The sequence below is a fragment of the Hermetia illucens genome, chromosome 2 (genome assembly GCF_905115235.1).
Source record: "Hermetia illucens chromosome 2, iHerIll2.2.curated.20191125, whole genome shotgun sequence".
In the NCBI taxonomy this organism is placed as follows: Eukaryota; Metazoa; Arthropoda; class Insecta; order Diptera; family Stratiomyidae; genus Hermetia; species Hermetia illucens.
In genome coordinates, this window is record NC_051850.1 from 165,724,963 (window position 1) to 165,965,500 (window position 240,538).

The 240,538-nt window shown below is 41.1% G+C and overlaps 11 protein-coding genes across 19 annotated transcripts; 6 read left to right on the plus strand and 5 right to left on the minus strand.

The window, feature by feature from the left end:
- The first annotated feature begins 1,015 nt into the window (after positions 1-1,015).
- LOC119648398 (ribosomal protein S6 kinase alpha-5) lies at positions 1,016-76,537 on the plus strand. Of its 4 annotated transcripts, none has more exons than XM_038050139.1 (10): positions 1,016-1,567; positions 24,759-26,459; positions 62,188-62,256; positions 62,346-62,479; positions 71,274-71,358; positions 71,422-71,691; positions 71,754-71,993; positions 72,062-72,274; positions 72,346-72,464; positions 72,523-76,537. In XM_038050139.1, exons 2-10 carry the CDS (start codon positions 25,589-25,591, stop codon positions 74,374-74,376), a joined length of 3,855 nt encoding a protein of 1,284 aa, XP_037906067.1. In that variant the 5' UTR covers positions 1,016-1,567; positions 24,759-25,588; the 3' UTR covers positions 74,377-76,537. The 4 variants fall into 4 exon arrangements, with proteins under 4 accessions (XP_037906067.1, XP_037906070.1, XP_037906069.1 ...); XM_038050142.1 differs by lacking the exon at positions 1,016-1,567 and adding an exon at positions 11,803-11,821; XM_038050141.1 differs by lacking the exon at positions 1,016-1,567 and adding an exon at positions 24,133-24,535.
- Positions 76,538-81,955: 5,418 nt separating this feature from the next.
- Positions 81,956-83,382, plus strand: LOC119648294 (EARP-interacting protein homolog). The gene is made up of 5 exons (XM_038049954.1): positions 81,956-82,036; positions 82,094-82,225; positions 82,293-82,496; positions 82,550-83,100; positions 83,163-83,382. The coding sequence occupies exons 1-5, from the start codon at positions 81,995-81,997 to the stop codon at positions 83,323-83,325; spliced, it is 1,092 nt and encodes a 363-aa protein (XP_037905882.1). The 5' UTR covers positions 81,956-81,994; the 3' UTR covers positions 83,326-83,382.
- Positions 83,383-89,150: 5,768 nt separating this feature from the next.
- LOC119649773 (E3 ubiquitin-protein ligase parkin) lies at positions 89,151-91,475 on the minus strand. The gene is made up of 8 exons (XM_038052074.1): positions 91,109-91,475; positions 90,859-91,048; positions 90,603-90,799; positions 90,332-90,480; positions 89,914-90,250; positions 89,750-89,857; positions 89,594-89,690; positions 89,151-89,532 (listed from the first exon to the last, which is right to left on the minus strand). The coding sequence occupies exons 1-8, from the start codon at positions 91,364-91,366 to the stop codon at positions 89,423-89,425; spliced, it is 1,446 nt and encodes a 481-aa protein (XP_037908002.1). The 5' UTR covers positions 91,367-91,475; the 3' UTR covers positions 89,151-89,422.
- Positions 91,476-100,951: 9,476 nt separating this feature from the next.
- On the minus strand, positions 100,952-141,152 carry LOC119650427. Of its 2 annotated transcripts, XM_038053242.1 has the most exons (6): positions 140,225-141,152; positions 117,791-118,984; positions 112,549-112,661; positions 103,223-103,552; positions 101,805-102,139; positions 100,952-100,977 (listed from the first exon to the last, which is right to left on the minus strand). In XM_038053242.1, the coding sequence occupies exons 2-5, from the start codon at positions 118,824-118,826 to the stop codon at positions 101,849-101,851; spliced, it is 1,770 nt and encodes a 589-aa protein (XP_037909170.1). In that variant the 5' UTR covers positions 118,827-118,984; positions 140,225-141,152; the 3' UTR covers positions 100,952-100,977; positions 101,805-101,848. The 2 variants fall into 2 exon arrangements, with proteins under 2 accessions (XP_037909170.1, XP_037909169.1); XM_038053241.1 differs by lacking the exon at positions 100,952-100,977 and having other exon boundaries at positions 101,571-102,139.
- A 12,410-nt stretch (positions 141,153-153,562) lies between these two features.
- On the plus strand, positions 153,563-154,407 carry LOC119648309 (ADP-ribose glycohydrolase OARD1-like). The gene is made up of 2 exons (XM_038049988.1): positions 153,563-154,005; positions 154,074-154,407. The coding sequence occupies exons 1-2, from the start codon at positions 153,643-153,645 to the stop codon at positions 154,218-154,220; spliced, it is 510 nt and encodes a 169-aa protein (XP_037905916.1). The 5' UTR covers positions 153,563-153,642; the 3' UTR covers positions 154,221-154,407.
- Positions 154,408-160,096: 5,689 nt separating this feature from the next.
- Positions 160,097-160,916, minus strand: LOC119649383 (ADP-ribose glycohydrolase OARD1). The gene is made up of 3 exons (XM_038051501.1): positions 160,606-160,916; positions 160,372-160,546; positions 160,097-160,320 (listed from the first exon to the last, which is right to left on the minus strand). The coding sequence occupies exons 1-3, from the start codon at positions 160,794-160,796 to the stop codon at positions 160,171-160,173; spliced, it is 516 nt and encodes a 171-aa protein (XP_037907429.1). The 5' UTR covers positions 160,797-160,916; the 3' UTR covers positions 160,097-160,170.
- Positions 160,917-165,496: 4,580 nt separating this feature from the next.
- On the minus strand, positions 165,497-188,995 carry LOC119647984 (dnaJ homolog subfamily B member 13-like). The gene is made up of 5 exons (XM_038049367.1): positions 188,564-188,995; positions 167,050-167,250; positions 166,644-166,992; positions 166,016-166,374; positions 165,497-165,961 (listed from the first exon to the last, which is right to left on the minus strand). Exons 1-5 carry the CDS (start codon positions 188,619-188,621, stop codon positions 165,786-165,788), a joined length of 1,143 nt encoding a protein of 380 aa, XP_037905295.1. The 5' UTR covers positions 188,622-188,995; the 3' UTR covers positions 165,497-165,785.
- Positions 178,962-197,603, plus strand: LOC119647983 (uncharacterized oxidoreductase YjmC). The gene is made up of 4 exons (XM_038049366.1): positions 178,962-179,383; positions 195,910-195,957; positions 196,027-196,949; positions 197,009-197,603. Exons 1-4 carry the CDS (start codon positions 179,173-179,175, stop codon positions 197,165-197,167), a joined length of 1,341 nt encoding a protein of 446 aa, XP_037905294.1. The 5' UTR covers positions 178,962-179,172; the 3' UTR covers positions 197,168-197,603.
- Positions 197,604-205,815: 8,212 nt separating this feature from the next.
- LOC119649005 (multifunctional methyltransferase subunit TRM112-like protein) lies at positions 205,816-206,486 on the plus strand. The gene is made up of 3 exons (XM_038050948.1): positions 205,816-206,020; positions 206,089-206,190; positions 206,253-206,486. The coding sequence occupies exons 1-3, from the start codon at positions 205,943-205,945 to the stop codon at positions 206,445-206,447; spliced, it is 375 nt and encodes a 124-aa protein (XP_037906876.1). The 5' UTR covers positions 205,816-205,942; the 3' UTR covers positions 206,448-206,486.
- Positions 206,487-211,811: 5,325 nt separating this feature from the next.
- Positions 211,812-232,357, minus strand: LOC119648092. Of its 5 annotated transcripts, XM_038049588.1 has the most exons (10): positions 225,721-225,825; positions 225,403-225,646; positions 221,182-221,287; positions 220,878-221,012; positions 220,586-220,767; positions 220,109-220,384; positions 219,582-219,826; positions 219,298-219,514; positions 213,081-213,209; positions 211,812-213,018 (listed from the first exon to the last, which is right to left on the minus strand). In XM_038049588.1, exons 2-10 carry the CDS (start codon positions 225,477-225,479, stop codon positions 212,799-212,801), a joined length of 1,587 nt encoding a protein of 528 aa, XP_037905516.1. In that variant the 5' UTR covers positions 225,480-225,646; positions 225,721-225,825; the 3' UTR covers positions 211,812-212,798. The 5 variants fall into 5 exon arrangements, with proteins under 5 accessions (XP_037905516.1, XP_037905514.1, XP_037905513.1 ...); XM_038049586.1 differs by lacking the exons at positions 211,812-213,018; positions 213,081-213,209; positions 225,721-225,825 and adding exons at positions 218,525-219,045; positions 232,223-232,357 and having other exon boundaries at positions 225,403-225,525; XM_038049585.1 differs by lacking the exons at positions 211,812-213,018; positions 213,081-213,209 and adding an exon at positions 218,525-219,045 and having other exon boundaries at positions 225,721-225,836.
- Positions 232,077-238,525, plus strand: LOC119648093 (integrin-linked protein kinase homolog pat-4). Its single transcript, XM_038049591.1, has 7 exons — positions 232,077-232,345; positions 236,138-236,303; positions 236,360-236,544; positions 236,613-236,829; positions 236,893-237,036; positions 237,172-237,339; positions 237,401-238,525. Exons 1-7 carry the CDS (start codon positions 232,257-232,259, stop codon positions 237,776-237,778), a joined length of 1,347 nt encoding a protein of 448 aa, XP_037905519.1. The 5' UTR covers positions 232,077-232,256; the 3' UTR covers positions 237,779-238,525.
- The last annotated feature ends 2,013 nt before the right edge of the window (positions 238,526-240,538 follow it).

The window sequence follows — 240,538 nt, forward strand, 5'->3', positions numbered from 1 at the left end:
AGGAGGTGAAACAAAAATCGCTGAAAGGCTTAAAGGACATCCCGATGAGTGAATTTAAAAAATGTTTCGAACAATGGAAGAATCGTTTGGAGAAGTGCGTTGTAGTCAAAGGCGAATATTTTGAAGGTGATCAAAATTTGGTGTAAACATATTGAGAAATAAAGAAGTTATGACGAAATTCCCGTTTTTTTCGGGTCCCCCTCGTAGCAACGTCCATGTCCTCATTCCCAGATCTATTTTCACATACCGGCGTTAGACCAGTTGCGTCCACATTACCAGCTTCCCTTTCTTCCGTTTTTCGGGTACAGGCGGAGGAGAAGGTTTTGACAGGCAGGCCTCTAGTTCCTTCTCCTCTGCGGCTGAAGTTTCCTTCTGCCAAGCCTTCCTCCCCCGTATTTTAGAAGAGTAACAGTGTCGCCCACCGACCGGCCGTAGTCAAATTTCTAGTTCTTCTCCACACTGGGTGTAGGTTTCCCACTGAAGTGGAGAGCCTGTCTTCCACAGATTTCTCCGTGAGCATGAATTAGTTGAGGCCTCGGCCACGACCTGATTTCTCAGAGTCGCGGATGGATTCGAAGTCTATGACTTCTTACCACTTGGGGAGTTACAATCCTTTGTTTCCATTTTCATGTGTTTTTGGACACTCTTAGTGTAGTAGTAAACTACCACAAGCTTCCCAACCACGACAAGGTGGTGTCAGAGGGGGAGTCCAGAGGAAGCAGTAAAAAGAAAAATGTTAGTCATTGAATTTTTAAAAATGAGCTAAAGACTTGATGATACTCAATTTCACATTTACAATAATTTATCCATTAACATGCATTACTTCCGAAAATACGTTGTTATCCATTTGCAAGCCTAGGCAAATAGCCCCATCCAATGGCTTGTATGCGGCCGTTAAGACTTTCAAAATTCAAAGTTGAGTCCTGTTCCTCTTCCATTGTTCCATTAATTCCACTGTCCAAGGATACATTTCCACCTGGCAATGCCAAGATTCAGTGTTTGTCACCGTCCATGTTTATTCTGGTTTTGAGTTGTGATACGCGCTAGGTCGCGATACGTATCACGGGAGGTTATTTACGCTCAAAACGGAGTCGGAGTGGTGTATTGCAGTGTCATATTCGCGATCTACAGATTTTCGAGTGTGATACTAACGTTGCTCTGGAATTCGCGCAAGACGGAGGATTTGTTTTGTCGGGAATTGGGACTCGCGGGTGCAAAGTACAAACTAGCCAAGGTGCGTAATTTGTTGGTTTGCGGAGCAGCTGTCAGCAGTGAGTTTTGAAAGACATAACCTCGAAATTATTGTTGTCATTTCGAAGTTGATTGGAAAGCGACAGCCTAGAGTGAACGGGTCTCGGAAGGGCATTTCTTATTGCGAATTTATACTGTGTGTTGTGCACGAAAAACTAAATCAATAGCAAATCGACAAGTCCAAAGTGCCAGTTTCGTGAATATTTACATTCGGTGGAGTCGGGAACTGATTAAGTGGAGATATTTATGTTTTTTCTGGGCGAGAAGTGAAACTGTGACGTCTTGACTTTTCAACTGAAATGGTGTCCGTGAAATGGTGAGTAATGCGTCCGTTTGCAATGTTTCGAGGCGTTCTAGAGGTTGTAATTAGATAATGCAATGGGAAGGAGTAATCCGACCCCGATCCTGTCTGCAGAGGCGGTCCCAACATCACCTATTCGCGTGAAATTGGATAGGCCTTGAAAGGCACAGACTTGACAGCTGGCCGACTGCAGCCTTTTGGTGGCTCTTGTGTGTGGCTGAACGGAGCGACCACAGGAAGAAGTCAGTCGGACCAGCGAGACCCCCGACCAACTGTTCTTCTGTTTTCCACTTTGATTTTTCGGCTACTCTAAAGTTTATTGACATTGGGAGATGTTCTCGTTCACGACGGTCCGTGGCCGTGCGAGGTCAATTGACTCGAAATGGAGTATTTTAATTTGGTAGCGAAATTTTCTAGGCTGCGAAAAAATTCTTTGAGGTTAGGTGTTGCGAGTTATTTTTATATATTTTGTGGCTGTTTTAATTACCTTGAATATTCTCCGCTCGGTTTCTCATTGAGGTAATAATGGTGGTCGCAGGTTTTGTGGTTTGGTAACGATTTGACTGTTATCAGGTTCTGTCGCGCTAGTCTTGTCTGGGAATACAAATTTTCCTAGCAGATAACACCGGAATGAAAGTGGTTCTTGTTAGGCAAGATTTGGGCTTTGCAATAAGTTTAAATTATTATACAAACAGCAATGCAACAACGGCATTCCGATGCTTTCCATATTCAAGGGGCTCGATATCGACGGATCATTAGTAGCGATTTCATGTTTTATGAAATTGCCGTTGCAATCTCCCAATAGGATGATGGAATTTTTGAATTTCGCCTTTACGTGAAGTTATTCCAAGACTCCTTCACTCTCTTTGCAAGAAATATGAATTCCTGAATTTGAAATTCAAATCACTCCCGAGCTTATTTCTGATCTTGTGCAGTTCATCTTAGAAGTCTGAAAAGTTCGCCTCAGATGTATCAAACATTTATAAGTTTTTCAAGGTTTTCGTTGAGCTTGAACTTCATCGAGGGTCGATAGCTTTTAACAGGTTGTGGGGTTCCCAACAAAAAACTTGTTATTTTTCCTGAGAATTTGACCACAGGCAATGGACTTGCTCAACATTTATTGATTCAGTTCCCGACAGGTGAACAAGGCTAACATGTCTTTGAATGAATTTAATATATTGTAATCAATTTTTAAGTTTTTCTGTGAAACAAAACCTTATAAGAATCGATTCAAAGCCTCTGTTTGTCACACACGGTTTATTCGAAAATGGCTGAACTAATTTTCACGAAATTTGGCGGGCACGTATGGTCTGAATCCCTTTACATACAATGCGTGGCGTCGTTCTGCACTGGGTTCAAGGGGAGGGGCCTCCCCATACGTGCGAATGGAGGGAGGAGGGGAAATGTGGTCATATGAGATATTAAATGAAAGGACTCGATTAATACTTTTTGAAAATGGTCCTATTTTGGATACTGGATGATAAATATCGGAGTCATCAACGGCGCAACAACCGCTATCCGTGTTAGGCCTGCCTTAATAAGGAATTCCAGCCGCCACGGATTTGAGCCCTGATATCCCGAAAATTTGTCTGGCATCCTGACCTACACCATCGTTCCATCTCAGGTAGGGTCTGCCTCGTCTTCTTTTTCTACCATAGATATTGCCCTTATAGACTTTCCGGGCTTGATCATCCTCATCCATACGGATTAAGTGACCCGGCCACCGCAACCTGTTGAGCCGGATTTTATCCACAACAAGACGGTCGTGGTATCGCCGTCCATCCTCGTGTAGAGGCCAAAAATTCTTCGAAGGATCCTTCTCTCGAACGCGGCCAAGAGTTCGCAATTTTTCTTGCTAAGAACCCAAGTCTCCGAGGAATACATGAGGACTAGCAAGATCATTGTCTTGTACAGTAAGAGCTTTGAGACTATGGTAAGACGTTTGGAGCGGAACAGTTTTTGTAAGCTGAAATAGGTTCTGTTCGCTGCCAACAACCGTGCGCGGATTTCATGGTCGTAGCTGTTATCGGTTGCGGTTTTCGACCCTAGATAGGACAAATTATCAACGGTCTTAAAATTGTAGTCTCGCTTGACCAATGCGGTTTGATGTTGTTGCTTCGTTGGTTTTCGGTGCTGACGTTGCCACCATATATTTTGTCTTGCCTTCATGGATGTGCAGCGCCGCCTGCTCGACCTGGATGAAGACAGTTTGTACGTCTCGGGTTGTTCTTCCATTGATGTCGATATCGTGAGCATAGGCCAGTAGTTGTGTGGAGTTGAAGAGGATCGTACCCCTCGCCTTTACCTCAGCATCACGGATCATTTTCTCCAGGGCCGGGTTAAAGAGGACGCATGATAGAGCATCCCCTTGTCGAAGGCTGTTGTCGATATCTAATTTTCTTGAGAGTGATCCTCCTGCTGCTTTCATCTGGCCTCGCATATTGGTCACGGTCAGTCTATGCTATCATAGTCGGCTTTAAAGTCGATGAAAAGATGGTGCAACTGATGTCCATATTCCAACAGGTTTTCCATCGCTTGTCGCACAGAGCAAATCTGATCTGTTGCTGATTTGCCTGGAGTGAAGCCTCTTCGGTATGGGCCAATGATGTTCTAGGCGTATGGGGCTATCCGACCTAGCAAGATAGCGCAAAATATGTTATAGATGGTACTCAGCAACGTGATACCTCTATAAATGCTGCACTGTGTGATATCTCCCTTTTTATGTATGAGACAGATAATGCCTCGTTGCCAATCGTCAGGCATTGATTCACTGTCCCATACCTTGAGTACAAGTTGATGAACCACTTGGTGTAACTGGTCGCCTCCATATTTAACCAATTCTGCTGTAATTCCATCGGCTCCTGGCGACTTATGATTTTTTAGCCGATGAATTGCACGGACTGTTTCTCCTAAACTTGGTAGTGGCAGTATTTGTCCGTCGTTTTCAGTTGGCGTGACCTCCAACCCGTCGATGTTCTGGTTGTTCAGTAGTTCATTAAAGTACTCAACTCATCGCTCCAATATGCCGATTCTGTCGGAAATCAGATTTCCCTCTTTGTCTCGGCAGGATGAGCATCGAGATGTGCAAGGCTTCATTCTGCTGGCTTGGCAATTTATGCAGCTTTCTCCTTTTGGGAACGCCAGGAGAGTATTCTTATTGGAATTTTGAATTAGATTCGTTAGTTCACCGTCTCTTCAATTAATTCCTAAATAAATAAATCTAGTTTTAAGATTTTTGAAATTTCATAAATGCCTAGCTTTTGATGTCCCTGACTTCATTCAGTACAGCTAGGTCGCTTTTAGAGATATGGTGGGCTTCTTCTAGGATCTACTTTGCCGCCGCCAATTTTATCATATTTCTGCCTTTCCTCCCCTGGTGGCCGCCTCTACCTCTTTCATTTTTTTTTCCATTTTCGTATTTAGTAACCTTTTCGTTTGTACTATGTAGGACTTATCACAAACAGAAAAGATATTTGTTAGACCCCTCTTTTTCGTCAAAGGTAAAGACCTTTGTCTTGTCTATATTTTGTGCCTTCTAGCTGCTGACACAATTAGCCCAATAGTGGTGTTTCCGAAAGCGCATGCTATATGCTTTAAGGCAACGATAGCCGTTTACTTGTTGTTTACGACGGTCCTTATCTTCGATATTAGCTAACGTAGTACTGGTTCATATCGCTCTATTTCTTAATTTCAAAAAATTTTCTAGCGCTATCAGTAAAATTTGTTATGCAAGTCATTTTCAGAATTTTCATTTTCAAATTCAGTCTTTTCCATTCCCAATTGAGGATATTTTCAACATTTTATTATAAAGTTTTCTACAGACTTTTACCTTTTTGAAATCAAAACAGTTGTGGGGGTTTTTTGAAATCAAAATAGCGCTCCTGTTTGCAGAGTCTGCCGCGACTTTTTTTATGGCCTCTCGCAGGCTTCTCAGTTGGTCTGCGCAGTAAAAGTCCGTAATAGTGATTTTTTTCCCAAATAGTCCAGCGTTTTAGATGAAAATGATGAACCCGAAATCACGAAACGTGATAAAAAGTTGAAATAATAAAAACTTGCTTCTTTTTCGTTGGGGTGGATATTTATTCTTGCAAATACCGATATTTCGGGAACCACTTGTTCCCTTCATCAGTGCTAACAAGTTCTTTGCAAGAATAAATATCCACACCAATGAAAAAGAAACAAGTTTTTATTATTTCAATTAATTAATCGTTGGAAACACCGCATAATTTCACTCGTAATAAAAAAATTTGCTAATCCGCTTGGGACTTTACAGATTCTTATTCGAAATGCTGATTTATTTGTTTTTCTGCCTCTCGGCTAACATTTCCGGTACCCAACGTGTGTGACTTCAGCTACATAACTGCGCACTCTTCGATCTGCGTCCTTCGCGAACTTTATCTTTAGTGGATGTTCTGCTCAACTTAAACATCTTAGTCCAGCGTGCAACGGTCTAATATGGAGGAGCAGAGCTTCTCAATGTCTCCACAAAGTTGATGTGTATATTTTGGTAGAGCTTTTGATGAATGCTCTAGTTTTACAATTTAATTTAACATTAGTAGGGTTAAGCTGCAGCACTCACCACAAATATGGATCTCCGATGGTTATGGTGAAGAAAGTAAATACAATTATAAATATCGTTTCTGTCCGGACTAATACTTCGAGAGCAACTTGTTCTCGGAATACTAGTATTTGCGAAGTAACAAAATAGCGATGAAAACGGTGTTTAGAATTTCATTTGCAAATTGAGTACTGAATCCATTTTTTTCAATGCAACCATCCTGGTCTCGGCCGTTGAATACTCAATTTTTGGTGCATTTCCTCGAGTTGAGAGAGAGAGAGGCTCCGTTTCGGCATATGCTTCGGTGCTTCATTAGCATCTAGTCATTGTGCTTGTCGGCGACGATTATCACTTTTCATCACATGTCACTATTCTGTGCAAAAAGGGATTGCTTCTGTTCCCGGAGAGTAAAGAACTGCAAATTTTCATTCGGAGCGCCATATTTTGCTCTGTAAGGGCTTGCGGAACCCATTTGTCGAGCTTTTTCACCTTTCCAATTCGATTCGACTAACAAACGCAGCTCGTCGTTGTCAATCGATGGTCCGGAATTTTTGGAACCACCGCCGTGTGGTTCGTTCAGTTACCGTATCAGCTCCAAATGCGCTGTTAATGTTCCTGGTCGCCTCCGCTGCTTTATGACCGAGTTTGAATTCATACAGAAAAAGTATACGTTCTTGGCTCTTTTCGATCCTTTTTAAGGTTTTGTTTGCAAAACAAAACCTTATTAAAATCGGTTCAACGTCTATCGTCTTACACACGCATTTTTCTCAGAAACGGCTATACCAATTGACACGAAATTTGGTGAGAAGATGGGAACTGTGAACGCCCAGACATGCAGTGAATGCAATCTTTCTCCCCCCCATACATCTAAAAGGAGGGTAAAATTTTTTTTCACCGAGTATAGTCATGTTGGGTATCAAATGAAAGGTATTAATTAGTACTTTTTGAATCCGGTCTTAGTTTTGAGATTTGCTAGAAACGCGGGGAGAGGGAGGGGTGGAAAGTGATAATTTCTTCAACGGACCTATTCTCAGAAACTACCAAATCGAAAAATCTGAAAAAATCACGAAGCTGCCACTATACGGTGTCCTGGCCTCAAAATACTCTCCATATCGATATCTTCTTAAATTAAGTTAATAATAGTATATTACCATATATTTGGGGAAATTGGGTAAAAACCCCCCTTAAGTTTATCCCAGAGTTATAAAAGTTGGTACCAGTATAGAATATAATATGAAGCATATTATTCCCAAGGATCAAAGTCATACTATTACTAACAAAGTTACAGTAGTTCAAAGTTGACTTTACCTGTAAATTTACTCCAACGAAATATCAATATCACACTAAAGTGAGTAGTCTGACATGCTAAATGCATATACATAACGGGCTACGTACAAATGGGATAGTTCCGCATTCAAATATGCTCACAGAAGAAACAAACAAAACCTTTCATACTTTCAAGTGCCGAGCTTCCGGTTTCCTGGCTTGTTTCCTTTTTATTCACTGTTATCACAACCATGGTCAAAACTGAAATGACTCCTTGATTAAATGTGGGGGTATTTATACTTCATTATCCGACAACAAAAGCGCCAACTGGTGGTGGTTTGATACAGCAAAATCGCAACTAACTTCACTTCATTGCCAAATCGGCCATTTCATATGCAACAACCTAATATTTCCTATGGCAGTGGAACATCGATTGTAATAAGGAGGCTGACAAGCTGGCTCGTCAAAGGTCGGGAACTACAATGAAGGAAAAAGAGCAAGGATTTGGCTTTAAGTCACTCATTATCAAGTCTTCTTCTGGAAGTTACTAGGGTTCAGACTTTCAAGACCTTTAGAGCGGCACTTTTATTGTTTCTTAAGAATAGGGATGTTAGAGCCCTAGTGAGACTTTTAACGCGCAGATTAAAATAAATATACATTAGTGAAAAAGAAAAAATTGTCTAATTGGGACACTGTTTTTTAAGCGACCACTTAGGGGAAAAACACATTGTTGGTCTTAGCTGTATGTTATCAAAGTAAGGAAAAGGAGGAGACTACCATGTATTCAATACGCAGGTTTCCCCAGGTCTTAGATGAAGAAATCTCGGAAAGGTTTCATTTATGAAGAACTCCGCAGATACAAAGTCGTTGAATAGACCATTTTAAGGAATAATATGTGTATAATCCAATCATCATCATCAACGACACAACAACCGGTATCCGGTCTAGGCCTGCCTTATTAAGGAACTCCAGACATCCCGGTTTTGCGCCGAGGTCCACCAATTCGATATCCCTAAAACCTGTCTGGCGTCCTGACCTACGCCATCGCTTCATCTCAGACAGAGTCTGCCTCGTCTTCTTTTCCTACCATAGATATTATTGACTTTTCGGGCTGGATCATCCTCATCCATACGGATTAAGTGACCCGCCCACCGTAGCCTATTGAGACGGATTTTATCCTCAACTTGACGGTCATGGTATCGCTCATAGATTTCTCTCGAACGCGGCCAAGTGATCGCAGTTTTTCTTGCTAGAAGCCAAGTTTCCGAGGAATACATGAGGACTGGCAAGATCATTGTCTTGTACAGTAAGAGCTTTGACCCTATGGTAAGACATTTGGAGCGGAACAGTTTTTGTAAGCTGAAATAGGCTCTGTTGGCTGACAACCGTGCGCGGATTTCAACATCGTAGCTGTTATCGCTTAGGATTTTCTACCCTAGATAGGAGAAATTATCAACGGTCTCAAGTTGTAGTCTCCTATTTTTATTTTTCCCGTTTGACCAGTGTGGTTTGATGTTGTTGGTTCGTTGGTTTTTGGTGCTGACGTTATCATCATATACTTTGTCTTGCCTTCCTTGATGTGGATGAAGGCAGTTTGTACGTCTCGGGTTGTTCTTCCCATGATGTCGATATCGTCAGCATAGGCCAGTAGTTGGGTGGAGTTAAAGAGGATCGTACTTCTTGCATTTACCTCAACATCTCGGATCATTTTCTTGAGGGCATCCCCTTGTCGTAGATCGTTGTTGATGTCGAATGGTCTTGAGAGGGATTCTGCTGCTTTTATGTGGCCTCGCACATTGGTCAGGGTCAGCCTAGTCAGTCTTATCAATTTCATCGGGATACCGGATTCTCTCATGGCCGTGTACAGTTTTACCCTGGCTATGCTATCATAGGCAGCTTTAAAGTCGATGAAGAGATGCTGCAACTGATGTCCATATTCCAACAGTTTTTCCATCGCTTGCCGCAAAGAGAAAATCTGATCTGTTGCTGATTTGTCTGGAGTCAAGCCTCTTTGGTATGGGCCAACGATGTAATCCAATAGGCTTGGTTAAATCCTAAGTTTGACGATTCCTCTCCATCTCTCAATTTAGCCTATGATCGTGAAATCATATAATAACTTTTACTTTTGGTGTCAACACGAGCCGTGTTACTTCAGCTTCCCCCTTTTCATACATAGATTATAAGTTTTAATGCGCCCCTTGACTTCATCCCGTTTCATGGTCATCCGATTACACGAGTGATGAAAACATGGATTGATTATCCGTAACAAAAGCTTTATCAGCCCCTTTTGTTTGATTATTTTGTAACAGCTCCACAATATGACCACATTTTGAAAATTCAATGATAACACGTGTATTCTGCTGCTTTTATTCCTCAAACGACAATGGGTTGTCATACAAAATTTCCATTTAATCAGCTGCGTATTTACAGCTATTGTTCGTAGTAAATAGATATCAGAACTAAAGTGCTGAATGTATTGTGATTTAATTTTTCCAAGAAAATATCTATCAGAACAGTGAACGGCGTTCAAATGTGGATTTTGGACTCCCTTTCAGCAGTTTTTGGAACTCTTTTCCTAAAAATCCAATCAGAGAGTTATAAAATTTCTTCAGAAAGTAGTGATGAATCTGGGAAATAAATTTTCCGGTCAATTTCTCATTTTCTTCCCAAGATTTTCATGTTTCCTAGAATTTCAAGTATTGGATTTCATTTGAATTGGGAGCCAATGTTACCACAGTGATATCTGCATTCATTCTCTAAAGCTTCAAGTGCACCTTGAACAGATGCAGCACCGAAGTATAGCGCGGGGCACCTATATGCGCGTAAATGCCTCAACCGAAGAAATAATTTTCCCAAGTAATCGCACGATTTTCTGCGAAATTTTTCCTCGGCTCAAAGCTTTGCTTGCTGCTGTGTTGTCTAATTTTTATTTATAAACCACATGAAATACGGCAACATACCCACCACATTATCAATTTAATGATATATATATAATTAATGCATTTCGGTCGTTTGCCACGGTGATGAGTGGTGAAGCCACAGTGCTTTGACTTGTTATCTATTACTTGAATTCCGTAGAATTCCCGTAGTATCCAAGAGGAATGTCTGCTTCCGAACTTTTTAGCAATTTGAGGCGATGTCAACTTACATCGGTTGATTGTTGTTTTCGTTGTTTTTCTGCGTAAAATTGTTTACTGTGTGGAAGTATAGTGAGAGCAACAGCTGTGTCCCCTTTAATTGAACCTTGAACTAAAAATATTTGGAAAACTTTGAACTGAATTGAGTTGTTTGATTAATTTATTATTAACTGGGATTCGTTATTAGAGGCTAGGTATTCCTTTCTATTGTTATTCTTAGGAATATTAGCTTCTGGATGAATTGACCAATTGAATCCAGTACCCAACGCTCTTCCTTTTTTAGGAACATCTATGACATTACAATTCCTAGAAAGGGTTCCAAGCACCCTACACAGTACACTTCCCCGAAGATCCTTGATAAGAAAAGAATTTATCCCTCTTGCATGACGCATGCATCAATGCACAATACACCAAGGAAAATCTAAATATTCAATTTATTGCGATGCACAGATGCTCATAAAGTCCCTTGCACTGAGCTCCGAGGTAAACAGCACTGAAATACACGCGAATCAATTAAGAACCCAATGTCATAAACATGAGTATCCACAAGCAAATCTCTCTGTTAAATTGTAAATCACAAAGAGCTGCCATATCCACACATAGTCAAGATTGTTTCATAAACATTTTGGCTAGGCCGTACTAGTTTATCTGCTGCTTATCACTGCAATAACAACAATTCACTAAGTGATTTCTCTAATGACTTTCAACAAGATTTGGTATTTAGGATGGCCTCTTTCAACACCCGCTTGCCAGACTCAACTAGACGTTTCTCGGTTCTTTTTCCCCAAAAAGGTAATTAGGTTTTCCTTGTTATCGTCTATCTTGTCGGTGACTAATTTCGAGGTAGCTTAGATTTCTGATTTTTTTTCTAAGTTTCTGTGAAATAATCGAAAGTTCACGATAGGTTGCGAAAACACACTACACAAGTTACACGGAATGTTGGTGTGAGCGAAAACAACAACATTCTACAAAGCTGGATTGGAATTCGTCGAGTCGATGTTCCATCATAGCGCGTTGATAAAGTTGACATCAGCCCGTTCTCGTGAGTGTGACTTTCGAATTTAATATTCAAACATTTGTTTGCTCGGGAAACCGCGTAATCTCCGCGATGATTCGTGTCAAGTGTCCGAGTACGTACTTGAGTTTTAACAGACCTTCACGATTATCAATTTATTGTGTAAAGCACTATTTTGTGAAGAAGCTCATTTAGGGGTTGATCAGTGCGTGAAAACTTGTTATATGCGGGACGTTGAGATTATCTAATGATTGCTAACATAAGACTTCAGATACGCCAGAAGGTCGCGAAAGGTGATATTTTTATCCATAAAAATTCGGTCACATTGAACAAGAAAAGAGAGAGAGGGACGTTATAGAAAGGCGATGAGACAAATTTTGATTTACCAAACGTGTTATTTCTACTAAACGACAATATTATCCTTTTTAACTTTGTTCTTTGGGACAGCTTTACATCGGCGCAGTCATTGTCCATAGCCTTGATGGCAGTGTTAGACGGCGCGTAATTCTATGGGCTTTAGTATGTCTGTGGCATTCTTTTGAAATTGAGGTCTGATGACTGGTGTGGTCAAATCAAGACCTCAATAGTATTTTTTTTCAAACCAGTTCAATATAACCTGTTGGGAATAGGTACCACCAAAGGCGTTCATAGTCTCAATATATTGTCGGCTCTCACATATGATCATTTTTCCCATCCGTAATGCATATGGTTGGCGGTGATTTTAATGCCAGGGCTCTTGAATGAGGCATGCCTCAATCAGACTCCAGAGGGAAACGGATTCTGGAAATGGCGGCGAGAACCGGGGTCGTAATTTTAAACATCGGATCCACGCCAACTTTTCGGCGCCCAGGTTGTGAAGGAAGCGTTCCCGACATCACTTTTGCGTCGGAATCTCTGGCATCATCGGTGGATGGGTGGCGAGTCCTAGAAGACTTCTCAGCAAGTGATCATCAGTACATTGCGTTCGAAGTGTTTGACGCTACTTCCCGGCGAGCACCAACACGACGTTCCCCCTGCGTGTGGAATGTCGCGAGGGTGAACATCGGAAGGTTCGTCGAAGCTCTTGGAGCAGGTAGGGCCGCGCTGGGGGGCACTACGGGGGGTGGTGGTGTCGCAGCTGACACCGTCGTAAATTCAGTGATGAATCTGATAACGACGGCGTGTGAGGCTTCCATGCCCCGGAGAGGCCCCAGGCGCGACAAGCCTTCTATGTACTGGTGGACGGCGGAAATTGCCGACCTACGGCTCCGCCGTTTGGCACAACGTTTGTACGCCAACGAGGAGGCATGTGCCATAAAGGCACAATATAGATCAGCAAAAAGGAGACTCCGCAGCGCTTTAAATAAAAGCAAAGCTCGCGGCTGGCAAAATCTTGTTAATGAGGTGAATGATGACCCGTGGGGACTTGGCTATAAGCTTGTCACTCGGAAAATCGGTGCTCTGCGGAAGCCCTGCATATTGAGCACCGACCAGATGGACCGCATTGTGCGGGCATTGTTCCCCAGACACCCTGTACGGGTTGATGTAAATAGCGCGGAAAGCGTCGTGGATTGCCCCTTTTCACAATGGGAGAACTCGAAGTAGCGGTTCTCACTAGGAAAAACAGGAAGGCGCCAGGTCCTGATGGCATCCCGGTGGAAGTTTACAAACTGATGTTCCACCAACGGCCAGAATTGCTGCTCGAAGCGTTCAACGCGTGCTTGAAGGAGGGCATTTTTCCTTGTCGCTGGAAAGTGGCCAGACTCGCGTTGATCAGTAAGGGTAAAGGAGACCCGGAGCTCCCGTCTGCATACCGACCGCTGTGTATGCTTGACACGGCCGGAAAAGTGCTCGAGAAGCTCATCAGGGGTAGACTCGCTGAAGCGATCCGTGCTGCCGGGGACTTATCCGCAAGGCAGTTCGGGTTTAGAACAGGGAAATCTACAGTGGATGCTGTTATGGAGGTCGTAGATGCGTTTAATCGAGCCGGGGCACACAGCCGCCGATCTCGACGGATAGTGCTCCTCATAACGCTTGATGTCAGAAATGCCTTCAATCCCGTAGGATGGACAGATATGCTAAGCACACTAGAGAACTCCTTTCACGTGCCAAGCTATCTCTTGCGGATATTGAGGGATTATCTGAAAGACCGCTCCCTGTTCTATGAGACGCTAGAGGGCCAGAGGAGGATGGAAATCACGTCGGGAGTAGCGCAGGGATCCATCCTAGGGCCGGACCTCTGGAACGCTTCCTACGATAGTCTGCTGAGACTCGATATGCCTGAAGAGTCGCGCCTAGTCGGTTATTCAGACGATGTTGCGGCACTTGTTGCCGGACGCACTGTTGAACAGGCGCAAAGCAGACTTGGCATATTGATGCGACGGGTAAGCGGATGGATGACTGCTCACGGTTTCAACCTTGCGCTGGAAAAAACCGAAGTAGTCATTCTGACCAGAAGGAGAATCCCGACCTTGCGTTCCATATCGATCGGCGAGTTGGCTATAGAGTCAAAACCAGCGATTAAATACCTTGGTTTAATGCTCGACTCGAAGATGAGGTTCTTCGAGCAAATCAAAGCAGCCGCGGACAGGGCTGCAGCAGGAGTCGCGGCCTTGAGTCGGCTAATGGCGAATGTCGGCGGCCCTATATCAACTAGGAGACGTCTCCTCATGGGAGCAACGCAGTCCGTTCTTCTCTATGGTGCGGAGGTATGGGCTGATGCCCTTGACAAGGAGGTGCATCGTAAACGCCTCGCTCAAGTGCAGAGGCGGGGAGCTTTGCGAGTGGCGTCTGCTTATCGCACCGTCTCCGAACCGGGTTTGATGGTGATTGCGGGAGTGATCTCCGTTACCCTCCTTGCCAAGGAGCGCAAAGCTATCTATCGCCGTAAGAGCGAAAACTTAAGAGAAGTGGTTGCCCGTGAAGAACGTCAACGCACCCTTAACGAGTGGCAATTTTCTTGGCAAAATGAGCCAAGGGGCAAGTGGACTGCGCGGCTCATCGACAAATTAGACCCATGGTTGAACAGAACGCACGGTGAGATTGATTACTTCCTTACCCAACTTCTAAGTGGGCATGTAGGTTTTCAGCCTTACCTGCACAGGGTTGGGAAGGCGCGATCTCCTGATTGTGTGTTTTGCAATAGAGTGGCGGATGACGCTGAACACACCTTTTTCTCTTGCGAGAGGTGGGACGGCCTCCGCCAGCAGCTTTATGCAGACACAGGGGAGCTCTCTCCAGACAGCATTGTCAGAGAGATGCTGAAGAGCGCTGGCAGCTGGAATCGTATTGCGCATTATGTTCGGGCGCTTCTTACTACGAAGAAGATTGAACTCGACCGGCAGAGGGATCGGACGGTAAGGGGTTCCCTGAACTAACAACTCCGTTCCTCCCCTCCCCTCCCGTTGGTGAAAGGAATTCCCTGTCTTGAAGGCTCCCAAAGCCGGGAGAGCGGGAGGGCTAGCCCAAAGTAATGTGTTAAACGGTTCCAGGCTAGTTCTCTGATGACAGGGAGGTGTTTAGTTGGTAGTCCGCCACCGTGCTGTTGCGGGAGTCCAACACTCTGTGCGTAAACGCATGCACCTACCCTACTCCCAAAGAAAAAAAATGCTCAATGCAATGCCCAAATCATAATACAGCCTCCTCCATGCTTTATATGTAGTCGTGTGTGTTTGAGGGGAGATGCAAAGCCTCTGAGCACTCAGACCTTAGTGGTTCATTATACTCGATTCCCTCGTCTAACGGAATATCCCGGATTCGTTTATGTATCACAGGATTTTCGTTAGGGGATGTGATTCTATCCACTGCAGTTGGAGCACATCAGCACCAAAAATCTGATGTTTGATGCGTCCGTAAACGTGGCACTCACATAGAAAATGTTCTGTGGATTCCGCTTCTTCATTACATGACGGACATGTATCATCATGCCCAACTAGCGAATTATGGCTAGTCAGAATGCCCACGATACTTCTGCAAGTCTTCCTGCTTTTCGACAAGATAAACTTTGTAGTATTTTTGTTTGGTTCTGACAGGAAGAGTTTGGTCTGTCTAACAGCATTAAGGCTCCGCCACCTGTTATTATGGGAAACTTGTTCCCAGTTTTTGATAGCAGCATCAGCCAATGCCACCGACACCCCAATTACTGGTTCCGGTCCAGGCATGGAGAAAGTTGAAGCCTCTTTTGCTAAAGCATCCGAGATTTTATTTCCCTCTACACCACAATGACCAGGTACCCAGAGTAGATCCGCCGTATTGAATTTAGAAACAGAATTCAATCGATTTCTACATTCCTGAACGATTTTTGTAGTGATTAAATTACTACTTAACGCCCTCAATGCAGCTTGAGTATCGCTACAGATTGCGATGCGCCTACACTTCAACCGCTCTTCAATCATCCAAGTTGCCTCCCTTAGGATCGCGTACACTTCAGTTCGAAACACCATTTTGTACGTCTCAAAGCACACTTATCGTTTTTATTTAAGAGGTATACTCCTGCTCCAGAACCATTTTCTGTTTTTGAGCCATCGGTATAGAAGACGTCAGTATATCCTGACACATATTCTTCTGGTTGGTCCCAACTTTCTCTTCGTTTCAAGATAGCATCATGTCTTCTACCAAACAGATGTATGGGGATCTGAGAATCGGAAGGCATTGCGAAAACTGGATTCAGTTCTCCCAATGACTCTTCCAATATTTTGTGCCTCCCAAATCCTTTGTTTTCTCATAGATCTAATCGAATTAGTGTACGAGCTGCTTTCATTGCAGCGCTCTGAATAAACAAATCCAAGGGCTGCAAATGGAGTAATGCATTCAAAGCTGCGCCGGATGTGGTGCTCATGGCACCATTGATACCCAGGCACAGTTCTTTGCAATGTGGCTAGTTTACAGCGAAAACTCTTGTTTCACCTTAACCCACCACACTACGGATGCATAACCGAATATCGTCCTAATGATAGCAACATATTATATCCACATTACTACCTGAGGCCTAAGTCCCCATGCCGAGGCAAAGGTCCGTCTACACAGCCCATAAGCTGTGAGAGCTCTTTGTTGCAAAGAAGCTTCTTGTCTAGGATAACTCCCAGATATTTCACTTCGGAGAGTTGAAGAGTTGTACCCCTCATTTTTGGAAGGCAAAGACATAGCGGAAGTATGCACCGATGTCTTCGTTAGGTCGAAAAATGCAGGAATTGTAGAGGGCTATATATTCAAGCAGTCAATGTATTTAGGAGATCTTTGAACGAAATGAAAAATGAATTTGACAAAAATCAGCGCTAACCATTGCTGGAGAGTATATAGCCTATTCTCGCGAACCATCTGTGACAAGAATATTGATGTAGGGTAGGTAGGTATCAGTGGCCGCTCCGAGGAGCCCAATTAGCGCTTTGGTGCGCCGTTTTGATGCCACAAACTCCTAAGACCGTGACTGTTGTTATAGAAACAGGGAAGCGGAGTCCAGCTGGCTCGGATCTTCAGAGCCAGCCCGTAGCATTCACGAAGGAAAGCAGCTCTCCGACCCTGTAACTAGAAATCTCACTGAGGTCCCCAAAGAATGGTTTACCCAGTGTCCGCAGCCTGACTCGAGCCAGAGCCGGGCAATCGCAGAGAAAGTGCATGAAGGTTTCCCTTCCTTCTCCGCAACTGCGGCAATGCGAGTTGTAGGGTAAGCCGAGCCTAGCGGCATGGTCCCCTATGGGCCAGTGCCCCGTGCAGACCGCCGTAATCTTGAATGCATTTGCATGCGTCTGGCACAGGAGCTCTCGTGATCGGACTATGTTATAAGCGGGCCAAATTCTCCTTGATTTGGCACAGCTTGTAAGCCTTTGCCATCTCAGGCCCGCGGCTGCTAGGTAGTGCGAGTAGACTCGGCCCCCGACAGCCGCCAGCGGAACACCGACTGTGTTCCCCGAGGGACTGCCAAGAGCAGAGCCTTGCCTGGCCAATCCGTCAGCCCGCTCATTTCCTTCTATGTTCCTATGCCCGGGAAGAATATTGATGTAGTATTATAATAATCTGTGGGCATTACGACAACAAGAGCAGTGGAGTCTGGAACAAAGAAGTAGCTGATAAGACGGTAAAATCAACATTGCCAAGGATAATTTCCTGCTGATTAGAAGAACACTATTCTACTTCATAACGAAAGTGTTCGAAGATGAGCTCACAGAGGTGCTCTCAAAGGACCCTAACCAAACGCATTACGGAGGCATGTGACATTGTCATGCCGAAACAATGAGTACTGACAAATAGGCGATGAAACTATCGGTACAAGAATGAAACCATAGACTTGGAGACTACTAACTACTTTCGAATTAGAATACTCTGCCAGCGGATTAGAGGGAGATTGGGTTTCAGGGAGAAGCAGGAAGTAAACATAAACCTTCGGAGTAGGCGTAAACAGAATATATGCACCAGCAAATTGGAATGCATTAAAAAACTTTGCTCGGAAAATGTAAAGTAACGCTGAATGTTTCCTACCTACCTGCGTGAGGAAAAACTTGCACCGATTTGGTAATCTGTTTTATGAACGATTTGCTGTGGTTGAAGCGAAACAACTTGAAGAGTCGAAATGTACGCTAACGGAATCATAAACTTAATAAAAATGTAGCGGGATATGGTCGAACTTTAGCAGAACCTAGCCATCAACAACCGTAGTAAAAGGAATGTAGTTAGTGTTCTGGTTGGTAGCTACACCATCAATTTTAAGGAATACTTGGATGATGACTGCGGAAAAGAGGCAGATAGTTAGTGTCTGTGATACCCACCATCGCAAATTACTTGGGACCGAAGTGGTTCTCTTTATCCCTTTATACACCCTGGTCTAATAGGAAGTGCTAGTGTGTGAGAGCAACTGATGGAAGGTAAACCTGACGTTGCGCTTTGTGGCGCTAATGTCGCACGACACTTACAGGACAACTTTAGAAGAAGCAGCGTATATTATTGGAGGAGTGGTCAAGATGAAGAGTTACTGAAATATTTGCAACATACGTGGAATGATACACAAAGGAATACATACATTGATACCCGGGAAAGGGAACGGTAGCGTAGTAGGTGAAAAAATATCAGTACCGATTCAGAGTGAAAAATTCCCCCTTTTTGTCGCGTATGTGCCAGCATATCTGAAGACCCAAATCATGCCTTGTTCAATAGCCTAACAATGAAAAATTACAACATTGAATAACAAATAATACCTAAAAACATCAATGCCAACGTTGAATACCTCGTCACATACTTGTCCAGTGCAAGATGCACCAAATTGGGGAATCCAGGATAACTATGAGCAGTAAAGCATCTATTTTGGCCCAGCTATAGTCGTTATAATAAAATTGCTCATACTACAATGGGCTGGCCATTGTAAAGCACATAAACACACGATAATTTCCAAGCGGATACTGACGGAAAAGCTCAAGAAAGCGACTACCAGAATCACAGCAATGAAAGAGTTGAAGGGCCAAATTGGCGCAGACAGTAGAGCAATTATAAGATGTGGAAACTGAAGAACGAGATTGTTGGATCTATCTGTTAGGAACTACGTATTTTGGAAGCCACAGTGCGACTTGGCCCAGAATGCCATTAAAAAAGATTTCGCACCCATTCCGTGTTTTCGAATACAGATTTGAGGCATGGTCTGAAGAATTACGACCGCCTTCGATTGAAACTGGCTTATGATACTCTGATCGGAAGGCTATAATGGCAGTACATAGGTCACACATTAAAGAGGGGCGACAATTGCATTGTTAGCTACCCCATGCAGTGGAATCCACTCCCATAAGATGGTCGACGGGTGGGTCGCCCCAAGGGTACTTGGCGCAAAACAGTAGAGGAGTGCACGAGTCTCATATATATATATATATATGACCTAGATGAAGTAGTCGGCCTTCAGGAGGATGGACTCCTCATCCAGGCCCACAATTCTGTAATTAAATTTTGTCGCGTCCGGTGTGATTCCGGACATCTGGAATTGCGCCTCCAGATGGACGAACCACAGCTCCGGATTCCTTCGCCAAAAGCGAGGAACGCGTACAGCGAGGGTGGTCACCGGAGGGTCCGATGGGCCTGCCGCGTCTTTGTTGTCTAGCGACATTACAAAAGCTAAGTTTAACGCCCTGAGTCGAGGACGCGGCTGTTACGAATTTTAAAAGACCCTATTATGACGACGGCAGACCGCACCCCCTAATGCCCGTACGAAGGAAAAAAAGGAAGAAACCACCGACGCACCCCGGAGTGGACGCTTGAAGTGCAGACCAAAATAAAAAAACTGGCCAAGGGAGTGGAACTCCAACGATGAATTTCTTTTAAAAGAATATCGATGCCGTCTCCTGCGGCTCTGCCTGGGCGCTGATACGGGGCGTCTTCGGCAACATTTAACTACGTGGCGACGATGTTCACGAAATGAATTACTTGCGATCGCTCAATCGCCACCGCGTTCGCTGTGTCTGGCTCCTTCTGGCGCACGATTTAGCCACCATACGCCGTCTTCGCAAGGAGCGGCACACAAAAAACAACCTGAAACTGACCCTGCGACGATGTCGGCTGTCGCGCAAGTCCTGGCTGCGCTGCCCCGATCTACCTGGGCGCAATGGCGGAGGTGTCGTTGTACGAGCACTCAACGCCCCCGATGAGTTTGCCGTCGCTTTTGTCGGTTTATCCTCTATTTCCGTGCGGCGTTTCTCCGCGGAATTTTTACTTCGCACGGCTGATTACACGACTCCTCCTTGCACCCAGGCACTTAACCTTTTCGGAAAACATAGGTCGTTCGGAAACACGGCACAGGAAAACGAATAAAAATTTGGTAGAAATGAACCGACCAAAAAAGCCTAAGACAATTTCACCCCAACAAGTCCATTCAATCAACACGTGTACACGGACTCAAACTGCTCCAATCTAAAACAAATTACCACATCCACATGATCTATCTCCGATCCAAAACGTTAACCCTTGGACAAAACTTTAATGGACATAAAACTACCTTAAAACCGTCGAACAGTGTCTGTCAGTCATAGGTTCATCAACTTTTGCCTGAAGGATGAGTTCTTTGGCCTTAGACATCAGTTATATGAGGGCGTGTTGATAATTAAACAAACGTGTCAGAAGATGAGTCACATCTTAATAATAATAATAATAGCATTGGTGGGTATGCTATGCAATGAAACCCTACAAAGTAACTAGTTCGCCCAAAGGCTGCATGAAAGCAATCATAAACCGTTTTCGATAGCCTAAGGTTTTTATTTTTTTTTTATCTCATATGAGCAGCCATGATAGCCTCCCTGCGGAAGTGTTCCGTGCAACTTCTGTAGTCTCTACAGGGGTGATACTTCCAGAAGATGATCGTTAAAATTTCGAGGTCATTTCCCTGCTTTCTGTTATCTCCTAGAAGCTTCAATAATCCTGGAACGCATCAAGGAATACCTCTAAAGTTTGATCGCTAAATGACAAGCTGGATTTCTCTCCAGATCTTCCAAATGCTGACCACATTAACGTCCTTCGAATCATTGCGGAGTAATGGGGGGGGGGACTAGATCTTCGTTTCAACTGTTCTTCTGTTACTATATCACACTACTCTCCCTTTAAGGCACTGTAACTTTTTGAACGAAGAAAGGGTGTTGTAGAAAAGGGGACTTTTTGCTTCTTTTACTCTGTCCAAATCTCGCAATTTTTAACTAAATTTACTTTGAGATATTTTTATATCCCAACTCATCCAGAAAATAATGTTCTCCTTGGTGATATTAGTGCTGCTAATGGATAACAGCTACGATGATGAAATCCGCGCACGGTTGTTGTCAGCCAACAGAGCCTATTTCAGCTTACAAAGACTGTTCCGCTCGAAACGTCTCACCATAGGGTCAAAGCTCTTACTGTACAAGACTATGATCTTGCCAGTCCTCATGTATTCCTCGGAAACTTGGGTTCTTAGCAAGAAAAATTGCGGACTCTTGGCCGCGTTCGAGAGAAGAATCCTCCGAAGAATTTTTGGCCCCCTACATAAGGATGGACGATTCCGTAGCCTACACAATGACGAAATCTATGAGTGATACCATGACCGTCCGGTTGTGGATAAAATCAGGCTCAATAGGTTACGGTGGGCGGGTCACTTAATCCGTATGGATGAGAATAATCCCACCCGGAAAGTCTATAAGGGCAATATCTATGGTAGAAAAAGAAGACGAGGCAGACCCTGCCTAAGATGGAGCGATGGTGTAGGTCAGGACGTCAGACACCTTTTAGGGATATCGAATTGGTGGACCTCTGCGTAAAACCGGGATGTCTGGAGTTCCTTATTAAGGCAGGCCTAGACCGGATACCGGTTGTTGCGCCGTTGATGATAATGATGAGAAGCACCTCTGCTCATTAAAATTAATAATCTTATCCTTGCCCTTGTCAAATTCATCACCTTTTTAGGTAGGGAGATAACGAGGACGTGTTCGATCAGGACCACTTGAATTCGATTCTTTCTAAAACCATAAAGACAGGCAGGTTGATTAATTTCTTAGCTGCCTTTTCCTGGGGTTTCACACTCCGTAAGGCCATCAATCTCTATAGATCTGTGGTAAGACCCATTATAGAATATGCCGCTGCGTCCACTATGAATCCGCCACAATACTTTGAAAACAAGCTCAACTAAGTATCTGCTTGTATCCTGAGAATATGCTTGGGACTGACTAGACCACCCCATTGCATCAGATTTCTGGTTTCGTCGTTTCCGTTTTAGAAGGCTCCTACCGGCAGCCAAAGAACTTTTTAAATTAAAGGAAAAACCTATCATTTGGTGGTGCAGAACCCGGATGCTAAAAGTCGTCTCTCCTACGTGTGGCAGGGTTTCCTGGTCTTGGCGTCTGATGCTGCGTTCATGCGTGGTGGGTCTGCCTGTGCGGTGGTTGGTCCGGGTGGGACGCAAGTCTCATATTTTTCCTTGGATGTCAATTGGGTTTTGTCGGCTGAACTTTTTGCCATGTTTAAGTCATCAAGGTGGCTTTCAGCATGGGTGAGGAGAAAGTAGCTATCATTACAGACTTTTCCCAGACTTCTAAAATACTCAAACAAACTACACCGTCGCATCATCTAGTGGGCAAAATACATGCCCTTGCTTCTGACTCCCTTTTTAAGTCTTTAAAAGTTCTAACTCGTCCCACAAGTTTAGTCGAACCCTCTCCTGTAGATGTTCTGAAGGCAATTTAGGAACACTTCTATAGAAAGTGGGAGAATGACTTTGACAATATCACATGTAATTCAACCGAAGGCTACGCGTACGTAATAAATTTGGGTTTGACTATTTTTGGCCATAAACGATAGTGTGTTTCTGGAAACATAGGTTAAGTGCTTGCCATCAGTTCTATTGGTGTACTCCGTGAGTAGTATCAGGTTTTCTTTTGACTGTTACCTCGTCGGGTCCAACAACGAGTTTCTCTTCTCGCGGAACCTTGCCTCTAGTCAGATTCAGAGGACTGGTTTCACGTTCAATGTGTCTGTTCAGCGTTCTGTGACATCCGCAATCCTAGACGGCAGGGTGTTCATGCAGTGAACAGTATCTTTGCTTTAAATGCTGGTTCCAGTCAAGCCGTTGGAGAGTACCATTCCCACATACTCGAGGAGACCGATTAGACCCGAGTCTACCAGGGACTCATCTGCCACAAAGCCTCACCGGAGGTTATCTGGAACTACGGGGATCCAGATGGCTCTCTGAGATCGTATGTTTCACGAAAATTCCTGGGAGATTTATTCTCTGCCTAATTAGCAGTTGGCCCCCGCTTGGGAGTTGTATGGTGATTGTGCCCTTATCACGGGTAGAGCTTCTTGTTGGCTCAAACGTGGAGTTGCGCTGTACAACTCGGGCTCCTTTATTGCGGCAGAGGTATTAAATAGGCCTCGCATCCACTGGTATGAATGGTGAGGCTGCACAGGATCAGGACTCTAGGGTGAGTCCTTACCCGAGGCGGCGTTGTTGACGTTTCAATAACAGTAAAACTTCGAAATTTGGTTGATAGCCAACAAATTCGTATCCCTTTTAGTCGCTTTTTACGACAAGCATGAAATACTTTGAGTACATTTTCATATTCCAAATCACAGGGACTCCCCCAGAGAATACGAAAGCGATACAGATTCTGTTCATAGTTCTCCTTTGTGATATTAGTACTGCTAATGGATGTCATTGGAGATTACGGCGGGCTTGCTTTGCTTTTTTGAGTCTTGGGGATATTGCCTCCATTGTAATGATTGCAAATTTTTCTGAGATCCTGCTGAGGCAAACATTTTCAGCTGGAATAATCTAACAGTTCGATAATGGTCAAGTATTTCCTCGGCCAAGTTTTGCATATTAAAAATCAAACAAACGGGCCTGTTACCTAGTTTAGCAAAATAAGGTGCTTTCTTCACAGAAGAATTACTCATTAACTATCTTCAGCTTGTAACCTGATCTATCATGCCTTGGAAACTCCCAGCAACTCTAGCGTATCTGAACTACCGACGCAGTGACTTCTGTTCCTTCCCTCGAAGTGCTCGTGGTGCATTGGTTGAGAATCTTGATTGGAGCCAATCGCGCAGTCGGAGACATGGGCATTGGAACAACAGCTCGTGTTGGAGCTTTTGGCACATTTCACATTGAAACGTCTACGTATCGCACATATCATCATAAGTTTCGTTTGAAGATCATCGTGTGTTGGTTCCGTTGTACATAAAGCGGGGGCTCTACAGGCCTTCGCACTACCTCCATCATTATAAAGTTTTGGTGTTTTCCCGTGCTCTCGTGCTTTTCTTCGTCTCGTGTGGTGTACTTGCCGCTGCCACTTGAAAGAAATTCAAAATGAAAATGAAAGAAATGGAATAAGACAAATAAGAAAATAACAATAAGCAACGCAACTTGCTAGTCGTGAGTGGAGTGTGGAATATAGGAGAATAGTTAACTGTACCGTCGCCGTTGCGCGATCCCCATTGCCGACTACTATCGTTGCCGTGCTTAGCCATTTGTGAGCACTCTGGTGTGTCCTAAATAAAAATATGCGCTACCACTTTATGACTCCGTGGCTCCCGTGCCGTTTGTACGTATACAAAAAGTTACTTAATTTATCGTGGTGAAATTTTTCCATTCGGCAATGTTAGTTAGGTCGGGTGTTGTGGGCTTTTTTGGTAGTTGATGAAGAAAGTAACAGTAAAAAACATCTTTGGCAGCGTTAGACTTCCCCTGATAGTTTGTACGAGAAGTTTTCAATACAAAAAATCTTTTAAATTGTTAATAATGATGTATCTTTTCTTGTTTTTTAGATGGCGCTCAGTTGATCCATTGCTTGAACCGGGTCAGTGATAGATAGTACGGTAAACAATTTACGAAACTGCGTGCCGGATCAACCTCTTCTGTTGCAGTAACAGGACATGATCTAGTGGACCATTTCACAGACTTTCTCCGCGGATACGTCATGATTGCGGTGCTTATCCCTAGCCATTACCATCATCTAACTTACGATTCCTCCGACCTTCTCTTTGCTGGCGAATTTCTTCAGTAAGTTTTCTACGGGCAGAACATTATTTACATGTGGAAATGTAAAAGGTGAAGCCTATAGCGTTCGCGAACTCGATCACACGTCTCCGTGAGTGCGCACTACAATCGCGATCGCTGTCCCCGTTGGTGGTGAAGTGCCCCTGCAAGTGAAAGGAGTTTCTCCAGAAGACGAAAGCGAGCTCAAGAAAAAAGAAGCTGCCGCGGTGATTTTGCAGGGTCGTTGCACACCGTCATCATTGTCATAATCATACTAGCTTTGATCCGGAGAAACGCATGATCTGCAACATTTTTAACCGTTTTGCCTTCATATGAAAAAATCGTTGCCTAATTTTTCGATTTGTGAAAAGTCCGAAGTGGTGGTATGATAGCAAATCGTGTAACCTGCAGTGCTGTGATGTAATTTTTACAAAAAAAAAATTATACAATTTAATTGTATTATTGTTTCTAGAAGTTATCGGAAATTTAGAAAGTTCATTTCAAAGTGTGGTTGGTGGAATTCGTATCGAGAATGATCAGTTTCGCCCATGTTTGTGCCTAGAGAAATATTACTCGCCGTTATCCTTGCATTGTTTCGAATGAAGAAGTTATAGAAAAGATGAAAATGAGTCGTCAATTGTGTACGCAGATGTTACCAACGAAAGGATTTCACACTACTAGTACCACGTCAGCTAGTAGTAATAATAACACTGCGGTGTTGGGAAGCAATTCGAAAATGGGGACCGCCTCGCTTAAAGAACCTGATCACGAAAGTGGCTACTACGAAGATGGTCCGTTTGTGGAATTCAATCGCGGTAATAGCTATCGTCATCCTAACTGCATCTATGAGACACAACCGCAGACGAATCGTCGACGTTGTGAAAACCCAAATAATTCGGCACCGTATCAAAATTCTAAACGTCCGCGACTAGATTCGGATGGTGAAGTTGCTCCTGCACCGAAATCGTACCGCGGCGGTCGTGAAGTTCGCTCGAATAAACTGAACTGCGTATCCTCCGGCAATGACGCAATAAGTTCATCACCAAAACACGATAGTAGTGCGGTGAATACAAAACGACCGCCCAATAGTAGTTCACAACAGAAGCATCCATTACAAAAGAATTACTGTGATGATAGTAGTAAAGTTTGCAATTCTAGTGGTGGTTCAAATTGTTTCTCATCGAATAATGTAACAAAATCCAGTGGTAGTAGTAAGGGTGAAAGTAGTGCGATACCGTCTAATAGTACGTGCAATAGTACGACGGCAAACAATAATAATGTTCATGTGGTTCTGGTCGATAATAATACCCCAACTACCGGTGATAAACGACCATTATCCGATGATCCGGCTGTTACGAAACGTGAAAGTAGTGGCGAAACATCAGAAGCGGCACGAATGCGTACCGAAAAAAGTGATTCGGTCGTGTGTACCGGCGTGTACAATCCATTGGAATTGGAAATTGAGGAAATCTCAAGAATTAGAACTGCTGGTAAGTTTCAGCTCTTAGTACTGTCCTTTACCTGTAAATTTTGTATTTTTAAGCTGGGAGTTGATACCTTGGTAGGGTTCCTTTCTCAAGGAGTAGACCTTCCAGGTTAGCAAACATTCATTTTCAATAAAGAACAGAATTTTGACACGTTCAGTTGTCTTAATGCCAAAATAGAAAAGTTCCCTTGACACTATCCAGACTTCACTTCAGAATTTCATATCAGCCAAGTGAAGGCTTACGACCTCTCGGAGCACCGTTTCTATTCTTCCTTTGCATTTCCAGTGTGAAACTTTAGAAGAGAATATCATCATCATCACCAACGGCGCAACAACCGGTATCCGATCTCGGCCTGCCTTAATAAGGAACTCGAGACATCCCGGTTTAAAAAAGCTCCCTGGCGTCCTGACCTACACCATCGCTCCATCTTAGGCAGTCTGCTTCGTCTTCTTTTTCTACCATAGATATTGCCCTCATAGACTTTCCGGGCTGGATCATCCTCATCCATACGGATTAAGTGCCCGCCCACCGTAATCTATTGAGCCGGATTTTATCCACAACCTGACGGTCATAGTATCGCTCATAGATTTCGTCATTGTGTAGGCTACGGAATCGTCCATCCTCATGTAGGGGGCGAAAAATTCTTCGGAGGATTCTTCTCTCGAACGCGGCCAAGAGTTCGAAATTCTTCTAGCTAAGAACCGAGGAATACATGAGGACTGGCAAGATCATTGTCTTGTACAGTAAGAGCTTTGACCCTATGGTGAGACGTGTCGAGCGGAACAGTTTTTGTAAGCTGAAATAGTCTCTGTTGGCTGACAACAATCGTGCGCGGATTTCATCGTCATAGCTGTTATCGGTTAAGGGGAGAAATTATCAACGGTCTCAAAATTGTAGTCTCCTATCTTTATTCTTCCCGTTTGACCAGTGCGGTTTGACGTCACCAAAAACCAACCAGGTTTTTGGACGTTATCACCATATATTTTGTCTTGTCTTCATTGATGTGCATCCCAAGATCTCGCGCCGCCTGCTCGATCTGGATGAAGGCAGTTTGTGCGCCTCAGGTCGTTCTTCCCATGATGTCGATATCGTCAGCATAGGCCAGTAGTTGGGTGGACTTAAAGAGGATCGTATCTCTTGCATTTACCTCAGCATCATGAATCACTTTCTCGAGGGCCAAATTAAAGAGGATGCATGATAGCGCATCCCCTTGTCGTAGACTGTTGTTGATGTTGAATGGTCTTGAGAGTGATCCAGTTGCTTTTATGTGGCCTCGCACATTGGTCAGGGTCAGCCTAGTCCGTCTTTATAAGTTTCGTCGGGATACCGAATTCTGTCATGGCCGTGTACAGTTTTACCCTGGCTATGCTATTATAGGCGGCTTTAAAGTCGATGAATAGATGGTGCAACTGTTGTCCATATTCCAACAGTTTTTCCATCGTTTGCCGCACAGAGAAAATCTGATCTGTTGCTGATTTGCCTTGAGTGAAGCCTCTTTGGTATGGGCCAATGATGTTCTGAGCGTATGGGGCTATCCGGCCTAGCAAGATAGCGGAGAATATCTTATAGATGGTATTCACCAAAGTGGTACCTCTATAATTGCTGCACTGTGTGATATCTCCCTTTTTATGTATGAGACAGATAATGCCTCGTTAGCAATCGGCAGGCATTGATTCGCTGCCCCATACCTTGAGCATCAGTTGATGAACCACTTGGTGTAATTGCTCGCCTCCATATTTAACCAATTCGGCTGTAATTTCATCGGCTCCTGGCGACTTATGATTTTTTAGCCGATGAATTGCACGAACTGTTTCTCCTATACTTGGTGGTGGCAGTATTTGTCCGCCGTCTTCAGTTGACGGGACCTCAAACTCGCTGATGTTCTGGTTGTTCAGTAGCTCATCAAAGTACTCAGCCCATCGCTCCAATATGCCCATTCTGTCGCAAATCAGATTTCCCTCTTTGTCTCGGATGAGTATTCTTGCCATAGATGGCAATAGTAAGCCCAACAATTTAGTCCTACGTTGATTTTTTTTTCTAATTTCACGGAAGAAATAGCAAATTAAATTTCATTGTAGAGGCTTTTCTCGAATATCGTTTTTCACCGAATCGACATTTTTATTGGGATTGGTCCATCCATCCCTCAATTCGCCCGCTCTGAATTGCTGTCATATGTTTAAATTGCGAGAACTTTCTTCATTGGTGACAGTTTCCTTGTCTTCCATATCTTTTCTGAGGTACATAGACTTCCATTCTGCAGCATGAAGGATTATCAGAATAACTGTCTATCACAGTGGGGTAGGGGGGCAATATTTACAAAGTCCCACGGCGTTGAAGCGCAGAGATGGACTAATTGTGGTTTTGCTTACTAACAAACGGCGCCTATCGGACAAGGAACCTCAAACCAGCTAGTTCCAAAAATTCCTGGTCCAGTTTTTTTTATGGTGCTCCAAATTTTGCTTAAAGATACTTATCTTCCATCGTATCATAATATCGAGGTTTGAATTTGACTGTAATCGGCATAAAGCATAAGAGAATCCGCACTCGTGACCTTTATTCTCTGTTGTCCGTCCAGGGTCTCCTAGACTAGGACATATTCCGTTAAGTAGTCCCCCTATTTCCGTTAATGGTACCCTGCAATGTGAAAATAATTTTCCAAAGCCTTAAGCATCTCGGCTCAAATCAGCGAATTGAAGGCGTTCACTACATCCTAGGTTACGAGAAATATCACATGGCGACACTGGCGGCTGTGTGCCTCAGCTCGTCTGGCCGCTTGTCCCACTTCCCAACCATATCAAGCGTGAATTGTTCCGCTTAAAAGTGAAATTGTTTTTGCCACAGGTCTTCCACAGCACGCATCCTGGCAATCATTAATGAGCTTGTTGAATAACTTTCCCACCTACAAACTGAGAGGACTCTATGCTGCGCTGAACTCAGTGTGCTTTTTGCTGTTACTTCTTACTAAGAACTTTGCAATCTTTCCATGAGAAGGAAAAACCACCGCTTCCAAACATGCATTCCATGTACTGAGCAGTAAGTCGGTTAATATCTAAATACAAGCTCCAACATTTTACAGGGGATATCATCTAGTTTTGGGCACTTTATTGTCCTTCATGCACAAGAATATCTCTTTTGGTCCTTTTACAATCAAGTGTGAGCAGTCTTCAGTATCTCCCTCTTCGTCGGTATTATCGCTTCAGACAGGGTGAGCAGGGAAAAGCTCCGTACTCGATTTGTTCTATTTGAGTTGCTTCCATGAAACGGAGTTATAGATTAGCTCGGATTAACGGGTAACCAGTTCCTATTGATATTTCTGATTAGCTTCTGCTGGTAGTGTGCTTTTTGATTACTGATTACTTGGCGGAGTTGCTCCTTCGTGTTCTCGGCGGTTTCAGGTGATCTCCGCGACACGATCTCCTTAATTTGCGTTGCAACATCGCATGCGCAATGGTGAGTTCAGTGACGATCTTTTTTATTCGCGTCCGGGCTCATTTACCCCTTTTGAAAGAGTTTCGGTAAATTTTCATTCATTTTCTCGATATTCCACTTGATCGAAATTTGCCAGATATCAGGACTCACTTACTTCGAAGAAAATGTATTGGACATTTCTGGCTGAGTGGTCTTCAAATTGCCTTTTACTGATGCACGCACCTACGGAATTGAAATGTTACCGATACATAAAACAATGAGTTTCGTCCCAATAGCAACTTCTACAACTCGGATCCCATATGAGTCTGACTTAAGCATGTCCGCTGAAAAGCTCTGGCAATGAAGGGTGACTTTTCCTCTACACTGCTGACCTTTTTCCGAAAAGTGGGCAAAGGCATGTGGTTTTTGTTGATGTTGTTAACATTGTTTTATAGGTCCCAGCTACGATACGCTGTCTCCGCTAGAATGCATATCTTACGTGAGTTTACGTTCAGAGCCAACGCCAGGCGCTAGTCAGAAGTCAGTTTTAACTGAGCCCGCATTACATATTTAATAGTGTCATAGCTGTCAACTTGCTAGTAAGTTGACAGCTATGACCCCTGTAAAACTTATTTTCGGCGTATAGGTAGCTATCACATTAATCTGAGAGCCATTCCTGCGAGATATCATTCTGGTGATACTAAGGTAACAGAATATCACAGCTGCCAGCTTATAAGCAACCTATTTCTAATGACTTGTCAAATCTAAAGCCAGTCATGTGTTAGTTTACCACCCCACTGGCTGATGGTTTTCCGGAATCGCGAACTGGGAGACGTGAGTCGACTTGGTTCGAAAATAAACAAGGATCGTTGCCAACTAGCGATTTTACCCTTTATGTCCAATAACAAAAGTGATCTCTCCCCAAAAATGAAACATGCACAATCACCGTCAATGACAGTGACTTGCCCAGAACTGAGCGATTTAAATATCTCGGGTTAATGCTCTCAGCCAATGAGGAACTGCGTTATGAAATTGCTTCACGCATTCCGCAACTGGTGTCCTTTGTGATCGACGTATCAACGAACGTCTCAAATCTGAAATTTATGGCAATGTCGTCCGCTCTGTCCCCCTGGTTTTGAGTATCAACCGACTATAAAAGACATTAAACGTCATCTTGCCGTAATGGAGACGCAGATTTTGCGTTGGACTAGTGGCGTGACACTTTCTGATCACATCCGAAATGAGAATATCCGCGATCGATATGGAGTTACACCGAACGTGGAAAAGTTGCGAGAGAGGCGTCTTCGATGGTATGGTCACGAGAATTCACTCGCCAAGATTGGTCTGAACATCGAAGTCAATGGTAAACAACCCAAAGGCCGCCCGAAGCAACAGGCTTTTGATAAAACAAAATGGCGGAACCGATCACGGCGAGCCAAGCCCACTTGTGAACAGAACAAAGGCTGAAGGAGAAATAGAATTAGATTTTCCGTTTTATGGTTGATATTCTTGCTGTCTAACATAATGACTGGTAGAATACCAGACGAGAATTGCTTTTCGTTGTGAAGGATTTCTAGGAATGTATTGTCCTGATATTGAATCATTTGGCATTTTTTCTCCCAGGGGAAATGCCCTAATGATCTTTTTTTTGGTCAGCGAAAAAAAAATCAGTGTTGATTTTTCAGGTTGAAGGTGCTTCAATAGTTTGGATTGGATGAAAGCTCGTCCCATAAATTTGCTATTTTTTTCTATAAGACTCAGATGACCTACTTCTGTGATCTTTACGGGGAGATATAGTATTGAAACTTTATATCTCGTCGGACGATTATTTAATTAGCGTGCAAGAAGATGATCAGTAATGTTAACTATTTCCTTTGTAAAGGGTTGTGATTAGATCGTTTCGAGGGGCACGTGTTGACTATTCCGTACGTTGAGAAGTAGTTTGCTGCAAGTTGGTTTTAAAGATTTTATATAGCATATCATTTTATAAAAATCGGTTTACTGCCTGTTTGTAACACGCGATTTATTCGGAAATGGTTATTCCTATTGACACGAAATTTACTAATGTTGGAAGTGTGAACTCCCACATATGAAGGGAAGAAGGTTTAAGGGACATCTACGGCTCGTTTTGGTCGGTTGCGCCATTTTGTTCATTCAGATGCCTGATTTGGATGGTCTCGTGGTTTAGTTCCACCACTTTTGCGATGTAAAGGTCGAACATTATTTTAAGATGTTCAAATTTAATTATGTAAAAGTGTAGTGACTAATTTTAAAGACCTAGTTAGAATACAGACTCAACGAGTAGGAGTGATAAACACGAGACGTTACGCTGGACTCAGGAATAATGCTGCCGCTCTTGATGCGGGATCGTATTCCTCGGCCCAGTCCTGATTTCCAACCGGCCTCGTGGCCGCTCGCGCTCTTTCCGGCCGATGATACGTCCGACGAGCCCGCCGTACCTTTGTCTAGTTGCAAACTCGTCCAGCGGGCGCACATATCACTCGTCTCAAGCAGGGTTGTGAAGTATCGGGCTCTCAAATCACCATCTATCCTATCTTGCAATTTCTCTTCGGGCGGTGCATCCCCATATCGATCGCGGATGTCCTCATCTCAAATGTGATTAGTGTAGGTTTTGCCATTGATCCAATGCAAGATTTTCGCCTCCATTACCGCGAGGCACCGTTCATTATCTTTTATGGTCGACCAATACTAGAACCACAGATTGGACGATATGGTAGTCTTTGACCCAAGAAAGAAACGCAACGGATTGAGATGATCCGACCCCGGTACTGAATGGGACAAGACTAGTAAGCCCACTGCACTGTCATCTATCCTCTTAGAAATATCGACTGCAATGGACCACTGCGGAATGAGTGCTTAGGGAATATGCCTCTTTCTCACCTATATACCCATTCTGTTTAGACAATTGCAAACATCCATGGCGGAGATTCGAACCTCGAGATCTCCTCAATCGCGACCATCGACTCATCCTAATTCTGCTTGTAGACTTAAATACCTTATGCCTCAACTAAGAACACTCTGTTCTCACGTGTCTGGGTTGGGGACTAACTAGTTCGTGCGATAATTTGATTTGTCTTTTATGGTATAACAAACCGATTCCTGTCCTCCTGCTTTGTTAGTATGCCTGTATCGCAATATCCCACTGGCAGTGGTATCATGGGGAATATATTTTCTGTAAGCTGCCACTCTAATGGTTCGATAGGTGCTAACTGCTGAGGGGTATTCATTATCGATTAACCGATGTGTAGCCTGGTAAGGACAGAGTCGCACTGATAGTAAGTCCTAAGGGCCATTCATGTGCAAAGATATCGGACAGCCTGACAGCCTAGAATCATCTTCGTAACCTCCCTCACCCTTTTAACCTAGTTTTGCGAAACCTTCAAACCTACATACTAATTATTTCTACTGTACGTTGCTGCGTGCAAACTTGGCCTATAAACCTAACCCCAATATCCACTTAAATTCCTAAATAACGTCAGAATTTGTCTATGTATTGAACACTTCTCCGCTCGAATTACTTTCTAGTAATAATGAAGTTCATAACTGGAAAGAAAATACAATTTTCCCACTTATAAAACCGTTGCTTATTCTCAATTTAATGTTGAACTCACGTGTGCTGGCAATTTGCATACATCATTGAATTACGTGCGGCCACGATTAAATTTCCACAGTGTCTTCTTCGAGAGAAAGAAGGGAGAAAAGTCAACGATAACGTTTTGTTTTGTGTTATTTTTAGATTTTCTTGTATACAATATCGAATGGATTCATACTAAAATAGAAAATGTTCAGTCGATTAGTGAAGATACAAATTTGTTGCCTCATTTTCCACGGTGTTCTGCTTTTTATATAGAGACTTGAAAGGATAGGATTTGTGTTGTTGTGGCGCTCTGGGGAGAATTTTAAAGTCTTTTTCCAGAGACATGACAAAATTGTATTCATCGCAGACATTAATTCAATGATGGGCCCTTTGATATGCGAATTCTTTATTAGGAACGAATGAATGTCACGATTATCTGAGGTTGCGTGCTGATATCTCAAAAATTTGTAAATTGGAATAATAAACGATGGTGATCCAGCAAAAATCTGAGTTTTTTCTAGTTCTTTCTAGTTTTCGATCTAGGTCTTTCTTAATAAGGAACTCCAGACATCCCCCCCCCCTGCTATGAGCATGCCATATTTTTTTTTAAATACGACATTTATCAACATTTGTCAGTGCATATCATCAGACCCTGCCTCATCTCTGCCCTGGGAGCAGTGTGACCGAAAGTAACGACAGATGGTAATCACTCCACTTAAATATATTTGCAAACACGTAATGGGTACGAATTATATTCAAGTGAAATCCGTCATAAGTCCAGACCTAAACCAGGCCGAAGTAAATTTTTTGTTGAGGATGCTGGGAGTCCTGGGTCCGCATCCACTTGGTGACGGACCGGACCACTTGGGAAGCAACTTATTTCCTCTTTTTGTAGTCCATGAACTCCTCTTTTTTGGGTTAAACGCCTAAATTTTCAAAAAAAAAGGGGTTGGGCGTTTAGCCCAAAAAAGAGGAGTCCATGGACTACAAAAAAAGGAAGTAAGTTGCTTCCCAAGTGGTCCGGTCCGTCACCAAGTGGGTGCCGACTCAGGACTCTCACCATCAACAAAAAATAATTAGAAACGCTCAACTGGGGAATACTACCACCAGACCTGGCTCCATTCCTCCATCATCTGTTTTCATCGATGGGCAACTCGCTCGCTGAGCAGCACTTAGTTCCTTACGCAGACGTCCGAAAATGGGTTGATGAGTGGTTTGCCTCGAAAATCAACCATTTTATTGGCATGGTATCCATAAATTACCCGAGAGATAGAAAAAATGTTTAGATAGCAAGGGCCAGTACATTAAATAAAGTTTTTTTTTTGGTTCCTATAAAAAAATGTGTTTTTCTTGAAAGGAAAGGAATTCTCTTCATCAGGGTTCTTAACCGTATTACATCCGGTGAGATTCCTCTTCTTGTGAAATGGTCTTGTCATCGTAATAAGCGGATACAGACTGTTCCTCCAAGCATAAAGGAAATCATTTCTGCCAACAATGGACTCAAACGGAGTAATAGATTTCGTCGTTATGTAGGCTACGGAATCTTCCATCCTCATGTAGGGGACCAACAATTCTTCGGAGGATTCTTCTCTCGAACGCGGTCAAGAATTCGCAATTCTTCTTGCTAAGAACCCAAGTATCCGAGGAATACATGAGGACTGGCAAGATCATTGTCTTGTAGAGTAAGAGCTTTGACCCTATGGTGAGACGTTTCGAGCGAAACAGTTTTTGTAAGCTGAAATAGGCTCTGTTGGCTGCCAACAACCGTGGGCGGATTTCATCATCGTAGCTGTTATCGGTTGTGATTTTCAAGCCTAAGTAGGAGAAATTATCAACGGTCTTAAAATTGTAGTCTCCTATCCTTATTCTTCCAGTTTGACCAGTGTCGTTTGATGTTGCTGGTTGGTTGGTTTTCGGTGCTGACGTTGCAATCATATATTTTGTCTTGCCTTCATTGATGTGCAGCCCAAGATCTCGCGCCGCCGGCTTGATCTGGATGAAAGTAGTTTGTACGTCTCTGGTCGTTCTTCCCATGATGTCGATATCGTCAGCATAGACCAGCAGCTGGGTGGACTTAAAGAAGATCGTACCTCTCGCATTTACCTCAGCATCACGGGTCACTTTCTCCAGGGCCAGGTTAAAGAGGACGCATGATAGGGCATCCCCTTGTAGACCGTTGTTGATGTCGAATGGTCTTGAGAGTGAACCTGCTGCTTTTATCTGGCCTCGCACATTGGTCAGGGTCAGCCTAGTCAGTCTTATCAATTTCGTCGAGATTCCGAATACTCCCATGGCCGTTTACAGTTTTACCCTAGTTATACTATCATAGGCGGTTTTAAAGTTGATGAAAAGATGGCACAATTGATGTCCATATTCCAACAGTTTTTCCATCGCTTGCCGCAGAGAGAAAATTTAATCTGTTGCTGATTTGCCTTGAGTGAAGCCTCTTTGGTATGGACCAATGATGTTCTGGGTGTATGGGGCTATCCGTCCTGGCAAGATAGTGGATGATTCTCAGCAACGTGATACCTCTATAATTGCTGCACTATGTGATATCTCCCTTTTTATGTATGAGACAGATAATTCCTCTCTGTCAGTCGTCAGGCATTGATTCGCTGTCTCACACTTTGAGCACAAGTTGATGGACCACTTGTTGTAATTGTTCGCCTCCATATCTAACCAATTCGGCTGTAATTCCATCGACTCCTGGCGACTTGTGGTTTTTATGCCGATGAATTGCACGGACTGTTTCTTCTATACTTGGTGGTGGCAGTATTTGTCCATTGTCTTCAGTTGGCGGGACCTCCAACTCGCCCATGTTCTGGTTGTTCAGTAGTTATATTACGTGCTACATACTAATGGGACAAATGCACACTCAACTCTCTTTATAAAAGAAATACACAAAATCTTTCATACCTGAACCGTCTAGCTTCCGGTTTTCCGACTTGTTTGTTGTTTATGTTATTTTGTATTCAGGGATAATGTTTTCAAGTTGAAGATGTCGGGGATTCAAGGGTCCTTCAAATATGAGCTAATTTTAAATTGTTTTTTGCAGCAGTTATTGGTATGGCGGTAAAAAAAATAAACTGTCGAAATTTATACTTTTATCATGTCGGCCTACTTTTCCCATTGAAAATTTAAGTGATATCTCGCAAGTTCTAAATTGGAGAGGATTTTATCTGTCTCTCTAGTTGATGTTTGGAGGACATTATATTTTTGACCATTCAACAATCGAAGCTGTAGTCAAACTTATGAGATCATATTATTCGTACGCTACATTATTTTTATTTCTGCATTTTTCGCATTCTGTCTTATCTCTGACCATGCTATATATCATGTTTAGCTGTTAACGCTACCTTAAATTTAAGCCATTTCTATTTTAATGTCTATTGAAAACGGATGGCTATTACAATTGTTTGGCCAACCTGACCTTCTCTGTATCCCTCTGTGTCCATGCGTTTAAGATTTACATATCCTGCCATTGAATGATTTGAGAATCTTGACAAATGAATTCAGCTCTTTTTAGCAATATTCAGCATCGTTTCAGCGTTGCCATATATATAAATATAATAAAAATTAAGAATTCAAGGCTTTTTAACGAGAAGCGAAGAAACTACTCACAAATATCAAAATGTTTAGAGAAGGGGACAAAGTAGGTCATATCCAAACATTCAATTGAAATCAAATCTGCATTTATTTATTAAGGTTGTTTTTGCGACAAAGGCAAATGATAATCCCAATTTAGGGTGTCTTGAAATTATGACGTAAAATCAATGCTTCTGTCTATATTTCGGCATCAAATTCCCAAGCACTTATTCTTATTTACCGTGACGTATTTCCCTCATGTTTTCAATTTTCTTGAAACACGCGCTCTGTAGGTGACACCATTCCGTGGCATTGCAACTAAACAGCAGCGGTAGCAAGAGCCAGAGGCGCTACGAACTTGAGGCCAGACTTGAACGTTCGATTTCTGTATTTTGTACATTTTGTTATGTGTTGCACTTCGTTCTACCGTTAGACGAAGTTCTATTTTCCACCTGTTGCATGGGACATGCTGACGGTGCCACTTGAGAGCTGGTGTCCGGGTCGCTATCCCTCTCTCTCTCTGTTTAGCTAACAAACAACCCAAGCCAAGTACAGTTATTGTGGGGAGTTTCCATGTTTCTCTTCGACATCATCACTGATCCGCTTTTGTAACTATTCTATATACCATACATTTCCTCATGGTCGTATTGTAGTTTTGCGATATTAAATTTAGGGCTCGATGGTCGCTACATTGATGCGGCAAAGTGTTTGGAAGGTATCAAAGGAAAGGGGTCTGTTAGTATTTAGGCCCTTTGACCTAAAAAATGGGGTTTAAAATGCATGCTTCATGAAGACAAGTTAAAGTTTTATGGAATTCTAGTGGTATTAACAAAATTATAGACAATCAAACGGTAACAAAATTTAAGTTGAAAAGTGCCTAATATAGAAAATACACAAAGCCTTTCATACCTAAAGCATCTAGCCTCTGATTTCTCGATTTGTTTTATAATTTTTTGTTGTACTTCATATGTTTACAGTTTTTTCGGTTTGAATAGGTATGCTTCTGGTACCCGCTTTGTAGTCCGGGAAGATGATGGACTCCGAATGGTTAACGATCATTACAACACTAATGCAAGATTTTTGGAATTTTTCACCTTTTACCACCACCCACCGGCACATTATTCGAAATAATTTCCTCCAGGACAGTTATTAGACCCATTAGTATCCTTATTTCAAATATACTTATTTGTATAGGTGTGAAACATCACATACTCGGCATCTTCCGGTGTGCTGCTGCACTCAGCAGACAAGACAAGTCGGCGAGTCATCCAGCCTAAAGCGGCGCAAATTCTGGGTCTCTCCGTGTTTCCGTTCAGGCCCTAATGTTCGGAATGTCCTTCGACCATTCGAAAACTCATCCCATGTAACTCTGACCTTCCGCAATTCTGTATTCTGTGTGCCCTCCATACGTCTTGCATGGTACAGCACACTCAGTTCTTTCGTCAGATTGTTGACTGGGATCATGCTCGCCACGGCCAGTACTATCTCAACTAATGTGGTTCTAAAAGGGGTACAACCCTCCGAACCATCAGCCATTTTATAACCCGCTTAGAGACGACATTTACAGTGTTTTTTTTTTGTAAGACCACTTTCGTTTTCTTATCCGCCAGGATCAACCCGGTCTTCAACCAAGCCTTTGCTCTTCTCGCCATCTCCATCGCGTAGATTTCTACTTCATTTGGGAGCTTTACTGCAACAATTACAGCCAACTCGTCGACAAAGCAGACGATCGTAGACGTCCTCTGGGACATAAAGCATAAGCACTCCACTGTGTGACGATGAATTGTTTGGGACGCTCATCCATCCTGCGCCAAAGACTTCTCTCTAAGAAGTGATTCTTGACTAGAATCATCAGATATCCACTAATGTCGCCCAATGTGCCTTAAGTCGGTTCCAGTTGGCGGCATTGAAGGCATTTTTGACATCGTCGTTCGTATGTATTTTGCTCTCCCACCGCCTCACGGTCTTCCTCGTAGTCTACCTCCGTCGACACATCGTCCGCTCATAACATTTTGAGCATGCGATCGACGCTCATTCGTTGGACATGCCCTGTCCACTGAACGCGTTGTAGTTTAACGAATTTCGAGACTTCTAGCTCATCGTACACCTCATACAACTTATGTTGTATGTATGGTTGTACCGGATGCGCCATCCCTCATGGTCGCCGAAGGACTTTCCTTTGGAACAAACAGTCAGTGTGGACATTTAATGCACAACGTGGGTGTTGAAAATTGGGCATTTCTTTCACGGAGCTATTCTGAGAACCTAGCCAACCGAAAGTCCGAAAAATATCACGAAGCTACCACAATACGGGACCTCCGAAATACCCTCTATATCGATACCTGTTCAAATAAAGCTAATAATAGTATATTATTTTAGTTTTTAGTAATTGACTACAAAACCCTCTTTAAGTTCATTCTAGAATCATGAAATCGCAGCAATTTAAGCTATAGTATAGAGGCGAGTTTGGTGGAAATCGCACTATTACCAGCAAAGTTATGAGGGTGGTCTGAAAAGTTTCTGATCTAACAATGATAGAAGACATTTTTTCTTCAAATTTTTTTTTATTTCTATACATAGTCTCCTTCCATGCACTTCTCCCAGCGATGCTCCAATCTCTTTAACCCGTCCAAATTGTACTCAACGTCTTTCTCTGCAAAATAATTGTTTACGAAGGTGATGACCTCCTCATTTGACGAAAATCTTTGTCCTCCGAGCGCAAGTTTTGGGTAACAAAAAGAAGTCACTTGGGGCTAGACCTGGCGAATAAGGAGGGTGGTCAGGCAGTTTAAACCTTAATTCGTGGGTTTTCGTGACGGCAACCACAGAAGTGTGAGACGACCCACTGTCTTGACGAAACAGAATTTATTTTTTTTCAAATGTGGCCGGTTTTCCACAATTTTTGCCTTTAGCTTGTCGAGTAATGATACGTAGTATGCCTCTGTAATGATTTTTCCTGTTGGAAGATAATCGATTAAGATAACTGCATGACTATCCCAAAAAATAGTCCTCATTACTTTCCTAGCCGAACAAATAGTTTTTGCTTTTTTGGAGCCGATTTCCCCTTCGCAGTCCACTGTTTTGACTGTATTTTCATTTCGGGCGTCAAATGTTGTATCCAAGTTTCATCTGCAGTAATTAATCTTCATCAAAACTAATTTATTGCGCTTAAACTTCCACAGAGCGTTGGAAATGTTCATTCTAATACGTTTTTGTTATAAAGTGAGCCACACGCGGCACTCAACGCGTGGACATCTTTCTCATGCCTAAATCTTCATTCAATATGTGACGTTCACGTCCTTTGACATATTCTTCTATCTCTCTCACTTTAATTCGACGATCGTTTATGACCATTTGGTGAACTTTAGCGATGTTTTCGCCAGTGGTTGCAGTTTTTGGACGTCCCGAACGTTCATCGTCTGCCAAGCTTGTACGGCCACGTTTGAATTCAGCTGCCTAAAATTTCACGGCGTCCAAATCTTCATTGATATGCATAAGCATATTGCCTTTCAAAAACGAATATTTAATTACAGCTCGATACTCGGTTTTTCCATTTTCACAAAAACACTCACATCGGCACAACAGCCGGTATCCGGTCTAGGCCTACCTTAATAAGGAACTCCAGACATCCCGGTTTTGCGCCGAGATCCACCAATTGGATATCCATAAAAGCTGTCTGGCGTCCTGACGTACGCCATCGCTCCATCGCAGGTAGGGTCTGCCTCGTCTTCTTTTTCTACCACAGATATTGCCCTTATAGACTTTCAGGGCTGAATCATCCTCATCCATACGAAATAAGTGACCCGCCCACCGTAACCTATTGAGTTGGATTTTATCCACAACCTCACGATCATGGTATCGCTCATAGATTTCGTCGTTATGTAGGTCTCGAGGGTCAGGTTAAAGAGGGGGCATGATAGGGCATCCCCTTGTCGTAGACCGTTGTTGATGTCGAATGGTCTTGAGAGTGATCCTGCTGCTTTTATCTGGCCTCGCACATTGGTCAGGGTCAACCTAGTCAGTCTTACCAATTTCGTTGGGATACCGAATTCTCTCATGGTCGTGTATAGTTTCACCCTGGCTATGCTATCATAGGCGGTTTTAAAGTTGATGAAAAGATGGTGCAATTGATGTCCATATTTTTTCCAACAGTTTTTCCATCGCTTGCCGCAGAGAGAAAATCTGATCTGTTGCTGATTTGCCTGGAGTGAAGCCTCTTTGGTATGGGCAAATGATGTTCTGGGCGTATGGGGCTATCCGGCCTAGCAAGCTAGAGGAGAATATCTTATAGATGGTACTCAGCAACATGATACCTCTATAATTGCTGCACTGTGTGATATCTCCCTTTTTGTGTATGAGACAGATAATGCCTCGTTGCCAATCGTCAGGCATTGATTCGCTGTCCCATACCTTGAGCACAAGTTGATGAATCACTTGGTGTAACTTTCCGCCTCCATATTTAACCAATTAGGCTGTAATTCCATCGACTCCTGGCGACTTATGATTTTTAAGCCGATGAATTGCACGGAGAGTTTCTTCTATACTTATTTATCCATCGTCTTCAGTTGGCGGGACCTCCAACTCGCCGATGTTCTGCTTGTTCAGTAGTTCATCAATGTACTTAACCCATCGCTCCAATATGCCCATTCTGTCGGAAATCGGATTTCCCTCTTTGCCTCGGCAGGATGAACATTGAGGTGTATAAGGCTTCATCCTGCTGACTTGTTGGTAAAACTTGCGCACCTTTAAGAAAGCAACATTACTCGGTATGCGGCATTCTTCCGTTCCGTTGCTAGCTTACATTCATCGTCAAACCAGCCGTTCCGACTCTTTTTGCGGCTGGGGCCAAGTATATTTGTGGCCGTATTTATGATAACGTTCTTTAGGTAGTTGAAGATCATTTGTTAATGCTTCATCTCCAGGATATCTGTTGACTGCGGTTATTGCGGCATCCATTTCCCTCTTATAGGTGTCGCGGAGGGCTGTGTTGCGGATGGCTTCAGTGTTAACTCTCACCTGACTGTCAGAGTGGATTCTGGGTGGTGTTGTTATTCGAGCTCGGAGCACCACGCCAATAAGATAGTGATCCGAGTCTATACTGCCCCCCCTTTTATGTTCTGACGTCAAGGCTGAGAGTTGTCGGCGTTCGATCAGCACGTGATCAATTTGGTTGAAAGTTGTCCCGTCTGGAGAGGTCCATGTATGTTTGTGGACCGCTTTCTGGGCAAACCGGGTACTTCCAACAACTATTTCGTGTGACACTGCTAATAGAATAATCCGCAATTCGTTATCATTTGTATTTTGATGTAAGCTATGGGAGCCAACGTATCGCCTGAATACGGGCTCCGTCCCTACTTGGCTGTTAAAATCCCCAAGTATGATTTTGATATTATATCTGGGACAGGCTTCGAAGGTTCGTTCTACTGCCTCGTAGAAGGTATCCTTCTCCGACTCTGCAGTCTCCTCTGTAGGGGCCTGAACGTTAATGAGGCTTATATTTCTAAATCTTACACTTATCTTTTCAAAGCCGATAACAGCAGCTTCCATTTTTTGGCTGACTAAGAAACCTACTCCGAGCACATGGTTCACTCGATGGCCGCTATAATATACAGTGTAGCGACTCTTCTCCAGGAAACCGGACCCTGTCCAACGCATCTCTTGTAACGCTGTTACATCACCCTTATATTGGAACAGGGTATCGGTTAGCTGCTTGGCAGCTTCATGTCTGTACAGGGAGCGTACATTTCATGAGAAAAAAGGGCGCAAATCGTTATTCCTTTGTCGTTGTGTTATCCGTCCAGTCCGAGGCTCCTGTTGTGGCTTAGTAACAAGTTGTTTTCCGTGTAGGATTGTCAGCCCTACTCGACACCCAACCTGGAGGATCAGTTCGTACAATTTTTCCCGTTTTTAAGCGCGGGAGACTCGCCTTGATCTTTCTCCGTCGCAGTTTTTCGTTAAGAAAGCAGCCATCGGTCACCACGTAGAGGTGGAGATAGGGGTTTGGTAGTAGAGCTGTTGGTGTTGATTCAGCAGGCGTTTCCCAGTTTTTATGCTCCATCGTGGGTACCAATCCACGTTTCGCCCTGGGACCTATAGTACCCTTTGACCACTCAAACAACAACTGCGCGTCCAAAATGGTTGAAATTTTGGTTAGTATCTGTCAAAAGGTCTGCAACCATATTTCCTAGCTTTTAGTGGCGTGTGCTGCTATCTTCATGTTGGGGTCGGAAATTTTTCAGACCACCCTCGTGTAATAGGTCAAATTTGTCGCTTCGGTGCAAATTCTAGGACTTTGAATGTCAGAAACACGCGAAAGTGGATGCATACATTGCGTGTAATGGGACAAACGTCCACTCAAATGTTTTATGTAAGAAATACACAAAACCTTTCATACCTGCTTCCGGTTTCCCGACTTGTTATCCATCTGTATGTTCATTGTAACTTTCGATGGAAGGATGGAAGCGTCCATAAGAAAAGTCAATTATTGTGGGTTGGGTCGTATATTAAGTTGGGCACTGATTCTGATGACAGTTTAAAGGCTTTCCGTTGACGCCTTATGATGCGTCTATTATCGAATCAATATTTGTTGTTTAGATGCTTAGAATATACCGATGTAAGATTTGGCGTGATGCAGTTCCTACTACATGTTGCCTTTTTTACATTTTTCAGGAAAGAAATTGGTTGCTAAATAGATGACATTGAGTTCTCGCGTCAAGGATGCTTTGCACTTGAATTGTAGTATTGGGATGGGTGGAGTATACATAGTTGCTTGATACCCAATCTATCATTGCAAAAGCGATAAACTAAGGTGGGATTCGAAGATGACACTGGTTTAGTTCACTGAAACGATTTATAACCAACTATCCATCCGTAAACTTAAGACGGAGCTTTGAATGCTACAATCGTGCAACAAGTTGGAGCTGTCTCAGAGTCGTATCTTGTTTGCTATACTATCGAGCATTGTTTATTTACTTAATTCCAATAGTACGGCGACATGATGGTTGCAGTAATCGTCGTTCTCCATCGGGTCTATTTGGTGTATGGTTGGTAGTTGTGAATTCTACACGGACCAGCGATTGTACCCAAACGCTCTCTGCAAGTAACACTTTTGTTGCCACTTTGATACCAGTTCGAAGCTTAACGTCGCGGCTATCTTGGAGACCGCGAAGCTGGGGGAGGCGCGCGGTATTGGACAATTCGGCATCGGTATTAGAACAACCCAGTATGGCACAAAGCTGATAGTAAAACTCAACCAGACGATCCACTTCTCCATGTGCACAGAGAATATTGAGTGGCATCCCGACGAGCCTCCGATCTCGCACCCCCACTGCATACATAGAAGGTAGAAGTAAGTGCAAATTCAGTTCAAGGTCATTGGTAATACATTTTGCTTTGTGCCTTTGTACTACCCCATTGTTGCCATTTATTGGGAATTTGCACGTGCATTTTTAATCATAACACACTTTTGTTTGTGAGATTGTTTGAATGTACTGCCCCGGGAGGTGGTACAGGGGCGAGCAGGCGAAGGTAGTTGTGTTTTATCTGTTCCTAACTGGCTTGCATTGAGACTTTCCTCAGTAAGCACATTGATATGGGTATATTGACAATGCTATAGTTGGGGGAGTTTGGGAGATGTGCGCTTACGAGGCGCAGACGAAAAGAAATAGGGGGAGGCATGGGTGGTGGAGAGCAGTCGAAAAGCTCACGATTTGTTTCTGTTTTGGAAGGATTCACCTGAAAGGCGGTCAATATGTCAAGGGCAATTTGTAAGGTATTTTTGTGGGGCATTTGTTCGCTGTCCGACATTTGAATCATGATTTATGAAACATGCAGGAGAGTGTATTGGAGTTAGAGTATTTACTTGGTTTGTTATTTGTCATGTGTATGAGATACGCGGTGGAGCTTTGATTTAGATGTATCGATACTTTCATAGATTGTGACACAAGATGTAAGTGAAATTAGTCTTCAGGAAATATGGAGAACATATTTAGCCTCCAAATCGCTGATAAGGGGAAAGTAACATAATGTGGAGTTTCTAAAATTTCAAATTTTCCAAAGCGATGTTCACTGTATATGCAATTATGGATTGAAATTTAGAGATCGGACATCTTGATCCTTTTAGGGAATAAAATGGATTTAAGCAAAAAAATAAGACCTTATATCAAAATTTGGAATTCAGAAACACACTTGAAGGATGCTAAATTAGGTTGATCTTTGTTTTGCTTAAGGGGGTCATCTCGTTTTTTGCCTTTTTTGAAAAATTATTTTGGAGGACTGGATAAAGATAGAAACGTGATTTTCTCACCGCATGTTTATTGATATCTCTAGTATATGTGATAAATTCTTCAACTTGATATCGTAGCTAGTTTTCGGAATACGTGTCAATTTATGCACCCATTTCCAAAAAAAAGGTGTTTTTCTGCTGCCACGCTGGAGGGCGCTGTGTTCATCTTAGGAAAAAAAACTAAACGGCATTAAATGGTGGCGATTTGGTGAGAAGAAAGAAGAAACGGTCTCACTCATACGATTGCCAACCATTACGAATGTGGAAGAATCATGGAACCAAATGAAAGACACGATCCACAAAGCGGCCTCTGCAACCCCCGGGGTCACCAAGCCGGGTAAGCGGTACATCAACCGAGATACTTGGCTTTGGAATGATGATGTTGAAATGAAGGTCCGTGAAAAGAAACGCCTCTACCACAAATTTCTCGACGATAAAACACCTGCTAATTGGCAAATTTATAAGAATGCCAACCGGGAAGCAAAGAAAGCGGTCGCTGTCACCCGAGCGAACCATTTCAAAAATCTTTGCGATAAACTGGACACTCGGGATGGCGAGAGAGATATGTATCGACTTGCTAAAAGCCGTTACGAACGTACACAGGATATCGAACACTTCTGTTGTGTTAATGACAAGAACGGTACTTTGCGTACCAACCGTCGAGCCGCAACGGATAGATGGCGAGAATACTTCGAGCAGATTTCAACTGAAGAATTTGCTCATCCTCCACTTCCACAATCATTGCCGACATTTGGAGCAGTTCCACCAGTCAGCGCAACTGAAGTCGAGGAGGCAATAAAACAAATGAAACCGGGGAAAGCAACAGGACCTGACGCCATCGCATCTGAGCTCTGGAAAGCGAAGAGCTGGGACCCAACACTGTGGCTCAGTGAATTCTTTAACCGGGTTATTCAGGAAGGAAGAACACCATCTGACTGGCAAGAAAGTACCACTGTTCCAATATGGAAAAAGAAAGGTAGCCCAGCAGAATGTTCAAACTACCGTCCAATCCGGTTACTTTCCCATACCATGAAGATTTTTGAACGCATTCTTGACAACCGTATACGCGAAATCGTTGAAATAACCGTGAATCAAGCCGGATTTGTCAAGAACTGCGGAAATACTGACGCAATACACGCTGCGAGGTTACTCATGGAGAAACACCGTGAGAAGCATCGCCCTCTTTACATTGCCTTTCTGGATCTAGAGAGAGCGTTTGACCGTGTACCACACGAACTCATCTGGTATGCTTTACGACAACACTTCGTGCCAGAAGAACTCGTGCGCTGGGTTCAATTGCTTTACCACGATCCGAAAAGTAAAGTTCGAAGTATGGCGGGTGTATCAAAACCCCTTCGTGTCTCTGTTGGAGTTCATCAAGGAAGTGTCCTCTCACCACTCCTCTTTGTCCTTGTTATGGACACCGTCACACACGGGATATCCAACGTCCAGCGCCCTACACACTGCTTTATGCAGATGATGTTTTCCTAGCATCTGATAGCAAAAATGATCTCGAGCAACTTGTTCAAAAATGGAATGATCGCCTCATGCAACACGGTCTCAGATTGAATTTAAACAAAACTGAATTTTTGACGACCGATCCCCATGAAACAGGCACAATCACTGTCAGCGGCAGTGATCTGCCCAGAACTGAGCGTTTTAAATACCTCGGGTCAACGCTATCAGCCAATGGAGAGCTGCGTTATGAAATTGCTTCACGCATTAACGCAACCTGGATGAAGTGGCGTTCCACAACTGGTGTCCTTTATGATCGACGTATCAACGAACGTCTCAAATCTAAAATTTACCGCAATGTCGTCCGTCCAGTCGCTCTCTATGGTTCTGAGTGTTGGCCGACCATAAAAGACAATGAACGGCGTCTTGCGGTAATGGAGACGAAGATGCTACGTTGGACTAGTGGCGTCACACGTTTAGATCACATCCGAAATGGGGATATCCGCGATCGTTATCGGGTTGCACCGATCGTGGAAAAGTTGCGAGAGAGGCGTCTTCGATGGTATGGTCACGCAATTCGTGCAAACGAGAATTCACTTGCCAAGATTGGTCTGAACATCGAAGTCGTTGGTAAACGACCAAAAGGCAGACCCAAGCAACGGTGGCTTGATACGCTGGATGGGGATTTGAAAGCCTCGAGATTGCACCCAGATCAGGCATTCGATCGAGCCAAATGGCGAAGCCGATTACGACGAGCCGACCCCGCTTGTGAACGGGACAAAGGCTGAAGAAAAAGAAGAAGAAATATGTCTACACCAGCGAAAAGGGAAAAACTAGTTTTTTATTATTTCAAATAATTAATCGCTGGATACGCCGCATAATTATACTCAGGTCCAAATTCAAATTCCCATTAGTCCGAGTCTTGCAATGCGACCCGAATTGATGCATTAAAACAATGGTGTCGGCTAAACTTTTTTACAGGGAGGCGGGTCACATCTAGTTGTGAATTCTTCCGAAAAAATTCCAAGCAATTTGGAGAGAAAAACCGGCTTTCGTTCCCTAAAGTTTTACATAAAATGTCGCAAAACCTGAAACGCGCCCTCTTTCATTTCTAGAATGTGCGGAATTTGTCTACTTTTAAGTGTGATAAAACGAAGTTTTTTATGTCTTTTATATGAATCCACAATTCAAAAATGATCATACGACCGTTGGTGATGTTCAAAAAATGCAAAAACAGCGATTCCGTTGAAAGGGTCTCCTTAAATCCTAAATAAAATGATAGAACAAACTGCCAGTCCCAACCTTTCCAGAGAATTTTGCGCCAATACGTAACCGCTTGTCTAAAACCCTAAAGAGGCCTAATGTGTTTTTCGGTACGATAAAAATTTATGGTATTTTTGAAAAAAAGTATTAAAGGATGTCCATTAATTCTTTACAGAATGGATTTTCATATTCCCCAAGAATTCAAAATCCTTATATTGAAAATTAGTTGCAAAACTTCCTCCATTGAAGCATTTTCGGTATACTAAGTTTATCATAGGATATTTAAGGAGTGTTGAATAGTTTAGAAATACATGTATAATCATTCAAAAATTATGATAGGAGTTTCTGATCAATAGACTTTAGACTTAACCAAGTCTTAACCATTGAAATTAATGGAAAAAACCCCGTAATTTATCATATAATATAATAAAAAGGGTATAAAATTTTATGGCCTGGTTGAAAACGTTTAAGCATTGTTACAAGCCTAAAATATTTTTATCGTAGCTGAGACCTGAGTCCTTGTTAGCTATAAAATGAATAACTTTTAACACAAAACAATAAAATTAACCGAGAAACAAATAACACAGGTGCAGAGTAAGTGTTTCTAGGCCAAAACTAATTAGCTGCCTATTATACTGTCATTAGACAGGTTAGGGATAACTAGGGCCAAGTAGAGGTAATTCAAAATTTCTTAAATATTCCATAACAAATTGGTAAACTCCACTTTGGAAAGGTTCAGTCAGATTCAAGACGTATTTGCAAAGTGTACGAACTAACCATGAGGATGTTCCGGAGAACGAGGCGTGCTGGTGAGTTATTTAAAGAGTCAACATTTGAAATAAAATTAGCATTTTCGCTCAATTATTTGAAATGCGTCAGGTTTTTCATCCTTTTTAGTGAAGTGAAATGTAGGAAGTATTATAAACCCTGGCTTTGATTAATTTCTGATAATATTTTCTATTACATTTGAAATTTAAAGCTTTAAATAAAATATTGGGGTTTGTACAGAATTATCAGTGCAAAGTCGTCGAAATATCCAGACTCACAAATAATTCCTATCAAAAGTAAATTGAAGGAAGTCTAGTTATGTAGACGGAAAAGTGCATCATCAATTCTAATGCTACATCTTCGGATGTGAGGGCTTCTGGGACTTGTTCGGCCCCATAGGTTATATTTCTGCATGGTTTGAACCAGATTGTGAGAGAGTCCCAGGATATCAAGGGAAGCTGTGACGGATTTAGGTATAATATCTGTAGCTCTACCATCTTTTAAACGCATCGCCAAAAATTGTGCGTTCTTGTGTAAAAGGATGGGAATCTGTTGTCGAGTGAAGTTCGCATTTGCACATGCAACATGAGGCCTAGGGTTGTCGTGAAGTAGTATGGTTTGACCTTATCAGTCTTTTGTCAAAATGGTTCGTGGTTTTCTATATTGAGTTTTTCAAAATGCGTAAGTTCGCTCGAGAAATTGGTGAAATGATGAGTGCCCTTTCTGTATATAGTACGATCCGATGTATCCTTCCGCTCTCGGTTTTATTCAGATTGAGTCCGTGGCGAGTGCAGTTGCCCACCAGACGACTTGTCACAATGGGTTTACGTTCCCACGGGCCCTTATCTATTTATCAATTCTTCTCCGTAGTAACTTAGTTAATTTAGATATACTGTGTTAATATCTGTATGATTCATGCGCCGGGTGCTTTGCTTCCGGTCAGAATTTGAATTGATTTTTGATAGTAACGATAGTCGTCACCTTGGATACAATCTAAATAGTCGAATCTTAAAGCAACATAGAGGGACCCTACAGCAATTCATGGTACTTGCTAACCACTTTGTTCAACATTCTGCAGACATTTGCCAGGATTCAAGCGGAGGTGGCGTTTTGAGTTGTTTTTTAGCTAATGTGCAACGACATGGCATTTGTATCCACGTTTTTTACCCCGATAACTTCAAACAAAACCTTATTAAACATTGGCCTGCCACTTTTCTCAGACACAACTATATCGATTGACGCGAAATTTGGTGCGAATCATATTGGTGCGGCATGTATTAATTTTGATATTAGTTGCAAAGGGTAGGAATGTGGGGGTCCGAATGGGACAATTAGTTCAAGGACTCGACACCCCCTACCCAAGCGAAAAATTTGAAAAAAAATTGCGGTGGTCCGTACACAAAATATCCACGACTCAAAATACTCTCCGTTACTAATCTGTACAAATATTTACAAATAAATAAATAAATAATAGTATATTTTGAAAATTTACTGTGAATCCCCCTTAAGTTTATTCTAGAACTAAAATTTTGCAATAAGATAATGGGAAGCATCATAATGGAAAGTCTGGTTTAGAACTGACTATTATTAACAAAGTTAGAGTAGATCAAAGTTACTCCTTTCACATCAAATAAATACTCGCTAAGAGATAAAATTCTTGAAATTCACCTTCACCCATTTCTTTCGCTGCTTTGAATCTGGGAACTATCTTTTCTTTGTGGAAAAGGAAAATCCTATTATGCATTTTTTTCTAGAATAATCCATCTGCGTTGAACACCTGCTGGGAGATATTCTCCTTCAATCATCTGTTTCAGTTCTTCGAAAATTTTTTTGGCTGCTTCAAATTATGCCGGTTTTTAAATTTTTCGAACTTCATTTTATGCTTCTGGAAGTTAATTCAAAAAATTTGTTGATGTGATTAAATGTTAGCTCTTATAAGAGCAGAGACTGATGGGCACACATTTTTGAGCCATTTCTCACAGTCAAACATATTGTCAGTCGTTTCTAATGCTTCGTTTGGTACTTGTGAAACGTTTTTCGCACTTATGGGAGCTCTAGATCATTCTGATTGATTCTTGGTTTTTTAATGGAACGCGTTGTCGACTTGTTATTGTTAAAAACTCTCTCGACAGATGAAATACTTACCTCAGCACGTAACGTATCTAGGGACTTAATTTCCTCGAAAGTGGCATTACTATATTTTTACGTTTGGGAAAATATGCCTTGATGTTTTGTTTAACCGAGGTCAAGACAAAAACTGAGCTATTCGGTTGTCAAAACACAGAGGGGTCGCCCTGTTCTCGGAAAATCATTTCGAGTCTCAAAACAACTGGAGGATTCACACTAAATGCGACGCATTTCTTTCTTTTGCGAATAACCAAGTATATAATTCGCGAATGTACAAGTTTTTATATCTGCATTTCGATTTTTTGGGCAAAAGAGCGAATTGGACGATTGGGTAGTTTCAAAATTTTGATATTATCATTGGTTCATACAAGGATTCTACAAGGAGCGGGACCCTTTTCTGCCATGTACCCTAATAACCCTACAGTCTTCTGTTTTTCCAGCGCATTGTTCTGTGGCAGATCACAGCAATTTTTGACACAGTGGTTTTGTTGCGATGGTGAAAACTCTCTGTAGGTAATGTAGAATTTTGAGGAGGTGGAATAAGTATTACAATGCAAACAATTCTGGGTCTTTTCCGCAACGCCCTCGTGTGAATTTAGATGATTTCCCTCAGCATCAAATCTGCCATTATTTGCGAATTCTTGAATTTTTCCCCCCCTTTTAGGCGCAGAAAGAACGAAACCTACCTTTTTTACAAAGAGTTTTGACAGCTTTTACAATAGGTACTAAACTATGCGGAACTATCCATGTCTATTATTACAAATATTTTATCACTATCAAAATTGTCATAATCTTCCAAGGCGAATTTTGAGATTTAAATTAATATAATTCTAATTAATGTAATCCGATCAACTTTTTTTCATAACGCCTAAAAAGATTAGATTAGATGAATGAACCAAGAGAAGATACTACAAATTTTAGTCTCTCTTTGCGAGTCATTTTCCTCAAAAACTATAGTGGCTATCGTTTTCTTATATTATTCTGTTTTGGTCGTAATATCCTAGATATGCCATTGAGCAATTAAATGCCCGATGATGTGACGCTGAACATGTGGGCATGAGTTAAGCGCAGAAAAATTATCATTGAATTTTCAACACGCTATAAAAGATATCTCACTTAAAATGGACAGGGATGACAGAAAATCCCATTTCCTTTTCATTTTAAAATAAGGCTTTACTAGGGCCTTATAGAGGCAAAACACGGTGTGGTTTTATTGAGTAATCTTCTTGGCCTAATTTAGACACGTCCGGCGTTATTATTTTCTTAAGCTATACTAAGGCCTTATAGTGGCGAAACACGATATATTTTTTGGCCAAATTCAGAGACGTTCGGCTTTATTTTTATCTTCACTTTCCAAACTTTAACAAGCTTTCTAACTTGCATCACGGCAATTGTTATTTGGGGGTGTAGAATTATATAATATATCCTTATTAATAGATCGTATTCGTAATAAGCAAATTTTAGTTTCCATTGCCGTTAAAAAAATTTTTTGAAATATTAATTTTCAAAATATCTTGTCAATATAAACGGTGAATAATTATGATTTAACCCGATATTGCAGAGAGTTTTTCCTTGAAAGCCCCAGTTAAAGTACGGGAAAGATACGAGGTACTTTCGAAGCCAGTCGAAATTTTGTTAGCGCAAGTTCTATGTTTAACTTGTCCAATTTTGATAGCCGGTTGAGCGGTTTTTTTTCACAATAATGATTCGCGATCACATTAATTTCAAATGTCAATCTGAACCCTGTCAAATTTGGCCAAAATGCACTTTGAATGTTTATCACATCTTGAAGTAATCTTAGTCCTTCGTTGGGTATGGGTGTCAGATCGCGGTTCAATGCTTTATTTTGTTCTTGCTCCCGTAGCAACATGCAACAACTAAACATGTAACATTCTCGCAAATTCATAAACATCAAAAGGGAACAGAAAAAGATCTTTGTTGATTATTTTTTACCGACGACAAGTAGGGATATGTATTTCTGTCTGGTATCTGCACTGTTACAGAATGGATTTTGTTATATTTATTATATTCAACAATGGAGCACTTAAACAGGGGAATCCCAAGAAAATATGATATCAGAGTATGTTTATTTAGAGCAGCACCACCGAGGTGGCTTTAATTGGTCAGCCGACATGGTCGAAAGAACTTACGATTGTCAAAAATTCTACGTTTAAAGTACAGCTCAATCCATTATCTATTCAAATAGTTTTTGATCATATTTTGAATATTTTGTGGGGGAATACTCGATAAGGAGTGCGAAATGTTGAAGAAATGTGATGTATCAGTTATAATCTGGAAAGTTTGGAGTAAATCCTATTATTATTAACAGAATTATAGTTGATCGGAATTGTATTTTCCATGTGGATTAACTGCTCCCGGACGTACATCCGTTAGATACACAAACAAAACCCTTTTATACCTGGAGGGTTCGGGTTCCAGTTTTGAATCTACTGTTTTAATTATGGTTGATACACAATATGGAGTCAAATCCTACGGTTCATCTATTTCTTTGGTCAAGGGTAGGGTAGGGGTAGGTATCAGTGGCCACTCCGAGGAGCCCAATTAGCGCTTTGGTGCGCCGTTTTGATGCCACAAACTCCTAAGACCGTGACTGTTGTTATGGGAGCAGGGAGGCAGAGTCCAGCCGGCTCGGATTTTCAGAGCCAGCCCGTAGCATTCACGAAAGAAAGTAGCTCTCCCACCCTGCAACTAGAAATCTCCCGACAGCCGCCAGCGGAACACCGACTGTATTCGCCGAAGGACTGCCAAGAACAGAGCGTTGCCTGGCCAAATCGCCAGCCCGGTCCTTCCTCTCTATGTTCCTATGCCCAGGAACCCAGAGGAGAGTGACTTTGAGCGTGCCGCCCAGACGGTTCAGCGTGTCTCTGCACTGCCCCACCAGCCTGAAAAATGTCGTCGCTGAGTACAAGGCCTTGATGGCTGCTTGACTGTCGGTCAGAATGGCTATGTTACGCTTGGTGCTCGAATCTCGCTCCAGCCATCGACAGACTTCCAATATGGCCAGTACTTCCGCCTGGAATACATTGGCGAAACCTGGGAGACCATACGACTTGGATACACTATGTGTATTCGAGAAAATCCCCGCGCTGACTCCACAGGCCATTTTTGATCCGTCCGTAAAGAATACTGTGTCATAATCTTGCAACACGCCGCCGGTCTTCCACTTTGCCCTGGTTGGAAGGTCCACAGCAAAATTTTTCGTGAAGTTCAGCTTGCGTGTGGCATAGTCTGTGGGGGATGCCCAGATTTCCCGAGGCATTTCATCAAGGATGTTGTTGTGGCCGTAGGACTTCGCTGCCCGGCATCCGGACTCACGTAGTCTGACGGTACTGCACGCTGCAACATATTAAATGTGGGGGTCTAGGGGGAGAAGATGCAGGAGTAAATTGAGAGCATCTGCCGGGCACGACTGCAGAGCCCCAGTAGCCCATTTCGCACTCCTGTTGAACCAGCAGCTCTAAGGTTTCGCTAGAAGATTCGGTCCAGGAGCCTTCCAAGATTTTAAGAAAGGATGGGCTCTTATGCTTCTTCGCAAATTCACTGGTGGTTTCGATGTTCTGGCAATAGTCCTTTAAGGTAGGTATATTGGAACTTAGAGAAAGGCCAAGCCGCGGCACAACCCTTTCCTGCTACTTCTGTAGCATGACTGGCATTATGCAATCTGGGCCTGGAGATTTGTATACGGAGAACCTGTTTATAGCCCAGGCGATCCTATCCTCAGAAATTACCGATTTGATAGTCTCGCACAGCGGGGGTTGCCGCAAACCCTCCAAGCAAGGTTCTGACTCACAGTCCTCCTCGTTGGCGGGAAAGTGCGTTTGAATCAGCAGCTCCTTGTATGGCTGCCAGTATTTTTGACTGTAGCAGATGTTGAAGATTTCTCTGGTCAACGTCCTGAGGCTAGAGAGATTTTTATTTCACCACGGTGGCAGGATCTTTTTGCTGTACTGAGTAGGACATAAGACTTTCGAATGCCTTTTCCAGAGACTTTGACTCCAGTTCGTCTGATGTGCCAATCTTACCAATTTGCGCAATTTGGTCGAATCACCCAGTTTCTTATATTTTGAGGAACTTTAACGACACCTGTCAACTTGAAGATCTGAAGGTTTAACGTGAATACCTGCCGTGTAGACATAATCCTATTGGCCTCTTCAGACACGGATTGATTTGGAGATAACAACAGATTTCTCCTGGAGCATATGCTCAGAGGGCCATCCCGGTTTCCATGGTACCAAACAATCGATGAAGCTTGGTGGCAAGAGCGACTCCTCGAGTATGTGCTGCCGTCCCGCCAACGGGTGACAGCTGTCAACAGGCTTTTTTACCAATCCTTGTATAAATATCATGACATTCCGGAAGATGCTCAAAATTTTCCCTTGAACTTATAATTGCTAAATGCTGAGTAAATTTCTACCTTGCATTGTAATTGATACCATAATCGAATCCATGCATGCAATGATTTCTCAACTTAACACTCACCTGACTAAAGTCGCAATACGATAAATCCAGATAATTAAATTTTCACATCAGATTCAATGTTTGTTTGCATAGAAAATTCAAGTTCAAATTGCGAGGCAGTAGAAGAGAAAGCAACTTTAGACAGAAGAATTTATTTTGAACTTCCAAACCATTTTTGAAGGACTCATTATCTAGTTATATGCGATTTTCATCTAAACATACTTTACGTAAGCTTTTCATTACAACAGATTCTCACAAGTGGAGTACATACTCACTTACCTTGCATACAAACTTATGTAATTATTTAGACTGACCTTTCCATTTCTTATCAAACAGTTTTCACCAATTACGGGCATTCCTAGAAAAACATTTATTTAAAAATTCATCAAGTGTCGACATTGCACAATCCAACAATTTCCGCTTGAAATTGCAGCACGATCAGTGCCGTGAATTCAGTACCTGGATAACAAGACATTACCTGTGACATGCACAGGTATGGGTTATATTGGCACACCAGACGTATGCCTCGGGTAATTATCGGTGTTGCGTCGCCTACTGTAGACATGTTTTGCGCAAAAACTGCATGATCAGCCACATTGGATTTATCTGTGGGGGTCTGACATGTACAGAAGCATAGCTTTCTTCGTATTCGTACCCAGGTATGTCTGAAGTATGCGTACGTTTTGTATGATAGATGGGAAATGAGCACACGAGCTTTTGAGACATCTCAGCACTGTAGCGTTCAGTTCGGAATTTTCAAAGTCATTTGGCGAATAGCGAACCGTATAAACTAGGTCATACGTCTACCGAACAAGTGTGTTTGTTATGCTTGTTTAGCACGTTTTTGATTTGGACAGTGGGCTTTGGGACTGGATATAGGACACCTCTCTACTGGTACTGATTTCGTCAAATATCCCATCGAGAAGGGTTTAAAAAATCACTAGTCTTAAATACTCACTACAATGCGCATCAATGTCTCCCGCACTCCTTGGCATTCTACAATTATTTTCTTACATAGGATAATTACGATAATTTCCACTCGCAATTTTCACTGTTGTCCACGTGTTAGCAAACACTAGTGATTGCATCATTTGCTCTACAAAATATTCATATCTAGAAAATTTATCAACAACCTTGACCCAATCAAGCATGCCTCATTTGAACTGTTTGTGCAATTTCAGATGCAGGTGTGAAGTTTCGCTATGTTTAGTGCTGCTCTTGATCATGGTCAAGCAAATTCATGGTGCATACTTTTGTTTTTATAATGAAACTATCTGTGCGAAGTAATTAGAAGAAATCGCATCCTTTTTTCCACTAATAGACTATTGCTCGAGCCTTCTTGATATTACCCCATCCTTAAATAGATCCTTCCGATGAACATGTAGAGCTCTTCAAAACGTTCCTGTAATAGATCAAGGCTCACTAATTAAGCACTAGAGATGAGCATGTAGAGCTGTTAATAATATACTTCGCACTTGCGTATTACTAGCGCCGGGCCTTAAAGGCCCTGGAATAAACTCGACTATGGTACTACCATCAGCACCTAGCTGTAGATGCATAATAGTTTGTTAATGTACAAGCAGAGAGCAGATAGTTTCTGTATCCTTCTCCGCTCATTTATTGAGGGAGGATATTTCACCTTCATTTCGCAGATCAAAGGATTAGAGTGTGGATTTATTGATTCCTTTGACATCCAAAGCTGCTATTCGATTTTTTTTCCGGCTTTTTCACACGTGACCTAATTTCTTCATGAGATATTCTTTTAGGAATCCTTCGGTTGGTTTCGTAGATTAATAATTTTTGTCAATTATATTGTAAATGGTAGAACCAACTATCTAAATCTGGGGTTATTTGTGGTCTTATTTTAGTTCTGAATATTGACCATTTTTATGTGTCCAGATAGCTGAGTGGTTAGAGCACAAGGCTGTCGTACGGAAGGTCACGGTTCAAATCTCACTGGTGGCAGTGGTATTTGCATCGTGATTTGACGTCGGACGCAAGTCGACTCAGCTGTGAATGAGAACCTGAGTCAAATCAGGCTAATAATCTCGGGTGAGCGCCATGCTGGCCACATTGCCTCCTACAGGCTATCGTGTAGTGTACCGTTACTATCTTGAATGAAGTGGTCTAACACACTTCGCCAACGATTATTTTTTTTCTATACGATACGATAAATTTTTCATAAAAAACAACAATATTTCCTGTTGCTAATTAAATATAAATCTGCTAGTTTCTATTTGACAAAAAACCTTTTGAATTTATCCGAAAATGTCACAGTCTCATACAGTGACGATAAAAAAACAGCAGGGCCATCTTCTTGAACTGTGAAAGGGCAAAAAATGAACTTCAAAGGGGTTAAAACTAGAGTATAGTGATAAAGTGAAGCCAATATGTATAGGAAAGGAAAAAAAGTGAAGCAAAAACCTTCACATAAGGCAAGTTAAGTTATTACTACAGAATAGAATTGAAAAGCAATTAGTCCAAGCCCTGGCCCCCAGGCTGGTGTTATTCGCTTCAAACTGCTGTGCACTTTGCGCTTGCGAGCAAAACATCAGCCTTATTAGCATTTACGCCCTTACAGAGGAGAGTGTAGAATTTTAGAATGCCTTCTACGAGAAAGTGGAACGAACACTCAAAGTCTACCCCAGGTATGCTATCGAAGTCATACTTGAAATTTTAACAGCCAACTGCGAACGAAGCTGTATTCGGATTACTACTCATTGGCATGGTGCTCCGATCCTAAATAACATACAAGTAAGCCCTGCAGGGTACAAATGAGACGTCTTGACTAGTACTTTACGAAATTGGTCTTGAATGGTTTAGAAATTTAAATACCACAAAGTGAGACATGGCTCATGCTCAGAAAACTAAAGCAAAGAATCTGGGAAAAATCCTGTGGACTTCAAAGTACATTCCATACTAATATCTGCTCAAATAAAGTTAGTAATAGCATATCACTATATTTTCGAAGATTACTTAAAAACTCCTCCTATGACCTATATTATACGACATTTGAGGGAAATCCTATTATCATTAACAAAGTTAAAACAAAAAAATAAAGTAGAAGTTGTCATTTTCGTGGGATTTTACTGCACACTTAGCTGTTATAGGCCTTCACTATCGAATTGAAGTGACAAATTTAAGCACTACTTTCCCAATCTCTGGAAAGGGCCCCTCATCATCCTTGTCCTTAAGAGCGGAAACTCTTCTCTAGCCGGGAACTATTGTTCCATCTTTTTTCCCCCCGCTCCGAAATCCTCGAGATTCCTCAACGACTGACGGACGCACTTCGATCGCTCATTATCAAAGAACAGCATGGGTTCTTGAAACATCAAACTACTGCTTCAAACTTTCTGGTCTTTACCAACTTCGTTGCTAAATGCTTTAATGCACGATACGTCTTTTTTTTCCTCTCTGGTGTTCACCATTGCTCTATACTTGTCCCATACTATTCCTGTTTTTATTCAATGACCTCACCTACTTCCTCATCTATCCGTGATCGCTTTACGCGGACGACCTTAAATTATTTGCTCTGTTTCGCTCCACTGGATTGTGCTCTCTTGCAGTCCAACTTTGATACTTTGTTCCGTTGGTGCTCGGTTAACAAGCCGGTACCAGATAGCAGCAAATGCCATTAGATGTGCTCTTCGCTTAAATCCTTTTTCTACTTTTTTGGTAGACAACCCCTTTCACTACTTCCCTTCTTTCAATACCTAGATGTAATATTCGATGACAAACTTCGAAACTTCAAACTAATTGCAATTGATTGAGCAATGACTTTAGCAAAATTTATTAATCAAGCAATGTTAAAATTATAAAACTAACGAGGAGAGGCTTCCCATAAATGGCATTATGATCGTGATGGGTGGTTTGAATGGAAAGGTAGGCTTTGGCAGCACCTTGGTCGGGCATGCAATGGCGGCATGGTGTTGATGACAGTAACAAAAACGGTAAAACGTTTGTTAACTGCTGCAACTTTCATCACCTTATTATCGGCAGCACACTGATCGAGCACAATATAAGGTATAATAATGGCAGCAGTACAATATTTCGTTCAACAATAAACCAAACGAAGTAATGCTTAGGTATTAAAGTATTAACAAAGAAAAGTTCAATATTTGGTTGTGAACCCTTTGCGGTTTTGTCGAGGTTTATAAAAATTTCCTTAGTTCATGTGAAAGATCTCACCATGAATTTTATATCGTCCGGATATACGTTTATTTTGCAGGACTATAACAACCTTCCAGTATCCGGTTAAACAGTAGAGGTGCTAGCGCGCCTCCTTGCTTTAACCCGATCCATCTGTTAAATAATTATTGATACTGATCAAACATTACTTTATACAATACATTTCAGCATTCAGCCCTAATTCTTCTTGAAGTCAACGAATGTTTGATAAACGTCTTTGAATTGGATCAGGGCCTTAAAGTTAGAGCACTTTTTTCATTCAAGACCGCAACGGTATATTACAGGATTACAGGATGTAGAAGGCAATGTGGTCCGTATCGCGCTCACCCGTGATTACCCTGTTTTGACTCAACTGAGTCGACTGGTATCCGACGTCAAGTCACGATACAAACCCCACTGCTACCAGGAGATTTAAACTGCGACCTTCAGTACAGTATAGTACAGCCTAGTGCTCTAACCACTGAGCTATCCGAGCCATAATTCTTATAAGTTGTGGTAAATGAGTTGTGCGCGGGTAGTTGAGGATTTTTTAAAAATAAGATCTCTCCCGTGTTTGCTTGGACAAAGAGTAGTTTTGGATTGATACATACGCCTCAAGCTCTTAACTGGCTAGATGTCGCCCCATATAATTCACACGATTTGACGGAGAAGTTTTGTTCTTGATAACTTTCAATGATTTACGGTCATCAGCATGTTTGAAGCAGTTTGGATTTCGATCACAATACCTTTGCGTGTGGTTGAATTCTTGGCATCTGTTTCCATTTTAATCTTCATATTTAAGGATGCTGTAGGATGTAAATTTTCACGTTTGTGAAACGTGAACAGTTTCTTCCTTTTCGGTAGATTTTTGCTTATTTTTTCCCTACATCTACAATTTTCAATCCTTTTCCACTACTCTAATTTATTTTTTATTGAATTTTCAAACTCTATTCTATTCTATTCTATTATCTATTGTTTTAATTTTCGTACGTGAACCATTGGATTTTTTCTATGTTCACCCTTCATCATTCCTTCTCTGCGACTTCAGTGTGTATTGCTTGTTACTTTTAGCGGTTTTCATCAACTCCGTTGGTATTAATTGGTACTTTCACTTCTGTTGCGTTTATTAGTTTTCACTTGGTTTTGGATAATAATAAGCTCTTCTTTTTTGCATGATTCAGTTAGTCTTTGCAGCCAGTTTTTCCCCAACTGTGCAATCCTATCCTGGCGGAGCGGCTGGACTTCGCCTGGAGTAAACTAACTTGAGCTTTCTTTTGAGGAAACAGCTGGAAAACGATCGAAGCTCATCAATTTGGGAGAGAAAAAGGTTAATTTAGTTTCTCTAGCCCTTGGAACTTTTCCCGAAGTTCCTCATTTGCCTTTCTGTTTTATAGCTTTGGGTTTTCTTTCCTTTGTTGTTAATAAGATTATCGATGATGGCGAACTTTTACCATTCGACCTCCTACTAAAAGGATAGATCAAATGAAATTAAAGGTTATTCTTGAAATAAAACGTGAGGCGCATTCTGAGAGGGTGGGCTTTCCATTGCAACTGGTCTACTAAAATTTATTATTGCATATGGGGGGGAGGGTGAAATTTACCTCTTTTGGTGGCAGGATTTGCGACAGGCTGACTAAGAAAATGCATTAAATGTTGTTAAAAACAAAAATGATGATGTTGAGATGTTCAAAACCTCAGGAAAATGTTAGGGCGCTCACCTCAGTCGAGACGAAATGAGCAAAGGTTCTTGACACATGGATGGCGTCAGGAAGCACGTAAATTAGTACAAGTACAAGAAAATGAAATATGTCTATAACAACGGACGTTGTCAAACAGGATATCCAACGTCCAGCGCCCTATAGCCCGCTCTATGCAGTTGATGTTTTCCTAGCGTTCTTTGTAATTGACGTATCAACGAACGTGTCGAATGGGAAATTTACCTTAGTGTCGTACGCTCTGTCACCTATAGTTCTGAGTGTTGGTCGACTATAAAAGACAATGAGCGACGTCTCACGGTAAAGACGGAGACGAAGATATGATTACGTCTGAAATGAGGATATCCGCGATCAATCGAAAAATTGGGAGAGTGTTTGATGGTAAGGTTACGTACGTCACGCTAACGAGAATTCACTTGCCAAGATTGTTCTGAACAAGTCGATGGGAAAAGGCCGGCCTAAATAACAATGGCTTGATACGCTGGATATTAATTTGAAAGCCCCACGACTGCATCCAGAACAAGCCTTTGACAGAGCAAAATGGGGCAACCGATCAAGAAAAGATGACCCCTTTTGTGAACGGGACAAAGGCTGAACAAGAAAAAGATGGGTTGCAATTTATGCCATGACACCGCCTACGTTTGTTCACCACACGACGGTTTTCTATTGTTTATCCCACTGCGGGATGTGAGTCGACTTGATTGAATACCAATGAATAATTTATTTGATTGCTGGAAAAACAACCAATGTTCGTTTCTATTAAAATCTTTATTGCCCTTTCAAGTCGCATATAAATTTTAGAAATATCGAAAAAACTATTATTTTTATTATTCTTCGAGATTCAGTAAATAACAGCCCTCAATCTATAATTTTTCATTCTAGTTCAACTCGCTAATGAAGAAAAAGTCGACATGACACACTTTGACCCACTTAAAGTACTTGGAACAGGCGGTAAGTTACAGCATTTATCTAAACGATCATTAATTTCACAACCAACAAACGAGTGAAAGATCAGTTCTAACAAGAAACTATAATTTCAGCATACGGTAAAGTCTATCTAGTACGCAAAAAAGGTGGAAGCGATCATGGGAAGCTTTATGCAATGAAAGTGTTAAAGAAAGCAACAATTGTGCAAAAGAAGAAGACAGCAGAGCATACACGCACAGAAAGACAGGTAAGTTCAGTATTCATGCACTTAAAAAACTCTCAGGTATCTTATATGTTTCAGTTTCCAAATACCGTATAATTCGCGGATTCTTAAAAGAAGGTTGCTCCCCTACCAGTATCCCCAAAACACAATGAGACTGGAACAACTTTTACTGTAGAAGCATGAAAGTACCCAGTTACCGTAACATGCCATGCCCACAGTTTCGAGAGATTTTATGCTAGAAGGGTCATGGAAGTAAATAATGAAGAGAAGAAGAATGCTAAAACAGGAAGACACGCAGCACACTTGGACGCTGCTTGGAATTCATGTGCATGTATATGCAGACATTCCTATCTTTTGCTATAAGTTCTGAAACGTGATTCAGTTATTCAACTCCCGTTATTCTCGTTAGGTTGTGGGATTCCAGTAAGCATTCGGCGCATCGTAGTGCCAGCCCACGAGAAAGAGTGAGATGAGACAGTTTGGAGTGAGATAGACTGAGAAGATACAATCTATTGAGAAAAGATAGCATTGTTAGATATTGTTTTGCGAAGAAAGTTTTTCTCCTGTCGCCCGGTCTATTGCTTTTCCAAATTCAATTCCTAGTATTTTTTTATTGAGGCTTATGTACTTCCAAAAATCCTATTGAAAATTGGTCAGATTTGGCGTTATTTGTGCAAGAGGGTTGCGTCAATTTTGATTTTCGCAATAGATTGAAAAGTCTTGAAAGGCTTAAGTTTCGTAGTTGCCTAGCTCTGAAGAGTAGGGTTAATACAAACGCACATTAATTTAAATTTTGAACTCAGGCCAGGTGTCCATGTGGTTGAACGTTCATCAGTGATAATGATTGACAGACGGAGGAGATAGTTGGTTGCCGAAATTCAACTATCTCAATCTATCAATAGAAATTTTCGCCATAAATGGAAGTTTTCTTTAATTTTTCTATTTGTTCATAATAAGTGATTGCGGTATCAGAAAACGTGGCCAGTATTTACTTAATAGAAGCAATTACAAAACTTTCAAAACGCGGACTGATATAACATTGAATCTATGGTCCCTCCATGCTTTACCTCACGATCCAACAATTGTGCTGAAATATATTTAAGCGCTCTTTCACCTTCTTTTTGCCTCCAATACGCATACTTCATTCCACATAACTAGTTCGATTTGAATCTGTCATATAATCACATAATTCCAAAAACATCTATGCCATCGTTACGTTGCAGATTGTACTATCGCTAATGCCAAAAAAGTATGCATCATGCTAGATCTTGCTCGCATCGGTAGACTCGTGTTACAGAATGGTCAGTGCTACGTTGCCGAAGACTTGTTTTGAAATGCCTTTCGCGCAACCTACTTTACCCACTTGCCACGCTTGTCTTCAATCGCCACTTGGCCAGCGCCGCCGTTTCTTTCCACATGACTTGCCAATATAAGTCTTTTCATTTTTTTTTATTTCACTTTCTTTCTCAATGCCAGATACCAGAGTGAAATTACTGTTGACGGTATTCTTGGTGTAGCGAAGCAGTTTATAAGGGGGCGTAGCCACATTAACTAGACATTGTTGTAGGAATGCTGTCGGAAAATTGATGACATCAGTGTATATTTTTCAGTTTTTTTCGTATCTGGTTGCCGTTATATTAGAGCAAACTTACCATGGTAAGTCTTTGAGCTCTAGGTCAAATCAGATGAGATTTGTGGTAAGAGCTATTGCAATGATGGTAACTTTGGAGCGAGTTATTCGTTAACGAGATCCTTCTGCAAGATCCTCCTTCATGGAGACTGGCATCTTGTTTCGATTTATGGGTAGAGATGTTGCCAATGCTTGTACACCATATCTGGGTTGCATAGATTCAAATTGGTTTTAGTAACATTTTGCATCACACGTTGTTTGTTTTGAGGTTCAATTTGGAGCGTTTGTTAAGTAACGAGGGCTACTAGTTGAAAGTTATTTGTTGTTGCCTTTTGGCGTTGATACTTTCGATTTAATCATGATCTGTGCGAAAATTGAAGTATCCAGATATTCCACTTTGGAATTCAGGTCTCGTTTTTAGGGGCTCTAGTTTTTTATTTATTTGCAACTATGATTTGCTATTGATTCAACCATGTTGGGTAGCTTTCGTACTTTAAGTATTGGAAATATCTAGATAGTCGAAGTGAAGTTTCTGTGTGATTTGTTGGATGCGGTTGATACAAAAAAAACTTGAAACTGGAGTAGTTTTTTGTCTATCCACGTAATCATTTCGTTTCTGCCTATCTTTTTTGGGAATGTGTGCCCTAGTCCGATGTGAGGTATAAAGTCTTTTTAAAATGCAGTTTCTTTTTGAAAGCCTATTGCTTGTAGAGTTAAATCTTCTTTCAAATTCATATATTTCGTCATACGAGAAAGTTCAAAATGAAGATAGCTTCTGTATTTCAGCTAACTGTGGTGTTAAATACGCCTCGCTTCTTAACAGTAAAATTACGGATACAATAAACTTTTATAAAATCAAGCGTCAGATCAAATAGTTTAAAAGGAATTACTCCGTGAATTAATAAAATTTAAGCGACCACTATTCAATTATTTATACAATTTTTTAAAATGTCAATTCAGTTGACAAGGCCTACTCCACACGACCACTATTATTCCGTGTGAAGTAGTGCTATTGTTTTGAATCGGTCTCGTGGCGAGTTCTAATACGCCATGGAGAGCACCGGTGGTGGCATCTATCTGTCGCATTAACAACATTCGAAATGAATTTCGAATGTTGTTAATCCTGCTGCGCTACTACCCCACACGACCACTATTACTCCGTGTAAAGTGGTTCAACTCTTTTGAATCGGCCCCGTGGCGTGTCCTAATACGCCACGGAGAGCACCGGTGGTGGCATCTGTTTTTCGCATTAACAACATTCGAAATAAATTTAGTGAGTTTTGCAGCTCCACCGAGCAATTATCGGGGCTGATGATTGATTTTTCGGTCTTGGGTTAGCCGAATTTCTTGTCAGGCAGTGAACCATTTACCAAAAATCCCTTTTAACGGCTCTGAATTCCTGCTTGAGAATATCCCAGATTTCCAAGAACGCGGACGCATGGAAGGGTATTTTTGGCATTTTTAATTATCATATCGATATCTTTGTGCGTGCTGTTGCTTTGCCATGATTGAAAATGTATTCAATTTATGAGAAGTGTCCCCTTAAACAGGATGTCGTTGATTATAATTAGAAACCAGAAGAATGCATGTCGGGGTATACTGACGTCTTCTACACCGATGGCTCAAAAACGAGAAATAGGCTTTTCTCTTAGGACAATATGCAACGGGTTTTTAGGTTGAAGTGTATGCGATACTAAGGGCTGGGACCTGGATGATTGATGAGGGGTTGGAGGGCAATCGCATCGCAATTTGTAACGATAGCCAACCTGCATTTTGAGAGCGTTGATCACTTGATCACGTTGTAAATGCGATCTGTTACTGAAAACATTGATATTTTGTTAAAACATTTGTTTAATTCGAACTACTAACTAGAAAGGAACAAAAGCAGGAACATAATTTAATTAAAGTCTTTCAGTCAAAAAAAAAGTTAAATAATTTTGTAATACTCCAACGTGATCTATTTTGTAACTTTACACGACTATGTAAATGAGAGCTTCTACATCCGGTACGGCTTCTCTTAGTCATACTGCAAACTAGGTTTTTATAAGTTTCTTGCGGTATTACATTCTACTCATTGGCCACAATGCGATTAGTGTCCTCGACTTGCATCCGACCGGCCGTTTTAAAGCAGTCCAGAGGTTGACTTTGCTGTGTGCTTCTGATTATTGTCCTGTTGAAAGAAAATGTCTAAAGCATTAACTCTTAAATTTTCCATGGTGCCAAAAGAATCATCCGGTAGTATCTTAATGCTGTCATGCCCCTTCTCTAACCTCTCAGTTCCGTTTTTTGTCATACGATTTCATACCATAATTGTGTCTCCTTCTCTTCAGTGCGAGCTTTGTATGGTGCAGTTGTACTTTTCTTCCATGGCTCTCAGTTTCTTTTGCTTTTCGATTAGCTCGGGGTTTCTTAGCTTCACGCGTCCTCCAAGCCTAGTGTTTCGCAATGTTCACCGAACAGTTTCCGAGGAAATTTCCATTTGTCGGTGTGTTGAAGGCTGTGAAGTGTTACTACTGCGTTTTGATTTTTACCCCTTCGAAGCTGGAGTTCTCTAAGAATGCACTTGCAGCCTACCTTATTTTTTACAGGCAAATTCGGATTTTGCTTACTATGCAAACAAAAACTCCTACTTGCATTGAAATCGAATGTTGACGCTTAAGGTCCTATTCTTTTTTCCCATGTCTTCTTCCGGCGATACCAAGCACGTTGATGATTAATTTTGGATTTTATTTGTATGTCTTACATTTATAAAAATGTAATATTTTTAATTTGACACCTTTCCACAAAGCTGTTATCCACATGTCTTTACCCCACGCGGGGAACTCCAAAAATTGATCACGCAACCATTTGCCTTACAAACCATAATCAATACACCATTGGTTCTGACGTTCTCACGAACACGAATATGTTGAAAACAGAAATTCAAACACTAGACGACAAAATTGTAAACTACGATTTGTAGATTTGTGCCCATTTAAGCTATAAGATTGAATAAAAAGTGTAATTAATTCGAGCGTGATCAATTTTATGAGTCGCTATATTACCACTAATCTGCCAGCCGAGTTATTGGGATGAATTTAGCACACTCTAAGAAATAGCGTGGGTTTTAGATTTCCTTTGAATCGTTTTATTGTCTATTGTCACTTTTTTCTCTTACGAAATTCAATAAGGATTTGGTTTCTAATTTCCTATCACTCAAATTTAAGCTTGGTTGTCTTGCATACATTTGAACGTCAAGGTTAGCTTTGCTTGAAAAGGAGCAGTTAGATACGATCGACGCCCATGCTTAATATATGCACCATTCTTCAGTCAATGTTATCAATTTTATGACAGAATCTAAGAGTAAGGGAAAATTGAATAGAATGCCCGTTTGGAACCATACATTTGCAAGTTCCTTTTAATTTAATGTTACCATAGCCTAGGGTGTCATCGATGGATATCAAGTTTTATATTCAAGAATATTAATTTTACGAGTTCATATGCTAATCATACATTATTTTTGTGATAAGAATGCATGCCAAAAGGTTTATTGTTCATAATGCATTTGTTCTATCATGATCAATAGATAATAAAAGATTGATAGTTGATTGGGCCATAAATTTCTTCAATTTTTATCTTCAGTAATCAAAATGAATACACTGAAATGAGACAATACTCGATAGAATATAGTGGTTACTATGAATGACCTTCGATTTCTCATGTATTGAACAAATTCTATCAGTATAAAATTAAGATGGTCTTGAATAATAGTTATAATCGTGAACTGGTTACATTTAGTGACTAGGGCCATTTTATATATACCTAAAAATCAGATATGCCGCCTATTAGTAATTTTCCTTATTTTATGCCGCCAATAGGTAATTTTCCTTATTTTGATCATTGACAGGCGTGCTCAAATCGTTTGGTTTACATGTGGAAAAATACGATTTTTATCAACTCTATTGATTGGTTTGAAATTTAATATGTTCGTTTGCTTTGCGAAAACATGTTTTTCAAAGAAGCTCAGCCAAGTGATCACTTCTGTTTTTATTAAAAATTTTCGTTCTTCTGATGAAGTCATCTTCATTATTTAATGAAAATTCACGCTTCATGAAAATAAGAGAAACTTAAAACGGCAGAAATAGGACAACGTGGAGATTTTCGGTTTCCATGACTACTGTTTTGTCGGATGTTTTCAGTCCGAACCTTTGTAATGACTATGATGGTTGGGGATGGTCAACGATGATCCGGATTGACTGTCGTAAACCATGGAATGGAACTCTTCGAAAACCCGGAGTAAAAGCGAAAGTGGATCCCGTGCAGTGATTGAATTCCACTGAAATGTCCCGGCATGCTTTTGTGCTAGCCAGGCTGGAGAGATTGATCGGGTCTGTTGGAAACTTCAATCCTCCCTCAGTCATATGGATCTTAAAATAATTAAAAAACATATACCAAATCTGAGTGAAATTATGCGGTGTTTCCAACGATTAATTATTTGTAATAATAAAAACTTGTTGTTTCTTTTTCGTTGGTGTGAATATTTATTCTTGCAAATTCCGATATTTCGGGAACCACTTGTTCCCTTCATCAGTGCTAACAAGTTATTAACAAGAACTTGTTACTGGGCTTTCGGATACGCCATTTTGACATTGGGGCTTATGCTTATCGGGCAGTCCACAACCGTAGTTGAAGACTCGGCGGTCACCCAAGGCGTTTTTGCACAGCAAGTTAAACCAGACCTGAACTCTAGATCCTCAGGCTGAGAGCGTCCTGGGGTGGATTGGCTGCCGATTTAGTAAAAAGCTATGAAATGATTAAAAATGCCTCCTATATACAGGTCTCTCTAAATTTTTGCTCAGCTAAACCAACTTCCATAGCCCACGAGATGGCCCAAAAAAGAGAGGTTGCCTCTGCACTACTTCGGGCGTATCGTAAGATATCAATTCCATAATCATTTTTTCGATAAGGAATTTCCTAATCAATAGCCTAGCAAACATACAGCTTTATGAGAACAATTTTTGGGAAGAAGCTCCCAGTCATGTAATAGATCCTTAAACTTCGGGCGAAGGTGCTATTGATGAGGAGGTTTTGCGCCGAGGTCCACCAATTCTATATCCCTAAAAGCTGTCTGGCGACTTGGCCTGCGCCATCGTTCCATCTCAGATAGGGGCTGCCTCGTCTTCTTCTTCTACCATAGATATTGCCCTTATAGACTTTCTGGGTGGGATCATCCTCATCCATACGGATTAAGTGACCCCACCGTAATCTATTGAGCCGGATTTTATCCACAACCGGACGGACATGGTATTACTCATAGATTTCGTCATTGTGTAGGCTCACCCTTTAATGCATCTCCAAATCTGAATGATTTACTTCTTGCATCCGCATTGGCTTCGAATTATTGATCACGTGGATGTGTAATTTCCGCAACAGTCATTTTCCTACTATATTCATTTGAGCGCCGGAATGTAAAACCGCTTGGTAGCTAATTGCATTTCTATTCTGTTCTTTCAAGTTAACCAACAGCGTGCTGAGGAACACGTAACTCTTTTGCTTGATGTTATCATTGTTAACAGCGGTCACGATGCTCCTCCTCCCGAGAGGCTGAGTTGCGTTGATCGACGATGATTCTCCCGAGAGGTGACATCAACTAATATGTGGTGTTGCCGGCGGATTTCATATAAATTCTTGATGAAGATGGAGAAGCAAAATGGCCCTTTTCGGGCAGTTGAAGCAGAGCTTATGTTTCCAATATTATGAAAACGATGCATCCAAAGAGTTGATGCATCTCTTTACAGACTGTTCAAATTAAACTGACCGCGCTGAGTTGGTATTTCAGCGGCCCAGATTTTCTAGTCACTGAAATTAGGTTTCTAAGAACTGGACTAATTCCGCCAACGATTACAATTGCTTCGGATTTCTCAACTATTCCTTGTACAGAGTAAGGTCTTATCCGGTTTTTGCATTAGTGTATCTAAAAGTAAGGGATCCCAGCTATTCGTCGAAAATCCCAGATTTTTCAAAGCATGAAGACGTTCTTGTCTATTATCCAGCAATGATGAAAGAGCTGCCATTGAAGCCACGCCCGATAACTTTAATGGCTGCGATAATACTTTATTAAGGAAGACCGACAGTAAAAGCCACGCGTAACTGTACCTGCCTTGCAAAAACTTCCAAGCAGTTTCATGATTTGAATCCGATAAGGTCGGTTATCGCTTCTAAGATTCGTTTTTAAATGCTGCATTTTTTTACACGATGCCATTTGTTGATTATCAGTTCACCGAATTGTCGATTTTTACACGATATCATTTGCTGATGATCAATTCAAATCATGGAATTGTCGGATAGACTTTCCAGAGGCGCATTTTGCAGTACTCTTTTCAACCCACTTATCGCGGTTATTGTTGTCCAAACTTCTTTTGCTCTTTAGCGTCCTCGTAGGATATAATAACTTCTTCAACCGCCTTGTGCTCCAGTTGACTTTGCAACTCTTGAATACTTTCAGCGCACCTTGGTTTACTTCCTATGGGTGATTCAGATGCTCGCCGAAGCATTGGTGAATCTTGGTGAAGCCTTGTTCAAAAAACCCCCTTAATTAGAGCTTTTGTTGGCACTCTAAGTAAATATTGAGCGTTTTTGACGCTTCACCCTTGTAGTTGGTTCAATACAATAGTGGATGTGGGGAGTTGATGCTGGCTGCAATGGCCCAAAGTGAATGTTCACTTTTAGAACATTGAACTCAACTGCGTTGTTTTCGAACGTTGACAGAATCATTGCTAAATGTTTTACTTTGTTCTGCAGCATAGTTTAATTTGCTAAATTTTTTTGCCGACCGAGTGACACCCTATCATAGCCGAAACAATGGTGTCAATCTGCTCAAGCAAGTGGCACACGTTCGACTCTTGTTGCTCCAATAACTGACAAAAAAATATTCGGTCAGGCTACGTCAATTGTTCAACCTCAGTTGTACATGACATCTTTTATTATTTAAGCAAAAACAAAAGTGAAAACACCCCAGTCTTTTATCCCTTCAGCAATCCCTGCGCGAGAGAGGGCGTGCATCTTCTATGTTAAAAAATTCATTTTTTAGTCACAACACCTAACAATCCTTCCGCATTGTTTTTCATTACATCAATTTTGAACTTTCACTTTGAACAGACTCATTGATTTAAACAACAATTTACAATTCTTCTGATTATCTCATTCCAGGTGTTAGAGGCTATACGCCAGAGTCCCTTCCTTGTTGGAATGCATTACGCCTTTCAGACCGAGACCAGACTGTATTTAGTATTGGGTAAATATTCCGCTTGAATTTGCATAAGATCCCCAAGTAATTTTCCGAGTTTTATATTTACAGATTACGTTAGCGGCGGTGAATTGTTCACCCATTTATATAAAAATGAACATTTCACGGAAGATGAAGTTCGAATTTATATCGCAGAAGTTGTATTGGCCTTAGAACAATTACATAAGTTAGGAATAATCTACAGGGATATTAAGCTAGAGAATATATTATTGGATGCCAATGGGCATATAGTATTGACTGATTTTGGATTATCCAAAGAATTACATGGGTCCAATGAACGAGCCTACAGTTTTTGCGGCACTCTGGAGTATATGGCACCAGGTAATTTGTGAATTTTAGCGAGGAGTTGTATGTATTCTTAAATGGGTCGGTTTGTATTGCAGAGGTTGTTCGCGGTGGTAGCGCTGGACATGATACAGCTGTTGACTGGTGGTCGGTTGGCGTGCTGACCTATGAGCTATTAACTGGTGCCTCCCCATTTACCGTAGTCGACGAGAGGAATACTCAACATGACATATCGAGACGTATATTGAAAACGGAACCGCCTATCCCCGATGAATTAGGGTCTGAGGTGAAAGATTTCATTTCGAAATTGCTCGTCAAGGATCCAAAGAAGCGACTGGGTAAGTTCGAAACTTCTTAACTAAAGTAACCAGCATCATTTGAAGTTGTATTTGAATTTATTTCGCAGGTGGTAGTAAAGCCGATGCATCTCAAATCAAATCGCATCCGTTCTTCCGAAAGGTCGATTGGACCAAGTTATCCAGAAAACAAATACCTGCGCCATTTAAACCTAAAATTGAAAGTGAATTGGATACAAGTAATTTTAGTGATGAATTTACTAGGCTTCCATTGAACGACTCGCCGGCTGCAGTTCCTCCCAACTCAGATCGATTGTTTCGGGGTAATTTTGTGTTTCCAAAAAAAAATTGGGACTTTTGTTTATTTTTTTGGTTTTTTTTCTTCACATTACAGGCTACTCGTTCGTAGCTAGCAGACATCTTAACAAAAACTACAGTTTTGAATACACATTCTCCGATAGCAATGATAGTGATAATAAATCATTTAACCAAATAACCTTTGATTATAATAAGGTAAGTGGTAATCTTGGGATTTATACAATGCAGTGGGTAATTCTTGATTGATTTACAGAACTCGCCTTTCTTCGCTAAATATGAGCCTGTATCGAAGCCAATCGGCCATGGATCGTTTTCCGTTTGCATGGAGTGTATTAATCGAACTACCCGTCAAAGCTATGCTGTGAAAATTATGAAAAACTCGAAAGAAATCGACTATGAAATCGAGACATTGAAAATCTGCCAAGGATGTCCTAATATTGTAAAACTGATTGAAGTTCTGAGAGACAATGAGAACACATACATTGTGATGGAGTATCTTTCAGGAGGCGAGCTTCTGGACAGGATACGAGAGTCAAGTCGGTTTACCGAAGATGAAGCAGGACATTACTTCTGCCAGATTGTTAAAGCTGTGAGTACAATGCATGCTCAGAATATCGTACACCGCGATCTGAAGCCAGAAAACATCCTATTCACGGAATCTGGTTCGCGAACATTGAAAATTGTTGATTTTGGATTTGCAAGGCAACGTAAAGCCGATCAGATTATGTCACCCCCTTGCTTTACGTTGGACTATGCGGCGCCGGAAGTTTTGACAACTTCGGAAGAAAATGCTTGTTACAATGATGCCTGTGATATTTGGTCGCTAGGAGTGATCCTGTATACAATGCTCTGTGGGCATGCACCTTTCAGAAAAAGAGAAACAGCTTCGTCGCGAACTAATGCCAACAGCATTGAAGAAATTGTTAAGCGGATTAAACGGGGATCATTCGACACAGAGTCAAATGCTTGGCAGTTTGTAAGTCGTCAAGCTAAGGATTTAGTGCAGGGATTGCTTACGGTGGATGCGAGAAATCGATTAAAAATCGATCAAGTATTACAACACGAATGGTTTAGAAAAGTTCCTACAACGGCATTGTATTGCCCAAATCGCCGTGTTAGTTTCGATCAGGTCGCAGATGAAGTTCGTGACACGTTTGACGCCTTCACTCAGGCCCGCGAGCAAGGCTTCCGGCTACAAGACGTAGAAGCGGCAAATCTTGCAAAACGTCGTCGACAGAAAAAGTCAAGCTCAGCATCAGCTGTGAGTTACGGAGCGGAAAGCATCACAAGTGGCCTGGGTCGGAGTAAGAGTTCTAGTGGGATCGTTGCGTCAGATCCAAATAATCGTTCCAGTAGTGTAGCTACCTCAAATTCATCTTCAACTGAAATAATTCTGGACGAGCAGGATAACAATAATGGCAATGGAAAACTTGTAGGCAGTAAGGGACAGATCGAGCGTTGCAACGAAAGCAAAGATAGTTGTGAGACGAACTCTACGGATAAACCTGAATATAAGCCAACGTCTCTAGCTCATAGTGTTGAAATGGTACAACGTCCAAAGTCAGATCCGAGTCAGTTCACTTTCAGCGATAAGCATGTGAAAGGATATCTGTCGAAAACCTGCCTTGATAACGACCAAGCGAATTTCTTCGGTTTCAGTGCTAGCGAAATGAAATACGGTAAAACCTCTTTAAGTCAATTGGACCTGGTAATCAAGGCCCTGAAAAAGCGAGTGGTGAAACGTGATCGTAACGTCATTTCCAATACAAGAATGCCAAATAAGAAAATTCAGTCAACGCGACGCGATGCGCTTCGGAAAAAAGCCGCCGACACGAAAAGAGTAACTGCCTCGACATGCACCACCTCTCAACGAACCACCCGCAGTCGAGTCGCAACGAAAGATTCTAATCCGATCGGTGGAAACGCTGTAAATTTCTCAACGGGCGTGCCAACTAAGTCCGAGGTGTCGAATCCTGCATCTAAAACAGTACCTGATCGACCAATGACACGACTTGCACGGCGAATGGGTCGCCGCGAGGCAATCTCCGATCGTTTCGATCTATTATCTGAGACTCTGACAAAACGTCGCGGTCGAAAGCAACAATGATTAATAGTAATTGATAAGGGTAGATTGAGTTTTGTGAAGATTTCGAATCTACTATGTAGGCCATGTGCTAAAAGTGTTTATGTACATTGTCATATTTATGGTTGCTGGATGATAGGAAAGAATTTGGAGTTAATTTTACATAGAATATCAATTGAATACGATTATTGTAATTTTTCTCATTACTACAATAACATGAAGTGTCTATTTTGTTTTGAGTCGTATTATATTGATTATTATTATTATTCGGAGGCAATCATTTTTTTTGTTGATTTTATTTTTAGCTCATGTTTTTAAGTTTAGTGAAATAAACGTTTTTGTATTTATTCCTCCATAAAGACAAAAATCTGTATCCTCATAAAATTTAAGGTTATTTATATCATTGCTAAGGAGGATCCTACCAGCAAATATCTGTTTGAATTTCTTTATCTCGGAATTGTGCGACTTCTGTTCAGGTTTCGGATTGGGATGGGAATGGAGAGCTGGTCTCTGATTAGTTTTGTTATGGCATTAGGTTGCGCATGGGAAAACGGCGCTGATTTCAAAGGAAACAACGAAGAAGTAGAAAGTGTTTGAATAGTAACTTTTAAAAATATTGGAAAATTGACTTCTTTGTGGAGTAAGGGCTCATATGCAGCGGAATCTCAATGTTGCTTATCTAATTGGTCCTCTAGAAGGGAGTGGTTTCTGTCCCGTTCTTGTCACTATCATATCTCGCTTGGTTTACATGAGTGCCCGGCCATCATTCAAACGTTACTTTCGCAGCTTTTGATTATCCAGGATCTAACAGAAACCTAATAATTCTGCAATGTTTAATTAGTCAACCACAAAATACCAAATGGATCCGCTTAGATTACTATAGATGAAGTCAGTTTTCTTTGAGTTCAGTGAAGTATAGATTTACAGCACGTTACCCTTTTCGCATGCTTTTGTTGACATAATGTGAGACAGACCTGCTTTTCGTACAATTGATGATTTAGTTCAGTGTCGACTACGTGAAATTAGTCGTGAAGGCCAACAAGCGCAAATCTCAATCCTGGTTGCAATTTGTACTTAAGGCATTCGAAAGAGGTTCCAGTTTGGTTGTACAAAGCTGCTGACAAAGTTATTCTAATTTCGCTCAATAGCTGATAAATCCTAGCATGTGATACTCAAAAGGAATAAAAGCTATAAAGTCGGCAATAATAATTAAGTGAAAGCTGGGAGTTTACAATATTAAGGAGCCGCAACTTGGAACTCGAAGCTCTCGTAGGGTCCAATTTCACATAATATCACCATCACCAATTCTACACTCTAGGCTTCTTCCAATCTAATGACAAGAAGAATGAAATTCAAGTGCATTTCAAAGATAAATTCGACCGGCGCATTAACATTATGAAGACAAAACATTTACCTGGGTCAACACTGATACGAGAATCAACATTAGATTAGGTAGAAGTGAATGTAATTTAAGGGAGTCAGAAAATATTTTAGATAAGAGTTAAATTATGTATAACCTTATGGAAATTTTATTAGACGGTAGTCATATAGAAGAGAAAAATTGGAAAAAAAGCCAAAAATATTTTTATAGTCAGAACAGAGATATAGACACGTAAATATGTTTTAATTAAAAATTTAATTCTTCAGCAGCACTTGCGAACTAATCAAGAAACTTATTACCTACATCTATTTCCTATTAAGCGTTTCATCCTTTGGATATTGTTCATTCTTTTAATTTCTCGTTAGGATAATGAAAGCGGCAAATAAGAATAAATAACGAAAGAGTAAGTTGAAATATTGTTAATTTATTTAAAACGAAATGAAACTATAGGTGATAAACGCTATATATTTATATCCAATGTGGAATGGATTACAAAATTCATTGTTCTTATTATATCATATTTTTTTGAAGTTTTGCTGTTTCTTTGTTGCTTTTATTTAACTATATCAACACTACCAATTTACAAATGATCAAAAGTGAGACAACTTGTTTAGTTATTTACACTGAATCTGTAAAAAAAAAAACTGAGAAAAAAGATAGAATTGATGGTTTCACACATATAAAATACATGCCTTGATGAGAGAAGTAGTTTGAAATATTTATTATTAATATTATGATAACATTATTATAAGAATGAGGAGAACAAAGAAGAAAATAAATTGTTTAATGAAAAATCAAAAAGAACAAAGTGTAATTTTATTATGCGACCAAAATTGGCTATTGACGTGGATTGCGTTGAATCTGAACGTATCACTAGTTCCATGCAGCAAGGGCGAGTTTTAGGTTCTCTTCCCTTATTTATTTACTAACTTGCTCATTTCGCAAATTGTTTCGAAGTTATCTTGTGTAGCGATTTCATATAAACTCAACTTCGAACTTGGCCGGCATCAATTATGAACCTGATAACGACGGCCTGCGGAGCTTCCATGCCTAGGCGGGCATCAAGACGTGGCAAGGCTTCTTTGCAGAGCTCCGGAAGGAGTGTCACAGACTCCGCCGCTTGACACAACTTCTAAGCGACCGGAAAGAGGCATGCACGATAATGACAGAGAACAGATCAATCAAAATGAGGTTGGTATTAGTGGGAGCTCCCGGGAGCCCAATTAGCGCTGTGGTGCGCCGGTTTGATGCCACAAACTCCTAAGACCGTGACTGCTGTTATGGGAGCAGGGAGGCAGAGTCTAGCCGGCTCGGATCGTCAGAGGCAGCCCGTAGCATTCACGAAGGAAAGCAGCTCTCCCACCCTGCAGCTAGAAATGTCTTTGAGGTCCACAAAGAATGGTTTACCCAGTGTCCGTAGCCTGACTCTAGCTAGAGCTGGACAATCGCAGCGAAAGTGCATGAGGGTTTCTCTTCCTTCTCCGCAGCTTCGGCAATGCGAATTGTAGGGTATACCGAACCTGGCGGCATGGTCCCCTATGGGCCAATACCCCGTGCAGACCGCCGTAATCTTGAATGCATTTGCACGCGTCTGGCCGGCCAAATTTTCCTTGACTTGGCACAGCTTGTAGCCTTCGCCATCTTAGGGCCGCGGTTGCTAGGTAGTGTGAATAGACTCTGCCCCCGACAGCCGCCAACGAAACACCGACTGTATTCACCGAAGGGCTACCAAGAGCAGAGCCTCGCCTGGCATCTCTGTCAGCCCGCTCATTCCCCTCTATGTTCCTATGCCCGGGAATCCAGAGGAGGGTGACCTTGAGTGTGCCACCCAGACGGTTCAGCGCGTCTCTGCACTGCCCCACCAGCTTGGAAGATGTCGTCGCTAAGTGCAAGGCCTTGGTGGCCGCCTGGATAATGGTTAGAATCGCTATGTTACGCTTGGGGCTCGAATCTCGCTCCAGCCATCGACAGACTTCTAATATAGCCAGTACTTCCGCTTGGAATACACTGGCGAAACCTGGGAGACCATACGACTTGGATAGAATGTGTGTATTCGAGAAAACCCCCGCGCCGACTCCACCCACACCTCGATAAAGAATACTGAGTCATAACCTTGCAACACGCTGTCGGTCTTCCACTTTGCCCTGGTTGGAAAGTGCTTAGCAAATTTTCTCGTAAAGTTCAGCTTGCGTGTGGCATAGTCCGTGGGGAATGCCTAGATTTCCCGAGGTACTTCGTCTAGGATGTTGCTGTGGCCGTAGGACTTCGCTACCCAGCACACGGCCCACAGGCACACCTTTCGCAACGCTCCTTCCATGATGTTGCCCATAAGGGGCAGAAACATCCCTGATACTAATATCACCAAGTTTTCGGCATACGCCACCACCTTCGCCCCGCTGCTGTTCAATGTTCGTAAAATTTCGGGCACTACTATTAACCAGAGCACCGGTGAGATGGCGCCACCCTGGGGCGTGCCTCTGTTCACAGCCCTGGTCAAGTGGTTGCCTCCGAGATCCGACTGGATTATCTTGGTATGGATATAATCCAATGCGTAAGATACCCCTTCAATCCAATACCGGTCAAGGCTTCCTTGATGGCGTTGGTACTAATGTTGCTAAAAGCTCCCTCTATATTCAAGAAGGCAGCTAGAGTATACTGCTTGTACTGCAGCGACCGCTCAACCGTGCCAATTACCTCGTGGAGGGTGGTTTCTGTGGATTTTCCTATAAGGTAAGCATGCTGAGAAAGGCGTTCTCTCCATAATCGTCCTTAAGTGAATGTCCAGGACGCGCTCTCTAGGTCTTCAGCACGAAAGAGGTCGGGCTGATTGGTCGAAAGTCGTTCGCAGACTGCCCGCTTTCGGTACGAAAACCACTCGTGCGCGTCTCCAGGACTATGGTACGTATCCTAAAGAGATGCAGCTCTGGTAAATCTCAACAAGCCACGGCACAACCCTTCCCTGCTGCTTCTGTAGCATGACTGACATGATGACATCTGGGCGTGGAGATTTATATGCGGAGAAGCTGTTTGTAGCCCAGCCGATCTTATCCTCGCTAATTACCAATTTGATAGCCACGCACAGCTGGGGTGGCCGCAAATCCTCCAAGCAAGGTTCTGACTCACAGTCCTCCGGGGTTCGACTGCAAGAAAAGGAGGTTTATCATTTTCTGCTTATAGCATTCAAAAGAGACTAATTACTATTATCGGAAAGTGACTACGCAAAATATTACCTGTCAGGTGCTAAACCGAGGTAAGCGGTCTAAAGCGGAGTCCGTCATTGTTGAATTTAGTCGTCGACATTTTTTCGTATCATTATCGGTGATATCCTTCATGTGGCCTTGCCTGGAAGATGAAGAGGGCTTCAATGAATTGTGATATCTTTCCCCAAACACCTTGATTACATCGGTTGCCTCCCACCGAGTCATAAAATTTGGTCAAATGGCTCTGGATTTGGAGAAGGAGGCAAGTAGAGTCGGATTGAAGATAAACATCAACCTAAACAAAGTTTTGGTCGTACTCTGTCTTACTGAATTGATGAGTAAAATATCAAGGGCATCGAACATCGAACAGTAGAAAGCATTGCTTTTGCCGACGATGGCACCGAAGTCGTTGTTAGTGGATACAGTGCTAAATCCGCTTTCACTGTTTTATCTAAATCTGGAAATGAAACTATCTCACCACGAACATCAAGTTAAGATTGGCAATGTGTTTTCTGTGCTATATGGGAGCAGCATATGGAAAACAACCGCTACTGTTATTTAAAGGCCCCAAGCCCAAGCCAAATACCGGTTGATGAGAAAGTGGAAGGAGTAGCGAGTACGCCAGGCATTAAAGATGGCTAACCACTCCGTTAGTGATTACAAAATACAATAGTATCCTAAGATGGCTAGCGAATTGGTCACTCTAGAAACACATCCGGCAGAACAGTTGTAAAGAAGCGCATGCTTCTCGGGAAATGCTGGAGGGAATTAAAATACATTTCAGCATACCGCCAGTGATAGCGCATAGTTGTGGTTGATGCATTGAAGCCCATATATAGGTAAATGTTAAAGTTAAGCGAAACAAAGTAAGGAAATCATCAAATTGCATTTTGGCTTGTTTCTTTTAAGAGAGTTGCTACTGATTTAGTGTAGCAACCACATCTCTTGCGCTTGTGAAAAGTTTTGCGATTATTAGCAGAGAGGGCAACGCGTCCGGGATCATGTGTCGCGATTCTTCTAGAATGTCGAATCTTAGCATAAATACGAACGAGGGGAAAAATGTCCGCAGAATTGAATCCACTTGTTCAAGTTTCGCTGGGCCTCGATTTTTCGGGTTTATAACCGAGTGTCCACAGATCTTCATTCACCTCCACCAGCGAGCTTTGCTGTTTGTTCATCGCGTTATGGTGTCTCCTTTTAGCTTATATGTACTCTGCCATTGTGATGCATGCCCCCTCTCGGTCGTTTTTGCATCAAAGGATGGAGTTTATCCTGTCATAGCTGAATTTACCCTGCTCGAAAATGTCCTTCAGGACGGCCCTGCTTGACCTTAGATTATTCTCCATATCCCCACCATTGCGACATTCTACGCGCAGGGAAAGCTTCGGGATGGTGCACGCCGAAAACGTAATGTATTGGAGGAAGTCTTCCAGTACGACAGCACTGATTCCAAAGCGAAAGTTGGTGTAATGCTTGAAACTTCGACTCTTGGTATTACCCCTGTGTTGAGTTCCTACCCGTAAAGTTACGCTATTTTTAAAGTCCGCCTGGGATTGTGTTTCTCAGACTCTACATTTTTTTGACATCAACTGTGTCTAGATATAGTGTAGAATATTTGGGCAACGTGATTTTTCAATATTCCGAGTCGTTTGAAAATTACAGTGTTTGATAGGCAAAATGTCATTTGTCAGGTTTATATCGTTGAATCCTTCATTGAAAATAATTACAGCCAGAAAAGTGGCTATTTCTACGACCTTGGCCCCAGAAGAAGGTGTTTAGGAGCGAAAGTCCAGACCAATGCATTTAACGACTGATTGTTATTCTGTGTCTCTGCTCTTAAACATCTGTTCAAGAGATCAAATCTTCGTAGATTGGTTTGATGACTGTTTGAACTTCTTCAGTCAAAGGTGCCTTCTCGTGGTGGAAACTATCGAGTTCTCCTTTAGCTTCCGCTTTGCGCCATTTGCACCAACTGTCCTCGCCTGCTGGACAATTTTGATGCTGAGGATTTTCGTCTGTAGAACATTTATGGAAGAAAGTTGCCCAAATTTCTTGCTTCATTCCTTCTATGGAATTCGCATGTCGACGAATAGCTAGCCCAAAAAATGTAGTGAGGTCGTTAATAACCTTATCAGTAAGTTTTCTAGCCCCTTTCCCACCAAAGCCTTTGTGATTCTTCTTTGCATTTCTAAGTCGCGTTCCCATTTCTTTCTCGACATGTCCTACGCATTCCTTTTTTACTACTACGTATATTTTATTATTTGCAGAAATACCGGAGAAAACTCCAGCAAAATCCAATATACAATATACAAGACTTGTCGCAATTGGAACATCCATGTTCATGCTTGCTAAAAGTTTCTTTGCTGATGTTGATACGAAGTCCTTTTTCTTCTCTGATAAGTATCGATTCCCATGAAATACTCGTTTTTTAGTGCAAGCATGACGTTGAATGTTAAAGCGATCTCCCTTCGTACGATCCATTTAAAAAAATCACTGAACACACAAACAGCACAATACTTACAACAAAATATAACTAAGTATAGCTTGAAAGCCTTTTAGTGCTCACTCTAGACTGGATTATCCTTTTTATTCCAAACAGTAAATAAGTTTAGACAATTGATTGGTTTTCCATCTTTTTGTATTTATACCTGTGTTCGAATTTATAAGGCTCAGGTAAAAAACTAACAGGTAAAAGAAGATTCGATGCTCTTTCCCATCGAGTACTCTAGCCGCGGCTGCAAACTCCTTACTTGTTTAACACTGTAATTTCTGAACGACTGGGAATATCGGAAAATCCCTTTGCCCACATATTCTCCACTATATATAGATACAATCCATGCAAAAAAAATCGATTTCTCCAACCCGACAAATGGGATCACCCCCTTAAGGCAACCCCTTATTATTCTATTGGCAATTAGCATAGCCCCCAAAAATGGACTAAGACTTTCAATGGTTAAAATTGAATTCCGTCGTATTCCAACGTGTTCAAACGGATGTCGCCTGCTTGCATTTGACAATCAGCTGTGATTATAAACAATCCGAGGAATTACACTACCTTGGAATGGATGAATTAAACTCGGCTATCTATGGCTTGGAGTTTCAGGTATTAGTTCTGTTTCTGGTAGTTAGACGGTAACTTTACTAATTTCCCATATTTTAGGCTCGAGCACTGGCTGCGCAACAGGCTGAGAGCAACGAAATTCGCTTTTTCATTGCCACGCAATCGCTCAAGCCAAACAACCAAATTCACTTAATTGAATTCAACGAGGAAACTTCAGCTTTAAGTGCTAAGGTAAGTCACTTTGTATTGAACTCTAGAATTATGTTAATCTGTGTACATTTCAAATAACTTGCTCCAGATTTTCGCCCATCATATGGGAGAGGTGTGGAAGCTGAACAGCAGCCCACATGATTCCCGAACCCTCCTGTCTTGCTTCAGTACATTCAAAGGCACTCAACTAACCACTCAGACGGCAATCCTCAACATTCCTGAATCTCTTGATGAACAGCAAAACGTGTCGGATTTTCTCCAATTCGACAACATTGAAATTCTGCCGACAGAGGTAAGACGCAGTTTTCTCTCGATTGAAAATTTCATGTTTCCACATTCGTCCAGGAATACGGAGCTGAAGTCCGCACTACAGAGTTCCACCCAACCGACAGTCGAGTCCTCGCAACAGTTGTCGACGGGAAGATTATTCTCTCCAATCGAACTGAGTCTCAAACGCGAGTTGCTGCCGAGATCAGTGCAAAGAACACCCCAAAATTTTCTACGGGAAAATGGTCGCAACACTACCAAGGCAACAATTTTATTGCCCTTCAAGATTGCAATGTTCGTTCGTTCGATATAAGGGACTCAAACCACTGCGCCTGGATGATTGAGGACGCACATGGGCAAATGGTGCGTGATTTAGATTGTAATCCGAATAAACAATGTCATATTGTAACCGGAGGGGATGACGGTTGCATAAAAGTTTGGGACTGTCGATCAACGAAGCAACCAGTGTTCTGTAGAAGTGACCACTCACACTGGGTGTGGAGCGTTCGCTTTAATACATTCCATGACCAATTGATTCTATCAAGTAGCAGCGATTGTAAGGTTTTGCTGACTTGTGCTGGGAGTGTGAGCTCTGAAACAGTCGAAGAAGATGCTGAGCAAAAGAAAAGGTAAATGGTACATGTTTTTGTTTGGGGACGTGAGTGATTCGTGATTTTGGTTTGAATTCTAGAATTCCAGATGGACTTTTGCAGACATTCGATCAGCACGAAGACTCGGTTTATTGTGTCGAATGGAGCAGTGTGGACCCTTGGATATTTGCATCTTTGAGCTATGATGGAAGAGTGATTGTATCTAAGGTTCCAAAACAATATAAATATCAAATATTATTCTAGTTGTATAAAATATCTTGAACTTTTTGTCTTGGAGTTCAATAAATTATTTTGAATGTACTTTTGGAGTATTTAAATCAAATCGACAATCTTTGGCAGATGGCGGTTCTGTTTGATAGCTAAAGGAATGGTAATTTCCACCTCATTACTAGGTATGTTCTACTGAGACGCATTAATGGACAACTCGAAAGCTCTGTTGAGCGAGAACCTGCTGGGTTCTGCTCTTGATCCTCTTGCGCTGACCACATCAACGCCCTTCCGATCATTTTGGCTGAGTGTTCGGAGTTTAGAATTCCGTTTCATCTACTCTTCATCGATTTCGAGAAGGCTTTAACGGTAACGTCAAGAGGGACATTCCGGTAAAACTGATATCTACAATCAGAGCGATTAATTATGGCGTAAAATTCTACGTGTCGCGGGAGAGTAAATTTCAGATGAATTTGAAGTATGAAGCGAGGTCCAACAAGGTTACATTCTGTCACCGATACAATTACTTCTTGTAGTTCATGCTGCCTTGTCCATAGGACTACAATGAACCATGACATCTTTTTCCAAAGAAATGGTTCTTGATTTGGAAAGAGAGACAAGGAGATGATGGACTGGTCATCACCATCTTCCTTATCTGTGTTCACGCGGAGAACATCCAAATCGTCGATCAATTTGTCTATTTTGGAGGCGGCGATTTTCCCAACGTTTCAGCAAGACTTCGTTAACACCTAACTCCGCCGTGTTATCGGTCTACTCTGGCCTAAGGAAATCTCGAACGAAGAGCTGAGTCGACGTACAGGCCAGGCACCAGTGAATGTGTTAATTAGAGGAGGAGTGTATGCTTCTCGAGAAGACCTGAACCTGAATACTTCGGCGAGCCGGCAACGACGCTGTGTAGCGGCAGTGGACGCGCCATGGTCTAATTAGGAGATATATATTTCAAATATATACATATATATATATAATACTATGGGAGGGGGTCAATTGGAAGAAAACTTTCTTCCATTTTTTTGTTTAAATATTGAGGGTCCTAAGTCCGCATCCACTTGATGTCGGACCGCACCAAATGGAACTTGTTCCCATTTTTGTTGTCAACGGATCCCAGTTTTTAGGTTTAGCAACCCAAGCTTTCAGAAAAGCAAAAAAAAAAAAACACTAACGGTTTTTTTCCAGGGCGAATTATAAAAAGAAGCGTGTAAATGTGTGCAATCGCTTCGGACATGCTTCTAACGATAGTACCCAATTTGTACGTAGCCCGAAATATATATGCATTTAGTATATGAGGTTACATACCTTAGTGTGACATTTATTTTAAGTATTTACGGCTACAGTAAGTTTCCCCGGAAGAGATAACGTTTGTTAGTAGTGGTACGATTTTGACCAATCTTGAAGATATGCTGTTCCATACTATAGTTTATATTATGACTCGGATACCTAGTCACATCAGTGAGCGAGCTTGAAATCACCGTGCTACGGAAGCCTATGGCACGGCAGACCCCCAAATCCCCAAACTCATGGAAATTATATGAGTGCTACAGTAACAAAATTAAACAACAAATAAGTGGGAGCTCCTCTACACTGAGAGTCAGGTGATTACATCCAAGAATGGAGAAACTGGGAAGTGCAGCAATGAAGTCAAGGTTAACATTGCCTACTGCGAAAAGAGCAATTGAGAAAGGTTACTTGTTAAAAGCAGGGACGAGCGAGGGAAGCACAGGGGGGAAATTGGCCTTAATGGTGCAGGCGCTAAATGGTATTTGCCCTATCTGAAGGAAGGCCTGAAACTAGAAGAAGCATTTTGGAATGCTCAGGACAGACTTAAGCCTTCAGCATCAGAGCCAAGAAAGCGGGGAGTAGTGGAGCTTAATCAAGAAGATGCGAATGGCCCCATCAAGCCTACCCCGAGCCCAAGAGAGCGAAAATTCTGTGGAGGTTAGGGGTATTAGGGTACTAATACAGTAAAGAGGATTCGACTGTTCATACTGCCGAAAATTTTTCCGAAACAAATACTCATTCGTAAGGAGCAATAAACAATTGAGGACCTCATCATCACGGAAATGTCTGAGAGAGGGAATAAGGAGCTCGTCTTCACTGGCATATGCTCACGAACTGGTCTTATACTGGTAGACTGTGCGATGGAGGACACGTGTTTCACACGAAATCCTGAAAAAAAAACAGACTACTGTCCGTTTCTTTGAGGGCGGATGTTGCTTCACCTCTGTCGTGGGAGCAACCGGCTTAGGTTTAAACTATTAGGTGTCAATATGATCTAGACCCCTGTTGTGTTTGGGGGTCTACATATATAAGGGAGCACCCAGAGGCCACTTCGGTCCCCGGGTAGAGGAAGAGCAAATTCAAAAGAATTGCCTCTATCTTGGATGAGACTGATAGACTTCAGTTTTTTTTTAATTGGGTATTAGCTTAAAAGAGAGGTTCGCGAACCTAAAGGGCAGAAGGAAGAAATTAAAAGACGATGTCGGCTAACCATTTCGTCCAGGGCGAAGGCGACTTATTAGAGAGTGCCTCACCCCTGTCCTGGGAGCAGCGTGATCGAAACGATTAGCATGTAGTATACTTTATAAATCGTCGTCTGTTGCTTTTTTAAATAAGAAAGTCAGAGGTGAATAACTCTAGCAAATAAGAGTTTTTATTCAGTTGTTCCGATTCTGAAAACAAAAAAAAAAAAAACACAGTAAAAGCAAACATTGGATATACAGGACTATTATCAGACCTATGTTACTGTTTGACTGTGAAATTTAGACCATGATAACGTTTTCTCTTTGAGCGCGAGTCCTTCGACGCATACTTGGCCCCATACGGGAGGGACCAGACAGAATCTACGAAATCTTTGACCTCAAAAAATGGGAAAACACGATGTATGAATACACCAAGCCGCTGTCAGGATTTTCGTAAATGGAAGACGCGATTGGCGAAGCAAGATTTTAGAGGCCAAGGTTCCCTTTGGGCAGTCGTTTGTTTGGGATATGAGGGACTCTAAGTCCACATCCATTTGATGTTGTGCCGGACCAAACGAAGGGCAATTTACGTCCAGTTTTTTTGGTTCACGGACACCTTGTTTGGGGCATAGCCCCCAAACATACAAAAAGAAAAAAGACTAAAGCCTGAAATATAACAGCGGAATGACTGCGTGCGTGCAAAGTGAGAGAGCTGTCAAATGAAGTTCATTACACGGACTTGTATGAAAGAATACACAAGTCTGATGGGGAATGCAGCACGCAAAAAAATTCGGAAAATTGAACTTTTGTGATGCGTGACAAATAAGGACAGTTCACGTCATGTTGTAATGTTGCAATGTGGCGGCGCTTCATGTTTTCGGATGTTACTTTCGAATGTAATGAATTTGTTTTGAAAATTGCGGAAGGTATTGTTTACGTTGCAAATGCTAATTATTAATGTCACTTGCATTAGTCCCGTCGCTTCTATTCATAAAAATTGAATTTAAACCGGAGGTATATGCATTCTTAGTGGCACAACACGCTGTGTGCATTTCCAAACGAAACGGATTTGAGCGCTTTGCGAACATTCAACTGTCAAAACGGAATTTTAAGGAGCTAATTATTTAGGAGTGTTTGGATAGCTGAGTGGTTAGAGCACAAGGCTATCGTATGGAAGGTCGCGGTTCAAATCTCACTGGTGACAGTGAGATTTGTATCGTGATTTGACGTCGGATACCAGTCGACTCAGCTGTGAATGAGTACCTGAGTGTGAAATGAAGTGCTCTAACACACTTCAAGGCCTTGATCCAATATGGATTGTTGCGCTAAAAATTATTAGTATTAATTATTTACGAAATACATTTGTATTCACTTAGTATGTCAGGTAATTTAATAATCTCGCCCTCTTGGTTTGACATTTCGTCTCAATATGTTTGAACTAACGACCCACCAACGGACATGCTAAAATTGGCTCGACTAATTACCTTAGGCTCGAACGACATTGCACCCCATGTTTGCTTAATTGATAATACCTTCATTATCATACAACAAAATGTAAGTAAAATTTTTAAAAAATTCGAGAGATATTTATTATTAATATATTTTCAAAACCACCCGATATTTTTTTAAAAAAGGAGAGCTGAGCATTATTGCAAAATAGTAAATGCAACGACTCGAATTTGCACATTGGAGTTATTTGGAAGCCATGGAATGATTAACTGCAAAATGACACCTGCACAACTTTCAGCATATCATCAGCCCAGTGAGAGTGATACAACATTTGAATATTCATCAGTCTGCCTCATAAGCTCAGACGATCAGCAGGCGGCAATCGTGGCGAAATCTTGGGCTGCACATCAATGAAGGCAAGATAAAGTATATGGTGGCAACGTCAGGACCGAAAACCAACCAACCAACAACATCAAACCGCATTGGTCAAACGGGAAGAATAAAGATAGGAGAATACAACTTTGAGACCGTTGATAATTTCTCATATCTAGGGTCAAAAATCTACGATGATGAAATCCGCGTATGGTTGTTGGCAGGCAACACAGCCTATTTCAGCTTACAAAAACTGTTCCGCTCGAAACGTCTCACCATAAGGTCAAAGCTCTTACTGTACAAGACAATGATCTTGCCAGTTCTCATGTATTCCTCGGAAACTTGGCAAGAAAAATTGCGAACTCTTAACCACGTTCGAGAAAAGAATCCTCCGGAGAATTTTTGGCCCTCTTCATGAGGATGGTCGATTCCGTAGCCTACATAGCGACGAAATCTATGAGCGATACCATGACCGTCCGGTTGTGGATAAAATCGGGCTCAATTGGTGACGGTGGGCGGGTCACTTAATTTGTATGGATGAGGATGGCCCAGCCCGGAAAGTTTATAAGGGCAATATCTATGGTAGAAAAAGAATACGGGACAGACCCTGCTTGAGATTGAGCGATGGCGTAGGTCAGGACGCCAGACAGCTTTTAGGGATATCGAATTGGTGGACCTCGGCGCAAAACCGGGATGTCTAGAGTTCCTTACTAAGGCAGGCCTAGACCGGATACCGATTGTTGCGCCGTTGATGATGATGATGACACAGGTTGAGAAGATTATTTGCTTTACTGGCTAAAAATTTGGCGAAAAATAAAGTATTTCGGAGACTCCCCGGTCCCCGAAATACTGTATTTGTTTTTTTTTCATCAAATTCTTAGCCAGTAAAGGAAATAATCTTGTCAACCCGTTTGCTCATTTTTACTCAAAATTTGAATGAGAATTCGATGCTACTAAAGCTAATTGTTGAAAAGTAGTCATAATACTGGATCGCTCAGAAAATATTGTTTTGTGTGTGACAATGCCATATTGCTGATTGCCGCGAAAATCGAGCGATCTCTGGTCGTTGCGATAGATCGCTCTCTGTGTGCCAAAGGCTTAAGTCGGTTGCAGTTTGTAACGGCCCGTCATCTAATATAATATAATTGGTTGAAGAGCAGATACTATGCGTCTTACGGTTGACCCGATTTTTTTTTCATTCTAATTGCTCGGGGGTTCTTCGACATTCCAGTTTATGTTTTATTTTATGTTTTATTATTTATTTATTGTTATATGGGAACTGAACATGGTAAGTGACTTACTGTTTCTCTGCACAAACACATACCAGTACCAGTATTGTGTGAAATATCAAATATAGACTCTTGCACAAGAACCATTTCATAGGTGTACCCGGCCTTCCATCAACAAATATCCAGCTCACCAGTGACCTTCCGGAGCGGCAAATTGGGGCTTTCCCGATTCAGAAACAAACCTCCCCTTACCACTTCCAAGAGTGAGAAAGTGGTTTAGCTTCCTTACACATTGCATAGAGAGTTGCACAATTGAAAACAAAATAAATGCGGTCTAAAGAATTATAATTTATTTACGTTTATTTGCTATGTACACGACTAAGGCACAGCATCAATACATTACAAATGGTAATTGTAAATGTCCTTCTGAGTATCAAAATAGACACAAATAAGTTTGTGCTGGTTATCACAAATTATAAAAATATACAGACTACAAAATAAAATAAGGAAGACGGGAAAGAAGGAAATCAGGTAAGAACGGAAAGTGATCACTGCATTCTCGTAACGGTATCGACCTTCGCGAAGTACCTTAATTTCCAGTAAGAACTAGCCGAACCAATGAGCCCCCATGCAGTCCCGTGTCCAACCAGTTTGGCAAACCCAGCACCACTCAAATCCACAACCTGCGCGTGTGCACACCATGTGCATGCAGCCACCTTGAAAGAATAAATTATATATGCTTAGGAAGTAGGCTAAAATAGTGGCGAATAATATTACCATCACGTTCAGTAGGCGTTCTGCACTTTGGGCAAGGCTTCGTCAGGACCTTTATAGTAACCGTTGATGCTTCGTCCCATCTCGCTTCAGCTGCGCGCTATATTATTAGGATTATGTTTTTATACTTATGAGAGTTGGATTGAAAATAGGACTTACCGTCGGGTCCACCGAATATTCACATGACCCCGCCGAGTTTGTAGTGTCTGCATCTTGAAGACAAGCACCCAGATGATATCCTTGACGACAATTTCGACAGAAGACATACTAACAAAAGGAATTACAAGTGAAAGGTCATAGAAATGAATTTCATTGGAGCTTACACCACAACCATTTTGACACTGAACCCTTCGGCACTCTGGGTCGACGATTAGTCCCATTCCGCACCCTGGCTGTGGACACAGAACTCCTCCTACTTGCAGTACATACTCTTCCGTTGCGAACCTCTGATATCGTTCATATTGCTCCTTCGTGAGCAACTTGAAATGGTGAATTTCTTCAATGAAGGAGTTTTCACAGCCCGCCGGGCATGGGAGAGTGTAGCCAATGTCTGGGTGAGGGATGAACTGCCGATCCATTAGGCGAGACGAGCAATAGTGGCGAAAGCAATCGATACAGGTAACGTGTTTTGAGGCGCATGGGAACAGGAGGACTATTTCGCTATAAGGACAGTTTTTTTGAGTAGGGGTCATTGGCCTCCAATTATCTGATGAAGGACAGTTTCAAAGAAAAATTCTTTACCTAACATCAGTACAAGCCAAACATGGAACTTTCCTAATATTCATATTGACTAGGTTCAGTGGAGCAGCGAAGTCTTTTTCGCCGCCTGAGGGATGCTCCGCGCATTTGAAGTAGAATTCCGTAAACGGCGGATCTCCTGCTTCGTTATCCTACACACCAAAGTCAAGTAGACAAATATTATTGCTTGTTATTGCATCAGACAAAATTCAAATCAATTTATCTGTTGACATTTTCAGATAACATAACTTAGCAAGTGAAAGATAACACTTACTACGCAGGGAGTTTCACTGCTTTCGCAATGCCCAGTAATTCTTCGCGGTTTGAGGACATCATCCCAGCATTCCGGGTCGCGGTGGACTGTGAATGCTCCACCCTTGCAAAGGGAACATCTGACCCGCAATTTTCCCTTGCAAAGTTTGGCGCATTGTGAGCAATGTACGAAGAAATGAGCTCTTGTCTTCTCTCGTTCTGGAATTCGAGAAGGATTTGTTGTGAGTTTTGATTTGGGGGAAAGTTTGCCGCTTTACCCTCTTCGGATATGTTCTCCCGCTCCTCATTTTGCAGTTCCAAATCAACTAGAGTTTCGCACAATGGCTTCGATGGCTCCTCCAATTGCTCTTCGGGCAGGTCCAATTCGAGAGGTTTCCTTGCAAGTCCGGTCTGTCGAGAGCGAGCCTTTACTGCATGTAAAATGCTCCTTTGACCTAAGTCGCATTCCTAAAGTGATAAATATTGAAATTGAATCGATGTTGCGATGAGCAGTTTCTCCCTACTCACCTCGATAATAGTTGAATCACATAATTCCTTTCCAGCAAAGATTATTTTCATCTCATCGGGCTGTAGTCCTAGTTGTGGGGCGACGATCTCCTTTACGTTTTTAATGTCCCATTTCGGATCCAGATCCACCGAAAGAGTGTTCCCCGTGTTTGTTTTGATGTAGATACTGAGCGAATTGGAAATTGTTTTGCGTCCAAACGAGAGTATTTGCAACATATTGTGAACCAGTGCCCGCAAAAAGTTCAGCAGGAAACTCATGACTCCTGCGAGAGGCCGTCTTTTAATGGATTTCTCTCGTTTTCCGCCGTATCAAAATAAAAGTGACTATTCTTATCGTATAAAGTTTTTCTGCGGTGTTGACAATTAACATCTGATAATCATCTGTTCATGTTTGTTACAGCGGTTGCTAGAGGATTCTGTATAATAAGCGTTTAAAAAGTGATATGTATTGAATTTTTCATTTGGAGGCTGGAATTAAATAGGATATAATTTGATAAAATAGTAAAGCTCATGGATTTTGGGGATTTAAAACTTTTTGGGACGCAAAGCTTGTAAATGCGGAGATTTTTCTCAAAATCTAGTCTCGAATAACCACTTCCAATCGAGTCCCCTCTGACAATCAGGTGAAACTGAATACTGAGGCCATCTATAACAAAGTCCTCCGTAATACTTATAAGGGGGAAATGGATGACACAATAACCGCAGCTACCAGATGTCATGGAGCAGGGACTTTACAGATAGAAAAAGGAAGCCTCGGAGAGCCAGTAGGTGTATGAACTGAGGATGGTGAACTACACAATAACCAGAATATCGGCAGTTTGGAGATGCCCCCAACTAAAGACGAGGGTCAAATGATGCCACCACCAAGTACGGAGAAAATAGTTCGTACAATTTATCGGCTTAAGAATCATAAGTCACCAGGAGCCGATGGAATTACAGCCGAACTGGTTTAATATTGAGGCGACCAACTGCATCCAGGGATTCATCAAAGTTTGGAACAGCGAAAGCTAGCAATAAGGTATTATCTACCCCATTAATGAATAATTCTTACGTGAGGAATTCTCTATGCACGCTCCTTAAAAGAGCGCACCCACTGGACCGGAACGGCACGACAGTTTTGTTAGTGTCCACTAAGAACGGCAGCCAAAGGGTAGTATAGGTTCCAGGGCGAAACGTGGGTTGGTACCCACGATGGAGCATAAAACCTAGGAAACGGCTGCTGAACCAACACCAACAGCTCTACTACCAAACCCTATCTCCACCTCCACGTGGTGATCGCTGCCAGTTCTTTCTTAATGAGAAACTGCAGATGGAGAAGCCTCTTGCGCCTAAATACGGGACAAATTGAACCAATGGGTTCCAGGTTGGGGGTTGGGTAGGGCTGACAACGTAAAACCGATGTTACGACGCCAAGGAAGGAGCTTTGGATAGGGTGAATTTTACAACGACGGACCCGATAATGACAACGGATTAACAAACGACGTAGGGACGGAGCCCGTATTCAGGCGATACGTCGGCTCTCATAGCTTACATACTAATGATAACGGACTGCGGATTATTCAGTTAGCAGTATCGTACGAAATGGTTGTTGGAAGTACCTGGTTTGCGCGGAAAACGGTCCACAAACTTACGTGGGCCTCTCCAGATGGAACCACTTTCCAGCAAATTGACCACGTGCTGATTGAACGCTGCCACCTCTTAGCCTTTAGCCTTGATGAATGTCAGAACATATAGTGAGGCCAATATAGACTCGGACCACTATCTCGTTGGCATAGTGCCCCGAGCTCGAATTACGACACCACCTACAATCCCCTCTGACAATCATGTGAGTGAATACCGAAGCTATTCACAGCACACCGCTCCGCAACACCTATAAGGGCGACATGGATGCCGCAATAATCCCAGTCAACAGAGATCTTGGAGATGAAGCATCAACAAATGATCTTCACAACCACCGGAAGAACGTTATCATTGATACGGCTACAACAATACTTGGACTGAGCCGCAAGAAAAGTGGGAGAACCAACAAGTTTGTGAACTCGAAAAGTACAGGGAGCAACCGCACCAGGCGCGGAAATTTTACCAACAAGTCAGCAGGATGAAGTCTTGCACACCTCGATGCTCATCCTGCCGAGACAAAGAGAGAAATCTGATTTCCGACAGGCAAGCGATAGAAAAACTGTTGAAATATGGATATCAGTTGCACCATCTCTCACCATCTCGACTTTAAAGCCGCCTATGATAGCATAGCCAGGGTAAAACTGTACACGGCCATGAGAGAATTCGGTATCCCGACGAAATTGATAAGACTGTCTAGGCTGACCCTGACCAATGTGCGAGGTCAGATAAAAGCAGCAGGAATACAAGACCATTCCACATCAACAACGCCCTACGACAAGGGGATGCCCTATGATGCATGCTCTTCAACCTGGCCCTCGAGAAAATGATCCGTGATGCTGAGGTAAATGCAAGTAGTACGATCCTCTTTAAGTTCACCCAGCTGCTGGCCTATTCTGACGATATCGACACCATGGGAAGAACCACCTGAGACGTACAAACTGCCTTCATCCAGATCGAGCAGGCGGCGATTGGCGCGAGATTTTGGGCTGCACATCAATGAAAGCAAGACAAAGTATATGGTACAACATCAAACCGTACTGATCAAACGGGAAGAATAGAGATAGGAAACTACAACTTAGAGACCGTTGATAATTTCTCCTATCTGGGGTGGAAAATCACAACCGATAACAGTTACGATGATGAAATCCGCGCACGGTTGTTGTCACCCAACAGAGCCTATTTCAGCTTACAAAAACTGTTACGCTCGAAACGTCTTACCACCGATGATCTTACCAGTCGTCATGTATTCCTCGGAAACTTGGATTCTTAGCAAGAAGAATTGCGAACTCTTGGCCACATTCGAGAGAAAAATCCTCCGAAGAATTTTTGGTCCCCTACATGAAGATGAACGATTCCGTAGCCTATATAACGACGAAATCTATGAGCGATACCATGACCGTCAGGTTGTGGATAAAATCCCGCTCAATAGGTTATGGTGGGCGGGTCACTTAACCCGTATGGATGAGGATGATCCAACCGGAGAGTCTATAAGGGCAATATCTATGGTAGAAAAAGAAGACGAAGCAGACCCTGCCTGAGATGGAGCGATGGCATATGTCATGACGCCAGACAGCTTTTAGGGATATCGAATTGGTGGACCTCGGGGGGGGGGGGGGGGTATGTCTGGAGTTCCTTATTAAGGCAGGCCTAGACCGGATACCGGTTGTTGTGCCGTTGATGATGATGATGATCAAAATGAGATGAGAATCGATCAAAAAGCCGATTGGAGCAACGAAGATTCTAGATGCAAGTTGTTAGTTTGTGAGCTTGTGAATTGAATTGAATGGACAAAGGCTAAAGAAAAAGGAGAAAAGATGGATATGTATTATATTTGCGACGAGTCACCGATGTACACAGTCATCAAGTTGAGGAAGCTATTATACAATGACGGAAGTCAACAAACAACAATCAAATATTTAAAGGTAGACAGGTAGACAGACGTAGGAAAATCCTAGACAAGACGAAACAAAGAGCTTAAAGGTTAAGATTGACTCAGACAATTCTAGCATTTCTGGATTTCGCCACTCTAGAGAGGCGATTGGTAGAGCATTCTACTGGAGACCAAGGCTCGATGTGGAGTGTTATGCTATTTATCATAAACAGTCTCCCCTTGCCAACAATCACTCAAAAGACGGAAATAATCTTGAAATCTTTTTTTTTCGATTATCCTTCAGGTTTCATGAGTTCGGTATTTCCAATTTTAATCAGTACAGAATAGACCCTGATCCTTACTCATACTACAGCTACATATCCTTTTTTCGTGAAAATTGCTTGCCCTTCTGAAAGTTGACCAATGAAACTAGCGAAAATTTACTTCATCAAATCTTATTTACTCATATTCTTCTCTATCAATAGCTCATTAGCTACAATTTTTCTATTGAAATTAGTAGGTATGACCAGTTTTTTGATTGATCTCACATGAAACCTCAAATTTTGATTACTGTTTATAACTAACTTGAAAAATGCTCATTTATTTGAATATTGTTGAATGTTTTTTTTCGGCTCATAAAACATTATTTTATTTCGGGTTGTTGAGTAATTTATTTTGTTTTTGTTAAAATTATGCTAATTTTGCTACTATGGTCACTATTGTGAAATCATCCATTTGTATTTAGATTGTTATTGAATCGCAAAGACTGAAAAATATGGAATAGGATTCAAGTAAAAGTAGTTTTGAATGTTTGAATTTTGAGTTGCAATTTCTGTTGGTGTAAACGAATATTTCACCGTTTGATCAGGTTTGAATTATCAAAATTTAAAAACCGTGGTGTTCATTACCGTCCGAAGTTATAAAAATATAATATTCTATTGTTGCGGTGGATTGCTATTAATATATTAATAATACGGTTTCATATCCGCGAAACAATTACCACCTGTTTATGTTTTAATCCAAAAGTTTTTAAAAAAATTAACTTTGAATTATGATTTTAGATTGAAAACAAAAATATTAAATTTATATTTTCAATAATATGAAAGATAAAGTATACTTTCAAGATTGTTTGTATACAGAAGGCTGCATCCCAGCAGACTAGACCACTTATTACAAATATACTGTGAAAACTCCAAAACAAAGGTATTGAATCACTTCTCTGTTAGTAACACTGGTATTTTATGAGTCCGGTATTATTTTAAGACTGGCTTCACAGTCTATTCTAAATATTTCCTAAAAAAATTAATGATAATTTTCTTAAAACTTACAAGTATTTTATATGATGGTGTTTAATTTATATTGTTTTAATGTCATTATTAATCTTAATTCTTGTTTAATACAAATTGTGACAGAAACAACAAAGAATGAACCTCACATACATACATTGAGAATTTTCATCGATAAGGCACTTAAAATTACATACATACATATTTTCAAAATTCGATATTTAGTAAAATTAGATTTTGTTATAAATTTTACAAAAATTAGTAATGATTAAAAAATCGGTCGAAGTATGTTTTTCTTACTGTGAAATTGTATTTTAAATGTGATCAATGCACATAAAATTAGTGACATTTTGTACGCAAACACTTAGAGTGATGTAAATGATTGGTTTTTCATTATTCATTTCTTTGATTCAACATTATTTTTGTAAATATTTAATAAAAGTAATATTTGTTGGACAAAAATATGGCACAGTTTAAACTTTGTTCATAGTATAAAATCAAAAAATCTAAAATCACGAATTGTATAAAATGGAGTTAGACTTAAAATAAATTAATTTATGTTGTTTATATTATGGTTATGTATGGTATTTTTCTAATATTTATAAATTGTCTACCTAATATAGTACAGATTTGGAATTATTTGTATATAGATGTGCTTTAGTTTTATATTAATGATTTATACTTGCAATGTTAGCTTGTGGATTCATTATTAACAATACTAGTTCATTAATTTTTAATTATTTAAAAAGTGTTCATTTAATTAATTTGTGGTTATTTGGCATTTTTCTTTCTAAATTATTTACTCTGCTCAAGTAGATAAATATGAGTTAAATAAAATTAATTTGTTTCCGTATCCTTTGGTTTATAAAATCTCATATAATTTGGTCTTTTCTCATCTAATTTTCAGAGTTTAATTGATTCCTTTCACATAAAGCACTGTAACTAACTTTTCTGCGTCAAAAATTCATATTATATTAGAAAAATAATAATTATGTGACCATATACACAGAGGAAATATTTCCAATGATTTTAGAGTAATTTGTAGTTTTCTTAATTGTTATGATTATAATTTTGATTATTATGAACTTAATGAATCTAATTTTGGCAGATATATGTAACTATTTAGTGCTATTAATTTTTATCTAATGAAATATGTGAATTTTTCAAGTTTTCATTTTGATTTCTTTACAAACTTATTTTATCTTTGCTTTTGATTTTTTCTATATAATTTTGTATAGTTTTTGTATAATATGAAAAACGAGTATATACCATATGTACAATGCTAATTTAACTAACTTGTACTTTATTCCTTATAATGCAAGATGGTTTTTACGCATATCATCTGAAATTTTGTTAAAAGTTCACTTTCTACATTCTTTTATTTTTAAGTTCTAAATTCTATTTGAATTGGAAGAGGATGTTGTTTGCAAATCAATATCTGGTGACAACGATAATAAATACATGACGAATTGATGGTGCAGTCGGCGAGAGATACCATTAAGACGAACTAGTTTCCGAACTGGCACCCTCGGTCAGGGTGTGAATTACTTGGTCATCGATATCTTCGACCCTAGTGCCTCGATGGTGGATTACTTGGCCGTCGTTACATATAATGCTACAAGTAATCTACGATAGTCCGCTGAGACTCGATATGACCGAAGAGTCGCGCCTGGTCGGTTATGCAGACGACGTTGCGGCACTTGTTGCCGGACGCATTGTTGAACAGGCGCAAAGTAAACTTGGCATATTGATGCGACGGGTATGCGGATGGATGACTGCTCACGGTTTCAATCTTGCGCTGGAAAAAACCGAAGTAGTCATCCTGACCAGAAGGAGAATCCCGATCCTGCGTTCCATATCGATCAGCGAGTTGACTATAGAGTCAAAACCAGCGGTTAAATACCTTCGTTTAATGCTCGACTCGAAGATGAGCTTCTTCGAGCAAATCAAAGTAGGAGCGGACTGGGCTGCAGCTGGAGTCGCGGCCTTGATTCGGCTAATGGCGAATGTCGGGGGCCCTATATCAACTAACTATAGGCAACTAACTACTTATGGGAGCAACGCAGACGGTTCTTCTCTATGGCACGGAGGTATGGGCTGATGCCCTTGACAAGGAGGTGCATCGTAAACGCCTCGCTCAAGTGCAGAGGCGAGGAGCTTTGCGAGTGGCGTCTGCTTATCGCACCGTCTCCGAACCGGCTGTGACGGTGATCGCGGGAGTGATCACCGTTTCCCTCCTTGCCAAGGAGCGCAAAGCTATCTACCGTCGTAAGGGCGAAAACTTAAGAGAGGTGGTTGCCCGTGAAGAACGTCAACGCACCCTTACCGAGTGGCAACTTTCTTGGCAAAATGAGCCAAGGGGCAGATGGACTGCGCGGCTCGTCGACAAATTAGACCCGTGGTTGAACAGAACGCACGGTGAGATTGATTACTTCCTTACCCAACTTCTAAGTGGGCATGGAGGATTTCAATCTCAAAGCACAGGATTGGGAAGGCGCGATCTTCTGATTTTGTGTTCTGCAATGGAGTGGCAGACGATGCTGAACACACTTTTTTCCCTTGCGAGAGGTGGGACGGCTTTCGCCAGCAGCTCTATGCAGACACAGGGGAGCTCACTCCAGAGAACATTGTCAGAGAGATGCTGAAGAGCGCTGGCAGCTGGAATCGTATTGGGCATTATGTTCGGGCGCTTCTCATTGTGAAGAAGATTGAAATCGACCGGCAGAGGGATCGGAAGGAGGGAACTAACAGCAACTCCCCTCCCTCCCGTTGGTGAAAGGAATTCCCTGACTTGACGGTTCCCAAAGCCGGGAGAGCGGGGGGTTAGCCCGAAGCAATGTGTCAAACGGTTCCAGGCTAGTTCTCTGATGACAGGGAGGTGTTTAGTTGGTAGTCCGCCAGCATGCTACTGCGAGAGTTCAACACTCCGTGCGTAAACGCATTCACCTACCCTACTCTAAAAAAAAAACAACAAGTACTCTGGAAGAGATGCCTCAAGGCCCGCTATTGTAGGATATAGGCATGGCGTAACGGAATGACGGATTGGTTTCCCACACATTCATCTTATAATGGTCGCAATAGACTAGCTAGTTTGAAATGGAGTTTTACTGAGTTATAAGCCTAACGTGACGGGGCTAACTATGGTCGAAGGAGGCGGTATTGATTACTGACAGTAAGAAAGGAGCACGGATAATATTCAGGTGAGTGACTACACGATTACTTCAAAACCGATTACTAAATACCCAGCACCGGTCATGAAGGATATCGGAGGTCCTAAATAAAGCTTCAGAGTATTTGCTGAACTTCTTCATACATGGCACTGGCCTGCGGGGGAGAATTAGGATGTGAGAGAAATAGGAGCATCTCTTGGTGACGATAAGGGCATGTATCCCAATTATTGTAGGGATGGTCCTGTGAGGCCCAATGATAAGTGAGCCATGTTGTCTACACGTGAAAAGGAGAATGAATCAGAAGAAAGAACAAAGAACCGAAGAATAGAAAGCCAAGAATCACTGGAGTAATCACAACAATTGTAGAATGATTCCTAGGAACCAAACATTGATCTTTCGTGTTATTTAGTGGGTTTAGTGATGGCACCACATTACACAATTTCTGACAGAGCTGCGGCTCCTAAAAAGCCAGTTAAAAACACGCCTTGAACCAGCAATCCAGAATGGAGGCCAGTCGCCTAGATATCACAGTTTCAGGTCAGCAAGATTAAGTGCTTAAGTCCAAGGCTAGATTTTAGACAGACTGGTAGAGCAGCCGATGCCCTCAGGAGAGTAATGAATCGTGTATGCAACTCCACACAATATAAAAAAAAGAAAGGGCGATGTCATACCCACCATACTAAGCAAAAATTTAGCAGCATTAAAGCATTATGTAGAATGTAGCGGCATTGAAGCATACAAGTGGAAACTCAAAATAGAACCCTAGAGAACCCTCAGCGGTCTCTGTTACAAGTTCATTCGTCCCAAAATCACTAGAATATAGTGTTATCCTTTATGGCGTTGATGATGAGCCTAGTTAGCCATAATCACTTCTGCAAAGACTATCCAGAACACAAGATTCGAGAGCTTTGTAGTTTATGTTTGAATGCAGTTGAGTAGAGAGTTATTTTATTTTATATTAAGCAGCGTATCACCAGTTCCCATCATAATCAACTGCGCAACAACCAGTATCCGGTCTAGGTCTGCCTTAATAAGGAACTCGAGACATCCCCGCTGTGCGCCGAGGTCCACCAATTCGATATCCCTAAAAACTGTCTGGCGACTTGGCCTACGCCATCGTTCCATCTCAGGTAGGGTCTGTCTCGTCTAAATAGATATTGCCCTTATAGACTTTTCGGGCTTGATCATCCTGATCTATACGGATTAAGTGACCCGCCCACCATAACTTATTAAATCGGATTTTACCCACAACTTGACAGTCATGGTTCCCCTATTGGCAGTTCATAATTTCATAACTAAAGTACGTCCCGGAGCGCCGGTCCTTGGCGCGTATACAGATATATATGAGACGTAAAAAAGCTGCTCTCAGAAGGCGAGACTCAAAACGAATCTGGGCCCTACAATAAAATATAGCACAAAAATCCGCCGACCCGCTTAAGACAACTGCCTAGTCCGCCTACTGGTAAATCCACTACTGTTTCCTTCAAATGAAACTTGACTATATCCCGTGTTAATCTGTTTGGTTCTACTATTAGGTACCAGTGTAAGCAACCTAAAAACTATGAGTAGTATTCCTGAAAGACTGTAGGTCGTCAAAAAAGTGGATTGGGATTATTTCCAAAATATAACGACTGTAATTTCCCTTTTATAATAGTGAACTCTCAAGGAAAGGAAATGAGTTTCACTTATTGAATGGTAACCAACTGGTCAGTAGTCTTAGCCGTGGGAATTTACATTTGTTCCTATTCCATTAATGTTCTATATTTGCTATTTATTTTTTTTTCATTCCTCTTCAAAATAGAAATATAAATTGCATATGCTTACTATTTCTACTTTGTATGTACATAATATTTTCAAATGTAAGAAACTAACAGTTTGTTCGATGTTTCATATTCGAAAAAAGGGAAGTATTAAAGTTGGTCCCTAAGGAAAAAATCAATAAAATATTTAGTTTCATTTTTTTCTTCGAAAGATATGCTAGAATGACATGTTAACATATAAAAAATAAAAAAGGTACAAAAAGACTTTAGTGTAAATGTATCTAAAAAGGGACATTCGAAAGTTCCAGCAATTGTAAACATAAATTTAAGGAAGAATATTCTGCTTTCCTTGCCATTTTTAAGGTTTTTTGAAAACGAAACCTCATTTTAATTTAGCTATTTATCCTAAGTTTTTGATCTGTGTTTGTTCATCGGAAAGGCACAAATAATTTAACTCTTTTTTGTTGATAAATTTAATAATTCTTCCGCTTAAAATTTGGTTATATTAATTAAAATAATTTTCAAAAGAGAATTTATAAGCAATTTGCCAAACGTGTCTATGGGAGGAAATTAAACAATGAATGACATATATATATATCAATTTAAATTATAAATTTTTTAAAAAAAAGAAAAAAAATCGTTAGAGATTCAGCTTATTATTATTGAAAAAGAATTTTTTATTTTTATCGTTCTTCGTTTTGCTTTAGTTTGATGAGTATTTGGAATAAAATGAATAAAAAACAATTTAGTTTCTTTTAATTTTTTGAACTATGGGATAGCATATAAAAGTAATAGGAAATTATTATTTAAAATATAAAAAACAAACAAAAAAATTAGTCTTCATATTTCCTATTCATTTTATACATTATTTTACATTTGTTATATTTTACTTAAAAAATCTTTTATAAATCATTTTAGTTTTTCATATTTGATTTTACATTTTTTTTTTGTATTTTATCTTTTATATTTGGAAAAATCCGAAACACTTACCTATATGACTATTTGTAGTATAATAGAGTCATTTTGAATTTTATTCAATAATCACTACATTGTATTTCATTGAAATAATTAGTTTCTATAGGCGAATCGGTTGAACTATGATTTTCAGAGTATACGTCAGGTTGTACGACTGTAGCTCCTATGTGGAGATTATAGTGTGGACCTTCTAAAGAGTCTCCAGCTTCCCATGGTTGGGGACTGAATGTGTCCGGTTCTGATTCGCAAAAGTAATCAACCCTTTCGGGAGTATTTAGAAATATTTCCGAAAATCGGCCGATTTCTGTGGAACCGAAAGCTTGTTGGAAGCCTGGTAATGGTGTTATGTCCTGTGAATGAAAAATTTTACTCAAGTTACTCATTGGAATTTGTTTAAAATTGAACTTTCAATTTCTTGAAATAATAAATAATTTTAAGCATCAAATGCAATTTAATCCATTTAAGGTAAAACAAGGAGTCAAGCAGTAGACTGTAGGATAGACTGATGTGGAATAGAACCTTCTGGTAGCCAACCTATCTCTCTCTAGGGTTAATGTGCGACTCCCCAGGAGCCAAGCCCCTCATCTACCAAGACCGTTAGTGGGTCCTGATAGTCACACCCTGTACGTAGTGACCCTACTATTAACAAAATGCTACGAATCTAGACCGAAGAGTCTAAAAACACCTTCCCCAAACTAGGATGTTATGCAGACGGTGCCCATTGGATAGTTTGTAGTCGAGGGTAACCGCCTGTATTTGAACGGAGCCTCACTAATACCTGGTCGCCTTAGTGAGTAAGCCTGACTTTACCATGCTAAGGGGGCCTATGGCACGGTGGACCGCCTAACCGCACACAAACTGGCCCATCAGCTGAAAGCACATCGCCGTAACACCGAGAGCCAGGTAGCCATACCCAAGAAGGGAGGAGTTGGGAGGTTAAACTGTGGAGTCAAAGTCAACATTGGCCTACTGCGAAGACCACAACCAACAAAGGTCCCCGCTCAAAAAGCAAGCACAAGCAGGTCCATAGCACGGAAAAAATGGGGTTGCACCCGAAAATGCTGCACTAGATATACACTGCAATAGCAAAGCCAATGATGACCTATAGGACGGTAATCTGGGCAGAAACAACTGAATTTAGCACAATAGCAAACTTTAAAGCCTGGCCTGCGTGTGTATCAGTGGGGCAATGAAAACTTGCTCAACGGTATCCCTAGAGGTCCTTTTCAGGTTAGTAATGCTAGTATGAATCAATGTTCTGTCCGGGGCGAGGAAATATCCTTATTTCACTAAGACGTGTTTTTTCCGCTAATGCCTTATAACTAACTCAGTTACGACTCGGAACATAAATTAGCCAACAAGATTTGAAATTCATGGTGGGCGTTGAGAGATACTGACCCACATATTAATTTTATATTTAAGTTGAATTTTACCTTAATTTCTTCACGCATTTCTGGTGAATATTCACTATCTTCTGTTGTGATTTTTTTCCGTGATTTTTTACTAGGTATGAAGTCACATTCGAGCACTCGATTTTTATTAACAAAATTTGAAGGAGATGCTGGTGCATCAGGTAATCGCCGCCTAACTGATTTGGGGCTGTATTGTTCATTCCAACTGTAGGGTGAACAATTTGAATATGGAGACTGTTGACTACATGTTGTCTGGCTTCCGGTAAAATAATTGGTTTGATTGTTTGACATGCCTGGAAATTCAACTGGAAAAGGCGTTTCCGCTCGATTTGACGGTGGTGCTGGTGATCCCTGAAAATAAATGAAATAAACAAAATTTCAGTTATTCAATCATCAAAGTATTTATTTTGGATTGATTGATTGGAATGTACTCGTATATGGAAGTTAATGATTTTTATATCGACGGTCTCCAATTCAGGAGGGCGGAACGACCATTGCCACCATTTGGAGGCTCTCCTTAGCTACTTGGTATTGACTTAGCCGACAGGGTTGATGCCCCGTTTGTCTCCTCGTCACAGCAGAGCACCAATTTCCATCAAGGAGTGCATATTTGCCACAGCATCTCTTATCTTTACAAAAAACCCTGTCCCTGAACAACATGTGGATTGAGACTGACGTTTTGCCCACTACCTTCCCAACCTACTCTAGCATGGATTGAAGCGCTGATAAGACGGGGATGGAAATGACTGAACCAATATGTTTCTAGAAATACTAATGTGTTACTTTGTTAAAAAGGACACATAGGAGGAGTAAATTAAGTTTCTGGGGGACACGGAATGTACGAAGTAGCTAGCTAACCTTTAGCCCTTGTATTGATTGGATTGGTCTGTCAGTGCGTCGACAGCAAATAGATGGTTTTCTTTTGTGTGTTTCCCATTCCATGAGGCAAGTTCTAAACAATTGTGCTCGCAGTCATGTGCTGGCAACCATGTGACTCTACACTAATGCACTGCATCACATACGTAGCACTAATACCAAAGTAACGCGCAAGTGATCGAAGAGCATCGAACATATGTAATGATTTTCTTCCACCATACAAATTCAAGCAATACGCCGGGAGACGAACCTACTGTGCGTAGTCTTCCTAATTTCACCCTTGGGAATTGTTTTGCGTTGTAGCAGGTGTGATCAAAGCGTGTATAAAGTAGTGGTCAAAACTTTGGAAACTTTCATTTAAAATGAATCAAATATTTGCCAAATTTTTATTTTTGGGTTTTCTTATACATTTTTTTTTATAGTGGGCCTTTATTTTATTTATATTATTACCGTTAATTCGTTAATTTAAAATACAAACAAAAAACTTTCGTGTGTGGTGGTCATTTTTTCAACCCGTCAAAACTTTGGAATCTTTTGTCTTAGAAACAATAACAATATGAAAAAAGGAATATTTTTTGGCAACATCTTGTTGAATAGGCTCTAGTCTTTCTTACTGCTTCACATCTTCGTGGAATAGATTCAACTAAGTTCATTATTATATCAACTAGGGTTGGGAACTATGTGTTGGAGAGCAGCCATTAGTTTAACTGTTTTAGAAAAGTTTTGATCTGAAACACGTCAATCTAACTCTTTTCAATAATGCTCAATAAGATTCCGGTCAGGACTTTGAGAAGGCCAGGTTATTTTTGCAACTTGGTTGTCGTTTGGCCAATTCTGAACAAACAAGGACGTGTGCTTAGGAACGCCATTCTCTGAGAAGACCCAGTATTTTCCCATTTTGTCATGAGCATATAATAACATGTGCTTTCCCAAAAAGTCACAATACATTGGAGATCTCATAACTACTTCAATTTGAATCAATGGACCAACACCATCGAAAGAGTTGCGACCACATGCAAGCTCTTCAGTGATGCGGTATACATTCCTGAAATCATTGTAATCTGCGGTATCGTCCGCTCCCTGACCAGTGTAATAGCAAATTCTCTTTTATCACGGCATACACTACGCTGAACTTCTCGGGACTTTGCTCGGTGTCGGAGTTCGAGCGCGTTCAGTAGAACCTTCAACGCCTCCCGTTCATCGATCCGCTTCCATGATTCCGCAGTCAGCCAGATCTGATGAAGCTCCTTCGGGACGTCGCCGACTGCTTGTGTACCAGCCGGGAAAAGAGCGCTTTTGATGGCGGCCAATGCTTATTCTCATCATTCTCTCTCTTAGGCGGGTTAGTCATTATATCTGCGGTTAAATCAGCAAGATAGCTCCCCAACTGTCGGGCGACAGCTGGGTCATACAAGCGGTCGATGTTGAACTTAGAGTGTCGCAGCTCTCCAACTCTGTGAGAAGTGGCGGACGCAACATGCAAGTGAACGTAAGCGAAAATCAGATGGTGATTCCTTTTGAGGCCAACGTCAGCGCTTCTCTTGTAACGCACATCCAATAGACAACTACTAAATCCACTGCTGATCACGAAGTGGTCGATATGATAGCTTGTACGGCATCGGTCAGTTGAAACCCAACTGACTTTATGGTAGGCTCTGAGCTCGAACAATGACGAGGCGGCGGAAGTTGCAGAAATCCGCGAACCTTTCACCACTACCGTTGCGGTTGCCAATACCGTGTTTCCCCATCACATGTCCGAACAAAATGTTGTCAGATCCCACCTTGGCATTCAGATCACCCATCAGGATCACAATGTCACTTTTAGGAAGCCTCCCCTGAACTGCGTTTCATTACTCGTAGAGAGCATCCTTGTCCACTATAGCAGAAGTCTCCGTTGGTGCGTACCATTGTACAAATGCGATGCTCCTTAACCTGGACCGAAATCTTGCATCTTCTGACTTCTCTTGACCTGGCAGCCGGTTTCTGACAGTCTTAACAGACTGTCAAGAGAAGTCAGAAGCAACCTGACACCGCTTTTGCGTCTGCTACCACTTGGCTCTCCAGAGTACAAAAGCACATTGCTGCAAGAAGGAGAGGAGTACTCTCCAAAGTCTCACAATCTTACCTCGGGAAAGCGAGTATTCTGAGGACCCTCGCTACTGTTATCGAGGAGCGTGCGCACATTCCAGAAACCAATCATAGACCGTTTTCGATAGCCAAAGGTCGTTGCCGTGAGGTCAGTCCCTATCCCAGGCGTGTGAGTGTACTCTTAACTTACAGGGCGAAGAAGTTACTAAGAGGTAGGATTTACCTTTACCTACACGAATCGAAAGATAAAATTTTGCCACGATTTTTTCAATTCTGAAAAAAGGTCCATGAACCAAAATTACCCCAGTTTACGGATCGTTGAATTGTGGTCTGAATAAGCCATTAACATTTCAAAGGAATTCATTAAATAGATTTTGAGGTATCGTAGCACTAGATCTTGAAAATACAGTTTTGAGGAAATTGCGTTTAGAAGTCATTCTGTGTTCGAGTGAATGCTGTAACATTTTACCTATTCAACGGTGCAACGCTCCGAACGATTCCGAATATCAGAAAATCTCTTTTCCAAGATATTCCACACTATATTTGGCTACAATTGATGCAATAAAAAAATCGATTTCTCAGATACGACACACGGGATGGTCCCCTTAAATGACTCAGTCCAGTGTGTACATACATATGTATACTACACTATTGCAATTATAAATGAAGGACTATATTTGCAGTTGACCTAGTAGACATGCCTAGACACCTCATACTTTCAGAGTCCCTTGTGGGACAGTGTATGCTATCTGGCGTGTGCGTAATAATTGCTTACATCCTGTTTTGTAAGTAGAGCTGGAAGAAGAGATAACTTTAACACTGAACCATGCAGCACAACTAACATCCCCGCTGATATGGAGACTTGTTGATGACAGTGGTCGTTACAAAGTCACCCTTGCCTGATGAAAAATTTAAATCCTTACGCTAGATTTTATTGAAATTCGTTAGTCTGTGCTGACAATATCCTTCAATTCAACGGATGTCCTTGCTTTTCCGAAATCTTTCTAAACTTAAATTCTTTGTACGAAATTCATATATCAAATGACGAAAGACTTAATTGTCCCATTTAACTGACGTGCATAAGTCAACTTGGACATTGCATCCCTGGAGGTCAAGTGGAAAATATACTAGAATATTAGCCACTAACAGCAGTGCTTATATCTTATTTTGCAAACTCCCCGATGAATGGAATATAAGCCGCATTGTTTGTGAAAGCTTTTCCAATGCTAATGGCCCTTAATATCGAATAAATATTACGCATGTGCTCTAGTAAATAGGACATAAGCCGGCGAAACGGCAGCTTCCCTCGCTTTCCGTATCCTTCGTGTGCATGTACATGTTCATCTGTTTTACGTTGTGAGGAGCTTTTCCTTGGAAAACGGCTCCATCAGTCGTAGTCGGCTTCAGTTGTACAACGGACTCTACATCATTTATATGAAAACTGTCTTGTGGGGGCGTTCAGTTTCAGGAAGGACAACGAGCACTCCTTTCGTCTGAATTTATTGAGCGATTTCATTTCGTTTGCTCTGTTGGTGTTTCGAAATGAGCGCAGGTTTCAGCTGAATCCGGTCAAATGGAATGTAGATTTTTTTCCGTACTCGTACCATCACAAATAAAAATTCAATAAGTTTCCAAGATAATGTCAACATATCAACAGTCCTCAATAGGATTGCCGATTACATAGGCTCACAGGAGAGAAATAGCGGAAAGGATTTTGTATAATGTGTTTGCAGGAGAACCATTGGATGTATCCATGTACATATGTGTCTTTGAGAGTAACCTTTGAATGATCCTTAGAATTATTGATCCAAACTACAGGGATATAAGCTAAAAATATAGCAGATCTAAAGAGTTGGAGTGATCATCATCTGTTTATATATAAACGTCCTTCATCACCCAATCATATTATTTCCTTCACACGATTTTTTGCTCTTAAGCACTCTCGATGGCTTCAGTTCTTATTTCATTAATGATGTGAGATGCGTTTGTAACGTAAATATATTCTTGAAGATTTGAGAATAAGTTACTACTACTACCTAAAAGTCTTTTCTCACCAAACGTTCGAATGCTTCTAAATAGAGCTTTTGTAAAGTATCTATGTATCTCAAGCCTATGTTATTGCTTGGAAAGATGACCTTATTACCACACGCTAGGCTAATTAAGTGAGATTCGGTCAATAATTAGTTTGTAGGAAGTAATGATTTTTTGGGTCAAGGGTCAAATGAAGCGAATACGTTGAGAATAGATTGCATTCTAACTATCTACTCGTGTATCTATCTGAATTTGAATGTGATTTGTTCGAAGTGAGGCAGTTGGTATAATATCAAACTTTGTATGCAATGAGTAGAACGATTTTGGATTGAGTTTAAGGGAAGGGGCTTCCTATATATTAGAGATGCACAAAACATGTCTTAGTAGGTAATATGATATCATACCACTTTTTGAAAAAGGTGATATCACAAAGTAATATCACATATTACAAAGTAATATCACGTATTGCAAAATAATATCACATATTACAAAGTAATATCACAAACATCACCTTTCATTACTTTAACCATATGTACATATGTATGATGTTCGGTAGCTTCTAGTACCAAATATTACTTATGATTAGAATAATTTGGTATGCATTTAACATATTCAAAACGTAAAGTATACGACAGTACCAAATAAGTGTCATTGAAGAAGTAATGAACCTTTCATGCAAGCGGAGAAAAAAAGCTGAAGATCCCATAAGACTATTAGATAATAGATAGTACAATATTGATTTGTGACTGATAGTGATTTTTTCATACCAGCATTACTTTACTTAAAGCCGAGAATCTGCATTCCCATACGCACATACACTCGGAATCATTTTCTAGCCCAAAGGCAGCCCGAAACCAGCCCAAAGCTAATCTAAAGCAAGCCCAAAGCCAACCGAAAAACAATCCAAAAGCCAGCCCAAAGGCAGCCCGAAACCAGCCCAAAGCTAATCTAAAGCAAGCCCAAAGCCAACCGAAGAACAATCCAAAAACCAGCCCAAAACCGCCCGAAGCCAACTTAAAGTAAATTCAAAATAAGCCCGAAATCAATCTAAAACCAGTCCAAAAGTCAGCCTGATGCCAGCCCAAAATCAGTCCAAAACCCGCCCGAAGTCAACTTAAAGCAAATCCAAAGTCAGCCTGAAACCAGGCCAAAAGTCAACCCGAAATCAGCTGAAAGTCCTCTCGGTGCCAAGCTAAAGGAAGCCCAAAGCTTCGGCGTCGACAATGTCCGCCGCAACTTATACTACGAAGGGCGCTAATGTTAAGTGATTCTATATTACAACATCACTTTTGTAATTGGATGACGCTAGGTAACGAGATGATGATTGGTAATGTGATGATGGTAGGTAATGGGATGATGCTTGGTAATGCGGTGAAGCTAGGTAATGGGATGATGCTTGATAATGCGGTGATGCTCGATAATGCGGTGCTGCTTGGTAATGCGGTGATGCTTCGTGATGTGGTAATGTTGTAATGTTTGGATCGCACTCGGTAAACACTTTTGTAATATTATATACATCACATCACCTACCAATTTTTACTATACATGCAAAAGGGAAATGAATTGCTTTTCTCAGAATATGGTCAGGGCAAGTATCAAATATAAGAATTCAATTAGTAATTTTCGGAACTTTAATGTCGGCTGAAAAATGGAGAGGTTAGGACACAATATCACATTATTGAAGTAATTCTCGTTCTTAGGAGCGATCCAATTGAAAAAGTCAAAAAACTTCATGATGAACCTATGCAGAAGTCAGCCTGCAAAAGACATCCCATCACTATATCTGCACAAATAAAGTTAATAATAAGTATATTATAGCCGTAGCCAGTCCCAAGCCCCCTACTACGAAATAATGGCGAGGCCAACATTTTACCGTCCCTTGTTCCACCAGAGATTCGTCGAGCGTTTCCGCACTTTGCGCACGTGACTGTGCAGCGAGTCGCAGACCAGTACTGTTTTAGTACTTGCAACGATAGAATCCGGACTATCATCAGGGAACGTGTTCGACTTGAGGTCATTTTGGAAATTAATGACCAAGAGTCGAAGGGGGCGGCGCATCAACAACACCGCGCCGCACTGCAGGCAACAATTTCAGTACTCGCCGAAGCACTCTTCTCCGCCGTCCAACTGAGTTTACCGCTGAGGTTCGGGATAAATTTCAAAGAGCATGTGTAGAATTCTCGGAAATGGATCCTTTGCATAGACCAGGTATTCCCAGGCTTTATGCATCTGCAGCAACTCCGAGAATTCTATCTTAAATCAACGATGAGATTTTATCTCGGCTGTGTGCTGATATGTCGCTGCTGCAAATACAATCACTTGTGTATTGTGGTGCAGTTATGCCTGTCAGATTGCACGGTCAGAAGATTCGCTTTCGCGTTGTTGGTGAGATGGCTGAGAAATAAAGTGCAGAGGGTTTACAGGAATTTTGCCATCCCCAGTGAAACACTCTTAGTTGAAATTCTGGATATACTAAGGCAGAAACTTTTTGCCATATGCTGTCGGCCTTGGTCCGAATCGGGTGCAGAATTTCTGATATAAGAAATTTACCAGAATACATAGTTGGTTAGAACATAGCATAAACCAGGTGATCAGTCGGTCGGAGGAATTTCCAGCCTTCCCAACTGCGGAAATTGCCTGCCTTGCCCCTAAAAAGGACACGGTGCAGGACCCCGCGGACACAAGACCGATTACTTGCTTACCAACCTTCTATAAATTCATAACGTCCATTATTAGTGGAAAGGTGAATGCACACCTTGAGAACAACAAAATTCTGTCTAAGGAGCAGAAGGGTTGCCGAGTTAGGTCAAAGGGTTGCAAGGAGCATCTCATTATCGACTCGGTAGTTGAAGGACAAGCAACTAGGAGCCAAAGAAACCTCCTTAGTTGCTATATGGATTATGCTAAGGCTTTCGGCAGCGTCTTGCATACCTGGCTAATCGATGTTCTACATCTGTATCGCATTAATCCGAAACTAATAAAATTTTTTGCTACAGCCATGGAAGGATGGCATAGCACTTTATCAGTGCGTACTTCTAAGGGTGATAATACTTAAGAGCCTTTCCATATACGGAGGGGCATCCTCCAAGAGGATTCATTGAGTCCCCTTTGGTTTCGCCTGAGACGGAATCCCCTTTCATGGCTACTGAATGAAGGAGGAAGAATAAAATAAGCGCATTGAATGTATTCGCTATCCCTTCAATGGATTATGCATTCGGAACATTGCCGTGGACGAAAACCGATTTAAAAAACGTCCAGTGGCGGATACGGACTACTATGTTAAAATTCTGAATACATCATCCAAATTCTGCCGTGGAGCGGATAAACCTGCCTGTTGACATCGGAGGCAGGGGCGTGGTTGACGTGGCGGCACAATATCACCGCCAAGTCGACTCGCCGCGCGCTCATTTTTACAGCAAAGAGCAGGCGAGTCCCTTGCATGCGGCTGTTTATAAGGCAGACTGTGGGCTGACTCCACTTAGCTTGAAGGATCGATCTTTCAATCCTCTGAGTGGGATGAAGTCAGACCAAGAGCGGATTGATGAATGGAAGCCGAAGGCGATGCGCCACCCGAGCTTATAAAAAGCTCATAATGAATGAGCGGGTGGAGAACGACCAGTGCAGAATGTGTGGTTCGGCGTTAGAGACTTTGGACCATCTCATGTCGGTTGCACTGTTATGGCACCGGTGCAATACACCATCAGGCATAATGTTGCATATAAGCATGGGCTGATCACGGGAACATGTCCGGTTTACCGATATGAGCCGCAAGTAGTACTTGATAGTTCTGTTTACAGCATGTATTGGGACCGGCAAGTTCTAACTGATCGCCATATTCCACACAACAAGCCCGACGTTGCGGGGAGTTTTCGACGGATTCCTCCATCAACCTACCACTGGTTACCACCACCAGCGCCCTTTGTCTTTTAAGTAGGTAGGATCATCCGAGTCTAAATGCTTGGCACTTAGTGCTAGTATTAGGTAAAATCCAGCATCTGCCGAGTTTGTGACAACTTGAAAAATAATAGGAAATATAGAGGGACCTCTATCCACACTGGCCCCGGATTTTCTCTCTACGATCCTGGTTATACATAATATAATATATTTGTAACTAAGTCCTTCTAGCAGAGACAATCTAATCACATCACAATTGCTGATGACACATGGCTTTTCTTCATTGAGAAAACAGCCACAAATATTGCATTTCCAATTGGTCTTTAGTTTTGATCTAACACATTTTTTTCGCTATATCAGCTTCGTGAATAATTTCGGATCAATAATTAGGGGTTATTCGACATTATAAGAATTCTTTATTTTCAGTTTCTTTTTATTATTACTAATTATTAACTTACCAGCGGGGACGAGCATGATGGAGTTTTTCCTTCTGCTTGCCGTTTCGGATATCTATCTCTATCTTTGAACTTTCTTGCTTTTTCCTCTTTCGTGTCAAATGCACTTTGACCGTCTGAAAACAATAAAGAAAAAGTATGTTTTGATGATTTTATAAATTTATCAACATTTTTTTTTTGTTATTTAATTTGTGGCCTTTTTATCGGTATATGCAGAGTTCGGCAATCATGTTTAATAGTTTAGATAGGTTGGAGGTTATAAATAGGGTGGACAGAAAGAGAAGAAGTTGGCTTCTCTCTATTCGTCAATCATTACAATTTTATTAGCTACGAAACGAGGGTCGCAGAGAAAATCCGGACCCAGGGTGAACATTTTGCTTTTTCTGCATTGAAATTTCGCCCGTTTTCCAGCCTGTCTAGTCAGGCTTCTATGGGATATACTCACGTTTCCGTTGAAATCACACGTATAATTTAAATATTCTGGCAAGACTGGAGATGAGAACAAAAAAGCCTTCGTAAAGCTCGACAAGATAAAATAAACAAGGATAAGACCCATCATACTAACTAAGAAAAGAAAACTAAGATTCACTGAAAAAGAGGAGAGCTATTTTATGCAACAAATTAGTCAGTTTTTGATTCAAAAAAGGACTCCAATTAGACAAAATGTGATACTAAACGTGTTCAACTTGGAGCAAGTGGAGAGCTTTATATACTTATATATGGTTGGCCTTCATCCTTTAGTGGGGTATAGCGCGTCAACCACAAATGTGTTTCAGCTCCCCCCACGACTTCCCGAGACACTCGCACTTGTCCTCTACTGTCCTACGACAAATTCCTTTAGGGCGACCAACTCATCGGCCATCTTGGGAGAGTGAATTCCAATGCATGGCCAAGCCCGCAATGCAATTGCCGCTCCTCCTCAATGTGTGACCTATCCATTGTCACTTCTGTCTTCCTGTCATACCACATACTGGTGCCAAGCCTGTGCGCTGACCAAGTTGTTCGTTTGAAATAGTGTCAGGCCAGCTCACTCCGATGATACGAGGCAGATAGGCATTGATGAAAGCTTGGAGCTTTTGAGTAACACTAGAGTTCATTGTTCATGTGCTACTGCCACATACCAATACGGAAAGAACACTAGTACAGAACAGTCTCAACTTGATCTTAGTGTTAAGATAACCATGTTTCTAGATTTTTTGACAGGGCAGCGAAAGCGGAGCTAGAGCCATTAAAGCGTCGGGCAACATCTAGTTCGGTGCCCTAGTCGGCAGAAACCCCGCTTCCTAGATGAACAAATTGATCGATGCTTTCGATGCTCTACCCATTAATGCAGATAAGGAGAGTGTAATGACTCGTCAGACTGAGAACCTTGGTTTTGTTGGTGTTTATCTTCAGTCCCACTCTATTTGCTTCTTTTTCTAGATCCAGAGCCATTTGGTCAAGGTCCATGACCGGGTGAGAGAGCAAATAGATGTCATCAACGTAGTCGAGGTGTTTGAGGAAAGATGTCATAGTCCATTGAACTCCTCCACGTCTTCCGGACAAGGCAGCATGAAGAACGTCACCGATAACAACAAGAAATAATATCCGTGACAGGATGCAACCCTGGCGGACTTCACTTTGGACTTCAAAATCCTCCCAGATTTTACCTCGACGGAACACATGACATTTTGCGCCATAATATGTCTCTTGCGTAGAGCACTCTAGATACACTTCCTATTCACGCTATCGAAAGTTTTCTCGAAGCTCATGAAGAGCAGTTGTAGTGAAGATATATATTCCGCGGATTGTTCCAAAATGATCCGTAGGGTGTTGATGTGGTCAATGCAGGAGGATTCGGAGCGGAAATCAACCTGCTCTATGTCCATCAAGCTTTCGAGATGTTCTTTGATGCGTTCCAGGAGTATTTTAGCTATCATCTTTTTTGCAACGGTAGGGAGCACGTAGACACTCCTCTAATTGTCACACTCATAATGTGTGCCCTTTTTTGGAATCTTAACAATCATCACTCTCTGGGAAAGCTCTCGGATTCTTGCGGTTAAGAACCTTGGCGAAGTGTTCTTTCCACCTTTTCAGTCCATCATCGTGGATGTGAAGTCGATCGTTGATGTGCTTCATAGGACCATCGAAAGATATGCGACCACATGCAAGCTCTTTCATGATGCGGAATAGATTCCTGAAATCATTCCGATATACGGCATCTTCCGCTTCCCCGACTAGCACAATAACAAATTCTTTCATGTCACGGCGTAGACAAGGCTGAACTTCTCGGGATTTCGCTCGGTATCCAAGTTCGAGTTCATCATGTTCACCATCACTCGCAGCGGTCATTACAGCCCTCAACCCCTTCCATTCATCGATCCGCCTTCACGACTCCGCAGTCAGCCAGATCTTATGACGCCCGGGACGTGTTCGACGACCTGTGCAGCACCCGAGAAAACAGCATATTTGATAGCGGCTCAATGCTCGATATTCAGAGGCGCGTTATTCAGCAGATCTGCTGTTCGATCAGCAAGATAGCTCTCTTATTGTCAAGCGACAGCTGGGTCGTACAAGCAGTCGATGTTAAAGTTAGGGGGTCACAACTCCCCCATCCTGCAAGATAGTGATCCCTTTGAAGGCTGATATCAGTGCATCTACTGCTGATCGCGAAGTGGTCAATCTGCTCGTAGAAAAGCACCCTTCTCCATTACATCGGAAGTTTCCGTTGATGAGTAGTATTGTACAATTGTAATGCTCCTTAACTTGGACTGAAATCTTGCAGTTAGAAATCTGTCCGAAACCGGCTCCTAGGTCAGGAGAGCACCTAGAGAGTCCCACCATTTTATTTCGCTTAAGCTCAGTTTATATCGCTGAAATTCCGGCTTAAATTGGAGAAAACATGCATTCTGAGGACCCTCGCTACCGTTGTCGAGGAGCGTGCGCACATTCCAGAAACCAATCATAGTCCATTTTCGCTAGCCAAAGGTCGTTGTCGTGAGGCCAGTCCCTATTCGAGGCGTTGTTGACGTTTCGGTTGCAATAAAGATTCAAAATTTGCAGGTTGCTAGCCAACAAATTTTTATCCCTTCTAGTGGCCTCTTACGACAAGCAGGGAAGACTTTGAATGTATAATAGTTTTTAGCCCCAACTTACAGGGCGTAATTATTAAGGACAATAATAAAATGGACGAAGTAGAAAGACAGATCATGCTTCCTAATCTATCTTATTACATTATGCTACTGATATTAGAAAATGACATTGATTCGGTCAATCTAATATTGAGATAGATCAGGAGAATGAATCTGATTGGTATGCAAACAATGAATGCCTTTCAGTGGAATCCTTAGGAGAATTTTAGACCTAACAAGGGAAAATTGCCGATGGCCAGCCGGAGACCTTCACTCATATCAAAATTTGGAAACTGCAGTGGGCTGGCTATGTAGAGTGGATAAACAACAAAAGACCTGCTGGTCACGAACTTAGGCCCGCTTTGAAGGCTTCGATACAGATGAGAGGACTTTTAATAATAAATTATTATTAATCTTTTTTTCTATGTTCTAGCAATATAATGCTATGTATATTTCTTTGTTGGTACACAATTAGATGCACTTCGCTTAAGCAAGGGCTGGTTCAGGCAATGTAGAAATATCTATGTTCAGAATATTATGTGCGTTGCGCTAATCGAGTACAGGGGAGTAAAGCCTTGGCCTTTTGTTCTTGCGCGTGGTAGCCAAGATGTTAAATGCCTTGTTCGAAGGTAGATTGAAATCGTCCCCCCGGAATGCTTGAGCAATCACAAGTTTATATGGGTGGAGCATAGGTGGGGTGCAAGTGAAAGGTTCTGCAATGCGATCGGTTAGATATTCGAAACAGCCGTACGCGATAAAGTTTTGCATGCAGCTTGGGAAGAATGCAACGGAAACTTATGAAATACTTCAAGAGGTGTTTAAGGAGATGCATGATCCAGAATCCCAAGTGGTACACACAATCTTCTCCCAAGCCAAAAAAGCGCGCAACAGCAAGTCTCGCATCAAAACAATGCTGATCGTCTTCTAAGATGCCAGAGGAATCGTCCCTTTTGAGTTTGTACGGTAAGAACAAACAGTCAACGCAGCCTTTTACCTGAAAGTGCTCAAGAGACTGAAACGACGGGTCACACGCGTCAGGCCTGATATCAAAGGCACCACGCCACTGGCCTCAGCTACACGACCTTCGTCGTTATCAACTTCCTGACCTAGTACAAGGCCTTCGTGGTGTCCCAGCCCTGACTTAGCTCCATCTGATTTTTTTTTGTACCCTCGACTGACAAAAGGGCTGGGAGTCGGTGAAGAACTTTCAAGCTCAAGTTACAAGGTTCCTGAGGAGCATTCCAGTCGAGGAGTTTCAGGGTGCTTTACAGGCGTGGCAAAATCGTCTCCGCAGGTGTATCGATGCAGAAGGAGACTATTTTGAAGAATTTTAACCGTCTATACCAATGGGAAAAATAGATCTATTTTTCCCGGTAAATGCGCTTTACTTGTATAATTCACCTTGTATAGATAAAAGCCTCTGCGTTGTCGTAATCAGAATAATGTTTTTGACTCAGAGTTGTAGGGAGCAAAACCGGATCCGGGGTGAAAATTATGCAGGCCCCCGGGAATGGCATAATTATTCTAATTTTGATAAAGTTTCTCTATTCCAGGCTCCGGAGAACACTTCAAGCTGGCGAATTATCCCCTTCCTCCACTCTCGACGGTCCTGCTCTGACCATACTATTCAGTGAAGCCTATTTGAAAACAAGGTTGACCGCAAGGATAACCCTAAATACATAGCGATGAGCGGTTGAAGGCCTGCGGAGGAATGATTCAACTAACCGAGAATTGATAGCGACACATATATATTCTACGTAGTGTTTCGCAGCTACATACATTGATGGTTTTTGAAAAGTTCCATTTTCCATAAAGGGCAAGTCTTGGATTTCATCGAAGAAGATATTTCCGTATAGGTTGAATGATATCAAGTAATCCCTAAAATAATATTATATCCATATCCTCCGAATATCAAAGTTCAAATGCTGATTGCTGATACGTAACATATCCTGGTTCAATTTCATGGAAAATACTCTAATATTCCTAAATCGTCTTCATTAGCATAGTTAACTACCTTTCACTGCTTAATTCATAGTAAATTCATTCGCTCTGTACAATTATATGTAAATGGCTATCTAATGGAGTCCCTATTAAAGACCATCCTAGTAAATGTAATAGCTTAGAAAATAATTTACCTGTTGCATGTTGCTGCTGGTGTGACGTTCTATGAGGCGATACAGGACGCATACTACACTGAACTCCGCTTGCAGAAGACAAATTCCGTAGATGAGATATTGTATTGTTGGTTGAGTCGTCATTCCTATTCTCAGTGCCGGTGGGAAGTGGTGAAGAAGTCGATGCAATTTCACCAGGGCAAAATGAAGTCCTTCTACTTTGGCTTCCATATGTGCTACTTTCAGTCCCACTCCCTGCACCGATATCGGACACTGCAGGTATTGCATACGGACTGTTGGAAGAACCGTTCACCTGAGGATGCTCCAGAGGCAGGGTACCCCGATTGAGAGTATGTGGAAGATGCATATAGTTGTAGGGATGAGTATCGTAGGATCCATTACGTCCGTAGTGATAATAGTGATGCCGCCCATGGCCTGGACCTGGACTTGGTCCTGGTCCTGGTCTAAGCTCAGGATACACCGGATGCCCATAGAGACTACTGTAATTCATATGGCTAGGCCGATTGCTGAGCATTTCGCAATCTGAGGGAGCATTTCGATATGCAAAGTTAGCTGCGAATCGATTGTAACTATCGTACGGCCGACCATAGTAGCAATTTATGTCTAATCGATGATTTAAATTTGCATAGTTGAAATTGTTCCCTGCAGCTTCTCCGTCCCTGTGCCCGTAGCCATATGCTGGAAAATTTCCGTAATTTCCATATCGTTCGTACGTGGGGTGCAGATTAGGGGATGCTGGCGACTGTGACGATGGCGAAACGGAAGAATTTGAGGACACCGACGACGCCGAAGATAGGGACGATGGAACCGGTGGAGGTGGCCCAATTACATTATATCCAACACCGCCACCGGGAGCTGTTAATCGATACATGGAATGCGGATATCTCATTGATGTTGGATGAAGATGATTGTAGAAGGCGCCGGGAATTGGTACACTATTATTTGCCCGACCCATAGCATGGGGCAGTCGCCCTGACGCGAACATTGTGGAATGTAGTCGATAGTCGGTCGGGGGGTATTTACTACAGCAATCCATTTTGATTTAATTGTAGTCGTGTAATGGCTTGATGTTTCGTTTAAGATAATATGAATTTAATTTTATTAAACGTCGATTTGCATTTCAAATTGAAAACATTTTCGGTAGCGATTTACAATCTGAATTGTTCCTAGTGAAGTCCTTCATGTAGCGCACATCTGAAAGGGATGAAAAACATAGTGTTAGTAACTATGGAAATTAATAGTCATTTCTTATCTGATAATGAATGTATAGAAACCCACAGGTCCAGGTCCAGTGTGTGTCTTAATTTTGAAGGCGCTCTAGGGTATAATTTAGCTAGTAAGTCCATGTTAAGTGGCACTATGTGTCTTTAGCTTATAGGATGTGCAATTTCGATAAAGTAAAGACAACATTTTCTTAGGATCTGGATATGTCGAATTTCAGCTTGAAGAAAACGTAATTGGCTTTGTTTGTGCTAAAAGTGAAAAAGGTAGACAAACAAACAAAGATAGAAGTGAATGCTGAATTAGGACCTTTAAGACAAAGGGAAGAGAAAGCGGCAAAATGGACTTCCTGCCTTGTTTTCTGTAATGATGAAAATCATTTCTGTAGACCAATTTAACAACACCAATAATGACAATAAAGATAGCTGTCGTTTTCAAATTATAAGCATTTAAAATCTAATTCCGATTCAAACGCGCTTAAAAGCGCGCCCATGGTGAGTTACGCCACAAGTCACGATGAAAAACGATAAGAAATCTATTGCTTGCGTTTAACATTCATTAATTGCACTCTTCCTACTGTATCGTCTCCATAGTTTTCACGTTTGGATCTGTTCCCTGACCCTTGCCTAGATCAGGTATTCCCAGGCTCTATGCACCTCCATCAACTCCGGGAACTCTACCTCAAATCAATGATGAGATTGCATCTCGACTGTGTGCTGATATGTCGCTATTGCAACTATAGTCACTTGGGTATTGTGGTGCAGTTACGGCTGTCAGATTGCACGGTCAGAAGATTCGTTTTCGTGTTATTGGTTTGAGTGACCAAAGAGATCCACCATGGAAAATTCGTCTGGAACGTCGGCGGAAATCACTCAGGCAGGACATTGCAGCAGCACTGGCAATGCCAGCAGACGGGTGAGAAATAAAGTGCAGATGGTTTACAGAAACTAGGCCATCCCCAGTGAGACACCCTTAGTTGAAATTCTGGACACAATCAAGCAGAAACTTTCTGTCATATGCAGTCGGTCACGATGGTATGGCGAAAGTCACTCCAAACGTGTCCAGAATGTAACATACGCGAGGAACCAGTGGAGCTTTTCCAGATCTCTCAACGAATCCCAAAAGAGCGTTCAGACAATACAGTTTGCGGTAACGGAAGCGAAAGAAAATTGGGGTGGACTCTGGGGGTTACCCGTCCAGCATGCTGAGCATGCTGAGTGGATCACCGCCGAAGGCACCCGCCATGCCAATTATGCTTGGCATGAATTTTGCGGATGTTACCGAAGGGGAAGTTCGACGAGCCATAAACAGCTCGAACAACTGGAGGGGCCCAGGTCTGGATCAGGTGCAGAATTTCTGGTATAAGAAGTTTACCAGCGTACACAGTCGGCTGCGTACAGCATAAATCAGGGCACGAGTCGGCGGGAGGAATTTCCACCCATTCTCACTGCAGGGATTACCTATCTTATCCCTAACAAGAACACAGTGCAGGATCCCGCAGACACAAGACCTATTACTTGCTTACCAACCCTCTACAAATTCATTCCGTCGATTATTAGTGGAAGGGTCAATACGTACCTCGAGAGCAACAACATTCTGTCCAAGGTGCAGAAGGGCTGCCGAGTTAGGTCAAGGGGTTGCAAAGAGCAACTCATCATCGACTCGGTAGCTGTAGGACAAGCAACTAGAGGCCAAAGAAACCTTTTTAGTTGCTATATCTATTATGTCAAGGCTTTCGATAGCGTCGCGCGTACCTGGCTGATCGATGTCCTACATCTCTATGGCATCTTCCAGGGGGATTTGTTGAGTCCCCTTTGGTTTTTCATGGCACTGGACCCCCATTAATGGGTACTGAATGATGCTAGAGGACATGGTTTTGGAATTAAATATGACTTACGTGCTAAGTGCATGCCGGGCATAGCACTGGTGACCTCCACATCCAAGCTATCGCCGAGACAGACTTCTACAAATACCTAGGAATTCTGCAAGGAACCCATGCTCGAGTTGGTGATCTGAAGGATGTTCTGCTATCCGAATTCCTGCGACGTGTAAAGCTGGTACTGAAATCGCATCTCACGGGGAAGAATAAAATAAGCACATTGAATGAATTCGCTATTCCTTCACTGGCTTATGCATTCGGAGTATTGTCGTCGACGAAGACCGCGGATGAACCTGCTTCGTGACATCGGAGGTAGGGCCGTGCTTGACGTGGCAGCACAACATCATCGTCAAGTCGACTCGTTGCGCGCTTATTTTTGCAGCAAAAAGCAGGCGAGTGCCTTGTATGCGGTTGTCTGTAAGGCAAACTGTGGACTGAATTCATTTAACTTGAAGGATCAATCTTTCAATCCTCTGAGTGGGGTGAAGTCGGACCAAGAGTGGGTCAATGAATGGAAGTCGAAGGCAATGCACGGTAAACACGTGAATTTTCTTTGGCAGTCATTTGTCGATTTGCATTTGTCGAATAGATGGCTGTGTGCTGGGGAGCTCTTTGCTGAGACGGAGGCCGGTCAGCGTGGTTGCCACCTGAGCTTATAAAAAGTTTATAATGAAAGAGCGGGTGGAGAACGACTAGTGCAGGGCGTTAGAGACGTTGGACTATCTAATTTCTGGTTGCACTGTTATGGCACCGGTGCAATACATCACCAGGCATAATGCTGTATATAAGATGATCCGAAGTGATAAATGGCTTTTCTTCGGCACATTTGGCAGCCCATCCCAGTCCTGGATAATATGTTGCTCTAAATAAAAATGTGCCATGATATATTTCCCGTCGATGCTGTTAGAAATCTCGAAATCGATGAAGAGCACTTGCGGCACGGATCCAAACTGCGCGGGTTCGTCCATAACGATGTGTAAAGTATTGGTTTGGTCATTGCAGGAGCTTGGTATTTCTTCTTCATTTTTCTTCATACTTTCCGAGAATATTTTATTATTATTGTTTTTCCGTGAATAAAGCGCTCTCCCCAATTACCGTAAACAAGACAATGGGGACTTTGTGATCCTAATGTTCATCGCTGGGAAAGGTCTCAATTTCCCATAAGTGACATTTGGCGAAAAAGCAGTTCTGTACAGACTGTGCTGGGTCCAGAAAGAGTTCTTGGAAGATACTGTTTAGATGATACGCTTAAGCTCTTTGATGGTAGCAGTGATTTCACTTTGCTCGTATCCGCATGTTGCGATGGTTTATCAACTGCGCAACGTCATCTAGTGTTATATGCTTGAGAACTGTCGCAAAATGCTTCTTCCACTTCTCAAATTTTTCGTTGCGGTGAACGAGATGCCTTCTGTTACTGTTTTTCACAAGACGATTGAAATATTTTCTACCGTCTGCAAGATCTTTCCTAATGTGGTACATGGTGTCGAAATTTTTTTTATATGCAGGCAGCTTCTTCTTGATCAGTACTATATCAAATTTCCTTCTCACTTGGTCTATGCTATGGGGCTTTATCGGAGTTTTATCACATTGTGTTTGCCACTACAGGCAAAGATTATCAGAGCTCTCAGCAGTCAGCCAAGGAGTGGCTGGAGTTTTAGCATGGGAAAGCAAATTCAATAGCGGCCCCCAGAGCTCAACAGCATTCTTTAGCAGATTATTCAAGAGTTATACTGCCCGCGAAGTATGAAAGATTTTCCATGTGAACCGGCAACAGCATCTCGAAGGCGACACATGTTGAATTAAGGGTCTCTACCGTTGCGTGATGAGGAGGACCCTAAATGATGTTAACGTTATTTGTTGCGCATGTCTAGAAGACCTCGTGAATTTACCACTGACCGCTGAAATCCAATGGTCCATAAACTTTTCACTTTTCCGCAACAGTCACGAAGGCTATGGCTTTCCGTTGTTTACAGGAAGCATCATTCTCCTTTATATCGGAAGTCCTCGTTAGTTCATAGTAGTTAAGTCCTAGCGGTTTAACGTGAGTCTCCACGATTGAGCCCACAAGAGGGCCAAACGCAAATATTCGGGTCGAACACACATTTTAAAGGAATTCTCTTAAGACATATTCTCTCAGAGGACTATCCCGGGTCCCATAGTACCAGGTAACTTCTGATGACACTGCGTCGCAAGAGCCACTTTAGATGAGTCCCGGGCAGATTCAGGTTTGATCGCCTCACTAGGTCTCAGAGCATCACAACCAGCAAACCGAGCGTTTCTCAGCGCCACTACTAGGAGGTTCTCTTTGGCCATTTGGCGTTGACTTAGCCGATAGGGTTGCTACCACATCTGCTCCCTCGTCACTTTTGGCAACCTGGTTCATAGTAGTGCGCTATTGTAATGCATCTTGCCCTGGATCGGAGTTTCGTAGTCAACATCCCCATTCATGCTAAACATCAACCCGACACCGGGTTAGCCAGCATACGAAAGCATAGTGCCTCAAAAGGGAGAGGAGTGTTGTTCAGCAAGCCATTGGTTTTAGGGATAAGAAGGACGTGTTCGACGAGTTACTTGATCGGCTGATGAACCGGGAGAAGAGGATTTTTGTTTTTTTAATGGAATTTACGACGGTTTTGGGCTTGACGAAGTTGTTTGGATAAACCGAGAGAGTCTGATTGGGAAGAGTGGGTGCTGGAAAAACTCAGTTTGGCTAGTTGTTTGGGAGCATGATGGAGTGGATTTGAGGGAGGCAACTTATGTATTGATTTCGCATAGCATGGTAGTATGGAGTGGCGTGCTTTGAGAAATTGGCAGGGTTTGGATCTAAAGGATGGCTTAATGAATCGCCAGTTGTTATTCTTGGAGTCTTCAACTGTTAGGGGCGGTGGGCTCAATGTGGTCAGCACTTACTCACAGCCGAGTCGACTGGTATTCGACATCCAGTCACTTGAGCCATCTGGACAACAGCTGGTAGTGCCGGGATAAAGCGGTAAATATTTTGTGCAGCGGGGCTTTTTGCTAGCCATTGTTGTTAACATAGGAATGAAACGAGGAGGTATACCTGATATATAAGCCGCCTTAAAATTAGGGACCACTTTTATTCCTAGCTGGTTGGTATGCGCAGAAGGATCTGCTGGTGGAGAGGACTAGTTCAAGTGAAGGTGTGTTGGGAATGAAGCTGAAGGTGGTTTCGTTTGAGACGATGGTCGCCTAGAAGAATTTAAAGACATTGCCTGGATAGTTCCTGTGGGTTCGTACGAGTTTGAAGCTAGGAAACGGGTAGCAGTATAATCTGGTTTCATATAGAAACACTATTTGCGGGTTGTGTTCACATCATCATAAATTGCCGGGATTACTGGTCGAACGAAGATCCAGAATGATTTGATTTGCTTTTTTTAGGAGTCGGTGTACTTTAGGGGGGGGGGGGGTTTAAGAAGTGCGTCGGTATCTTTGATGGAAGGGCTTGCGTTTGGGCGTTCCTCGTTGCCATAAAGTTTGCAAAGTTAGGGCAATTGCGATAGTTGGTAAAGTGGTCGTTAGGGTTGGAGGACCCACCACGCAAGAGAGTGCTGTAACGTTTGACCCAGCGAGACTGAGGGTGCTAATTCCGCACCACATATCCGAACAGCTGGTGATTTTTGGACTGCAAAATTAGCTCATCGAGGATCTGTTCGAAGTAAACCAAGGTGTGGTCTATCACAATCACCTTTATAGGGGCGAGATGAAAAACTACAGGTTTATTCGACAGCCTTTTTGCTTTGCTTTCGTTGTGACGATATTTTTACTGAAAGAGAGTGTGAAGAACTTTGTCTGGTTATTCCCGAGAAAATCCTCGGTCGTGGAGTAGTTTTCTTTGTTTTTGAGGAGAATTTGATGATTAAATTTTCAAGCTTTTTTAACCAGGAAGTCGTGCCTTCTTCCTAGGAGGCTTTTGTTGATCTTTGAACTCTTTGATTACCCCTTTGTTGCCTTGGCTGGGGCGGCAGGCATGATACCCATGTTCAATGGTAGCTATGCTTAGTGAAGTTGTGGATGCTGGCAAGATTATAGCGACGGTGAACTGTTGGTTTCCTGCAGGCTCGATTTCTCCAAAGTAGTTCGGGTCACACTCTCCAGTTTAGGAATAAGGGTCACGTTTTGCTTTTTCAGTACGCAATTTCTCGAATTTTGCCGAAGCGGATTTGCGCAGGTTCGTCCTTGTCATCGAAGTCGTGCCCCTATGTCAGATATCGCTGCTGGCTCAGTTGCAGGTTCATCTTCGGTTTATGATTTCATTTCTTGTGGAGGCATACTACTGCTGTTCTTATTCATGCGCTATTCTTCATTTAGAGTTGAATGGCAACCATATGGTTACCACATGAGCTTAAAATGTGTATTACTACCCTGAGTGGACTTTGATGACTAAAAGAAGAGCTGATTTTAAGACTAACGTAGATGTGCTCGCGCTGCGGTTTCCGTAGCCTACATAACAACGAAATCTATGAGGCGATACCATGACCGTCTGTTTGTGAATAAAATCCGGTTCAACAGGTTGCGGTGGGCGGGTCACCTAATCTGTATGGATGAGGACGATCCAGCCCGGAAAGTTTATAAGGATAATATCTATGGTATAAAAGCAAGACGAGGCAGACCTTGCCTGAGATGGAGCGATGGCGTAGGTCAGGACGCCAGACAGCTGTTAGGAATATCGAATTGGCGGACCTCAGCGCAAAACCGGGGTGTCTGGAGTTCCTTTTTAAGGCAGGCCTAGACCGGATACCGGTTGTTGCGCCGTTGATGACGATGGTAGATGTGCTCATAAAACTTTTCGATGATACGTTAGGATTTAATTTTTTTATCTCGACCCTTTATTCTGTTTGGTACCGGAATCAGCACGGATAGGGTTTAGCAAATCTTTTACTGCCACAAGCATGGTCTGAATGGAGTGGGCAAATTTTTAAATCATTGATAGTGTACAACACCAAGCCATCGAAATTTGAAACAGTATTTTGATTGCTTTTGCTTCATTCTTTCCAGTATTATCTAATAGATTAACTGTGACCATTAAAAAAAAACGACTAATAGTTTCACCTAAGGCAGTGGCAGACGCTGACTCACCTTTGCCCTGGAAGCAATGCGACCGAAAGTGGTTCCCAGATGGGTGATTTACATCTTATATACATTTGGAACCATATCAGTGAGAATTATACCTAGGATGAAAGCTGCCCTGTTGATGCTTGCTGAAGCAAATTTTTGTTCGTTTAGGGATTATAATTCAATTTATTTCGCAGAGAAATATTATATCCTGTAAGAATTGAACTTTTGAATGTAGAGATTGAAACTAGCCTCTTCTTACATGTACCGGCATATCCAATACCTGAGCTAAACTTATAAATTGTCAAATCATACACTTCTGACTACGACAATAGAATTTCATAAACGTGATAAATGAGGAGACTCACCGGCCAGACACATTCCTTACACATCATGTTTACATAGGTACAGTGAATTCTTTCTGAGTAACATCCACTCAATAAACCAACTTTAAAATCTATGTACATAAATGAAGGAGGAGTGATACTTGTTGCTTCCACACCGGAGCTTTCCCCATCCTCATTTGATTCGTGCACGTGGTTGCCGCTGCAAAAAGTTTACTCACAACATTTTCTGCTTTATGTATCCTTCAGATTTGTGATACCATCTCTTATCACCCCCAGTACATACTGGTAAGTATGTAAGTTCCACCCCACGGCTGAATTCTACCATCTGTGTGTTGGTCTCACCTCCTATAACTCATTTGTATTAGAACTGCCTCCAGCTATTCTACTCAACCACGTGTAGAGAGCGTTTTCCAGCTCGTCTGTTTATAGTCTCTTGCACTAGTGTGGAAGTCTAGTGACTCTAATTTCACTACTTAGTTCATTGGTGTCATGATACTGGTGTTCCTACGAAAAGAGACATTGATTTTCTTGCCCCTTAACAGTAGGGAGGTGTACTATCGATTACGCAGTCGGAGCTGAAATTACAGCATGGAAGTCATATAAATGCCTCCCGAAGCCTAATCCTTCACTAGACTCCTGCTGTTGACTTTCCGGTCATTACTTAGATGGGACGACAGAAAGCTCTCTGGGCCGGTGTACGTAGGGTGCCAAAAAGTTGAGAAGTTGCCTGGAATCAATAGAAGGGATAGAACGCTGCAAGTGTTCGTAGCGACTAGCGAAAGCGCGCCTTCTTCATATTTTCATCATTCATGGAATACATAGCGAGCTTCGTTTGACCCGTCTCTGAATTTGGCGCGTATTAAAATCGATTTCTTCTAAGCTGGTATGACGCAATGAGGCTTTTCCTTTCACTTTTGGCGGGTATTCTTGATATACTCCTCTCAGTTGCGCTCGCATTTCCTTAGCTCTGTTGCGCTGTCTTGTACCCAACTGTCTTAAACTGAAATTCGCGAATATGCAATGGGGTGGAAAATCGAACATCGTACCCAATACTAGTCTAATTTTAGAAAAATATCGCGGGGCGGAATGTTTAAGTTTTTTTTTCTGCACAACTCTCGTTTCCAAGTCTTACGTTCTGGATATACATATTATTTCAAGGGGGTTGATGGAAACCAGACGGGTTGTTATCGTGGGCGCAAATTCAAATTTGGTGTTTGCACACCTTCAAGGACTACTGTCCAAGTTCCTAAAAGGTTATTAAAAAAATCCTCTTGAAGCACCGCATGAGACAAAGTTTGGTGTAAAAATTATAAATGAGGCCGACTCCTGCCCCTAAACGTTACTGGAGCTGTTGTTCTTGGTTTCGACAGCTCTATACATTCGTGGAAAGCTGAGGGATGGAGCATACTGATTGAATGCAACTGAAGGACGATTATGTTCTATCTTCCACCTATTATTATTTATTTATCAACAACCGGTCAGATTTTTTAAATTTTGTAAAATGTTCTTTGTACGCTGGATAAATACTAGATAGCTAGCTACATTTTTCTTTGATATGTGTGTGTATAGATGATGTCTATGTACATTTTCTCCCTATGAAATAAATGAATTAATTAGTCTGCACAATTATTGTACAATCGTTGGTGATCTAAAATTATTTATGAAACCGATAATAAACCAGAGGTCAATACTCCTTAAATCAATCGAAGGTGGAGCTGAGAAGTAAAACCAAAACTGACGAGAGGGGGAGGGATAACTTTAACGAAATTAGAAAAATATTTTGATAATCCAGAAGCGCTCCCTTATTTACACTGGGTTAGAATTTTTTATTTGACATTATTATTTTTAATGGCCAACAAGCAGAGTAAACTCCAATTGCTTATTGCCCTCAGGAGGAGCACAAAGCAATAACCTTAACCTATGCTCAGAACTACTTAAAGAAGGGAAGTTTAAAGGACCAAGCTGCTGTGCGTTGTAACTTCGAGAAAGCCTAGGAATGGGGGAGAGTAGACTTCGAGCTCCGCGTTATGAAATTCATACAATAAAATGCCACTAAAAGTACACATACCTCACATACAAGTGACAATAATAATTAGCACTTGCAACGCATATAGTGCCTTCCGCAGTTCTCAAAACGAATTCATTCAAATTAATTACATTCAAAAGTAACAGGCGAAATGAAAAGCGGCGCCATATTGCAATGACGTGAAGTGTTATCAAACTGTTATCTGTCACGCATCACAAAAGTTCAATTTTCCGAACTTTTTTGCGTGCCGCGTTGCGCATCTGACTTGTTGTAAATTGCCTCATACAAGTCCGTGTAATGAACTTCATTTGACAACTCTCTCAACCAGCAAAGTTTAAGAGATGTGCATAAATCAGATAAGATCTACGTTGTTGTCGGAAGAGGAGGTTCAGAAAGCGGCAACGGGATGGGTAAGGCAAGCACAGTTACGGGAGATGACCAGATCACGGAGAAGTTCCCGAGAGTACTCCTCACGAGGGAATTGAAGAGAGCTAAGGGGGGTTGGATGGAGTTAAAATCAGAGGATGAGCGAAATATAAAGCCTGACAATTTTGCTGCTCGAAGTGAAAGAGATCTTGAGTGGAATTTAGGTATGATTAGGGATGTCCGTTACGAGAGTAGGAGAAGGAAATGGTTGAAGATTTAACTGAGTAGCACATAGAGTGACACTTTTGACGTTTAGCACTAAACCATTAGCAGGGCACCAATGAACCAGAGTGTCTACGTTAGATTGAAGGGAAACACACTCCATAGGCGACGATATAGCGAAAAACTGTTTAAGGACGTCGGCATCGAGCAAACAGGGACAATTAAGGAGGGGGGAAGGTCGTTGATAAAAAATAAAAAGAATGAAATACCCAGAATAGATGCCTGGAGAACGCCAGAGGAGGCGGAGAAGGAGCGGGATGTGCAGCCATCAAAAGAGGCGCGACATTATCGGCTGGAAAAATAAGAGGCAAGCTATAAAACCAATGGCATGGCAACGCTTAGAGACGAGAGTTTGGATAGAAATATCTTGTGATTTACAGTGTCGAAGGCTTTAGCAAAGCCAGTGTAAATAGTATGCACTTCGAGGCTTTTGTTGAAAATCAGGGGAAGGGAGATGAATTGAACAGTTTTAAGCAAAAAGAGGTTTAGAAGACTGTTCTAGCCAGGACGGACATTGGCATCACTTTTGCCAAGGAGTTACTCGACAAGGAGGGAGGTAAGGAGGGGAATGGTAGGCGATACGAGCAGACTACATCAACTAGCGAGAGGGAAGAGGAGGAAGGAGAGGAAACATAGACTGAGGAAAAGTAGCGGCAGAGTAAATCACAAGATAGTTGGGGAGAATTAGCTGTGGAGTCAGTGAATTTAATTAACGGAGATATAAGCGTTTGAAGTTTTTCCCAAGATTCCTCCAAAAATCAGCAATTTTCCTGGCACTCACACCCCCCCAACCTATATACCATTTTGAAGCTCAGACCTTCACCCGGTAGTAGTGATCACGAATTAACCTCTTTTTGTTGTGCTGGACAGGACAGCGGGAGTTGCGAATGTGGGACCAGCAGGTTTTGAATTTTCCGCGTCTCAGTGAGTCTTCAGCACTGACCAGATATTCGTTTCTGGACTTTCGTATTAAGGATTTGACAGAAGAACGTAGTTTTGAAAAAAAAACTAAGTCAGCATAGGTTCTAGAGAACAAGAGCTTCTTCCTCGCAGTATGCTTTTAACTTCAGTAGTGAACCAGACAGGATAAAAGCGTAAACACTTAGGAAAGGAATTGATGTAATAGGCAAGAAGATCGGATAAAATAGTATAGAAGGTCTTGGTTGGTTGGTTGGTAACTCGTTAATGGAGAGAGGAGGAGAACTCAGTGGATTGTCGCCAGAGCTGAGTTCAGATCGTCGAAGTTCATCTTAGGAAAGTCAAACTTGGTAGGCTTGTGCGCGACAAATAGTTCTAAAAACTCATAGCACAGAATGATTGAGGAAGAGCACAAGCTTCTCGGAAAGACCTGGAGGAATCTGAAGCAAATTTCGGTAAAACGGCAGCAATGAAGTGTCGGGGTAGTTGATGCGTTATGCTCGATTCTAACTTTTGAGCAATTGGATATGATACTACCCAACGAGAATGATTGGAGTACGTACCGAAAGCAAGAATCTGGTTTAGTTTTGGGATATTTATTAAGACTTCCTCGCATTATGGGAATGTCAGAAATTTGTACCCAAAGCCCGTAAACCTTCAGGCGAGATAACTTCTTATTGTCCCGTACACCTTTTAAATGCTATCGGGAAACTGTTGGTTTAGACTATCGTTGATCGAACTCTCTCACTCTGGCTATCTATCATAAGCAGCCTTGAAGTCGATGACGGAAAAATTATGCAACTGATGGGCATATTCTAAACGCTTTTCCAGCTGTTGCTGATTTGCCTAGAGTAAAGCTGATGATGTCCTGGGTGTATGGGGCTATGCGGACTAGTAAGGTAGCGGAGAATGTCTTATAAGTGATACTCGCCAACGTGGTACCTCTATAATTTTTGCACTGCATTATATCTTACTTTTTATATATGGGGCAGAGAACACATCTTTGGCAGTCATCAGGCATTCAATCACTGTCCCAATCTTTGAGCTTAAGTTGATGAACTGCTGGTTATAGGTTAACCAGTTTAACCCTCCTTGCCATTGTTAAGCCGATAAATTGCAAGAACTACTTTTTCCATGCCTGGTAGTGACAACATTCTTCCATCGTTGTCAGTTGGCCTCCAACTTGTCTAAATTTAGAGTTGATCAAAATATTCAACCCAATGGTTCGAAATCAGATTTGCCTTTTTGTCTTGACAGGCAGAGTGTCGAGGTATATATGGCTTCATCCTGCTAACTTATTGGTAAAAAATCCATCTCTGGTGCGATTACTCTCTTTACTGCTCGAGTTCACAGACCTGTTGGTTCTCCCAGGCTTCCGTTTTCCGTTTGTGAAGTGGCTTCACTGCTCCGCAGAGTCCATTATAGGTCTCCATGCGTGCCCGCGTTCGTTGAAAGTCATTGCCCCGGTATGTGGCATTCTTCGGTTCCGTGGCTAGCTTATATTCATCGTCGAACAACTTTTTCCGAATTACGATAGGAGTTGTGGTGGTTGCGAAGATCATTTGTCGATGCTTCATTTCCAGAACGGCGTCCATTTCCCTCTTATAGTGTTCATTCTCACCTGATTATCAAAGAGGATTTGGAGTGCTATTGTAGGATTGCCAACTCTAACCAACTTCTAGCCTGGAGGGTCCTTTAGTGCAATTTGCATTGGTTTAGGCGCGGGCGACTCGCTTTTACTCTTCTTCTTGTTCAGTTTTTTATAAAAGAACTCACAGTGATCATCGCGCGGAGGTGCATGCCAGGGTCCATGTTCCACTGTAGGTACCAGGGATATCAAGTTGCTAATAAAACTGGGAGTCATATCGTCCGCTTTTGGGCTGACTATCAAAGTCAGTGCAGGTACCCTGAATACACAACTATTTCAGAAAGACCATGCAGCTATCGAGTCTATGGGACTGATTTTTTCTAGTGTTTGGTATGTAAGCAGTATAAAGGGGGGAACTGGCGAAATAAGACTTTTTGCGGGGTACAGGGATAGCAGGAAGCGAAAACCTGGGAATTGGTGCGGTTGAGGTTCGTGAACGCGAATCTGCAAAATGCAATATTCACTGTCTAGGTCCATGCAGACGGACGTAAGACCAATCAATGATAATGGCTTCTCTACTGGTCACAGCAAGAAAGAATAATACTGAAGGTAGAAAACTGCCCGAAAGAGGTGGGTAATACCCTGAATACGCTTTACGAGTTCGTCGACATGAACTACAACACTCACCACTATATCAAGGTTGCAGTCCGTTTCGAATCGTGTAAAGAGGCCATGTGTAACCGCTTTGTAACAAGTGTCCATTGTTAAGAAAAAATATGGAGCAAGTCACTGTAGAAACCCAAAATGGGAAGCAACAGAGCGTATAAAAAAAGTTATAAATTTCAACACCGAAAAAGTTACAGAGGATATTGAAACATCAAAAAAATATACAGTTGCTTCGAAAAGAGAGCGTTATGGATAACACAACGTTTGGAGCCTATAACAGGTGCGCAAAGGATATCCCAAAAATCATGTCAGTAGAAAGAGTAGGTAGGTAGGTAAAGAGTAGTAATCCTTTGCACGTTCAAATTCTGTGGAAAGTTAAAGAAAAAGCGGGGTTGAGCGACCTGGATGACAATGTCACGAGAATTAGGAGAATATAGAAAGGGGAATTCCTCAAATTTCAAAAGGTAGCTCCTCCAAAAAAAAGGTCAGCTAACCCACAAGATATTAATGGTGTACAAATTGTTGGAAGTTGACAAAGTTAAGATTGGTTGAACAAAGCAGTGGAATCCGATGTGTTGGAGTCCAAGCCACAAACCGAATTTCAAGAGACATATCACCTATGTGAGCCAAAAAGCTTAGGAAGTTGTAGAGTGTTAACTGGCATGAATACCCAATACTGGAGACCCCAAATCACAGAGGAGGTGCAGGTGAATTGGGCCATTTCGTTACACACAGTACCAGGTTAGACAAAGCTCCTTACGGTTAAGGCCTTTAATAGGGGTGTGCTAAACGTTATTAGTGCATTTTGAACGTCAGACGAAACAGCATTTGAGGTTGCATCTATTCATTGATATTTTGGCTGCAAAGATGTGAAGGCTATCTGATTCCAAGGTATCGATACAATCAGGATAAGGTGAAAATTCCAAGATAATGGCAACAAGAAGAGGTAGACGGTGAAAATTGCAAAGCCATAGAGATGCTCATTACGCCTTGATTTAGTTTTTGATCGGGCATGGTAGATACCGTCGGTATATGATGTTAGATATAACCAATACGAGTGGAGAATAATTACTTCACGAATTCTCAATTCCCAAGGAGTGTTTATAAGTGACACCATAAATTATATTCAGTGAGGGGTTCGAATGATAAAGCGGCTATGAAGGAACGTATGTCCAAGCTGACATGGCTGCAATCTGCTAAATAATGCAGAAAGCTAAGATACATCCATAGATTTAACTAGCTGGACATGGTCTACGAAAAAAGAAATATTGTTGACATGCCTGAAAGACGTTAAATTTGCCGACACTTTTCATCTGTTTTTTTTTTTATCGAAAATGTTAATTTTTCGCTAAATATGCAAAGTAATACCATCGAGGCAATTATCTTAAGCTCCTTCTACTTGTTTCCCTCCTTGCACTTTAATTCGTATCCTGACAGACGTTTGTAGACTTTGTTTGATCCCTTCTTTCGTGTATTCTTCGGTGTCGTTTGTGAATAACTTGTCAAGTACAAAAGATAATACGCATCCTTATACTACATGAAGCGCGGCAATCACCAATGTACTTTAGAGTTTCCCGTTTTTTTCCTGCTCCACAAAAAAGGATGTAGATCATAGAGTCAGAGCCTATTTTATGCTCTATATCATCTCGTACGTGATTTTTCCCGAGTTTTATCACAATGGGAAACGGTAGAAGTGATTCTTCTTCCTTTTTGTCCTTTATCTTGACATAGTATTTCTAATAAACATCCTTTCACTGTAATTTTTGCAGAGTCTACGGGAATTCTAGGATGCAAGGATGAAAGTTGAGTTGCTATGTTGTATACCGTTCGGTGGCAATTATAGACCTATGAACATGCATTTGTGTTTCCTTGGATGCACCCGTGCTAAGCGTGGTTTTTCATTCTAGGGGTTGACAAGGTAGGGAATGTCAGTGGGGATGATAGGAATTGCTGCTGCGACGACTATACTAATTTCCATTAAATAAAAAGGAACTGAAGGCTGGAATGATAATATTCTTGTTTAAAAAATGGGAGTTTTACGTTGAAGTAATTCCTACTTCAAATCTGCAGACCTCAAATTCGAAACCTTGAGATGAAAAATTTTATGAATGTCATTTACCTTAGGGTGGAAGCTTTCTTAATAGATTTATTGTCTTAGTTCATGTTGCTAAACGAGTTGTTATGATCTGAAGAAAATACACTATCACTATAAAAAATAAGCGTAAATGTTGATGGCACTCCTTTATGCAAGGGCATTTTTATAGAAACTATTGAAATTGTGGTGTACAGACATAATTCTGAATCCATGACGCAACAACCGGTGTCCGACCTGGGCCTGCTTTTGTAGGAAATTCCCAACATCCTGGTTTTAGGGCGAGGTAAACCACCACTCCTATACACTTTTCTGGCTCGAAATCGACTGAACCGGATTTTACCGACAATCTATAGTAGTTTACTACTACAATTACGGTGTCCAAAAACACATGAAGATGGAAGGAAAGGATTGTAAACGGAAGAAAGGGAAGCTGATAATACGGACGCAACTGGTCTACCGCCGGTATGTGAAAACAGATCCATGCAGCCCGGATTCCGTGAACCTGGGAGGACTTCTAGCCGACGACAACGAAAGGCACTGCGAAAGAAGGCGAAGTTTCTTGGGAATGAAGACATGGACGTTGCTACACAACCAAGTGTTGGGATACTCAGAGTAATCGGACGCAAGAAAGGGGAACTTTCGGCGGAAGGTGAGCACAATACTATATGTTGCTGTCATTAGACCGATTTTCGCTTATGCATCCGTAGTGTGATGCGTTAAGGTGATTCAAATAAGTTTTCGCTGTAAACTAGCTACGCTGCAAAGACTGTGTCCGGGTATCACGGGTGCCATGAGTACGACATCCGCCGCAACTCTAAATGCATTACATTATTCAGAGCACTGCAATGAGAGCAGCTCATAGACTAATAGACAATGAATGTGAGGGGCACAGAGCATTGGAAGAGCTATTGGGAGAGCTGAAACCAGTTTTCCCAGTGCTGTCTGATTCTCGGATTTCCATACAATTGTTTGACAGGAGATATGAAGTTACCTTGAAACGAAGAGAAAACTGGGCAGAAACAGAGGAATGCGCGTCAGGATATACTAACGCCTTCTACACCGATGGCTCAAGCTGCATTGAAGTCGTTGAGTAGTCCTTTGATAACTTGAAAAATCGTTCAGGAATGTAGAAATTGATTGAACTCTGTTTCTAGATTCAATACGTTAAAACTACTCTGGTCATTGTGGAATAGAGGGACATGGAATCTCGGATGCTTTAGCAAAAGAGGATTTAATTTCCCCCAGATCCGGATTGGTCAGTAGCATTGGCTAATGCTGCTATCAAAAACTGGGTACAAGCTTCCCATGATGACAGGTGGCTGAGTCTTAATGTTGCTAAACACACCAAACTTTTCCTGTCAAAACCAAACAAACATACTGCAAACTTTATCCTGTCGAAAACGAAGAAGACTTGGACATTCTGATAGGCCATAATTCAGTAGCCAGGTATATGTTCAGAGTAGGAATTCTCCAAGATGATACGTGTTCATCCTGTAATGAGGAAGCGGAATCCATGGAACATTTTCTATGTGAGTGTCCCGCCTATGGCCGCATTAGACGTCAGATGGTTGGTGCTGATGTGCTAAAACTGCAGCGGGTAGCATCATATCCACTAACGGAAATCTTGCGATATATAAACGAATCCGAGATATTCCGTTAGACGGGGGAATCGAGTACAATGGACCACTAGGATCCAAGTGCTCAGAAGCTTTGCCTCTTCCCCGCCTGAAATACACACAGCTATCGATTGCCATATAATATCAGGTCTAATTGACTTTCATGTACCTCTAAAGGTATCTCCAAGTTAGGTGTCAGCAGGATTTCATTTTGACCTGAGCTTCGATCATTCACTAGTGTTAATGTCATTCTCACCTCCCTAAGGTAGTTAAACCAAACAAATTGGCTTAATATTGTGAATATGCCCGCATTGAATTTTATGGGTATTTTTGATAAATGCTCACACGCAAATTATTTCAAATTCTCGTCCCAAAGCATTCACGTCCAGAGTTGAACTAATGATGTTGCGGCTTGTCCGTACGTGGATGGTGCATTCAGTTTAACTGGTGGGCGGGTGCATTGTGGGGTATTCCGACGTAACTGATAGGCCGAACTGGACGTAGATTAGGTATCCAATATGATTCGAAAATGCATTAACGCTAAAAATCACGCGAATACCTCTAGATCAAAAGATACAAATGGGCTGTTTGGGTAACATATGACTTTCTACAAATCCATAAGTTTACTGCCTGGAAATAACTGCTTCTACGGTGAGTTTAAGGGTGGGGAAGGGGGTGATGTAGTCATGTGGGGCATCAAATGAAAGGCCTTGATTAGTGCTTTCAGCTAGCATTGATCGTGATATGTGATGCAAAACGGGGCAGTGCGGAGGTGGAAAATCATCATTTTTTTCACGGATCTATTCTCAGAAACTACTCAACTCATCAGAAAACAAGTCGGGAAAAAAGAAATCGGACACTTCAGGTATGGCAGGTTTTGTGTATTGCTTCCATAGGCACATTTGAGTGGGCAGTCGTTCCATTTGTACCTAACTCGTAACGTTTATGGGTTTAGTTTGTCAGATTGTTCACTTTAGTATGATACTAACTTCAGAAGTCTTAGAATGCACGAAATTTACACAAAAGTAATCATTTTGATCTGTTATAACTTACTTAGTAATAGTGCGATTTCCAGCAAAGTTAGCAGAATCACACTCTATAGTATAGCCTAATTACTGCAAGTTAATGATTCCAAGATAAACTTAAGAGGGCTTCTCAGTCAATTTCTAATAAATCTACTTATAATAAATGTAGTAATACGCTATTATTAACTTTATTGAAACCAGTATCGATATGGAAAGAATTTTGAGGCCTAGATACTATGTGCATGGTACATGCATGCATGCCACCATATTTTTTTCAGATATTTGGATTGGTTAGTTTCTGAGAATGGGTCATTGAAGTAATTGACCTTTTTCGGACTTCGACAAGTCTCCCCTTTGCAACCAATGTCAAAACTAATATCGGCTTCGTAAAGTACTAATTGAGGCCTTTCAATTCATATCCCACACGACTCGGTAAAATATTTTACACTCCCCCTTGAGTTCTCTCTTGAGCTCCTACAATGGGAGTCCCAGCTTTCGACCGAATTTCATATCGATAGAAGTAACCGTTTATGAGATATAAGGTGTCACAGACAGACAGACCTATGAGGAGTTGCTAGATCTCCCATCATACTCGCCGGATGCGTATGAATATGCATTTAATAATAATAGGGTAGGAGGGAGAAAAACGCCCACCCGTAGACAAAAATGACTATGGGAAAGCCACCCAAAATAATAAACCAATATAGATGAAGAGAGGGTGTATAAACTTAGAGCTCGGCGTCAAGGAACCCCAGTACCGGTGGCTTTTGGGAGTGGGCAAGGAAGTTCCCGGTTGTCGATATCGCTCGACTGCAGTGTGGTGGCTGGTAGACACATTGGTTACCGTGGAATGTAATGCCACAAGTAGCTTAGACAAGGAGGTATTTAAACCGAGCACACCGCTGCCGAAAACACCCATAACAAAAGCGCAGAAGAATGTGCCCAAGGGAGGACGGTCGTCGTCAAAAACCGCAGTGACACCAACCGCATCCGAGCGTAAAGGGTAAGGGCAGGCGCTTACAAGTTTGTAATGGCGAAATTTAGATGTCAGGCAGCTCCATAAATTACATGTTCCGATCTCCTACTGGAAATAGTTCAGGGTTTATTCCCTCAAGATAGCATAAGCGGTTACAGTCTATAGATATTTTTAGATGTGGCTAGTGTTGTTGCCTAAACCTGGTAAAACTCCTGGTGAACCACCTTCCTGTTGGAGAGAATAATTTACCGCACCCGGCTGTAGAGAGTCTGGGAGGCTTATCAGGCCGACACTGCTTCCGTATGGCCAGATCAACCGTGGACGCCATCAAACTGGTCACTGGCTTAGCTGAAAATGCCATGCACACGGCTAGTTAGAACCTTATAGGAGTCATTGGCGGCAATTGGTGTACCAAGCTACTCAACTGGCCTCGTCGAAAGTTATGGTACGCCACAGATAATACAACCAAAGAATACATTGTCCACGTGGGTATTCCACAGGGCTCTGTTCTGGGACCGATATTGTGAAACATAATGTACATATAATGATGTCCCCAACGTCGCAGTTTCTAGCGTGGCATCACTAGTGGGTTACGCCGATGACATAGCGGTGATTGTTGTTCCAGAAGATCTGGCGGTTGTGGAATTATATTCATTCAAAGAAATTACTGCTATAAAGAAGTGGCTGAAAGATTCAAATTTTGCACACGCCGAGGATAAAACAGAGGTGGTGTTTACCACGAAGCGGCGTAAGGAAACCATTGCCCGTATCAGAATGAAGAAGCATATCATCGCTTCAAAACCAGCAATTAAATACCTTGAAGTGATGATAGATGCGAGGCTGAATTTAAAGCAACACTTACAACATATACGCACCAAGGCATTCAATGTTACCATGCCCCTGGCAAGGATGATGAGAAATGTTGGGGACCTGTGATGCACTTATAGCCTGACTAGAGTGGTGAGATTTATACTGCTCTACGCAGCGCCAATTTGGTCAACTGCATTGCATACCGCATGCAATGCTCAAAAGATGGACGTGGTTTATAGAAACACCGCCTTAAGGGTGTGCTATTGTTATGGAACCATCTCAGACGTAGCGGCCTACCCGGAATGTTGCGATCGACATTTTGGTCGGTGCGATGATACGCATCTATGATGGGCCCGATTTTTCCTCCGATCGGGAGGTGAAAAACGCCGAAAGGATGGGAACAGGCGGAAAAGGGTCGATGGACCCACAGATTGATTTCCAGCATCAAGGTGTGGACAGATGGTGAGGTGAGATAACCTATGATCTCACGCAGTTTCTCAGGGGATATGGCGATTACTGTAAATACCTCTATAGGTTTAATTAAACTGGACAGCTCACCCAACTATCCTGGTTCCGTAGTATGTTTTTTTTTATAGATTCGCAGAGGTAAGGAAGAGTCTAGAGGAGACATTGGGAGGAATAGTAGCACCGGAAAATAGAATTGGGAAAATGCTTGCGTGCCAGTAGAACTGGGATGCGGAGTCAGTGCAGGTTGAGAGAGGCAGAAGAGGCGAGAAAGGCGCGTTTGCGAATGTAATTGATGGGCGAAAGAAGAGGCTAGAGTTATGTCCAGTCCGAGACGAAATACTTTGTGTTGGTTCCGCGGGAAAGAGGACAGGAGTTAGGGGGTGGTCTTAGTGAGTAAAAATCCTACATACTGGCACATGTGTATCAGTGTCTCTGAAAGATTTCCACCTGCTGAAAAAAAGACGGACAGACAGATAGACGAATGGAGAGACAGATAGTAAACCGTTTTGGATAAGGTCTTACTTTACACAAAACCTTAAAAATCACAAGGCACTATGCGGTGCCTAGGCCCCAGAATACCTTTTATGTTTTACTGTAGTGTACCGTTACGGTCTTGAATGAAGTGCTCTAACACACTTGAAGACCCTGATTCAATATGGATTGTTGCGCCAACGATTATAATTGTACCTCTCAGGAATTAGCTGGGAATTCCCCTAATTTTTTTTCGAGAATCATCAAGTTGCAGTAGAATAAGTTATACTATAGAGCATAATACTACCAAGTTTGATGGAAATCGCACTGTTATTAACAAAGGTATAATAGGTCAAAGTTGTCACTTTTGTGCAAATTTTCTGCATTCTAAGAATTGGAATACATATTGAACTATAGATATTATGTAAAAGGGAAAATGATGGAAATGTAGTTTCAAAATCAGCTGCGGGATCTAAATTTAGACTGACAGAAAAATTTCGTAATCTAAGTTGATATAAGAAAATGGATATAAATTAATATAAATAGGAAAAATTAGAATTACGTATGTTTAAAAGTTTAATGCTTTAAACGCTAATATTTCACTGACCTCTCCTAGGTACTCCTGCCGTAATCTGATGAATAGGTTATCCAATTATTCAATATTTTTTAGAGCAAGTCAATTCATCACCTCCCCGATATTTTTCAAAAAATAGCCTTACATTTTTCAATTAAGCGGCATGTTGACATTGTGGTTGTTGTCATTATTATCAACTACAGTCACAAAACTTATGTAATTTCTGTAACATTTTAACATGCGTCGTCTTCATCACTACAAGTAGGTTCTCATAGAAAAAGAGTAAAAAAAGCTCGGTCATGCTCCCACTAGTACATCTGCACGTATTCACTTATTTTCTATATACACTCCATGAATGTTTTGCAGAAAGTTCACATACGGAATCAATAAAAAAATCAAGTTGCAATTAAGTCGTTGTTGTTGTTCTTGTTATTGGCCCGTTACAAATTTCAATGAGTGCACTGTACACTATCGCGTCAGGGGAATCCCCCGCGATCAACATATCTATTTAATTGTCCAACATATCATTGTGTATTAGATTTTCGTGTTTTTCCCAGATGTCATGTTAAAAATATGCATTGCACACGGAAAAACCGTTTCCGTTTAACTGACACTGATTGAAAGATACCTTGAGTTCGCCCATTTCTTTCGAAAAATTGAATTCCGTGGCGGTTATATTTTTTGAATGGGTCAAAGTTCACAGAAACACGTGTTTTTCAAATAAATCAGGACAGACGACCCGCACTATTCGTTAAACTTTTAACACATATTGCACGGCGAGTCATACTATCAACGAACATTTCGTATTTGATTTTACAGACGAATATGCAAATTACCAAGTAAAAGAAAATTTTCCAAAAATCATCAAATTCAATTGGAAGATTATTTTCCGAGAGAAAATAAAATGTTACCAGGAAGCGCCCGTTTCGATTTTATCGACGTGATAAACTCTAGAAGTCGTTTTGCGAAGACTGACAACGGAACTGCAAAAATAACGAAGCTCCTCTGGCTGGAGGTTCCCTCCAGTAGAATTTCAGATACTCGAATACATACCCGCACACATTCGCATCAAGTGGGTGGAGGGTGTTTGCATCCCCAGTAGAAAAGCTTTCGGGAAACAAAATACCGGAACTTGAGGAACTCTTCAGCTGGCTCGCTTGCCTCGCTCCAGGACGAGAAGGCAACACAAGCATCCCTAAGGAGAGGAAATAATACCACATGTGAAATTTCTAAAACCGCCTGAGGAAAAAAAGAAAGGCGAAAAGAGTTGTGTTTGCACGCGAGAATTATAGGGTGGCATGTAGAGGGTACAGTTCGATAGTAAAGCTTTTTTGCTGTTGCAGAAATTGCGAAATGAGAGGGGCGCGCGCGTTCCCGCAAGCACTTGTAGTTTACCGCGTCGATCGAAATTCCTCTTCATCCTTGAGCGTACCCTCAATGCTTTGTCGCCCACCGAAAAATCATCTTCGACGATGTCTTGAGATTGGACAGTGAGAATAGCTCAAGGGGATGTGAAAATGCTGATGATTTACTTACTACATAGGAAATATGGAGAGTTATGGATTTAGATGAAACGGAAAATGTGAGAATCCTTTTTGAAGCAAACTTATATAGAAATTTCGTTTCTGATTTATAATAATAAGTCCTTATTCCCTCCTACATTTGTTCAGCTTTCCATCCTGCCCAGTTGCAGAAGAATAATCACATTTTCTCCCCTACAGAAGGTTGTGTTTTTTTGCCAGTTTCAAAAATTTCACTTCTAAACAAACCGGGGATTTCCCAAGTATAATTAATCTAAATGAGACAGGTATATAGGTTTTACGGTTCTCTAATGTAAACAGCTGTAGACTGCAGGATGGACTGACGACGAGCCAGCTTATCGCTCTCCATGGTGTTGACATGATTCTCCAGAAGCCAAGCAATATCCCGACGCGATGTCCTTACTATTAACAAAACGCTACACATCTCTCATAATTCGTGATATGCGAACCCTACCAAGGTGCTAATCTGTAAGACTTTGGTTGCATATGAATTGACCTTCACTGATATTTGGATACCTCAGTGTGTAAGCCCGTCCTTAAAGTGTTACTGGAGCTATGGCAAGGCGGGAGAAAACCGCTTCAGTGACGCAGGTCACGTCTCCACTCTGTGGAGAAGCTCTGCAATGGAAGGAAAAACTCAACAGGGCTCAGGACAGGTTTAAATCTTCAACGACGAAATCCAAGGAAAAGGGGGCAGCAGAGATTAGTCCATATGTGGGAAGGGCTCCCAAGGAACCTAAATCCGCACCCAAGAAGGAGGAAAGCTTGAGCAAATCAGGGATGAAGGAAAAACTCTTAAAACCCGCCTTTATCTATGCTAGCGTAAAACTAGCCATTCTACCTACTTATATAATTTCTGGACTAAATACTCAATCGTGAGAAGCGGGAAATTATCGAGAATTATATCGTTGGCTAGATGTGTGAAGGGTGAAGTACCAAGCTACCGTTTAGCTGTCTACGCTTCACTGTAGATATTTACTGAGGACATATTACCTTTTCAAAGTAGCTACAATGCAGATGGAGATATTTTTGCATTGTGTAATTGGCCAATAATGGTCTTCACGCTAGACTATGGAAAATATTCAGAAGCACAACAGAGGCAATGCATGTGACGAGATTATGGAAAGCAGTAACACTACTGGACAAGTTGACCACTTTCTTGAAATTACCTTTTTTTTGGTTCGTACACGGGGGGAGTAAAAATCGAAAAATCGTAGAAAGACACGTCCGCTCCGTGATAGCAACTATCGAGCTTTTCCCTAAACCTCTGATAAGGTCTCCTTACCCGGAAATATGGGTTGCTTACCCATGGGTAGCCTGATGGTCACTGTAGGTTTAGTCTTTACTAGCTTACCAAGCAATTTTTCAGACTAAAGCGGTGCTCACGTATGTCAGATCCACTACGGGCCGCAGATTTGCAAGTCTAGCTCCACGAATACTTCAAACAACGTCATTTGGAAGATGGTTTGCGGGAGTCCTGTGTTGGCTATCAGTGGTTGATACAAATCAATCTAATGCGCCATTTCCGTTGATAGTTCTCCTGTGTTCCGGGAACCTGCTACTGCCTGCAATGAACCGATGGTCCATACGCTCCTTCCCTTTGCATAGCGTGTAATTTGGATAATTTCCCCCCTTCTTGCCACTCTCCACTCCGCATCTTCTTTCATGCTTTGAATTGTCATGCCTTCGCGAGGCACTGTTTCAGTGCCACGTGATCCCTAAGCCTACACAGAACCCTGTTCTTACTTTCCATGCTCCCAACAGTTTGAATGTTGCCTCCACTGGTAAGTTGATGATGGCAATTTTTGTCCGAACCTAGATTTTCCATCTCATCGCTGGAGACCTCGTTCACGATGGGGTTGGGAGCGGGATGAGAGAAGGAATGGAGTGAAGGGTTCGGTCTCCGAGAAGTTCCAAACCTTCCCATCCATCGTTCTTCACTATCCACGAACTCCAGTTCTCCAGCTGCCTGGCGAAGATACTACGGTGCTTAGACGCTGTCTGGGCAGAGCTCTCCAAAGCGGAATGCTCATCCCTGCTCGCAGCACATCGAGAAATCCGTCGTTGATAAGAGGCGCGGATATGCGATCCCCCAGCTGTAGAATGGCCTGGAAATACTCATCGAAAGGTTCGCCCTCTCCCTGAAACCATGAGCCTCCGGATATCTCCATCGGAGGCACGCTGACCGAATCGCTCTAGTAATAGTAATATACTATTATTAACTTTATTTGAACAGATATCTGTATGAATGGTATTTCGGAGCCAAGGTACAATATAGTGGGAGATTCTTGATTTTTTTTCAGATTTTCCGGTTGGGTAGTTTCTGAGAATGGACCTGCTAAAGAAATGATCACTTTCTACCCCCCACATTCCCCACCTTTCCAACAAGCTAATCGAGACCTTTGATTTTATACCCCGCATTCAACTCGGCCAATTGGAATCTTACACGAAAGTCTCTGGCGACGATTGGTGCTCCCACCTACCTTGCCGCTATTATCGATTGCTATTTGCAAGAGCGGACACTCTGGTATAATACCGATGATGGACCCAAGGAGTACATTGCCTACGCGGGTGTCCCACAGGGCTCTGTACTGGGTTCACTGTACTGTGGAACATCATGTATAATGATGTACTTAACCGTCCGTTTCTGAAGGAGGCCACGATGGTGGGTTACGCCGAAAATATAGTACTGGTTGTGGTCGCAAAGCATCTCGAAAAAGCGAAGCAATCAGTGTTGTTAAGGCTTGGTTAGAGAGTGCTGGACTAGAGCTCGCGGGGGAAAATACGGAAGCGGGCCTAGTCACTAAGCGCCGCAAAAGAAATTATACCTGCATTCGAATTGGGGATAATATCATTACTTCCAAGTTGGCCATCAAATACTTGGGGGTCATAATAGACGGAAAACTCAATTTTAAGCAGCACATAGAGCATACTCGCTAAAAAGCATCCACCACGAGCATGGGTCTGGCAAGGATGATATCGAACGTAGGAGTACCGCGGCATACTTGCAGGCAACTCATAGTCAAGGTGGTGAGTTCTATCATGCTGTATGCAGTCCTAGTTTGAGGAAAAGCGCTGCATGTTTTGCGCAATGCATATAAACTGAGTACAGTTTGCTGAAGAACAGTCTTAAGGGTGTGTTCTGCCTTCAGGACCGTCTCAGATGATGCAGTGGTCTTCATCTCGGAAATGATGCCGATTGGCATCCTGGCAACCGAAATGATGAACAATTATAACACCAGGCCCATCTCTCCCTTATCGCAAGAGAAAAAAGCCAAAAAGGAGAGATCCATAAGCAGATGATAACAGTGATGGAACCAGTCAGAAAAGGGTCGTTGGACTTACAGGTTGATCCCTTCCATCGGGAAGTGGCTGCAGAGAAAGCATGGGGGATCAATTATAATCTCACCCAGTTTCTCACCGACCATGGAGGATACCGTCAATACCTGTATAGGTTTAAATTGGACATCTCACCTAATTGTCCAACGGCACACGTATTTTTTCAATGTCCTAGGTTCGTGGAGAATGGTAGCTTGCCAGGAGAACTGGGATACGATCAGTTTCATGATCGCAGTAATTCAGGATAAACTGCGAAAATCAGAAGAAGTAAGGAAGGCGCGATTAGGAACCTCGCAGGTAGACGGCAGGAGATCTAGTTAAAGTAAACTAACTCCGCCCAGTGATGTTATACCTAAAGGTGGCTCCACGGGGTAGGGGGGAGTTGGGGGTGGTTTTAGTGGGTAAAAATCCCACACTCTAGCGTGCCCAGGCCAGAATCTTTTGAAGTTTTCCACCTTCTCAAAAAAAAAGGACAGACAGACAGTATACCGATTTTAATAAGGTTTTGTTTTACAAAAAATCTTTAAAAGTGTTAAGGTACTGGTGAGCTCCAAAAAGTACTAAATTTAATATCCTTGGTACTAAAAAGTCAACACTGTTTCCTCCTTTTTGTAGAAGCAAATAATGAAAATGCCACTAGTCCCCTTGTTTAGAAGATATGGAAATGGGTATGGCAGCAACATTCCAGCTATTTTTAAAAATAATATAAAGTTAACCAATCGAGAACCAAGTAATTCATCGAGTGTCGCTTTGAAATTAGGACATCACAAGTACTTGAAAAACGATTCCGCAGACTTTATCTGTTGCTTTGCTTTCACCCAACCAATCAGCCAGCCATAGAGTCCTGGGAAACTTCATATTGACTCTCTCGGTATTCGGTTGTATCCCAGGCACCTTGCTCGCTATTTAAGTGCCCAAATTATTCATTCATACTTATCATTTCCTTAGGACATCTACATAGCCCGGTACCAGCAACGAATTTTTAATTCAACGCTGTAAAACATTTTGAATAATTAGTGTCCGCACGCCTAATATCTCAACTTTCCTTCTTTGTTTGCAGTTCCCTGAACCAAACATCTCCGGTAAGACAACAGTGTGTAAGTCTCCACAGCAAAGGAGCTGATTTTCTTATGTTTCGAAAAGTATGAGAGGAAAGTAGCGGAAATTTCAACCTGCATATTACATTAAAAGCTATCATACAATGTCCGGACATGGAACACGTGGCACCCTCAGAGCTTTCCCCAATGAAAATCAGCGGAAAAGGACGAGAAAGGAGAGTGAGCAATGACATGCGTGATGGAAAATTCACTTCCGGTTGTTATTTAACGGACATTTAAACATGCACCGGGCGCGCTTTTGTTTTAATCCGATTCCCACTTGGTACGCTGTACAGGATCTCGGATGCATAGGCATACAGGGGCGAAGGTATTCCTTTAGAATATTGACTGTACCTGGCCTCGGTGGTCGGGTTCGGTGTGAAAGCTTAAATAGCTTCGAACAGAAAGGGTTCCAGTGCACTTCAGAGTGCGCTGAATGTGCGAGCTTACTTGACTGTAAAATTACACAACCAACACACATTCAGGCTCAACTCCTCTGGTGTCTGCCTGCTTGCCTATTCTTCGTAGGAATTCTTCCAGATCAATATGTGAAGTGGATGGATGAATAGGAAAGTTGGCCCGAACTGAGGCAAAAAAAAGTAAACATTTGCCGAAAGGATTGAATTTACTGATGATGTCAGGAAGTTGTAGGTGGTACTGCTGGTTTCCCGGTGATGGTATATAGGCTGGGAACCTACATCCTGCTTGCGCTCTGCGTTACTTTGTCAATCGATGAGGCTAGTTAGCCAAGTCCCAGTGCTAATTGGCTTTTTATGATGAAGTCATGTTGACTTGACCAGAAGTTATAATTGGAGAAACTTTATCTGCGGAACATTTAAGCGAAGCATTTGAAAATGTTAATCAATATTAATTTTCTTTATGGCTTCTATTCTTCATGCGGAATTGGAGCGCCAGTCGTAGCAAAGTTCTGGAGAAGCAACGAAATTCAAACCGCATTAGGACCAACTTTTGTTAGCAGAGATGATAATTGTTTTCTTGCTTTTGCTATCGGCAGCTTGGTGAGACTTGGTCCTTGGCTGAGAAAATACAGAATTATGTTATTCCCATACCTCCTTAAGCCATTAATACACACGGTGGTTCGAATTTACTTATCGTCCATGTCCGTTATAAAATTTGAGTGAGTGTTTATAATTTCAAGGACTTGAAGTATCATAAGGTTATGCCATGTGGTTGTACGGAGACTTGATCCCTTTGTACTTTCTCCTCTAGGAGATGTGAAAAAATAGTCAATCATCTTTCCTACATATTTGAATTGAAGTACCAAGTTATAAGGGCATTGAAAAATCAACACAGATAAAATCTAAAAGTAAACCTTCTCCGGCCCCAGTATCAAGTCAATGTTAGTCTTTAACCTTTTTTAAAGCGGGGTATGAAGAACGAACGAGTTTGTCAGTTAAATCTGCTATAGTTTTTCACATTTTTATTTACACTCCATTTGGATAAGGTAACTCAGAGCTTATTGGAGTCTAAGGAACATATCGGACGCACAATATTACCTAAACATCACAGAATTATGTTACCTAGTAGCCCGTTGGAAAGTATAGCGGACTTGGGATGTACTTTTGTGAAGCTTAAAATAAACTTTATTTTCCAAAGTTGCCCATACTTCTTGGTCTTTTCAATTCAGATGCAGATAGTAGGGTGGGCTAGTGTAATGAAACTTGGAAAATGGTCCTTACATCACCCCTGGGTTCTTTTTGGGATGAAAGTCTGATCCCTGGAAAGTCCATTCTGTATTGCCGAAATGCTGCTAGTTCTAGGAAGCACCGCATTCTCGATCACCTTGAACAAGGGAATTGGGAGCTAATTTTCCACTAAAATGAATTCCTTTCCATACCATAAGAGACTGTGGATTTTAACGGGACTTAACTATTGAGAAGAGAAGCGGCTTTTGTGATCCTGATCCTGTCATTTTGGTGGTCGTACATTTGTTGCATAGTGAATTATTGGCCATCGTGGAAACGTTCGGATTATGTTTACGGTGTGTCTCCTTACTCTTTCAGAACCGCCGCTTCGTGGTTTATATACTCACTGAGAAACATACTGTAATCAGGCCAGTATTCGAATGCTATCCGAATAGGAATATCTACACGTAAGGAACTCTGTTTGTATTTAGATAAAAGTTTAATTATGCGCTAATTCCAAGACTCTTTTGGACGATGAATTCATCGCGAAGAGCACTGTATCTAGAATAGCAGAATGCTATCTATTATCTGTCCTCACAATATTCAAATTTAAACCGCCAATGGTTTGAGCTTGAGCTAGGCCAGAACTGGATTTTTGTAACTTTGTCGTGTTTTTGCGATTATATAAAGGAGCGTTTTCCACCTGTTGTCACTTTCGATTATGCTGCTCTCAGGGCAGAGGTGAGACAGCACCTGATGAGTTGCCTCTACTCTGGACGAAACCGTTAATCGTCTTTTTTGTATTTTTGTATGCCCTAATCCAGGAGTCCGTGGACCATAAAAGATGATAATAAGTTGCTCTCCATTTTGTCAGGTCCAACATCAAGTAAATGTAGACTTGGGATCTCTCATATCCCAAACAAAAATCTATCTTTAGTCTAGCTTAGGCTCAAATTATTGGCAGTTTAAAATTGAATATAATTCGCACTTTTGCCGTGTTTTTGCGATTATACAATATAAAGGAGCGTTTTTCACCTATTGTTACTTTCGGTCACGCTGCTCCTAGGGCAGAGATGATGAGTTGTCTCTATCCAGGACGAAACCGTTAGTCCTTTTTTTTCTAAGTGTGTAATAGCTTGAAGTGATATCATTTTTAGACGTTTGAAATGTCAGCAAACCGGGAGTAGTTGAACGTAGAAATTGAAAACATTCTAGAATGTAGTGGTAATGAATTGATGCTAGATGATGACTCGGATAGTGATTTAGAGGATGTGTCAGATGAAGAGCACAATCTGGAAGAAGAGGATGAAACCGATGATGACCGTCCTGGTAATGGATGGGGCGGAGAATTGTCACTAGCAAAACTGAAGATCCTCCGAAAATATCGTTCAAACCGGAGCGTATGAGCTTCTTAATGGCGACCGCAAATTGCAAAACTGAGCGGAATTTTTACGATCGTCTTTTTGACAATGCTGTCTTGCCTGAAATTGTATCTGAGACTAATCATTACACAAAGGGAAAAATACAAGTCGCATCGCCAATAACTCGAAAGAGTCAGCGGTACGAATGGGGCTGGAGTTGAAGAAATAAGATTTTCTCTCAACTTCGATTATTTTTCCTAGGATCTTCTCACAGAGCAAGAATTTTTTACGTCCATTTTCTCTCGTCGCCGTTTTTCCAACTTTTTCGCGGACTTTATCCCGTACCACAAGCTCCTCCGAATCAAGGGGACGATTCACGGAAAATGCGCGGCCAGAAAATTAATAAACTAGTAGAACCTATCGACCGGTAATATCGAGCAGTGTTCATAGATGAGTCAACAATTGACTTGAAAGGAAGAATGATTCAAGTGCTATAATTTCAAAAAAACTCAAGAAATGGGGGATATGGGCATACTTTGTGGTCGATTCAGCGACAAGGTACGTGTCTAGTAAAGTTCTGTACTTCGGAAACCCGATGACGGATAGTTTATTCCGTCCTGATGTACCCTTCACTTCACGCATCGTACTATATCTGCTGGATTGTCCCGCGGAAGGCAGCCACGTCTACACTGGTCGCAGTTACACGGGAGTCGACATAGCGGGAGAGTTGCTCGCGCAAAATACGTATATGACTGGAACAATAATGCCAACCGCTTGTGAACGGGACAAAGGCTGAAGAAAAAGAAGAATAATGCGAACCTGCATAGATCGCTTAGACCACTTAAGGGCGTCTAGCATATTACTTTCTTTGGTACGTATATGTATATACATATCATATAATATATTATATGCACCCATAGTTAAGGGGGTCATCCCGTGTAAAGGCCGTTTTTTCGCTTTTTTAAGGAATTTTTGGTGAAGAACTGGATGTAGGTATAAATGAAGATTTTTCACCATATATTTATCAAAATCTTGAGCATGCGTAGTAATTTTTCCAGCCCGATAGCATAGTTCGTTATTGAAATACAGAGTAACTTATATACTCATCTCCAAAAAGGTGTTTTTCTGCTACCACGCCAGAGGGCGTTGTGATCACCTTAAAGAAAAAATGTAAAAGTTTTTTGTCAATTTTGGCGTTTTTTCAAGGCTTCTTTAATGAACAAATAAAACTACTGAATGAATCGCAATTATCCTAGTTTGCGGATGTTGTGAATAAATCAAAGATTTTCGTTGGATAGACATTGGGCTATGGTGGCAGCAGATTTTCAACATGCGGTTTCGAGAAAAACGTATTTAAAAAGTAGAACGCGATTTTTAACCATAAAATCTTAACTGACCGTAATCTGCTATACCTAGTCCATAAACCTTAGGTTTCTTTAAAAAACACATGTAAAGCCTTGGTTTCAATTCTTATGATTTTAGCGAAGTCATGTTTTTATTACGGCGATCGACGTAAACTTGACATGTGACAATTTACCTGTTTTACACTGTAATTTCCGAACGACTTCGAGTATCATCAAATTACCTTGCCCATATATTCTACAATATATCTATAATAGATTTGATGCCAAAAAAAATCGATTCTTCGGATCCGACACACCGGATTACTCCCTTAAGCACGTCGTACAATTTATTTATATTATATTTATTTATTTATATGAATATATATAAAGCCAATATTAGGTAAAATTATAGCACAAAAATAGAGACCGAGCATATTGAATTCGGAAGAAACCTAATCAGACAACTTGTCGGCGATTGACGCGTTATACCTAAACGAAAATTTGGACATTCTGCCGATGGCGATATCGAAAGGATGAACGGCCTATTCCATGAAAGAGCCAAAGGAAAGTCAAAAGAATGCATAGTCTGCAAAGATAAAAGCAATCCAAAGGGTCGCAAGACAACAAACTATTAACTTGAACAGTGATTTCGAAGATACTATAAATTGAGAGTATTCCAACTAAGGTCTGACCCTGTAGCATAAACTACAGACTTTATGGGTTTTATATTAATTTAAGCTATTTTATAGATTTTATGTTAATGTAATTTCTTTTGCTCTTATCAGAGTACCATAAAAATGAATACAATGACTAAAATTACATTTATATCTCACCATCATCAATAGAGGTGACCAGTTACACCAAGGGGCTCTTCAACTTGTGCTCAAGGCATGGGACAGCGAATCAATGCCTAACGATTGGCAACGAGGCATTATCTGTCTCATACATAAAAAGGGAGATATCACACAGTGGAGCAATTATAGAGGTGTCACGTTGCTGAGTACCATCTATAAGATATTATCCACTATCTTGCTAGGCTGGAAGTCCCATACGCTCAGAACATCATTGGCCCAAACCAAAGAGGCTTCACTCCAGGCAAATCAGCAACAGATCAGACTTTCTCTGTGCGGCAAGTGATGGAAAAACTGTTGGAATATGGACATCAGTTGCACCATCTATTCATCGACTTCAAAGTCGCCTATGATAGCATAGGTCGCGGTTCAAATCTCACTGGTGGCAGTGGAATTTGTATCGTGATTTGACGTCGGATACCAGTCGACTCAGCTGTGAATGAGTACCTGAGTCAAAGCAGAGTAATAATCTCGGGCGAGCGCAATGCTGACCACATTGTCTCCTACATGGTACTGTAATATCCTGTAGTGTACCGTTACGGGCTTGAATGAAATGCTCTAACACATTTCAAGGCCCTGATCCAATTGGATTGTTGCGCTAACGATTATTATTATTATGATAGCATACCCGGGGTAAAACTGTACACGGCCATGAGAGAATTCGATATCCCGACGCAATTGGTAAGACTGACTAGGCTGACCCTGACCAATATGCGATGCCAGATAAAAGCAGCAGGATCACTCTCAAGACCATTCGACGTCAACAACGGTCTACGACAAGGGGATGCCCTATTATGCGTCCTCTTTTACCTGGCCCTGGAGAAAGTGAAACGTGATGCTGAGGTAAATGCAAGGGGTACGATCCTCTTTAAGTCCACCCAACTACTGGCCTATGCTGACGATATCGACATCATGGGAAGAACGATTCGAGACGTACAAACTGCCTTCATCCAGATCGAGCAGGCAGCAATCGGGGCGAGATCTTGGTTTCCACATCAATGAAGGCAAGATAAAGTATATGGTGGCAACGTCAGCACCGAAGACCAACCAACCAACAACATCAAACCGCACTGGTCAAACAGGAAGAATAAGGATACAAAAATACAACTTTGAGACCGTTGACAATTTCTCCTATCTAGAGTCGAAAATCATAACCGATAACAGCTACGATGATGAAATCCGCGCACGGTTGTTGTTAGCCAACAGAGCCAATTTTAGCTTACAAAAACTGTTCCGCTCGAAACGTCTCACCATAGGGTCAAAGCTTTTACTGTACAAGACAATGATCTTGCCAGTCCTCATGTAGTCCTTGGGAACTTGGGTTCTTAGCAAGAAAAATTGTGAACTCTTGGCCACGTTCGAGAGAAGAACCCTCCGAGGAATTTTTGGCTCCCTTCATGAGGATAGACGATTTCGTAGCCTACATAACGACGAAATCTATGAGCGATACCATGGCCGGTTGTAGATAAAATCCGGCTCAATAGGTTACGGTGGGCGGGTCACTTAATCCGTATGGATGAGGATGATTCAGCCCGGAAAGTCTATAAGGGCAATATCTATGGTAGAAAAAGAAGACGCGGCAGACCGTGCCTAAGATGGGGCGATGGCGTAGGCCAGGACGCCAGACAGCTTTTAGGTATATCGAATTGGTGGACCACGGCGCAAAACCGGGATATCTGGAGTTCCTTATTAAGGCAGGCCTAGACCGGATACCGGTGGTTGCGCCGTTGATGATGATGATGATGAATAAATGTGTTCAACGAAATCTGGAAATATTTTATTTTGTATTGGTTTTTTAACAGTTCGATTTTATTGAAAGCAAGTGTACGCAGACTTTTTCTGCTAAGTGTGGCTGATCTTCGTCAAATGTGAACGTAGACTACATACACCGCACAGTAGCCAGAATAAAACTATTTTGGCCGTTAAAACTCTTCGATGAAGGAGGCACGGTGCATAGCGGTCTTTAGTAGAATTATTTAAAGAAGCTTCTGAAAATATTCTGCACTCATTACAGAAAGCATTCATTTTAGCCTCAAGATGCCAAATACAAAATAAGAAATGCTCCTCGTATTATCATTTACTTCAAATATGCATAATCCTCTTGGCACGCTAAAGAAAACGTTACAAATGTGATTCCCAAAGCGCAATAACTTTCTGAGTTTTCTTATCAGCATCTCATTGTGAATATGCCAAGTTTGCGGAGTGACATTATCAATAGTCTGTTTACATAACACACTTTTGATAGTTTGTTTTTTCCGATAACTGACCGGTAAATGCGGCAAATATCTTTTCTCAAATTATTTTCAAACTTAGTTATAGTAACGAGAATGGCTAGTACTGATGCGAAACTGGTTCTAAAAGAAATCGAAGGTGATTTGTTTTCGGCTCCGAAATCAACTTCTCTTGCACATTGTGTTGGTGGTGATATGGGGATGGGTGGCGGAATCGCTGTGGTATTCAAGAAAGTTTTCGGAAGGGTTGATGAACTGTTGGCTCAAAATATTGGTACCGGAGGAGTGGCTGTTCTGAAAGACAATGATCGGTATATCTACTATTTGGTGACAAAGGATTATAGCTACCAAAAGCCCACTTATGAGAGTCTTCGGGCTTCGCTGGACTCTATGAGGAAGCATATGGTATTCTCGATATGAAATTGAGGTATCTGTATTCTTTGTACGCTAAATAATTATCTTCTATCTCTTAGGTAGCCAATAAAGTGAATAACTTGGCCATTCCACGCATAGGATGTGGAATTGACGGTTTGGAATGGGATAAGGTGAAGCACGAGCTGGAGACTGTGTTCGGTCCTGAAGAAATCAATATTACCGTCTACAATTTTGTTCCCAAATGAAGTGACTGATATGGATTCAATCCCCACAATACTGCCCTTGGTCATCTATGGATATCGTTATTTGAAGTTTTGTTACTATTAATTTTACGAAAAAACGTTAAAATACTCCAAACTGAATCTTATACGACGGTTTGCTTTTGAATGTGATGCAATTTGTAAATTTTCATTAAAGTTTTGTAAACCCACATCAGAATATTTTGTCTTACTAGTTGTTGTCTTGTTTATACTAAACAAAAAATGTAAATTTTAAGAAAGTACTTCATTCAAATACTTCCATTTATGCCTGCAAAATGCCGGAGACACTATCGTGTTTGTGTGTTCGGCGTTGCAACAAGATTGACTAAATGTCAGTAACTTGACGGCGGGTATCTTTCTTCATATTCGAGGGCAGGTTCCTATCGACTGGAATGAAATTATATCAGCGCTTGATCCAATGCATTTTATATGTTATGCCCATCAGAGTCATCTTCGGTTTTTCGTTTACCTTCTCTCGGCTGTTGAAACATTTTTTGATTCAATTGAACAAAAAGAAGTCACGTCAGTTAAATTTGTTTGATTGATTAATTAATTTATTTATTAAAATTCATGATTTGCTTGATGCATGAACATAGTATAGAGGTACAGTAACTTAGCCTACTTTTCAATTATAGTAACATTGGGTGTTTCTTCGGTCGTGTGTGTCGTTTTCCCGGCTGATTTTATAATGAGACAAGGCTTGGCGATTCAGGTATAAAAAGGCTTTGTGTTTCTCTATGTGAGGAGCATAACGCATTTTTCCATTGGCTGATAGCAATGGCAATGGCAGTAACCTGTTCAGAACTGAGCGATTTAAATATCTCGAGTGAGGCGCTCTGGATGGTGGGGTCACGTTATTCGCGCTAACGAGAATTCACTTACCAATATTGGTCTGAACATCGAAGCCAATGGTAAGTGACCAAAAGGCCGGCACAAACAACGGTGGCTTGATACTGGGGAGAAGTAGATTCGTCATGAATGGAATTTTAATATTTCACTCGAATGTCAATTATTCTCGTTAATTAGGACGCCAGCATCTTATTTGTGTGGCTTAGGATGCTGTTAATTCGCACGAAATTGATAAGTTTGAACATCTATAACTTTGACACTAATAGTTGGATTTTCATGAAACTTGGTTTAGTACTCCTAGGATGAACTTAAGGGGAGTTTTTCAGTCAATTTCTAAAAGTTGGTAATATACTATTAGTAAGTTTATTTGAGCAAATATCGGAATAGGACATATTTTGAGGCCTAGATTTCACCTAAGTGCACCACCTTGATTTTTTTCGGGATTTTTGGGTTGGGTAGTTTTCGAAAATGAGTCCTGTCTCACTTCAAGTGCGTACGTTTTGAATCCTTACTCCCGCAATTTGCAATTCACGCCAAAACTAATATCAGTTTCGGAAAGTACTTGTTTTTCATTTGATACCCTACACGACTATAACTGGTGAAAATTTTTTTAAATCCCCCCTTTGCATGTATGGGAAGCCCCCTTTAAACTTCACCTAAATTAATGTCACTCACTGTATGCGTGGGATTTCATAGTTCCCGTCTATCTACCAAATTTCGTTCGGATCGGTTCAGCCGTTTTGGAGAAAAGTGCGTATGACAGAGAGACAGTGAATTGATTTTAATAAGGTTTTGTTTTACACAAAAGGAAGTCGTTAACCTCTTTCATTACCCTCACATTATCTTCCGTCATTGTATGTTTCTACTCGATGATGTGTCTGGCTACCAATGATTTGAGAGTATATGTTGGTCTGCTTTTTGCTTTCGCCAGATTTGCTTGCCTTATATGTTCGTTGAACCTGGTTGTTATTAATCTTCTAGTTTGCCATATATATGATTTTTCACAATCAGTGCAGGTTATCTGGTAGATTCCGCTTTTCTCGCTATCTTCCTTGGAGTCCTTGGCGCTTCCTAATCGTGTCTTCAGTTAATGTGGTCTGCTGGTAGATATTTCCTCGATGACACGTTTTCTAATGATGCTTTTCACCTGGTAGCTGATTTGGGAATGGATGATAGGAGCTCGAGGTTTTTTAGATGGTCCCGCTTGTGTAAAAAGTGTCGTCAGGCTATTCCTTTCCATTTTCGTCATTTTTTTACTGATTATTCCTTCTATGGTCTTCCTGTTGAACCCATTCTTTTCCGCCGTTTTAATGATGTGGCGTTTCTCATTGTTTAAACGTTCCTCTGTTAAGGGCGTGCGATGGGGCATTGCGTTGTACGGTGCCATTTTTTGTGAAAAGGAATGTTGTGATTTTGCTGGGATGACTCTCTGCGTGGATGTTGGTTTTCGGTAAATGTCGAATTCGATTTTTCCTCTGTTGTTGATGATGAGTAAGTCCAAGGGTAAGGTGGTTGTTTTCGACTTCCATGGTGAATGTAACACTCTTGTGGCTTCGTTTCCCAATTGCAAAAATGTCATCAACATATGTGGCCCAGAATCTTGGTAAGATAACAAGTTGTTCTAACCGTTCCTCTATTCGCTCCATAAAGATGTCGCTGATAAATGGTGATAGCGGATTACCAATGTTGACGCCCCTATGGTTTTGAAATATCGATTCCTGAACATAATATATTGTCGTACGTCCTGAACATTTATATATTGTCGTACTTTCCTTCTCCATTCCCACGATGATTCGTCGAAATTAATTAGTTTTTCCTCTAAGTATGCCAGTGCTTCCTTTACTGGTATACTAGGGAAGAGGACTTTAATGTCAAATGAAACCATACCTTCCTCATCCAAAAGTGCTTCCGTGTTTGGAAATTTTCCAACGAGCTCTTCCCTGTCCCTTATAGTTCGTATTCCCGTCGATATCCCTAGTTCGTTGAATCTTTGCAATTGCCATCGTGCTATCTTCTGTGTTGGAGAATTTGTAGCCGCTATGATTTCACGCATCTCATTACCTCATTTGAGGATGAGGATGAGGATATTCGTTTTTTAAAACTTTGCGTTAAATACCAGGTTACTCCAAAAAACCACCAAACCAAAGTAAACCCGCAACTATCCGGGTCTAATCGTCAAAAACTGATACAAGAAAAAGTTCTTCTAAGGAAGAGCATCAATAATTGCTATAAAAAATATTCACCTCCTACTAGGTAAAGAAGCTTCAGGACAGAAAGGAACCATAGACGACACCATCGGCAAAGTCCAGCCGGCATTCAAATGTGAAAAACGAAGAAAATGAGCAATCCTGACGAAAAAACTGAAGCTTTTAAGATGCAAAAAGCCATTAGAAATCAAGGCCAAAGTAGAAAGCATCCCGAATCTTGTCGTCAATAAATCAGCTTGTTAATTATGGACTCAACTACGCGATCCCCAACAATAAAATTCCAAGGGAAGAAATCATCATTGACATTGAAACTGCGATAAAATACGAAAAGGAAAAGGAGGAGATACGAAAACCAATAGCGAGAATAATAGAAAAAGCAGTAGAAATGAAGGAAAGGAGCATGGAAGAAACGATCGTGAAAGAATTTAAGAGCAAACCTGTTTATTATCTCCAAGCCCACAAAGCAAACAAAATAGTGATCATGAACAGAAATGATTATGACAAAGCAGTCATGGAAAAGCTGGAAAACGGAAACTTCCACGAATTAAGAACAAACCCACTTCCGGATTCCATAAAACGAATTGAAAAGACGCTAAAAGAATGCTCAAATGTAATAGAGAACCCAGCAGCGCTCAGGACAACAAACCCGTCTCTCCCTCGGATAAAAAAAAATTGGCATTAAAAAATAAAATTTGTTTTTTTTCATTCATGGGTAGCTTAGCTATTTGGTTTGTTTTTCTTGTGCAAGATGGTGTGGAATCCGTTAGCAACTTAATGCAGACACTAGAAAGGGGGCACACTCCGGACGACATTGTCAGAGAGGTGCTAGATGGAGCGACACTGCACAGTAATTTCGGGTTCTTATAGGTGGAAGGACTGCGTTAGAACAGTGTCTTCAAACTAACGATTCTCTTCGTCCTCTCCCTGCCTTTGGTGGAAGGAATTCTCTGAGTTAAAGGTTTCCTAGGGGTAGAGTATGGAAGGGCTAGCCTGGGAAATTTGTCAAACGGTTCCAGGTTAGTTCTCTAATAAAGGAGAGGTGTTTAGTTGGTAATCTGACGGCTTAACGTTGCAGGAGTCCAACACTGAGTGCGTAGACATAATTATTCAAAAAAGAAAACGCAGGAATATGGCCATATATGGAGCAAATGGAAAATAAAACATAAGAAAATACCTTGTAAACAGAAAACGAAATTCTCAGTTCCGAAATTAGAATCACTTATTCTAATATCAGAACGGCATAAGTAAATAAATTGTTTGCTCTAATTTTTACGAAGTTCTAATTTTCGAGCGACTACTGTATATGGAAGTGGCATACCCTGTGAAATCCCAGCGGTCACCAAGTCAGATAAGCGGTTCATCAACCGAGACACCTGGCTTTGGAATGACAATGTCCAAATGAAGGTCCGTGAAAAGAAACGCTTCTACCACAAGTTTCTCGACCGTAAAACCTTGGCCAATTGGCGAATTTACAAGAATGCCAATCAGGAAGCGAATAAGGCGATCACTGTCACCCGAACGGTTACAAACATCTCTACGATAAACTTGACACTCGGGATGACGAGGGAGATCTCCATCGATTGGTGAAAAGGCAACACAAACGCACACAGGATATCGAATACTTCTGTTGCATTAATAACAAAACCCCTAATTTTTTAACCGACCGACGAGCCGCGACGAATAGATGGTGAGAATATTCCGAGCAGATTTCAACAGAAGAATTTGTTCATTCAGGACTTTCACCAGGACTGCCGACATTTGGAGCGATTCCACCTGTCAGCGCCACTGAAGTGGATGAAGCAATAAAACGAATGAAATCGCTGGAAGCGTCCGACTCGGTTGTTGTCTCATACCATAAGGATTTTTGGACACATTCTTCGCAACCGTATTCGCGACATCGTTCAAATCATCGTAAATCAAGCCGGTTTTGTCAAGAACTACGGAACTACTGACTTTATATTACATTTCGAGATCTGGAGTAAGCATTTGACCGTGTGCCACACGAACTCATCTGGTATGCTCTGCGACAACACCTAGTACCAGAAAAACTCGTTGGGCCAAATTGCTGTCCCAGATTGAATCTGATTAAAACTGAATTTCTGTCGACCGATCCCATTGAAACACACATCTGATCGATTTAAATATCTCGGGTCAGTGCTATCAGCCAATGGAAAACTGCATTATGAAATCACTTCACGAATCGGCAAAACATGGATGAATTGGGGTTCCACAACTTGTGTTCTGTGATCGACATATCAACGAACGCCTCAAATCTAAAATTTACTGCAATGTCGCCCGCACTGAAGTTCTCTATGGTTTTGAGTGTTGGCTGACTATAAAAGCCAATGAACGGCGTCTTGCGGTAATGGAGACGAAGATGTTGCGTTGGACTAGTGGCGTGATACGCTTTGATCACATTTGAAGATGATATCTTCGATCGATATGGGGTTACCCCGATCGTGGGAAAATTGCGAGATGCTATATACATGTAATTCGCGCTAACGAGAATTCACTTGGCAAAGTTGGCCTCAATACCGAAGTCGACGGTAAGCGACCAAAAGGCCGGCCGAAACAACGGTGGCTTTGAAAGCTTCGTGAAGGCCCCAGAACGAGCCTTTGATAAAATAAAATGGCGCAATCGATCACTACGAGCCGACCCAGCTGGAAAAGTTATGGTAATCTCTACAACATCTGCTTAGAATAGACAAACAACAATTGTTTTGAAAAAAGAAAATGATCTACCCGTTTGGAGTTCGTCGCCTTTTCTTACGACTAGTTGAATTAAAAATATATTCTCCTAAACAAACTAAATATAATTTAATAGAAAAATAACGTACATTTCACAAATGAGTAACATATGAAAACACTGGACACCAGCTTCACTTTTTTGGAACAAAATTATATACGACAATTTCAATATCATCGTCTTGGAAAACTTGTTCAACTTCAGTTTTGACTTTACTCCAAATAAGCCCGTCTAATCCGCATCCGATCCTAGGAATCGCGAGTTTTTTGATACCGTTTTTAGCCTGCAAAGGATGGAACTGAAAATTTGAGCTATATCCCATCATTCGGCTTACCATATGATTTCTCATTGCAGTGAGGGAAGCAACTAGCGTAATGTATGTGGGCTTTTGATAAACTTTCTGCTTCGTTATCAAGTAGTAGATGTACCTGCTTCCATCCTTCAGCATGACAACACCGCCCGGTTTAGGATTTTGCTGTTTGAGCTTTGAAATCTGACTGAATTTGTCCCTGGAAGACAGACCCAAGTTCATCAAATTTTACCTTTAACTTTACGGACAGGTCATCACCGAAACTTTAGTGCAATCCCTTTACCCATTCGCAAGTCCGCCGATACGCAATGGGCTAATGAGTATTCACGAGATGCGGAGAACAGATCCCCGGAAATTTCAGAAATTCTACACATCTTTAAGGAGTTCGCACTTGAATAGAACCGACGGTGGACTAGTCCCAGCAGCTGTATAATTGACATCCCGCGCATATTTGAAGACGCGGTTCATCCTGAAATTCACAATAGTCAGTCTGTCCGCGATTCGTCTAACACTTGGCTAATGAGAAGTATATTTGTTATATTGTATAAAAGTTGCAATTGCGGGGAATCACCAGTGGTTGAAAACGTTGAGAGATGGTTTTATACTAAATGTTAATCGTTGAATATTGACTTGTTTCGCTATTTAGTTGAAAAGTGGTTCCCAAAATAAATCATTCTGGAGAAGGACATCAGGTTTTGCCAAATTATTTTTATGCTTAAATGATGGATGTGGTCAAAAGCATCTATTAACAAATTGAAAAAAGTTAGTCTTCTTTTCTAATGCAATATGTGCAACTCGTCATAATGTCAATGTGGATTTTTAGCTTAGTGTAGTGCGACTAAGCGTGTAAGTCGTTATTCCAATAATAAAAACATGCAGAATAACTTCAAAATTCTGACAATTTTTTTCAACATTCTTTATTTTTCTTATGTTTTATATATGTTATAAACAAATGTTTTGCATTATATGCATTTTATTTTTAGTATAGTCGCAGCGAAAACAGTGGGGATAGCTAGACGTCCGGCGCCATAGACCGCGAGCACGAGCCGTTTGATTTAAACGTACCTAGGCTTGGTATTGTTTTGATGTTTTTTTTCAGTAGCGATGTTTCGCGTGGAAGATTTATTTGTTTGCACTGTGCGAGCGGCGTAGGTGTAAATGGAGTTGGCAGAATAGCCACTTCTCCAAAAACTTTCACACTTAGAGAAGGGGCGAATGACTGATTTTTGTTTGATTGGGAAGTGGTGATTGTGGTATTGTGCATATAGTATTGATATACTCCGGTATTCGTTAGCTTTACAGCGTCAGTACAGATATTTTCGTTGAAAAATTCTTCAGGGATTCTGATTCATTTAACATATATTATCTCTGCAGAAGAGGTTTTGATGCATCGTTGAACAACTGCGCACAGATCCAGTTTGACTATTAGAAGAAGAACTGTCCAAGGATACGTTGATACATATAAGCGCTATTTTTATTGAACGATGTTAAGGTTCGATGATTCCATTGCTTTGTGGTTAGGATAATGTAGGGTGTATCTTTTATAGTGAATCGATTTAGCCAAAAATGAAATAAGCGGTGAGTTTAAGTCCATGTCACTGTCCATCGTTATAGTCAGGGGATGTCGATAATGCGCCGTCTAGTTACCTATGAACCCGATATTGAATTCGCTCGGATTTCGGCTAATGGGTCGTCTATGATGAACCTGTCAATCAGTGGTTACCCTTCCTTAAAGGGGGTGGGGGCATCTCCATATATTGTAACCACGTGTGCGAAGATAGCATAGGAACCTCCTAGACCGTAATTCATAGTCATTCAAGGCTTTAAGGAGAATAAGGTGTAGGGTTCACAAAAGTCGACTAGTCGAAAATAGCCTACTTCGTGTGCTTGTTGCGCAAGTGATACGCTTGCGGTTGGAGGACAGATTCAAGATGAACATAAACATTCATGACGATTGGGGTTCGCAGCTTGGTAACGAGAGTGAATGGCTAATGCTCACTTTACTTAATTGCCGTGTCATGAATATATCACAAAGGCAGTGGAGTCGATCCGCTCATCTGACGGCTTGTACCCGTGTTGGTTGATTCGTTTACTTAAGTATGTTATTTTCCTTGAGTATTAGTGCTCTCAGAGAATTTGGTATACCACTCTGAGAAAGTGTTCCGCATAATTTTTAGACGCTTTGGCGATATCATCGAGTTAATAGCAGACAGAAAAGTTAATCGGAAATGTTATTCATAAATCTTTGATATGCTGCAATAATAATACGGAATCTAGGGAGAATGCCAATATCGATTTAATTGTATTAGATAGATCGTGAAAATTATTTTTTTGCTATGACCAACATTGCGCTCGCCCGTGATTAATGCCCTGATATGACTTAGGTACACATTCATAGCTGACTCTACTCACGATTCAGTTTCCTCTACCAATAGTAAGATTTGAACCGCCAAATAATTATTGTGGCTTCACAGCTCTCTACTCCACGTCCATGTGTTGCAAATGTTCAGAAAAGTAATACAGCGCACAGTATACTATAGCTGGTTCATGTAGAACGCAGATTGAGGCAGCCTGCGGCGTATACAAATTTTTATGCATTTGCGACCTTCAGATTCTTCTTTAAAGAAAATATTTCCGAGGTATCCTGGTTCAAAGTCTGCGGAGGTTAGGTAGCTGCTATTTTTCCCGTGTAGTAGTTTGAAGAACAGTGTCCCTGTAAAAATCATACTATGGTTTCAGCCGCCTCCTTTCTTGAGAGGTAGTAAAAGTGGCGTTCTGGCTCTGGTTCTTTCAAAAAGATTTTATCTGCGGGCAGGAATTCATATTTCTCTATTGGGCGGAATGAGTTCATAGTAAATTTACCAACGTCAAATATTAGTTATAGTCCCATCACTGCCACACTTTTAGCGTGCTGGCAGTCTCCCTATTGTCCGCGATGATCAAATGCCCTCCAACATATAGTTATGTTTCGTTCAATCGGTTAAGTTTTGAGTAGCAACTAGTGGCAGCTCCACAACTGGCTTCGTATGGTGTTACTTTTTAACGTTTATAACGTGACGTCATTTTTGTCGCAAACATTCTTTTGTTCTCAATAAAATGGCACTTATCACGGTCTGGAATATGGATGTCATTATTCCAATAGAGAGGCCAGTTCAATAATTATGTTTTCTTAGCAAGATCTGTCTTCAGCCCTGCACTGTGATTTTGGATGCTGCATGGGAAGTTTACTTCTAAGAAATTATTTCCCGTTTCCTCATCGTTTTCTCTTTACTTCCTGTTCTAGCAATTTCAGTCTCATTTGAGAAGAACCGTTATCATTTTCTTTCGTTTTGCCAAACCTCGAATCGTTGTTTGGCGTACTAACTGGGCCGCTCTCTCCTAAAGCCCTTATTATACTGGAGTCATCTGGGTTGTTTTCCGTATTCTGGCAGCGTATTTGTCATTATTCAGGTGCTCAGCGTTAACTTGGTTCTACCTTGATCTATCTCTCTAAATGGAGTATTTGGAAGTGATTCCATGCCCAGTACAAAATCAACACGCTTGAGATATGAGAGCATGATATCGTTCGATCCTCGACAAGAGTCGCGATGCCAGGGATGAAATCGTAATTTTTCCTCGTCTGACCATATTGAAGAAAGTGTGTTCGGATCCAAGTTGAGGATCTGCAATTGAGTCCTTAATAAATATTATAATAGTTTGGATTCCACTGTGTTTATGTTAGAACCTTCTATGCCCCCAATCTTGGCAGCTGGGGCGGGCGGGGCTAATGCTTCTGTTAGCATAAAGTAGGTCAACACGTCGAGGGTTTAATCCCTTGAATTTCGATATTAGTAAGTAACATCAGAAGCATCACCTTTCGTTGCCTTAACCGTACATATGAAAATATTACTTATTACTAGAATAATTTGGCATGTATTTATTACACTCACGACGTAAAGGATACGACAGCACCAAATAAGTATCATTGAAGAAAGAATGAACCTTTGATGCATGAGTAGAAAAAAAAAACAATAGATCCCATATGGATAAAAGATAATAGATAGTGCATTATTATTACATGCAAAGGACAGGAAATCATGATTTTTGCGAATGAACATTACTTTATTTAGATTTTATCTTTACTTGGCATAATTAAAGTTTGCCTATCACACTAAAAATCAAAATCACCTTTTCAGATCAAAGCTGACTGAGGGAACAGATTCATAACTGCTAGTCTATATCAACACTCGATAGTTGCCTCGCCGCTTGTATTAGGAAATATTATGTGGACCAATGTCTTACAGCAGCCGCCAATTATTCTAATCCGTAACATTACAATCTATAACTAAAAGCCAAGAGGCAGCATTCCCATATGTGCATGCACAATAAATCATTTTCTAGCCCAAAGGCAGCCCGAAACTTCTCCAAAAGTCAGTCCTAAGTCAACCTAAAGCAAACCCAAGCCACCCAGAAAACAATCCAAAAAGCAGACCAAAGCCAACATAAAGTAAACCTAAAGCCAACCCGAAATCAATCCAAAAGTCAACCCGAAGCCAGACCAAAGCCAGTCTAAAGCAGGCCCAAAGCCAATCCGAAAACAGCCCAAAAGTCAGCCCGAAACCAACCCAGCGGCCCGAAGCCAATCTACATAAAGCAAGCTCAAAGTCAACCGGAAAACAGTCCAAAAGCCAGCCCGAAGCTAGGCCAAAACCCGACAATAGCTCGTCTCGATTTGTCCCAGACACTCCTTTTGCTCTGATATTGTTAAAACCCGAGAGTTCGTGGTTTGCTCAAAAGCGTTATTTTAACTGAAGGCGCCCTTTACCAATGGATAAGGTTTTGACCAAAGCAGGTGGCGTCGATCGCAGTAGAGGGTCAGGAGTGCTGATAGAAGGAACCTGCTTTGGTTCCTCCATTAAAAATTGGATCCCAATTGAAAAAGTATGGACTTTGAATCTAGAGACAGATTCTCCATCGACGAGCCTAGAGTTCCTCCCTCATCCAGAGATTGATCGTTACAATCAAAGTCGAGTTTTTGTTCAAAATTTTATAATCGGCTGTCACTGTGTTTGTTTTATCAAGGAAAAAAGATCGACCTTGGCAAAGCCACGTTGAGGAAGCTTAAACGCTGATTACGCTGTCATAGACGATTCCGTGAAGAGGATCGCTTCTTTTGATGGTAAATCATCATAAATTCAAAAGAAATTTATTGAACAATACTTTTTCTAATTTGAATCTGATCATAACATATAACTTAAACTGGGAGAGGACCGACTTGGTATGTCGGGCCATTAATGAGGTAGAGATAATTCATAGCAAATAAAATCAGAAGGGCAAAAAATATGTTTAAAATAGGAGGAGACATTCTAAACCTAACATTCTTTTCTAATATTTCAATTTCAATCATAAAAAGTTTAACAGCTAAGAAGTTTCTTCACATCAAGTGATAAGGACTTTGCTTAAACATTTCTGTATTCCTCCTTTTCGTCGAAGGCCAAAGACTGCTTTTTCAATGATCCAAGCATACGTCGATTAGCCATTACCGCATTATCCTTTTTTTCCTCTTCACGAATTTGTAAGAATAACTTCGCAACATCAGCTTTCATAGTTTTTGGAACGAGTGTTGGAAATTTAACTAGGAGGAAACTGTGTTAATTATCTATTTTAAAAAAACATCCCTTACACTCACTATCGAACCGAATGTACAAATTGCCTTTCTTCTCATTGGCAGTGGGTTTGGGGAGTCCTTCACCCTTCATTTCGCGGATGTATTGAGGATGTATTACATCTGATATTGAGATGAACAGCTTCCTCTCGTCAATTGTATTGATTAGCAGGTTTGTACCGCATAATGCATCCTTAAGTTCGATTTCGTAATCCATGTACAAATCTGACCCACGCCTATAGAATATGTCATGAGGCCTATCGGCTATTATAAATATTATATCGGCGGGAATTCGACCTGGTCCTTGATCACCTTCTTCTGGAAATGTAATTTTCGTTCCAGGTAGAATGCCAGGAGCAATAGGAATGACTAAAAATTTCTCTCTGAAATCGTGTTAGGAAAAAGGATATTGCTGATTAACAAAACTTATATCAGGGGTTTGAGTAAAGCCATGATAATTTAAAATTAATAATTCGAAACCTTTTCCTTTTGTCTTACTAAAAAATGTGAATATTTACTAAGAATAAAATTTATTACCGAAAAGGATACTTAATTTTTAATGGCTGTAGCTGCTTTTTTCATGGTCGTGTTCGGTGGAGGATTCTAGTCAAATTGAATTGGCTAAACCGAAGACCGCTCGTGATGTACTTACCTAATTTTAGTTATCGTTTTAGCAGCGTCAACAAATTCATGTCGCAGAATTTGCATACGTTTTACTCCACCAAAGAAAACCTCCTTTAAATCTAAGTAAAGCAGCTTCTCAACCGGTGGATCCTTTTTCTTAACTCCGATACCATGATCGGTAGAGTAAAGAGGGGGTGGATTAACGGCGGCTTCTATGACGTCTGCGTAAGGAGAATATGAACCAAAAACTTCATAATATGTCTTGAAGTAATCGCCGTGATACTCGTATGGTTGGAAGAAGCCGTGAGGAAGAGGGACGCCATTTTGTAATCCTGCTTCACCGTAGCGATCGTAGATTTCACGTCGTAAAGGATTTGCTTTAAAAATTACATTTAAAAATTACATACAATTTCCAAAATTTATATAAAGCTTACATAGCACATCATATGCACGATTAACATAGGCCCACTGGACACATGGCGGTAAAGCTGGTAAATGATTAATTTCGCTTATTCCTTCAGGGGGATTATAGATATTATCTGAATCCTTCTCCCGGTGAGGATGATATGTTATTGCCATTTTTCTGTAAGCAATCCCTATTTCTTCAGGCGTTGCATCCCGTGGTATGTTGAGTACTGCATAGAAATCTGTTTCTTTATTTTCGATCATTTTTGAGAGAATTTTATTTGATTAAGGTTTTTGATCTGTTTTTCAAAATTCAAAAATTTTTGACACTGGCAAATCCAAGTGTTCTATTATTATAAGTAAATATATTTTCGGGTTCTCCTTAAAATTGCAGCAAATTGAGTATTTCTGAAACGACAATGTTGAAATTTTTTGTCTTGTAATGCAGTCTTTCATTTTAGAAGGGAATAAGTGAGTCGAAACCCGTAGCTAGACTTACCCACGGGAAAAGGGCGCCAAATACATTTATGCGCCTTTAATATCCTGGTCTTATGATTTTCCAAGAAATTTGCACTTCTCATACACTCTCCTGTAGTTGTAGAGCGAACTACTCGTTGGTTATTCTGGGATAGTTGCTCATTCCATTGCATAGTCCGCAATGATGGTATTGCCCTCTTTCACTGTTGTGTTCCCACTTTCTCCTTCTCATCAGTATCTAACGTTATTAGGTATTTTCTCAAGCGAGTAATAGCGACGGTCACTAGCTAGCTCAGTTCTGTTAGCGGTAATGATTTGCCCAGAACTGAGGGTTTTAAATATCCCGGGTCAATGCTATCACATAATGGGGAACTGCGTAATGAAATTGCTTCACGCATTAACGCAACCTGGATGAAGTGGCATGAAATGAGAGGTCTCGGCTAGTACTTTCCGAAGCCGGTCTTAGTTTTGACATTTGTTAGAGAGGTGGGGAGTGTGCGGGGTTGAACGTGATAATTTCTTTAACGGGCCTGTTCTCACAAACTACCCAACCGGTAACTAGGCTCCAAAAAAAGTCAATATCACCCGAAAGTGGATACTCCCACATAATATATGCATATATTACGTGCTACGTACTAAAGGGGAGAATGCACAATCAAATGTCTTTATATAAGAAATACACAAAACCTTTCATATCTGAAGCGTCCTACTTCCAGTTTCCCGACTTGTTTAGTCTATTAACTCAATCATTTAGGCAATGACCTATGATTTTCACATCAGATAGCAGGCATAACCAAGCCAAGAACACTATACACAAGAGGTAAAACTGCTTAGGCAAGCCTTGAATTTTTACAAGACAAACGGGGCTTTTCAGCCAAGATGGCAGTTGCGTTCTGCGCATCCTTATTGGTATTGGATCCAATTTGTGTGATGCGTGCGTTTTTTATAGAAATTTTCCAGCTTGGTGCCTAAATCCATCGTAGAAGTTGGTGAAGCGAATAATATCGCAATGTCACTTCATCAATTTCCTATTGTATTTATGTATGCATGAGTTGTTTGTTTATTGATTACTGATTGCTTGGTACACTGTCGAATCTTCCACAGTAGAGGAAGCGGGTGCTGTGTTATTGGTCCAAGGAAAATGTACTTGGAGCCACTGGGCAAGCATACTAGCATATTCCAGGCGGAAATATACGCGATAGACAGATGTGCCTCCTTTAATATTCAAAGGAACTACAGGGGACAGAACATTGCTATTCCGACTGACAGCCAAGCGGCGATCAAGGCATTTAGGTTCAACCAGGTGAACTCTAAACTGGTATGGAAACGCTGTAAGAGACTAAATACGCATAATAAGGTTTGGAAACTGTGGCTTCCAGGCCATATTGGTTGGAAGGCAATGAGGTACTGGACGCAGTAGCCAAGAGCGAAGCACGGGCGCGTTTACACGGGTCAGAACCCTTCTGTGGAATCGAAAACGGGTTTCAGGCCATGACATTAAAAAATGAAGAAGAACGGTTGGGGAAACTATACTGGGCGAGCCTACCAGGAATGGAGCAGTTCAGGGTGCTTATTGGGGGATATGAACCCAAGCGCCAAAGGATTGTTTAAGCCTCATCAAGAAGATCCCTTGAATCATAGCAGGAATTCTCACCGGTCATTGCCGACTAATATCACCTAGGGAAGCTAGGGATATCTACGGACACTGCCTGCAGATTCTGCGCGGAGTGTGATGAAACCTACGTTCTGGGACAGTATCCCGCACTTGTGCAAAATAGGTTAAGGCACCTGGGAGAACACTTAATACCAGATGCACAGTCCAAAGAGTTGGAAGTAGGAAGTATACTAAAATTCCCCAGCGGTTATAGACTTGCTTGGGATACTATAGTTAATAGATACAATATAACCAGTAAAAGAGGCACAATAGCTCTTTAAGTACGCAGTATGACTTCCCTTCCACAGAATAATAAGAATAATTGGTTGTTTGCAAGGGTTGCCTAAGTACTTGGATTCGCACACAGAGAAGTCCTATAAAAACATGACACACAATGCATTAAAAGAGAAGCTAACAAAATTCACCACAACCAACACCTCAGTCAAGCCATCGGAATCGCAACATTTTCTGAGTTTACCTCAACTCACCGACTTAACCAAAAACCTCAATGGTAAAAGGTCAGTCGGGCCTGATGAAATCCCGAACTTTGTAATAAAGAACCTCCCAAGAGCCTCATTGAAATTTTTATTAGCAATTTTCAACAATTGCATTAATAATGGCTACTTTCTGTCCACGTGGAAAGTTGCAAAAATTATTGCGATCCGGAAAAAAGGCACCTGCAGCGAGTCAAGCAATTTCAGGCCCATTTTCCTATTATCCAATCTTGGCAAACTGTTTGAGAAAACTTGGGCTAGTCCAGCATTGTAATCGCAACAAAATTATCCCTGACCACCAGTTCGGATTCCGCTCCAAACACGGAATCCACCACGCACTGAGCTACCTACGCGACACTTCGTCTCAAGACTTAACGTCAATTGTAAACCTACAGCACGTGTGTTAGACTTGGAAAAAGCCTTCGACTCCGTGTGGGTAAACGGATTTATATATAAATTAATCGATAATGAGTTCCCAGAACCGATAATTAGAATTGTGTTAAGTTTCTTCGCAGATAGGCACTTTTTTGTCAGCGTGGGGAATGCATTCTTCCATCTCTTGCGGGTAACGTCGGGAGTACCGCAAGGATCCATTTCTGGGCCAACCTTCTATAATATCTTCACGGCTGACGTTCCGATCCCCGATGACGGCGTTGAACTGATCCAATTCGCTGATGACATACTTATCTTCGCTTCGAACCTCCACCCCAACAGGGTAGCCAAAGCGGTTGAGAACTACATTGTAGATCTCTGCAGGTACTACCGTAATTGGGGAATCAAGATAAATGAGGGAAAAACGCAAATCTGCACTTTTAGGAGAAAATCTAGATACTTAGGATTTAGAGGAATCCACAGGAAAGCTAAACGCTTGAAAATGAGAATCGGGAACAGTGAGCAGATCTAGTTCGATCAAATACTTGAGAGTAACTCTGCATGAACTCCTCAAGTTCAAACCCCACCTTCAGCTCGCTATCAGCAAGGCACGCGGTGCAGTCAGTAGCATCTAGTATCTTCTTCGCAAGACAGTAGGTCTCAGCACCAAAACCAAACTGACTTCGTATAAGATCCTGATAAGACCCGTTATCTGTTACGGAGCACCAACTTGGATCTCATGCTCCAACCAAACCATGGCAAAATGCGAGTCATTCGAACGCCGAATCCTTAGGCACTGCACAGGTTTGTCATACAACTGGAAAACTAAAAAGATCGGCAAAAACGCCGAAGTGTATAGGCAAGCCAAAGTGAAACCACTTCGAGAATACGTTTTCACACTAATGGAAAAGTTCTTCGGAAGAACGGAGGACCACCGCAACCCATTTATTCGGCTTCTCTACCAACAGGGTAAAATCTCCCCATTGGCCGCATTCTTAAGGCCCTGCCAAATCGTGAGTTCATCCCTCAGACCCAACATCCTCACCCTTTTTGACACTCTTTGCCTGGTAGGGGTGGATAGAGATTTTTTCAACTTATATACCAACTGTAAAAAAAAAACATGGACATTAATTTCAACTTAGGTTAAGTTACTTTTAACTAGGTTAAGTAAGTAAATTTCAACGTTCTCGCGCCTTTAGTGCGGGCGCAGTTTTTGAAAAAGCCAAGTTCAGTTATAAAATTGTCCAGATCGATGTATATAAAGAATAATATACACAGTAACGTAGAGTTACAGAGAAGGTCGGGTTGGCCAAACTATGTAATAGTCACCCGTTTGCTAGAGTTAAGATCAATTAGCCGTTACTTAAGACAGCAGTAAGTAATCATTGTCTAGTTGTAAGTCATTATTGGAATAATAAAATGAAAATGAATGCATTAAAAGATGTGCAGAACGCACTACGCTCTTGACTCGGCCTCAAACCGAATGATCCATTTTTTGTCCTGCTTTTTGACTAGTTTCAACTCCTGTATATACTGTTTTTGGACCAAATCATGACTAATTCTCCTCTTAGTTGACGACAATTCCACGACTAATTCTTCTCTTCGTGAACGGCAATTCCGATTCATATTAGATTCTTTATCTATCTAAGGGCATTAACTATTTAATCCGTCTACATGAAATTTCTTCTGATTTGAAAAACAGTGTTTTTCAGTAAACATGCGTGTATGGCCCACTTTCGACCATGTTTCCTCCCTTTATTTCATGCTATTTCGACACATCGACAGGAGTATCTTCTCATTTTATCTTTAACATTTTAACTAATTTTCTTACTACTAATGCCATCACAGGTAATTGATAAGTTGTTTAAAAATAATAGTGCTATGATCGATGCGTAAATAATTATACCAACATGAAGTAAAATACAAACAATATGCTCCCCCCATTAGAAAATGACTATATGTTTTTTTACGCCGAAATAGTAGTATCTGTTAAAAACAAGTCGGAATACCGGAAGCTCGCGCTTCGGGTATAAAGGTTTTGTGTTATGTAAGAGACGCACATTTCTCTGTCCGTATATAGCTACAAATCCAACATAATCCTTCATATTTTTCCAAACTACGAGACATACGTACATATTAGAGCCATAGATATCATGCTCACCCTAAACAAACAAACTGCCTATTACCTGCTGTACACATATATGCACATATCTAAATTTATCGTACCCATATTTCCGATTTACGTCTTATATCTATCTGAATTAGGCACTAGCCGCAAAGTTCATTAGCACGCATATATTATATACCTACATATACACATGTCTGGTTGACAAATAACTAAAAAACTAAAACAAAATAATTGTCTGCGACCCAATTCATAAAAATTCATTTCGTTGTGGTATTGACGAATTGATATGTGATGATGACGTCATGCGGGTTGTAGAGTGCACGAAATTCACAAAAAATTGTAAAGTTTCACCCCCAATAACTTTGTTAATAATAGTTGGATTTTCCTCAAACTTGACCAAACTGTGCATTATATTCTTCGTTACACTCATGCCAAATTTTGTATTTCTGAGATGAACATAAGGGGGGGTGCCGGGTAAATTTCTAAAATGTGGAAATATACTATTATTAACTTTATTTGTGCAGATATCGGAACCGGATATATTTTGAGGCCTAGATTTCGTAGAGATGCACCACTGTGATTTTTTCCAGATTTTTCGGTTGGATAGGTTCTGAGAACGAGACCTGTTACACTTTTTGTGGGTCATATTTTCAACCCTGACTCCCCTATGTTTCATCTAATATCAAATATTGAACCAGATTCGAAAAGTACTAATTGAGACCTTTCATTTGATACCCTACTTGGCTACATTCTGTGAAAAAAAAATTTGCACCCTCCATTCACATGTACGGGGAGCCCCCCTTAAACTTAACGCTAGATGGCGCCACTTACTGCATGTAAAGGGATCACCAGATTACATACTCTCACCAATTTTCGCGACAATCGGTCTAGCCGTTTCCGAATAAATCGGGTGTGACAGACAGACAGACAGACAGACAGACAGACAGACAGACAGACAGACGGACAGACGGACAGACAGACACCGTCACCATTCTAATAAGGTTTTGTTTCACACAAAACCTTAAAAAGGCAATTCGGAACGCTCATTTGTTAATTATAATGGTTTGAAAATTGAATTCTCACAAGGTGGAAAAGAAAACGGGGCGAGCATTTTGAAGGCATCCGGTTTAGTGTTTGCCACTTGTTACTTTTCAAGTAATGAATCAGTTTTTAACAGGTAAGTGGGAAATCGGTGCGTGAATGGACAATCCTTCAAACTACTTTACATTTCGGCAGCAATGGTAACAAGCTATATAGCAAATTCTGACATTTTTCACTGACGGCAAAAAAATGGATTTACACTCAAAAAAAACCTTGGGCACGTTGAATATTCTGCGGTATCTTTTCTCTTGTGACTTGATTTGAATAATAGTGACACAAAATTCTAGCGCAATGCTATATTATCAATCAAGGTTCGAGTTAAAGTTTAAATAATATTAACTCACATTGAAATGATCCTCACAATTTAAACCTGACTCCAAAGAAACTGGATTCCGCCGGCCGATGGTGATCTACTTCTTCCGAGAATCTCGTTTCGGGACAGCAAAAAAAAACCTTCTGCGGGGTTTTTGTAGAGTTTTTTGTGCAGTAAGGCACGAAACAATACTTTATGGTCCTCCTTGAAATTTCACGCGAGAAATTAATTTTGACAATTTTATACTTTCATGAGTAACTGCCAGTTGCCGGGGTATTGAAGTTTCGGGGGTCGAGTGATGATGTCACAAAACATGGCGCGTGCTTTTCAGTCTGTTTGAATTTCAAATGTTGATAATTTCAAACACACAGTTTTTTTTTAAAACCGGTCTTTGAGAGTTTTATTAGATTGCATCATAGAAGTGGACCCTCTTCCCGCCCAACCGGACCGAGGGGCGACCAACCTAAGGATGGGCTGAAGGCAACATCCAAAGGCCCGCATCACAGCGATGATGCGTTTTAACGCAAAGTGTGTGCGACCATGCGAAAATGTATTACTACATCCCGATTGTCGCAAACACTTCAGCCAATGACGCGGAGGTTCTACACTATAGAGACATGGATCTTATATCGAAGACAGTGCGGATCAAGACTGAAACCCATTAGGTCAGATTGTTACCGGACAGGACTCTTCGGACTATAGCACAGGTTGCAAGGATAACCGCTTTTTGCATCTTCATGTATAGTCCACCCCTAAGATCGAGCGTTTTCAGCGCTTTATGTAAGTTCTGCGGGACTAATCCCGTCGCTGAAATTACTATTGGGACTACTTCGATCTTTTGTAGTCTCCAAGTCAGCTTCATATCGTCTGCCAAGTGACCGTAGTTCCGGATTTTTTCGTGCTGTTTTTCAACAGTGTTCCGATCCAACGGTATGGCTACATCGATTATAAAGCACGCTCGTTCTTCCTTCAGAAGCAGAACTAGAACGGGTCTGTTATGATTAACACTGTGGTCAGTGGCAATAGTGTGATCCCACAGTAGTTTGACCCGATCATTTTCCAAGATTCTCTGCGGAGTATACTTATAGTAAGGATGGTAGGTTGCCACTAAGTTATACTTCAACGAAAGGTTTTGATGGAGAATCTTGCAGACGGAGATATGACGATTGGTGTACTCGGTACTGCTCAACATCCTGCACGCAGATGTTATGTGCTGGATGGTCTCCTCTTCACAGCTGCATAACCTACAACTGGAGTTGGTGATTGAGGAGTCGTTAAGAATGTACCGTTTATAATTTTTTCTTGGGAGCGAAGCATCCTGAATTGAAGTTAGGAATGCTTCGGTCACATAGAAAAGTACACCATTTGTCAACCATTTGTTTGAGGCTTCGATGTCAATGCCTGACAACAACAAATTTTTTATATGACCTCCGTGAATGGGTTTCTCTTTCCACATGTCGATCTTCTGTTGGACTGAAGTAACATTCGACATGGGATCCCATTCTTTGCTTTTCAAGTTCAAAGGAGATAATTTATTATCTGCCATGACGGTAGCCTGATGTATTTGGCTAGAGGATTGTTTCTCATAGAAAAACTCACGAAGAGAATGCACTTGATTGTAGTGCAACGTTTTTAAATCAAGTACCCCCCTTCCTCCCTGATGACGTGGGATAGTGATCCTCAATTTTTCGGCAGCTCTATTGTGCATGTTGTTGTTTGCAAGAACTACCCTTACCCGTTTATTGACAGATTCTAAATCAGTATTACTCCACTGTATCACACCGAAAGTGTATAGAAGGACGGGAATGGCGAAGGTGTTGATTGCCACGATTTTATTTTTCCCGTACAGCTCAGTTTTAAGGACAAGATCCAGACGCCGTTCAAATTCCCCCAGCAACTTAGATTTGATTATTGCCACAGCAGGAGGTGTTGCTTGCAATATGCCGAGGTATTTGTAGACGTCGTTCGAATCCATACCCTCAATTCGGATGTTATTTTGGCTGTATCCTTCGTTGTCGGTGTGTTTTCCCCGAACAATTGTTTTCATGCGACATTTTTCCAAACCCAACTGCATGCCGATATCCCTGCTGAACTGGATGGTGATGTCCAGCAAGGAGCGAAGTTGGTTCTCGTCTTTGGCATACAATTTAATGTCGTCAATGTACATCAAATGGCTTAATGTACATTTCGACAATATGCTATGCTTGACTTGGAACCCGTATTTGCTTTCATGCAAAAGATGCGATAGCGGATTCAAAGCCAAACAAAACCACAGTGGGCTTAGAGAGTCGCCTTGGAAAATGCCACGCCTGATTGGTATCTCTCCTGATGTTTATAGCTACGTGCTCCAATTCTTCATTACTGTTCTTAAAGGAAGAACGACATTCGGGTTGATTTTATACAAGCGTAACACTTGTAGTAACCACGAATGTGATATGGAGTCAAAGGCTGGTTTATAATCGATGTAGGCTGTCGAGATATTTCGTTTCTGATGGACAGCCTGCTTTACAGCTATCGTATCGATTATAAGCTGTTCTTTGCAGCCTCGGGAGCCTTTTGCGCATCCTTTTTGCTCCTCAGCTATCAATTTATGAACATCAAGATGCTTTGAGATGTTCGCGCACAGAACTGATGTGAAGACCTTGTAGATGGTAGGAAGGCAAGTAATTGGTCGACATTTTGAAGGGCAAGAGGCACCCTGTTCCTTGGGGATGAGGAAAGTTATCCCCTTGGTGAAAAATGGTGGAACTAAATCAGGATCGGCAATCATCTGATTAAATTGATTTGCCAATATCCTGTGAGTGCTCTTGAACCGCTTCAGCCAGAAGTTGTGAATCTTGTCAACTCCTGGCGCCTTCCAGTTACCTGCCTTGTCAAGGGCTGCTTCAACGTCGACTTCAGTTACGTCAGGCATGGTCATTTCGGGGAGGGCCTCACATGAACGCATAAGGTGTGGGTGCCACGCTGCTTCTAAATTGCAACGGCTGTATTCGCTCCAAACACTTCTCCAGAAGTCTTCTGCCTGATCCAGATCGAGGTTACTTTCCCTATCTGAGTTGGTGAGATTTTTGTAGAATCCCCGTTGGTTCTGGAAGAACAAGGTGTTGTCTGTCCTTCGCTGAAAGCTTTTCTGATACCTACGGATGCGATTGGAGCATACCGCAAGTTTCTGCTTCAGCACCTCGAGGATTTCTTCGATTGGCATATCATTGGACAGATGGTAGTTTCCAATGATGTTCGCAACGCATCTGTGCACTCTTGGTGATGGATTTCCAAGGAGTGGTTGCGTGACACGACCAACCTCCTTTCTAAACTTTTCGACTTTTTTGTTGAGTCAAAACCCTCCTTCTGCGCATACCTCTGTTATTCGCTCTAAGATGTTGATTATGGAGACGAATAACCGTGGCAGCTGCAACGTAGATCAGACTGTGAACCTCTGTAGTAGTAATATCGCTAGCCAAACGATCAGCCAAAATTCTGTCAACGGCAGCAATGATGTTAGTAGTTGCCGAAGTAAACTTCAGTTTTCGGATCTTTGGCCTAGCGTCTGGGAGAATCTCAGCATACTCTGTGAATGCGACCTGGAATGCGGTCAAAGCCTCATTATAAATTGGGTCGACATCCCCAGTTACTAAGCTTCTCCTGACTACTGGATTCATGGAGTGCCTTACAGGTGGAGTACTTGTGTTACTCCTTTGACTAGTCCGGTAATTTGATGACTCCAGCCCGAGCTCAAGTCAAACCTTTTGGAAGATTTCTTGCATAGTTGGTAAGGCAACTCGGTTGTTATTCACTATCACCCGGTATTGATTGACAACGTTCTGCTCCGGAACATGACTTAGTTCCGGGAAGCGGGTCATGAATGCGTCATGGAGTCGATGTCTGTAGCCTGATGGATTCCGTTCCAAATCTGTGACACGGTAATAGATGCGGACGATAAATTCGTTAAGTTGGTTCGTCCAAACCATACGACGCCTAGGTCTCCCGTCCTTGGTGGTTGACGGCATAACCGCCAAAACATCCAAGGGCGAAGATCCGCTCTGGTGTTGTTGAACGACCCTTAACCGTGTTGGGTACTGTCTTCGTGTCCCTGGGGTCCCATTAAAAGAATTTGAAATATTTTCCCCAATTCTGTTCCGACGAGTGTTGGGGAGGCAGTCAACCCTGCAACAGAGCCCGAATGTTGCAATGTCCCATGGTTACCTCCAAAGGTAGGGAAGATATTTGGAGGGGAGCCGCTGAAATACAGTGTAACGTCACTGCAATTCATCCGATAGGCGCGTCGATTCCTTCACCCCGGATTACGGATTTGTTAAGGAGGTTTACTCCCCCTGAACGGGAAGAATCGGTAAGGGAGGACGAACACAAAGGGAAACGTTCTGCTTGTCCGCGGCTATTTATTTACAAGATTAACTTGCGATATTCGTAGCTGACCCGGTGGGTCATGTCATTATCCGCAACCCATGACACGCGCTTGGTCGCATGCAGCTCTGCGTTTGCAAATCAGGTGAGGATAAACCTGGTACGCCAGGATATTATATATATATATATATATATTATATTACTATTAGCCACCTATTGAAATAAAATTAAGTTAGAGCTAAATATAAGCTTGTATAGCCATGATTACTATTTAAATGTAAGTCACAATCAAAAATAAAATCAAATCAAATCTGATTTACATTTTTCCATTCTGTATTTTTCCAGTAAGCGAAAGACGGCCATCGTTCGCACATAAAAAACTCAAACAGATATCCAATCCGAGTCAAACATAATTGAGCTTCTTAAACGTCTTTATTGAGCGATGAACTCCAGGTTCATTGATTCTCCATACCCAAACAAAAAACAAGTCATACCTACAACTGTGTATATATATGAGTCCACATTTGCTTTCAGTAGTACCACAGAAATTTATATGCTCTCCAAACAACAAGATTAAGCCGCCCCCTCGCGACATTGAAAAGCACATGGCATTCGAATATCATACGTTTTTTCAAGGTGGTCTATAAATAATCGGTTAAACCGGTCGCCTAGATCCTATGCTTAGGAGCTTGCACACTATATAGTGAATCCGTCGCAAATTTCGCGCTTTCCCACAAGCAAATTAGTGACTGCATCGAAGCTTTCTGTAATCCGTTGAATTCCGTGCTGAACTTATGTTTATGAGTTTCTTCCCTTCCCAAGATATTTCCAGCTAGTTCTAGATACGTTAGTTACTACCTTCACTGGAGTAGTTACTGCTTCCAGAGTGAGGCACTAACCCATGTTGCCTACCGTCTTCGGGCGTATTGAAAGCACTTTCGAGTCGGTTCAAGAACTCTTTGCAGATACACAAGTACACTTATCTTCAGTTGCTGTATTTCGGACGCTCTCGTCATTTCCACTTTGCTGCGGAGGGTTGGCGCTAAATGTTTGATTTTTGAAATTCAGTTGAACGTGTCTTATATTCACGGCTATTACTTGCCGGTTAAAGTGATGCTTTTAGTCATAAGTGCGTGCTAATTGAGCGTTGCTGCGTCCTAAGCGCACTATCGAAACGAAGTCTTCCACTAGAAATTAAAGTTTCAAGAGAGTTTATAGTGTAATAATTGAGTTTGTCAGCTGATCGGCGATATGGCCTTGCGGTGCAAAGTAATTTTACAATCGATGAAGCGGGGAGCAGTTACATCACCCTCCGTCTGTTGTTCGACAACCACCCATCCGAGGAATTCCCAATGGGCCACATTTACCAACTCGGCTCACCCCACAGTGACGACCTCGAAAGGAACATCTAACCCATCCTCGAACATAGTCCCAAGAACATCTGGCGCTGGTTACTCCTGCTGTAAGTGATTGTGCGGTGTTTTCGGAAATGATTGTAATATAGCCCTGAAAATGAATAATATATAAAAGCACATAGGCACGCTCTCGAACACAATAAAGAGAGCACGTCGTTGTTGGAGAACATATTCCCGACATATAAATTAACGATTATTAAATTGTCGGTCAATGGTAATTAATAGTACCGACCCGGGTCAACCTCTTATGTTCTAGTTAGTTATTAATGCTTTGAAAAATTAGGTAATAGTTGACCTTCATTATGAACTATGTTTCGACTTATGAAACTACGCGTAGTGGTAATCCAGTCAGTGATAGGAATTATCTCCGAACTAATCGACCCAAAAATTTTGGCTTATCTAAACAATGTCGCCGCCTTTATCATTAAACGCACTTAAACACTTTCCAGAAAATCCAACTCAGAAGTAGATTCTGTTTGGCGAGTCACAGCTCATGCCGTCAGAAGATAGGTATTTTTAATAAAGCGAATTTTCTTTGAAACTGTCGGGAAATTCTCAGCCAGATCGTTATTACTGGGAAATGCTGAGCCGGCGAGAGTATGAGCGAATGAGAGATGTTACCTCATGGGAAAGCGGTCACACTTGAGAGAATATAGATTTGATTAAAAACTGAAAGGCAACCTATAGTATACGCGTGTGTATAGACAGTCTTGGGAGAAAGCTTTCTTTAGGTGGTTTAGAAGTTCTACATTCTATGGAAGTATGTACGGTGTCGAATCAGTTCAAATGATTGATTGATCCATTACGTACAAATCTGAAGGGAACCCTCATTGAACTTGTCATTGAAACTCCAAAAACATGAAATGTAATATTGATCAATTTATTAATTGAATTCTATTGCTTATACTCATAGATATATGTACGGATATGTACGCTATAAAATGACGATATCCTTGGTATATATATAGAAGTTAATAGATTAATTCGAGTAATATGAAGATATCAGAGTATAGAATGCGCTTAGGAAAAATAAAAGATAAGTAACATACATAATATATTTGCTAGAGCAAGTATATAAAAACTTGGTCGATACTCAAAATTGCGTCAAACTTCTTAGTATCGTGGCTAATAAGGTTTTTATTGTTGTCGTTTTGTACTCCCATCAGGTGACTTTAGTAAGTAGAAACAACCTTTTTTTAAGGTTTTGTTTGCAAAACAAAAACTTATTAAAATCGGTTCAAGGTCCGTCTGTCCGTCTGTCTGTCTGTCTGTCTTTTTTTCGTTTTTTTTTTGAGCAGGTGGAAATCTTAAAAAGACACTGGCCTAGACACGCCAGCGTGTGGGATTCTTACCCACTAAAACCATCCCCGACTCCCCAAGCCGCGTGGAACTACCGTACGGTGTTACATCACGGGGCGGAGTCAGCTCATTTTAGCTTGGTCCTCTTTTCTAGTCTCCTCTGCCTTTCCCAGTTTGCTCTGGATAGATACGACTATGGGGTTGATTGCAACCCAGTCTTCCTGACATGCTAACATTCTTCACACCAGATTTACTAGTACGAGCACCTTTCCTAGAGTCTTCTCTAGGTTTTTGCTTTCCTCCACACATCCACACTCTTGGACAGTGGAAGAATACATGCTCTGGGTCCTCTGGGACTCCATCGCAGTTTGGACAATCGGGTGAGGTATCTAGTTTAAGCCTGAACAGGTACTGGCGATATCCTCCATACCCCGTGAAAAACTGAGTAAGATTATGATTAATCTCACCGTGCCGTCTCTCCAACCACTCCTTGATGGCAGGAATGAGCCTGTGTGTTGCCATCTATTTAGAGATCTCTCCCTTTCGGCGTTCTTCGTCTGCGATAAAGGAGAGATAGATTTCGCATTATATATATTCGTCATCTCATCTGCCAAGATGTCTGTCAATGGGCATCTTTTCAGAGATGACGAATGCTGCATCATCTGAGACAGTCCTGAATGCCGAGCATATCCTTAGGGCTGTTCTTCTGTAGACTGAACTCAGTTTGTTAGCGTTAAATGTAGCCTGCAATGCCTTTCCCCAAACTGGAGCTGCATAGAGCAGGATCGAACTCACTATCCTAGCTATAAGCAACCTGGAAGCATGCCGTGGCCCTCCCACGTTCTGCATCATCCTTGTCAGGGCCACACCTGCAGTGGATGCTTTGTCATAAATATACTGCACGTGTGGCTTATAGCTAAGCTTCCCATCTATCATCACCCCAAGTATTTGATTGCAGGCTTAGAAGTGATGATATGATTCCCAATTTGAATACGGGCAAAATTTCTTTTACGGCGCTTGGTGATGAGGACCGCTTCCGTTTTTTCCTCCGTGTCAGACCAGAACTCTCTAGCCAACCCTTAACAGCACTGATCGCTTCGCATGAATATAACTCAGCATCTTAGAGATGCTTTGTGATAACAACTAGCGCTATATCATCGGCGTAGCCCACCACCGTGGCTTCCTCCGGAAGGGGAAGATTAAGAACATCATTGTACATGATGTTCTACAGCAGTGGACCCAGTACGGAGCCCTGTGGGACACCCGCGGAGACAACGTACTCCTGGGGTCCATGATCAGTGTCATACCAAAGCATCCGTTCTTGTAAATAGCTGTTGACAATAGCTGCAAGGTAAGCGGGAATACCAATCTTCGCCAGGGATTCCCGTATTAGGTTCCAATTGGCCGAATTGAATGCATTTCTCACATCCAGGGTCACTAGTATGCATATATATAAAAGTTGGGTATAAAATTTTTTTCACTGAATATACTCATGTTGGATATCAAATGAAAGGTTTCGATTAGTACTTTTTGACGCCGGTCTTAGTTTTGAGATTTGTTAAAAAGGCGGGGAGTGTGAGGGGTGGAAAGTGATGATTTCTTTAACGGACCCATTCTCAGAAACTACCCAACCGAAAAATCTGAAAAAAAATTTGTGAAGCTGCCTCTATATGGTGTCCAGGCTCAAAATACTCTCCATGTCGATATCTGCTCAAATTAAGTTAATAATAGTACATTACCATTTTTTGGGGGAAATTGAGTAAAACCCCCTTTAAGTTTATCTCAGAGTTATAAAAGTTGGTAGTAGTATAAAATATAATATGAAGCATATTATCCCCAAGCTTGATCAAAATCATACTATTAGTAACAAAGTTACAGTAGTTCAAGTTAACTTTACCATGTAAATTTACTGCAACTAAATATCAATATCACACTGAAATGGGTAGTCAGACATGCTAAACGCATATACATAACGGGCTACATGGGATAGTTCTACACTCAAATATACTCACAGAAGAAGCAAACAAAACCTTTCATACCTGAAGCGCCCAGCTTTCCGGTTTCCCGACTTGTTTTTTTTTATACGTTGGAAGGTGGAAAGGTTGAAAACCTTATGCCATACGGTTATGGCAGGAGCCAGCGGTAGGTTGTGTGTGTGTGAGACTTTTACTCCCTAAAAGCACCTCCTTCTCCTTCGCTTACCCCACGGGACTGCCATTTCAGTATTACATCGCGGGGCAGGATCAGTTATGAACTGCGGCTTCTGTCGTTATTTGTAACTTTCCTCCGAAGCTCCTCCCTCCTCAGCAGATTGTTAATTGCCTTCATTAATTTTTTGCATTTACCTCAGCATCACGGATCACTTTCTCGAGGGCCAGGTTATAGAGGACATATGATAGGGCGTCCCCTTGTCGTAGACCGTTGTTGATGTGGAATGGTCTTGAGAGTGATCCTGCTGCTTTTATCTGGCCTCGCACATTGGTTAGGGTGAGCCTAGTCAGTCTTATCAATTTCGTCGGCATACCGAATTCTTTCATGGCCATGTACAGTTTTACCCTGGCTATGCTATCATAGGCGGCTTAAGGACTGTAAAAAGTATGCTGTCGAAGCCCGGTATTTTGCTGCTACTGTGAGTATAACTGCCTCATCGCTTTCGATTTGCTTACTTTTCTGAAAGAATAACTACTGAATTATCTTTATCAGACAATTGTTCAAAACAATAGGGAAAAAATTGGCCTTTTGGAAATGTCCGGCCAATGTAACATCTGACGCGCATATTTCACTTATCGAGTTCATTTTCGTTACAGATAACAAAACAATACACAATAAGATAATGGGGTCATAGTGCCGATCAAGTATCAATTGCTGTAATAAATGAATGAACTAAATGTTACAATATATGTATGTACTATCTACAAGTGTAAATGGTACTTGAACATTGAATCAAGTACTTAATTGAAGCAAATATCTACCCACACTAGCCCATGCTATGATAAGTATAATACTTTGATTGATGTATGTATGGATGTCAGTCTTATTAGAAAATCACTAATAATAATGCAAACATTTAGCAATGCAGAAAGCTTCAGAAGCTAGACTGCTGTGATATTCTGGAGCTCGCTTCTGTAGCAATAAAAGGGTATGATAGTCACTATTCAACGGCTCTTTGTTGCACCTAAGTGCTAATCATCGTACATATGTATGTACCTCATGTTTTTATTTCAAACAGTTTTAGCCGTATATAGTAATATATCGAAATTTATGGACATTAAGGTGAATGTTTCGAATGATGCACATCCTAGGTTTCGTAACTAAATTTCCCGGATACTAGGAATTTGATGCGTTTCCTCTTGAACTGGATGTTGAATTATACCACTCGCCACAAAAAAAACGATGATTAACGTTTCTCTCTCTAATGTGGTATTTATTTAGTAAATACCGATATTTCGGGAACAAATTGTTCTCTTCTCCAGAGCGAGGCGTCGGTAATGAGCCTCAAATTACCCGAAAATCTGGATTCCGCTTCGTTGTAGATACTTATGTATGTTTATCTCTGTGCTGCTCCGCTGCTGCAAATTTTTTACTGCGCAGGTTAAATGAAGTTGAAGCACCTTCTATATAAAGAAGGATAACAATACGGACGTCCTGTACTGGACAAAGCAGTGAACAAGATATATATCGGATTAAAGGTAATTGCAACTATTACCGCGGTCTATTTGCGCTCGCGGTATCCTCTATCGTGACCGCGATAATTACTGCTCCATTTGATTTTGTAGTTTTTAAATGAAATAGCACTCTGTTCCGGTCGGAATTCCCTTTTTAGTCAGAATAACTATTCTCTTTTTTTCCCAAGGAAGACCATGAGCAGTCATCCATCCATTTACCTGACGGAGCAATATGCTAGGTCTGTTTTGCACCTGTACAACAGTGCGTGCGATTAGGCGCCACTCTTCTAGCATGTCGAATCCTAGCAGACTATCGTAAGAAGCTTCCTAGAAGTCTGACTCTAGAATGGATCCTTGTCCTACCGCCGACGGGACCTCTATCCTCCTCTGACTTTTTTCTCATAAAGCAGGGAGCGGTTTCTCAGATAACCCCTCAATATCCGCAAGGAATACCTCGGTGCGTGGAATGAATTATCTAGTGTCTAGTCTATCTAGTCTTTTCATTTCACGGAATCCAAGACATTTTTAACATCAACTGTTACGAACTGTTATTGATATCATCAACTACGTCCTGCCAGCGGCGAAATTGGCTTTTAATTATTGTGCTGCGGAGTGTCCTTTTGCCTGAATTCTGTCATTGTGCTGCATGCTTCCTTCCGGAGCTCGTCAATTTCTACTGTCCACCAATACATAGAATGTTTGCCACGTCTTCATACTCTCCTGGGAATAGAAGCTCCGCACGCTGTCGCTATCAAGTTCATAATTGCATTTACGTTTCTTCCGGAGTGCCTTCCACCTGTTCGACAAGCTTCAAAGGATCTGCTGGTTTTTACTATCCTAAAGTTCGATGCACAGGAACAAACCAAGAGGTGACGCAACCTCTTCAAATGCGATATATTGATGGTCGCTGGACGAGAAGTCTCCCAGAACTCGCCAACTGTCCATCAGCGACACTAGTAATTCCACGTGAATGTTGCGTCCGAATTGCTGCCTTCGCAACCTGGGTGCCGAAACATCGCCATGGATCCGATGTTTAAATGGAACCTGGGCGCATGTAGTGTCCTAGCATTGAAGTCAAACATGAACATCAAGCCTACGCTACCCTTAAGCACCGAATCCAGGCAAAGTCATTCCCTCGACTTTGGACAAGAATCTTAAGGCGGGCGTTTATCAATAAATGAGCTTTCAACTCCGCAGTGAACGCGCTAGCAACTTATGAGCGATTATACTTTGGTACATATTGAACTGTATGATGCGGATCATGTTAACCGCGTCCTAGCTCTTTCCAATTCTGCTCTGAAAGCTGGACAGTATGTGGACCGCGGAGTCAGCAATATATGTAACCTTCTCACCAGACGCGTCACAATCACTGCAGAGAACGCAACTCTCTTTTCATTGTAGGTTTTGGCTTTATGACCAACCTGGCCGCACCTGCAACATGCTGCCCTTTTATCTGGTCTAAGGCAGGTTGCAGACATGTGTCCATAATCTAAGCATCTATAACAACTGGTGGAGCAACCAAATTCGTCTCCCACATACTACCCAACCAATTTTGATTTCCCGGCCGTTAAGCTCGGCGCTTCAGGTATAAAGATTTTGTGTTCATCTTATGTAAGTAGCTCTCTATGCTGTTTTTCCTTTCGTAGAGAGCTAAGAATGCAAAATATTCCGTCAAATATTGCCAAACAAAATATGCATATATACATACTAAATTAAAGGCATAAATATTGTGCTTAAAATTGGTCTAACGTATCTTCACGTATTCCAACTTTACTCTGTGCACAAAAGTATACATATGTACACACATATTCATCTTGCTGAACACCTCCCGATAAAAAAGAAAAGCGAAAGCGTCTCCATTCATATAAGTTACTTTATACATATGGCGATGACCTCATACATGTCCTAGAGTGGAATAAATTGACATGAAATGCAATATTTTGACTTTCAATGAATTCGTTAACAATAGTTAGATGGCTTTCAAACTTTCCAGAATTATATCCTGCATTATTGCTAATGATGCTAAATTTCGTACTTCTAGGATGTTTTCCTGTAAATTTCCAAAATATGGTAACATTTATTATTAACTTTATTTGTGCAGATATTGGAACGGGATCTATTTTGAGACCTAGATTTCGAATAGATGCATCATTGTAATTTCTTTCAGATTTTTCGGTTAGATAGGCTCTGAGAACGAAACCTGTTTCACTTTTTTGGGGCACACCTTTTGAGTCCTCACTCTCCTTTATTTCACCTTATATCATAAACAATCAGCCCTTTCATTCGATACCCCACATGACCATACTCTATGAAAAAAAATTACACCGTCCAACCGCATCTTTTCAAACTCAATACAAAATGGCACCACTCGCTGCATGCAAAAGGGACCCACAGACCACATGTTCTCACCAAATTTTGGGGGAAATCCATTCAGTTGTTTCCGAGTAGATCGGGTGTGAAAGATAGACAGACAGACGGACAAACACACATTGAACCGATTTTAATAAGGTTTTATTTCACACAAAACCTTAAATAGAAAAAAAGATGGCTAACGGTTCATCCAGGGCAGAGGCAACTCATCAGAGGCTACTTCACCTTTGCCTTGGGAGCAGCGTGACCGAAAATGGCAACAGATGGAAATTATATTTATATAATCGCAAACACGACGAGGATGCGAATTAAAATTAAAGCCGTCAGTACTTCAAGCCAGGCTAAAGCTATTTGTTTGTTTTCCCCATCTTTAGCAAAAAAAAAATACCCTTGTTGGTTTTCCTCGAATCCAATTCGACGAAAACTGCACTACCCTTCATTTACCAAATGGAAGACACTTCTACTGTTCTGTCGTTGAGCTTGATATTATAGCAGACCTTACTGATAACTTCAGCAAAGGTGTTGCCTTTCGAAGGTTTAATAAGGAGAGCTGGTGGTATAGTCTTCTTTCGTCTTGCCACTTTTTCTTTTGGTGCTCCACCATTTGTGCTCCTCTTGACTTTAGGCAGACCTTGTTGCCTCTTCTCCTCTTCGCTTTCTTCTTTTGAGCCCAGGAGACTACCTGGGTGAAATCTCGTTCAGATCCCCCTTTCTCCTTTCTCTTTCCCCCCCTTTGCACTGTAATGGACTATTTCCGTTCCGTTTGGCACTAATGTATTGTAACTCTCAAGGGGGATTGCAGTTACTCCTGCTTTTTGCTGATCGTCTTTTCCTTTTCGTGTTCGCCTGTAGGAAGAAATATGAACCAGGAGTTCCTTCAGTTACATCAGCCTTTTCTTCAAGCCTTTCCTGACGTTTTTTGCAGAAACGTTGCAGACTGCTTGTGCTCCACAATTGCCACCCATTTCCTGTTAAGTCTCTCCTCTTTGGCTTTCGTGAGACCAGTCGACTGCACTTCTATTTAACTTATATGAAAAGCAATCTGCCCAGTTTCGGCGATTTCCTCTGGGCTAGCAATGCAGGGCACTGGAGTTTCCCGCTCGTAACAAAGAACTCACGGACAACTACAGTATTGGCACGGGGTACAATGTAAAAATTTATTTTCTGTTATTTTTGTAAATAAAGCAGGCTATGTATATGTTTATACTGCATGTGACTTTAGCACTGACAACTATTCCCGGTATTGAAAAATTGTTAAAGTATTATTCAATATTTCCGCTGTTTGACCAATGAAAAAAGTTAAGTACTTGCAGCAGATGCAGCTCTAGCATTCTGTTAAACAAAAGTGAGATTCAAGTATTTAAACACGATATCGGTCAAGGTATGTATATACATATAAAACTGAAAACACCAAGAACCTTCCAGTAAGTTACACACTTTTGGTCATCGAATTAATTCTAGAACAACTTTAACGTCTCGAGAATCTTCATAATAGTGTAATATTGCTCTTCTCTTTAATCTACATTTAGAGCTTGAATGACAAAGTTGTCTTCTCATTGATATGATATGTATGATGCTATTTCGCGAGGTAGATGCTCCCTAATTTTGTTAAGGCTCTGCTGGCCTCTTCCTTCCGAGAAAGCCCCAAGATCGGTGGAATTACTCCCTCCCCACCTCCTTCACGACGGGTCTCTGTAAAACACTAAAACCGGGAGCATTTGGCTCCCAGAATATCGATATATGCGGAGAATCTACCCCTCGAAATAGAGAAAATTTTCAAATTTTACTTTGTAATTGTTGAAAAGTACACCAATGAAACCATATTAAAACAAATAATTTTTTAAATCTTAAATTTATGACAAATCTGTGGATAATTGGTTACAGATATAATAACTTTATCAATTGAAAGTTTCAGTCGTTTTTGTTGTTCAAGATACTGGACATAACCCATGTTTAGTCCATAAAAACGGGAGTCGTTGGTTGACTATGATATGCCTTTGATTATTTTTTAGTTTATATATTTTTCCGCTCGCACATTCACACCAATATATAATGTAAGCAACCGGACTCATGTGATTATCATAAAAAATTGTTTTCAATGAACTATATTAATCCGATAATGTTGTCTTCAACTTGACAATAACATGCCGAAAATATCGCAGATCGTAAAATTGTGAGAGCGATAGGACGCTTGCCAACAAAATGCGAGGTGAAATTGGCTTCCTCGCTTATTTAATAATATACTCGTGTTCAATTTGATAATGGAAAAGTCTGTATACGAAACGATAAAAATAAATTTAGCACATATAGACACTTATATGTGATTTAAAGACTACAAAGTCAGCCGTTCTAGGGGGCCCGACAATAATTATGGTGAGAGCAACTATCTGGCTAGTTGCGAGCTTTAAGCGAGATAAGACTTATAATCTCATCAGAGCATACGAGCATGTATATTGCGAAATGTGTGGCATTTATTCCACAGTTTGTAACAGAATGCTAATTGGAATGCTTACTTTTTCTTAATTGATGATGAAAGTGAAGATAAGGAAACCATCCCATCCTTATCTTCACTACAACGCCTTGAAAGCAGCAAAGACCCCCAACTTCTATAAAAACTGAGAAATCCCAAACTTCAAATTTAATATATTTTACCCTTAATTCATACTTACGTACATAATCAACATGTTGTGGTGTTTATCATCATTAATTAGCAGCAGCTGCTGAAAAGACTCGAAAATAAACAAATATCTGACCAGTCAACAGGTTTTGTAAAAAACATTGAGTCAGTGGCAAACTTCCTATTTATTTTCGTAGATGCCTTAGCTGACCACGAGTTACTGAGCTTGTGATGGAAGTCTATTGATTGTTGTATTTTAAAATTTCTTGAAATTAATTTTAATATCAAGGAAATATCAAGGAAACCATAAAGACAGAATCACCGACCAGAGTCAAGGAAACTCCATTGACAGAGAATCTAAATAAGAGGATTGGACTAAAAATATGGAGAAAATTGAGAATTAATAAAACCCCACAATGGGCGGGTACGGGAGTCACAATTGAACTAACGTACATTTCTCTGTTGACATTAAATTGAAATTTTATTCTAAGGATTACAACTCACGCTGCCTTGCAGGGAGAAAACTATCTGCTTTACGAAGCGTGAAGCGAGTGTCACGACAGCGATAACTTACGACTCTCCAAAACGTTCGTAAATGTCATAAAAATGATAAATTGAGAAAAATTTACATTAACACGACAAATAACTTCCTAAGATTTCGTCAGAGTATAATAATTCTAAATTCATAGTAATGAAAGGAATGTATTCGGTGCTATGAGAAAAGGTGAATACACTGCAGATGGGGAATTACAATTAATTAAAGTGGGAAAAGAAGTCTATGAGATTACGATGGCAGGTAATGGAAGTTAATGTCCTCCATGTCTTCTTGTAAATGCCACAGACAGAGCATATTTTTTTGCTAACGAAATCGGTTGTCATTGGTAGTTTCATGGTGGCTATTGTACAATATCCCGACGTGCTTCCTCTTATTGGATCTCGGCATTAAAATCTCCTGAAACTAGTTTTATGACTTTGGAAAATAGTTAGTTATACTTTAATTGTAAAGGGGCAGAGCGACGGAATTGAGACGTTAGAAGAGAATTCTCAGAAACTACCCAGCTGAAAAAAAATCATGATGACATCTCTGTATAATATCTAGGCTTAAAGTATCCTCATACCGATATTTGCTCAAATAAAGTTAAAAATAGTACATTATTGCATTTTATGAATTTACTAGAAATATCCTCATGATCAATATAGTATACAGCATAGAGAAGTTTGGTGGAAATCTTACTATTGTTAGATCAAAGTGACACTTTTCTCGTAAATATACTGCTGACAAAAATGTCATATCTAGAAATCAGTATCACATTAAAGTGAATAGTGTGAGATATTTTACCGTCTTGCACCCAAAGTTTCCTACATCAACCTTTCATACTTCAAGCACCGAGCTTCCAAGGTTTCTGATTTGTTTAAATTTGCTATCAACAATAAATGTCATGCCAAATTTTCTGTTACTGGATTTCCTTCCCCTTGCAGCGCCATGTGGGAGCATACATTACCTTCTGTCATCTTATTTCCTAGGCTGTCAGGATTTCTGATTTACGATGTTTTGAAAATTCTAATGTCGAATAATCCGATTAGATTAAATATGTCATTGTTGTGTGAGGAGCTAGAAATTTGCGGAAGAATATGAAATATGTAAAAATAAGTATGTGTTAATGATACGCCTTGCTGTGAAGAAAATGGGAAACGTTTGTAAAAGGCAGAAATTATTTTTATTATATTGTTTGTTTTCTGAAAGGGAAAAAATAAAAACATAGCTGACTCACTTTCCATGTGATTAATGGAGGAAAACATATAGACAGCTAAAGGAAGTAACATGGCTATAATGGTCAAAACCGAATACGACCAGGCTTTGACCACAAAGGTCCCAATGGCCGATTCAATCAAATCCGTAAACCGGAAGCCTTAAAGAAGCGAGTAAAATTTTCAAGTACATAATCATACTAAGCATGTCAAACCCAACGCTACTAAGGATCAGATGCCAACCTAAGATACATAAAATAATCGCGAACTTAAAATTCCCCTCATACTCGAGGAAGGAGATCAGACCCGAGTCTGCAATGGAACTCATCTGAAGGGGTTTTTGCCACGAAGATTACCTGAGACCTAAGTAGAAGCTCTGATCCGGTCATATTTTCGGTGTAGATCTTATTCTTCTCATATTTCAGCAGTTCATAAAGGAGCGGCTCTGATTCGGTCTATTTCCAGTCCAGTCACATATTTCAGCAGCTTTACTAGCTGGCAGTTGCCATGCATGTGTGCTTATTCTTCCAAAGTCCGATTTTTTGGGTAGCAGTTTGAATAATTTTCAGATTTTAATGCCTTACCAATCAACATTCGTGTCCGGATAACTGAGTGGTTAAAGCATAAGACTGTCGTACTTAAGGCCGCGATTCAAATTTCACTGGTGGCAGTGGAATTTGTATCATGATTTGACGTCGGATACCAGTCGACTTAGCTGGGAACGAGTATCTGAGTCAAATCAGGATAATAATCTCGGGCGAGCGTAACACTGACGACGTTGCCCCGTATTGGGAACTGTGATCCTGTAGTGTAGGGTTACGGTATTGAATGAAGAGCTCTAACAAACTTCAAGGCCCTGATCCAATTGGGTTGTTGCGTCAACGATTATTATTATTATTATCATCAACAGCCATTATTTTTCATAACGACTAGTTGAAAGTTGTATAAGTTAAGTCCATTGTAGCATACAAAAACATGGAAAGCACCAAAATATTTTTCATGAAATGCCACATATATATACCGATTTTCATGGCGATCGGGTGAATAGTGTAGAAGTTGATCTGTTGCAGCGTCTTCTAGTAGCGAGCTACAACAATGTGGATGGGACCACAAAATTTAGCATGGTAAAATATATATATATATGTATATGCAGCAATTTTCATGGCGATCAGTTGAACGTTTTCGGAGTCTATCGATTACACACAAAAGGATATATGTATATAAAAACAACCCTGTAACCTACTACGGCGATCACTGGCCTACCAATAGGCTTATTAATGTTACGGAAATAGCCTCTTTTCGAGGCGCGGTAACCTTTTAACAGTTGATGACCGCCACAATATTTCAACAATGCTAGGAGGAAGGGGAGATCTTATTGTTCCTCGTCTTTATTCCCTCCCTCTCCAGGGGGAGCGTTGACAAATCTAACTTTACCTTGACAATGTCAAAATACCTCGCATTTTAAACGCCATTAGTTTTTAAGGGGGGTGGAAGCTGCAATTTTTAACGGGTTTTGATAGAGAAGATGTCTTGTTTTTCCATTTTTTCCAATTTTTAACGGGTTTTGATAGAGAAGATGTCTTGTTTTTCCATTATACTCTCGCTTCTGCCTGGGAGATAAGGTTCAAAGTCATACCCTACCGTTTTGACATGAAAAAAGCCAATTTGGGGCACCATCACGTTTTAAGAGGGATTATAAGCGGACCTTTCTCTTGCATACCCCTCTATTTTCTCTCCTTGACGCAATATGATTGAAAATTAAAACATTACCATGAAGACATAACAAAAACCCACTTTGAAGGGCCATGACTTTTCAAGGGGCTGACCACCACGAGTTCTCATTAGAAATAGAGGGGACCGCTTCCATTCTTAAGATTTTGTGTAAAACAAAACCTTATTCAAATCGGTTTACTGTTTGTCACGCGCATTTTTTCGCATGCAAAAGGGGGGTGTACATTTTTTTTCACAAATTTGTAGTCATGTGGAGTATTAAATGAAAGGTCTTGGTTAAAACTTTCCGAAGACGGTCTTAGTTTTGACATTTGTTGGAAAGGTGGGTAGTGGGGGGAGGGTCGAAACTGAACATTTCTTGCACGGACCCATTCTCGGAAACCACTCAACCGAAAAATCTGAAAAAATCCAAAGGCTATATGGTGTCTAGATCCCGAAATACCCTCCATGCCGATACTTAAATTCATCCTAGAATCATGAAATTTTGCAGTGATATATATCAATAATAATAATAATAATCGTTGGCGCAACAATCCATGTTGGATCAGGGCCTTGAAGTGTGTTAGAGCACTTCATTCAAGACCGTAACGGTACACTAGGAGGCAATGTGGTCAGCGTTGCGCTCGCCCGAGATTATTACCCTGATTTGACTCAGGTACTCATTCACAGCTGAGTCGACTGGCATCCGACGTCAAATCACGATACAAATTCCACTGCCACCAGTGAGATTTGAACCGCGACCTTCCGTACGACAGCCTTGCGCTCTAACCACTCAGCTATCCGGACAATATCAAGTTTGGTGGAAATCGCACCATTATTAACAAACTTCTAATAGGTCAAAATTGTCGCTTCTGTGCAAATCCAAAGCTTTGAATGTCAGTATCACGCAAAAGTGGACATACTCACCTAATATATGCATTACGTGCTAGGTACTAATAGGAAAAATGTCCACTCAAATGTCTTTATAAAAGAAATGCACAAAGCACTTCATACCTCAAGCGTCCAGCTTCCAGTTTCGCGACTTGTTATATAATAGATTTCTGCTACTTGCAAAGTCAATAGATTGTCGTTTTCTGTAGTATGTGTCCCTTGATTTACTAGAAAATTCACAACTAGCCTAAATGAGAAGTTTTGATAGGATAAAGCACACCCACATAATTTTAAGTTAGTAAAATCACTTAATGAAAATATCATGAACGGTGGGTAAGCCATTATGGGATAGTATTATACAATATCCTCCAAGATCACTCAATTGAAGTCCACTAGACTATTTGCTGTGGGGATATTTGAAAGAACAGGTCTACATATAAGGATACTCCATACTAGCAGAATTGCGAAATTCAGTATGGTTTTCAAATAGTATTTATGAATCACATTTCCAGGTCTGCAACTGCAATTAATTGAGGTCCTAATTATGTAATGACATTAGCATAGTGTGAATTAGAAGGTGATTAGTTAGCCAGACTTGATTTGGAAGATAGTTTCCTTTATTGGCTAATAGTAAATAAAAATATATACAAATATGTATTTCGAGGACCAACTGTCCCCTTCTTCAGTGTTTTATCTTCTTTTACGTATAAAAAAACAAAACACCGAAGAAGGGGATAGTTGGTCCCCGAAAAAATTTATATATTTTAAATTACTATTAGTCCACAAAGGAAACTATCTTCCAAATCAATCTTTTTCTTTGATATTGACATAATTTTATCACAGAAAACTAAGAAAATTTTTTGTAAGAAAATTAGTATATTGTTGAAATTTAAAAAAATAGATATATATGTTATATGGATGAAAATGTATGTTATGAAGATGAAAATCTATCTTTTAAGAGCTACTACTCCCAAAGAAATTACTTTATTTTCGTAGGTTCTTATATTTTAGACTGAAGCCTTAGCTACGATCAACGGTTTTTTTCAATGACCCAGCTATCTTAATTTTTGAGTTATTAATATTTTATTATTGCAAAGGTGGTGATTTTTTTAGAATCCAAAAAATTTACATAACATTTTTTTGCTTGGAATTGTATGAGGAATCGCCTGGCATATAGTACAGTTTGTCCGGTTGTGTTGAAACACGCTGCATATAGAAAACATTGGATATAGAAATAGTTACCGTTGGCTTAGGCGCTAAGAATAATGGAATTATGTTTTCTGTCCGATATTAGATTAGACCTAGAATAATAGAGGTCATATTTCGGAGGATGGTTGAGAAAATATTTCTAAATTAATTGTAGGTTTAATTGTGGAAAGTTTAGTGTGAACCATTCTAAAGGAAGCTATTATAGGTAATGCGTATACAAATTAACTGCATATTAGAATATCTGGCACATATCTCATTAAAGTACATAATTCGGCATGTCTACCTAAAAATGACATGTAGTTGTACATGTGAATACGTGCATAACAAAAATGTATGTCCGCAAAGTATGTCTGATCGAACGAAGACCGAGAGAACGAGAATTGACCTTGTTCATACATTTTATCAGTGCAAAAGGAAGTTCATTTTTTGTATAAGAAGAACAGTTTTATTTCACATCCGATTTTTGTTGGTCATCCAGACATTTACGCAAACAAGAACGAATTCCATAATTTTATTTTTCTTATGTAGAATTGCGGTTGAAATGCACCCAGTGTCAATGAATTTATACATAGTCAATGAACAAAACTGAATTTAAAAAAATGCAAAAATAGCCACAACCACTTTCTAACCACAGACTGTCTGCAATCGGATTTTAAAAATATTCTTTAGTACAAATCCAGGGTTAAACGGTCATTGGGAGCTGCCTTGCCCAGCTGATAGCCGAGCGTGTATCTCGTCTGATTGGCGTTTTGATATTTTTGTCAAGCCAATTAGGAATTCAGAATATTTTATTATGTATTCCAAACGCGAAACATACATAAAATTAAAATAAAGAAAAAAATACGGAAACCTATATAATATGCGTGAATGTCGGGTGACGCTAAAATTTGTAATCGCTGAGCGATTAAACATAGCCAGCGGATGCTTTCATACTTCATTCAATCGCAGTTGACCGTTCGCTTATCATTGCATTTCTCGTTGATTATAAATAAAGTCACGATCGTCAAGCATTGAACTTTGCTGAACGGCTCTCTAAAGATAACATTCTTTTCGTATTACACAGACGTTCCAGCCAGGCATATATCCCAAAGCTCCACAAGAATGGCCCCAGGTAAGATCCGTATTTTTCTATCGCTAGAACTACCCTGATTTAAGTCTGTTCTTATTGTCAATGTTTCAGGAACCACTACAAAACCGAAATTGGTGGCCGTAGAGGAATCGCGAAGATTCATGATCGATTGCTTCACTGCCGCTAATACTCCCAAGGAAAATGCAGTAGCCATGGCTGACCTTCTTATCGCCGCTGACCAACGAGGCCACTTTAGTCATGGAATGAATCGTCTGGAAATGTACATCAACGACCTTTTGAAGAATTCAACTGACGGATATGCAGTGCCTAAGATACTCAAGGAAACTCCCGCTACAGCCTGGGTTGATGGATTGAACGGATTAGGTGCAGTTGTAGGAAACTTTTGCATGGATCTAGCCATCCAGAAGGCGAAACAAGTGGGTGTTGGTTGGGTGTGTGCAAAAGGCTCGAACCATTACGGCATAGCTGGATGGTATTCTCTGCAAGCGATGAAAGAAGGACTAATCGGAATTTCAATGACAAACACATCTCCATTAATGGCTCCGACTCGCAGCAAAGAAGCCGCATTAGGAACAAACCCCATTGCTGTTGGTGCACCTGCTGAGACCGAAGGCTTCCTGCTCGATATGGCTACCACCGCGGTGGCTGTTGGTAAAATTGAAATTCAACGTCGCAAAGGAGAACCTCTTCCACACGGCTGGGCACAAGATCCAGAGGGAAATGAAACCACAGATCCAGAATTAGCATTCAAAACTGGCTGTCTGTGTCCATTAGGCGGTAGTGAAATCACATCTGGATATAAGGGTTATGGCCTGGGAGCTGTTGTTGATATTCTGTCTGGTGTACTGGCAGGAGCTAACTATTCAACGAAAGTTCGAAAATGGACCCATGCCGGCGCTGATACACATGCCGACTTAGGCCAAGTGTTTATTGCAGTGAATCCTGATTGTTTCGCTCCTGGTTTTGAGGGTCGTTTGGAAGATTTGCATGCCCGGTTACATGGTTTGGCACCGGTGAGTAATCAGCACTCAATTTTTTCTTTAATATATTCGTTTCTACTATATAATTCCAGACTGATCCTAAGAAACCTGTGTTGATTCCGGGAGAAAAAGAACGTCTGAATATAGAAGCTGTGAAAAAGGCAGGTGGTATCCAATATTTAGAAAATCAATTGAATACCTGTGCATCGTTAGCAGAAAGATTGAAAATCCAGCCGATGAGGTTCCTGTAATAAATCCTACAACCGTTGTGATCAGTGCGCATTTGTTTAAGTAAAGTGCATTTAAACCATTAAATATACATATTTGTTGATTTTTTCTAAGATGTTGTTATCGCTATTGTTGAACGGAAATACACAAGTTTTGCCTTAATCTCATCTCAATGAGATATTTTGTATGTAATTCTCGCAATCTTAGATGAGAAAATGTATTGTTTCTATAATACATTACTCGGATAAGCTATAGTAATTCTACTGGAGCGAGCACTATAGTTTTATGTGACGTGACTAATAATATCTATTCGAAAAACTACGAAACAATACACTTTATGATACATTAAGCCGGTCTAATACCATATTTTATGTGTTACATTTCTATCAAGAAATGTATTGCTCTCTGATAAGAATGTGTACTCACTTATTGACAATAAAGCTGTTGTACAATAAAATACAGCCCATCTAATTATTTCACTCATATGTTACTACGAGATTAAGCTCAGTGACAAAATTTTCGCTTCGAAACAAATATGCCCGCATTGACGTGAAACCCATAAATCGTAGAGTCATTGATTGTATTAATTTATTCATGTATCGCGAGTTATCTGTAAGGTCCAAAAACCAGAAATTCCACGCGCTTAAAACAAGAATTCAGTGTATTTAGGAGATTGTCGCCATGGACTAATGGAAATTTACTAATTTTTGCCAGATTGTGTGGGTTACGTTTTACGATCAAATAAATTTGAACAACAAAAGGTTAAAACTTATCTGCAAAGTGTATTGTGTACTTATCAACACACTCTATGAGAAGGCTATCATCAAAGGACAAAACAATATGGAAGATCGACACTTTTTGAAGAGGATAAAAGGCTCTTGATACGATATCCAATAACCATAGTGTCTTACTAAGGATGACACTAGGCTACCGTGATTTCTAATGTTACAGGAAGCAATGGAACGATAAATCTCAAATCTACGACGGATTCATTCAAATTAAGTTCTAGACACTCAAGTTCACCCCTAATCAGAATGATGTCTTTCGACAGTTAAAACTCGTTGCGCCACTCTGAAAAGAATATGAACATTTATCGGATCTATAGAAACGTATTTAATCCAGTGCCTGGAGGAAGGAAGCAGCAAGCAAAACCACTTGGTGTGCTAATTAACTAAATAAAATTAGTTCGCAAAAGAAACTTTAGAACCTGTTTACCGGTTCACACCAAATCTACTACCATCCACCGGTCTGCTCCGTAGTCTACGTGAATGAACTTCTATATGACTTCGGCCACGTAATTTCCTATAGTTAGCTATATGGACAAAATTCGGTTCGGAAATATAACATTTAGAGGTGCACCAGAAACCTTGAGAAGGTCATCTGCTTTAGGGGTTTCAAGAGGTATATAGAACCTAAAACATAATCATATCCGACCTTTTCGAACGACTTACCGGCGTACGGCTTTTTCAGGTATAAATCCTTCCCCAGAAGGATTTGACCTTAAATGACAAGCTAAAACCAACTCTGTGATGAAGAAAGAAGGAAAAAGGAGTAACTTGGGGAAAAAACTGGAGACCCTTGAGGTCGAAAAAAGAGATAGTATCACACCGGAAAAACCGAAGGTGGAAATAATACGAAATTTGGAGGAGGAAGGTAAAACTCTATAAGAAACTAACAAACCGCGTCAATGGGAAACCGCATTTCACCACTCTTGTACGAAGTGTTCATGGACTAATTGGAAAGGAAACTCAAGGAGAGGAGTGCACTATCTAGATTTTGTGTGAGGTGTGTGGACGATGGTTTTGCGATAACAAAAGAAGGGACATGGAAACCCTTCTGGATAGATTAAACCGAAACATAACTTTCACTATGGAATCTAGCAAGGTGCCTTTCTTGGATCTCGAGACCATCAGGAAAGAGGGGAAATTCCAATATGAAGCCTATCGAAAAACAACACATTCGGAACGGACCATTCCTTTTAATTGGAATCATGAAAATGGCAGCATACAATGCCATAATAAGGAGGATAGAGATGATCACAGTATCGATCAGCAAAGACAGCAAAAAACAAGGAAGAACGGTGCATACTGGACACGGTGTAACAAATTTCTTTCTATCTACAGCAGAGAATGAAAAAGAAGGCACGAAGAAAATAAAAGGAAGAACTTTCTATAATATTTGGAACCGAATAAAAGTCATCCTTTTGAAAATTTGAATATTTGAGTGTCCGTGGACCACAAAAATAGAATAAAGTTTCTTCTCAATTGGTCCGATCCGACATCAACTGGGTACGGACTGGGATTCTCTCAATCACCAAAAAAAAAATTTTGCTATAGCATAGTTTGGTTCTGCATATAAGGCCGTTTCTACTTAAATACACTTCGCAATTATGTCGTGTTTGCGATTATAGTGCTCTCGGCGGTTTTGGATATAACGCGGAAATTAACAGAGAAGAAAGAAATAGAAAAATAAAAAAAAAATATAAGCCGGCCGTAGCAACAGTACTTCAGAAACTGGGTGAGGTTATAATTAATCTCCCCATGTTGTCTCTCCAACCAATTCTTGATAGTAGGGATCAGCCTATCTGTCCACCTTCCGAATGGTCCCAATGCTCCTGTCATCTGTTTACAGATCTTTCCCTTTTGGCGTTCTTCATCTGTGACAAAGGAAAGACTGACTTCAGATTGTATATACATACTCGTCATCTCATCTGCCAAGATGTAAATTGGTATCATTCCGGAGATGACGAATGCAGCCTCATCTGAGATGGTTCTGAAAGCAGAACCACACTATTAGGGCTGTCCTCCTACAGGCCGCACTCACTTTATGATATGTGAAATGTCTTTCCCCAAATAGGAATGGCATAAACCAACATCGAGCTCATCACCCTGGCAATAAGTAGCCTACAAGTATACCTTGGCCCTCCCATGTTCAGTATTATTCTTGTCAGGGCTATACTGGTCGTGGATTCCTTGTCACAAGCATATTGTCACGTGTTGTTTAAAACTTATCTTCCTATCTATCATCACTTCCAGGTAGTTGATGGTCGGCTTGGAAGTGACGATGTGATTGCTGATTCTAATTCTGGTGTAATTTTGCGTCCGTTCTCGCAGATAGTTATCGGCATAGCTGCGAGATAAGTGGGAATACCAATCGTGGTCAGGCCCTTTCATATAAGGTTCCGATTGGCCGAATTAAATGCGTTTTTCACGTCCAAGGTCACCATCATGCAATTTTTTGCTGGTACTGTCCCTTCCGTGAATTGCATTTTCGGCAAAGCCAGTAATCAATTCGATGGCATCAATAGTTGATCGAGCTTTACGGAACCCAGACTGCCGATCTAAAAGCTCCTTCCTGGCTTTCGACGATCGGGAGTAGTCTATTGTAAATTACCTGCTTCCGTAGCCTACACAATGACGAAATTTATGAGCGATACCATGACCGTCCGGTTGTGGATAAAATCCGACTCAATAGGTTACGGTGGGCGGGTCACTTAATCCGTATGGATGATCCCACCCGGAAAGTCTATAAGGGCAATATCTATGGTAGAAAAAGAAGACGAGGCAGACCCTGCCTAAGATGGAGCGATGGCGTGGGTCAGGACGCCAGACAGCTTTTAGGGACATCGAATTGGTGGACCTCGGCGCAAAACCGGGATGTCTGGAGTTCCTTATTAAGGCAGGCCTAGTCCGGATACCGGTTGTTGCGCCGTTGATGATGGTGATGAAATTACCTGCTTCAACATTTTCTCCATAATGTCTACAGGATATATGGGCCTATTAGAAGATGGTTCACATGGAGGTTTGCCAGCCTTAGGCAGCTTCTGCCGCTTTCATGCTGTTGGGAATATCCTTTAGACACACACGCTTCGAACAATTCAGCGAATATGTCCGGTCTGGATTTTACGGCGAGCTTAAGGGCTCTGTTCGGAATGCCGGCCACGCCCGGAGCTTTGTTATCACATATTCTGCTGTAGATCTCCAACAGTTCGTCCGTGGTCACTGCAAGAATTGCCGTCACATTCAAGAATCTCTGAAATGTGTCAGTGCCCCTTTCTTGCTGGGAAAATAACCCCTCGGTGATGATTTTCAATAAGAGTGTAGGGCACGTGATCTGTGGGGATGATCGTCCTCTCAACCGTCCCATCACAATTCTATAGGCACTCCTCCAGGGGTTTACATCTTCTTCCGAGCAGAGCTCCTTAAAGCATTCCTCCTTGCTCCGTTGAATGGCAAGTTTAAGGTTTTTGCAGGCTACCTTGTAAGGATGCTCCTTTTGCCCCTAATCATTCCTTCCTATCGCCGTCTGAGCGATTCGTCTGGCTCAGTGGCAATAAGCACCTCCTAGGCATGTGACGCAGTCATGCACATGGCAAGCTCTCTCCGTACGACCGCCTGCCTTAGCAGGTTGGTCTAGTCACATTTCCAAGAAGCTTCCCTCGTCCAATGCTTTTCTCGGTAACGTACCAACTAGGGGCCCGTGAACCAAAAACGTAGGAGTAAGTTGCTCTCTATTTGGACCGGTCCAACATCATGTGGATGTGGACTTAGGACCCCTCATATTCTAAACAATAATCCAAAAGAAAGGTTTATGGATTATAAAAGCGGAAAAAAGTTTTTTTCTAATTGCTCCGGTCCGAAATCAGTTGGATGCAGACTTAGAACTCCCTCAACTCTTAGCTTTGTAAGAATGTTGGTACTTAAAAATTCTTTATTTTCTATATTATTTATGTACTGGATAAAGGTGAACTGTTTTCTTAAATCTACTAATTAGTGATAATAATTGGCGATATTACTTACCATACGTATTCGATTGGGTCGAACCATGTTCGAGAGTGAACTCATAATTTTCGGTAAACATATCGTCGACACCATCTTAAACTAACGAATGTGATTTTGTGTAGTTTTCAGGAGAGCAACAACAATTATTAACAATGTAACAATCTGGAAAATGGCATTTTTCACATTCGTTAGTTTAAGATGGTGTTGACGATATTAGCAATTGTCTGGAAAAGATTTTCTTTTCCGAATCAGTACCTTACATAAAGTCGTCCGTTCGATCCGTACAAATTAAATCAATCCCAATGCTCCTCACTTCACTCGATATGCTCATGGGTCCACTCCAGAGGAGCACGCTCAAGCCGACTCGAAAATTGGTATTTTTAACAGATCTTTGTCCATCAAGTCCACACTCTCATAATCATCCCCGGGCAAAACCCACAGAAATTTGTACGTTTTCAGACGAAGCCAACTATTCTTTTAAATCATCTAATCTTCTATTTTGAGGCCTAGATTTCAAGCAGATGCATGATTTTTTTTTAGATTTTTTCGATGGATAGGTTCTGAGAATGACACCTGCTTCACATTTTGAGGCTTTACTCTCCTATGTTTCGTCCAATATCAAAAATACGACCAGCTTGGAAAAGTATTAAATGGGCCCTTGCATGTTCCACCAAGCAAAGCCATATTCCGTAAAAAAAATTGCACTCCTCTTTCACATATATGAGTAGTCCCCCTTGAATTCAACGAAGCGATCTGCTATCAAGGGATTTACAAAACATATAGGATAAATTTAACCGTGTCCGAAAAAATCGGGTGTGGCTGGTTGCCACGGACGGAGAGACAGACGGACAGAGACACATTGAATCGATTTTAATGATTCTGTTTCCCCCAAAACCTTAAAAAGGATGTGGCTTAATTTGTGGTTGCTTAAGGGTTGGCTTTTGTTTGGCAATGGGAGTCCCCATACATTCAAATGGGGGTGTAAATGTTTGTCACCAAATATAGTCATGTGGAGTATCCAATGAAAGATCTTGGTTAATACTTCCCGAAGACGAAGTAGTTTTGACATTTGTTGGAAAGGTGGGGAGTGCGTACTGTATTAATGTGTATTAATGAAGTCATTATATACAATTCGCTAAAAAATTCACAAAGATAAGTTTAAACGAAAGCAAAGATAAGCTTAAGCTAAAAAATACTTACATTAATAATTGACACAATTTCTGGGACAAAGGGTAGTACTTTGGGGTTGAATTTTGAAATAAGTAATAAATTGTTAATGAGCGTTCTTTCGAGATGGAAATGGTGGAGGAAGAGTTAATAACTTTCCCAAGTAAAAATCAATCTTTGAATGTGGTAATTCCAATTTAATAAATAATTTAATTTCCAATTTTCTGTTTTTTTCTAACAGGGAGCGGTTTTCACCACCTTAAAACAAAGAGCGCATATTGAGCATATATAACTTCAATTTGAACTTGAAATAGAGAATAAGATGAATTTAAACCAAAAATTTCATGTAAATCCATGTTGACCGGAAGATTTCGGAGGTCTAAACCGATTTTCACCTTAAGTGATCGACTATATCAGAAGAAGGACTTTTCTACACACTTTGTAAATAGACCAAAGTTATCTAATCATTCATAGACTCCACATCGTAAACAAAACCACAATGCAAACATTTACTGTGTAAACAAATGTCTATTCGACCAAATTATTATGTACTCCACGTGCTTCCTTGCAATTTACAACCCATTCAAAATTTTGCATCAGCTGTGAATTTGTATCTGAGTTGAATCAGGGTAGTAGTAGTCGACGGGCTCAATGCGTGTTAGTGAATCTTTACGGTCTAGAAATGAAATGCTTTAATGTCCTTTAAGGTCATGGCTAAAATTGAATAGTTGCCCAATCGATTATTATAAGTAAAATGGAATTAATTTCCGCAATGATATTCATTGATGATGGATGATGGTAGAATAGCTAACTAAATTAAGTTCATCAAAAATACTATAATTTTTGTTTTAACTTATCTTCAACGAGGTAATCAAGTATGTATATGTATGGTATGCTTGCATAGATATATCTGAATAGAGGTCAGGAATCACGTGCGTTTACTTTGCTTTTCCAAGACGGCGAACAGCACCCACTCGTGGCGGAAAAAATAGAATTAATAATATTTTCTGCATGAAAGGCCACGTATGATTCTAAATTTCGTGGGAGTTAAAAATTGTCATGTGAACTCACACGCGCAAATGGATGAGTTTGCAGCTGGCAAAAATGATTATCCGTGATTTTTCCATTTGACGATCAAATACCACTTAATAATTTTCATAGCTGGAAAAAACTAACAGAGAATCGTTTGCTTAGGAGGAGGTAAATTTTAGACGAAGATATTTAAAAAGGTAACATTTTGTGGCTACGGATACTTTGATCTCTCGGGTCACTGCGCTCCTTATTCCTTTAGTCGTTCCCCTTTAACCTACCCTACGCGGTCATTATTTCAAATGGACTGATGAAAAACTGATGGACCGATAAGTTTTAAAAAGTAGTTCCTTTGTTTCCGATACTTCGTTTGAAGTAAAACTATTGAAAGGAAAAGTTTCCAGTTTAACTATAGATTTATTGTTTTTTTTTCAAAATTGTAGACACATGTTTCGGACACAACATGTGTCCTTCTTCAGTGTTGGTTTTATAATTACAAAACAAGCACTGAAGACATATCCTGTGTTCGAAACACTTGATGGACCGACATTTTAAGTATAAACAAGCCAACAAAAACGTGTCTTTGTTGTATGGATTTAAACATTTGGAAATCATGTTTCGATTAATAAGCCATCAGTTTGTCATAATTTTGTTATTTTGATTAACGCCAAACTGATAAAATACTGATCGTCGACGTTAGGTTACAACTTCGATGATCAGACTAATTTCGGCAAGTGATTTCCAATCATCGAAGATGCCTCTCCCGCGAATTTTCCGTGATCGCTGCAATCCCATATCTCCTCATTTCGGATGTGATCATGACATCTTATAACACTGGTTCAACGCAACAGGTTTGCTTCTGTTACCGCGAGGCGCCGTTCGTTATCTTTTATAGTCAGCCCACCTTCAGGATCACCATAGAGGGCGACACTGACTTAAATTTTGGATTTGGCATTCTTCAACTCGAGTTGTTGCTTTATGTTTAAAACGTTCGTTCACTTCTATCAACTACTAACCGTAAAAGTTGAACCGCTTGTAAATATCGCATAGCTTCAATCTTGGTTAATCAGTTCGTTGACCCAACTTAAATATTTTTTAGTGTACATTGCCGACAGTGCAGATTTGGTCGTTGTGCTGTTGTGGTACAGGTTTCTCGAAGTCTTTCTCTGATTATGTTTAATGTTATTTTAATATTCTTTTTCTGCATTTTTTCTTGTTTGACACAAAGATAATGATGGAGACTTTATGAGCAAAGCGGTGATGCATTTGTCCTGTGTTTTAGTGATACCTTTGCGTGACCTCCTAAATAGATCATCGACATTGATATAAGCTTCAAAATTCCTAATTCATTTGACTACGAATGTTCTGGGACCTTTCATGTTCTCAGATACCTGAGCTAGGCTCTTTTTGGGCTTCATTTCGAAGTTTATTTTTATCCATTCAAAGGGACGAATATTTTTATGGGGGGATCCCCCCGTACTATCTTTTGATTTACTCGCATATTTCGCTTTTATACCACTAGTTATCAGTCTACAGTTGTTTTTAACTTGCTTAAATATCAATTAATTTACGATAGTATTTTCCCCTCGCAATTATAATCATTGGAAAAGCATAAATTTCTTACTTTGAAAATGTTTATTCTAAAATAAATGTGTGCTCGTCAATTCACAATGGTCTTTTGATACATGATTCGCGTCTTGGGAAATAGGCACAACTGTCAAAACAAACGTGGAAGCGTGTTTGGTGTGTTCGCAGGTTTCGGTTCTTAAATTCCCCGTGGAGTGCAAAATTCAGGACTGGTTCAGCAAAGAATTGTGAAATATGAAGCTTATTACGTACAATTTTCTAACTTCGAAGTGCATTCGAGGTGTTAAAGTGGGATACCCTCTGAAACTCAAGGTCAATTTTTTGCCATGCCATTGCCGACTATATAATTTTCGAATAATAAATGCGTTTCTTTTCTTCAGATTGTCCAAAAAGAAGTCGTACAAACTGATTTCAATCCAGAATTTATCACTAGGCTACTGCCGCGTCTGGATTATCCCACAGTTCATATGGCAGCTGAACTGGTAACACAAACGTTTGGTCCCCGCAAAGGATTCTATTCATGTTTGATTTATTATTGTTATAGGTCGATTGTGCCGAAGGAGTCCCAAAAGAGTTGGGTGAGAACTATGCAGCTGATCAGGACCTACTTCAAAAATTGCACCACATCCTCTTAGAGATTGACATCATCGAAGGGCAACTGGAGTGTCCGGAGACTGGTAGAATATTTCCAATAACACAGGGAATACCGAATATGCTATTGAATGAGGATGAGGTGTGAATTTTAAGTGATAATAAACGTAATTTTAAGTATACATCATTTTATATTTTTTAATTTCGGCGGCTGTATCAGATACTGATCGGAATTTACTTGGAAGAAGGTCAAAATCGAAACTTGGTAAAGTTTGAACTTTCAACCGTACCCCGTAAGGCGGAGAGTATGAGGAGGATATGTAGAAAAACGAGGGCCCTCTTTCTAATCCCGTTGAAGAATTGCAGTGCAGCCGGCAAAAGAGACCTCTTGGCGGCTCAATCTGCGCTATTCTCATGTCAAAACGGTTGGGTTATAATTTTGAATCACTCCCGCAGGGTAGAGGAGGCTATCAAGTTAGAAGCTGGTGACCCCGTTTCAAAACCACGGCGGTCTTCTCCCTCCTCTTTAAATGGAAGCGGGGTTGATATTAATCTGGTAAAGTTTGATTCGCCAGGCCCACCCCCGGAAAGGGAGGGCATGTGGAAAAAACGAAAGATCGGTCTTTTTAGCAACGTTGGCGGTCATCCTCGTTGAAGGGTTATATATATATGGTTGTCATTCACCCTTTGGTGGGGTATAGCGCGTCGACTACATCTACGCGCCATCTTTCGCGGTTAATTGAAATGCCCTTCAGCTCTTCCCGAGACACTCATACTGCTCGCCTATTGTTCTGCGCCGTGTCCTTAGGTCATCTTAGGAGAGTGGATTCCATTGCATGACATAGCCTGCTATACAATTATCGATCCTCCTTAATGTGTGACCTATCCACTGCCAGTTTCGTTTTCCGATCACAGTATGTTTGACTGTGCCTGTGCGCCGTACAATTTCTTCTTTCGAGATAGTATCAGGCTGGGGTACTCCGATGATACGACGCAGACAGGTGTTCACGAAGGTTTGGTGCTCCTGAGAAACAGTGGAATTTACTTTCTATGTTCTACTCCCATATAGCATACAGAAAGAACACTAGCACAGACCAGTCTCAACTTGATCTTGCTGTTGAGATAACTGAATTTCTAAATTTTAGACAGGGCAGCGTAAGCGAATCTAGCGCTATTCAGCCTTCGGGCAACATTCAGTTCGGTGCCACCGTCGGCAGAAATCGCGCTCCCTAGACACAGAATTTGATCAACGTCTTCAATGCTCTGCTCATTAATGCACATAGGGAGATGGCGAGAATATTTCGAGCAGATTTCAACTGAAGAATTTTGTCATCCTCCACTTCCACAATCATAACCGACATTTGGAGCAGTTCCACCTGTCAACGCAATTGGTGCTCAGAGGTGGCGGTCAGGAAGACTGGGCGGCAACCCTGTCGGCTGAACAAAAACCAAGTGGCCGAGGAGAACCTCCATAGTGGTGGCACCGGGAAACGCTGTATCACATTGGCTTGCCGGCCGTGAAGCAGTAGGCGAATGCTCCAAAGGCCTAATTAGGGCGATCAGACCCGAGTCTGAAGTGGCAATAGGTCACGAAACCTTACCAGAGGTATACTGGAACCATGGGAGCCGGGATATCCCCTGAATTCACATACTTCAGGTGAACTCCTGTTGCCTGTGCGTTCAGCTCGGTTGTCTGCGGTTGGCCCCCTAGTGGGAACTTCATGGAGGTTGTGGTTGGGTTCAAGCGAACAGAGACCTTCAGTCCTCAGCGTGATGCTGTGTTTCAACACGGGGGTCCTTAGTTCGAGACAGGTACCCACATAAAACACGGTGACGTTACTGCCAACGCAACTGAAGTCGAGGAATAAAACGAATGAAATTGGGAAAAGCAACAGGACCTGACGACATCGCATCTGACCTCTGGAAAGCGAAGAGCTGCGACCCAACACTGGCTCAGTGATCCGGTTACTTTCCCATACCATGAAGATTTCTGAACTTATTCTTTACAACCGTGTTCGCGGAATCGTTGAAATAACCGTGAATTAAGCTGGGTTTGTCAAGAACTGGAGAACTACTGACGCAATACACACTGCGCCGGTACTCATGGAGAAACACAGAAACACGGAAGCATCGCCCTCTTTGCATTGGATTTCTGGATCTAGAGAAAGCGTTTGACCGTGTACCACACGAACTCCTCTGATATGCTAGAAGTGCTAGAAGAATCCGTGCGCTGGGTTCAATTGCTCTACCAGGATCTGAAAAGTAAAGTTCGAAGTGTGACGGGTGTATCAAAACCACTTCGTGTCTCTGTTGATGTTCATCAAGGAAGTGCTCTCTCACCACTCCCCTTTGTTCTTATTATGGGCGCTGTCACACAGGACATCCAACGTTCAGCAACCGATGTTTTCCTGCCGTCTCATAGCAAAAATGGTCTGGAGCAACTTGTTCAAAAATTGAATGATCGCTTCATGCAACACGGTCTCAGATTGAATCTGAATAAAACTGAGTTTTTGTCGACTGATCCCTATGAAACAGACAAAATCACTGTCAGCGGCAGTGACCTGCCCAGAACTGAGCAATTTAAATATCTCGGGTCAATGCTATTAGCCAATGGAGAATTGTGTCACGAAATTGATTGCTACATTAAGGCAAGCTGGATGAAGTGGCGTTCCACAAGGAGTGTTCTTTGTGATCGACATATCAACGAATGGTTCAAATCTAAAATTTACCGCAATGTTGTCCGTCTTGTTGCCGCCTATGGTTCCGAGTGTTGGCCGACTATAAAAGACAATGAACGGCGTCTTGCGGTAATGGAGGCGAAGATGTTGCGTTGGACTAATGGGGTGTCACGTTTTGATCACTTCCGAACTGGGGATGTCCTCGATCGATAAGGAGTTGCACCGATCGTGGAAAAACTGCGAGAGAGGCGCCTTCGATGTTATGATCACGTAATTCGCGCTAACGAGAATTTACTTGTCAAGATTGGTCTGAATATCGATGTCGATGATAAACGACCAAAAGGCCGGCCGAAACAACGGTGGCTTGATACCCTGGATGCGCATTTAAAAGTCTCGCGCATCAGGCATTTCATAAAATAAAATGGCGAAACCGATCACGACGAGCCGACCCCGCCTGTGAACAGGACAAAGACTGAAGAAAAAGAAGAACTTGAAGAAAATATAGAATCAATGAAGAATCTTTCCCGTTCAAACCAACATTTATTTTACTGTTTGCAGTTACAATTGTTAACAAAATTAAAGAAAAAAATACTGAAATGAAATATACCTGTAATTTCCAGTACACATAAAAAAGTGTTAATCTTATAAAAATATTCAATGGCAAGTAGTTTCCTTTTTCTTTGGTTTAAAATTTAACAAATGTTTTGAAGTAAGGGAGAAAAAGTTCGCCTGAAAAAATATCTTCCAATAAGACCCGCATATGTAAAATATTTATTTATGTAGTAAATCTAAATATTCTCATGGATTAATTTCTCCCTACTTGAGGACGTAATAGTTGCATCATAATATCTTATGATTATTTAGTATGGCTGCGTAATTGATAATGGATAATGGTTTCCCTTTTATATTGATGTGCCTTGCAAGAATTAACTCTTAAGGTTTAATATTAGAATGTCATGTAAATGCATTTTACGAGGGCATGGATTATGGAATCTTCCATATGAACGTAGATAAATTCGTTATTAACATTTAAGAAATTGTAAGTTGAATACTGATAAAATCATATTTCTAAATCAACATTTAATCGCTAAATATTTTGAAATACTTCAAATGTAAGTAACATTCAACGTTTCAGCGAGCTCGATGGTTTTAAAGAGCGTCCATTAGGTGGTCTCAGTAATAGTACGGGGGTGAATTTGCAAATCAGAGTAAGAAGGTGTGGAAGTTCTAGAAGTAGCTTTCGAATTCAGTATGCAATATTTGGACTGCGTGTAAACAATCATTTAGGTTTCTGGAGAAATTAAGGATTTGTGCTTTTTGGGGGTTTATTAAAGAAAAATTCTTCAGAGAGTTATCTACCCTATGCAAAATCCGTATTCGTAACTACACATTTTACGAATTTTTCGGATATTATTCGAAATTAGTTCTAAATATGTCAGATGAAATACACAAATTTTATTGCCTACAGCGTCTGCAATTGTCTAATGCGAAATATTAGTTGCGATCATTATTTGGATTTCTTGCTTAAGTCAAAACAAAATTCGTATTCGTACACCCTGTCGATCGGTTGAAATATGCTTTTAGTACAATACTTGTTGTGCCACCTTGTAAAATTTCAGTTGTTAACCTCAAGTAAATTGTGATAAGCAATTTCGAGCAAAGCATAGTTAAAAAAACGCCTTCTTTTAAAAAAGAATTATAATGGGTAGAAAATCTGCTGAAAATCATCTGAAAATCTCGCTTTTGGAGAAGGGTAATTTTTTTAGACGAAAGTAAATTCAATGTGAAAATATCTGACGAGCATGTGCGAATATGGCGTGAAAGGAATACAAGGCTCTTCACTAGAAACCTTATACCGACTTTCAAACATGGTGGCGTTTCCGTAATGGTCTGGGGATGTTTTGGTGATTCTGGTGTCGGTAATTTACACTTTGTCGGTGGTATAATGGATGCCAAACAATACATTCAAATTTTAAAAGTTAATTTGCATGAGAGTGCCCGAAATTTGAACATGCACAGAAAGTACATATTTCAGCAGGATAATGATCCAAAACATACTGCACTTAATAGGCGCCTTTGGTTGCTTTATAATTATCGAAAATGGTGGAATACGCCTCCATAAAGTCCCGATATTAATCCCATAGAAAATTTAGGCTATATTTTTACGAAAAAAATTGAAATATTTTAATAAGGAACACCATAGACCTTAAAATCGCTTTGCCTACAGAATAGGAAAAAATTTCACCAAATTTAACACAAAATTAGTTGAATCTATGCCACTTAAGGCAATAAAAAACAGAAAGGGCACCCAATAAATTTCTAAAAATAAAATTATGTTACGTTTTTTAATCCAATTAAGTGTACCAATACGGATTTTGTTTGGATCAGAATAAGAAATGTTTTTTTTATGTTTGTATATTACTGTTTTCAATAAACAACCGCAATGTCGTCCGTTCAGTCGCTCTCTACGGTTCTAAGTGTTGGCCGACTATAAAAGACAATGAACGGCGTCTTGCGGTAATGGAGACGAAGATGTTGTGTAGGACTAGGGTCGTGACACGTTTTGATCACATCGGAAATGAAGATATCCGCGATCGATATGGGGTTGCACCGATCGTGGAAAAGTTGCGAGAGAGGCGTTTTCGATGGTATGGTCACGCAATTCGTGCCAACGAGAATTCACTTGCCAAGATTGGTGTGAACATCGAAGTCGATGGTAAACGACCAAAAGGCAGACCTAAACGGGACAAAGGCTGAAGAAAAAGAAAATTTCTTGTAATAATTCCTCACTTTCATTACAGGCACTTTCCAAATTAATGCTTAAAATGATGGTGTACGAATACGGATTTTGCATAGTGTATTTGGTTTTGAAATTTCATGGCGGACATTTTCTATGGACAAAAAAACTTGAAAAATTAAAGAATAATTACAAATTGAAGGACTTGAAGTATGATTTGAGCAACATTTATGCCAAGGAGAAACCGAATGCAATACGAATAAGCATTGCCGAGCATTGAATCTTACAAATGATTTGATGTGGATCTCGGTTGATTTCCCGGTGTCTCGGAAATAAAATGGTTATTGTATCATGCGCTGTTAACTTTTAGTCAAAATGCAATCTTTCTGGGGTTTAGTTGGAAATTTGGGAACTTCATAGCGTTCAAATAAAAATTGTTGCTTTAAAGTTTGATTACTTTCGACTATGAGGTTAACCCGGTTTATCTCTTCTGAAAAAAAAGGAAATAATTTAACCGTGGATCCAGTTTAAAACAACCAGGCTTATGCTGCCATGAAATTCATTTACGGCTTGGAAAATGCAGAAATATTTGACTTTCCACATTTGCACAATTGTTCTTCCCTGCTAATTTTCATTTGTACTTCCAAAATCTCAATCAAGGTATCGGAAACTTGCTTCTTTGCACTTCAAACCCCAGATAATATTCACCTAAACCAACAATTATGTCGCTCAATTTAATGGTTTACGTTAAGGGTTTTAGTGCTACCCCGAGTTGCTATTAATTAAATTATAAAAGATATTACACATTCCCTTTAGCGAAGCCCATATTAAATCCTACATATATAATATAAGAAAATAGAGGCCAATCGAAAAGATTGTTATTTAATTTGCCTCGCTTCACCTTTTCTACAACTATCCCCCTGTAGTAACGAAATAAAATCATAATTAAATTAGTTTCAAATAGTTGAGGATGGATTCAAATATGTGACATGAATGAATTCAAGATGCAGCCAATTATGATGATAATTTTGGCACAAAAAGTCACATAAATAACTGGTACAACCTAACCCTGTCGGTTACTAGTTTAGTTGCATTTTACATTAGTGTTTAGTGCACAGTTAATTTGCGAGTAAATACTGCCCTTGGCAAGCCCCACCTGTGGACCCTTGCACAGTTCATTGTTGTGCCCGAGTGCGAGGGTGGTGTTGCGATCACTGAGTAATGTAGCGTCTGCTCCTTGTGCTATTCCTTTACGGCCCAATGATATGTCTGGATTCGCACCACTCCAAGTTACATAATCAGCACTGTGAATAGATTTTATGGTTAGTTGTACACACATTCATCGTTATGCTGTTAATGAACTTACAGTAATAAATCCTCATTGGGTCCGTTACATAATTCTGAATTGGGTCCTTTGGCTGCAATACGCTTTAATATAGATTGGAATTCCTTTTTGGTCGGTGAGTCTTCATCAGATGTTGTTTTTGGAGTGCTTCTACTCAGAAATAGAATTTTAGATAACATGACTATTGAATCAGTAATGAGAGAAAAGCAAGCAGATCGACATCAACTAAGTGAAAAGAATGGATTCCAATAAGTTCAATGAGTACAGTTATGTGATGGATAATAATAAGAGAAATATATTTGAAATTATGGGTGTCAAGTGGACGTTGTGCAGAAGTCTACTATGAAGTGCGAAGAACTAACTACGATATTTGCTGTTATCTATGCTTCAGATAGAAATATTTTTAGAAAGGTGAAAAGTGATTAAAACTACGAAAAAGAAAAAATAAATCATATTTTTATTGGCAGAGGTATTCTTTTAAGATGGAGGAAAACAAAACAGAAAATCAATGGAGATAGATAAAGTTGGATAGGCTACTAGATTTTAGCTTTCTAAATAAGGATGTTGTCATTGTATTGATACATTTGTATAGAGAAAATCCCAGCCCAGGGTGAAATTTGTGCAGAAAAAATTTTTATTTTTAGCACAATATTTTAAGAACTCTTTAAATATGTTTGCTAACTTTTAAAAGTGTTTAGCAATGAGAACGACAGGGGTTAAAATTTAAATAAAACACAGTAATTTTGCCCAAAATGGTTCTGTATTATCTTTGCTATAATCTATGCCAACAATATATCGTTGAAATGACCACTCCGGTTCATCTTGCACTGGTTGATCCGGGCACATTTGTGATGTCTCAGTGCGCCATTTAGTGTCATATGGCGCCAATGGAAGTTGCATCGTCTTTTTGAATGAATGAATATGGTCTGCCTCAATATTATTAAAGTCTGACCTTCATTCTTTGGTTTCAAAGACAGAGGATGCATTTCTGAAGGGTGAGTACACGATGGGAGTGTTCGTGGACATTGAAGGCGCGTTTGACTGTGCTCCTTTCCAAAAACTTTGTGATGCCGTCAGAGCGCATGATGTTGATGATACTTTAATTAAGTGAATCTATGCTATGCTAATGTAGAGATTACTGTGTGCTGAAGTGGGTGTCGATCGCTACCTAACAGCAGAATCAACGAAACGCTGCCCCCAAACAGTTGAAACGAGCACTCACAGTTTATGGGCTGTGCAAATAGACCTTGGGACTCACGTCTCATATGGTAATGTGGATATATATTGCTATCATTAGGTTGATGTTCGCTAATGCATCCGTAGTGCGTAGGTGAGACAAAAATGTTTTCACCGTAAACTAGCCGCACCGCAAAGAACTGCGTGTCTGGGTATAAAAGGTACCAAGAGCACGAAATCCGGCGCAGCTCTAAATGCATTACTCAATTTGCAGCCCTTGGATATATTTATTCAAAGCACTGCAATGAGAGCAGTTCATAAACTAATTCGATTAGTTGGAAAGCAACATGCTTTCGCAGCGTCTGTCCTGGACGAAATCGCAAGTCTTAAATTTTACATCTTGGGTGCTTGCCCAAGAATGAGGATTCTGTAGACCAGCATGCTGCTTTCCAACTGGTCCGGTCCACAATTAAGTGTATGGCGGACTTAGGAATCTCTCAATTTCTAAACAAAATTTTATTTAGTCTTTTTCGGTTTAGGACTACAAATTTTACAAGGCGGATTTGTGTTCGTTATAATTCATACACATAACGTGTTTTTGAATTAATAAAATGGAGCATATACCACCTTGAAATTAGTTCGGTCACGCTGCTCCCAGGGCAGAGGTGAGGCAGCGCCTGATGAGTTGCCTCTGCCCTGGACGAAACCGCAAGGCTTAATTCGATTAGATCTTTGGGCTAACAACGGATGTGGGAGAGCACATAGCATTGGAAGAGTTATTGGGAGTACCGAATCCAGTTCTTACAATACCTTCTGATTCTCGGGTTTTCATATATTTGTTTGGTAGAAGATATCAAGTCACCCTGAAACGTAAAGAGAACAAATACCACAACTTATGGCAGTCAGCAAGGTTTTGTCTGAGCACTATCTCAATGAAAAGGTTACGAAATTGGGCAATTCTACTCTCGGTAATTTCACTATTATGTTTGCCTTGTTGACTGTGCCCCTGTGGGTTCCCTTCTTATTTCACGCGCTTCACTGCCTTTTGATCGAAGCCGTTTGATCTGTGAAGGTGCTAGGTCGAGGCTCAATAATGCCAGTTTCTTGTCTGGAGGGACTAGGTGCAAGTTCGCTGAAACCAGATTCCTGTTTGGAGAGTTGAGATTCGATACTGTCTAGTTCAATTGAAAAGTCCTTGGATGTAGTTGCGGGTAAGGGGACTAACGTGCATTACTTGCCGCAGTAGCCCAGAAGCGGTTTTGACTTCGACTACACGCACCAGACCATCTTCGCTCCGAAATATTTGTGCAATTCGTCCCATTGGCCATTTAAGTGGTGGAACATAATAATAATAATCGTTGGCGCAACAATCCATATTTGAGCAGGACCTTGAAGTGTGTTAGAGCACTTCATTCAAGACCGTAACGGTACACTACAATACATTGTAGGAGAGAAAGGGGTCAGCATTGCGCTCGGCCGGAATTATTAGCCTGCTTTGACTCAGGTACTCATTCACAGCTGAGTCGACTGATATCCGACACCCAGTCACGATAACAAATCCTTCTGCCGCCAGTGGGATTTGAACTGCGACCTTCTGCTACGACAGCTCAGCGCGCTAAACACGTGAGCCATCCGAACACGTGGTGGAACATGGTCTTTTAAGATGCCCATTGTGCGGGTTCAATGTTTTGTTCTCTTTCCGTCCATTCGTATCGTTGCTGTAGCTGGTTGAGGTACTCTCTTCCTAACTCTTCCAAAAGTTATTCCGCATGGCAGTAAGCAACTGCTTAGATTGATTTTGTTAGGCTGAGCTTCGACATCGATAGTTGAGGTAAGAGGCTCACTTATTAAGAAGTGGCCAGGAATAAGTGGCGAAAGGTCGTGTGGGTCATTGGCCTCGAATTCAAGATCGCCTCGATCTCGATTACTAAAGTCTCCCTTTCTTCGTATGTAAGTGAGGTGGAGGATAGTTTGCTCTGCATCAACTATTTTGCCGATTTAACTGCGGCTTCCCAAAGGCCGCCGAATTGAGGAGACCTTGGAAGTATGAAATGGAAGTCGACGCCTCTTGAAGTGCACTTTCTGCTGATTTTTCTCTCTGATTATGCGTTCTGAAAACGTCCTGAAGGTCTGCAAATTGATTTCTGAATTGATGACTGATTGGAATTTGTCGCGTTGTCTGAATAGATGTTTTTGCAGTCACCGCGTCTACCCATGTTACCCTTTTCAATGCTGTGATGAAACCCTCTGTAGTCAGGTTACTGACAATTTCAAGGTGTATAGCCTTAATTGCGAAGCAACAAAAAACCGCGATATAGACCTTTTCTGGACTTTTGTCTCGAACATGGTAGTGTATCCACACCGGCCCGCAGAACTCGACGCCAGCATTAACAAAAGCGGGTTGCATACGATGTTTCGACAGAGTTCCGAGAAGCTAATGTTACTGTTTGGGATAGGCCCTGGTACAATGCACGCAGTTTTATATAATGGATCTAGCAATGGTTTTCCTCTTGATAGGGCAAAAACGCTGCTTGGTGATGGCTAGGAGTATTTGCTTGTGTCGTAGATGAACCTCGCTCGTGATGAGCTTTGTGTAGGGATGATCATATGGGATTAAAATTGGATGCTTAGTGTCGTAAGGGATATTACCAACTTGTAGGCGTCCTTCTACGTGAATCAGCCCATTTTCATCGACGAATTGATCTAAGGAGGCATTGTTGCTTCTCGACGCTTTGTGTTTTATGAGATTTTCTAGATCTTCATGGAGCTTCTGTCGTTGCATGTGCTTTAGGATGGATTTTATTATGTCGCTCTTGTGTAGTGAACCATGGCTGGGATTTTTTTGATTGTGTTTTTTTCTGGCGATGCTCACGGAACGCAGTATATAAGCCACTATTCATTGAAGCAGCGAGAATGAATTACGGTGATTGCTACTATCGAAAATATTGTTCTGATACGTACTTTTGGCGTACCGTCATTGCAATTTTGCCGACTGAGCTGTCACCTTGCGGTTTAAAAACTAGAGGTCAAATCATAGCATTTTCAGAGAACTTGCATGTAGTCGTACCACGCGATATGATATCTGCAGGGTATCCTTCGATGAAACGTGCCTCCATTGTGTTGGTGCGGTCAATCTCTGTATGGCCACAAGTCTGGCGATAAAACTCTCGCATAAAACTAAGAAAGAAGACAGAGCCAAAGGAGCCAAACTGTAGGGCGTGGTAGGACCGCCATAGTTTCGGGATCAGGAAATGAATATAGATTTCAAATTCCGCGAAAGGAACTTCCAAAATGTCCGCACTGGGTATACTACGAGAGGCAATTTTGGATTTGTCAGAGTGGTCTATTAGACAAATAGAGTTTGAAAAGGGTACACATATCAAGGAATATGTGGCGTTGTTGCGGGAAAAAAAGATTGAGAGTTCGTAGCCGTGACGTAGTAGTTTACCCCGGGGAAATTTTATTTTGAAAAAGAGGGTTCGCGTAAATTTACATTGTACAGCTTCAAGAGCGCGACAGTCACGGTTACGGAAGGGGCACCAGACTACACAGCAATATTCAGGATAGGGAGTAGTGATGATAAAAGCCTCTTTACAAAGGCGAGGAAAGTAGCATTCTTCGAGACTTTCGATGAAGATTATATACAGAGGGAAATTAATACGATATTGCTGAAGATTTGCCAACTAAGCAGAATAGTTTACGGGTTTTGTACAAACCATAGAATTGGGAAAGGGTTGTAATTACACGATAAGCTGATATCAGAATGCCAATCATTCATAGTGAACGAATAGTGCTTTCAACAGTCAGTTTATCGGATATTGGATAGTCAAACCAAGAAAAAACGCCGTTAATAACCAGACTCGGATCAGATGAGTAAATAGTAGGTAATATGGATTACATATTTGGCTGTTCTGGTCAAAAGAGAGGATTTGCGTCGTCTTGATTGTACAAATTATGAAAATTAGGCTATTGGTGGCTGATGGTATTATGATATTTGCACTATGACAATTCAATCAAGCAATGAGGTATCCAAGATGTTTTTGCAGAATCTATCCCTTGAGGTCTGTGCTACCATACAGATGGAAGCATATATTCTAATCAACTAATTATATGGATGCAGGTTTCGTTAATAACAATTCCGAAATTGTGTACAAATAAAAAATGCTAATGAACCACGTATATAAGGACATTATTAATTATTGAATGTCCACTTTACGGGCTTTATGTGTACAGAGAAGTTGGTATAGACGAGTGGGCGGAAATGAGGGTGATGACTATATTTTAAAAAAAAAACAAATTGAGAATACCTCGCCCATAAAAAAACTATCGACTAATCAAACTAAAGAAAGGAAATAGAATAAGAAGAGAAGATTCGAAAATTGGATTTATAGCATACTTTGTGAAATCAGACTTGGCTTTTGAACGAATTTTTTTCAAGTTTACACTATGACCAATTGATGAGCTACTAGATAATGGTGATGATGATGATGATGGTGGTGAAGAAGTAGAACTATGAGGCGACTGTGCTTGTCCCCCTGGCTCATGATATGTTGTTGCAATGAAGCACGGAGTATCGAAAACGGGAATGGGTACACTATCGTAACAATATTCTACAATTTTGACTTCGCAACTTTGTACAGCAGATGAGGCTAAAGGTGAGGTAGCTACAGTGCCACTGTCCACTGTCGTTTCAAGTTGTCCTTCATGCGTTGCGCGTGGGGATAGCAGTGATGATGAAGATTCTTTCGATGGAGTGCATTTTGTAACAGCTGTCGCTTGAGTATCTTCTGTTACTTGAGACTCGTTTATGCTGCATTTGTTATAATTAATAAGAGATAGATAGATTTTGTGTCGAATTCTTTTAAGAAGTTTAAAAGATCAATTTTATGAAAACCGACAATATTGTGGCATGCATTAAGAGAAATATTGGAAACACAAGATATCATCAGCTGGAAATTAAGTGCATGAAATTAATTTTGATATGATGAACGAGTTTGCAGTATGTCCATATGAGCACAGTGCTACACATATCATGAATGAATGGGTTGTGCATTAGGATTACCTTTCGCTTATAGTCTCCGGCTCTTCTTTCACAACGCCTTCCAACTTCGATGTTTCTCCTTCCTTTGGCTTTTTCTTCTTCTCCTTGGATTCATCTTCCTGAAGAACAATTTGGAGAATCTGAGAAGCTCGGTCTTCGGAATAGTTAACACTTTCCAGAGCCATCAGAATGATTCGTTCTGCGATGGATTTGTATTGTGTCTGAAGTGTTTGCTTAACTGCAATTTTTAGAGGATATCATGTACTCAATAGTTCTTTCGAGATATATTTTTTTTTATTACTGACTTGATTCTTTTTCTTCTGCTGTTAGAACCTTCGGATGAAGAGGGATGATTTTTTCGTCACTGGATTCAGCTGTACGCTTCGCCTCCTCCATGCGACTTGAAAGTTTAGGAGCAGCTAGCATATCACGTTTTGTGTATCCCATAGAAACGAGTTTCTCTGACGCCTTCTGTACATTATTATCAGAGTTTGCGAGAATATCCAGTAGAAGGGTTTCGTCCGCTTTTGGAAAAACATTCTTCAGGTATCTGTGTTGAAAGAGTCAATGAGTATAGTCAATAACCACGATTTTGGGGTGGACGAGCTTAATGAAAATGTGTAAGGATAATCAATAGTTAAAGATACGTGATCTAAGGATATATGATCAGTGCATGTTACTCAGTTGATCCTAAATAAAACACAAAACTTCTTTAGACATTACTAAAGTACAAACAATAAAAAGTAATCCGATATTTATTAAAGCCGAAGCACTAACGAAAGAGGTTTGAAATGCAAACAAAGGTAAATCAATTTCATATAAATCTGTTAACCTCAGCTTCATCTTCGGAGACGAATGTGGTTTCGGCGAATAGCGCGGAGATCCGTACAAACCGCTAACAATACTTCCTAGACGTCCAGGAGCAGGACTTGCCGTACGCGATAGCATAGGATCAAAACGGCGAGATGGCGGGGTCATTTGAAACACAGATGAGTTGCTGTGGAACAAATGACGTTGAGCCGGTGGCGTGGCAAATGGTCCGGGCATTGTAACCGGATGTTTCTCAACTTGCAGCGCACTTATAACTACTGCTTCTCGGTTATAATATCTACGCATTTCAAAGCAATCCAGTCCAATTGTAATTTGGTCAAATGCATCGTTTGACCAATATGTACAGCAGAAGAAAGAGTTAACATTGCGAAAGTTAGTTAGATTTATTTAGTGGGGAAAGCGTGAAAGCAGAAAACATTTTAGTGGTTTTAGATCATTATCAAAGCGCAATCCAATTTCCGTGAAAACGTATACTTACTTTTTTAGCAAGAGACGAATGTGGTTCTCACTAGCAGTGGGGAACATGTTGTTGATTTTTGCCACAACGGCATCTGTATCGATATTGTTGGAGAAAGACGTTTCCTGAATGGTTTGCCTTCTTGGAAGATTATTTATTCGCGGAGTCTGCGGACTGGATGGGCGCAGAATGGAAGACATTTCCTGAAACATACATTCTCTATTAAAAATATTCACTTATCAACAACTCAACAGATAATTCATGCTTGATAAAAACCACTCTCCGCTGAACAATCACTGAATTCATAACTTACCATTTGTACTTGCGATTTCGTCGACAAAAGAGGGCTTGCTGAAACGTTGTGTAAACTTGGGTTGGGACCCTGAAACGCTTTAACAGCAGGATAGTTACTTGCAGGGTACACATGATAGGGGGACCCATGCAGAGGCTATATTTAAGAAAGAATAATGTACTGTACACAAACATAATACAACATTGAAAAAGACATTATTTATCTATTAATTTGGAATTAGCATTCATGGTGAAAAATTCTGCCAAACATCAACTTTGGTGTATGATACAATGGAAATATGGGTTTCCCTCGTAAGGAGACTTACTTGCATCGCAATGGACTCCGATGAACATTTATCATTTTGCAACTGTTTGTAGCGTTTCCTTGGATCTTCTAGTTGCATGGCTTTGGTGAAGTAGTTAATATAGTAGCTGGAAGCACGAACATATATGTTAGTCTTTAGGTACTCATTTGTCAATGCGATTTCAAATTTCATTTGACTTAATTAGAAATGGGAAGCATATCTCTCTTTACTTCTTAAGGAGTATGTGACTGTAACAGGTGCCATGGGGGAAAGGGATTCGGAGCGTGCCATGAGGGTGGCGAGCGTATAATCGATTTTACGGACACCCATGACCTCGTACTTATGAATACATGGTTCATCAAACGACTGTCCCATCTTCCTAAATTTTATAGTGGGAACAGTAAAACGCAAATCGACTATATTCTCATAAGACGCCAACTAATTGCCAAGCCGTTCTCTATGAGACCATCGCACCTCAACATCGGCCGCACACGATTACCGACCATTACGAATATGGAAGAATCGTGGAACCAAATGAAAGACATGATCCACAAAGCGGCCTCTGCAACCCTCGGGGTCACCAAGCCGGGTAAACGGCACATCAACCGAGATACTTGGCTTTGGAATGATGATGTTGAAATTAAGCTCCCTGAAAAGAGACGCCTCTACCACAAATTATTATGAAATTGGCAAATTTATAAGAATGTCAACCGGGAAGCAAAGAAAGCAGTCGCTGTCACCCGAGCGAACCGTTACAAAAATCTTTACGATAAACTGGACACTTGGGATGGCGAGATAGATCTGTATCGACTTGCTAAAAGCCGCAACAAGCGTATATAGGATATCGAACACTTCTGTTGCGTTAATGATAAGAACGGTACTTTGCTTACCAACCGTCGAGCCGCAACGGATAGATGGCGAGAATACTTCGAGCAGATTTCAACTGAAGAATTTGCTCATCCTCCACTTCCGCAATCATTGCCGACATTTGGACCAGTTCCACCTGTCAGCGCAATTGGTGCTCAGAGGTGAAGGTGAGGAAGACGGGGTGGCAACCCTGTCGGCTGAACCAATACCAAGTGGCCGAGGAGAACCTCCAAGTGGTGGCACCGGGACACGCTGTATGGCATTGGCTTGCCGGCCGTGAAGCAGTAGGCGAATGCTCCAAGGCTTAATTAGGGCGATCAGACCCGAGTCTGCACGGGGACTCATCTGAAGTGGCAATAGTCACGAAACCTTACCAGGGGTATACTGGTACCATGAGAACCGAGATAGCTCCTGGACTCATATACTTCTGGAGAATTCCTTTTGTATGTGAGTAAAGCTCGGTTGTTAGCGGTTGGCCCCCTAGTGGGAGCTTCATGGGGGCTGTGGTGATGCTCAAGTGAGAAGAGATCTTCGGGACTCGGCGTGGTGTTTTATTTCAACACGGGTACCGTACTCCTTAGTTCGGTAGATATTTAGGCAGGTCTTGCATCCACCAGTATGAATGCTAAGCCATGCATTTGGTATAGACTGGTACCGTTGTTGCTTGTCACAGCGTGGCTCTGATTGTGGTCACAAAATCAATCCGTGTCTTAAGAAGACCGTAGGATTAAATCTCCACGACAGGTACCTACGTGAAACACTCAAGGACTTAACTGTCAGGGCAACTGAAGTCGAGGAGGCAATAAAACAAATGAAATCAGTGAAAGCCACAGGAACTGACGACATTGCATCTGGGCTCTGGAAAGCAAAGAGCTGGGACTCAACAATGTGGCTCAGTGAATTCTTTATTAAGGAAGGAAGAACACCATTTGACTGGCAAGAAAGTACACGATGCGCGGTTACTCATGGAGAAAAACCGTTGGAAACATCGCCCTCTTTACATTGCATTTCTGGATTTAGAGAAAGCGTTTGACCGTGTACCACACGAACTCATCTGGTATGCTTTGCGACAACAGCTGTAAAGGAATACCTGAGTCAAATCAGAGTAATAATCTCGGGCGGGCGCAATTCTGACCACATTACCTCCTATAGGGTATTGTAATCCAAATTGCTAGTTTGACATTCGATTGCAGCCAAATGGGAAAATGGAGCTCAAAATTTTCTACAGCGGTCAATTATCAGAGGACTACAATGGATGGTTTTGGAGCAAGAAATTCAACATGGAGCAAGGTGCACATCAGTCCGCGCCGTCAAAAAAGCAGAAGAAACTAGCAAATTCTTCGTCAAAGTCCCTATAAATTTCGAATCGAAATTTGGACCTATTTCAAATCCATAAACTTTACAGAACTAACACCAGTGGGATCAGTGGGGATAACTACTGGTTTCTGGTTCAAAAACAGAAAAACTTTTCAAATCAACAAAGACTTCAAAATCAGGATAAAGGAGCATCCCATTGAAGTAAATTAATTATCCTATTTGAAAAGGATGGATTCGTTCTGAAAGTGGCCCCCAAACTGCGAATTCAGGTTGAACGGTTCCATTGTGGTATTGCTAGAGCTGCAAATGAATCAGTTCTTCGACGCTATGTTTACTAGAAATCCATCGGCGAGGACATTGATACATTAGAACGACCGCGCTCGTCCTGCTTCAGCTAAAAAAACATCATCATCATCAACGGCGCAACAACCGGTATCCGGTCTAGGCCTGCCTTAGCTAAAAAAACAGTGTGCCAAAATCTCTTCACCCTAGGACAGACGGTCTTTGCCTGCTTGAGGAAGATGCATGTTGTCTTAGAGCGTAGGAATGCGAAGAACTCGAGAGCAACTGATAGGGGTTCATATCAATTACGCTGGCCATTTCTAAGGTCATCATTTCCATGTCAAGGTGGGGGAGAAAATTCCGCAAACGACGGCAGCTACATCGATTTCAGCAAACGAAATTTTGAAGGTGATTTCCACGCGATACGAATTTCCAGATACCACGGTCTCCCGCAATGCAGTTTTAACTAACAAAGAGCTTAAGGTCTTTTACAGAGAAGGTACAGAACTTTATCGCTCCCAAAACTTAAGCCCAGATTCACCCATGAAGAGCAAAGAACGAACAATAAGTACTGAACTACTTCGTTCCAAAAGGGTTAATGTTCAGCAAAACAGTATTTCCATAGGCTGACGTAAGGTCAACCTCAACTTCAGACATAAGCCACGTGACACTCAAGATTCTGCTCATAATCGACTTGTTGCCCTTTTATTCAATTGTGAAACCTTTCCACCCTTCTCTCACCGATCCATTTGTATTTTTAGTATTAAGTCCGTTGCCTTACAAACTTCATTATTTAGCTTGTTTGGCAACACGGATATATGGTTATAAGGAGTATCATATAACTCTCATTCATACGTTACTTTCAAGTACTTGGTCCCCTGTGATTAGTATTATAATGAAGCTGGAGAATAGACTTCATTAATAATGAATAATGAGGTTTTATGGCTTTTATAACTTACAGTCTCATTTTATTCAGGAGCAAATAGGAAGCTCATTTAAAAAGCTAGAAAGAACCCACGGAATTAGCTAGAGCTTTGAGAAAAAAAGACGTTGCTTATTATTTTATATTTTTTTATGTTTTTGCAAGCATTTGAAATATCCTTCACTGAAATGAACTGTGGTAATCTCCATAGATGTCCACTTTTCATCATCTAAGTAACAAGCAACATGTAGAAAAAAATACAACAATGATCACAATCTATTTTTATTGATGACGCAATGAAACGACAACCAGACGAAACCTCTTAATATCCTTCCCACATGACTTGTGACTTCCGCTTCCAAGCTAAATGGCTCGTAGCTATCTTATGCCATAAATCGATACAAGCTCATTATTAACCCACAAAACAAATAGAGCACTCAGACATGATGTCAACTCACGTGCCACTGAACTCCCCTACCCCCATCCCAGTCCAGAAGCAATTAACATTTGATGCCTCCTTCAGGCATGCATGCATCATTGCTATTATGTCGAATGCAGCCTTTTTGCATCCTTTTACACTCGCGCCACTTCATCTTCGCGAAATCTCCTGCATTCTCTGTCACATTTAACCTACTTTCAGGGGGTGGACGGAAATATTGTAAGCAATCACATTCCTCCACTGGGTTGCTTGGTACGGAAGCAAAACATTGATTGCGCAGGACCAAGGAATGGGCGCCATTTAATTTTATTGGAATGTGAGGATTTTAGATTGATAAAACTACGAGAAATCTACTTGAAATATTCGAAATTTTCACAGCACTTGAATAGGACAAGATTAGGTGATAGGATCTTACCATTTTCCGGTTGTTTTGTCCACTTTACAGTCCCAACCGGGCGGAAGTTTCTGATAGTCACCGTGACACTCCGACATCGTTGAAAGTTACTTACGGAATGGCGTTTTCCCCGCTGTATAGTTCCTTGGAAGCAGCAAGGAGAGAAGCAAAACATTGTGGTGAATAAGGATAACTTGATACTATCGTTGAATTCAGTAACTAAATGACAGTATTCAGCTAGTTTTCATAAAATTGAAGGAGACACCTATTTAAATGTTGAAAAATGGTCGCTATCTTCATAAAATTTACTAACAAATATTACGTAATTATAGTGATTACCCAAGGAAACTAATTGTTCAAAAATTAAAACGTAATGCTTCAGCCACTCTTAAAAAGATATTCATCCATTTATTTTCAAATCCGAAAGCTAGAATATTGATAAGCTTATGCATTAAAGATTTAACATTTTGTGGGGAGCACTGACTGCAACTAACAAGGATATCTGGGCATCATGTAGCTGATAGGATCAGACTTAAATCAATAAATTATAAATTGGAGACTGGAAATTGGACACTTCAAGTATAAACGGGTGAAATGTAGCCACCGAAATAGGTATCTGGCAAAATAAATTAATTCAATGGCCCCTGTGTCGGATCCGAGGAATCGATTCTTTTTGGCGTCAATTGTATCTAGATATAGTGTAGAATATTTGCGCAAAGTGATTTTTCGATATTCCTAGTCGTCCGGAAATTACAGTCTTAAACAGGTAAAGTGTCATACGTCAGGTTTAGGTCGATCGTCGTAATGAAAAGCGAATTTACCGGTCTGAACGACGTTCAGAATTGAATTGAAATTGAAATTGTTTTCTTAATGAAATTGAAGGTTTGTGGATTAGGTACAGCAGCTTAATAGTCAGTTAAGATTCCATGGTTAGTGATCACATTCTAATTTGTAAATTCGGTTTTCTCGAAACGAACGTTGAAAATCGGGTCAAAGTCCAAAATCTATCCAATGAAATTCTTTGAAATTTTCACAACTTATTCAGAACATATTTCTACGGTTCGAAAACTAGGATAATTGCAATTTATCAGGCCGTTTTTTACGTTAGATGTATAGCTTGAAAAAACACTAAAATTTACAAAAAAAAAATTTAACAAGGCAATTTCCCTTTTGATATTTTTTAATAATCCTAATTTGCGAACCGTGATATTCTCCACATATTAAAATATCATTAATTTTTTAAGGTTTTGTGTAAATGTGTAAATCCCACTTACTATATGTGAGTGACATAAATTTACGTGTAGTTTAAAGGGGGGCCCTCATCCATGCAAAGGGGAGATGCCATTTTTATTAATGAATATGATCCCAAATGAAAGGTCTCGGTTACGAATCTAATATTAGCTTTGACGAAAATTATAAAATGCGCGAGTAAAGAGTCAAAATGTGCACACTTAAAGTCAGACAGGACTCATTTTCGGAAACTGGCCAATCCAGAAATTCGAAAAAAAATCGGGAAGGTGCGTTTATATGAAATCTAGGCCTCAAAATATGTCCCATTTCGATATCTGTTCAAATAGACTTATTAATAGTATATTACCAACTTTTAGAAATTGACTAAAAACCCCACTTAGGTTCATCTTAGGAGTATCAGATTTTGTACCAGCATAGAGGACAATGTTTCGTATACGCATGACAAGCTTCAGTCACAAATCCGGCCATTAGTGCCAAACTTATAACAGCTTAAACTTGTCAATTTCGCGTGAATTTGTTGCATCTGAAGCCACGCAAATAAGATGATGACGTCATAATTAACGAGAATAATTGACATTCGAATGAAATATCAAAGTCCCATATATGCAGAAGTTACTTCTCCTCAGCCCTTTTACTCTTTGTTGCTATTAGGTGAGTCCTTTTTAAGGTTTTGTTTGCAAAACAAAACCAAAAAATAATTTTACACCCCCCTTTTACATGTATGGGGACCCCCCCCCCCCCTTAAATCTCAACGAAGAAGGATATCACTCACTGCATGCCTGGGCGTCACCAGTTCCCACCTTCTCACTAAATTTCGTGTCAATCGGTATAGTCGTTAGACAGACAAACAGACATTGAACCGATTTTAATAAGGTTTTGTTTGTAAAACAAAGCTGTCAATCAAACAAACAAAACCTTATTAAAATCGGTTCAATGTCTGTTTGTCTGTCTAACGGCTACACCGATTGACACGAAATTTAGTGAGAAGGTGGGAACTGGTGACGCCCAGGCATGCAGTGAGTGATATCCTTCTTCGTTGAGATTTAGGGGGGGGGGGGGTCGCCATACATGTAAAAGGGGGGTGTAAAATTATTTTTTCACCGAATGTAGTCATGTGGGGTATAAAATGAAAGGTCTTGATTAGTACTTTTCGAAGCCGGTTTTAGTTTTGAAATTTGTTAGATAGGCGGGGAGTGGGAGGGGTGGAAAATGATGATTTTTTTAACGAACCCATTCTCTGAAACTACCCAACCGAAAAATCTGAAAAAAATCATGAAGCTGCCTCTATATGGTGCCCAGGCCTCAAAATACTCTCCATATACTTGTTCAAATTAAGTTAATAATAGCGTACTTCCATATTTCTGGGGAAATTGAGTTAAACCCCCCTTAAGTTTATCCCAGAGTTATAAAAGTTGGTAGTATTATAAAACATAATACGAAGTATATTATCCCCGAGTTTGATCAAAATCATACTATTAGTAACAAAGTTACAGTAGCTCAAATTTGACTTTACCGTGTAAATTTACTGCAACTAAATATCAATATCACATTAACACACATGCTAAATGCATATACATAACGGACTGCTTACAAATGGGATAGTTCTACACTCAAATATACTCACAGAAGAAGCAAACAAAACCTTTCATACCTGAAGCGCCCAGCTTCCGGTTTCCCGACTTGTTTGGATCTGTTTTTGGTGAACTTTTTCAAATTTGCGAATACTGCTGAACTCCTAGGGTGAGGCTTATGGGATTAGCTATAATCGATAGAATACTTTGCAGAGCAAAATATTTGTGTAAATAGCTGCTGATGCAGTTGAATTTTTAATTATTATTCAAGTGTAATTGCCACGCACTCAAAGATCCTCGCATAGGGAAATACAAAATCTTTTATACTTGAAGCGTCCATGGTGCTAGGAAAACACCCGAAAAACAGTTTTTTGGAGATGAATGGATTAGTTGACATGCACTTCAACAATGGGGGATAATATCGGTCTGAAAATTGTCACGTATGCTCTAGATATTAGTAAATATATGGTGAAAATTTTGCATTTGTGACTTTATTTAGTTCTTAAAAAAAAATCCCAAAGAAAGTGGAAAAAACGGCCCACCCTTAAGGAATGAATTTTATTTGTTTTTTTCAAAGAATTGAACAATTTGCATTGCAAGCATTACCAATCTTATAACAGAGGATATTGTACCTCACATAATTAAGACATTTTTGTCTCTCTGGGATTACTCAGGTTTAGGGGGGATACCTGCACAACGGTCGAGAGGTAATCAAAAATCCAGCCCATAGTGTCATGTGGCTAATACTGATGAGTAGATGGCATTGGGAGATATTTGGGGTCACGAACGGAACCTTTGGAACATCGGATAACTTCCCACTGTAATTAATTTTGCTTGGCAATTGGGTCATTGGGCACATGGAGTACTAATAGACTCCTCGCTTTAAAAGATAAACATATATTTTTCCGTACAGAAATAGTAAACTTGAAGCGTTCATTCATTTATTATAACTTTTTTAAAGTTTGACAAGTCTGACAATGGGGAAGGAGGAATTCGGAATCTAATTGAAGCGCCTAATAATGTCCCTGGGCGAGTAGTTTGAATAAAAATTAGAACTAAACTAATAGAAATCTTGCTCATATTTGTAAATCAATTAATTTACAGATTCAAATGCGAAAACTGTGGCGGTGATGCAGCTGGGAGCAATTGATGAAATGTTAACCGTCGCCGTTGAGTTATTAACGTTTCTCTCTCTTCCCTGTCAACGCAACTGAGGTCGCGGATCTGAGCTTTTGAAAGCGAAGAACTGGGACCCAACACTATGGATCAGTGAATTCTTCAATTGGGTTATTGAGGAAGGTAAAACAGGATCTGAATGGCAAAAAATTACCACAGTTCCAATATGGAAAAAGAAAGGTAGCTCTGAAGAATGTTCAAATTACCGTCCGATCCGATTACTGTCCTCTACCATGAAGATTTTTGAACGCATTCTTGACAACCGTATTTGCAAAATTGTTGAAATAACATTGAATCAAGTCGGCCAAGAACTGCGGAACTACTGGCGCAATACAAACCCTATCTCAACCTCCACGTGGTGATCGTTGGGAGTTCTTTCTTCATGAAAAACTGCAGACGGAGAAGGATGAAGGCGAGTCTCCCGCACTTAAAAACGGGACAAAATGTACTAACTGGTCCTCCAGGTTAGGGGTCAGGTAGGGCTGACAACCCTACACGGAAAACCGATATTACGAAGCCACGGAAGGAGCCTCGGACAGGATGGATTTTAAAACGACGAACTCGGCAACGACAACGAATTAACGATTTGCGTTCTCATGGAACTTGCGCTGCCTGTACAGGCCGAATGATGCTGAGCAGCTAGCCGATACCCTGTCCCAATATAAGGCTGATGTAACAGCGTTGCAAGAGATGCGATGGACAGGGACCGGTTTCCTGGAGAAGAGCCGCTACACCATATATTTTAGCGGCCATCCAGTACACTATGTGCTCGGAGTAGGTTTCTTAGTCAGCCAAAAAATGAAACCTGTTGTTATCGGCTTTGAAAATATAAGCGAAAGGCTATGCACTATGCGTTTGCGAGGCAAATTTAGAAATATAAGCCTCATAAACATTCACGCCTCTACAGAGGAGACTGCAGGGTAGAAGAAGGATACCTTCTACGAGGCAGTTGAGCGGACCCTCGAAGCCTGTCGCAAGTATGATATCAAAATCATACTTGGAGATTTTAACAGTCAAGTAGGAATGGAGCCCGTATTCAGGTGATACGTCGGCTCAGGTTTACCAATGATAACGGACTGCGGATTATTGAGTTAGCAGTGTCGCACGAAATGGTTGTTGGAAGTACCTGGTGTGCGCTACTCGGGCCACCATCTCGTTGGCATAGTGCTCTGAGCTCGAATTATGACACCACCTACAATTCCATCCGACAATCACATGAGAATGAATACTGAAGCCACTCACAATACAGCCCTCCGTAACACCTATAAGGGGGAAATGGATGCCGCAATAACAGCAGCTAATAGATGTCCTGGAGATGAAGCATCAACAAATTATCTTCACAACCACTTGAAGAACGTTATCATTGATACGGCCACAAAGATACTTGGCCCCAGCCGCAAGAAAAGTCGGAACGGCTGGTTTGACGATGAATGTAAGCTAGTAACGGAACGGAAGAATGCTCCATACCGAGTAATGTTGCATTCTCAAAGAATGCAGGCTCGCGCAGAGACTTATTACGAACTCCGTCGAGCGGAGAAGCGACTTCACAGACCGAAAAAGGAAGCCTGGGAGAGTCAACAGGTCTGTGAACTCGAAAACTACAGAGAGCAACCGCACCAGGCGCGGAAGTTTTACCAACAAATCAGCAGGACCCTATACACCTCGATGCTCATCCTGCCGAGACAAAGAGGGAAATCAGTTCGTGTAATTCATCGGCTTAAAATCATAAGTCGCCAGGAGCCGATGGAATTACAACCGAATTTGTTAAATATGGAGGCGGCCAATTACACCAAGTATTAGATAGCGAATCAATGCCCGACGATTGACAATGGGGTATTATCTTTCTCATACATAAAAATTATAGAGTATGCTGAGTACCATCTATAAGATATTCTCCGCTATCTTGCTAGGGCGGGTAGTCCCATACGCGTAGAACATCAGTGGCCTATACTAAAGAGGCTTCACTCCAGGCTAATCAGCAACAGATCAGATTTTTTCTTTGCGGCAAGCGGTGGAAAAACTGTTGGAATATGGTCATGTCCGTGTCCGGATGGCTGAGTGGTTAGAGCACAAGGCTGTCGTACGGAAGATCGCAGTTCAAATTTCATTGGTGGCAGTCGTATTTGTATCGTGATTTGACGTCGGCTACCAGTTGAATCAGCTGTGAATGAGTACCTGAGTCAAATCAGGGTAATAATATCGGACGAGCGCAGTGCTGATCCCATTGCCACCTATAGGGTACTGTAATCCTGTAATGTACCGTTGCGGTCTTGAATGAAGTGCTCTAACACACTTCAAGGCCTTGATCCAACGATTATTATTATTATTTATTTGTGATTATAAACAAGCTAAATTAGGAATCTTGTCTGATCTATGTCTAAAATACCACATTTAGCTTAACGTTTAACGTTTTAAAAACTGCATTTTTTTTCATTGTCATTTGGGTTTTTCTTTTCTACCTTAATTTAAAATTTTAACTAGAACTGATCAAAAAATAACAACAAATAATTAAATAAAGAAATCATGGAAAGTGCACTTAAAAAACTGTATTTTCTCGGAATTAAACATTACGTTCCCCAGGAAACGTGTTCGACCACTGTTTTGCACGTGAAAACCAATTCACCACGGGGTTCGCTTGTAGGCACCAATCCGAATTATCTTTACATTTACACAGCTGTCAACCCAATTGACTCATTCACCCACACTGTGACACAGTTTTTTCTTGACATTTTCATTCGCGAGTGGCTTCACGCAACTGTGCCAAATCTGCCGCGAAATTATCAGTTCGGGTCCGCCTAAATACTTAGAATTTAGTTCTTTAAGTTCCGCCAAGTACTACTCACCCTCTCGAGCGAAAATCGGACGAACCCTGCGAAGATGGAGGATATTTTTCACTGGTGTCGGGAAGGCAACGCAATCCAGGTTCGCTTGTGGCTAGACGACACGGAACATGATATGAATCAGGGGTAAGTGAACAGCACTCGGATTCAAGCAAATTGGACGAAAAAACGCACGGATCTCACGCGAAAACCCCAAAAACTTGTGGACTTCCTTTTTTGGTCGTAAATCTTGACAACACCCATCTGCCACTTTCGAGATGAGCCGCGAGTGTGTGAGTGATTTGTCCAGATTGATTCGGCCTTGGCTTCTGACAGATGGTGGTGTAGTGTGCGTGTTGAATAGTGTGTTTGTTTACAAAGCGGCTTGATTGGTAAACAAACTGCAAATGGACGCTGATTGATGGGATTATTCGGAATGTTGTACAGAAAGGTGTTATTTGCATCTACTACTGACCAGGGGAAAGAACGGGCTATCTTGTAGTAAATTCTCGTTTCCTAAGAATCACAACTGTCATTATAATAAATATATTCCGTTTTGCACAGCTGGGTACCCACGGTGTGCATCTTCTAGCGAAATTCATCCTGGTTGGCCCGAAAAGGATGTTAGGGCTGGATTCTTGTAGATTTTGGTTGGTTTCTCCATATTGGTTTGTACGAGTGAAAACTCTGCCGGTCAATAATTACATAGATCTCAGGTCCCAACATTTAAAAGGGCAATTATCCTCTAATTTTTGGCCACGATGTTATGATGACGCATTTGATGATTTCTTCATGTGCACATATATGTATTGCTTTCGGGTGATATAAGCGAAAATGTATCATGGCTAGTACTTTTTTATGAGAAACGAATCTAAAAATATACAATGTATGCATGTATTTATGCAATGAAAGCCGGTTTACGAAGTTTACGGTCCATTCCTTCATATTGAGTACATGACTTATCAATAATTATGAATTTGTAAATACGTGACTTGAACATGATTCGCCCTCATGGTTGTTAGTCATTCCGCCTTCCGACGCCATGAGCTGGTTTTAATGGACATTTAATCATGAATATATATATCGCTGATCTTAGCGGCACCTAGAAATTCCCCGGAGAATTGGGTTTCGCAAGCTATGACGTAGAACCCACGGACCACCTGACAGGAATCAAAGCAGGGGATGGATCCAATGTGCCTTTGGCGTCCAGGAGATGCTCAATAACTATCTCCGACAGGCTGGCTTCAACGCTGGTCAATACCTCCGGGGCTAGTTTGTCGCTAGCGGAATTGCCGCCAGCGCCACACGTAAGTGGTTCGTGGCTTGCCGCCAGCGCCACACGTAAGTGTTTCGTGGCTTGTGGGCTGCCTGTTGTGGTTTACTTTTCTCCAGAGGTTGCTTAGCGTCCGAACTTTTGCCCACTCTGCTCGCTTGTTTCCGGTGACCGACGTTCTTGTCGGTCTTTACTTTCGAGGGATCCTCCGAAGTCGACCGTTTCGAGTTAAGAGTAATATGTCTGTTACTCGCTGCACCCAGCTTCACGGCAGTGGATTGCAGGCTGGAAACCATCAGCCCCGTCTGCTGTCTCGCCCTGGGAGGTCCATGCTATTAGTTTGAGCACAGCGGTGTGCTACGGCGGGCATCGATTGTACCGCTCTCAACGGCTACTGTCTCCTGGCTTGATGACAGCAGTTCATCCTCCGATGATGTGCCTGGCGTCACCACTTCTTCTTCTTTCGCCTGTTTGTTATTTTGTTTGTTTTGTTAATTGAGTCCATGCATTAGTCGCACGAGTAGTCCGGGAAGAATGTCCACCCTGGCTAGCTCAGACACTAGGGTAAGGGTTTTATTTGAAATTGCGCATACTGAAGGCCAAACTCTCCATTGGCCGCGCAGCTTTCGGCATATGCTATTGCACCTTGGCTTGGGGTTCTATTAGCACTTTCTCCAGTGTAGGGAGGACGAGCTTGGGGCTGTTGATTTGGCTCATCCCTAAGCTAAATCCACTTGCTCCAGCAGGCAAAGAAATCTTCGTCAGTCGGATGAGCCTATTCCCAGCCCGGCCTACACACTCTCGTCCTCTTAAACTACCCCTATTTATACGGTAACTTTTAACTCTACTAACTGCTCTGTAATTGTTTTTCATTCTTCCCATTTTTAAGGTTTTATGTAAAACAAAACCTTATTGAAATCGATTGACTGTCTGTCTGTCACACGCACTTTTCTCCAAAACGGCTAAAGCGATCCGATCGAATTTTGGTGGACAGATGGGAACTATGAAATTTCACGTATACAGCGAATGACATAAGTTTAGGTGGAGTTTAAAGGGGGGCTCCACATACATGCAAAAGGGGGATTTAAAATTTTTTTTCACCGGATATAGTCGTGTAGGATATCAAATGAAAGGTCTCGATTAGTACCAAATCTCATGGAAATCTGGCCATTAACGCCAAAGTTATAGCAGTTGAAACTTAACAATTTCGCGCGGACTTACTGCTTCTAAAGCCAAATAAAGTGCTGACGTCACAATTAACTAGAATAATTGACATTCGCGTGAAATATTAGAGTCGCATATATGAAGAATCTATTTCTCCATCGCCCTTTTCAAGGTTTTGTGTAAAACACTTATGTGAAATGTAAGTCTCGAAAGATGTTCCGTTCTGATATTTGCTCAAATAAACTTACTAATAGTATATTACCAACTTTTAGAAATTTACTGAAAAATCCCCCTTAAATTCCTCTTACGGGTACACCGGCATAGAAGACAGTATCGTGCATACGCATGCCAAGTTTCGTGTCAAAGTTATAGCAGTTCAAACTTATCAATTTCGTGCAAATTTACCACATCCTAAGCCTTACAAATAAAATGCTGACGTCATAATTAACGAGAAAAATTGACATTTGAATGAAATATTCAAATTCCATTCATGAAGAGTCTACTTCTCCCCAGCCCTTTTTTGTATCTTTTGTTGGTTAAGTTCTTCACATTTGCTAATAATATTGAACTCCGAATTTGAACCGTGTGAGGTTTGCTATTATGAAGAACCCTTGCAGATTTCTCGACAGAACCGTCCTGCCACGTCGACTGAGCTGAACACCCTAGCATTTCTCCGAGGCGTTGAATACAGCACAATTATTTTTGTTTTTAACGACATGGAATGCATTTTCAACTTTTCAAGAGAGATCAAATATCATTTAGCATAGTGGAGTAACTCCAGCTATACTTTATTTATGTATCTCTTTCGCTGATCTCATCATTTTATTTTTGTTTTACTGAAGACAGTACAAGATATGTTGCCTCAAACCCTTTCTTTTATTTGGGCTTGGGGCCAGCATACAATGTAAATAAAATTGCGGAATTGATGTTATAATAACAGTAAATAAATATTTTCGGAAATACCGTAATTCACATTTCAAATTCTTAAAGGACAAGTGATTTTAATGCTTAATCCTTAACATCTCTTAACATTTGTACCAGTGGATACGAAATCTATCTAATACTTCTTCCACATTTTGTTAGAATAAAAACTACAGCCGGCTCAATTTTTTGGGGTATCTGATGAAAAAACTAAATACGAAGTACTACCTCGGCTTTCATGTTATCAAATCAGGGTGTCTTTGCCAGCTGTGTTCCGTGCGGTTTGGCATTGGCAGCTGCGGGACTGGAACTTTGGCCGCTGTGAATGGTTTCTTTTTGCAAACCATAAAGTGAACGCCAACTGATCGTCTCAATTATATTAATTCAACGATTATTTTTAACACCAGCTTCAAACTGTTCTAAGCAATTTGCTTTATCGTGAAGCTAAAAAATAATTTTCTATCATAAAACTGTTTAAATAAGGACCAACATTTTTCATGACATCAAGATTTCGTTTTCCTATTTGCTGATTTGAGAGCACATACATATGACATCTAATGTTTGAATTTTTTGATTCTTAGTGACGACCATGGCTTCAGTCCTCTGCATTGGTGCGCAAAAGAAGGACACTATAAACTCGTAGAAATGCTTTTGCAACGCGGAGCTCGAGTTAACGCAACAAATATGGGAGATGATATTCCGTTACATTTAGCTGCTGCGCACGGTCATCGCGATATAGTTTTGCTGGTAAGGATATTCACTACATAGTTTTAATGAAAGCGAAAAATCGGTGATTCTTTTAGCTTTTGAGAGAACGTTCCGATGTGAACGCCACGAACGAGCATGGCAACTCTCCGCTCCACTATGCTTGCTTCTGGGGCTATGATGTTATTTGCGAAGACTTGATTAATCATGGAGCTCTTGTGTCGCTGGCGAACAAGGATGGCGATACCCCATTAGACAAAACAAAACAGGGTTATGCGAAAAGGTATTTTAGCAAAAGTCTAATTCTCTATTGAATAAGCAAATGAACTGATTGGGAATCTCAATTCAAAGGTTCCAAGACTTGGCGGAACGTAACGGTCAAGAAATGAAAAAGATTAGCTTTAAGGATCAGAGCTGGCTTGGACTGAAGACACGATCCCGCGATGCTACTCTATCGCGGTACAAGGGAATCAACATTAACGACTTGGATTTGCGCAGTCAATTGGCAATCACACCAACAGGGCAGACATGGCGTGGTCGCTGGCAGAAGAATGATATCGTCGCTAAAGTATGAAAAATGGTTTTAACATAGTTTGTTAATGCTGCAATGTAGACATTTTTTTTTACTTAGTTCTTAGACGTTAGACAGTGCACACCAAGAATTTCGCGAGATTTCAACGAAGAATTCCCCAAGTTGAGGATTTTCTCACATCCGAATATCTTGCCCGTAATCGGAGCATGCAATACACCGCCAAATTTGGTTGTTATTAGTCAGGTAAGTGTCATATTTCAAAAACAACTTAAAAGTTTGAAATCTTCAAAACATCAGACAAGAATTAGGAAAAAATGGCATCGTCATCTGAGCGTGGAGTTATTTTTCAATAAAAGGGAAAATTTTATTCGATTTCAGTATATGCCACGGGGCTCGCTTTACGACTTGCTCCACGGAGCCGCTGGTGTCGTTGTGGACACAGCACAGGCAGTTCGTTTCGCTTTGGACATCGCTCGTGGTATGGCCTACCTACACTCTCTGGAACGTATTGTTCCTCGTTATTATCTCAACAGCTATCACGTGATGGTAATGAAAGAAAGTCAATCAGTATTTTTTATTTATTTAACACTTGGACAACAACTTCCAGATCGACGAGGACTTAACTGCACGTATAAACATGGGTGATGCGAAATTCTCGTTCCAAGAACGTGGACGTTTGTATCATCCTGCGTGGATGTCGCCTGAAGCTCTGTTGAAGAAGCCAGCAGATCGAAACTGGGAGGCATGCGATATGTGGAGCTTCGCCATGTGCATGTGGGAATTGGCAACGCGTGAAATTCCATTTGCTGATCTATCACCCATGGAGTGTGGTATGAAGATAGCCTGTGAAGGTCTACGCGAAAAAATCCCACCGGGAACATCGCCGTATTTAAGTAAATTGATTACAATTTGCATGAATGAGGATCCAGGAAAACGACCGAAATTCGATATGATTGTACCAATTTTGGATAAAATGAAGCGCTAATTTGTTGAAACACTTATCTTGTGGAAAATTGATGCCAAATATGCAACGAACATTACTTCAATTCTAATATTGCTAAAGGAGCAGGAAATTAATATGATCTATTATCTTGCTTGCGAACGTACTTCCATTTTTATAAATTCGACTTTTCCAAACTTTCTCCTTGTTGCATATAAAAATCCAAATAATAACACAAAATCGTGCCTGTAAAAACTAGAGTTGAATAGGAAATAGAAGTTCATCCAGGACGAAGTCCTCTGAGGACGTTAATGTGCCTAATCGAATTTGTTACGAATAACCATTTAAAAGAATTTTATAATTTACGTGTTACGCTTGTCCGCTTTTAACGGTTTGAGAACTACGACAGCTGCCTTATTGTATAAGTATTTGCTAAAAAATATTGCACAATTATTAGTCAATTAAGAATTAAAGTATTTACATGTTTGCTAAAGACTAATCGAGCCCGATTTAGGACTACGTGGATTTTAAATTAACACTCAGTGTATTATTTGTATCCGCATCAGAATTGCAGAAATTTTTTTGGATTGTATTCAAATTTACACAAATTTTATTCATATTGTTTTTTTATAAAATCAAGGACGAGCGGGTGTAACGACAATTTATAATCTGGTGCTTTTCTTACGATAACTGAGTTCAAATATCCAATTGTATTTTTAAAATTAGTTTTAACTAAAAATTGTACACTTTTAATACGGTTGTTAATTGTAACATAGAATTTTTTAAAATAATGACGCGGTTTTTTATTCTTGAGAGTATTATTAGGTGTTTTATCTTGCATCTAATCGTTACCAATTATCAATTTGCGTTGAGCACATTCATCTTTGTACACTATTCCCAGCAATTCTTATTGCAGATGGAATGAGCGTATATCACTAAAGCATTTCATAACTTTGCAGTTATCAAGGGACAGCTTATCATACACATCAATTCAGAGGATTGGAGCCTGAATACCAATTGTTACTATTAACAAAGGGTATTTTGAACCCTAGATACCATGAATCACCATTTTCATATTTTTCCCTTGAGTAGTATCTGAGAATTGACAATTTTTGGGGCTTCGCTCCCTTCCCTTTGCAACCAACCTCAAAAAATATGCGCTTCGTAAATCGGGACCTTTCAGTTGATACCACAAATGATGTATTCGCAGAAAAAAATGCATTCATCTTTTACGTGTATGGATGTGTGGTAGAATTTCCTTTTCACCGCCAACCAGAGTAATAAAAGTCTACTCCATTCGACTAGTCTAACCCTACCTTGTCAACCATTATTCGAAACATAGCCTACGTCTATTCAATTCGCATATGTTAAGGTTGACATTTCAGTCGGTGCATCCCACCCAAGAGGAAGACAGGAAGAGGAATCTAGTGGCAAAGGGGCACGGAATTTCATTGTGTCAGTTTCGGGTAGGAACAAAGTGCACCGATGTCGCCTAGATGGCTTCGTTGTGGGTGTTTCCTTAATGTATCCCAGCAGGGAACGGATTCATCCGAAAGATTGATTTTGCTCCTCATTTCCTAGGAGAACAAACATGGATCTATTGCCGAGAATATTGCGCGTGTTTGCTTTCACCAAGCATCATTCGCTCAGTGATTCCATTAAGATCTATTACCAATAATCAGAAATGAGTCTCGCAGCAACGTTGGCGCACACTAATGCAATGCACGGAATTTTGGTTGCGCAACTCTCATCGTAATCGAACATGTGCAATGATTTTCCGTCACTAAAAAATTTCAAAGAATGCGCTAGGAGTTGAATCTCCTGTATTTAGTCTTTTGATTCCATCAATAGTCAGCAGATACAAACTCAATATTACTTCCTTCTTGATTGTGGTCGGGGATTTCATTCAAATTTGATATTGATGCTGAAGGAGTTTTGATTATTGAACAGTGAGATATTTCGGACTTCTGGCATCAATGAAGCTACCCGTTTTCAAGTTTTTTTTCCGATCACCTCCCACACAATGCATACATCTGGCATCAGTAAGAGTCATAATAAATCCAACATCAAGGAAATGTTCGGCCACAATACGATGAGGAACCTCAAAAAATGTGCCCAATATTTTAAAAAACAGTTTATTGAAAACCCGCCACCTGATAAACAGAAACGCAAAATGTGCATCAAGGTTCACTACCTAACAACTAACCAAACCGACAGGCCTGTTACTGTTGCCCCAGTCACCAAAAAAGCTCAAAGGCTTAGCACTTGGTGGAATCCCCTTGCTTAAGAGATTCGCCCCGCCGGCCATTAAGTTGAATTTGATCACCTTAAATCCTTCAAGGAGATTAGTTACAATTTCAGGGCTGTAGAGAGAAAATCTGGGCTCGGAGTGAAAATTCTGAGGAAAAATGAGGTCCGGAGTGAAACTGCAGGCTGCGGGATACTGCAGGCAGCTAATATATTTCTTTTTTTCACTTGGGTTTTTATTCCGGGTCCTTGAAAAAAGTCCGGGCTCACCCCCGAAATTCCTGAAATGGACGATGACAAAAAAGTGAATCCAGTTAAATATGGGTTCTAGAAGGAGAAGAAAGCAGGAAGTTTAGTAGCAGTAAGGGTCTAACCTTAAATAAAGTTCGAGCTCCTCGAAAGGCCCTTCGAAAGTTTAAAAAGGAAACACATATAAACGAAGGTACTGCGTGGGTAAGGGAAGAAATTGCGTTGAACTTGTTTAAGGGAAAGACAATTCAAGTTGCATGAAGAGGAGCCATACTTAAAGATGTTTCGAACGAGGGAATGAAAGAGTGT

Coding starts and splice junctions, on each gene's coding strand:
- LOC119648398 (XM_038050139.1), top strand. CDS start 25,589: ATGAAAATGAGTCGTCAATTGTGTACGCAGATGTTACCAACGAAAGGA. Junction 71,359..71,421: donor CAGACTGTATTTAGTATTGG/GTAAATATTCCG, acceptor TTATATTTACAG/ATTACGTTAGCGGCGGTGAA. Junction 72,465..72,522: donor TAACCTTTGATTATAATAAG/GTAAGTGGTAAT, acceptor ATTGATTTACAG/AACTCGCCTTTCTTCGCTAA.
- LOC119648294 (XM_038049954.1), top strand. CDS start 81,995: ATGGATGAATTAAACTCGGCTATCTATGGCTTGGAGTTTCAG. Junction 82,037..82,093: donor TCTATGGCTTGGAGTTTCAG/GTATTAGTTCTG, acceptor CCCATATTTTAG/GCTCGAGCACTGGCTGCGCA. Junction 82,226..82,292: donor CTTCAGCTTTAAGTGCTAAG/GTAAGTCACTTT, acceptor AACTTGCTCCAG/ATTTTCGCCCATCATATGGG.
- LOC119649773 (XM_038052074.1), bottom strand. CDS start 91,366: ATGAGTTTCCTGCTGAACTTTTTGCGGGCACTGGTTCACAATATGTTG. Junction 91,049..91,108: donor GTGATTCAACTATTATCGAG/GTGAGTAGGGAG, acceptor TTATCACTTTAG/GAATGCGACTTAGGTCAAAG. Junction 89,533..89,593: donor AACGCCTACTGAACGTGATG/GTAATATTATTC, acceptor TATTCTTTCAAG/GTGGCTGCATGCACATGGTG.
- LOC119650427 (XM_038053242.1), bottom strand. CDS start 118,826: ATGGATTGCTGTAGTAAATACCCCCCGACCGACTATCGACTACATTCC. Junction 103,553..112,548: donor CATCATGCTCGTCCCCGCTG/GTAAGTTAATAA, acceptor ATTTATTTTCAG/GGATCACCAGCACCACCGTC. Junction 102,140..103,222: donor AAATGCGTGAAGAAATTAAG/GTAAAATTCAAC, acceptor TTTCATTCACAG/GACATAACACCATTACCAGG.
- LOC119648309 (XM_038049988.1), top strand. CDS start 153,643: ATGCGGCAAATATCTTTTCTCAAATTATTTTCAAACTTAGTTATAGTA. Junction 154,006..154,073: donor ACTCTATGAGGAAGCATATG/GTATTCTCGATA, acceptor TCTATCTCTTAG/GTAGCCAATAAAGTGAATAA.
- LOC119649383 (XM_038051501.1), bottom strand. CDS start 160,796: ATGCGCGGGATGTCAATTATACAGCTGCTGGGACTAGTCCACCGTCGG. Junction 160,547..160,605: donor GGGATTGCACTAAAGTTTCG/GTGATGACCTGT, acceptor TCTGTCTTCCAG/GGACAAATTCAGTCAGATTT. Junction 160,321..160,371: donor CTGCAATGAGAAATCATATG/GTAAGCCGAATG, acceptor CATCCTTTGCAG/GCTAAAAACGGTATCAAAAA.
- LOC119647983 (XM_038049366.1), top strand. CDS start 179,173: ATGGCCTTGCGGTGCAAAGTAATTTTACAATCGATGAAGCGGGGAGCA. Junction 179,384..195,909: donor TGGCGCTGGTTACTCCTGCT/GTAAGTGATTGT, acceptor CGTATTACACAG/ACGTTCCAGCCAGGCATATA. Junction 196,950..197,008: donor GGTTACATGGTTTGGCACCG/GTGAGTAATCAG, acceptor ATATAATTCCAG/ACTGATCCTAAGAAACCTGT.
- LOC119647984 (XM_038049367.1), bottom strand. CDS start 188,621: ATGGGTTATGTCCAGTATCTTGAACAACAAAAACGACTGAAACTTTCA. Junction 167,251..188,563: donor GAAACTTTCAATTGATAAAG/TTATTATATCTG, acceptor ATTTCTATGCAG/TACTCAACATACCACGGGAT. Junction 166,375..166,643: donor AAAACGATAACTAAAATTAG/GTAAGTACATCA, acceptor ACACGATTTCAG/AGAGAAATTTTTAGTCATTC.
- LOC119649005 (XM_038050948.1), top strand. CDS start 205,943: ATGAAGCTTATTACGTACAATTTTCTAACTTCGAAGTGCATTCGAGGT. Junction 206,021..206,088: donor GATACCCTCTGAAACTCAAG/GTCAATTTTTTG, acceptor TCTTTTCTTCAG/ATTGTCCAAAAAGAAGTCGT. Junction 206,191..206,252: donor TTCATATGGCAGCTGAACTG/GTAACACAAACG, acceptor TTATTGTTATAG/GTCGATTGTGCCGAAGGAGT.
- LOC119648092 (XM_038049586.1), bottom strand. CDS start 225,479: ATGTCGGAGTGTCACGGTGACTATCAGAAACTTCCGCCCGGTTGGGAC. Junction 220,768..220,877: donor CGAAATCGCAAGTACAAATG/GTAAGTTATGAA, acceptor TGTATGTTTCAG/GAAATGTCTTCCATTCTGCG. Junction 219,515..219,581: donor AGCAGAAGAAAAAGAATCAA/GTCAGTAATAAA, acceptor TAAAAATTGCAG/TTAAGCAAACACTTCAGACA.
- LOC119648093 (XM_038049591.1), top strand. CDS start 232,257: ATGGAGGATATTTTTCACTGGTGTCGGGAAGGCAACGCAATCCAGGTT. Junction 236,304..236,359: donor ATCGCGATATAGTTTTGCTG/GTAAGGATATTC, acceptor TGATTCTTTTAG/CTTTTGAGAGAACGTTCCGA. Junction 237,340..237,400: donor TCAACAGCTATCACGTGATG/GTAATGAAAGAA, acceptor AACAACTTCCAG/ATCGACGAGGACTTAACTGC.